Source organism: Macaca nemestrina (genome assembly GCF_043159975.1).
Source record: "Macaca nemestrina isolate mMacNem1 chromosome 4 unlocalized genomic scaffold, mMacNem.hap1 SUPER_4_unloc_2, whole genome shotgun sequence".
NCBI lineage: Eukaryota > Metazoa > Chordata > Mammalia > Primates > Cercopithecidae > Macaca > Macaca nemestrina.
In genome coordinates, this window is record NW_027257556.1 from 17,702 (window position 1) to 306,059 (window position 288,358).

A 288,358-nucleotide genomic window follows, 5' to 3' on the forward strand; every position below is an offset into this window, starting at 1 on the left:
TAACCTATTCTTGCGTGGAAGCCTCAGTGATCACGCAGATAGTCGGTTAACACACATTTTGTGTGTTATATGTATTGTAAAGTGTATTCTTATAGTAAAGTAAGCTAGAGGAAAGCAATCATAAGGAAAATGTGTTTACTATTCATTAAGTGGCTCATCATAGAGGTTCTTCTCCTCATTTTTGCATTGAGTAGGCTGAGGAGGAGGAGGTGGGAGGAGAGGAGGAGGGGTTGGTCTTGCTGTCTAAGGGGTGGCAGAAGTGAAAGAAAATCCATGTGTAAGTAAGTGACCCACGCGGTTTAAACCCTGTTTCTCAAGGGTCAACTGTTTCAACAGGGAAGTTTTGAAGTGAACTCTTTTTTTTTTTTTTTTCTTTTTCCTTGAGACAGAGTCTCACTCTGTTGCCCAGGTTGGAGTGCAGTGGCTCGATCTTGGTTCATTGAAATGGAAGTGACCTCTCTTCAAATAGGGCATGGCAGGGAAACGGGGAAGAAAATGGCAAGAGTCTGCCCCACAAACTCAGGACCAAGATCCCCAATTTCTTCCCCTGGTGAGTGGGGCTCTCATTCCCTAGACCACAAAGTCTATTTGGGTTCAAAGATGACCTAGGCTCTGGGCTTGGTCTTCCAAGAGAAGAGGGTATCTGGTCCCTCCCAAGAATGCAGAGTTGTCCACCCCTGGATGAGTGACCGCAGCTCTGACCCTGTCCCTGGTCTGGGCTTCACTCCTCCTGTAGGTGGGCGCGGCTGCAGGCTCAGGAGTTCTCTAAACCAGGCAACACGTGGTTGTTGGTGGGTGTGCTTGCAGGCAGAGGAAGAGGTCTGTGGCTTACACCAGAATCTCAAAGTTGACATCCATAAAAGGTAAAAGCTCCTGCGGGATGCTGACATATACAACTAACAAGATAACGCCCTGAGACCGGGTGCGGTGGCTCATGCCTGTAATCCCAGCACTTTGGGAGGCCGAGACGTGCGGATCACAAGGTCAGGAGATTGAGACCATCCTGGCTAACACGGTGAAACACCGTCTCTACTAAAAATACAAAAATTAGCCGGGTGCGGTGGCAGGCGTCTGTAGTCCCAGCTACTTGGGAGGCTGAGGCAGGAGAATGGCGTGAACCTGGGAGGCGGAGCTTGCAGTGAGTGGAGATCGCACCACTGCACTGCAGCCTGGACGACAGAGTGAGACTCCGTCTCAAAGAAAAACAAACAAACAAACAAAAAAAAAAAAAAAAAAAAAAAAAACAAGATAACGCTCTGGGTGTACATCCTGGCACACAGGAAGAGCATTCTTGTTCATGGCGGTGGTTTCAAATATTTCAGTGAGTTCTCCCTTGAATGCTTCAGTCGGGAGCCACTTCAGTTCAGCGCGGGCAGCAAGGGAGCTTCAATGACTGGTAGTTACGAATTCAAGCTTGTACACAGCGACAGGTCACAGGTCTGTGGAAGATACTGTCAATCAATATTCAGAGGTAGCATTCCATAACTGAAGCATAGGGCATATCTGACCTCATCTGACATGGCTAAAATCATGATTGTTTTTCTAACTGGGAAATTTATGTAACTTATTTGCCAATAAAGAACCATCTCTCTCTCCCCATTTTCTGACACAACGCTAGTCATTAGGGAAATGTTCCGATGATGTTTGTGAAAGAACAAACCAATGTCTTCCACTGTAATACCACCCATTTCACACATATGACTCTTGCTGCTTCCATGTGACACTAAAAGTATCAGGAGTGCCAGGAAGTCTCTTTAATCATCGTTCTCCAACGTGCTCAGGAGATGAAGTCATTCTGTGAAGTGGACTTCAGTTGACATCAGGGCAACCTGTTTCTGCATCAAAGTCTTGGGAAGCTTCCATCTGTTTTTATTTTATTTTATTTATTTATTTATTTATTTATTCAGAAATAGAGTCTCACTCTGTCACCCAGGCCAAAGTGTAGTGGTATGATCACAGCTCACTGCAGTCTTAACCTCTCAGGGTCAAGCCAATCCTCAGGCCTCCACCACCTGAGTAGCTGGGACTGCAGGTGTGCCACCATGTCCTGCTAATGTTTTATTTTTATTGTTTTATTTTGTGTAGAGTCAGGATCTCATTATGTGGCCAAAGTCGGTCTCAAACTCCTGGTCTCAAGCAATACCTATGTCAGCCTCCTAATGCGCTGAGATTATAGACATGAGCCACGGCACACAGCTGATTTATTATTTTATTTTCTCAGAACTCTATGCAACCTGATTCTTAATACATAAGGAAAGAGAAGCCAGACAAAGGTGGAAGTAGTTACACACGATGTGAGTGTCATTTGGCATTTAGACAAGACAGGCGGATCATAAAAATAAAAGATCCACATGTCGCAATTGGTGGTGGGCTTGGATATGGACTCCAGCACTTTTTATTTTTATTTTTTTCGGAGATAGTGTCTCACTCTCTTGCTCAAGCTGGAGTGCATTGATATAATCGTAGCTCACTGTAATCTCAAACTCTTGAGTTCAAATGATCCTCCGGCCTCAGCCTTCCAAGTAGCTGGGACTACAGATGTACCATCGCTCCAGGCTACTTTTTTTTTTTTTTTTTTTGAATTTTGTAGAAACGAGGTCTCCCTGTGTTGCCCAGGCTAGTCTCAAACATGTGACCTCAAGCAATCCTTCCGCCTTGGCCTCCAAAGCGCTGGGATTATAGGTGTGAGCCACTGTACCCAGCCAAGAAATCAACTCCACCTGTTTTCTACATAAAGTTTAGCATCTAGATACAAAGCAAAATAATGTTTAAAGATCAAGGAATCTGAAGGGAAGCTGGTGGGAGGGGAATGGGCTGAAGGCAGTGTTTTCTGGTCTACGGTTTTGCTTATTCTTGGACTTTCCAAAGTCCCGAAAGAAGCAGAAGGAAAGTGAGAAGGGAGGAAGAGGCAGGAGGAAAGGAGGAGGGCTGTGCCTCTGAGGTTGCAGATTAGCCCAAGGCGGCTCAGTGGCTGGGAAGGAAGGAAGGAAACCCCCAAGGCCGAAGGTGGAGTCAGAGTCCTGGGTCCAGCAGAGACTGGAGGGGAGGAGGGTCCCGGGAGCCAAAGACCTTCCTGCTAGCATTGCAACCTCTTAAACTGCTTAGGCTTTTATCCAAATTTGGTATGTTCGTATTTTGTAGACCTCCAAACCAAGTCACTCAGGGCAACCCAAGCAGGAAGGCGAGGATGATAGGAGAAGGTGCCCCACCTGATGATGCCCTTCTGGCTTTTATCCATTCCTGGGAATGACTCTTTCTTCAACTCGGGGGATGCCCCTATGGGAGAATACAGTGGCGTGGACCAGCAGTGGAGAATTCCAAGTCCAAAAAACGATTAGCGTTTTAAAGGAAAATAAGAAATCATCCTGCACATGTGAAATATTGGGAAAAAAGGTTGTTACTAATAATTCTCAAGAGACCACTCTGGTGAGATTGGGTTTCTTTGGGGATGTGTGGAACAGGGTATATGTACCGAATGGGCACATCACACCCTTCAAACTCCTCCCTCAGCTCCTGTCTACTGTAGCAGTCAGAGAGCAGCTCCGGTCCTCATCTCGTCTGAGCGACCCACTCACTCATTCACTCACTCATTCACTCACTCGTTAATTCATTCACTCACTCACTCATTCACTGCTTCACTCGCTCACTCACTCATTCACTCACTCAGTCGTTTACTCATTCACTCACCCTTTTACTCACTCGCTCATTCATTTACTCATTCAATCACCCATTCACTAACCCATTCACTCACTCAATCACTCACTCATTCACTAAGCCATTCACTCACCCATTCACTCACTCATTCATTCCCTCATTCACTCACTCAGCCATTCACTCATTCACTCACTCATTCACTCACTGACTCATTTCCTCATTCTTTCACTCAATCATTCATTCACTCAATCATTCATTCACTCATTCACCTCTTCACTCATTCACTCACTCACTCATTCACTCACCCTTTACTCAACACTCACTCATTTATTGACTCATTCACTCACTCATTTGTTCATTCACTCACTCACTTCTTCACTCACTCGTTCACTTGTTCACTCACTGACTCATTCACTCACTCTTTCCCTCACCCATTCACTCACTCACCCACTCATTTGTTCACTCACTCATTCACTCACTCATCCATTTACTCATTCATTAACTCACTCACTCATTCATTCACTCACTCATCACTCATTTATTCCCTTGGTCACTCACTCATTCACTCATTCACTCACTCCCTCACTCATTTATTCACCGACTCATTCACTAAGTCTCTCATTCATTCACTTACTTATTCACTCACCCATTCACTCACTCACTCATTCACTCATTCACTCAGCAATTCACTCACTCACTCACGTTCACTCATTCACTCATTTACCCACTCACTCACTCATTTACTTCTTCCCTCATCCACTCACTCACTCATTCACTGACTGACTCACTCACCCATTCACTCATTTACTCACTCATTTACTCCTTCACTCACTCACTCACTCCTTCATTCATTCATTCAGCAGCACCCATGACAGGTTCACTCTGTCGTGGGCTCTGCTGTTGCCCTAGGCCTGCAGCAGGGAATAGTCAAAGATCTCTGAATCCATGGCATTCAGACTTTAGCAGGGGGACCTCTGGAGAAGCCTAGCAGATAGGTGAAATGCCCCATGTGTGACACTGAGGAGGATGTTTTAAGAGAAGCAGGGAGGGAACAGGAGTGTGCATGGAGCCCAAAATTTCTAAGAGGGTGATCTGGGGAGGCCTCACCATGCAGGAGACCTTGCAGGACAGACCTGAGGAAGGTGGACAGAGTGGGTAGGGAGAGGAGGGCCTGGGCTGGGGAAAGAGCAGGCGGGGCCTGAGGTTGTCGGGTGCCCGCATCGGCCTCTGGGCAGCACCAGGATCTGAAGGGACCAGAGGACAGGCCAGTGTGCCGTGTGTGGGGCCTGTGACTCCAAGTCAGCAGAGAAGATGCCTGAATTACATGCTGATAGGTGCACCCTGACTTTGAAGTTGAGGACACCCGAGGCACGGAGGTGGGGTGAATGTGGGGGCAGAGCATGGGATGGGGAGGGAGGCTGTGCCGGTCCAGGTCAGAGGCAGTGGCTTGGCCCCAGTGGCTCCAGGTGCAATGAAGAGCCAAGAGGGACTTTCCTGAGGGACTTAGATGCCAGGGTGGAGGAGCACTGCAAGGCTTCAGCCTGAGCCCCTGGGAGGATGGAGTCACGAGGAGCTGAGGTGAGGAAGACTGAGCGGTGGGGGGTTGTGCAGAGATGCAGAGGCCTGAGCTGAGTGTGGCCCCTGCAGATTTGAGATGCCCACTCCATGCACAGGCAGACACAGCAGGGGAGGGGAAGAGGCTGCAGCTCAGGTAGCCCTGGAACGTGTAGCCCGACATGCTGGGGCAATGGGTCATGGTGCCCTCATGGCTGGGAGCTGCTTCCCTCCTGGGATGCTACAACTCCTTTAGGGCATATGGGCAACTCCTGCGCTCACCACAGAGGGGAAGCGGGAAGGGCATCTGTCCCTATGCATGTTCTCCTTCACTTGGTCCTAGGCAGGTCCCAGGCAGCACCTCCCCTCCCAAGTGGCTCCCCTTGGCCCCTGCCCCTAGTGTTCACAGCCAGACCCTCGAAGAGGGCTGGACTCAGCGGCTCACTTCTAATGAATAGAAGCAGGCAAAAGAGATGGCGGTCTCTCCTGAGATTGGATTGGGAGGGGCTGCAGGTTCCGTCCATTGGAATTCTCCCCCTGGCTCTTGATAGGTGCTAGTTCTGGCAAAGCCAGTCACTGGCCCAGGGCAGAGGGTGGCCTGAAGCTGATGCCACGGAGAGACTGGGGCCTTCAGTCCAACAGCCTACAAGCAACAGAACCCTGCCAGCAACACAGAAGCGAGCGTGAAATCGGCTCCTCCCCTGATGAGCCTGAGCCTTCAGAGGACAAGGCAGCCCTGGGCAGACACCTGCTGCAGCTGCGGAGAGCCCCTGGGGCAGAGGGCCCAGGGAAGCCTGAACTCCTGGCCCAAGGAGTAATCATTCCTGTGGTATAACTGTGTGCTGGTGTGGGCCACAGTTTGGAGTAACCTGTCAAGGGACAATAAAGAACAAACACACACCTCAGGTCCTACTGGGTGGAAGCTGTAGGGTCAGCACGGCATGTAATATCTGTCAGGCCTGAGCCCAAGCCAAGCCATTGCATCCCCTGTGACTTGCATGTATATGCCCAGATGGCCTGAAGTAACTGAAGAATCACAAAAGAAGTGCAAATGGCCTGCCTCGCCTTAACCGATGACATTCCACCACAAAAGAAGTGAAAATGGCCGGTCCTTGCCTTAAGCGATGATATTATCTTGTGAAATTCCTTTCCCTGGCTCATCCTGGCTCAAAAAGCTCCCCCACTGAGCACCTTGTGACCCCTACTCTTGCCCGCCAGAGAACAACCCTCCTTTGACTGTAATTTTCCTTTACTTTCCCAAATCCTATAAAACGGTCCCACCCTTATCTCCCTTTGCTGACTCTCTTTTTGGACTCAGCCCACCTGCGCCCAGGTGAAATAAACAGCCATGTTGCTCACACAAAACCTCTTTGGTGGTCTCTTCGCAGGAACGAGCATGGCAACATCTTCCAGTTCAATTAGAAGATTCATTGCTAAGGCCAAAGATTAAAAAAAAACAAAAAAAAACCATACCTTTAATTGTAGCACCATTAAAATACATGACTTGCAAAGAAAGAAAAAAAAAAAAAAAGAGCCATAGCCATTCTTTTCCATCTTAGTTACAGGTATATATTAATATATGTTAATTCCCTGACTGACTGAGCAATGGGCCAAACTTATAAGAACAGATGTGTGAGGACCGTCAGTGACCACCCTGACCTCAGCCCTTATATACAGACAAATTTTTGAACATAATCTGTAGCCTTGGGGGTCTTGACACTCTAAATTTTATTGTTTTTAATTAACTATTTCTATTCCCTAAGCAATACCTGTTCATCGGAGAGAAAAAATGGCATTACCTATACTAAGCAAAAGAAAGGAAATAAAATGTTCAGAAACATTTACATATATATGCAGACACACACACACACTCGCACACACGCACGCACAGGCTCGCACTATGTCTAGGCCTGCCTTTTCACTTATTTGTATGTCCTGAACATATTTCCATGTCAGTAGACACTTATCTTCGTAGCGGTAACAGCAATTAAATATTATTGCAGCGTCTATTTTTACCATCATTTATTTAACTCATCATGTTTGAACTGTTAGGTTGTGTCTATCGTTTTCTGTGTTATAGACAATTTGATGACAAATGACCAATCCCCTAACGTTCAATATAAAAATATCAATTGTATAAGGAGATAAGGGTATTTGGCTAAAATAAAATTCAGTGTGCCCCAACTTCTCCACATGTAATATGCTCTAAAAAGGCATGAATGATTACATTAGCCCTTCTATTCTCCAGCACAGATCCTGAGCCCAGCGGTGGGTGCAGGTGCTCAGAGCCTCGGTCTGCTCTTCTGCCCGCCAGAAGGCAAAGGCCACTCAACTGCCACCTTAAGACACCCAGGATTCTCCTCTCCTTTTTTATTAATAGAATAATGCTCAGGCTCAGTGCATGAGAGCAGCGCTCTCCGACTTTGCATTCATCAGAGTAACCTAGGTGGTTTGTTTAAAAATATACATTCCCTAGCTGCGCTCCCAGAAACTGGACTTCAGTGGTTTAGTGGGGGTGTGCATAGGACAGGTGATTCTGAGGACCACGAGGGGTTAGGAATTTCCCCGTGAATTCTGGCCAAGGGAGAGATCAGACCATCCAGCATTGTCCGCAGCATATTTCTTTTTCCTCTTTTGCAATGAATATTTGATGCTCAGCGGGATGAGCCCCAGGATGAGGCACATAGCCAAGAAAAATCCATACCTCTCCATCTTTTCCCCAGGATTGCCCTTTGGCGAGACGCTCCTTTACGATTGCTTCACTTTCCCCGGTTCATAGAACAAGCCTCTTCTTAGTCTCTTTTGTTGTCTCTTATCTGTTCAACAAACACCCACTGCGCAGGACCATCCTCCGGTAAGCCCTCGAGTGGGGCCGTTTGGCAGTCCTACTTCGCGGGGTGAGCACTGAAGGAACCGGGATCCCATAAGCCCGTGCTGTTGTGGGGGCTGCCCCCTCTCCCATTGTAGGTAACTGGCACCAGGCTGTTAAGCTGTGGATGGACAACCGCACAGCGCATTGCGTGTGCGTATTTCAGCACTTGGCGTTGGCCAGTGAAGTCAGCCGAGGTCGGCACAGTGTACAGCAGCGCGCGTGTCCGTGGGGAGGAAAGGTCGTCCCGCCTCCCTGCCAGGCCAGTCCTGTTGCGCCTCCTCCAGCCCCACTCTGACTTTCGCGTGCCCAGGCGTCTCTGAGGGTCGCGCCCCGATACCCTCCTCCACCCCAAGGCTTCTTTACCCAAAGGGCCAGGCTGGTGGCTCAGGAGCGCCACAGCCCCCGTGGGCCCGGGAAATCGCAGTTTCGTCATAGCTAAGCCTGCCGCGCTCAGCTTTTCTCGCCACCTGAATGATCCACTCTCCGTGCGTCCTTCCCGACCTCAGGCTGCAGAGAAAACTTGGGGGCGGGGGTCGAGGAAGCCAGGCGCCGGGGCTCCCAGCGCAGCCCCCAGAGGAATCCTGCGGGCAACTACAAGCTGTGCGAGCGGCCGGGCTCGGCGCTGACAACAGCCGGAGCGACCGGGCCCGCCGCGAGCCTCCGCGTCCAGGTAGGGTCTCCGCGCCCCAATTCCATCCCGCCCCGCCATCGGCGCTCCCAGCAGGTGCGGGGTTTCCACCCGCCCCGCCGTTCGCGCCCATTCACGGTCTCCCTTGCCCCCCCGGGAGATGCTCCCCGCGTTCTATTCCGTCCCGCCATGGCGAGCCCAGCAAACGTAGTGACACCGCCCCCATGCGTTTTCCCCTCCCCCGGACGCTGCCCCTGCCCCAACCTGTGGCGCTCCGGGCATCTCTAAAGCCCCCAACCAGAGTCCTCCAACCCACCCGCGAGGCTCGCGCACCAGCAACGCGGCCCCACCCGCAGGGACCCCGCCCACCTGTGGAGGTACCCCCGCATCTGCGACATCCCCCACCGCTAGCGCGGCCCCTACCTACCACGACCCCCGCCTAGGTGCTCCTGCCCACACCCGCCCCCTCCCCGCCAGCCCCTGCCCTTTCCCTGCCCGTTTCCCTGCCCCTTTCCCTGCTCCTGCCCCTAGCCGCGCCCCCGCCCCGGCAGGCCCTGCTGTGCGCTTGGGCCCCGCCCGTCACCGCCCATTGGCGCTGGCGCCGGGCGGGGGCGCTGGCGCGGCAGCAGTTCCGAGTCCGGCGCGCTCGGGCAGGGTCCCCATTGCCTGCCGCGCACCCGGACTAGCGATTCCCCTCGGCCTCCTCGCCATGGAGGCGGACGACTCCCGGGACCCCAAAGGCTCCTTGCGGAAGTTCCCGGAGCACCTCTCCAGGGCCGGCAAGGCCATCGGCGTGTTGACCGGCGGCGGGGATGCTCAAGGTGCGCGCCCCCCTCCAGGTGGCGAGGTCGGGACGGACGGAGAGAGGGAGAACAGGGCGAAGGGGATGGGGGGACAGGGCAGAAGAGGGGGGGAGCGATGGGAGGACCCGGGGAAAGATGGGGGAAGCGATGAGAAGAACCGGGGAGAAGAGCGGGGAAGCGATCGGGAGAACTGGGTCGAAGCCGGTGCCCGGGAGCGGCAGGGCAGGGGTACCTGCGGGGCAGCGTGAGCCGTCAAGGCAGCCCCGGGGTCCTTGCCGGGTGGGGCGGAGGAGGGGAAGGGACATGGCGGTAGGAACCTCCATCCGAAAGATAGTGAGCTTTCCATCCCCTCCGGTTTATGTTTTAAATTGAGCCTGGCAGAGGGAGTCGCCTGGAGCGCCCTCGGGGGTCGTTCTGCCTCTGAGCTGTAGGACGGGGCCGGGCTTCCCCTCCGAAGCGAGGGTACAGAGCGATCACTTCCTAAGTGGCCCCCCGCCCCCCAACTCCGCTCCACACCACCACCCAGCATGTCGAGAAAGAAACGGCCGTGTCCCCGCACGCCTCCTGTCGCCTCTTGCCCGGCGCGGTGTGGGCGGGGTCCCGGCTGCTGCAATGCAGGACGCGGCGGGGGTGCTCTGGGTTCCCGCCTGGCGTCTCCGAGGCGGTCCGGCAGCCCCTCGCGTTTCCGCTGGAAGATTTACAAAAAGGGTTTCTTGTGCTCGGATGTGCTGTCGCCTTCTGGCTCGTGACAAAACTGAAAAGTAAAATGGGTCCCAGGACCTCCCCGCCAGCCTCCGCGGACCGGAAGGACCAGAAAGCTGGGACTCCGGGACGTCATCGGCGCCGCGGCGCGGGCTCTGGGCTTCCCCTGCCCTGCAATGTGGAAGCGGCTCTCCAGGAAGGGCCCGAGCCTGGGCCCACGACGCGGGCGTCCCGGGAGGACATTTAACATTGAAGAGCGGGAGGTGATGGAGAGTGCGCTCCAGAGGCCCCGGGTGCACGTAGGGGCGCCTGTGCCCGGGATCAGGAGGGTGAGACCTTCTCCGTCAGGTAGCCTTGTTAAATCTATCTGAAAGTCACAGGTAACTAAGTGTCAAGTCGTCACAGATATTTAAGTATCCTGAATGGATGGCTACGGAAAACATGAAAACATCGTTACTGGTTACGTGCATGATGCATCAAAAACATTGTTGCCTGCACAGTGGCAGCACTGATATTTGTGGGCTTTTGAACGTGTGGACTGGAGTGTTAAGAGTCCTTCAGAGTTATGACAGTAGTTTGCTTTGAATGTTCTTTTCTTGGCGAATAAATGTTGTACATTGAATTTACCCAGGAAACTAGGAAGGTGAACCCACACGAAGGACACAGACCTGTGGGCTGCTCCAGGCACCATTAGGGCGTTTCGGGGCCTGAGCCATGGGCTTCCCGCTCAGCCTCCTGAGAGCGGTGACAGCGTCTCTGTTCTGCCTCACACTGGACCGGTTAGTTTCATATTCTTGTTATGGTTCCGAAGCTACAAGCGGTTGGATTCTGCGAGTCACTCTCTGTCTTCCTCCTCCAGCTGCTTTCAAATGGGCCATGTCTTTTTTTAGAACTGCTTTTTAAAGCAGTGATTGGGGTGAGTTGTAGTGCTGGCCTGAACTGCAGAGGGAGCGCATTGAGGGACCTGGGTTTTGATGCTGTGCACATCAGCTGAGTCACCAGCCCAGGGCCCTGTTAGTCCCATTATTAAGCTCATTTCTTGCCCTTCTCATTGTTACTCGACGCCTTAAAAAAAAAAAAAAGCAAACTCCTGCTTGCGGTCACTGGCTGTTTGGCAAATGGGTGTTTACCCTGGAAAGAGGGGCATTTTGTCCTCTGGACCATCTAAGGCGCCCTTTAGTGACGTGGTCGGTTTCTGACCACTCTATTATGTGGGCGTCCTTCCTGCTTCCACCTTCCCTTTCCAAACGCCTCCGCCTCCAGGGCTTTAATTTTCCTTCTGTGTGTGTGTCACGCAGAGGTTATGACTATTGTGCCAGTGGCCTTTTTTTTTTTTTTTTTTTTTTTTTTTTTTTTTTTTTTCTGCTGAGGGCCCAGAACTTGCTACATCTCAAAAGAAGCAATTGCACCCATTTGTTCGCAATGATCATAAACAGCGCCCTCTAAGGGAGACTAATTGGTCAACCCGTCTGCTGTGGGTAGAAAGACAGCGGTGGCCGCGGAAAGAGGGCTCTGCCTCTTCAGAGCCTGCACAACCATCCTGCTTTCTTTCTTCAATATCCAGTAGGGGGGTTAATTTTAATGAGCCCTTGAAACCAACAAAGCAGGAAAGTGCAAAGACATTGAGTTGCGAGATTTAAAATGACAACCAGCAGCCTCTCATTCTTCCTTCACTGGGGGTTGCCGCTTCGTTTTGGGGCTGCAGGGTATGTTTGGCAGCGACATCGGACCTTTGTGCTGTGCGACTCATGAATTGAGATAGTTCTTTACTAAGTGTTTTGTGCAGTAGGTATGAAAATGGGGAAAGAAGGAGCACTGTCTGGGGTGGAGAGGCGTGGAGAGACGCTGTGATACATAGCGGGTCCTTTTCTTCTGGGCTCCTGGTTAGAAATCTTTTTTTTTTTTTTCCTAATAGCTTGACAGATGGTTTTTGTGTCTTAATTAAAAGATTGAAGACTGTAGGCCGGACCCAAACTAATTCCATTGGCATCAGAGAGAAGGATTCTTTACATATTTATCTATAGGCATAATTGATTTTTTTTTTTTTTTGCTGAATTATCTGGTTAGTCAAATCATATGTTAGAGAAGTAATATTTAAAATTTTAAAAAATGTATCTGTAAACCTATCCCCCTTCCATTCTAGTCTTTCTCTCTGTGTAATTTTAGCAACTTGAACCACGATGTACATAGAGTTTATATTCTTTTAATATCTTGCTACTTCATTGTTTTAATGTTTAATCTTTGGGTTGATGTATCACAGGTTACTTGACCATTTCTTACAGGTGTTTGGTTTAGTTTTTTTTTTTTTCCTTTAACTCTAATGTAAATTTGAATGTTTGGCTGGTAGTTTTAGCAGGATTTAAGGCAGAGCCTCAGTTAGGGCCGTGGATCGATTTATGGTCCCTAGCTTGAAGAGGGAGGCAGCAATCTGCCCTTTCTTCTAAAATTGATATGTTAAATCACAATGGACATTTACTTGATTTTGAGCACTTGGGACTCCCGTGGGGTTCACTGGTATTGCAAGGTCAGGACTGGGGATCTACTGCTGGAGAGGCTCCCAGCGTGCCCAGCGCAGGGTCCTGAGCACGTTGCTGCAGGACAGAAGTCCTGGGCTTTGTCCTCCAGCAGCCATCGCTCTGGGAAGAACTGGCTGCTCCAGGAATGAGGTCAATGCTCTGAAGCCCACAGTCAGCAGACCAGCAAAGGTCAGCACAGACGACCTTATATGAATCATTCATTTAACAAGCATTCATGGAATACACACTCCGTGCAGTTGGAACTTAGAGTGGAGGGCCATCAGCTCACTGTTGTCTGAGCAGAGCTTGGTCTCTGGCTCCCTGTCGTAGCCTCCGCTCCTAGGAGGTGCATGGTGAGTGTTGGGGAACCCTCCACAGGCACAGTTGCCGAACAAGGACCCCTCCCAAGGGCGTCAGCCCTGGGCCCTGAGCTCTGAAGAGGAGGAAGGCATTCCTAGGGCCGACTTCCCTTCTGGATACTGAGCTCTGCACCTGGAGAAACTCTTCCACATTCACTGCAGTGAAGGTCATAAAACAAATAACACTTTAGAGACTGGGACCTGCATTCCCCAGAATTTCCATGGCCACAGGTGGTGGCTGCACCATGCAACTGGTGTCTATGTTCCCTGGAATTTCCGTGGCCATAGGTGGTGGCTGTATCATGTGAATGAGGGTCTGTGTCCCCTGGAATTTTCATGGCCATAGGTGGTGGCTGTACCATGCGACTGGGGTCTGCGTTCCCCAGAATTTCTGTGACTGCAGGCTGTGGCTGCACCATGGGACTGGGGTCTGCATTCCTTGGAATTTCCATGGCCATATATGGTGGCTGTACCACATGATTGAGGGTCTGCGTTCCCTGGAATTTCCGTGGCCATAGATGGTGGCCGTACCATATGACTGAGGGTCTGCGTTCCCTGGAATTTCCATGGCCATAGATGGTGGCTGTACCATGTGACTGAGGGTCTGAATTCCCTAGAATTGGCCATAGATGGTGGCCGTACCATGTGTCTGAGGGTCTGCGTTCCCTGGAATTTCCGTGGCCGCAGATGGTGTACCATGTGACTGAGGGTCTGCGTTCCCTGGAATTTCTGTGGTCACAGATAGCGGCTGTATCATGCAACTGGGGCCTGCATTCCCTGGAATTTCCATGGCCACAGGCAGTGGCTGCATCATGCATCAGGTCCTGTCTCAGGAGTTGGTGCCATTCTCTCTGTTACTCCCTCACCTGACACAGAGCGGCAGTCCCTGACCTTATCACTCCCAGGAAACACACAGGCATCTGTTTTGGATCCTTGTTTTATTTCTTCATCACCTTTGTCATCAAAGGGAAATTCACATCCCTATAAAGCTGAAAATGGTGTGGGGCCCCCTGGTGGTCTTTCCAAGACATTATCAGCAGGTAAACTAGACCTAATGGACCAGTGTACCTGAAATGAAAACAGAAAGGTAAGTCGTATCACTAAGCTTTGCTGGGAGATTCGGGGTCTTTGTCAGTGACAGAATCATCCAAAGTAAGTTGTTTGTTCACTGCAGATCGACACGGTTAGCTGTGTCGGGATTAAACTTACCCAGTGTCGACAGAGTGAAGCTTAATCCTCGTGGAAGGGTGTCAAGTTCATTGAAGAATAGCTGCCGAGCCTGCTATTGTCGGGAGAGGGGCAGGTGCGGCTCTCCCTTAGCCCAGTGCTGAAGCAGGCCGGGCTCACTTCAGGCTGTGCGTGTGAGCGAGCTGGATTTTTAGCACGCTGGGACGAGAAAGCACAAACATCTATTTTTAACTTGTGGGTGACCTTCTTCTGTGCTGCTTGAGTCTCTGTGGACCTTTCTCTGTTTCCTTCCTGAGGAGTCTGTGCCAGGGTCCCAGGCGTTCTCTGGGCTGCACCTCCGCGCATGCCCACTCAGGAGCTCCTCCTGGTGGCTGTGGGACCGGGCTGGGCCCACACTGTCAGCATCGTCCGGGGTAAGCAAGCCCGTCCCTCCACACCTCAGTGTCCCCAGCTGTTGAACAGGGCCAATCAACTGACCGTCAGGATTAATGGGGATCAGATGCGCTCATCTCATAGCCCTGCTTGGTAAACAGCCACTTCCACTCTGTCCTCCAATGTGCTGCTCTAGACTTTTTCTTTACCTGCATTTACCAGGTGATTCGAGGTGATAGTGACTCTCAAGAGGGACGTACAGAGGAAATCAGTGGAAGAGATCTCGAGGAGCAGACATGGGTGCAGGGAACACTGTGCGGGGAGCACGGGTGCAGGGAACATAGGCATGGGGAGCACAGATAGGTGTGGGGAGCATGGGCGTGGGGAGGAGGGGTGCAGGGAGCACGGGTGCCCGGAGCACAGGTGTGGGGAGCACGGGTGCAGGGGACATGGGTGCGGGGAGCACGGGGACCGGTAGCACAGGGTATGGAGAGCATGTGTGTACTTGCTCTGCTCTGACAGATGCTGCCGAGCACGTACTCTGTGATCAGATGGGTCAGAGCCTCAATGCCTCTTTTTTTAAAAAAATCTTTTTTTTTAAAGATAGGACTTCCCTCTTCCTGGTGGCCCCTTTTAGTTCATACTCTTTTAAGCCTGGTTTTCCAGAGGAAAGCTAGGAAGGATGGCCTATATAGGTTCCAGTCTGGGCATATCTGGAAGAATGGCCTGTTTTAGGTTTGAGTCTGGTGTATCTGGGGACATCTTTGAGCCTCCACTCAGAGTCCCAGAGCCACCTGTAGAGGCTCCCCAAATGTCTGCTGGGACTTTCCCCTCTGCTCGGGGATGATGAAGAGCAGAACCTCACCCTGCCACGACCTCTGGGGTCCTCCTTCCTGGAGGGCAGTGCCTTGGTGGCCAGTGTGTGTAGAAGGCTGGGCTGGCACCTTCGGGCTATGCTGTGCAGCGGGGGCTCATGCCATGGGGCATTCTTGTGCTCTGCACCGGGACAGCTGACGTTGGGCATCCTCGTGCACTGTGGACCACATGGGGTGCACATGAGCCAGACAGCTCCTGGAATTCGGAGCCTAGTTCTGCCTCAGGCCACCCACCTGTCTGTGGCACTTCTGGGGGATTGTGGGAACCATATGAGTCTGTGTCCCCACCCTCACTGGCTGGACACCTGTGCCAGGCTGGAGCTTTATGTGTCACCATCACCTGTTCCGAGTTGCGTGAATATTTATTTTCGTTACCTACTCTCATAAGCTTTCCTTTTTATAAAAAAAAATTCAGAGACAGACTTTGAAGTCTCCTGGCCCCACCCTTTGTGGACCTAATGGTATTGCAGAAATTATGGCTTCAATTATGTGTAATAACTGGGGCTACTTTAAAAGTCATGTAAAGGAACAAGGTGGAGTGGCCATTTCAAGCGGTACATCATGATGGATTCTTCAGTGAATATTATCATGCTTTCAACACATTTTCTCTTTTTATTTACTTTGGAGAATATAATGGGTGCTCAGAAGCTGTTGGAATTTAGTAACAGGAAGTCATCCTTAGGAGCTATTTAAGCAAGGGGACAGTTGGAGTAAATGTAAGTTATGAACACACACTTATTCCAAACCAGAGAAATAAAAGCATCAACTGTGCTGGGGTTGAAACTTGGTTGCTAGTGTGTCTTTCCTGCCCACAGTGACTGTGGCAGTGCTGTGGCCAGGAAATTCTGGAAAGAAGACTTGGTGCCAGTGGTAGTTTTTGTGACGATTCATTTGCTTTCAGCTCAAGTGACTATAGTCTTACTTGCAAATGGCTAGGTCTCCACCAGTGGACCACAACATTGACATAGGACAAATGAGAAATGGCCCTTGGGTTTTTAACAATTATTATTTTTAATGGACACATTATGGTACATATCCATGGGATACAGTGTGATATTTCAATACACGTTTATCATGTGTAATTAGCAAATCAGGCTAATTAGCATGTCCGCCTTCTCAAACATTTATCATTTCTTAATACTGGGAATATTTAAAATCCTCTCTTCTAGCTGCTTGAAAATATACAATAAATTATAAACTACAGTCACCCTACAAGGCTATAGCATAGTAAACCTCATTTTTACTATCTAGATGTAATTTTGTATCCATTAACCAACCTCTCCCTTTCTGCCTTCCCGCCGCCCTTTCCTGTCTCTAGATTCCACTGTTCTCCCTTCAGAAGGTAGAATATCATTTTCCTCATAGAGACCTTTAACCCTCTTGGTTAGACTTCTTCCGAGGTATTTTTATTTTTATTTTATATTTTTGTAGCTAAATGGGATTGCTTTCTTGATTTCTTTTTCCACTGGCTCATTGTTAGTCTACAGAAATGCTACTGATTTTTATATGTTTATTTTGTATTCTGTAACTTTACTGAATTTGTTTATCGGTTCAAAGAGATTTTTGCTGGAGTCTTTTTTTTTTTTTTAATATATAAGAGCATATTGTCTGAAAACAGACAATTAGAGTTCCTCCTTTCCACTCTGGGTGCTCTTGATTTCTTTCTCTTGCCTAACTGCTCTTGACTAGGACGTTCAGTGCTGTGTTGGATAGGAGTGGCACAAGTGGGCGTCCTTGTCTTGTTACAGGTGTCAGAGAAAAACTCTTAGTATTTCCCCATTCACCATTATGTTAGCCGTGGGTTTGTCACATATGGCCTTTATTGTGTTGAGGTGTGTTTCCTTCAGTGCCTAGTTTGTTGAGACTTTTTATCATGAAGCAGCGTTCAATTTTATCAAATGCTTTTTCTGTATCTGTCGAAATGATATGGTTTTTGTCCTTAATTCTCTTGATGTGATCTAGCGTGTTTATTGATTTGTGTTTGTTGAGCAATCCTTGCATCCTGGGATAAATCCCACTTGATCATGGTGTATAATCTTTTCGATTTACTGTTGGATTCAGTTTGTTAGTATTTTGTTGAGGATTTTTGCATCTGTGTTCATCAGGGGTATTGACCTATGGTTTTCTCTTTTTATTGTGTCCTTGTCTTATTTTGGTATCAGGGTAATGCTAGCCATGAAGAATGAACTTGGCAGAATTTCCTCCTCTTCAATATTTTTGGAATAGCATGAGAAGAATTGAAATAAAAATTTGTAGAATTCAGCTGTGAAGCCACCTAGTTCTGGGGTTTTCTTTGTTGGGAGACATTTTATTATTACATAGTCATACATGTTACTCATTATTGGTCTGTTTAGATTTCCGTTTCTTCTTGGTTCCATCTTGGTAGGTTGTACATGTCCAGGAATTTATCCGTTTTCTCTAGGTTTTCCAATCCGTTGACATACAGTTGTTAAAAACAGTCTCTAATGATCCCTTGTATTTCTGTGGTATCAAATGTAATTCTCCTTTTCTGTTTCTAATTTTATTTATTTGAGATTTCTTTTTTTTTCCTTAGTGTAGCTAATGGTTTGTCTATTGTATTTATCTTTTCAAAAAACCAACACTTTTTTCTTCATCTTTTATATTTGTTAGTTTCCATATTATTTACTTCCTCTTCGATCTTTGTTATTTCTTTTCTTCTACCACTACTGGATTTGATTTGTTGTTGCTTTTCTAGCTCATTGCAGTTCATTGTTAGGTTGTTTATTTTAAATCTGTTTTTTAAATGTAGGAGTTTATTGTTATAACCTTTCCTCTTAATACTGCTTTTGCTGTATACCATAGGCTTCGATATGTTGTGTTTCTGTTTTCTTTTTTTTTTTTTTTTTTTGAGACGGAGTCTCGCTCTCTCTCCCGAGCTGGAGTGCAGTGGCCAGATCTCAGCTCACTGCAAGCTCTGCCTCCCGGGTTCATGCCATTCTCCTGCCTCACCCTCCTGAGTAGCTGGGACTACAGGCACCCGCCACCTCGCCCAGCTAGTTTTTTGTATTTTTTTTTTTTTTTAGTAGAGACGGGGTTTCACCATATTCTCCAGGATGGTCTCGATCTCCTGACCTCGTGATCCGCCCGTCTCGGCCTCCCAAAGTGCTGGGATTACAGGCTTGAGCCACCGCGCCCGGCCGTGTTTCTGTTTTCAATTATTTCAAGAAATTTTTAAATTTCCTTCTTAATTTCTTCATTGACCCATTGGCTAGTCAAGGGCATATTGTTTAATTTCTATGTATTTATACAGTTTTGAAAGTTCTGCTTGTTGTTGATTTGTTTTTTGTTTGTTTGTTTATTAAACTTTATGTTCTAGGGTACATGTCCACAATGTGCAGGTTTGTTACATATGTATGCATGTGCCAAGTTGGTGTGCTGCACCCATTAACTTGTCGTTTACATTAGGTGTATCTCATAGTGCTATCCTTCCCCCCTCCCCTCACCCCACAACAGGCCCCGGTGTGTGATGTTCCCCTTCCTGTGTCCAAGTGATCTCACTGTTCATTTCCCACCTATGAGTGAGAACATGTGGTGTTTGGTTTTCTGTCCTTGCGATAGTTTGCTAAGAATGATGGTTTCCAGCTGCATCCATGTCCCTACAAAGGACATGAACTCATCCTTTTTTATGTCTGCATAGTATGCCATGGTGTATATGTGCCACATTTTCTTAATCCAGTCTGTCATTGATGGACATTTGGGTTGGTTCCAAGTCTTTGCTATTGTGAATAGTGCCGCAATAAACATACGTGTGCATGTGTCTTTATAGCAGCATGATTTATAATCCTTTGGGTATATACCCAGTAATGGGATTGCTGGGTCAAATGGTATTTCTAGTTCTAGATCCTTGAGGAATGGCCACACTCTTTTCCACAATGGTTGAACTAGTTTACAGTCCCACCAACAGTGTAAAAGTGTTCCTATTTCTCCACATCCTCTCCAGCACCTGTTGTTTCCTGACTTTTTAATGATCGCCATTCTAATTGGTTTGAGGTGGTATCTCATTGTGGTTTTGATTTGCATTTCTCTGATGGCGAGTGATTATGAGCATTTTTTCATGTGTCTATTGGCTGCATAAATGTCTTCTTTGGAGAAGTATCTGTTCCTTGTTGTTGATTTATAGCTTTATTCTGTTACAGTCTGAGAATATCCTAGACGTTATTTCAATTTTTAAAAAATGTATTGAGACTTCTTTTGTAGCCTAGCGTGTGGTTGATTCTAGAAAATGTTCCATGTGCCGATGAGAAGAATGTGCATTCTGTATCTGTTGGATGAAATGTTCTGTAAATGTCTGTTAGGTCCATTTGGTCTACACTGTACTTTCAACTTGATAATTTGTTGTTATTTTTGGTCTAGATGATCTCCAGTGCTGACAGTGGGGTTCTGAAGCCCCTACTATTGTTGTGTTGGTCTCTCTCTCTCTCTCTCTCTCTCTCTCTCTCTATATATATATATATATATATATATATATATGTGTGTGTATATATATATGTATGTGTGTGTGTATATATATATATGTACGTGTATATATATATATTTGAGACGGAGTTTTGCTCTTGTTGCCTAGGCTGGAATGCAGAGGTGAAATCTCAACTCATTGCAACCTCCACCTCCTGAGTTCAAGTGATTCTCCTGCCTCAGCCTCCCGAGTAGCTGGGATTACAGGCATGTGCCACCATGCTGGGCTAATTTTTTGTATTAGTAGAGACAGGGTTTCACCATGTTGGCCAGGCTGGTCTTGAACTCCTGACCTCAGGTGATCCACCTGCCTCCACCCCGCAAAGTGCTGGAATTACAGGTTTGAGGCACCTTGCCCGACCTCTCTCTCTATTTAGATCTACTAATATTTGCTTTATATATCTGGATGCTTTGTTGTTGGGTGCACATATACTCGTAATTTTTATATCCTCTTGCTATATTGATCTCTTTATTACATAATTACCTTTTTGTCTCCTTTTTACAGTTTTTGACTTAAATTGTGATTGGTCTGAAATAAATATAGCTACTCTTGTTCACTTTTGAGTTCCATTAATGTGGAACATGTTTTTCCATCCCTTCACATTTAGTCTATGTGTGTCTTTACGGCTGAAGTGAGTTTTTTGTAGGCAGCATGTAGTTGGTTTTTCTTCTTTTAAATCCACTCAGCCCATCTATATCTTTTCATTGGGAAGCTTGGGGTTATTTTGCTATTGATATCACAGTCCAGACATTAAGATTTTCTCACTTAAGTTATTTGTACACAAATTAATATGAAGAGGAAATAGAGTTTTTCTTTTGTCTTTTAAAGATGGCGACGGATTATTATTTTGATTTCATGCAAGTAAGGGACTCACCATGCCTGTTGGAATTTTAGAATTTCTTTCCTGTTTTTAGGAACAGCAATGATCTGTAATGGATTCCTGGAATCACCCAGTGATGTTCTGAATATCTTAAAAGTTTCCTTTCATGTCTCACTTTCTATTTCTCCCCTAGTAGTCATGCACCCAGGGCAGGATATGGCCTTCCATTTCCTTGGTTTCTTGATGATTTCTTAGGTTTAGTGTTTGACACAGTTCGGATTCTGGATAAAATCAGCCCTTCTGGAAAGTGTGTAAATCAAACAAGGACTTTCTGGTGGCGTTATACAGGTTTCCCATGCCCCATGAGTACAGGAATAGCTCCCTGGGGAAGGAGTATGGGCACATGATGGCAGGGAGCCATTCTTGGATGGTCCCATCGTTCTGCAATGCAAGAATTCTCATGCAGGGAGAAGAAGCACGCGGCGACTGAGCTGGTAGGGATTCTGCTGATGGTTTTAATCGTTATGATTTGCTCCTGAAAGGTGATGTGGGATGAAGTGAAATATTTAGAATGCTGACATTCCTTGAAACAAAAATATAGAAAAAATCTTATAATTGCAGGGTGCCTTGTAGTTTTCACCTGCTCTCATGTGGATCCTTTTTCGTCCTTCTGAAATGCTTTCCCAGGAGAGAGCATTGTTCTCTTTATATAGACGAGGAGCCTGGGTTTCAAATGATTAGGAATTCATCGCAGGCATTGGAATCTTTGGTTTCCTGGAACATTTTCTATTCAAGTACAGACCACATGACCTCTAAAGGCTGGCTCACTCTTTTTTTTTTTTTTTTTAGTTTGTTTGTTTTTTGAGACGGAGTCTCGCTGTGTCACCCAGGCTGGAGTGCGGTGGACAGATCTCAGCTCACTGCAAGCTCTGCCTCCTGGGTTTACGACATTCTCCTGCCTCAGTCTCCTGAGTAGCTGGGACTACAGGCACCTGCCACCTCACCTGGCTAGTTTTTTGTATTTTTTTTTTAGTAGAGACGGAGTTTCACCGTGTTAGCCAGGATGATCTCGATCTCTTGACCTCGTGATCCGCCTGTCTCGGCCTCCCAAAGTGCTGGAATTATAGGCTTGAGCCACCGCACCTGGCTGGCTCACTCTTAACACCACGATTGGGGATCCAGCCTCACCTCTGGGGTGGGTGGCAGGAACTCCACAGCCATCCTGGGTGCTCTGGGGTGGGGTGGCTGAACTGTGGCAGCCCCTCCCAGCTGAGCAGCAAGGCCAGGGAAAGCTCATTCCATTCCCCTTGGTTCTAACCAGGTAGAGGCTTACACTGCACATTTCCTTAGCTGGGAACATTTAGAACTTTACATTTAAAATCTAATCGGTGATCCAGGGGGTAGATACATGGGTACTCACTGTACAATTCCTACCTTTTTTGTATATTTAAAATTTTTTTTATGTGTGTCATGGACGACAAAAGAAATGCAACCCCTTTGAGTTAGCTTTTCTGTATAGCATCTTCTAGAATCAGGAGGCTGGCCAGAGTTTTGTTTCATCAGAAATCTTAATCTTTCTGGTCAAGAGACGGCATTATTAAATTCTTAGTTGTGTGGTTTCTGGGAAACAAATATTCTAAATGAGTTCCAGGAATCACCTCTGTGACGTTTCTACAGGAAAAGTGACCACTCTTAAAGCTTCGCTGTCACTAGCAAGAATGATTGTGATGGTTTCTAAGCCGTCTCCAGACAATCTTTAGTTCTTTTATGCAGAGTGCTTTTATTCCAAGTGAAGTGCGGTTCTGTTTAATGATGACCTCCAGTTACTACAGGGATTGCAGCCGCATTTGATGGACGTGAACCTACTCATCTCTGGCTCCCCAGCTTCACCTCTGGGGTGGGTGGCAGGAGCTCCGCAGCCATCCTGAGCACTCTGGGGTGGGAAGTCCCTAGTGGGAGTGGACGGTGCATGGCCGGGACATTCCTGTCCCATGTTCCACACTGGTGTGTGCTCTCTCTCTGCCTTGTTTCCTCCCTTCATGCGTCTGTGGCGTTTCCTCCCTTCGTGCGTCTGTGTCCTGTTTTCTCCGTGCGTGCTGCAGTGGCACATTTCCTCCATTCGTGTGTCTGCGGCCTGTTTTCTCCATGCGTGCTTCAGTGGCGCGTTTTCTCCCTTCGTGCGTCTGTGGTGTTTCCTCCCTTCGTGCGTCTCTGGCCTGTTTTCTCCATGCATGCATCTGTGGCGCGTTTCTTCCGTCCGTGCGTCAGTGACGTTTCCTCCGTCCATGCGTCTGTGACATTTCTTCCGTCCGTGCGTCAGTGGCGTTTCTTTCGTCCGTGCGTCTGTGGCGTTTTCTCCATGTGTGCGTCTGTGGCGCTTTTCCCCCCTCCGTGCGTCTGTGGCGCTTTTCTTCCCTCTGTGGGTCTGTGGTCTGTTTCCTCCGTCCATGAGTCTGTGGTGTTTTCTCCGTCTGTGGATCTGCGGCGTTTCCTCTGTGAGTCTGTGACCTATTTTCTCCGTCCACGCTGAAGGCCGTCGCTTCTCTCTAGTCACCACTTACTGATCGCTCCCTGTGTGCTGAGCCTATGTCAGGTGTGTGGCGTGTGTCACCTGTGTGGCAGAGGTTTGCGTGACACATAAGGACACACGCTTGGGGAGCCACAGTGATGGGGTCATAGCCACGCAGCTCGGCCCTCGGTCTGAGGGTCTTGGTGCCCACCCAGCTCTTCCCGAAGCAGCCTCGGGGCGGATCCCAGCTCTGCTTTCTCTCCTCAAGGCACCTCATGAGGTAAATTAAGCAAATCTAAAGTAGGAAACAGTTGTGAAATGAGACCTGGTTTCAGGTGTGTATGGTCATTTCTCTTTACATGGTTACTTCGTATACCCCAAATGATATACTTTTCCACCTGGTATAACAATTAATTACCAGCCATTACTGGTACAAAATTCCATGAAGGGTATTTGAGGAGGGCATAGTCTCAAAACCATGCTTTATTTTCACAGCTGTGATTTGCATGATAAAACTGTCAGGACTGTGACTTTGTTATCTTATTTTTATTTTTAGACCCTTGAAAGGAAGTTATTTAGTGATTACTTATAATTATGAAAATAATCTAATGATTATAGAACCTCATTAGAACAAGTATTATATTTTCTGTTCCTTATGTAAATGAAATCATCTTAATCCAGGCTGATGTTGGCAGGAATGGTCACGTTTAAAATGGGTAAGATGTTCATGTGATGTGCAGACCTCCCTCATATCCTCTCTGGAACATTCCAGGACATCCATCTCAATTCTCACTTGTTGACACCCTACCTTGTTTTGTGATTATTCTTGTTTGCATCAGAATTTTGAATCCACATACCTGAGATGATACTTACGTATGCATGTACACATGCATGTGTGTGCACGTGTGTATGCGTGTGTATGTGCGTGTATGCGTGTCCATGTGCACGTGTATATGCATCAATGTGTGTACATGTGTACACGTGTATATGTGTGTGCGTATATGCGTGTGTATGCATGCATGTGCGTATGTGCGCATGTATATGTATGTATGCACACACGTGTACATGTGCGTGCAGTGCATACACGTGTATGTGTGTGCGTGTACATGTGTAGGTATGTGTATGCATGTGTATGCATGTGTGTGCACACAGGTATAGCTTTCCCTTTCATACAGGCTGTGTTGAGTATTGCTGTTAGGCAGTGACAACTTTCCATTTCCTCAGTCAGAAAATGGGTAGCTCATCATTAATAAAGATGAGCATTCAATATCAGGAATCCCTAAAGACAATTGAAATTGTCATATTAAGTAAATAAATTCCAAAACAAAGATAGTGTTCTGTACTATGTGTTCACATTGAACTTTCTTATAAAAATTGGTGTGGATGTTTCCCACTTATTGGAAATTACATGACTAGTTTAAGCCAAAACGTGGAATATTAATTCTGTCTTCAGATCACCTTTGCACATTTATGATTGATCTGTTCTGCTGTTCTGGAAGCTCTGAAAGCCACTCTGTCTTACCCTAGCTGGTGCCACGGTTGTGAGAATTCAGGGAAACAAGGTGTCTGCCAGTTTCAGTATTTTAGATCTCAAGCTGCCTCTTTTCTGCATCATAAACCAGTCTTAAAGAAAGACACAGTGTGACTTGCAGTGGATTATATCAGTTTTATTTTCTGTGGCTGAATCGTCACCCTACCTTGTGAATTAATGTTATTTTTCAGATCGTCTTCATAACACAGGGAGGTTCTCCAGTGTTGAGTGCAGGTTCAGTGAAAGCACTAACACTGTTACTACGGACTTAAACAGACTTGTTTTCCGAGGTGATAACCCTGGAGTCAGGCATTCAGTGTCCGCCCATCACTTCACTTGGTTCCGAGTTCTCGGTCCCCTCCGGCTCTCCTTCCCCTGCACCCTTACTTCTGTCTTACCTTCTTTTTGACTCATAGGCCCTCGGCAGAGGGTGTGTTGGGGGCAGATGTCTGCTGTGAATCTTCGATAACCTTGGGAGAGAACTTTTTCTTTGGAGCAAGACCCCTCTCAATAAACTTTCAGTAGCCCGAGTATCATCTGTCGTGTGAACTATTTGTGGAAAATGTTCAGCATTTTTCCTTGGCTTTTGGCCGATCTTTCTCCACCTGCCAGTTTCTTCTCAGTTTGCCGTGTCTGTACCCTCAGCAACCCCGTTCCAGCCCTGGTTACGTGTGAAGTAATTGAAGCAGAGCTCTGCAGATGAGAGAGTGTGTGTCGCCCCCCGAGTTCCCTTTCTGGCCTCTGAGTGTGGGTTGTGTTTTGTTCTGAGGGACGACTCTGAGGCTCCTGGCCCCTGTTTTGGAGCACCCCACACCAAAGTGGGTGTAAAATGAAAAATGGGTTTATGCTATATTATTATAATTCATAGAGCAGATGATAAAAATGCTTGAATCTGAACAGCAGCTGAAAATGAGGACATGGCGCCAGTTTGGATGTTGGATGACCTTCTTGAGAAAACTTTCATCATACTTTAGAAACCATGCGTGTGCTGTTTTCTATTTCATACTTAGAATGTGTACAGTGTGTGTTGTATGAATGCGTTGTATGAGTGTGTTGTGTTGTGTGTGAGTTGCATGGGTTGTATGTGTGTTGTATGTGCATATTGTGTTGAGTTGCATTTATTGTATATTTGAGTGTTGTGTGTTGTATGAGTGTGTTGTACGTGTATTTGTGAGTTGTATTTTTTGTATGTTTTATGAGTGTTGTGTGTTGTATGAATGTTGTGTGTTGTGCATATGTGTATGTTGTATATGAGTTGCATGTATTGTGTGTATGTTGTGTGAGTGTTGTGTGTTGTATGAGTGTGTTGTATGTGTGTTTGTGAGTTGCATGTGTTGTGTGTTGTGTAAGTGTTGTGTGTTGTGAGTGCATTGTACATGTATTTGTGTTGAGTTATATGTATTGTGTATGTTGTATGTGTTATATGTTGTGTGAGTGTGTTGTACGTGCATGTTGTGTTGTGCGTGAGTTCCATTTCTTGTATGTGTTGTATGAGTGTATTGTATGTGTATGTTGTGTTGTGAGTACGTGAATGTTGCATTGAGTTGCGTGTGTTGTAGGTGCATGTTGTGTTGAACGTGAGTTGCATGTGTTGTACGTGAGCTGTATGAGTGTATTGTATGTGTATGTGGTGAGTTGCATGTATTGTGTCTATGTTGTGTGAGTGTTGTGTGTGCATGTTGTGTTGTGAGTTGTGTGTGTTGTGTTGTATGAGTGTTGTGTGTTGTATGAGTGTGTTGCATGTGCATATTGTTTGTGAGTTGTGTGTTGTGTGTCCTGTATGAGTGCATTGTACGTGCGTGTTGTGTTGTATGTGAGTTACGTGTGCTGTATGTATGTAAGAGTGTGTTGTACGTACATGTTGTGTTGTGAGTTGCATGTATTGGGTATGTGTTGTATAGGTTGTGTGTGTTTGTGTGCATTGTGTGTTGTCAGTGTTGTATACGCGCATTGTACATGCGTGTTGTGTTGTTTGTGAGTTGCATGTTGTCAGTGTGTACCGTGTGAGAGGCGGGGCATCCACATGACTGCTCCTCAGCGAGTCCTGCCTTGCAGCCCCTTCGGAGCTTGTAACTTCCCGAGTAGCCTAGAATCAGCAGCATGTTTGCCTCTGCCCCTCCCCAGGAGGCCTCAGCCAGGTCCTGTGCTCAGCCCGCCGCTGGGCGGTCTGCCTCTCTTGTCTCTCTTTTCTCTCTCGTTCTCCTGCGCCTCCTCCTTCTCAGAACCTGCATCCTTCCTCTGTGCTCCCTGGCAAGCCACACCTGGGACGTCGGAGTTCAGGCTCTCCCCGAAACCGTTTGCTCCTCTCTGAAGAGCGCCCCCCTTGACTGGCCGTGAGCAGCTGGAGTGGATTGCAGGGAAGGGAGGTGGGTGTCCCTGTAGAGATGCCGGGGTCTTACCTGGGGAGAACGGGCCTGCCCTCCTGCGGAAGGGGATGGGGCGGGAGGAGCCTCTCGTGGACAAGGGGCCCACCTCCTGCCCTCCTTCCCTCTATCCCAGTCTGTTGTGAGGGAGGGCGAGGCCCTAGGTGATTTCTATGCAGATCTTCAATTATCCAGGCTGTGAATCAAATACTTCTGTTTTTAAGATCAGAGGAAATCTCCTTTTCTTTGTCTGCCTTTTATTTTATTTTATTTTATTTTATTTTATTTTATTTTATTTTATTTTACTTTTTTTGAGAAGGAGTTGCTCAGGCTGGAGTGCGGTGGTGTGATCTCGGCTCACTGCAACCTCTACCTCCCGGGTTCAAGCGATTCTCCTGCCTCAGCCTCCTAAGTAGCTGGGATTACAGGTGCCCACCATCACATCCGGGTAATTTTTGCATTTTTAGTAGAGATGGGGTTTCACCATGTTGGCCAGGCTGGTCTCGAACTCCTGACCTCAAGTGATCCACTCACCTCGGCCTTCCAAGGGGTTGGGATTACAGGCGTAAGCCACCCCGCCCGGTCCGTCTGCCTCTTAGTTAGAACCTGGATATTTAATGTTTTAAATTTCACTTTTCCGGGTCAGAACAGTCGTGTTTCTTTTTCATAGTGTTGCTATGAATGTCCTTTACGATTAAGAGACTGGGCTGGCTGCCCACTGGAGAGTGGTATCACTGGGTCACGGTCACCATCTGCCCCAGCAGGGTCCAGAGTGTTTAGAGTCTTTCCTGGGTGTAGACACCCTTTTGTCTGACGTTCAGATAAAACCAATCACCATATTCAGTTAATCAAAGAGATCAGAGCTGGGAACGGTTAGTGCACATCCACCTCTCCCGAGAGTGTTCACGCCTCTGAGCGTGATTCTACTGGCTGTGGGTGTGGCCTCTTTCCTCAACCACAGCCATCGCAGGCCTGCCATAGTTTTGATTCTTCTAGAAGAGAATAGGCAACACAAGAGAAACAAGATGTTAGATTTGAAACCTTTAAAAATTATTTCCTCAAACATTGTGTATATTTTTTGCCAATACCTAATTTGATAGCAATTTAGAAAAGATTAAAGTGAAAAAAAAAATTCCCCTATATTAAGTCTTTGAAAGGCATCCAACTTAGTTTTCATACAATTATTGTCTCTTTGGAGTCGTACTTTATTGGTTTCAGTAATGTGTAACAAGTACACCGACATAAACAGATTTAGGAGCAAACAGCTGCTTCATGATTATAGTTCAGCTCGCGGGGCCCAGTTGTGGGAGTGCAGCCTGTGCCTGTCTGTGCTCCAATAGGGCTGGTCACCTTGAGCATCTGGGAGTGTCTGGGTAAGTGAGGTCTGGACAAGGCAGCATCCACACACCTGCGTAGTTCTCACTTTGTCCACGTCATCCGGCAATGCCACAAAATTATCAAGTAAGTGTTCTCCAAGCGCATATTCAGTTAGTGTTTGGAAAGTGCATAGGTAGCTCATACAGCACCTTCAGGAGAAGCTAGGAGCCCAGGAATGAGAGCAGGTGTGAGGCCTGTACTCTCTTTGCATAGATAAAATAAGCATGTGCATATCTGAGACCAGAAAGTTAGATGGAGGCCAGAATGTGGAAGTCCTTACCTGTCGGATACTAGGGAGCCACTGAGGGTTTCGGAGAGAATCGTGCCTCTGATGTGCGGCATGCCGTGGAGCCGGAGGGACAGAGCGGGCTCATGCAGGGCACTCGCCGTGGCGAGAGGAAGAGAGAAGGCAGCCAGTGAGCTGAGCGATTCGGTGCCTGGGTCAGGAGGGGAAGAGGGAGTGCAGGAGGGCGGATGAAGCTGCGAGTCTGCACCCGGAGGTCGGCGTTGCGCTTTGCTGGAAATCAGGAGGAGAAGCAAGTGTGGACCTGACTCGGAGATACTTAGAGACACCACTGCAGGCTGCGAGTTTGGAAATACAGGAGGAGGTTTGGGGAAAATCTGGAGCAGGGTGCATTTGGGAGCCTCTTACGTAGAAGTGCAGGTCAAGTAGCCAGAGTGTGAGGCGCGCATGTCTCGAGAGAGGAGACCAAAGGAAAGCCCACATTTGGAAATGGAGGAAGGGTTGGAAGACCCAGAAAAGGTCCTGCTTAGAGTCCAGAGAAGAGCTGGATGGCGCAGTTCACTAAAGCCCAGAGCCGAGAGTTTCCAGGAGAAAGTCCCAAGCGTTGCTGAAAACCAGGGTGCAGGACTCCAGTTGGAGCCTGGGAGGGGAGCTTGGCGGCCCTGATCCCTGAGAGCAGCCAGAGCCTGGGGGTCTCGCGGAAGTAGGTGGGAAGTGCAGGAAGCAGATGGATATGATCCTTCAAGCCCTGGTGCTTCACACGGGCAGCCAGCCGTGGACCAAGACACAGCTGGAGAGGAGCCTGAACCCACAGCGTCTCCAGGTGGAGGAGGGAGCCAGGAAGGGCAAAGGTACCTGGAAGAAAGGGGGCAGGCATGGAGCCACGTCCCCAGGGAGGCTGCAGTCTTCTTTCTCTGTTCATGGACTGATTGTTGGTTATTTTGAGTTCTCAAAGTCATCCACTCGATGTGGTCCAGAGAAAGTTCCCAGGGGTCTCAAGCCCGGAGCAGGCCTTGTGCTTTTCCGAACACTGTGCGTGTTGACTCAGGGTTACTGTCAATGGCTAATTCTAGCGTGTCTTTTGTTGAAGTCTGCAGAAGAGCCTCAACCAACACCAGCTTTTGAAGAACTTAGAAAACTTGTGTTCTTCTGATTCTGGGATTTTTGCCTGAAATGCCTCGTATATTTTTGGCTTAGGAGTTCTTAGCACTTGTGTTACGGCATTTGGATCTCTGTATTTTTGTGATGTGCTAGCTAGTGAGGATGTTTAAAATTGGATTCCTAGAAATCAGGTTATAGGAGCTCTCGGCCACGCTACAAGGTTTATGTTTTGACCCCTCATAGTGGATCGCGTTGCGGTGGCTATTCTTAGTATTTGTGGAACACCTGACTGGTGATGCTAGGAGAATGTGATTTGTTTTCTTTGTAAGTCTAAAGTCTAATGACCTTGTAGAGTCTTTATACCCGTCTCTTATAAATCAGCTTTAATGTACTTGAAAGTGTCCTCATTGTGCCCTTGAAAACCAGGCGCACATTTTAAGTCATCCTTTTAAAATCCTTTTCTCCAGCCTGTGCCCTTTGTCTGTTTTGTTTCCTTCACTGCAACATCATGAAACAGGGACAAGGGCTAGAATCTGTTTCATACACAGAGCTTGAAACAGGGACAAGGACTAGAATCTCCGTTTCATCCACAGAGCTGAACTGTGCTGAGCGACCTGCTTTGCCGACGTCTGTTTCTGTCGTGAGAGGGAGCCCAGGCCTCTTGACTTTTCCTTTTGTACATTTTCAAAAAGAATATTTTTTCCTCTCTCGGGTCCATTCCACTGTGAGATTCTCTCCTAAGGCTGTTTCTTTGCCTTCCATTTTGACAACTATGATTTAGTTTCCGAGATGATGAAAGGGCAGTGAAAAGGCCTGGGAAAGAGAAAGCAGGAAGGGAAGGAATTATCTCATGATTTTCATCAGAAGGAAATCACTCAGACAGAAATGCTATTACAAGTGGGTCAGATCCCACGAAGTGAGATTGAATAAGTGGCATCGTATCACACAACTCTGTTTTACATTCTTGCTGTTGCCAGGAGTAACGAAAAGAACGAGTATATTCATTCTGACGTCAAATATATATCTTTGCTGACTCTGACTATAATTAGCAGAATTCGTTCAGTTCAAGTTTGAGAAAACCTTTACAGAAGAGGGTCTTCGTGCACGTGTGCCTATTTCTATTTGTATGTTCACATGTATTTGAGTATAAATGTGTGTGTGCCGTGTGTGAGACCTCATTATTTGAAATCAAGAAATGTGCAGTAGAGCTTATTAATTACGAGAAGGTACATTTGGGGGATAAAACACTTTGTTTAGAATTGAATAATGGAGTCCTTGAGGGGTGTATATATGTATGTGTGTTTGCATTTATGTGTATGAAAATATGTATTGCATGTATATGTGTTGTGCATGTATGTGTGCCTTTGTGTGTAATGTACAGTGCATGCATGTGTATATGTGTGCATGTGTATCTGTTGCATGTATGTGCGTGCATGTGTTACATGTTTAGGCATGGCAGTGCACATATGTGGAAATATGCATACATGGATGCTCGTGTGTGTATAGTTATACATGTCTATTTGTGCATGTTATGTCCATGCATTTACATATGTATGTGTGTGTCAGAATGTATATGCATGAATGTGTATGTATATGCATGTGTGTTTGAATGTTGTGTGTATGTGCATGCATGTGTTATGTGTTGGTATTATGTGATTATGTGAATGTGTGTGCATGTGTGTATGTATGTATTGCATGTAGGTGTGTGTGTGCATGTGTGTGTGTGTGTGATATGTGTCTGTGCATGCATGCATGTGCACATTTGATTTGTGAGTCCTCTCTGGGAGGGCCATCTTCCTGGAGACAGTGCATGGGATCCTCTGCTGTCCTCTCAGGGAGAGAGACATTGTGAAGATTCGAGCCATTAGGTAAACATGCCTGATGTTGTATAAAATATATATTTACGTATACCACTGGGGTTAAATATATGTTAAATGGGTGCAAAGCTGTTATATTGCATTAAAAGTCATGTTAATACTTCCTTGTTAAAGGCTCTGTGAGTGACTTCCTGTACATGGGGCATAATACACCACACAGAATTACAGCGGGTCAATGGTATTTGCCAGGAGGTCTGGCTTATGATTGGTATTTCTAGTTGCAGACATGCAGGTTGAGCTTTTCTGGACTTGGAGGACGGTCATTGACTCTGCCCACTGAATGATACCAGCCTCTTTGCTGCTTCCTTGTTCTGCCGGCTTCATCCAGAGCTGGGACAGCTGCTCTCAGACGCATTGTACTTTTCTCTCCATAAAAATCTGCAGCATTTGTTAGCAGTCCAGTAGCAGACCGAGTGGCAGGTCCAGGGGCAGGTCCAGGGGCAGGTCCAGCGTCAGGTCTAGCATCAGGTCCAGGGGCAGGTCCAGCGTCAGGTCCAGGGGCAGGTCCAGTATCAGGTCCAGCGGCAGTTCCAGCCAACTTTCCACATGGCCCAGGTGAAAATGTACCCCCTCCCTTCCATTTTTCACAGCAGTAGTTATTAGTAGAGCCTACTGCCATTTCTTCTTGAGTTCCTCACAGTGGATGGTAAGCATTTGCTTTATTAAAGCAAAGCTCCATGCTCTTCGTGCTAAGTCTCCTCTGCCTTTCTGCGAGAGGCTAGAATTGGGATCGACCCTCAGCTGTGCCAGAGCCTTGATACTTGTCTCAGTTCTGGAATCTACTCTTTCCTTGTTGCCTTCCATCCACCGACAGCCATCTGTCTTCCTGTCACTCCTTCAACACGGAGTCCAGGAGTGTGCACACAGGTGAGCCTGTGTGGATGCTGGTTTCGTAGGATCTTATCTGGACCTTAGTCATCTTTTCACTAGGAAACCAGACACTGCAAAGGACTTACAGAAAAGCCCAAAGAAGCCATATCAATGGAATCATAGAGACAGAATTCTATAACCATAGGAAATGGCATTGATTATCATGAAATGTGCATTTATGTGAGGCATAGTAAAATATCACATTTCTTACGGGGTAAGAGCTTGGGAAAGAGATTATGAAAGTATAACTGGCTCTACTCTTGTATCGTGGAGGATGGTAAAGTGATGCAAGATTATTGTATAGAATGGAACCAACTGAATAGAATTATAGAGAGTAGCGCAGGATAGAACAAAGAGTATAATGTTATATAGGGTAGCATAGAACAGAAGAAACATTGTAACATTATGTAGTATAGTATACAATAGGACAAATAGTATTGCATGGTCTAGAATAGAACAAGTGGGATAGTATTGCAGAGTATACAGTTGAACTAATGGCGTAGTATTGCATAGCATAATATAGTCTAGATTAGAACACACAGCATAGTATTAATATTACATAGTATGGTGTGGAATAGTAGAGTCGCATGGCACAGAACGGAGAGGATAGTGTTCTGTAGCACTGATGCAGGAGTTTTGCTCTTTAGCTCGGCTGAGTCCAGGTTCTTGTCTCATGACCAGGAAGAAACAGGCACGTGGACATCGAAGAGTGCGTGCAGTGGAACTTATTAAGCTAAAAGGAAAGCTCTCGGCGAAAACAGGGGTGCTGAGAGCAGGTTGCTTGTTGCCGCCTTCCCAGTTGACTACAAGTGCTTTTATATAGAAGCTGATGGGGCTGGGCTCCCTGTCTGTGTAAGGAGCGATTTTCTGGTGGCTCCACCCCATTCCCCCTTGCGCATGGGGGCCCTTAGTCTGCTGTGAGCATGTTTAGGCAAGCTCCCTATCTGCACAAAACTGGAGGCTGCAGGCTGGAGGCTCTCTGAGACCCTTTCCTTACTGTCTGCCTAAGGCAAGCTGGCTAACCCCTTTCTGTATAGAAGAAAATAGTATAGAATAGAACAGATAGTACAGTATTATATAGTATAGAATGAAACTGTTGTATTCTATCGTAGAGAATGGAATAGTATAGAATAGAACAAACAGATCTTACTAGTGTAGTATAGAATAGTAGCCTCGCGCAGCACGGAGCAGTGTTGTGTTCCCTATGTACAGAGCGTAACCACCAGGAGAGCGTTCTTCAGTGGGGCATCACTGGCCCTTCATATTTCCTTGGTTTTCTGGAAATGAGGACAGGGAGATAAGGGAGAGGGAGGAGGTTGGCTTTCTTACTTTCAAGGTGCTCATTACTTCTTGGGGATCATTTGATGATGCCCTTTGGTAGTGTTCTGTGAAGCAGTCTATGGACTCTGTAGGGTGAAATGTGGAGCAGTCTGTGGACTCTGTGTAGGGTGAAATGTGAAACAGTCTGTGGACTCTGTGTAGGGTGAAATGTGAAACAGTCTGTGGACTCTGTGTAGGGTGAAATGTGGAGCAGTCTGTGGAGTCTGTGTAGGGTGAAATGTGGAGCAGTCTGTGGAATCTGTGTAGGGTGAAATGTGGAGCAGTCTGTGGAGTCTGTGTAGGGTGAAATGTGGAGCAGTCTATGGACTCTGTGTAGGGTGAAATGTGAAGCAGTCTGTGGACTCTCTGTAGCATGAAATGAGGTGTTTTATGTAAACAGTTGTCTCGTGCCTGGCACATGGCAGAGCCTCCGTGGATCTTGCTGTTGTGAACTTTCTGATAACTTCTCTACAGTGCCCTCCACACCATAAATACTATGCATTGTGGGAAGTCCGGGCCTTTTCAAAGGCTGGGTTTCATTTTAACAAAATTGGAAAGCCCTGCATATTTGGAGTGGCCAGATCATCCTGCACTTAAATGACTTCACCTGTCCAGCTGGGTACAGCTGGCTTTTCTGTCTTTTCTCCGTTTCTTTCATCTGGCAGTCTCTTCAGGGAAACCTTGACTTTGTTGTCAGGAAAACACTGATTAGCGAGAGATCAGATAGCAGCTGTGAAGAATGAAAGCCACACTAGTGCCTGATGAGGAGAGATGCGCCTCCCTGCGAGCTGCCAAGGTTTATGGAGTGGAATTCCCTGACGCCACTGCCCTCACTGCCTGCACCTGCGTCTGCTGTGGGTTCATTTCCTTATTGGACTTGGCTGGGGACCGCCTAAGGGGTGGATGGGTCAGGACTGGGTAATCTGGGGAAGGTGTGCGCAGCATTCCTGTTTGTAGTCTGTGTCCCTGTTGGAAGAGATGCTTTTAGTGCATCCGTTAATCCAGACGTGATTAGCAAGCGGTGTCTCTCCCAGGTGAGAGTTGGTACATCTCTGCTGAGCCACTTCTGACTTCATCCTTTTTCAAGTCTGTTACAAAGAGAACTTTGGTTTCTCAAGCCTTAAGGATTAATGTCAAAGAGCAATTTAGTGTTCTTTTTGAGTTTCCAGCCTGGCTGTGGATGATTCGTGAGTCCTTGGTGGTTAGGGCCACAGCACAATCGGTGGGCCCTCTGTTCCCCACCCTGGTGGATACTTTCTCACCCAAAGAAATGTATTCTGTTAACATGTCTCAATTAGAATATTTTAGTAGGAGACAGAGTTATGGTTCTTGTTTTAATTTGTAATAGATGATTACTGTAGCAGGATCAAGGTTGAAACTTGCAGTGTAGCTCATGGAAAACATTGATTAGAAACACCCAAAATATATCACGAGCTTTGTTGCTGCAGCTCCAAGGGACTAGGAATGCATATACATATTTTTCTTTTGTTATTATTTATTATTTTTATTTTTGAGACAGACTCTTGCTCTGTCACCCAGGCTGGATTGCAGTGGCATGATCTCAGCTCACTGCTACCTCTGCTTCCAGGGTTCAAGAGAATCTTGTGTCTCAGCCTCCTGAGTAGCTGGGATTACAGGTGCCTGTCACCATGCTCAGCTAATTTTTGTATTTTTAGTAGAGATGGGGGTCTCACCGTGTTGGCCAGGCTGGTCTTGAACTCCTGACCTCAAGTGATCTGCCCACCTTGGCCTCCCAAAGTGCTGGCATCACAGGCATGAGCCACTGTGCCTGGCCGCCATGACCATTTTAAATGTGGCACTGAATATCTGCCTTTTTTTTTTTTTTAAGAAGTGCAGATGTTACCCCTCACACCTCTATTCTGGGGCTGGCCTGGGCTGGCCAGCAGGGTTCCCAGGCTCGAGGCCATGTCTGAAGTGTTGTTGGACAATGTGGATCTGTGACCCTTGGTCTTTGGGGACTTGGGGCACCCCGAGACACCCAGAGTCTTGCGAGGGTTTACGGCTCTGTGTGTGGCTGCTGTGAGACAGCTTTGGGCGGGGAGGAAGGAGAGCAGAGCCCATCTGTCCTGGTGCGGAAAATGCCCAAGAAAGTAAAGAAATGGTACAAAAAAATCATCTTCTGCCCTGGTGCCATTTCTGTTAAAAAAAAAAAAAAAAAGAAAGAAAAATTCACTCTGAATGTGGTTCTGTGCTTGAGGAGGATAAAAATATCTGGAAAGACGCACAAAGTGTTCTTACGGGGTCAGCGCCGGGAAGTGGGATGGGAGGCTTGGGAGTGTGTGGAAAGGAGGACGTGGCATATTTTATTCTAGTCTATTTGGTAAAGCGAGTGACGAAAGTGAAGCTTGAGTGATCCGAGCAGCTCGGCCTGGCCATGGGTAGATCCCAGCGTGTCCCACCTCCCGCCTCCAGCTGCAGCTCTATTTCTCAGTCACAGATGAGACAGGTGGCCTGAGGCTGTTGGCGGAGGAGGGGCAGCTCGGTGTCCCCAGCACGTGACTGTCCAGGCTGCTCTTGGGCCAGCCTGAGGGAAGGGGCGGAGGAGAGCTGGGAGGGTGCACAGTGCGTCCCCCTCCCCCGCCCTGGTACTGAGGTGAGCCCAGGCTGCTGTCAGGATGGAGGAAGATGCCCTCAGGACGGAGGAAGAGGCCGGTGGAGTTTGGTCAGCAGCCAGTGTGGTCTTTCCCACAGGGGATATGCAGTGGGCCAACTCGCAGGAAAAAACTCTGCTTTAGTTTTTAAATTTTGCTCATTCTGTTTATCGTGCTGGTCATGGTAAGATCTGGATATTGTTGGTAGGAATCAGTGTCAATTGCATACAGTTGACTCTTGTCCAACACAAGCTTGAGCTTTGCGGGTCAACTTATAGGTGGATTTTTTCAACCAAACTCAGGGAGAAAATAGAGTGTTCTGCTACGTGAAACGCATGTCGGAGGGCTGATTCTTTGTACACGCAGAAAATATTGTTCCTGCCATGTGAAACGCGTGTCGGAGGGCCGACTCTTTGTATACGCAGATTCAGCAGGTCCACCTGTGCGGCTTGAATGTGCCTGGATTTGGTGTCCATGGGGTCCTGGAACCGACTTCCTGAGTCCAGCGAGGCTGGTCCCGGGATCGACTCCTTGAGGACGGCGAGGCTGTCCCCGGGACCGGCTCCCTGAGGACAGCGAGGCTGTTTCTAGTAGCAGGTGGTTTATTTTGTGTTTTCCCCCTGGCTCCACACCCCATTCTCAGAGACACGGCTGTCACAGGGGGACCAGCTGGGGCAGGGGAAGAGTGGAGAGCACCTGGTAGAAGTGGCCATGGGCTCTCTTAGGAACGATAACCGTGGCACCTACCGTAGATGAAGATGTTGTTGGACTGCACTCTTCTTGTGTTGGTCTGGGGCATGCAGTGGCCGTGGGCTGGTGTGGTCCACAGCCCCAGTCTGGGGCATGCAGTGGCTTTGCGCTGCTGTGGTCCACAGCCCCGGGCTCCGTGGTCCCTGACCCTGAAATCCCATCCGGTGCTGTGTCACCTTGGGCAAGCTGTCTCCTGAGGGGAAGGGAACAGGGAACAGCCCTCCCCGCATGGCCTCCCCAGCACCACCCACTCCCAGGACCTCCAGTGTTGACCCTGCTGGGGGTTCCTCTCTCCTGGGGGGACCTTGTCCCAACAAGAGGGCTCCATGGGCTGCAGGAGGTGTCGAGCTATTTTCTCTCCTGGAACTGGGTTGCTGGCAGCTCCCAGAGGCAGGAGGAAAGGCTCAGAAGTGCCTTCATAATAAGGAGTTGTTGACGTGAACTTTGGACAGCAAACATTGCTTACATTTCCTTTTCCGTTTTGATGCGTTAATGGTGTGCGGCAACACCGTGACACACGGGGATGCGGGTGACGGGTGATCCCCCCGCAAGGGGGCCATGCACCTGTTTGATAATAAGAAGGTATGCTTCTCTTACTGCAAATAAAACTTTTAATGGTTTTCTGCCAGAAAGACCCTGTCCTTTATGTAGGATACATAGAGGATCATTTGGCAAAGGATTGGGGATTTGGGGTTAAACTAAAAACAAATTAATTTCATTTTATAGCACTCTGAACCCATTTGAGTTAATTATTCATTGAGAATTTGAATAGCACACACTGTTCTGACTTCCAATTTCCCCCTAATGAACGGCATTTGCTGTAATATGACAAAACCCTGAGTCTTAGAATTACTGGGTAATGTGGAAAAAGTCAAAGTTGGTTCTCTGTTGTTTTGCTTTAAGGAAATTATATTATTTTACAGCCACTTAGTTTTCTCCTTTCCAATAAGAAAAAATGCTTTCTTACTACCTGAAAATTAGTGAAGGTCAAGAGGACACAGGCTGCAGTGCATTAAAAGCCACCATCAAATGTGGACGTGGACCGAGTTTTCCCCTGTTCTCTCCCACCATCAAATGTGGATGTGGACTCAGTTTCCCCCTGGTCTCGCCCATCATCAAATGTGGACGTTGACCCAGTTTCCCCGTGTTCTCGCCCATCATCAAATGTGGACGTGGACCCAGTTTCCCCCGTTCTCTCCCACCATCAAATGTGGACGTGGACCCAGCTTCCCCCTGTTCTGGCTAACCATCAAATGTGGACTTGGACACACTTTCCCTCTGTTCTTGCCCACCATCAAATGTGGACACGGATTCAGTTTCCCTCTGTTCTTGTCCACCATCAAATATAGATGCGGACCTAGTTACCTTCTGTTCTCACCCACCATCAAATGTCGATGTGGACTCAATTTTCTTCTGTTCTCGCCCACCATCAAATGTGGACATGGACTCAGTTTCCCTCTGTTCGTGCCTACCTTGCCACCATGGCTCATTTCACAGTCACTCAGGAAAGGAAGAAACATTATTTTTAATAGGCATGAAGGCAGTTGTTTTTAACGTAAGGAGCAAGACATAATTCCAGCAATGGAAATTGCCAGCTGAGTGGGTCTGTGTGAGGTTTGGAAGAAAAAAAGGATTTTACCTTCCCCTCTCTGTGTGTGCCCACCTCCCCCAGTTGAGAGTCACAGATTTAATTACTTTAATTTTGAGCTTAAAATAATTTGACAGCCTAACAAAAACTACTACAGTCCTATAAAATTCTGCTGTGTGTTTGGTTTTTCAGTTGCTTTTCTGAATATGGTAAATGAATGCATTATGAGTTGTTATTTTAGTAATTGCTGTAAAAATTAATGTATGTTATAACCAAGTGTTATAAAGTTAATTTAGCACCAAAGTAAAGCTAAAGCTGCATTGATTTCCCACTGTACTTGTGCATAACAACGGCTCCATGAGGCAGGCGCTGTGACCCTGCAGTCTGGTGGGAGCAGGTGCCACCTGGCTGGTGCGGTCACTGCCCATCCCCTCTTGCTACCGGGCAGCTTTGCAGTTTCCAGGCTATGCGGGAGTTAAGGCGGGTGGTCAGTAAGTGACGGTGGGAAGTTGGGTGGTGCAGGTTGGCATGGGGTGGAAGGAGGCGTGGAGAGCCTGGGGAAGGCTGGACAGCAGCTCCGGTACCTGCACAGGGGGGCAGGGTGAGGCGGCACCGGGCAGTGAGTAGCTCCTGGAAACAGCCCTTGGGGTTTTTATAGACGAGTCTGTCTTCAGCTCTGCACCCCTTTCCTGCTGAGTCCGGGTGGAGGGTGGAGGCGTCGAGCGCTTGTTTCTCCAGGTGAGGGCCCATCGGACACAGCCAGTGTTTCCTGGAGTCCCCTCACCTGGGAACGTGCCCCTGCTCTTTTCAGAACAAAACAAATCTTAGTTAAACTTGACACATCACCTTTCCAGAAGGTGTTTAAGTCTGTATGCCTGTTAAGTCACCTAACTTTAAAGAGTAATGATCCAATATGCTTCTTTTTAGGGGAGAAAACCTAGCTGATTTAAAAGAAAAAATCAGAGGTTGGGGTCGCAGTATTTTGGAGGAGACTTGGTTTATGTCCTAGTGGGCAGCAGTGTTTCCTCAACTGTTGTGTTTGCTCTATTATTACATTACAGAGGTGACACTTCAAACACAGGGAAATGGAAGACAAAACAGCCCCTCCCCATTCAGAGATAAACGTTATCAACATATTCATGCACTTCCTTCTGCTGTTTTTGCTCTTCACTTTTTATTTTAAGACCACGTTCGTAGGATGGATATGTAATTGTTTATGGTGACTTTAAAAACACCTTTCTTGCTAAAAAGAGTATTTTTTTCAGTCTGGAAAATTTAGACAACAAGTGTTGTTTAAAAATTAATTATAATACCACCATGAAGTCATCAATGTTTTTATACATTTTCTTGGTCTCTTTGTGGACTTAATATATACAATTTAACAAATTGGAAATAACATAATTTTATGCATAAAATGTTTCTTGGCTTTAGAGATGGAGCAGAGAGGAGGCACAGGGCTTCCCGCTGGCTGAGGTCCTCCCAGGGTGTGACCAGCAGCCTCCCAAGTTTAGGGTCTGCACGGAGTAAGATTTCTAAATTGCCTTACACCACAAGCCCTGCAGCCACGCGACCCTTTGATAAGGGGGTGTACTCTGATAGATTTTTCAAGACAAGAGTTTGCTGGATCTGAGGCTGTTTCAGCTGCTTCTGGAGACGGCAGCTCTGGGACGTTTGTGCCAGCTCTCCCTCAAGACACCACGGATGCCACATCCTCATCTTTTGGAATCCAGTGTTGTAGAGGAGAAGTCTGAAGCCAGTTTGATTTTTGCTTCCTGGTAGGAAACTGATGTTTTCAGGCTTTTCCCCTTTATTTCCATAATGAAGATGATGTCCCACCTCATCTAGAGGTGTTTTTGTTACTTTGTGGGGAATGTCCAACCCTTATGTGCCCCTTCAGGTCCTCAGTCCCTTTCTCAACTTCCTCGCAATCCTCCCATCTCATCCATCTTCACTGTAATTCTGTTATTTTTTTCATTTTTGTGCTCAATTTCCCATGCGACTTTTGTTCTTGTTTCACAGATGCCCGTGCCAAACTTTATGTCGGAGGCTCGGGGGCCGTGTTTTATTCTGTCTGCCTCTGCATGTACTTTTGAGAAGTGGGGTTGGAGGTTGCCCCCCAGGTGCTGTTTCAGCTGGACCTGCCTAGACTCTGTGAATTGGGGGCGTCGAGCAGAGCCCATGTGGCTCTATGGTGGGCCGTGTTGCTGAACCGTACGTCTGAGGTTTGGGGGCCATGTTTCATTCTGTCTGCCTCTGCATGTACTTTTGAGAAGTGGGGGTGGGGGTTGTCCCCTGGGTGTTTCAGCTGAACCTGCCCAGACTCCCTGAAGTGGGAACATTGGACAGAACCCATGTGGCTCTACAGTGGGCTCTGGTGCTGACAGAGCAAGAAGCCGCACTCCCAGGACGTGCTTGCAGCTGTTGGCAGGTCTGGGATTGTGACAGGATGATTTCCTTCTCTAAAATACATCTCAACTGTTATCCAGAGGGTTGGCTGTAGGCTTTCAACAGCTTCACTCTTCTTAGTAACCAGGAGACAATTCACTAAACAGAGTTACTCTCACGGTTTAATTAGGAATTTCTGCGAGAGGCTGGTGGGACAGCTCCCTCTGCAAGCCTCCTGCAGCCTCCCTGTCCCCACTCTTGGGCCCAGCCACCTGCATTGGTCTGTGGAGGCTGCACATTCTCTGTTCTCCTAAGGGGCTCCTGGACTTTGGGGCAGCCTTGGTAAGCTGATGTGTAACTCCCAGTCTCTTATCTCTTTAAGTAAGTAGGTTCATGGAATCCTGATCTTCTAAATTGTTTCATCTTTGTAAAACAGCCACAGTTTCCTAAGCCACCTTGTGTCTGAATGTGAATCACTTGTTATTTTTCACTGCAGAATGAACAGAACTGGAATCATAAGATTTAGAGGGTGATGAAAAGACAGAGGTGAGCATATTCCATTTTCTCACCTTTTCCTTACACTTTTTCCTTAAATGCACCCCTCATATGTCTGTGAAGTTCTTCCCAATTCCATAACGTCACTCCATCCTCAAGTGGAACATTTGTGAACAGTAACAAGTATTGATGTGTACACCTCTGCAGCCCAGCAGGAATTAATGCTTTTTATTTATGAATGGATGGTCATCGGATGGCCAGAGGGATTCCCTGTGAATTGCGGGGGTCCTCATGCCTCCTTGTGAGTGACATGCACAATGGCGAGGGCTAGGGAATCTCAGTCTCTGTGATTCGAGTAGTGACATCGTTTACGCAAGGCAGGTGGATGACTCTTTGAGCTTGGCATGCTCGTGGGTGGCACAGCACAGCTGACATGGAGTGGGGCAAGGGCTTGTTCCACGAGTCTCTGTGCTTTTGTTGTTGTTGTTGTTGTTTTGAGATGGAGTCTCTCTCTGTCACCCAGGCTGGAGTGCAGTGGCGCGATCCAGGCTCACTGAAAGCTCCGCCTCCCGGGTTCACGCCATTCTCCTGCCTCAGCCTCCCGAGTAGCTGGGACTACAGGTGCCCGTACCACGCCCTGCTAAATTTTTTGTATTTTTAGTAGAGACGGGGTTTCACAGTGTTAACCAGGATGGTCTCGATCTCCTGACACTGTGATCCACCCGCCTTGGCCTCCTGAAGTGCTGGGATTGCAGGCGTGAGCCACCGTGCCTGGCCTGTTTTTGGTTTTTTTTGAGACGGAGTCTTGCTCTGTCGTCCAGATTGAAGTGCAGTGTCATGATCTTGGCTCACTGCAACCTCCACTCACTGCAACTTCTCCCTTTCAGTTCGAGCAATTCTCTTGCCTCAGCCCCCCTAGTAGCTGGGATTACAGGCATGTGCCACTATGCCTGGCTGATTTTTGTATTTTTAGTAGAGACAGGATTTTGCCATCCTGGTAGGCTGGTCTTAAACTATTGGCCCCATGTGATCCGCCCGCCTTGGCCTCCCAAAGTGCTGAGATTACAGGCATGGGCCACTGCACCCGGCCCTGTGTTTGACTCTTAAATCTTCTTTTTCTTTTTAATATTTCTGTTTCTGGACGGCCACTCAGTGGATATGGAGGAAGAGTTCACAGATGTCCATATTACATTTCTTTCTTAAATTAGCCTCCCTTGAACACTGCTATAGGGTACAGACGCATGAAGGGCTGAAAGGGTGGTTGCGTCCCAGGAAGTGTGAGCGTGGAGCTGGTCTGTGAGACCCCAGTGCCGGTGAAGGCACCCGTGTGAGATGGCCTGGGATGGGGGTGTGCAGAGCCCTGACCGTGGCACACACCCTTCAGCTTTGATGCTTCAGGCCATTGCTCTGGTCATCAGTGAGCAGAAGGTCTAACAGCAGTGATATTTATCACTAGCTGTGTTGACCAATGTGTTAGGAGGGTGAACCTGTTTGACTTAAGCTGTTTGACGGGTTTGCATTTAAATAGACAACTGGTGACCTGGTGCCTGGACGCTTGCTCTGTGACCTGCCCCACGTGGCTTCTCCCTCTGGTATGCATTAGATGAGATGGGCGTGTTTAGGGTGGTGTGGCCCTAGACTGCAATGCATTAGAAGTACAAACCCTGCCTCACCCCAGATCTGCCCCACCCCAGTGTGACTTTTGGAGGTGGAGGCCCAGCATCCTTCACCTGCCCTCCAGGTGGGCCTGAGGATGCTGAGGTTTCAGAGCGCTGCTTTGCTAGCACTCCAGCAAGTCCTGCTTAAAGAGGCCAGGATCTGAAATGGCAGCTTATCAAATTGTATAGCAGAAAAATAGAAACGTTTCCTTAGAATGGGTGTAGGAAGAAAAATGATTTCCTTCACCATATCTGGAAAATATTTGGAATTATTAGTGGTCTCCTGTATTTCTTTCTTTTCTTTTTTTTTTTTTGATACAGGGTCTCACCCTGATGCCCAGGCTGGAGTGCAGTGGTGCAATCTTTGCTCCCTGCAACCTCCGCCTCCTGGACTCAGGTGATCCTCTCACCTCAGCCCCCTGAGTATCTGGGACTACAGGCATGATACCACACCTGGCTAATTTTTGTATTTTTTTTTTTTTTTTTTTTAGAGACAGGGTCTTGCTATTTTGCCCAGGCTGGTCTCAAATTCAAGCATTTGTCCTGCCTCAGTCTCCCAAAATGCTTCTGTACCTCTGACCCAACAAGGAAGGACAAGAGGTGTGAGCCACCCTCCCGGCCTCCTGTCTTTCCTTGTTGGAGCAGGGATGTGAAAGCACTTGCCGCAGCTGACCTGAGTATATCTCGTTTTGCTTTGTTTTCCTCACGGGTAACCTGGCAGTGCTGTGCACCAGTGCTGCTGGCCAGCTGTTTTTTGATGGACTGGCAGAAAATCAAACAGAGACCCGGGTTCCTTTCTCCCTGGGTACTGACCAGGTGGGAGAGGAAGGACGTTATCTGAGTATCATCTTCATGAGGGCTGGTGGGGGAAACGTCAACTTTAAGGTGCCTGGGATCTAAGGCATGGAACCCAGAGTGCAGCAGAACATAGGGGATGTAGCCTTGGGAGCAGAGACGTGCGGGCCGGTGCCCTCGTTCCTGGCGGGTTCTGAGTGCAAGAAAAGGTTAGTGAACCAGACGAGGTCACGGAGCAACCTGCCAAGACCTGCCTGGATGTATGGCTGGCGTCTGTGCTGGCCCCAAAACTGCCCATTTGGGGATTCCTTGCAGTTTCAGATCCACCTAGGGGTCCGGAGAGCGTCCAATCCATGACCTCAAAGAACGAGGTGTTGCCTTGAGATCCTCCAAGGTGAGGGTAGGAATTTTTTTTTTTTTTTTTTGCAATTAGCCATAATTTGTTGTGAATGATCTTGGACCTATTTTCCACTTCTTTGTATAGGAAGAGAGACAGAATAAAAAGTCTCAATGTGCCAGATGCCATGTAATGAAGTCGTGGGGTTAACATTGTTGATTATTATGTAACATCACGTTAATTGGAACATATTCACACGTGTCCACAGCGTGTGTGTGTGCCCAGTCCGATGAGCATGTTGGGTTGGGGTCGCTGCTGGTTCTTGCAGCCCCTCTGGGTGGTGCTTTCTCTGTGACTTGCCCAACACCGTTGCTGCTGCCTCTGTTGGAGTTCAGCCTTGACCGGCCTTGCTGCCACCAGGTTCTCGGAGCCTGTGCACCCTCTTCCCCCCGTGCCCCCACTACCCCGCATGCACCTTCTTCCTGGGGCACACCCTCGTCTCCTTGAGCACCCTTGTCCTCCGTCCTGTCCACCCAGGGTCTGCTGTGTGTTTCTACTTAGCCCATGCCTGCCTCTTGCTGTGAGCTCAGTTTATTGAGGTGCGGTGAGAAACCAACAGAGGGGAGCAGTGTCCCAGCCTGTCAGGGCAGGAGGGAGCCTTGGGCATCTCTTCCGCAGCTCTGGCGACCCACCCTTCGCGATGTAGTGCTGGGGAGAGAGGTGAGTTCTAAAGGTAGGACCGCCGTGATTTCCTGAGTCTTAATTACCTAATACTGGGTCATCTGCCATGTCGCCTCATCGAAGGCACCTCTAGAGACAAAGCAAAGCCTCTGGTGGCCGTGGGCGGGGTGGCCATGCCTGTCTGTGGGTTCTGTAGAACCTACTCGGAGCCCCTCCAGCCGTGGGGATGTTCAGGCACTTGCCGCCTGTGGGAGGTGTGCGTTAGCCGCGTGGTAGGTGCGGAGGCCTGGAGGGACAGGCACAGGCCCACAGGCGTGGTGAGTGTGGGAGATTTAGCCGCCTGGGGATGTGTGGAAGGACAGGCACAGGACCACAGGCGTGGCGAGTGTGGGAGAAAGTGCACAGAGTGCCCAGCAGATGCCGTGTGGTCAGCGGAAGCCGTGAACACAGGCCGGGCTCGGGAGACACATTTGGAAATACACTTTAAGCAACATCAATGGATAATGCTGCGATTTGGTTTCCTCCCGTGGTCCAAAACACATTCTAGAGATGCCGCTGCTTTGTGTGTACCTGAGACAAGGGTCTAAATGTATTAGGGCCTTGATGTAATCTGTAAGACAGGCACAAAATGCCTATCTCAAAGAGGCACTGAACAAGAAAGCATGCTCTATTCAGTGCAATGAGAATGCTTCATTGTCATAAGCAAAGTAAAATGCCTCCAAGGCGAGCTTGCCATGTGTTTAATGACCTTGGACACGAGCCTCCTAAACCTGCCAGAAAGTGCTTCCAGCGTGGCTTCATGCAGTGGTTTCATGCAGTGGCTTCAGTGAAGAATGTGCATATGTGGCTGATACTGAGAGCTGCGCAGCACCCTCCTGACCTGACGGGTGCCCGTGTGTGGACCGTGAGCCGGGCAGCACCTTCCCGACCTGACGCATCCCCATGTGTGGACCATGAGCCGGGCAGCACCCTCTTGACCTGACGGGTCTCCTTGTGCCCATTGTGGGACCTGCGTCAGTCAAACAAGTGACACACGTCAAACTGAATGCAGGGAGGAGGGTCCAGGATTGTACGCAGGCTCCGTGTCTCGTTCTTCTGAGGCCTTCTGGGAAGCCAGGAGGGCATGGGGTCTTTTGTGTGTTTCCTCCTGGCGGCTGTGAATTTGTAGCAATGGCTTTTTGCAAAAGGGCCCGGAGGCGGAATCAGAGCCTGTCTTGGAAAGGATGACATCTTCACGGGCACCTCTTTCCGCCTCTCCAGTGCTCCTGTGATTTTCAGTATGTGCACCCTGCAGACTTCAGCCTGTTGGTGTCTTGGGGGAAGAGATACCAGGATTGCTTCAATGTCTGTAAACCTGAAACAGGAATTTCTCTGCATTAAGTTGGTCACCAAAATGGGAGGTAAGTGGAGAGGGGAAGGAACTTCTTGACCTCGTCAGCCCTTTTCTTGAAACTCACAGTCAAACTTTGTCAAATTCTAGATGATGGTGCTTCAGGCGATGCATTTATGTATGTTATGTCTTGTTTTCTGAGTATGGTGCTTCAGGAATTTAAATATTAAGGTGAAATTGCCATGCACAGTTGAATTGGCACCATAATTTGACTCTCTGTAAAGCCTTTTGGTTTCCTGTTAGAGTGACTTACCATTTTTTGAGTTAACTGAAGCAAACTCTGCTGTCAGCACGAAGGAGCCACTGTATAGTTAGGACGTCCGATTAAATAGAATTCTCCTAAATAGAGTGTGTTCTTTTCATAAATTTTAAAAATTCATTTATTCATCAAACACATATTGAGTACTTATCACCCTGGTTGCTAGTCACTGTTCATATATATATTTTTAAGGAATTACTTCCACCTAGCTCTGAAATAACATTGCATTTAGAATTTAGCACAGAGGTGATTAAGCATGAACTTTTCTCAGCAGTCTTGTTTTCATTTTTACTTGGGAACATGTTCTCAGACTCGGTGCCCAGCTGACATTACCGTGCGTTGCCCGAGACACACACCTGGCGGGGCTGTGTCTCTGGGGCTTTAGAGCAGGAAGGAAGGGCTGCCAGGTGTCTGGCCCTTCCATGTTTCCCTGGGGGAAGTATCAGGCCTTGGGTAGGAGTCTTGGCTTGTCTTACTGGATTAGCTGGTGTCATTCAGTAGCTCTGCCTTGGTGTTAAGCTCTGGACTGACTCTGACCTCTGAGTGGCAGAGGAGAGGATGGTGATTTAGGATTAGTCGTGCAGACCGGGGCACCCAGCGGGTCTCGGATAAAAAGTGGTGGCAATTGATCACTTGCCTTTTTGGGAGAACTGTGTGGATTGACTCAGACCTCTTTCTTTTCATTTTATCTTGAGACTTTGTAGAAGCAAAAATGCCTTTAAAAAAATTAAATGATGGGCTTTTGTAATGTTTGTGTCTCCCCAAGATTCACAAGTTGGAATCGTCACCCGCGAGGAGATAGTGCTAGGAGGGGGAGCTTTGGGCGGTGAGGAGGTCGTGAGGGTCTCATAAATGGGATTTGTGCCCTCAAAAAAGGGACTACAGAGAGCTCCTTCACTCCTTCCACGGTGTGTGGACCCAGTGAGAAGGCGCCGTCTATGAACCAGGAAGCCCTCACCAGGCAAACCTGTCAGGCCTTGACTATGAACTTTCCAGCCTGAGACTGAGACTGAGAGCTGTGAGAAATGAACTTGTGTCGTTCGCCAGCCCCTACCCAGCCTGTGGTGTGTTGTTAGAGCAGCCTGGGTGAACGAAGGCAGGTCGTGAATTTTCTGTTGTACTTTCTGGCTTCAGATACTTGCTAGGGAGATGTCACCATCTTACCCAGGTAGGACTGTCTGGAATCAGACGTTCCGTTATGATTTGACCTTGCTCTTGCCCCACGCCTGTGCCATTCACACCTCCAGGTGTCTCGGCTGCCGGTGGCCCCTCCAGACGTTTCTGATTCGGTGTGTGGTGCTGGTCGCGGCCGCGCCGTCAGTGACCAGGAGTAGGAGCTCGCGCCCCTGGTGAACCAGCAGCCTCACCCGGAAGCTGCCGAGAAGCGTTTGACAGAAGGTGATCGCGCCTCGAGACTGAAACTTCCTGTTTACAGGGAATGGAGGTGCATAGTAGGGAATTTAATGATGGCCCTAGAAACAGATGCCTCTGGGGTAGGGGATATTCTACAGGACAATGGCCCCGGACTCTCGAAAAGTGAAGATCACAGATAAAAGGGGTGCGAGGCTGTTCCTGACGAAGACGGGGAAGGAGAGTCACTCGGCACAGTGTGTGGCCAGGATAGAAAAGACGTTTTCGGGACGATTGTGCTACCTGAACATAACCTGGACAGCGATGCTCTGAAATCGTTCTTGTCTGCCGATGATGGTACTGCGTCTGCAGAGGGGCCCTTATGCCTAGGGAATGTGTGCCTGAGGACTCCGTGAGGCAGCAGGAGCCTCTCACTTCAAGTGGCTCCAGAGGAGAAACAAATCTGTCTCTCTGTCTGATCTACAGAGAGAGTGAGAAAGCAAATCTAACAAAATGTTAGCAGTTGTTGGAGCTCCGTGTGGAGAAAACTTGACCACTCGTTGTACTGTTCTTCCACTTTTTAAATATGTTAGAACATTTTCATAATGAAATGGTGGGAAAGTAAAAATAAATCTGGAAATTAGAACGGAAGTGAGCCCAGCCAAGCACTCTTGGGTTCAGCCGGGAAGAGCCAACGGTCCGTTGGTGTTCTCTTGACTCGTCGTGGGGATTTCCTCCTCCTGGGATCACCACCTAGTTTTCCTGGTGATAGTTATTTTATACACAGCTATGAGCATAGGTGATACTGAAAACACGTTTAGTGTGGTTTGTCATTAAGAATTTGGAGAACTGGCTACAGAAACCACTTGTACAGAGTTGAGATGAGCACTGCCTGCCTCAGCATCTGTGGTAACAGCTTCACTTGGGTGCAGAGCTTGGCAGAGGTTTGAGTGGCTCTGTCTCGATGGTCCTCTGTCAGAGGACAAGGTTAAGCTTCACCACCAAGGGCCCTGTTGAGCCTCTGGGCTGGAAGTAACCTCCCCTGGGCTGGTGAGGCAGCCTCTGGGGGCCTCTCACTACCTCCAGCCTGAGCGCCCAGTGCCCAGGGGCAATTTCCCACCTTCCCTGGGGGCTCAGGATGCCGGCTCCTGGGGCAGTGTCTGCAGCTGGGCCCCTCCTCCCGGGCTGGGGGTAAGGCTGGCCACGGCCTCCTGCTATGTCCCACTGGCCACTTCACCGCAGCTGCAGCCCACACTGGGTGGCCGCTCCTGCTTCTGTTGGATGTGGAGATGCAGGCCTTCACTGAGGCTTCCTGGCCTCGCCCCTGCTGGCCCCAAGGCTGTGCCACTTCCCCCTGCCCAGCCCCTGGTCTCTGTACAGTGTCTGTCCAGGATGTCTGTCCATCCGTCCTTGACATTCTGTCCACAAGCAGCCACTGTCATCCTAGCTTGTGAGGGGCGAGCAGAGCCCAGGTGCGGTCGAAGTGGAGATGCTGATGCCCTTCAGTGTGCAGGGAAGTGAGTTCCTTCATATCTACAACCTCTGCGCAGCCAGCTGGGAGCTCATCCCATTCACAGGTGGATGTGCCTTGTTTTTTGGCCCAATCGCCTGCATTAACCCAGAAGAATCTCAGTTCTCTGCTTTCAAACACATACGCTGGGACGTGAACACTCTCACCCTGGACGTTTTGTCTGAATGTTCAGTGCCCAGGCTCTTAGGTACACAGGCGGCCCCGGGTTTTATTTGAAAGCTTTCATTGACTTGAAGGAACGTAGAGGCTGCTGAAATCCTGGTCATTTTGGAACAAAGTATTTTATTAACAGTTTTCTAAAAGAAAGAAATCATTAAAAAATTGATCCCTGTTGAGGTAGAAGGATCTCGTCCTCATGCTTCTCAGTTCCTTCCAGAATCAGCTTCCAGTTCAGCTGCAGAACAGGTTCTGGTGGTGGCTGGAGCAGCCCAGGCAGGTGCCGTCGGGTCTGAGTTCACACTGGTGCCCATGTGGTCTCCAGTTACGGTGTGGGCCGTGGGGCCTGAGTTCACACCATTGCCCATGTGGTCTCCAGTTACGATGCTGGCCATGGAGTCTGAGTTCACGCTGGTGCCTGCGTGGTCTTCAGTTACAGTGCTGGCCATTTGTGCCTTTCTGGGAAGTTAGAAAGAGGATCATTTCATCACCTCTCTGTCCTTCCACACCTGATCTATGCTGGGCCACCGTGAATTCTTCCTTTTAACTGTTTCTCTCATCACGGGCAACGCTGGTGTTCTGTGGTCCACGTTTGCCTTTTCGGAAAACGGATTCTGTGTTGCTTTATATAATCACGTGGTCTCTTTTACGAATTTCGCTTTTCTTTAAGAAAATAATCGTGCTTTTATCTCTTCAATCTCAACTCTGGTCCCTGACACAGGCTCTTGCCAGCTCGAAAATTAAAAGTAATCTTTGATTTTACTTAATACTTTCTAAAGTTTTCAAAAGTTTATCAGCATGTGGGTTACTGAACATTGACTGTTTATTTAATGGAAAATTACATTGTAAGTAGAGTATTAGAGTGAAAATGATCTTCTGATTTTATTAAAATATTCAGGTAAAAATATTAAAATGACTTCGCCAAACTTCATGCCTGTGTATCGTGAAAATATTAAGCTGCTCTCTGCTCCCGAGAATGCATGAGTAGAGTATGTGTTTGAAAGTGTCATTCCAGTCTTAAGTTTTAGGTATTCTTAAAGGGGTTGGCTGGAGAAGTGACATTTAGCATTGAGTGAACGTTTGATAAAGATTTGTCTCGATATAAAAATAGTTAAAAACAATCTTTAGTGTTTCCTGTCAGGGTTCACCCATTAAAGAATGGTCTTGTAAAAAACTCATCGAGAGTGTCGGCGCCCAGAGGTGCTACCTTGCCCACAGTTGTGTCATCTGTTGTCACCAGGCGACACGCCCAGCGTTTAGCTGCACGTCAGATGTGGCCACGGGGCCACAGGACATCCCTGCGGACGGATGTTCTTATGCAGATTAATGAGGATGGAGACCGCTGCAGAACTGTAAGCCCCCCAGGGGCTGACGGAAGCCTGGGAACACCCGAGACACCAGAGTCGCTGCTACCCTGGGTGGAAGGAAACCTGCCCTGGAAGATGGGAAATGCAATAAGGAGAAAGTACCAAGGTACATGATGCTGTGAAAACGGAGATGTTTTAATTAAATTAACAATTAAAATCATTTTAATTATGTGAATTATTTGAATTCATGTTAGTTCTTTTTAGGAAATTAATACTTAAAGCAAGTTTGTTTTCTGAATTGTTGGAATTAATTGAGTCAGCACAAGAGTTAGCATTGATATCTGACCCTCTTCCAGGGTTGGGGCAGAGGAGATGGGGGCAGAGGAGATGGGCCTCCCACCGGCTTTCCCCTGGAGCTCAGCCAGAATTTCCCATTGAGGAGCCCTCAGCTACCTGAGAGCCAGGAGCTCTTGCGGAGAAGACACTGTCGGCATGCCGCCCGCTTTGATGGCTCTGCTCTGCCATCCCTGCGCTCCAAGGGCCGGACCCTGCCGCTGCCTGTGCCAGACGGGTCTCAGGGAGGTGCCAGTGAGCGGGTATGCATGGCAAGGCCTGGGCATCGCTGTCCATTTTCCGTGGCTGCCGGTTTCATTCTCTCGCTGTTTGTCCCCTTAGCAAGACTCATGAGGTTCCTTGAGGACAAGACCCCCTCCTGCCACCTGGTCTGTTTCCTGAACGTTCTCTGCACTAGCACAGCCCTGGGATGCAGCCCTCGGGAATCAGGGTGTTGGCCATACATAGTAGGGCGGGTCGCTCTGCTGGGCACCACGATGGATGTTAGCTGCTGTGCTTCACTTTGCGGACACGTTTAAGTACAAAAGTAATTTTAAAATTTCACCATTATTTCAAGACAGCTGAGAGCCTATTAGCACAGAATCCCTGGTCTGAATGAAATCAAACAGTTCTTATTAATTATTCATGATGCCATGAATATGTAGCCTTATTTTTTATAATTACCAGTCTGTATAATTAATCTTTCATTTGGTTAAAGTACTTAACAGTAAGTAGAGCTGTAATTTCAACTGTTTATAAAGCATATGGAAGAATGTTTAAATGTTTAATTAGAACCATTTTTTTTAGTTTCATAGAGAATTTTTTTTCTTGTCAACGAGGATCTTTAATTATTTAAACCAAAAGAGGAAAACAGACCAGAAAAGAAAAACAACTAGTAAAGCTCGGAACTGCGAAGGTGGCATCGTTCCGTTAGTCTCGGGTTTTGCTTCCTGGGTTTGTGACGTGGTCAGAGTCCTTGTCTTTGATTTCCTAACACAAGTTGTTAAAGTTGGAAGTGAGTGTGAAATTGAGTTAGTCTAGCTTTATTCTTTCACGGATGAGAAGTGAATTATCTTCAGCAAGGTGGGTGCAGGCGTGGTCCCCGGGGGTCACTGTGGTGAACAGGCTGCTCTTGTGGGGAGCCAAGTTCATCATCACTGGGACAGAGCCCAGGACACTTCCCCGGCTGGCCAGCCTCTTCCTAGAACCCCACACATTGCAAAGGATGGAGTCCAGATCTATACCATAAAGAAACGAGGGTGGTTACAGAAAGCACCACGATCTCAGCTGAGTGGCTCTGAGCACCCCAACGTTGGGGCACCTCAGCATCATGTGTGGCTCAGGCTGTGCCCTGCAGGGAGGCTGGCCCGATTGAGCTTCGATCTCCACCCTGAGAGTGAGGGCTCCTTCCCCCAGAGTGAGTTAAAGCATCGTGTGTCCACCTGTGCAGTGGCTGGTCCCAGTGGCCCTGGAGGGCTGAAACCCTGGGTCTTGCCACTGGTCCGGGGCGTCTATTTCCCCTTCCTGCAGTTCCTGTGTCTGTGTGTCCAGGGGGTTCCGATCCCTGTCTCAGGACCATGGGTGAGGGGTCAAGTTCACCCGCTTTGGAGCTGGCCCGGATCTTGGTTCTGTGGATCCTCGCTGTGTGGCTCTGGAGCAGTTCTGTCCTCAGGAGAGGGATCCTTACAGCCGCCTCTTGGGGCCATGAGGAGAATTAATAGGACGACCCCCAGGAAGCTGCTCAAAGCCCTGTGCGGGGCCAGTCCTGTGTCTCCACCAGTTCCTTCCCTCTGTGCTCCCCCCCACTGTCACATCGCGAGCCTTTATTTCCTTTTCCTTGGACCCAGGCAGCGAATGCTCCGCTGCCCTTGGCAGCCCCTTCTCTAGTCTGTCCTCAAATCACTTCCTGACGGACAGCCCTGACTAGCCATCGGCGTGTCCAAAACCCCACAAAATAGAACCCAACTTTCCTATTAAGCTGTGCAGAACTGTCCCAGCCCCACTTCCCACAGGCTGGCCTCATTCGCCATGGGATCCGTGGTTCTCACCTGGGGCTGGGGGTGTCCCTGGCATCTTGTGGGGAGTGTCAGGGATGTCCCTCCAGGCCCAGTACAGTCCCCCAGCCGGTGGGCAGCAGACAGCAGCACCCAACCTGATGTCCCTGTGGCTTCTGGTTCCCCGAGGCTGGCTGTGCTTTGCTGCCTCTTCATGCCCTCTCTCCACCTTCGCTGTTTAGCAGTGTTCCATCCATTAGAGCTCAAAGCACTGCCTCCCAGCAATGCAGCCCGTTCTTCTGGCCTGCCATCTGCCTGTGCCCCGCGGTCTGTACCATGTCCTCACGGGCCCATCAGAGCAAGGCTCCCAGGGATGGAGAGGTTCCTGTTTGTGTCTCTGTCCCACCTTCTCTGGACCTGTCACCGTGCCCTTTGCCGACAGAGGTCTTGGGTTGATTGTCAGCAAAGCAGACAATCTATATGGCTCTAAATGGTTGTGAACATGCTTGATTGGGTGATTTTACAAATAATTGGATATGTAAACATTTGAGTGTGACACAGGTGGATTTTTGGGCTAATGGTCTTGTTCTTCAGGGAGTAACCACAGGCCCATCCACAAGGACCATTTCCAGCTGATTTATGGAACGCTGTTCTACCTGGTTAATTTTGAACGTTATCTCAGCCTGAGAGGTAGGTCAGCATGTGACGAAGATCACTGGTTTGAATCCTAATCTAATCCTTAGATTGAATCCTAATCCTAATCCTAATCCTTAGGAGCTGCAGCTTCCATGTCTTCGTTTCTTCCTTGGTTAGGTAGGGAAGGTATGAGCTACCTCAGAGTTGTGAGTGAGGCCTGTATCGAGTGAGCGATTTAAGTGACAAGGACTGCACCCGGAGTGTTGGTATTTAAAGACCTTTAAACATCACGATGCTGCATTTTGGTACCCAGGTAAAACAGCAAAGTTATTTCAGATGCAGACACAGACCGTCGGTGAGGTGGGGGGCTGATGGCAGGAGGTGGACCACCGACCCTGTAATGAGGGCGTGGTCTGTTCGAGGCTGAACGAAGTGTAAATCATTGCGTGTACCACGGAGGTCCCCTGGAAGGGTCCATGTGGCTGAGCCGTGCGGTCTGTCCATGATGTCTGGCAGGAGCAGAGCTTTCGGGTGCAGCCTTGCTCTAGTGTGCACGGCCCTCAACGGTCTCAAAAGTCTGAGGCTTAAAGCAGGCTTGGGGTTTCCTTACACCTCCTGGACACCTAATTTGCCTGGCAAACATGTTTTTCTTGGGTGTAAAGGTGAAGGAGTGGGTGACTCTGGTGAAAGTGTACTAATTACTGCACTCTGGGTCAGTGGCGCTTGGTTGAAGACACTATCTGCCCTGGGTGGACATCTCTGGGGTGGTGAGAACCGGTGGCTGGATGTCGCAGTTTTGCCCAGAGGATGCCAATTTTTTCCTTTTTCCTCAGTAACAACACCCTACTTTGTTTAGGGAAGCAGCACACCCAGCTGAAAATCCAATTGTCTTGCACGGCGGAGCGGCTGGTGACACAGGTCCAGATGCTGGGATGCTGATGGGGGTTCCTGGAGTGGGAAGTGTCAGGAGGCTTTCCCGACCAACAGCAGCCCTGGGCCCTTGTCCAGCCTTCTTGCCCGGGGCATGACACCTGGAGGGAAAGCAGCTTCGGGGGCCCGAGGGCCAGAAGGCAGAGTCCTGGCGTGTGAGGCAGGCCTGGGCCAGGCTCCTTGGAGGATGTCACAGACCTGCTGCCCATGCAGGGACCACCCACCTCTGAGCCCCACGCAGATTTTCCTCCGTAGCCGAGTGAAATCCTGGTGTGGCGAGTGAGGCAGTCAGAGGCACCTTTTGTGGAAGGAGGACAAAGCTGGAGAGAAAGAGGTTTTCCTAAAGGCACAAGGCGCTGATTGTGCGTTAGGGATAATTCCTAGGAGTGTGGTTGCTGGTGGGTGGAAAACTGTAGCCAGAGAATAAGTGGGAATGGCCCTTGCTGGTACTTAACGGATTTGTTCACGAATGATCTGAACAGTTCCAGTGAAAAGAGCATTTCGGACACAGAAGTTTTCATCCTGCCTGACAATCAGCGTGACTGTGGGCTGTTCCATCCTTCTTGGGCGACAGTGAGAGGGTCTCAGGCCCTTCCGGCCCTGTGCTGGCATTTCCCCAGGGTGTATGCCCCATCCCGAATAGGCTGGAATGCCTCTGGGTGCAGCTGAGCCTCTTGAAAAGGGAAGAGACATGTGATGTGCTCTGGCTGAACAGGAAAGTGAGGGAGGACAGGGAGAGGGGCCTGGAGGTGAGGAGGATGGTGAGCAACACTGGGGAGAGAGGACGGAGGGTAACACCAGGGACAGGGGGACGGAGGGTAACGCCGAGGACAGGGGCATGGAGGGTAACGCCGGGGACCGGGATGGAGGGTAACACCACTTCTCAAGGTGCCTTTGGGGGATGGTGCCGCCTCTCTCACCCCAGAGTGAAGCCAACAGGATTCTGTCCCGAGGAGCCCCAGAGCCTGGCAGCTGGGATTGGCCCAGTATGAACCACCGTTCACTGGCTCTGCACCCTGGGACAGGCTCCCTGGTGTTTCCACCCTGGTTTCCCTTCTGGACAGTGGGACCCTGAGTATCCCCGTCCCAGCTGCACCCAGAGCCCTGGACTCCAGCGTGTCATCGGCACTCGTTAGCGTTTCTTTTGTTGTGGTCCGTGGATGAAGTGGCTCTCTCTTTGTGTGTTCACAGCCCTCCTGCTCACTTTACCTTCTGGGAACACTTTTTACAGAGCTTCGTATGTGGGGAGGACTCAAGTGATTAATCGAATGTTTCATCAGGTGCGGTTCTTCTGTTTCCCAGTTTTGACACAACATTTGGTGAAATTTCCAGGGACTCCTGTGGTCAGCCTCACGGTTTCACTCTGTCACTTTCTAATGCAGTATTTTTGGGAGTCTTTTAAATTCAGCGCCACCACTTAAAAATAAGTTTTACAATATGCAGTTTCAGGTTAATTCTTTACCTTTGTGTCTCAGGCAGTGGCTCCCCACCTGTGAGTTGTCAGAAAGGTTCACGCAGTTTTCCAGGGCGGCCTTTGCATTTACTGGAACTATAAAGAGCTCGTTCCTGCTTCGGAGGCGATTGACACGCAGTGCGCGTGAGGCTGTGCGTGGCTTAGCGTCTTCTGCAGGCTTAGAGGTCACTTTCTGTTCTTCCCCAAGCCTGCTGCGCTGTGCCGAGTGTTCACTGCGGGCGACGGTTACGCTGTCTGGCACAGGCCACCGAGGCCACAGGGCAGGTTCCACGTAGCAGAGCCTGCAGAATGGCAGAGCCCGGCCTCCTTGCCGCCCTTCACGGGGAGCAGAAAGCGCAAGCCTGTGATCAGAGCTGTGCTAGCCCAGAAAGCCTCTGAACAGGTTGAATTGAGGAATCTGCTCCTACCAACTGCCCATGTTTAGGATGTGTTTGAGTTTTTGTGATTTTTCTTGCACTGAAGCTACTGGACTGGCTCTGTGTCACCGTCATGGGTCTTCATGTTGCCCCGACGGGAAACGGCGGGGGTGGAGGGCTACACAGAAGCTGCGGCCCTGATAATGAAGGGCTTGTTGCCTCTTGGGACAGTGAGTTCAAACTCTTCGTAATTGTCAGCACAAAGAGTGACCCGCTGAGGACACGGCTGTAATACAGGGTGGCATGGTTGATTGTCATAGCTGATATCAGGTACCTGCCTCTAAAATGACGGTACCCGTAGTGTGGCTCCAGGAGGGCAGCTCCTGCCAAACACACGTGCTCCTGGGCCCCTGCAGACAAGGTCGTGTTGCCAGCCAGGCCTGCAGCTGTGAGTGCAGAGGAGTCTACAGGGCACCGAGAGCCTCCCTCGTTTGCTTGTGGGGCCCAGCCCTCCGTCCCTCCCGGTCCCCAGTGCGGCTTCTCCCAGGATTCTCCCAGCCCTGTGGACACCTCCGTCTTCACAGCTTCTGTAGTTTTCTCGTGGGCGCCCCAGGTGGGCGCCTGGGCAGGGTTCGTGTGTTAGTTGAGTTCTCTCTAGCCAACCCTGGCTCGTGGCTCAGCAGGTCCCTTCAAATGAGTCAGCCAGCTGTGTGCCTGCATGTTCAGGATACTTGTCAGGGTCCTTCCTCAGAGCAAGACCGACGCTCACCTCATCCTTGGGACTTTGGAGCCCGCCCTGGAGAGACTCTAGCCAGTCCAAAGGGGCCGTCCGGGTCCCGCAGGCTGGTGGGAGTGACTTCTGAGCCACTCGAGACCCCACTTTGTGTTCCTACACACCACAAAGCCACTTAAAGTGCCATGTTCTGGTGCCGTGTGCCTCTCCAGTGTGCCACACAAGCCCGGACGGGGATCTGAGCGGGCGCTGCCTTCCTCAGGCTATGCTTGAGTTTTGGGGCAACTGGAGCACTCGTGGCTGTGATGATCACCGCTGTCTGGGCTCCCCTAGAAGGTCTCACCCGCAGCCTGAGGGCCACGTCGGCAGCCACCGAGGAGCCGCCAGGTGCGGCGTTGGTCCCACTCAGTTCTTTTCGACTTTGGTGACACTTCATACACTTCATAATTCCTAGTCAATATCGGGTATTTAGTCAAATAGTGTCAAGTAGAGAGAGGCATTGGCCCATCTGGCAAAAGGGTAAGGCATGGTGCTTTAGGTCCAGGTCCCCAATATCAACTATGAAAATAAAACGTTGTCATCTCCAATTGCAGCCCTGTCCTCAGCTGGTCACTGTTTACGCTAACAATTATAAACAGCTTGAACTTGCTGTCCTGAGAAGCAACACATCCTCCTTTCTCTCCGCAGTGCAGCTGCCTTGGTGGATGGAACATGCCCCTCCTCCCTCCCTCCCCCTCCTCTCCCCTTCCCCCCTCCTCTCTCCTTCCCCCCTCCTCTCTCCCTCTCTCCCCCCTCCTCTCTCCCTCTCTCCCCCTCCTCTCTCCCTCTCTCCCCCCTCGTCTCTCCCTCCCTCCCTCCTCCTCTCTCCCTCTCTCCCCCCTCTTGTCTCCCTCCCTCTCCCCTCCTCTCTCCCTCACTCTCCCCTCCTTCTTCCTGTCTTCTCTCACCTTTCTCCTCCCACCTTCTCTCCTGGGCTAGGGGCAGAAGAGAAGAGACCTCCGGAATCTTCTGCTTCATTCAAGCAGCTTGGGGTCAGCATCAACTGCTACAATTTGGCTGCCCCAGCAGGTGCCTCAGGGCAGCCTTTCTAATGGGAATCCTGGAATCATGTCTTTCCTTAATGTGTCCTAAAGGCTGGAGGACATGAAGTGAAACAATGCTCCATGCTCAGTCCTGTGATTTTGTGTATTTATTGGACTTAATTTGAAATTAAAATAAATAATACCCAAGGTAGAGCATGAAAAAAAAGAAAAAACAGGCTATGGTGTTTGAAAAACAAACAAAACCGTTTGGTTTGTTGGTTTGTTCTTAGACCTTCAGAGGCTCCTAGGTCACAGGTTTCAGTTTCTCAGCGAGTGACATTCTCGTGTCAGCCTCTTGTTTGATGATGTCAGCCACAGCAGAAAGAAGCACTCCGTAGGCCCCGTGCTCAGCACATTGGCGTGAGCTTCTGCCGTCTTCTGTTCATGCTCATCACAGCTCTGTGCAGTGGGCGTCCTCCTGATCCATGTGGGAGAATGGCGGATGGAGGCGGAAGGGTGAGTGACGGCAGGATCACATGAGGGGTCTCTCCCGTGGTAGGGAGGGGAACCGGCCCAGGACCTCGGTGCCCATCGCGTCCTTCCTCCTCCTCCTCTGCCTCTCTGTGACTATTTGACTCAGGCTGCAGGGACAGACATGACTGTGCAGAGCATGTGTGCACCCCTGGGGGTGTGTGCTCATATTGGCAGAGAGGGATGTGAGCGTGTACAGAGCGTGTGTGCACACCTTGGGGATGTGTGCTGGCATTGGCAGGGACAGATGTGAGTGCATACAGAATATGTGCTGGCATTGGTGGGACAGATGTGTACAGAGCGTGTGTGCACACCTCGGGGTTGTGTGTTGGTGTTGGCACGGACAGATGTGAGCATGTACAGAGCGTGTGTGCACACCTGGGGCTGTGTGCTGGTGTTGGTATGGGCAGACGTGAGCGTGTACAGAGCGTGTGTGCACAACTAGGGGTGCGTGCTTATGTTGTTTTGTAAGCGGCAAATACGTGGCCCGTTGCCTCGGGCGGCCCTGCGCCCGTGCTGAGTCCGTCAGTGGCCCTCGGGTTGGGGTCTCCATCTCCCCAGACAGCACTCGAATGGCTTGAGGTTTCAGATTCTTCCCCTCCGGGTACTTGGACCTCCTCAGGACCAAACATCAGAACCAGCCAACTGCAAACTACAAGAACGTTCAAATGCATCTTCAGTAGGAAAAAAAGGCAATTGGAATAATTTTCCAACATGACCCCGTGGGTAAGCCGTTAGATACTCCAGCCAACAGATTGAGTCACTTTAAAATTTACACCAATTAAAATAGTTGTGAGAGTTACAGAGCTTTACCGCTAAACCTTGAAATAATTGAAGCGTTCTGCTCCACTTGCTTACAAACGGTTTGGGGATAACTTTCAGTCCAAAGCAGCAACCTTCTAAATCCAGCTTAGATGCGAGGCTCCCACTGACACAGGAAGAGACAGTGGCCCTTGATTATTCTCCTGTGTTCAGATACTTTGTCATTTTTTTTTTTTTTTTTGTATCCTGATCAGCACTTCTGCTTTTCCAATTCAAACTAAAGGGAGTTTAGTTCTGTTTTGGAGAAGCTGTGGTTAGTGGTTTCTTTTCATGGTTTACTTAATCTCTTAAGTCTGGCACTTACATTTACCCAAATGGACTTTTCTTTAGTACGACGGTGCCGTAGCCCAGGGCTTCTCCCTCCATATCTGCTCCACAGGAGGCACCCTAGGAATGGGCGCTGGAGATCCAGCCCCTCTCCGTGTGCCCTTTTCTTTGAGTCCAATGTAGGTTTGGCTCAGAGAAGAAAACAGGCCTCCAGGTTAGGTGCCTCTGACTGCTTGCTTGTGAAATGTTTAATGAGAAGGCGTCTTCCAAACTAATTTTACACATTAATAGTTGTAGCTTAAAGTATCACTGCAGTCATAAGAACAAGAAACACTCCCATAAAGTAGATAAGCAGAAAAAAGCCGTAAAAGTTTAATAAAGCGCAAATAAAATGGTGTTGTAAGAATGTACAGTGGGAAATGTTCTCAGTCCAGCCAGATCGGCTGTGGCGTCCTCCTGTAAATACATTCAGCCATGTGTGGCCCTGATCGCAATCACTACTGTGAATTGTGATCCAGAATGTTCTTGGGGGCCGATACCTGGACTGTGCCAGCAGCTGAGTCTCATTGGAGGTCACGGTGGTGATGTGCTTAGCGCGGCCAGCTGGGCTGAGGGGTGGTCACCTGTTCACTCGCCACGTGCAGCCGTTATTCTTGTGATGGAGTTGCACAGGGCCTGGCTTGTCCACCTGGGCTACTTAAAGTACCGGGAACCCAACCGCTGGTGGGTGCCTCCCGACATGGGAGCTGTCTTTTTTATCCAGGGCCCTCTGGTGCTGCAGACCCTGAGTCCACGGGGAGGCACCGGAGGGCTCTACTGGGCCATGGAGGTCCCCGAGCAGGTGGTCACTCATTGTGAAGTGGTCCATGGCCTGTGAGGTTATTCCCGGGGTCTGTGTGAGCGAGGTTAACCAGTTCACAGCTGGGCACTTACCCCTTACACAGGTGACACTACTTAAAGTGGAATCTCTATTAGCTCGCACGGGCGTGTGTGAGGAGCTAGGAGGGTGCGGAGGCTTGGCCCTAGCACTGGAGCCCGGGCTCCTGACATTCTGCGTCTTCCTGCTGAGGGGCCGTCAGGGCTGCTGTGGGTCCTGAAGACAGTAGGTGCCATATGGACCAGGGGATGCGGAAGCCTCTAGAGGCTGCGGGAGGCGAGGAGACGGTCGCTTCCCCAGAGCCAGCCCTGTCGACACCTTGACGTTAGCTGGTGGGACCTGTTTTGGACTCCAGCTTTCAGAAATAGGAGAAAATAAGTCAGTGTTCAGGGCGCTAACTTTGGGGTGATTCAGTGGAGAAATAGAAAACCAGCCCACGAAGGTGCACGCATTGAAATGTGCTCTGTCCAGGTGTTCACAGTGGCGTGAGGGGGATGGCATCAGGGTTCGGGGAACTGTGCAGCTTTACTGAAGGAAGGGGGCTCGCCACGCCTTTCCTCATGTAACTGAAGGTATGTATGCCTGCCACACCGCCCAGGAGACAGGGACTAGAAATCTGACTTTATTTCTTATGGGAACCAAGGTCAGAACACAGTGAGGGCCGAGACGAGCTTCCTACAGCCTGACCTGGGAAGAGGAATCGCAAGTAGTTTGTGGTTTTCTACACAGACCTGTCCTTTCAGGTTTTGTTAAGTTCTGGAAAAAGGGAGAAGCCAGGCACACCTCGGCGACGGACAGTGTTTCTGGAGGTGGTGCGGCTTCAGCCTTAATGTGGCCGTGTGGTTGGGAGGCTCAGAAACTGCCCTCCAAGAGCACTCATCTGTTCCTTATTGCACTAATACCTCATTTACAGAAATCCACAGAAATTACAGAGCAGTGCGAGAGGCCTCTGGTCTGGATGGGTTTGTGTGGGCCGAGGTCACGGGGTGTTGTCCCAAGTGCTTATCCTGATCTGGCAGAGGCTCTGTTCCCAAATAATTATTCCACAGTTTCAGAGCCTATATCTGAGTGATAGTCTTTTAACTTTGTTGCATAAAAGTAAAGTATGTCTTGAGGGTCTAAAAATTCATGTAGTAATCATGGCTGTAAACTCATACATGGGGCTTTTGGGATGGAGTGAAAACCACCGTCACCTGGCGTGGACGCTGTGTGGTATTTTTAGCGTGGTGGCCTGCTCGTGCCTTGAACTCTATCTGCAGTGTGAGCAACAGCTGTGTATTTGAGAAATGTGGGCAGGTCAGCTTGCTCCTCCAGGGGCCTGCGGGCGTCCGGGTGAGGGGCCTGGGATGCGGCCATGTCAGTGGGAAGGAGCTTGGTTGTGTCAGCAGATATGTCTGCCTCTACAGGCCTGCAAGCCAACCAGAACCCAGTTTTCCTTTGGCCATCTAATGCCAGAAAAAAATCTGTTTCTTAGAGACTTTCATAATTTATATTAATGAACCGTTTGACCATACATAAAATGTTATAAATGTATGAGGCTTTACAACTTGGCAGATGTGTAACTCACATGTTATGATTGAATCCAACTGTTGAAGATATTTGTTTCACTGGAAGGTTTTTAGCATTTTATGTGCAAACCAAATGCCAGTAGCATTTTGAAAGAGTATTTTGGAATTTTAAACACAGAGTGGGACAGTGCTGGGTCTCTGGGATGCTGGTGAGGTGGACGTGACCTCAAGCTCTTGGAGCTTGCAAGCATGATTCCTAAATTGTCACACTTGCAGTGCTGGAAGTCAAAGTGGACTTCTGTAAATGAGGTATTAGTGCAATAAGGAACCGATGAGTGCCCTTGGAGGGCAGTTTCTGAGCCTCCCAGACACCGCCGGAGGAAGTGGGGGAGGGGGGCAGTAACCCACCAGAACCTGGACGGTGGAGCCGGGTTTGCTGGTGGCCCTGCGTGGCTGGTCATTACGTGCAATAAGGAACAGGTGAGCGCCCTTGAGGGCGGTTTCTCCCTGCTTCGGAACTGCAAGTGGAAGATGCCTCAAAGTGGGGGGAGGTTGGTGGTGGTCGGTTATCCAGTGGGGCCGGATTTGCTGGTGGCCGCTGCGTGGCAGGTCACGGGGTGGAGCGATAGGTGAGTGGAGTGGGAATAGAGGATGCACCCTCCACAGCTACTGCTGGGAGTTGGCTCTGGTAGCAGAGGGGGCATAGAGGGATTCCCACCAAGGGCAACACGGCTGGGGTCCCACGTGTGCTGGACGCTGACATGTGGCTATGTGATCTCAGTCTCCACAGCCATCCTGGGAAGTGGGTTCAGTTACCTTCCCATCTCACATTTGAGAAATCTCGAGCTCACATCACAGCTGGGTGGGTTGGAACTAATGTCTCAGGCAGGACGTTGGCCCCAGAGCCCAGCTCTTACCACCCCCCCCGCCCTTTTCAGTCCACCAAGCTTGTAGAAAGGGGTGTGTGGTGGTGGGGGGCGGCTGAGAAACCAACACAGTAGAAGGGGGGAAGGAAATAAACCAGGCAGGAGACACAAGCAGTACTTGGGAGGTCTACACGGGGTCTGGGTGTGGGGGGCACCTCTGGGCCTGTGAATCCCGTTCTGTGCTCCCGGCTTACCCAACCTTGGCCCTCAGCCACATGCTGTGCGTTTTAGGTGAAATCTCAGTCCCTCGCATGGTGCGAGCATCTTTTCTCCCTGGCTTTGCCTCTCCTTAAATCACAGAGTCTCAGTGGGGATGGCGGGGTGGTTGGTGGTCCATGGAATTTGCCCTCCACTTTCCCATCCTTGTCCTGTCCTGTCTGGCCTGTTACCTGAATCGGTGTCTCTTCAGAGCCTGCAAATGAGTGGAGGCCACAGCAGCCCCTCGCTGACCGGCCTCTCAAACTTTTTTATTCATCAGAATCGTGTTAAATGCTGATTCCTAGGCACCCCATTAGACTCTCTATGCCTGCCTGGCATGGGTACTTTGGGGACGGTACAGAGGGTTGCTGGGCTGTTCCAGGAGGGAATTTGCATTTGTAGAATGTCCCCTGTGGTCTTTCCAGCACTCTACTTTCCACGCACACGTGGCATTAAACCTGGAAGACCTCTGGGTGTTGTGCTGGTGAGGAAGTCCCGGCTGGACGAGGGGCTGCTGGGGCTCGGACTTGATTCCTGGGCTGGGGGCTGTGGGCTTATTCTCTTCAGTGGGCCTGCTGATGGGATGCCCTGAGAAGTTCTGCTGTGCACTCAGGGGATGGTGCAGAGACAGGCTCAGGAAACACAGACCATGGATTTAAAAAGTCCTACTGGAAAATCTTTTATGAGCAAAGAAATTTGCATCTAACTGAAGACAATCATTGCTTGAATAATTGGTTTGTTTACAAAATTGGTCCTATGAACAGATTAAAGTTTTCATTCATGCCTTGTCTATAACGTAAATAGGAGCTGTTACCGCAACCTAAATTAGCCTTAAATTTTGTATCAGATTGCAGTCCAGATTACAAACGGCTGCTTGATAATCTAATTGATAAAACGGAGGAATTTAGTGCTTGGAACCCAAGTGAAGAGAACAGAATTACTTTGGCTTCTCAAAAGCATGTGACTGAGGGGTGACCTGGGGTGAAGAGAAGTGGCTGGAGTCATTATACTCGAGGAGATGATCTGCCGGAGCGCCTCTCAGCTGTCTTCTGGATAAAACAAAAGGGCGAAAAATGGAAAAATTCAGCACTGAGTTCGTCTATGCCCTGAGCTTCTCATATGGTCATTAATGTGACCGGGCTGTATCTGTGAAGCCTCCATACAGGCACAAAGGAATTAGGCTAGAGTAAGGCGGCCGGCGACCTCTGGCGTCTGGACCGCGTGTCATTTCCTAAAGCCCTTTTGGGTGAAATGACAATCGCAATGTCTGTTCGGAGAAGTGTAATCTCACGTATGAGATACAGATTTTAAATGATGTAGATTTTAAACACCAAAGTCAGGAAGCTTGGTGGGAGTGGCTGTCTTCCAAGTGGTTTTCTGTGCTGCCAGGGATGAGGCGTGGATGTGTTTGTTGGTGAGATCCACTGGTGAAAGGGCTAAGCAAACCCTGCAGCTGGGGCAGTGTGAAGCTACATCTCTTCCGGCATCCCAAGTAAATACATTTTGTAAATCTTGTGAATTTGACCCTGACCCTAACCCTGAGTGTTGAAGTCTGGTGCAGTGTCTTGAGCCCTCTTCTGCATTGAGGGTGAGTGACTGTAAATGAGCGATTCCTCAGTGATGAAAGTTCAAATTTGGCTTCCCTGAGGAAGCCAGACCTCAGTCACCCGTATCTCCATTGTAAGCACTGTGGCCTCTAGGCGGGTGGCTGGAAGTTTCCAGGCCCGCCTTGGAGACACAGCCGTGCAGTGCTTGATGATTTGATAACATCGGCCACCTTCTGTCTAATCATGGTACAAATGATTCTCCTACAAGGAAACGGATCTGGTTTCTTCCCTGATCGTTGGAAGAAGCAGCCCACCTAGGAACCGCACTGTCCTCTGCACTTTCACAGCGAAGCCTGTGTCTGTCTCCCAGGAGTGTCATGTGTGTTGTGGGAATCACGGGAATTGCCTCTTTAATTCTTCCTGCTTTTGAGGGCTCGGGCAGCTCTGCCTGTTTCACCCGGGACAAGCAGCGTGTGGTCTCTGGCTGCTGTGGGACTAGGGCTTGTGTTTCACCTGGGACGAGCAGCGGGTGGTCTCTGGCTGCTGTGGGACTAGGGCTTGGGGTGCATCATCACATCCGGTGACCTGTCCAGGTGGGCATCATTGTCTTTTGCCTGTTGGCTGAGGCAGCTGTGATGCCATGGGGGTCATGCTTGTGTCAGGGCCAACCCAGTTCTTCCTGTGCACACCTCTCCTGCTGGAGTGCCTTTCCTTATGATGACGTGCTGAATTAGGGCGGAGAATGCAGAGAGGCTCTGGGCGTCTCCTTCCCATTCTTATTCCCTGGAGCTGTGATGCCCGACAAGGGAGCCCATAGCCAGAGGCTCCTTTAAATTTAATTAGAATAAAGATTTGATTACATAGCCAAACACATTTGAAAAGAACTTCACAGATTAAATTCCGGATTCAGCCCTTCAGGCCCAGTGGCCACGTTTCGGGGCTCAGCAGCTGTAGGTGGCTGTTATCTTTCTGTGTTGGCTGAGCAGATTGGGACGTTTCCAGTTCAGCTGGCAGTTCTCTTGAATGGCTCTGCCTGTGGTGGGGGCACCTTGGCTGGAGAGCCTCGTGGGGATCCTTTAGGCCTCTGGCTACAGCCAGGCTGCACGGTTCCTGTGCCCCGGGTCCTCTGAGGCCCAGATGGATCCCACCACAGAGCCAGCACTGCTAGACTTGGGTACTGTGTGCAGACAGCAGAGGGGCACGTCTGGGCCTTGCAGGGGCTAGGGTGACTGGCCTCCTTGGCCAGGATCCCGTCTCCAAGTTTTCAGAGGAAATGCATCCACCGTCCACACCGTGCACCAGAGGAAAACTGCAGGCTTCTCTGTGGATGGTGAATTGAGATCATGCAGAGTGACTAGGTTTGGGCTCCTGACCAGCGTGAAACTTGATACCTTTAGGTGGAACCTGACATGCCTCCATATGTACATGGCAAAGAGAATGCAGCGTTGTCAGCTTGAATCCAGATGTGCTCCCGTTTTGAGGTGGAAGGTTCTGGGAGTATTGGCCATTGGTGATTGTCCTGCCATGGAGGACTTTGAATGCAGGCACTGGTTTAGGATAACCCTGGTTTCCTGGTCCTGTATGTGGGCATCCCTGAGTATCCCAGGCTGGAGGAAAGCAGGGCAGATGGGAGGGTGACAAGAGGTCAGGTGTTTCCAGCTCTGGGGAGTGATGCCATCAGACGGCTGAGATCAGGTGGCCAGGGAACAAAGCAGGGGTGCATGGAAACGTCATGTTTCCTGGGGTATGGGGAGGACCTGTTGAACTCTATTCCTGGGCAACAGTTCTTCCATTCTCAGGAATCTGTGCCATTGTAATTGAGTAGCAAATTCTAGAATTGCTCTAATTACTTACTGTTAAGTCCCCATCCCAATTACCATGAATTAGCAACAGTGATAACAGTTTGCCTGGTCAAGCCTTGCTAAGAAAAACCAGTGGAGGCCGGGCGCGGTGGCTCAAGCCTGTAATCCCAGCACTTTGGGAGGCCGAGACGGGCGGATCACGAGGTCAGGAGATCGAGACCATCCTGGCTAACATGGTGAAACCCCGTCTCTATTAAGAAATACAAAAAAAACTAGCCGGGCGAGGTGGCGGGCGCCTGTAGTCCCAGCTACTTGGGAGGCTGAGGCCGGAGAATGGCGTGAACCCGGGAGGCGGAGCTTGCAGTGAGCTGAGATCCGGCCCCTGCACTCCAGCCTGGGTGACAGAGCGAGACTCCGTCTCAAAAAAAAAAAAAAAAAAAAAGAAAAACCAGTGGAACTAGTTTTAGTTGCCTCGAGTTCCCTCCAAATCGGATTCCTTAGCGGCTTATGTCCCCACAGCTGCTGCAGTTCTTCCTGGGCCTGGCAGGCACATTCCAGACATTCACATCTCAGCTCAGATGCAGGCGTGCATATTATAGAAAATCGCACTGCGCTGTGATTGGCTTGAGCTGACGTTCTCTAGGTGAGAGGCGGAGGCCGAGGACCTGTGAGGGACTGAGTGTCCTCTCATTGACTTGGAGCAGGTGCACATCTGTTCTTCAAAAGTTCTAATGGGATGAAATTAGAAATATGAATTTTTAAAATTCACGTGTTACGAACTCTGTTCAGTGATTTCCTCTGAAATGAGAGACTATTTGCAGACGAGGCATTCAGACTGCAGCTCTCCTTAGAACTGTCCTAGACCTCGATGCCGTCCTTTGGCCTCTTCCTGGGTGTGGGGTCCTCTGCTTGAAGCAAAACCACGTGGTCTGTGCATCACTACTGCAACCAGCTCAACGTACACACCCACTGGGAGGGGGGCCGGATCACTTAACATTTTAAATGCATTTAACATTAAACCAGCAAGTCAGCCAGTGCTTTCTGTAACCAAGCTGCCTGGCTCATGGGAACCTGACACTTGACTTTTCGGAAGAGAATACTTGCTTCTGTGGAGTGTCAATATTTGTCTCATTTCTTGAGACTCTGCTCAAAGTGATGAACGTGTGTAAATTAGGACCTTTTTGTGTAAATTGGGCCACAGAGCTCTCTAAGCACAGTCAGGGGAGTAAAAGGCTGTGAAAGATGCCGCCTGATGTGAGTCGTGACCAGGCACTTTGGAACCTGGGATCCCATCTCCAGCCTTTCAAAGGACGTAGAGGAATTGGCCTGATGTGAGCCCTGGCCGGGCTCTTTGGAACCTGGGATCCCATCTGCAGTCCTTCAAAGGACAGAGAGGAATATAAAATGCAGATGGGAGAGTTCATATTTTGGGCATCTCTGTTCTTTTGAAATCAAAGTGCAAGGAAAAAGTTTTGCCTTGAGGTCTTACCCCATACTTGTTTTTCTCCTGAGGTTTTAACATTTTCTTAACTGCTTTTTTCTCCCCCGATCCTTGGGGAACTTCTATCTTCATATCTTCTTAAAAGATATGGTTAAATTCAACACTGAAATTTAAAAACATGCATTCATATTATTTTTCTTTAAACTGATGTATCTGACGTTGGTGAAGAACTCACTGGGCGTATTGGTGTATTTTTATTTTTTTGAGACAGTCTTGTGTTGCCCAGGCTGGAATGCAGTGGCGCGATCTTGGCTCACTGCAGCCTCACCTCCTGGTTCACGCCATTCTCCTGCCTCAGCCTCCTGAGCAGCTGGGATTATAAGTGCCTGCCACTATGGCTGGTTCATTTTTGTATTAGTAGAGATGGGGTTTCAACATGTTGTCCAGGCTGGTCTTGAACTCCTGACCTCATTTGATTCGCTCACCTTGGCCTCCCAAAGTGCTAGGATTACAGGCATGAGCCACCACACTCGGCCTGGGATATTCTTGATTGTAACTGTAATAGATCCCTTTAATAAAAACAAAACAGAACACCACCACCACCAACAACAACAAAAAAAACAGCTGTCTGAAAAGTCCCAAAATTAAAGAGCTCACTTGGACAGGGATTTGGACACCAGTTGAATGGCCCAGCACAAACCATAGTTACATGGGCCACTCGGCCTGTTAGATCCTTAGGGTATTTGAAGTCATGTGGATATTTGCATTTCTGCTTCTGGATATCGTGTCAGTATGAATTCGTCTAGTGTTTGAGGGCCAGGCTCAGATCCGCGAAAGCAAGAGCCCCTGCCCTCACGGCACTTCTCTTCCGTGTGTGTGTTAGGAAAATAGAAAGCATAAGATATTTTTTTCAATGAGCTGGGAAGATGGAAAAATAAGCTTAAGATGTTTACTTGTTCAGAAGAAGGGAGGTGCAAGGAATACTCAGCTTTGCTGCTGCTGAAGGAGGCCCCTGGCGGAGGATGTTTCAGAGGTAGGGTTTGTCTGAGAAAGGTGGTAAGAGGCAAATAGGATGCCCCATCTGGTTAGCCAGAGATGGGGAAAGTCCGTATCCCCAAAACAGCTTCAGCATTCTGGCAAAGGCTTTGGAAAACCAGCTAGTGTGTGGGACCTTGTTGGCTGCTGGGGAGAAAGAAAACACTGCTGGTCCTGAGGACTGTACTGTTCTTCCACTGCTATAAAGAATTACCTGAGGCTGGGTAATAAGGAAAAAAAAGGTTTAATCGGCATACAGTTCTGTGGGCTGTACAGGTTTCTACATCTGGGGAAACTTAGAGTGGAAGGTGAAGGGGAGGTGGGCATGTCTTCACATGGCTGGAAGGGGAGAGAGAGTGAAGGGGAAGGTGCCATGCACCTCCAAACAACCAGATCTCAGAACTACCATGAGGACAGCACTTGGGGGATTGTGCTAAACCATTAGAAACCACCCCCATGAGTCACTCCCACCAGGGCTCACTTCCAACAAAGGGTTAGAGTTCAGCATGAGATTTGGGTGGGGACACACAGCCACATCATGTCAGGCTTCCCATTCTTCTCCTGCACATGCTTCACAAATGGTTCTGTCATTGGTTTTTGTTTTTGTTGATACATAATATGTGTACATGTTTTCAGAGTGCATGTGATATCTTGATTCATCCCTGTATTGATGAAATCTGTGTACTTGGGATGTCTTTCACTTTAAATATTTTCTTTTCCTTATGCTGGTAATGTTCAAGTTATTCTCTCCTAGCTGTTTTGAAATACACAGTAGATGACCCACTGCCATCCCCCTGCTGATTTATCAATAGTAGGTCTTGTGCTGCCATTAGGCTGTGTGTTTGTGCCCGTTACGAGCCTCTGCCCATCCTGCTTATGAGTGGGCTCTGCTGGGCCCTGTTGACCACCTACTCTTGGCCTCCATGAGATCTGCTCTCAGCTCCTGCTTATGAGTGAGAACATGCTCCATTTCTTTGCTTGGCTCATTTGCTTAACGTATATCCTCCAGCTCCATCCATCCTGTCGCAGATGACAGGGATCTCAGCTGTGTGGTGGAGTATTGCTCCTGTGTATGTTCGGGTCACGTTCCCTTCATCCCCTGTTGACGGACACTCAGGTGATTCCAGACCTTGGCTGCTGTGGATGGTACTGCATTGAAGCTGAGAGCAGTCACTGGCTTTATACTTGGGGGACGTGAGCCACTTTGATGTTCTCAAGCAGCCATTCCCCAAAGTCCTCCGTGGAATGCCGCATTCCTTTGTGCCCATGACTTCCACTAGGATGAAGAGCTGGGAAGGGGCTTTGAGTGAACCCTTGGGTTTCTGTCTTTAATTGGTACCCAGCTGCACTGACCAAGTGAGGGTCCCAGTGACCCTGGACACTACCTCACATAAGGTCCAAAGATGCAGTTAGGTTCTTTTTTTAACTTTAAAAAAAAAAAAACCCTTTTGACCTGGTTAAGCTATAGCATTATCAGTTAGTGGTTTTCATATTGGAAAGGTGTATATTTTATTTTCTAAGAAGGAAAGAAATCCTGTTAAATACTCTAACCACAGATTAAATCATGTCAAGGAAAGAGGTACTATTTTGGGGGAAAATTATCCCTTCATGTCAATGATCAAGGAGATGACTTAGATTGTTTAATTGAGTTAATTATGAAATCTTAAGTGGTTTTGAGAAGATGAGCTGTAGATACTGCAAGACATGAGACTGATGCTGATTTAATGTTAGTCAGCCCTGACAGAATGTGGCTAATATTTAAAGCTTGCTCCAGCATTGCTTGATAGATTGTAAGTTAATGTAAAGATCTGTTTGATGCTTTTATTTTACAAAATATTATTGAGAAAAAGTTTGACAGCCAAGGAACCACCTTCAACCAATTTCTTCCTAATTTCTATCACTAGAAAAATTTGTCCTGTTAATTCCAGAATTTACTTTCGGGAAGTTCCTGTAAGGAGAGCAGAGGTATTGGTGGTTGAATGGTGACTTGAATTTAGGTGAAGATCATTAAATATTTCATAGTCATGTTTGTCTTGGTGGTTTTAGCAATTTTATATTAAATTTAGAACTGCGAGTCAAACCAAATGTGTTCTTTTGCTTTTGTGATACTCCTTTGTATGACTATACTGGTAAAGAATGATAAAATGTGTATCGGGTATTTTTTCTGTGTAGATATTAGGATTTTGAGGGGAACAAATTAATCATTCTTCTAATAGACATTGTGCTGTGTGTTGGGTCCTTTGTATATTAGTTGAATCACTCTAATGAGGACCACTTGAAAGTCTGTTTCTATACAAGATCTTTTATATGCTGACTTGTGTTATGCAAAATCCTTCATCCTCAAAGAAGACTAAGCAATGGGTTGGAGGAGAGGTTTAATCCCCCATTAGGTCTATTCCAAATGCCCAGAATTGAATGCAAGTACGAATTATGTTTTTGAAGTGGTGTGTGTGTGTGTGTGTGTGTGTGTGTGTGTGTGTGTGTGTGTGTGTGTGGTGGACTCCTTTTTAGGTCATGAGAGGGAGTTAAAGCAAAGATCAGATTTGCTGATAAACATTTGTGCATATGCTAGTGGAGAAGTCATCTGTCTTGACTGCACCTGCGTACTCTGATTTTGGTTTTGTTAGTGTCCGTAGCTACAAGCCTCACCCGCCTCTGGGACTCACCCTGAGGGGCTGTGGTGAGGGTTATTACAGAGTCGTGTGTCTTAGCGAATGGCACAAATGGTCTTGTGGGCCTACTTTGGCTTTGTTTGAATCTGTAGATTGTTAAACTAAGTTTAACATTTTGAGGATTATAAATTGTGATTCTTGTCTAAGAAGAGGTTTCTGTTGTCTCTGAAGACAGGAGCCACAATACAGATGGTCCCTGGCTCACAATGGTTACATCTGTGATTTTTTTTTTTCAACCTTGTGATGGTGTGAACTAGTCACACTCAGTGCATTGTTCGGCCCGAGATGGGCTGCCTCTGGATGAACCCATTGTAAGTTGAAACTATGATGTCAAATGCACTTTCTATTTAGGATATTTTCAGCTTACGCTGGGTTTATTGGAACAGTTTCATCCCATGGTAAGTCAGGGAGCATATATGCTCATAAAAGTAGAGAGGATCTCATAGATACCATGAGATATAATGTCTCTGATGTTATAAAGATACGATGAAAACAATCAAGTGGGACTTGGAAGCCTTGGAGGGACTCACAAGGGCGGCTCCTGGAACGCAAACGTGAGCGCCACTGGCTTCTGGATGTGACATCTGTGCCTTCTGCTTAGCCCAGTGGGTTATTGCCTGCTCCCGAGGGCAGAGAGGTCCAGCGTTCCTGTGTTTAGGTGTTTGAGCTGCCTTAAGAGGCTAGGTCAATTCTCACTGGTGTCTTCAGGGCTTTAGGTCTTCTGAACAAGCAGAAGGAAGGACGACTTTGTAGAGCTTTGGAAATCTCAACGGACTTCAGGGCCATCCCCCTTGGTAGAAGAGAGCCCCACTGGAGGCGAGCAGGGTGCCATGCTTGCCTGTGCTGGGCCCAGACGTGTACGGACGTTGTGAGGGCCACAGGACACAAATCGGTCTTGGTGTACAACTGGTGTCAATGGCCACGCAGCATTTCTGCCAGGTACATGAGTGCGGGGACTTGGGTTTTGGGGTGTGCATCCTGGTTGCCTAGTTGCTTGGAAGACCCCTATTCAGACCCCAGCCTGAGTCACCGTGACAGGCCTCCCGCTTCACACACCACACGGAAGCCGTGGCGTCGGTCACTGATGCCCACCAGCTGTCAGATGTGCATGTGTATCTTCCCTGGTCTCGTGATGGGTCTTGTTTTGAGGTTATAGTAAACGTTCAGAGAGGTTTTGGATTTTTTATGTTGTTTGCAAGGAGGCAGCAGGGAGTGCTTGAGCAGTGAGATCCCCTTCCCAACCAATGCAATTTCAGATCACAGCAGGTAATTAGGGCAGCGGAGCTGTGGGATCACCTACCCAACCAATGAGAATTCAGATCACAGCAGGTAATTACAGCAGCGGGGTGGGTGGGAGAACCCTGAACTGTGGCTGTTTCTGGTGTCTTGCCCTGCAGACAGCGCATGCTGGGGCCTCCATGGTCCTCTGTGGGGTGGGTGGAGCACATGAGCTGGGTGCTGCTGGGCTGTGGCTGGCTCCCCAGCCCGGGGTTTATGCAGGACTCGTTCTTTAAGACAACTTGGAACCCAGAAAGCAGCATGAGGAGAACGGGTTTGTGCGTTTCTGGATCCTTGGTGCTTCCCAGTCTCAGACGCTGTGCGGGCTCTGAGGGGTGTCGCCGGGAAAACTTGAACAGTCGGCCCCCGGGGTGGAGTGGGGCTGCAGCGGGTCTTGCAGAAACTGGAAGTGGGGGTGAGTGTCTCACAATCGGGACCTTTCAAATGGGCCCAGTAGGCTGCATCTGTGGAAATGGTGCCACCTAACGCAGGGCTGTGGCCAGCAGGGCCTGAAAGGCTACAGCGGGCTCTGTTTCTGCTGTCTTGAGAGAGTCTCTGCACGGTTTTCCTTGGTCTTTGTCTATTTGGAGGACGCTTCCCCCTTTCTTGGGCTTACCAAGCCTTCTGAGCTGCCTTGTTGAGTATGACAAAGCCCTGAGAAGGCATTTTTGTCGCATAATTATGTTATCCTGGTGGCTGGATAAATGACCTGCAAATGTGGGTGACTCAGTAGCTCTGAGGGTACTCAATATCCAAGACAGGTGGGAAGAAAATGTTCAGGCAGGTGTCAGAGAATCTGTTCTCTACTTCACACTGGGGCCCTGGTTTGCTGACAGTCTTCACACTCGATCCAAAATGGGAATAATGAAGTCTCACGGATTTGGCGTCAGCTGAGAGCTGCCTCCAGCACAGTCTTGTGTGAGTAACAGTTTATAGGTTTGGTGCAAAGGGCAGGCGTCAGTTGATCTTATTTGTGGTGGTGCTTATGGTGGCTTTTCCGTAAGGAATTTAGACTTCATTAGCTTTGGCAAGGGAATCCTGAGTGATAAATTGGAAGAATGCTTCAAAAAATTCTGGAACCTGCAGTGAGTTTGGAATCTGTATGAAATTGAGGTTTGGATTCTCACGATTTCCTAATGCTACCCCGAAACCCAGTAGTTGAGACAGTCATAGAGCTTCAGTTGTGCTGCCCCGGTTCCCCATTTTAAAAGGAACACGTTGCTTTCATCTAGAATGTTCTGAGCTCTGAGTGTTGCCAGTGGAGTTTCCAGCTCTCTGCATCAGAGGGGAAGCCAGGACTGCGCTCACGGTGTCGCGGCAGCTGGGAGCTGAACCTGGACCTCAGGCACGTGTGATGCTGACGATTTTCTGTAAACTCCAAGGGTGCAGTGGTCTCCTTGGCACTTTACAGTCTTCTGAAGCTTTTGATGTGTCTGTACTTTATAGATTTTTCAGAAGTAGACGGCCTTTTCCCACACCCTTGGGCTGAGTTTTGTCAGAGGGTAGTGTGTGGGAAGCACCACACCCACATTCTGACAGGGAAGACTCTGGTGTCCAACTGAGGTCAGAGTGGAAATTTATTTTTCCTTCCCTCCAGTCTGGTCCAGCTGCTCCCTGCTTGGCCAGAAGAAAATCATTCTTATCCAAGTCGTAGGCAAACCCCCGAAGTCAAACATTTGTCTTTTTTCTTTAATATATCCATTTAGTTTTTATGGGATGATAGATGGCGAAGTGTTTTTTAGGGGAAAATTAATTTCTTTAATTACAGAGAACTTTTTGGACAAAAACTGTAATCAAGAAGCTATTTTGTAATAAGATCTAGTTAAATACTACAGTTGAAAGCTCCTTATATTTGATCTTAAACTTGGGTCTGCTATGCATGTCCACACGCTCATGCTCATGACGCCAGGCTCAGCTGTGAACTACAGGCACGGTACACACTTTCTGGTTGCTTTTTTGAAAGTCTTACTGCTTGGCCTCTCTGATTCAAATGTTGAGTTAGGTTGATTCTGTTCAGAATGTTCATCCCTCCATCTAGGGTCCAGTCATCTTTCAGGGAGGAACCATCTTCCTCATCTTTGTCCCCTACAGTATTGTATATTTAATAGTTAAATATTTATAGGTTACATGGGTGACTGATCTGTTCATTAGGAGGAAAACAATGCCCATTTTTACATCATTATAATGGACTTGTTAAATGATTGTTAGTATAATGAAGTTTCCATGGCAAAAGAGGCTTTGCAGATGTGACTGTAAGGGACAGTGAGATGGGGGAGGACCCTGGGTTGTCCAGGTGGGGTCTAGCGTCCTCACATGTGCATTGATGAGAGGGAGTACGAGGGTCTGCCTCAGAGGAGGACACCTGAGGATGAGATAGAGGCCAGAGGGCTGTGGGGCTGAGGGCGGGGGTGGGGTAGGGGCCGGAGGGGCATGGGCCAAGGGTGGGGCAGTGGCTGGAGGGGTGCAGGGCTGAGGCCAGGGCAGTGGTCAGAGGGGTGTGGGGCTGTGAGCCAAGCTGCATGGTGGCTTCTATGAATTGGGAGACTCCAGGCACGAACACAACCTACTGACCCCTTGACTTCAGCCCTGGGACTCCTGACTTCCAGGGCTGAGAGGAGGTTTGCATTTGTGGTAATTTGTTGCAGCAGCAATAGGAAGTTAATGCATTGTATCTGTTCTTCACCTCCAAACCTTTGAAAAGTAACCCTGTTGTATCGGCCTTTTGTGTGCCCTAAATTCTAATGAGATGGTTTGTAGGAAATAACGGACACAAACGGTGGCAGAACACAAAGTTGGACAGAAGCAGTGTCTTCTGTGGTTCTGTAGTTTGGGTCTGTGAAGTTAGATTTCGGTCAGAGAGTGTGTGGTCTTGTTCAGCATATACCTGGAGTACTTGTTCAGAGCTCCTGGGGGAGTGGTCTTTAACACTGTTAGCATTAAAACTTCAAGCACATCAGGGCCAGAGTTCCTGAGTCAGTGTTAGGCGACCTTTGAATAAGAGTTGGCATGTAGAATCCCACTTTACTAGCATGAAGCAGCAATTTTTTTTTTTTTTTTTTTTTTTTTGAGATCGAGTCTCGTTCTGTCACCCAGACTGGAGTACAGTGGCTTGGCCTCGGCTCACTGCAACCTCTGCCGCCTGTACTCAAGTAATTCTCCTGCTTCAACCTCCAAATTGCATGATTTATTTTCCTGTTTTATATACTTAGTATATGACAACTCTGCAAACTTTATCAATACAAATGACATGCCAGAACTTATGAGAATCCAGCATTTTCCCATGCAAATTAGTAGTGATGTGGAATTCCTGGACTGGTTTGGTATTATAAGACGTAGGGGCGGATTCTTTGCCTAATTTCTGTGGAACTAACAATTGTTAATCACCCATCAATCTTACCTCCCCCAACAGCTCAGGTGAGGGGGTTACCCCCGCTGTCATGATGAGAGGCAGGAGACTGAGGCTTAGATGAGCAGGTGACACATTACTGTCTAGCCCCACCCACCCTGTAGTTTCCTGCCATGGCTCAGCTATCTTCCTACGAGAAAGGACAGACACCCTGGTGCTGGGTAGAATTCCTTGTGAACCCCTTTGCATCCTCCAGGGAGTTCTTGCTTTACGGTGGTGGCTCATGGGAAGGCCTCTGGCCCAGTGAGAAAGTGACTCATGTTGTAACATTACTGTCTCTCTGTCCGGCTGCTGTTGATTGGGTGATTTGTAAACAGACATTTATTGCTCACAGCTCTGGAGGCTGGAAAGTCCAAGGTCAAGGCAGTGAAGGTCAAGGCACCTGCACATCTGGTGTCCCAGGGCCTGTGGCGTACAGACGGCAGCATCTCACAGGGTCTTGCGTGGCAGCAGGCGTCTTGTTGGGACTCACATGGTGGAGGAGCCCTAGTGCACTAGAGCACTAGGGCTCCTCCACCTCCCAACAGGGACACCAACCCCAGTCCTGAGAGCAGGACCTCCCAAAGGTCCCACCTCTTAATGTATCCCATCGGAGATGGTTTCAGCATGAGGTTTTGGGGACATTCAGGCCAAAGCCATTACTCTGCCACGGTGTTAGGGCTGCATGGCATCATTACTGCAGCAGAGCCACAGCCTTCTCATGTGTATTTGCTGCAGGAGGAAGACGCAGGTGCCTGTGCAAGTTGGGGTTCAGTGCAAGAAGTCGAGACCCTCTGGGAATCTTAGCAGGAGGAACTTAAGGCTTTGAGAACTGACACCTTAGGACTGTACTTTTCTTCAGACTGTAAAAACCTTGGTGTGTGATAATACTGAACATTTCCTGAGCCCTGTGATCCTGTAAAACAGTGGTGGTTAAGACATTCCCCCTCCCCACAACTGCGGCCCCACTTCTACTGCAAGAAGCCCCTTCCCATGTGGCTTAGGCTGACTTGCGGATGACCATTTACCGAGGACAAGGCCAGACACAGGCCTTCAAACCCCCATCTCTGCCTTATAAGTGATTAGCTAAAGTGTCTGTTCCCACTAATCAATCACCTTCCACCTTGAAATGGTTCTTCGTGGTGCAGTTGCGCCTAGGGGGGTGGACTTGTCTTTGACTGTTGCCTTCCACAGAGGACGGTTAGGGTGGGCAGGAAAGAATTCTCTGCTACAGGTCTGCTTTCCAGGCTGTTTCCAGAAGTGGGAATTCTTGTGCCCTGGAGTCTGGGAATGGATTTCTAGTGTCCCAGCTTCAGGTGGAGTTGAACTTGAGTGAGGCCACCCACCACACCCATCTGGAGCCAGGAACTAGAGCCATTTTTAAAGTGGCAGTTTCTCCATAAGATTACCCCAAAAATGCGCTCAGCACGTTTCTTTCTTTCTCATATGCATTTGGCCATCTAAAATGGGAATGGTGGTTTTTTGAAGTATGGATGTAGTTTTAAATTTTGAGTATTGTAAACCTTAATGTAGCTTCTTAAAATGTTTGCCTGATTATCTGGAGATTTACTAAACCTTTGGAGTGGTAATAATGAGTTGATCTATATGACTTTGCTTTCTATGATGCAATGAAAGTACTCTAATGAACACCTCTGCAGTTGGGTCAGCAGGCGATTGACCAAAAGAAATTCTGCTTTTTGGGTTTCTTTAACCAAACAAGGGAGTAGAGTGTAGGCTGAAGTGGCAAATTCATTTCAGAGCACGCCAGAGCCCTCAGTGATTGAGCAGCCTTCTCAGGTGAACGTGTAATGTGCCGTGAGTCTTGGCAAGCCTGGCTACTGATGTGTGCACGTGACACCACAGAGCCACACCTAGGAAGATGTGGTTTCTGTAACAAGCTTTGGAAAACCAAAGTTCAACTTATTTATCCAACTTTGTTATAGAAAAAGCTTAGATCAGATGGCCAAAGACCTGATTGTTTCATGGTTGAGACATGGTTATAAAATTGCCCTTACTTGGTGCCAATCAGTATTGGTCCACAGTGATACTCCTCCAACCTCACTGAATAGTTTGGAGACTGATATGAGACTGAAAATCTCCTTAAGGTGAAAAGGGCTCTGGGGCACCCGGGAATATCCGCACACCCGTGGCCATTCCCCTATAAGGTGGAAAGGACGGCTGGGTCACGCGGGAGCATCCGCACACCCGTGGCCATCCTCTTTAAGACGGAAAGGGCTGCTGGGGTGCCCCGCAATATCTGCACACCCGCGGCCATTGTGGCTGTCCCCCTTTCTGCTCAGTCACCTCTGTGTTCCCGCATTCAGGCTTTGGGACACTCATGAACAGCTCGTCCCCTGGGCTGGTGAGGAAGGAGTTGGAGGTTGTTCTGAGGCTCTGTCACTGTCATGAGCTGGGGAAGGCAGTGGCAGTGACCCTGGAGGAGTCTGGTCAGTGAGGGCTCCGGCAGGAAATGCTGAGGCTTGAGGTGGCTCTGCCAGTCATAACCAAATGTCTTCCCTCTTATTTCCATGATTCCTTCTAGTTCTGCACCTTGCACTGCAGAGTCTCTGTGTGTCTATAAATATACATGAGTTACGATACAGGTGTCTCTTTCCCCTCTGTCTGGGGCTGGGCCCAGGGAGTGAAGTGCAAGACCCCCTTACTGCTGGATGCCCACCAGCACGAGGCACTGCCTGCCCTGCTAACGAATGCCTCCAGCGAGTCCTGGAAGCCTCCTTCTGAGCACCTGGCCTGTTGACGGTATATACGGGAGACAACTGAGCTCCCCTTGCCCCACCCTGAGCAGAGACTGGGGAGGCGGCAGTAGCACTGCCCCCATGGTGCATCCTTGGTGCATGGAGGAAAGTGTGTTCATGCTTAAAACACAGCCCATCCTCTCAAAAGCAGCGTGACAACCACATTTACTTCTGGAATCTTAAAAAAGGGCCCGTCTCTTTGAGAGAAGAACGTAGCATGTATGTGTGTACCTCCTTTTTTTTTTTGAGACACTGTCCCTCTGTCACCCAGGCTGGAGTGCGGTGGTGCGATCTCACTGCAAGCTCCGCCTCCCGGGTTCATGCAATTCTCCAACCTCAGCCTTCCGAGTAGCTGGGACTACAGGCACCCACCACCACGCCTGGCTAATTGTTTGTATTTTCAGTAGAGACGGGGTTTCACCTTGTTAGCCAGGATGGTCTCGGTTTCCTGACCTCGTGATCTGCCCACCTCGGCCTCCCGGGTAGCTGGGACTACAGGCACCCACCACCACGCCTGGCTAATTTTTTGTATTTTTAGTAGAGATGGGGTTTCACCGTGTTAGCCAGGATGGTCTCGGTTTCCAGACCTCGTGATCTGCCCACCTCGGCCTCCCAAAGTGCTGGGATTATAGGTGTGAGCCACCACGCCGGGCCGTATGTGTGTACCTCTTTACAAGTCTTGCCCGACCTTTGCATTTAAAAATTATTGAAAAACTTAAGGATGTAACTGACAAGAACTTTATATGTTTCTCCAAGTAAAAATTTGGAAAAGTTAAGTGAACCCATAGTGTGTTTTATTTCTATGAGTCCCACACCTGGATTTTTAAATGTGGGCAAAACATCTGTATGTTCTTCAGCTTGATTTCCTTGGAATCTTGAATGAAACGTGCTGAAGTTGCCATGCGGATTTTGTTATGTGGCGGTGACAAGTGGGGCTGGTCATTAAACAACTGGAGGGATCCCTGTCCTTTCTGTGCTCCTGTTGGACACTAGGCACCTGCTTGGGTGTTTTCTGTGTGTGTGGACAAGATGAGGACAGAATTTCCAGATTCACACGGTGGTATCTTCTCCCTTTTCTGTTAAAACGTGTCTTCTGCTGCTTCTACATAGACCAAGTGTTTCTTTCTCTTGCCTGTCTACATAAACGCTGTTTAACAAAAACTGTATTGTAGACATGTGAAGCTGAATTCCACTTGATAAAGCAGATAGAGATGACTGAGTATACTGCTTTGTGGAAGGAAGGTTTAAAATGATTTTTGGCTTTTTCCCTGAAATAGGGAATAATTTTAACTTTTTCCCTGAGATAGGGAATAATGAAATGGGAAAATAATTAAATTTTCCCTTTTAATTTTTAGATTATATTTTATTATTAGATTATTCATGTATTGCAAGGGAAAAAGGAACTAGATCACCCCATGTACCCAAATGAAAATTTAAAGGGTATGGGCGAGTTCATTTGAACTCCTTTAATTTGTTTTTGTTTGTTTGTTTTTGACAGTCTCACTCTGTTTCTCAGGCTGGGTGCAGTAGTACAATGACAGCTCACTGCAACCCCAACCTTCTAGGCTCAAGTGATTCTCCTGCCTCAGCCACCCCAACTGCTGGGATTTACAGGCGTTAACCACCACACACAGCTTATCACCTCTTGGAGACTAGCTTTGAGTTTGGGCATTCACTGAACTACATTTTGGTTAATTCTCAAAGTTTGTCACTGTTTATCTTTAATTTGCTAAAAATCTACATGTATTGTAAAATGCGTTATATGTCCTTAGCATTCACGGATTCCCTGTTAGTGGGGCAGAGACGCAGAAGGGCAGAAGGCTTTCGGACATCATCAGGGTTGCAGTTGAGTGCTTGCCCCGAACACATTGGAGCTCTGGGCTCTGTGGCCCCACGGGGGTCCTCTGTCCACTGAGGGGGCCGGGTTACCTGGAAGGTCCCTCCAGCCTCTGCAATTTTGCCCTTTTCAGGTTAACATCTCATCGTTGTCCTGGACAGCACTGCCTTTCGTTCACTGACCCACGAGTGAACAGCTGGTCAGTGGCCAGCGCTGCTTCCTTCAGCTGGGAGATGGTGATGTGATAACACTACCGTGGAATTTGGTTCTTGGTGTATTAAGGGTTCAGTTGTACGTTTATTTTTTAATCTGCACCTCTGAATTGGTCTTTTGATTGCAAAGAGATTGCTTGTTGGATTTGTTTCTGAATATTTCGTGGATAACAGGAGAATCTTGCTTATCTGTGTGTTCATTTAATGTGTTTTTGCCAGGCATTTAAATGGGTGCGTTAGCCCTTAGCCCACTTTCTGTGTGTGGTGGAGTCATTGAAATCATTTATGTGAAGTCTCTTCTATTAAGGCCAGAGGACGTGGAGTGGTGTCTCCATAAACTAGGGGGAAATGGCATTGTTCTGCCCTCCTCCCTGGGAACGCTGGTGTTTCCAGGTCTCTGAACTTGGCTCCCACACTGGGAGAGTGGCTGTGGCTTCTGGAGCCCGTTTTGTGCGGGACTGACTCCTTCACTTGCTTTATTCCCCACCATCTTTGCTGCTTTATGACGCAGGGATGAGGGAGTTGGGCCCAGGGGCCTTGCCTGTGCCTGAAGGGCCCGATGCAGAAACTCCTCGTGGGAAGGATGTTCCTTGAGGGCAGCTTTTGGAGTCTTTTCCTACTTTTAACTGAGAAGCAGCTATTCACATGGTTCTATTCTGCTAATGTGTTTCAAAATAATTGGTGTAGAGTTGCGAAGATGTCCGAAACACCCATGATCCACTCCGGGCCAGTGACAGGCAGTGTGCTCAGATGCATTCAGACCACATTCAGATGCCAAAGATTCTTGCTTGGTTATTCTCAAACTTATGAGAATCTAAAACGTGAGCCACGGTATAGATTTTCTCTTGAGCCCCCATGACTTTGCCTTGTATTTTGGGCATGAATGACTTCATCAAGGGGAAAGAATTTGAGGGAGGAGCCTCTGAGGCTAGCGGGGGCGGGGGGAAGAGGAGAGAAAAGGAGCTGTAGAGGGAAGAGCCAGGCTGGGGCTGGGGCATCTCCCCATGATGCTCCCCCACCCCTGGCGCGAGGCCCCAGGGACTGACTGATTTTCCCACAGGAAACGTGTATGATTGCGTGTCTGTTTTGTGGGCTGGCCATTTGGATTGGGGGAATGTCTGTGTTGTGATTCCTTATTGATTCGAAGGTTGAAAAGGTTTGTGCTCAATACAGGGGTCTCCTGGTGCGATGGGAAATGTGATCGCAGCCGCCTTCGGGGTGGGGAGAGCCCTTGAGGCCCTCAGTGGTGGCCGCTGTTGGCCTTCGCCTCCCTGGGTGAGTGCTGCTCCATATCCGGCTCTCCGACTCCTTGCCTGGCACCTTCCTCGTTGGAGGCCGTGATCCATCAACTTTGTCCACGCGTGTCCTGCAAACTAGTGCTGACTGCAGGTTCAGGAGTGGTCAGAGGAGGCCAGAAGAGGCCCTCGTGATGCGAAGCTAAACGTTGAATGATGGCCCTGCTGAGTGCATGAGCCGCGTCAGCCCAAGGGTCTGGGTAGGAGGGAACGGCGGGGTGGAGGGAAGACTGGACAGATGGGTGCTTTCCTCGGCCCCTGGGAGCACGGTCAGCTCCATGCTCAGACCTCCTGGTTTCTCCCACATTGCCATAAATAGCAAGGGAAGGACTCGGGGCACCCAGGGACCTCAGGGGTATAAGCTGTGTCCTCGCGTGGCCCCAGCTGTGGCCAGTGATGTTATTCTCTTTAACCTCAGGCTTATTTTCTATAAAAACACAAAGGGACAGAAGTAGTTCAAGGGCCTCTAAAGACTTACGTAATTGTTAATAGGCCTACTTTTATGCTTTCTTATGTATTAAGAGCAAATCATGAAACAAACTCATTTCTGTTTGAAGAAATCTTTACTGTTCTCATTTTTGTGGCAAGTCACATTGATTCTTTGCTTAGTGAGCGTTAGTGCCCTCCTGCCCAGTGCGGTTGCCTGGCGTGTCCTCGCACACACCTCTGTCCATTGGTCTCCGTTCACCTTTCCGCCTAGAATTGTAGGAGGGGCGCTGGGATCTTAGGGCTAGAAAGAAACTCTGAAAACCACTTATAGGGGCGGCTTTTAGTCAGGGCTCTTCAGAGAGACAGCCAGCCGGGTGTGCGTGTGTCTCTAGGGGGAGGCTTGCTGCAGGGGCTACAGAGTCCAAGAAGCCCCAGGACCCACAGCCTGCAAGCTAGAGTCCTGGGAGGGTGTGGCTTGAAGACTTGAGAAGCGGAGGGTGCAGATCCCACCCGGGTCTGAGGAGCTGAGACCCAGGAGCACGGGCAGCAGAAGACAGATGTCACCGGCCCGTCAGCCGCACAGGTGGAGTGAACCCAGTTTTCCCCGCCTTGCTGTTTTACTGGGGCCCTGGGTGGATAGGGTGGTGCCCCCCACACCGGCGAGGATGGGTCTCCACTCAGTGCAGAGGCAAACAAGCATCTCACACAGAAATAATGCAGAACCAGCCATCTGGGCACCCCAGGCACGCTCAGGTTGATGCACAAAACCAACGCTGCGCGTGGCCCTGACGTCTGCGTGTTCGCATCACTCCACGCACATTGCTCGGTCATCGTCTCGGTGAGTTTGTGAGCTCGTTGTGTGGTTCTGGGGCTCTTTGTCCCAGGTGGTGGTGGTGGTGATGACAGGCTCCCCACTGCCCCAGCTCAGGTATGGAAGGTGATGGCACCAACGGCTCCTTGTTTCTCAGACACTTGAGCGGGTGCTCTGTGCAGCCAGTTCCACCTGCAGCAGCATCTGTTCCCTATGCCGATTCCATTCGGAGTGTGTGCCTCCCTTCTGTCGAGGGTGCAGCCTTCTTTCAGGGAAGAACTGTGTCCTGCTCGCCTGTATCTCCTGTGGTGTATCTCATGGCTGAATAAGTAGCTATAGTATACCTCGGTGGCTGAATGATAGGTTCATTGGAAGGAAAACTTGATACTTTTTTTTTCTTTTTGGGATGGAGTTTTACACTCAACGCCCAGGCTGAAGTGCAATGGCACGATCTTGGCTCATTGCAAACTCTCCCTCCCGGGTTCGTGATTCTCCTCCCTCAGCCTCCCAAGTAACTGGGGCTACAAGCGTCTGCCACCATGCCTGGCTAATTTTCGTATTTTCGTTAGAGACGGGGTTTCACCATGTTGGCCAGGCTAGTCTTAAACTCTTGACCTCAGGTGATGCACCCACCTCGGCCACCCAAAGTTCTGGGATTACAGCCATGAGCTACCACACCCAAGAACTTAATACCATTTTTTTTAAATCATAATGGGCTTGTTAAATGCTTACGTTAGTGTTTATTTTTAAAAATGTTATCTGTGACCTTTCAGCTTTTCATAGCACTTCTCGTGTGAATATTTTAAAAAGGCCCTTTAGTCATGGGGGAGAAGCAGTTATCCCTTTCAGCAGAGGGAGATGGAGGAACAGGCCCTCGTGGGTCTGAGCACAGAAAGTCACCCCAACCTTGGTGCTTGCTTAGGTGCGTTCTGTGTTCACCGTAGCGCATCCACTCTCATTGTCAGCTTAAAAATAAGCTTTTTCCTCTTTCTAATCAGAACAGTTAGTTTGTTAGCCATCACGTTAAGGTATCGAGAATGATGGCTTTCAGGCCTCAGATATGACACAAGTAGTAAATGCAGCTGACCCTGAACAACATAGGTTTTGAGCTTCGAAGGATCACTTATGTTAAGTATTTTCCAACCAAACCCTTACTGAAAAAACCTGGCTTTGTGGAGGGCCGACGTTTCCTACATGCGGTTCCATAGGGTGGCCGCCGGGTCCTGTGGATACGTAGATTTGGGTAAACTCGGGGGGTGTTCTGGAATCCATGTCCCTGTGTATACAGAGGGACAACTGCAGCTTTTTAAAAGTTTGTGCCCTGCCTTGTCCTGAAAAGGCTCCAAGGTGGATGCAAAATTGTTTCATTTTTTTGGTTTTCTTGGTGGGATATTGATGTTTATTCTTCAGTGTCTAAAATCCTGAGTGAACAGAGTTAGTGCTTCAGGAACAAAGCCAGTCTGGAAACACATATTGAGATATCCACCTTTCCTTCATGGTTTCACAAAAGGCCATGATCATATTTTATTCGGTTGAACTGTAGGAAACTGCCAATATTTGCTGTTTTTGGCGTACAAAATGGCAAGTTCGTATGATATTAAAAACAAAGGCTTCCTGGATGGGGAAAATAGGAATCGGTAAGAACCTGAAGTTGTCTGTCATGGCCTCTGAGTCACAGGTAAATAAACCTGCGTGAGGGGAAGTTGGCTGTGCAGTATTTTCCTTCTGTTTTGAGACTGTCAGAAAAAGGCCAGTTCCATTGCGTTGGGTCCCTTTGCCTCACCTTTGCTGCAGAGGGGACTTGCCATTATTCCTCTTGTTTCCAGTGCCCAGGAGGCTGATGCCACATAGAAGACCTGCAGGTCGGTGGATGTGAAACAGCCAACGGACACGCTGTGCACCTTGGGACGCATCTGAGAAGTGCGTGCTTGCAGCAGGTCTGAGGTTGAGGGGCGTGTTCCATCTCCTCTCCCTTCTCTGGCTTTGCAGGCCTTTGAAGTTGGTCCTGGAAAGTGAAATTTAGTTAATGCTGATTTAAGCTCCAGGTCAAAGCTGGGGGGCCGAAGAGACCTGCCCTTCACTAGGGGTGTGAAGCATTGGGCCCTCCCATCAGGAGGCAGCAGGGACTCGAGAAAGTCCCACATACCCTCCGGTTCCCTTATGTTGAAATTTTTTGTCCTCGGTCATGCCGGGTCATTTTGGGAGGTAAATGGGGGGTTCACATGGGGGTGTGCAGTATTCTTAGGTGTCAGGTGCAAGAGTTGAATTTGTAGAAGCTGTGCAGATAGGAAAGGGCCTGGCCGGGAGTGCTGTTTACAAGGAGCCGATTTAACGCGAGGTCTGTGCTCTGCCTGGCTCCGTGTCTGACCGGTGTCTCCCAGTCTGCAACAGGACGTTCACGTGACTTGGCGCCATCGTCCCACTCTGTGTAGACGTCTGAGGATCTGTGCGCGGCTGCTCTGTGAGCATGAGTTGTGATAATGAACTGAGAAACAGTGAACAAACCCTGAATTGGTCAGCACTGGTTCCACGGCCACTTCTGCCGTGGTTGGAGTCATTCATAATAAAGTGTGCTGGACTCCTATGCAGAGCTCTGAATTTCAGAGGCCCTTTAACTCGGCAGCTAACCAGCTGCTTCCTTCAGAAGACATTTGAGTCCCCTTTACCTGCCAGGGTGACCCTGGGAGTTTGAAGATGAGTGACACAAGCCCTCCGTGTCTTATGGATTTTACTGTTCAGAGGGGAGACAGATGTGGATGGTGAAGGAGGCCCTATCAGAGGTCAGCGCATGTCAGTTTTATTTCTTCAGCACTTGCTGTGTTCAGGCGGTGCCCCGGGCCACGTGCAGAGCATCTGGGGACCCTGCCCATGGCATCCCAGGCACAGCTAGCATCTGGGCCATCTTCATACTTGGTCTGAGTTTTGGGGAAGTACCGAGAATGGCTTCTGCCTTTGCTGGAGAGAGTTGGAAGTCAAGGCAGCCCTCCACAAGATGATGATCGCCAGCTGATTCCTCAAGAAAGAGAGGTGGTCCCCACATGGGCAGAGCAGGGCAGCATGCGCAGACCTGGGTGTGGGGTCTGGGGCATGTGCATCTGAGTGGGGTCTGCTGGGAGACAGCAAGGGTGAGGTGTGAAGGCAGTTGGAATTTACAGGATAAATTATCACTAAGGCGATGCTGGGAAAACATAAAATTGGGACTCTCTGGGGTAAACGTGGACTTAGGGTGACCCTGGGCATGGGTGTTTTCAGGCTCTGAAGGCAGAGATTTAGGAAATTGGGGCAGAGCTGAGCCCCAGACGAGGATGAAGACCACCCTTGGGATGTTGAATGAGACAAGGGTGGAAACCCAGTGAATGTCGTAGGGTCAGTCCAGCAGGAAGGCAGCAGAGGAGACCGCTGTCCTCAAAGGCCTCGTGGGGCCTGCCTCTCAAAGTGCTGGGATTACAGGCATGAGCCACTGCTCCCTGCCGACACTTTTAAAATTTCTAAGCTACTCTCTCTCATACCCACTCCCGTATTTTATTTTTTTAAGACCAGGTTTATGGCTATGTTTTTTCCAAGGAAATCAAACAGTTATCTGTTTGAAGTACAAATAACACCGTGTTTAAAAACCGAAAATGCCAATTTGCATAGAAGTTTCCAAATACCCAGTTGGTTTGAGCCTTGCATTGCAGTGTCACTACCTGCTCTTAAATTTCTCCACGATGTATAGTGAGGCAGGGACGGCTCGTACGTCTTCAGGTTTCGATTCTATTCACTTGGGCTATATTTTCATTTATTTTGGCACACCTGTGGGTGTGGTAAGCAATGCCAGGGTATTTATTTTGAAGCTTGTCCAATAACAGTTGGGAAGATTTTCACATTTTTAGAATTTTCATAGTAATAGTTATAACTTACAAAGAATTTAAAATTGTGTAGTCATTATTTTGCTTTTTTCTAGATGTGCCCAGAAACAGGGTTGCTAACTCTCATTCTACATCACAGGATTCAGAACAGTACCCTTTTGGAGCAGATGCCTGTAATCGAGGAATTCCACCTAGTCGCTTCACTTTAAACGTGTTTAAAAGGTTTTCTTCATCCTGGTTGGAACCTGTGGCTATACTTTGTTTTCACTGCTGAGGAATATTCCATGATGGAAACCGTAATTCGTCTGTTTTTCATATCGGTGGACATTTGGATTATTTTGGGAGGGCGTGTGTGTCTATTCAGCCTTCATTGTTTCAGAATTTTTTGTAGAAGATAATGTAACAGGGTAACATCCTCTGCTATGGAGCCAACACGAACCCTGATTACAGCCACACAGACTCTCACACAGACTCTCAGGCCTTGTTACCAATGCACAGAACCATTTTCTTAAGTTGAAACACAGTAGCAGAACCTGAAGCCATGTGAACGGGTCCTCTGATCTTACACATGGAATTCACTTTTTATTACTATGTCTGCTAATTAGGAAGCATATCAATTATACAGAAAACTGAGAATGTAAAATTATATATTTATAACAGAAAAAAATTTAATACCCCAGAACACATGGCTATGTTTTTCCCTCATGCCCCACCACTGTTTTCTTTGCTTGAAATGGGAAATGACACTTGAATGCGGTTTTCTAGCGACTGTTAGACTGGCATAGTTCTTCAGAGACAGAGGATTTAAAGCACATGGAGAATTTCTGTTTGTGGAATGTGATTTCCCGGTCACCTCATTCAGGCTGCCGCCGCCTTCCCCTCTGGCCGCCTGCACCGTGGGACATCTGAGGAGGTCCCTGTTTCATCCTCTGGAAATTCTGAAAAGGAAGGAGAGGAGGGCGTGCAGGGTGTGGTACCTTTGTGTTGGTCCTTCGAGCTTTTATTTAGAGTCTGGGCTACCTTGGTGGTTCCTGCCTTTATGTCCCTAGCTCGTGGCTTCGTCCTTGTGTCTAACTCACAGGCAGACAGATGGAAAGGGAAGTTGTATTCAGCCAACAGCTTGATCTTATTCTGAAGGCTCAAATCAACTGGGTATTTGGAGACTTGTGTGCAAATTGGCATTTTTGGTTTTTAAACACAATGTCTTATTTGTACTTCAAATGGATAACTGATTCTCTTGGAAAAAATATAGCCATAAAGATGGTTCTTTAAAAAAAAAAAAAAGGAGTGGGTGTGAGAGAGTGGCTTAGAAATTACACCAGTAATGGTTGTGCGTGGTGGCTTAAGCCTGTAATTCCAGCATTTTGAGAGGAGGAGGCAGGTGGATCCCCTGAGGTTAGGAGTTCCAGACCAGCCTGGTCAACATGGTGAAACCACGTCTCTACTGAAAATATGAAAATTAGCCAGGCATGCATGGTGACAGGCACCTGTAATCCCAGCTACTTGGGAGGCTGAGGCAGGAGAATCACTTGTACCCGGGAGGCAGAGGTTGCAGTGAGCCGAGATTGCGCCACTGCACTCCACCCTGGGTGACGTTCAGAAACTCCATCTCCAAATAGAAAAAAAAAACACCCCGGTAACGGAAACCTGACTGCATCATCTGTGATGGAGATGGGGGATTATTTGATTTTTAGTGACAGGATGAACTGGATATGTTTGCAGTATTGATCTTGACAAGGGAAATGGTGAGAACCAAATGTGCCGCCCAGCTTGGGCCTTGCCGTTGGCAGAAGACCCTGGCGGGCAACAGATTGGAGACTCGGAGACCCAGGGGAGAATTCTCACGCTGTGACGCTGGTGCAGTGCGTGCTTCTGGACTCCTGCTGGAGGGAGCGGCCCCTTTGCCTTGCAGGCTTTGGTGCAATGGAGACCTTAGGACCTGCCCCTCCTGGCACACCTGTGGGTGTGGCGAGCAGTGCCAGGGCTGAGGCACATTTGGTGAGCCAGGAATGTGGGTTGGGAGAGGCTGCACATGCCGGCAGGCATCTGCTCCAGCAGCCGAGGGTTTCCGCAAGGGGGCAGGGCGTTGGTTTTCCTCCTTGAATTTGGGTGGAGAGGGTGTCCTGGGGTGCTGTGTCTGCACTTGTGTTGCTCTGAGGTCAAGTTGTGGCCTCGAGTCCCTGTCCCTCTGCCAAAGTGAGGGTTTGTCCCTTTTCACGTCAGATTTCCCTTGGGTCTGGGTCTCTAGGAGTGGGGTGCATTCCAAGGGGGCGTGAGCACGGTGGACGCGCGTGGGCCTCTTCCTTTCCCCCCAGCTCCTGGGCTGTGTGTGAAGAGCTGCCCAGCGGAATCGCTCTCCTGCCTGGTGTTTCATTCACCAGAAATCGTTCTCACTGTGGACTCTTGAGTCAAATGTAATCCAGGAATGGAACGTGCTGTTGCTGGATGCCACACACAGCTTCAGGAGCTTAGTTGAGGATTATATGATCTTACCCCACACCTTAAAAGTAAAGACTATAGTTGTCAGGCCTCTGAGCCCAAGCCAAGCCATCGCGTCCCCTGTGACTTGTACATATATATGCCCAGATGGCCTGAAGTAACTGAAGAATCACAAAAGTGCAAATGCCCTGCCTGGACTTAACTGATAACATTCTACCAGAAATAAGTGAAAATGGCCGGTCCTTGCTTAAGCGATGGTTTTTTTTTTTTTTTTTTTTTTTTTTTTTTTTTTTTTTGTGAAATTCCTTTTCCTGGCTCATCCTGGTTCAAAAATCTCTCCCACTGAGCTCCTTGTGACCCCCACTCCTGCCTGCCAGAGAACAACCCCCCTTTGACTGTAATTTTCCTTTACCTATCCAAATCCTATAAAACGGCCCCACACTTACCTCCCTTCGCTGACTCTTTTCAGACTCAGCGCGCCTGCACCCAGGTGAAATAAATAGCCATGTTGTGCTCACAAAGCCTGTTTGGTGGTCTCTTCACACGGATGTGCATGACAATAGTTAAGGGGATACTGAAGTTTTTGGCAGCTCCAAGAACTTTTTCAGTTTGTGTCAGGACATTTTAGGCAGAAGGAAAAGCTTGCTCAGAGAATCTTACAGAAATGTTTGGTGCAGCGCCATTAACTCGTGGAATAAATGTGTAACTTTCCGTGGCGGCCCTCTGGAAAGAGATGCACTTTGAGTGCACCCTGGTCTGCTCGCTACAAGAATCGGCCGTGTCACCCCGCTTTCTGTGGGTCTGCAGGTGTGCGTGGTTCATTGCTCTGCACTGTGGCCATGGAAGGGAAGATGATCTGGAACGCTGGCGACAGTTACCAGTGTGTGTTGATGTGTGCTGCTTTCTACAGTGGAGAACATTTCTGTTTAATAAACATCTCATCACGATGATGACTGCAAGATATTTGAGCCTCATTCAAGAGTGTTTCTGGGTTCCTTCTGTTTTTAATCTGCTTTCTAGCACTAGGCAAGTGAAGACATAGAAAGTAAAAACCCATCGAACTTGTAGAGACATGGTGTTGTGTAGGAACAGACTGTAGCCTCTGGCTCTGTTTAAAGATTGTAGTAAACCTCTTACCTGGGATGGCCAGGGTGTAAATTATCTTGTTTAATCGAAATGTGAATGAGTCAAAGCTGGCGCCTGCATTGTTGATGAAATACCAGATTTTAAGGGAACATGTCAATGTACCATAAGATGCCAGCAAAGTTCCTCGATGAGGTTCGGCGCGGGCTTGGAGGAGCTGGGCCTTAGGTCACCAGGGTCGTCTCTGGGAGCAGATGCTCAATGTGGGCATTAGTCACTTAGCCTTTCCAGAGCCGAGGAACAGCTTGCTGTGGTGGTTTTTGGAACCTGTATTTTGAGTCAGTTTGTCCCACTTGACTCGAAGTTGCTGCTCAATTTCAGACCTTTGCCTCCACCATGAGCTCGTTTTCTTGTCCCCTGATAACTGCCTCGGTTGCCTCAGCCTGACATTCGAGCCTCGTCGTTCATGGACACAGGCTCCGTGGTGGGGCAAAGGCCGCGACTCCGGCTTGCACAGTTCCGTGCCTCTCACCATGGTTTATCATATCACTCCCGGGACCTCCTGTTTAGAGGAAGAGTGTCCCTTTCCTGCAGGCCCTGTGTGGTGTGGAAACCACCCCTACCTACCTTTCTCCTCTTTGAACTGTACCGTGAAGCTATTTCTGTTCTAGTCAACCGTCAGAATTTAAGGAACAGTGATTTATGTAACTTATCACACGCTTCTCAGCAGTTCTTTATGAATTTCATTCTATTGTGAAATTATTGCAGTTTTCATGGCTATGCTGGTCTCACGTTGTGGCCCTTGGTAACTACCTTGAAATGAATTGCCTTCTCCATTGTGTGTTAAGGTTGTGTCTGGGAGCTGTCGAGGCCTCACCTCTGCTTGGGGAGGTGGCTTTGCTCTCCTGACAAGAGGAAGAATCTTATTTAGAGCATTTCTAATGTGGTTTTTGTTTCCAGACAGAATTACTTTTTTCACAGACACGGCCACTAAAGTCATAAATTATGCTCAGGATGGACACACGGGTCAGCTGACAGAGTGGAGTCCAGAACAGACCCAAAGATGCAAAAGCAGTTCAGTAGAATTTGAGTCTTTTCAACAAATGGTGCTGGAATTATGGGACAGCTGTATGCAAAAGAGTGAAAACAGGGAGAAATTCCTGTATGAAAATTAAGGTGGACCATAGCCCTGAATGTAAAATACCAAACTACAAAACCTGTAGAAGAAATGGAAATTGGAAATTGTCAAGACCTAGGGTGAGAGCTCTTAGCCATGATACCATGATCCATAATCAAGGAAGAAAACAAGTAAGTAAGACTCATCAAAATTAAACTTCTAATATAAAAGACACCCCTAGGGAATTGAAGAGACACATTTTCGATAGATGGGGAGAAGATGTCTATGAACCATGCAGCCGGCAAAGGACTCATATCCAGAATGCACAGGACTCCCACGGCTCATGACAGAGAACAAACCACCTGACTTAAAAGCGGGAAGAGACCTGAACAGATGCTTCACTGAGAAGGATGGGAGGATGGCCTGAAAGCATCTGAAATGACCTTCAGCGTGACTGGTTGCACCGAGATGTGCACCAAAGCCGCAGCGAATTTGTTCACACCCCTGCTGGAGCGCCTGACTAAGGTCTTCCGACAGCCCCAGGTGCTGGTGAGGACAGGCAGTCGAGACTCCTGTGCGATGCTGGGGTTCAGCAGGGTGCAGACAACTTGGCGGTTTCGTATAAAACTGAACTCACACAAACGTGGGGCCCGGTGACCCCACTCCTGGGTATTTACCCTAGAGAAACAGAAGCTGATGTTTAAGAAAAATTGTGCCCAGATGTTAATAGCGCTGTCTATAGTTGCCCAAAACAGGTTACAATGTGCTACAGCCATACGTGGAATAATAAACATCCAGCAACCCTGAGGCCTGGCTGTTGATCACAGGACACCGTGGGTGCACCTCCAAGCACGATGCCCAGGAAATCGTGATTTTGCGAGTGTTTTGCCACAACACTCGCAAAAGACAGACTCGGAGGATGGGAGAACACAGAGACGGTGGTTGCTGGGAATGGGAGGGTATGCTTATGAGGCCCCGTGAGTGGGTTTGGGGCTGCTGGACTGTTCTGCTTGTGTGATGATGATTATGGGAATATTTGTGCCGAAATTCACAGAACTGAACACTGTCCGCTTTACAGTAATTTTTAAAAAGCGGTAATATGCTCATTTTCAGTACTGTTTTTAATGGAAGATGGAGTTTGCAGACAATTCGTTAGGGCAAGCCTGTCTCAGGAGTTTGTAGATGATTCGTTAGGGGCCTGTCTCAGGGCCCTTGGGTTGGGTTGGGTTGGGTTGGGTTGGGATGGGTTGGGTTGGGTTGGAAAAGCCTTCCCTGTTGCAGGCAGTAGCATGGGGCATGGAAAGGATATCGCCAAGGAAACACGGAGAATCCTTTGAGGAAGCATGTGTATTTCTAACTTGCTATAAGATAGAATTGGAATTTGTAATGGTTTTGTTTTCTAGAGTCTTGGTAGAATAGGGAAGACAGTGTAATAAAAGCTAATTTTGAAATGAAGAATTTTAAAGATTTTCAACAGAAATAGCTCTAGGAAGTCACCCTGGAAATGTTTTTAAAGATGTTCAGGAGCAATAGCTCTAGGAAGAGTCACTCTGGAGTTGCTTCTTGAGCATTGGTTTTCTGGCTGTATCTTCCGACTTTCATTTTTAAGTTTTGCTGTGAGTTGGGGATGTGTGGGAATAACCATCCCCAGGTGTTGGGTAGGAGTGGCCCTGCAGGAGGGTGCATGTGCCCCAAGGCCTGGGGCACTGTTTCAACCTAGCATGGAACATAGGAACTCTTGTCAGTGGCTGGAGTAAGAGTACCAGCCTGGAAGGCTGGGGGAGCCCTGGGGTGGTCTGGGCACTGTCCTCCCTGCCTGCAGGATGGCAGCTGGAGGAGCTCGAAGGCTGCCTGCCTCATGGCTGTCAGCGCAGCAGCCCTTCCTGGCCCTGGAGCAAGCTTTTGGTCCATGAGTCTCTGCACCGGGACTTGCCTCCTGGGACCTCCGCCACTGTCTTGAGGGCCCTGGTGCCACTTTCCCAGTGGGACCCAAGCCTCAGGCAGCTGCGACCCCAGATTCGGTTGCTTTCCCTGCCATCTCATTCCAGCACGAGTGCTCACCCCACTCAATGCAGAGCCTCAGGTTCCCTCAAGATCCCCAGAGATGGAATCTCCCAATTTAACAAGATAGTTGGTGACAAGATTTGAGCGGCACTGATTTAACTCAGCTCCCAGAGTTTAAGTTCTCAAGACACAGTCTTGCTCCTTCCCTGGCCTCATCCTGTGTAGCTGGTGTGGATGCGGGGTTTCTGGAGGGTGGGGCTGAGGCAGGTCAGCAGCAGGGGGATGGCTCATTATCGATCCCTCAATGCCTTGAGGATAACTAGGATTAATGACCTTTATAGGGTTGTAGGTTTGGGGTATATACATATACATGTGTGTGTGTATATATATATATATACACATACATACATACATACATATATAACGAGTTGGATTTCACGTGGGGCAACCTACAGCAGTGTGGCCTCACCAGGTGCCCAGCAAGACACCTGCTGACACTGTTACTGTGTGTGTTCCCGTCATCCCACGAGGTGGACACGGTTATCACCACATTTTTCTGACATGAAACTTGGAGAGGAGAGGGTTTAGGAAACTCCTGAAGCCACATTGTCAGCGGGACCCGGGTGGTCTGGCCTTAGATCCTGCACTGTTTGCCCCTCGCCACGCTGTCAGCAGACCTGGGTGGTCTGGCCTTAGAGCTCACGCTGATCGCCCCTCCCTGCCACGTTGTGGGGTTTTTCCTGCTTCTGGGCAGCATTTGATAGCTTGTGAAACAAGACCAAGACTTGCCATGAGTGGATATGCCATTATCTGAGATCCAGAACGTTTCTGGACCTGGCATTGCCAACGTCACGTAAGGGGAGGTAAAAACATTTTCTTTGTGGTCATTGGGGCTCCTGAAACGGTGTTTTTCCCAGTGAAAATTGACTCATAAAAATCTGTTAACTCAATACTATGTGAACAGGAAGAGGTGTGTTGGGCTCTAGTTAAATGTCTCAGAGCCACAGAAGTAAATGAGGGCACCTTCCAAGCACAGCCTCCCGGAGGGGAGGCCAAGGACGTTTGCCTGGAGGGTTTGCCATGAAGCAGGACTCGGGCAGGTCTGGTCTGTCTGGAAAGGCCTCTGCCATGATGTAAGTTAGTTGAAGTAGTTGAGGGGTGGTGGCGTGAGGTCGGTGGTCCCCAAGGAAGCCCCTAGCAAGGCCGGTTTCCGTGGGATGGAAAACTGCCGTTCAGTGGCTGTACTCCTGGCTTCACTGGTCTGATGTACAATCCTGCACTTGGGTACTTGGATCCCAGCCAGGTCAGATGGTTGTATCGTGGAGCAGCGTTTGTGTCAGTAGAGAGCAGAGTGGTGGTTCCCAGAGGCTGGGAAAGGACAGAGGTGAGGCCCCTGAAGGATGCTGGTCTTCCTGGTTTAGGGGTTTGGGGCTCAGCCACCTTCCTGTGTCCGTGTAAATACCCAGGATCATTTTCGCTTGCCCCACTTTAGTTAAGCATTGGAGCTTCAGGATGTGCGTGCCCACGTCACCTGGGCCGTGATCCTGGAGTTGGGTGAGACTGATTCCCGGGTTTATAGAATTACTCTGGGATTATTAAAAACAGAAGCACTTGAGGCATTCATAATGCTATTTCCTGAACATAATTTATGTTCAGTTCTTCAGAAACATTTCTCTGAGGAAGCATCTATAATTTTTGTTTTCTGCCACTCAGTGCTAGAAAGAATTGTGCAACACTCAAGTGAGTGGCATTATTCCCCTCCCTCCACCATGCAAGCAAGATTAAAGGTACCTCTGGCCCCCCTCAGTCTTCTCACCTGCAGGGCGCCTGGCGTGGCAGTGTGCTGCCTTCCGTCTTCTTTTTGGGGAGAATTAGTCATGTTTGTGTGTACTGCTCAGCTCAGCCTGGTGCGGTTGTGTGGGTGAGGAGCTTGGTTGCTAGGTGACCCTCCCAGGCCTGCCTCCCACCTCCCTAGGCCTTGTTCTAAACTGACAGATAACCAGTGTGTTTTGGAAGAGGACAGCAGCAGGGCAGGAGAAAGTTTATTCAGACTTTCTCCTTGCCCTGGTGTTTGAGCCCTCATCCAGCCTGGGCCCTTCTACGGAGCTGCCTTTGTGTGTTGCAAACCACTCCCTCCCAATAACCGTGCTTTCAGAGGTTTGGAAATGTGAATTAACTCATCTTCAATTTAAAGCGTACTATTAAATTTTCATGTTGAAACTGATGTATTTTATGGCCTTTATTTGATTTCTCTTGATTTTTTTTCCCCATATGAGACATTGCATCTTAAGGGAGACAGGCTGGTGTTGGCCCCCTTTCCTAAGGATGGAAGTGAATTCTGAAAGCCCTTTATGTAGGCAGCGAAATAATCAGGGAACCTTTATTATAGCTCTGCCTGTCCATGTAAAGCGAGCACGACTCATAAGCAGGAAAAAGTACAGCCCGGGGGCAAGGTGAGCCCTAATGCTGCCTGTGCCTCGCCTCCCTGCCATGAGGAACGGAAGTGCAAGCGCAGGTGGTTGAGTCAGCCTCCAAGCCCAGCCTGCGCCCCCCTCACATCCCTCTGCATCTGCAGGGGCACAGGCCATGCTGCCACCCCTCACTCAGTGCCAGGGCTGATGCATCAGGAACAGGGGGTGCTGTCCGCCCCTTGCTCGGTGCCAGGAATGATCTGTCAGGATCCCTTGTGCTCATCTGGTCCTCACGTCTTCATCACCAGCCTCCTGCTGGTAACGGGCTTGTTATTACCTTGGTATGTGTTGTGGGGCAGTGCTCAGTCCTCCGAGGGAGGGAATCGGCCCTTAGCCAATTCACATTCAACAGGACCGGGGAATGGGTTCTTGTTCCATGTCCTGGATCCCAAGAAGCCCTTGTCCTGGACCCTGTAATGCCCGGGGTCTTCCTGAGAAACGCTGGTGCCACTGGAGCACAGCCCGGCCCCCTCCAGTTTCTCTGCTTTGTAACTGCACTTGTGTTTAGCAGGTCTTCCAGGACTTAGACGCTGCTTGGTGTGAGCCAGGTTTTGTGTGGAAAGAGGACAGGTCCGAGTCGACAACCAACCAGCCCAGAACCATCTTTTATGCTTCCAGATTCTGTGGCCAAAAACTTACCCGTGGACATTGAGGGTGATGCATTTCTGCTCCAAGACGTCTGTGGACTCAGCTGGAGGGATGGAAAGGATGTGGAGCCTCTTCACTCCTGGCCTGGCCTTGGACCTGCTGTGCAGCCTCTCAGTGGCACCAGGGCCCCCTTGTGTCACAGCAGTCTCGGGTTCGTGGCACTGCCTCAGGATGTCCCAGGCTTCATGATGTCCAGGCTCCCCTGGCATGGCGACCTCAGGTGGGTGGCACTGCTCTGACGGACGTCCCAGGCTTCATGATGGTAGGGCCTCCTTGTGCCATGGTGGCCTCAGGATGGTGGCACTGCCCCAGGGTGTCCTAGGCTCCAAGGCCAGTGTTCCATCCAGCGAAGGGAAGTTGTACTGTAAGGTCTAGTCTCGGAAGGTTCCTGGGGTCCTATCCTTCAGAGTGGTCCTACACTCACCACAAATCAAGCCAGGGGAGGCCCTGCCAGAATTTGCAGCTGTGTTTCAGGTGGTTCCACAAGGCCTCTTTTATTTTGGCCTAGTCAGGTATATAATTCTTTTTCTCTTTGGTTTTATTGAGACAGGCAAAAAAAAACCTTTTTGTTGCCCAGGCAGTGGTGTGAGCACAGCTTACTACAGCCTCAACCTCCCAGGCTCAAGCGATCTTCCTGCCTCAGTCTCCTGAGTAGCCAAGACCCACAGGCACATTTCCCACATGTCCCCATGCCTGACTTATTTTTGTATTTTTTGTAGAGATGGAAGTTTGCAATGTTGCCCAGGCTGGACTCGAACTCCTGGACTTAAGCAGTCCAGCTGCCTCAGCCTCCCAAAGTACTGAGATCACAGGCATGAGCCACCGTGCCTGGCCAAGTGTGTTTCTAATTTCAAAATTAAGAGGACCCCCAGCCAGTTAATTACGTCTCTTTTGGAGCATGCTGCTTATAGTACATCAGGAAAAATCCTCCAGAACTTGGAAAGGGGGCTGGACAGACACAGCCCTTTGAGGTTGTCTGAGAAACCCCTGGGGTCTTTAACCATCTGGAGGGATGTACCATGTCAGACGCACTGTTGTCGACCGGCTGAAGCCCAGGTTTCATGAGGTTTTGTGTCGGCTTGTAGTACTTTCTCTGGCAGAGATGCGAGTGACTTCTGCTCACTGAGAGGCTCAACTCAGAGACTTCATGGCCTGAGGGACGGCAGGCTGTTTGAGCTGATCGAGCAATCTCGCGCTACCTTTATTTTCTGAAACGCCTATGAGTGACTTCTCACATGGTCTTTGAAGCGGCTTCATGCCCGCGCTCCTTGGTAATGATCGAATGCTTTTTTTGACCCCTCGTCCCCTTTCTTTGGGATGTTCCGGTCTCAGTTCTCATGTGTTCTGCTTCTACGGGAATTTCTGAAGCTGCTGAATGTAGAAAGCACTGAGGAGGCTGTGCTCCCACCCCTGTGAGTCTTCCAGGCATCATCCTCTCCCCTTGGCGAGGCGGCGTCCATGGCACACCGAGGAGGCTGTGCTCCTGTCCCCCGTGAGCTTTCCAGGCGTCCTCCTCTCCCCTCCAAGGGGGACAGGAGGAACCTTTCAAACCCTTCTTAAACTTCTTTTCATGTCTTTGTTTTAACAGATTTCTTTGTATCTTCTCCCTTATCCAGAAATGAGGGTGAACGCTGAGTTATTCACGGGAGTCAAGAAACCACACGCAGCCCAAAGTGACGTTGGTTTCCCTGAAATGATTTGTGTGTGTTCACCTTAAAATGCAACTCAGTAAAACAGGTGTGTTTTGAGGAAAAATTTTAAATTACCCAGGTAAAAATGTGACAGTTAAATTTCATCGTCTGTGCGGGTGTCCACAGCCCCCTTCTGTGATTGCGTGTGAGTTTGTGACTTGTGGTTATTTTTGAAGAAAGAAAATCTGTCGCTGAGGACTTTAGAGGGTGTGCTGGGATTGTGTAGGGTGGACATCAGGGGCTTCAGTGTGTGGCTTCCTTGAAGAGGTTCAAATTAAGGCTGAGAGTCTCTACTCCAAAATGCTCCAAAACCTGAAACATTCTGAACTTCCTCATGACACTCGAAGGAAATGCTCTTCGGAGCACTTTGGATTTCAGGCTGGGGATGGTCAACTGGAAAGTGAAACATTGCAAGACCCTTCTGGCCCCGGGAGCTTGGATAAGGTCATGAAGGGGGCCTGTGCCGGGTGTCCCTGGAGTGTGAGGCAGCCTGGGCTCGCTGAACTGGTTTTTGTAGGAGCCACAGAAGGGAAAGAGCGTCAAAGTGGCCACGTCTGGCTCCTGAGAAGGCTGGACCAGAAGGAGGTGGGCACAGAGGGCAGCAGTTGTGTCCCCAGGGTCCTGGGCTCCTGTCCCTGGTGGAGTTGAGAGCCTTCTCTAGTTGTGGCCTCTCCCCTGTCAGCAGCCACTGAGGCCTGAAGGGAGAGGAGGGGGCTGAGGAGAGGAGGAAGGATAGGCCTGCTTCTGGAGAGGGCCAACATCGGCCTGTGCTAGCCTCGTTTGTTACTCCTGCGTCCAGGGTGCACGGCCGTGTCTCGTGGTGTAGCGGTTCCCGGAATGCACAGCGTTCTTGTCTGCAGTAACAGCTTTGTCTCCGACCCTTGGAGGCAAGTTACCTTTTTCCCCAGTGAAAAGAGGTAGAAAATCTTATAGAAATGCATGTGCTCTAATGTCTATTTTCTGATAACACATGGTCGCTTAGGCTAAATCTTTGGGAGGTCAAGGCAGGAGGATCACTTGAGGCCAAGAGGTTCAATACCAGCCTGGACAACATAGCAAGACCCCATCTGTATAACAGAAAAATTAGCTGAGTGTGGTGGTGCGTGCCTGTGGTCCCTGCTACTCTGGAGGCTGAGGTGGGAAGATCACTTAAGGTTACAGTGAGCTGCGATTGCTCCACTATACTCCAATCTTGGTGACAGAGCCAAGACCCTGTCTCAGAAAGAAAAGTTAAAAAAAAAAATCCAGAAATGTCATTGTCTTTTTAAATCATCCGAAAAGAAAAATCTTTTTTTTCTATGAATGTAAAGGGAAACTGATACGATTCTTTCCTTGCATTGTTTCTCCTTTTCAAATATTTACAGTAGTCCGTCCACATCGTCTCTCATCTCATTACAAAGCAGCAGGTGTCTTCGAGGTTAGTGGTGTTTCTCTGTGTCACACCTTGGAGAACAGCCAGCATGAAACCTCTTACCACAATCGTGCGCATCGTTTGTAGTCCCAATTAAAATCCTTTCCAGAGATGCCTGTGCTGCTTATTATAGCAGAACTTTGGTTGTGCTGAAACGTGCATTCAGCTAATGGTTTTAAGTTCATATCTGAGATGATGTTGTATAATTCATGAAGCATGTGGGATCAGTAATGATTGAAGATAATTCTGGCTGATGTCATTTAGAGGATATTTTTCACTTCAAGTTAAAGTTTCCTTCGCGATAGTCATTTTGGGATTCATTTAACTATGTGCTTTATTTCATAGCTCAAATTTTCATTTGTCATTTCATAACATAGGATTTTGAAAGCAGATTTGGCAAAATATTTCTAACAAAATGTTTGCTTATGACGTCCTAAGGAACAACACTCAGAATTGCTGGTAACTGTGGTACATTTTAAGGCTGATGATAGAAGTCACTTGAACGGGAAGGGGTGCTTTGTGAGGCAGATGGGGTTTGAACCCCGACCCTCCTGATACACCAGTCCTAACCCTGGCCTTCTCTCCTCTCCACTGGGAGATGAGAAGGTGCCAGCATCCACCTCACAGGCCGTCCTGAGAACCTGGGACTAAGGGCTTGTGTTCCTCTTGCAGGTGGTGCAGATGTGGGGGCTTGAGGATATACACACTGCAGGCTGCCAGTGTCGGGGTAATCCAGTTTTAGTCATAAAGGTGGGATTTGCTTTGCTCCCCTGCTGACCAGGTGCGGTGCCGCTGTTGTAGCAGGTGTGTGGATCCTCTTGGGTGGTCCTCAGGTGGAGAAGGAGTCACTGATTCGTATTCCCAGTGTTAGATGTGAGGGGACCATGGACCTCATGTGTTCAGAGGGGAGGAGTAAAAAGCTTCCCTTGTAATTTCAGGACTGTCTATCCCAGGAATGCCAAACCACTGGCTTTCACCTTATGCTGTCATAGGTGACACTGTACGGAAATGAGGACTCCTATTTCGCATACCTGAGCCAGTACCCGTCTCCCTCCAGGGCCGTGGCTGAGCCCTCTTGATTTCTCTGGGTTGCCAGCCTTGGGGATCTGTAAGCCCAGTGATGTCTCCGGTCTCGGCCCCCGCTCCCCGTGGGGACAGGAGGTGGCTTCAGGAGGCTGGTGATGAATGCCTGAATGAAGCCGACTTGTGACTGCAGTTCTGTCTAAGGGCCTCCCCGGGTGTTAGATGTCAGTAAATGACACCTGTGTGTGGATCTCATGTGCTGAGAGAAACAGTGGGGGAAACCAAAGCTTGTGGAGTCTGCAGGTTCTGGACTTGGGGGCGTGTGCACCTGTGTACTTGGTGAGGGGTGTGATGTCTGGAATGAGTGTGCACGTGTGTCACGTTTGTGCATGTGTGGTGAGTGTATTTAGCAGGCGTGGGTGGAGTGAGCATGTTCATGTGTGTCGTATGTATTTGAGGATGTGTGTGGAGTGTGTACATGCATCACATTTGGTGAGGGTATTTGAGGGTGTGTATGGAGTGCATACATGCGTTTGCGTGTATAGTATTGGGTGAAGGGATGGCATGTGTGGAGTAAGCATGCACACGTGTGTGCTGTGTGTGGGGTTTCTACGTGGTCCTCCCCTGAGCCTGCTCCTGGGCCCTGCTGTCCTGGCAGTTTTACAGTTTGGTGTGTCTTTGATTCCGGAAGATTCTGGAACCAAATTCTGAAGCTGTGATCACAAACTTGCAGCCCTGGAGGACGCTGGCCCATGGAGCTGGCACGAGGATCTCTGTGCTGGCCTCTCCCTGGGCTCTGTCCACAGAAGAGCATGTCCGATGATTGAGCTGTGCGGGTCTGTGGCTCCCCAGCCTCCAGTCAGCCCTCGGTTCTGCCCTGCCTCTGTTTTTCTTGCTGAGGGGCTCCGGGAAGTGGTGCCTGGGATGGCATTTTCACCCTGGGGTTGCTTTTCCAGCTGCCCAGGTGCTGGCTGTCTGAGGCCTGCTGTCATCCTGGGTGGACGGGGCTGTTGCGGGGGCATTCCTGAGCACCTGCGGGAAGGCAGGGTTAGGAAGTGCCAGAGGTGAGTGGCTTCCTCCCACACTTGATTTTCTGGAAAGTTCTGGGTCTCATATTTTTCCCTAAGGGAAGTTAGAAACTGAGTTTCTCTTTAGGGGAACGTCTTTGCAGCGTCTGTTGTTTGAATGTTCTCCAGGTGTGGAATACTCGGGGCCGTGTGTGTTTGGGAACATCCGTGTCCTGAGTGAATTCAGTAGGGAATGGAGAGAGGCCTCCTGTCAGCTTGGCCTCTGTTTCCTGCTTGTTGAGAGTTGACAGCTGCTGGTATCCCAGGGAGAGTAAAACACTGGGCAGTGTGGGATGGAAACGTTTGCTCTGACAAGGTCAGTGGGAAAACATCTAAACAAACGTCGCTGTTCTCCAGGCTTCTAGGGGTCGAGCTTGTTTTGTGGTGTTGAGGGAAAGCTACGCTTGTTCCTGTTCCTCACCATTTGAATGGTGTCCAGGGCTCGTTCCTCTGGAGAGGTGATGCACGTGAGTGGGGGTCAAGTCACAGGCTCCGAGGTTATTTGGAATCTGTCAACTGATTTCCTGAACACACAGGTGCTTGGTAAAGATATTCCTGATTAGCTAAAACATTTCAACAGGACGTGATAGCTGGTGGTTGTTTAAAGACTATCACAATTTTCCTGTTACTTTTTAAATGCCTGTTGAATCAGGGGGGATTCCCATACTTTTCTTTTCCTGTCTGCATACTTGATATTTTGTTTATTGTTTTTTATGTGGGTGTGCAGTTAACAGGATTTGGAAGCAGTCTCAGCCCTGGGGAGACTTCAGAGCCACCTCAGTCAGTGCTGAAGGGAGGCAGGGATTTGGGGGCTGCCTCCTCCATAGGACGGACACCAAGGGCCAGAGGTCAGCAATCTCAGTGAGGTCACAAAGACGGGCACACCCAGCACCCTGGCCCATGTGCCTCTCCTTCACGTTTGTCTCTGCTCAAACTGCTCTCCTGGGTCATCACGGGTGATCTCTAGGCGCGTGCTTGCTTCTTGCAGAAGTGGTGTCTGGCTGTGGTCAGTGTGGGCCCTCAGGACTTCCATGTTTTTGGCTCACATCAATATTGGGCAGTGGTGTATGTTTGTTTTGGAGTGGTAGATCGGGTGGATTTTGGCTTTACCAACTCATTTAATACCTGTTCTCCTAGGTATAATACCTGTTCGTAAGCCGCATGTTTTCCTAGGTGCTGGGGCCCTATCATAAGCCGCGTGTTCTCCTAGGCGCTGAGACCCTATCATAAGCTGTGTGTTCTCCTAGGCGCTGGGACCCTATCGTAAACTGTATTTGAGGGATCTCGGAGGTGCTCCTTATGAGGATCCGATGCCTGACCTGAGGTGGAAGAGTTGCAATTCAAAACCAACCCCCCAAAAAATTGTCTTCCATGAAACCCATCCCTGGTGCCAGAAAGGCTGGGGGACAGCTGGCCTAACGAGGGCTAAGATGTCAGTAGATTTTTGGACTCGGGCCTCAGTTGAAGAGGATTAGATTTTGAAAGGTGGGGATTGAAGGCTTCTAAAGGGCAGGTTTTCATCTCCAGTGGGGCCTCGGCAGAACTGGCTAGAACTGACCCAGAAGCTGACAACTAGTCAGGCTGGCTCACTACCTGTGTCCTGTGTGTGCAGCCTTGCTGTTTATTCAATTGTCTCTTGGGGTTGTGGATTCCATCCACAGCCTCAGAGTAGTGGAACCCATTACTTCAAGGCTGATCTTATTTAATTTTATCAAAAAGACATGAAAACCATTTAGTATAAATCTTCCAGATACCTGTATCCTTTCTTTTCCCAGAGGCTTTTAAGTATTGCAACTTAAAAATCTTCAAAAATAACTTTAAAGGAAAACTTCTAAGTACATTTTTGATGAGCACCCTTGACAGCTTTAATATGTGAAGTAAATTCCCTTGACTTTCGTATTCCTAGAAACTCGTTCATGTTTGCAGAAGACTTTGTATTTTGTTAACAGTGGCCACTGTTCGGTGACCATCATACCTGCCGTGGTCTCATTTAGAAAGTTGGATGTGGATGTATTAGCTTTTCAGACACAAAAACACATGGGCTGTTTGTTTTTGGTTTTGAATTTTTTGGGTTTTTTTTTCCCCCCAGCTGAATTCAAGAAAGGGAAACAAGCAGACAGAGTAAGTACCAGAAAGCGTCTAAGTGGTTGGGTGGGGGATCCTACTATGGTGCTGGGTTGTGTTCTGCCAGATATCACTCCTCAAAAAGCTGACCCTGAAAGGGCTGGCATTGCCCTCACCCTGGGACATTTGTCTGTCTCACCAGAAAATGAAGAATCTGCCAGAGTACTGTGAGTCAAATTCAGTCAGAACTCGATTAAATAAGAGGCTTTGTCTCAAAGGCCAAAACATGAGGACACATTTTTAATTTTTTTTTTTTTTTTTTTTTTTTGAGACGAAGTCTCGCTCTCTTGCCCAGGCTGGAGTGCAGTGGCGTGATCTCGGCTCACTGCAAACTCTGCCTCCCTGCTTCACTCCATTCTCCTGCCTCAGCCTTCCGAGTAGCTGGGACTACAGGTGCCCGCTACCAAGCCTGGCTAATTTTTGTATTTTTGGTAGAGACGGAGGTTTCACCGTGTTAACCAGGGTGGTCTCGATCTCCTGACCTTGTGATCCACCTGCCACCTCCTCCCAACGTGCTGGATTACAAACGTGAGCCGCCACACCCGGCCGAAAATATGTTGCTTTACTGCCTCAGTCCTCAGTTGGGTAGTCTGTTCTTTGTTGTTGAAAGGCGCGCTCTGCGAGATGGGAATCTTCCGGTTGCTTACTTAGGGAATCCTGCCGGCTGTCATTTACTGGAGAGCGCAGTTTCCTGGCTGCCCTGGTCTTTGAGGGGACGGAGACTGAGGGGTCATTTTCCCACCTGGACCAACGTGTTTATTAAACCTGGCTTGTGGATCATTTGGATCTTTTTATGAAGGAAAAGCCACATCTGTGACTTTCAGATGAGTGGAAGTCGTGTTAAAATATATATATATTTGGCTACTATGGAGAAGTTTTGTCTTTGTGACCTGTGAATACAGTCACTGGAGAGCAGAATGTTCACGCCGTAGGTGCTTACAGTGTGCATGCAGAGTCACATTCTTCACTAGTATTACGTTAAAAAGTGACAAATAAGAGAAAAATATTTTTCCTCATTACAACCTCGGTAAGAAGCTGGCAGTACTCTTGTTTTTGGAGGGGTGTGAAGGGAATATTGAGAAAGTATAATCAACGTTAGACTCGCCCACTCTGCAAATCCTATGCCAGCTCGAGTGAGGACCCCGTGATGGAAAGATGCACCCCTCTCCCCGGAAGAAGTTGAATCTTTGTGGGGCTCAGGATGCCTGGTTCATCTCTATACAAAGGCAGAGTGTGAAACGCTGTGGAGACTGAGAGAAGAGATGTGGTTAACAAGTATGAGTGAGAAGTTTGGGGCTTGTTAGCACCTGGCGTGTGTGCAGCAAGCTTTGCTATCTGCACACGTGTGATCCTTGGAACACTGGTGTGTGGAGCCGTGAGGCTGTCGAGGGCCCCAGCTCCCGGCAGGCTGAGGAGTTCCCTGTTACCACCAGGATAACCGTGATTGAAGGCTGTCACTCAATCCCAAGTCCCGGAAGGGGCTCCTTTCCGAGAGGAAAACACCCCTGGAGCCTCGGGCAGAATTCAGTGATTTTTCATATAATGTTGCTTAGATTTCGCAAACATGAAACCAAGAACATATTTCAGAATGCTTATGGTCCTTTTGTAACCATGGAAACAAAGTAATTTGCAGTCGATGGACAGTTTGCCGAAGCTGAACTACCTACATCATGAGCACGGCGCTCTCCCTACCGCCTTCGGCCTTGCTCCGGTTTGCTGGGAAGGCTTTGCAGAGCCTCTTGGCTGGGATATTTCTCCCATGTCCCATGTTGCTACCCCTGGTCACAGCCATACTGCTGGGCACCTGCGCCGTGAGGACACTGAGTGGACACGAAGCCGCGGGGCAGCAGTTGGTCATGAGGCGGCATCCACATGGTCCAAAACAGGTTTCTGTTCATTAAGAATGATCGTTGCAATAAAAACAGAGTGAAAGAAAACCCTCTACTGACCTGAGAATGCGTCAGCTCAGTTGGGTGGGGAAGTGCAGTGAGGAAGGTGAAGACTGAAAGGAAATGAAGGAGGGAGAGGAAAGGAGAGAAGGGAAGTGAAAGGGGGAGGGAGGATGGGAGTGAAGAGGGAGATGGAGGAGGAAGAAGAGAGAGGGCGGTGGGCAGGAGCCTGGCAAATGAGTCCCAGAGCCGGTTCCTGACCGTCGTGGGTGCGTCAGAGCTGATCTTCCAGGGGAGGTGGCCTGGGAGGGCTGACCCTTAGGAAGTGAGGGCCGGGGGGAGCTGATTTTTTGGCCCTCAGCGGGGCTGTTGCTGACCTGAGATGCAGTCGATGGTTTTCCCGAAGAGGTCGTCTGCACAGCCACCGTTTGCTGCCAGGTTGGAGAGAGAAGTGCTCCCCATGGGTTCTTTCTATTTTGTGGATTTTTCCCAGTTTAGCTGAGCAGCCTGTCAGTGGAAATGTCAGGGATTACTAACATGTCTCCATTCTACAGAGCAGTCAGCCAGCTTCCGATCCTGTAGTTGTTGGGGGCACCACTCCCGTCGTGTCAGTGCTGGCCCAGCATGGAAGCTGCGGCCGGAGGCACTGGGAAACCTGCGTGGCTCTTGCTGCCGGGGTTCTGATGGGAGTCGTGCGCTGGAAGAGAGACGTCCTTTAGGCAGAGCCTGGTGAGGAGGGGGTGCTGCTGTTGCAGCAGTACATGGAATTTCAAATGACAAATGAAACAAGCTTTTAATTATGACCAGAGCTCTGGGCCCTGCTTTTCTTCAAATGGAAATGTTGTGCTGAAATGAATTTGCTGTTAATTGGTTGCCTCATGCAAGACGGAATGCTGGGAGCAAAGTAGAATGTGGACTTATCGACAGAGCTTCCTCCTCTCAGACTGTAATCAGTTGGATGGTGCTACACAGGAATACGTGAGAATTCGTGTGAGAAAGGCGATGGGTGCAGACCTGTGTGACCGGCAGGTGTGGGGAGAGGTTTGAGAGAAGCTTTTGGCTGAAGTGGTGTCAGGTGCAGGTGCTGAAGTGTGATGTCTGGCTGGATGGAAGAGCACATGCCTCTGGGCTGTGGGAAACAGAGGAGGAGGTGGGCAGACGTGAGTCATGTCTTAGGAATGGTAGCAATTCAGGCAGACCCAGGATCAGGCTCCCACGGGGGAGGAGTGGACATCAGGACCCAGGGAGCGTGGGATGGTGGTCACGCCCGGGCCTCTGTGGAGCTCGCTGCTGTGTCAGCAGGGCCTTGTGCTTGCCCTCCTTAAAGCTTTCCCGATCCATAAAATGGGCATGACAAAATCCACCTTGTGACACTGAAGCTTAAATGAGATGATCTACATGGTGTCTTCCTTCCCTTCCTGACACATCATAGACTCACAGCTATGGTAGCAGAGACAGACTGGATGGAATGCTGGAGCCACTTTGTGCCTGGTGAAGCTACATGGATTTGTGCAGTGCTGGCGACTGTCTCTGAAAGCTTTTGGTCATAGCAGTGGCAACCTCGAGTGGCTCTTGGCATACTTGAGTCTGTGGAGTGCAAGGTTGACTGGAGCTCCAAGGCCATTGATACTATCCAGGGATGAGCTGATGGGGCCTTAAAACATAGGGGAAGGCCGAGAGGACTTGGCTGCCAGAAGCATGCCAGAAGCATTGCAGATTTCTGGCTTCGAGAACTTGCTGACTTATGGATATAGGAAGGTAAACCCAGATGGCTCCAAAATTTTAAGTCCAGAAGAAAGGTGGGAGGGTACAATTGCTGATTAGGTCATGATCGCCCTGTCCCTTTCTTTCTGGCCATCGTTTCTCCTCCCTTCCCCTGCCTTTGTGAGCTGGAGGGCCTGAGCCTGCACAGAGGTCTATTTCATGGTAACGATGACCTGCAGTAAGAAATCTCTCCACTTTATTTTGCAGCAGTAGTTAAATAAATTTAAGGAGTGACGGTGTAGTGGTATTTGTTTTTGCTTTTTTTTTTTTAAGTATCATTTAACTGAAAGTTATTCCCAATTTCACTGATCACTTTGAGAGGCTGAAACATGCTTTGATTTGTTATTTTGTGTTTGAGCTAGTTTATTTTCTCACAGGAATGCCAATTGTTCTGTTGTCACACATCATTAAGTATCTCAAATTGTGTTACTATAATACTTAGCTGAATTATCTCCCTTATTTTGGCTTTCAATAAACTAAAATCTGTGTGAAACACACAGGATGGTGCATCTCCATTGAGGGTTGTTCAGAAGTGTGACTTTTCCTGGCATGCTTGAGAATCAGTGACATTATTTTATAGAAACACTTTGCAACTGACACCAAAGCTAGAAGCTCCTGTAAAGGGCAGGGTAGGTGACGTGTTATGCTTTATGGGTCACAGAAGTCTCTACATATATTTCTTTTGTTAAAACTTCAAAGTGTAAAAATCACTTCTGGTTCCCTGGCCAAGGCTCGGTCGGGGATCATGGTTTGCAGACCCTTGACATCACCTTAGCTGAAAGCTGGTCTCCCATGCGGTTAGCAGGGGCCCACCTCATTGCTTCAGCCAGAAAGATGCTGCCCTCATGCTGGAATTTACTTCAAACAAACTTGAAAGCTCTGGCACCGCTGCTTATTTCCATACTGTTGCAGGCTATCTAAAATACGGAGGATGCCTTGGTGTTTTGATTTTGTTACTCCTCTTGAATGGCTCTGAGATGGCTCATCGCGAGTTAGACATTTGCAGAAATGATCAGGCAGAGCTGCAGTCATCTTGCAGATCAAGTGAAGTTTTTTCTGAAAGCTTGTTACAGGCTTAAATTTCTGACCCCTTTCCATCCACTGCTCTTGTATGATTGGCTTCTTTTTGCACCCATTTGGATCTGTGAAGCGTCTCCCCACCGTGGTAGAACTTTAGCTCTGATTTCATGTATGAGTCAGTATCCTCACTCCTCTTCTGCGAGGAGAAAGCGCTGCAGGTCCTGCATGGTTTCCATCCCCTCCCTGCACGCGGATGGATTGGGAGGTATTTGTGGTGTGTGAACTTGCTACCCCCAGAGGCTCCTTGTTCACTCCCCTGGACCGCACTCCCTACTGCCATGGACTGCACTCCTCCCTCGTGGTTCATTCCCCGGACCGCATTCCTCCCTCCTCCTTCCTGGCTCACTCCCCTGGACCACACTCCTCCCTCCTGGTTCACTCCCTGGGCCGAACTCCACCCTCCTCCCTCCTGTTTCACTCTCCTGTGTGCCCACACCTCCCTCCTGGTTCACTACCCTGGGCCCCCACGCCTCCCTCCTGGTTCACTGCCCTGGGCCCCCACACCTCCCTCCTGGTTCACTGCCCTGGGCCCCCACACCTCCCTCCTGGTTCACTGCCCTGGGCCCCCACACCTCCCTCCTGGTTCACTGCCCTGGGCCCCCACGCCTCCCTCCTGGTTCACTGCCCTGGGCCCCCACGCCTCCCTCATAGTTCACTCCCCAGGGCCCCCACTCCTCCCTACTCCCCTGGGCCGCATTCCTCCCTCCTGGTTCACTCCCCTGGGTCCCCACTCCTCCCTCTTGGGGGCGTGGTAGTTTCTGTTGTGCTTGTGCCAGCACGGTAAGGCTGAGTGGCAGCTCCAGGGCTGTGGCTGCTCACGCAGCTGTGGCATTAGTGCAGAGAACTGCGGGGATGCAGCTGCCCTTGCTGTGATGCTTCGAGTGTCATAGTCGATATGGGAAACTGTGTGGGATGTGGATGTCCCAGGAAGGGACAGGAGCCTCCCCGCAGCCTCTGTCAAACACTTCTCAGCCAGGCGTGGTGGCTCACGCCGGTAATCCCAGCGCTTTTGGAGGCCGGGGCGGGCGGATCACCTGAGGTCAGGAGTTGGAGACCAGTTTGGCCAATGTGGTAACTTTTGACGTATTAAGAATTAAGGAAAATGACTCATACTCGTTTGCCTTGCTTTTTAATTGACGATTGGTGTAGCCCAGTAGTGTGAACTTGTTAAGCAACCATTCTTACCGAAAGACTAATCTTTAAACGTCTCTTCCTCTGGACACGTCTTTGGCTGCTGTAATCAAATGCAATGTAATCAGCACTGGTTAATGGCTTTCCTTGCTTGGCTAACAAATGCTCCTCAGAAACTTTGGTTTCTTGTTATTTTCATTTATAATTATGTTTTAAGCCTTCTAATTTTTCTAGCTTTCCTGCGAATTGGGAATAACTGTGATGGGTGCTTAGTTTGGGATGTTGACATACACTGTATGCCCAGCTATTATGCCATTGTGTGAACACTGATTTGTCACTTTCTCATGAAGACTGATTTCACCTAGTTTGGTAAATTCTATTAATTTTAAGGAAGGGGGTGGAATGCAACTGCTGTTAGGTGGCTTTTTTAAGGATCAAGGAAATGTTGCCATGATTATTACCATTACAGAAGGAACATAAAAACACGTGCTGCCTTCAGTCATGATGAATATGTAAGTCTGTGACTGCAGAAAACGGCAGCCCTAAATCTTAAAATCGTGTGGATGCACCAAGCCCATCTGCAGGGCACCGTGGAGCAGACTGCATTAGCCGAAGTTGGCCCACAAGTCCTGAGGGATGGTGTCTGAGTTATGATAAGGCTCTGACTTAGGATTAAACAGGCCTCCAGATACTGTGATATTCTAAACAAAGACACGATACTGCCCTGGGAGCCCAGTGGGCACCTGTAGGCAGTGTAGGTGAGAAAAGGCTCCAAGGAAGATTCCTGCAGCTCAGCTAGGAGGATTCTGTAAGGCAGTAGACCCATCAATGTTCAGAGTGTTGAGCTATATTCATTCCTTTTAAGCAGCCAGGCTTGTGCGTGTTTTTAGGGGCACTCACATGGCGCCCCTTCCGCCCTCACTGCTGGTTGTGCCTGTTTGATGTTCCGAATTTCTGTGTTAAGTGTGTCCACTCTCCAAATGTATCTCTGTCTCTAGAATATTTTAGAGTAGACCATTTATTGGTTAAACGCTTGTTTTGAGTGAGGAAGAAATCTTTAACACTGGCCATACAGACCCTGCTATAAATGTTGAACAATGGAGTGTGTAATGTTTAACACGTAGTGTTTAAAGTAGAAGACAGTTTAATTTAGAAATCCTGTTGGAATGCCAACTTAAATTACCACCATCCGTATGCATATGGAAAAGAATGAGAGTGAATGTGCAAAATTGGAATTTTGTCTATTTTGTAGAGATTCTGTAATGTATCAGGTAGAAGCCTCACTTCATGATTTAAATGCATGAAGCTGAAATTACAAAACTTGACGAAAACATGCCTTTGAATAGTGAGCCTTTATCCTCCTTGAAATAGTGATTCATTCACTAACACGTCCACCTGCAACTTTGTCAAACACATTTGTTGCCCTAGTTCTCAAGTGGGCTCAGTTTTCCAGACAGGCAGATTATTACTGTTTAAACTTTGTCCTGATGATGTTGGTGAACAGGGAAAATCCCTTGAGGTGGATCCTCTGTGTGTGTTACACATCAGACGCGGCCTGCCCAACCCCTCTGCCTGTAACTGGGAACCTTGACTGTCGGGATCATTGTAGAGAACCTTGAGGAAAGCAAAACAAGCCTCTGGAGTAGCAAAAGATGTAGCTGATTTCATGCAGTAAAACTTACACATTTTTCTTTAAAATGCATCCTTCGGAACATCAGCTTGCTGATTATCTTAGAATCGCTGTAGTATGCTGACAGCAGTCGTGGGAACAGGTGCATGGCCCGGCTGATGCAGGATGGTCTCAGAGCGGAACCACACTGCTGACACCGAAGGAGGGGCTGGAGCCATCACGCTCGTGACTCGTGCAGATGACCTTGGCTGACCTCCAGAAGAGGAAGTGTCAGTATCCAAGGAGGAAAAAGTGTATTAATTTCATGAGTGTTTGCCTTCACAATGGCTAATACCCTGAGTTTGTGGCACCTGCTGTCTCTGGAATGAGGAGCCTTCCCTTCCTGGCAGACAAGCTCTAGATGGGAACAGGAGCTGTGGCTGCTGGATTGAAGAGGTTTCCTTCTTGGGGAGGTGGCCTTCGAGCCTGACTCGAAGGAAGCTGTGACTGGCGGGAAAGGGCATTGGAGACAGTGTATTTACCAGGAGGGTCAGTGACTGAGAACCATCCTGTTCCGAGTATTGCCATTCTGGTTCTAGAGTAAACTTGGGGAGAAGCAACAGCCAAAAGCCTCGAGGAATATTCTGTGATGTTGATGACATTTGGTAGATTTGTTGCTGAGACTGAAATGAGAAGCCCTGGAGGTGCAGGTCTATCAGGCCATGCGACGTGGGACAGCTTCTGCTTCAGGGATTGGAGTCCCCGTGCCAGAGGCTCAGTCCTGCAGAGACTTTTGCACAGTGGGCAACTGCTGCCTCCGGTTGATTGTGAGTCCCCCAGATGAATACCCATGAAAGGTACCGTGTCAGCAAAGACCCAAACTCTGTGAAGCATTTTGAGATTTATTCTGAGCCAAATGAGTTACCATGGCCCTTGATACTGCCCTCAGGAGATCCTAAGAATGTATTCCCAAGGTGGTCAGATTCCAGCCTGGTTTTATAGCTTTTAGGGAGACATGAGACAATCAATCAAATAAATGTAAGATGTACATTGGTTTGGTCTGGAACGGTGGGACAACTGGAAGCAGGGGTGTCCAGGTCATAGGTAGATTCGAAAATTTCCTGATTGACAGTTGGTCGAGAGAGTTGTCAGATAAGGGGTTGTGGAGACCAAGGCTTTGTCATGTGGAGGGAATCCTCCAGGTAACTTCGGAGAGAATAGATTGTAAATGTTTCCCATCAGACTAAGAGTCTAAGTTCTGTCTAATTCCAGAAGGGAGGTGGGGTGATGAGGGAAGTCCGACCCCCCACCAATCATGGCCTGGACTAGTTTTTCAGATTAGCTATGGAATGCGCTTGTCAAAAGCAGGGGCTGTTCAGATGGCCAAAGGGGCTTCAAATTCTAATGTTTTTACAACCAGAAAGTGATTGTGTTTCTTCTGTGGATGAACAGCCAGTGTGGTAATTAATATTTTATTAGCAGATTAATTTGGAAGTCAATGTGTTTTCAAGTATGTTAATTATTAAGTCATCAACAAACAGAGAAGGGCTTGCTTTGAAACCAGCCTGAGACTCAAGAGGCTCATCAAAGAAAACGATGGACTTGGGAGAACTGATTCACGTGTTTACTGACCCAAGTTTCAGGCATTATGAGAAGTCTGTGCTGATACACTTGTGACTTGAGAACTTAAATCTTGCTGGACTCTTAAGAGTGAGGCTTTTTTTTTTCTTTTCTTTTTAAACGGTCAGTGTTTCTGTCTCCTGTGTTTTGTCTTCCAGCCGCTGAGCACTTTAGCCTTGTGTTCATGTGGCCTTGTTCTCCGAATCACCCCCTTTGCTGCTCCTCTGTCCTGCCCGCCTTGATCGCATCTTCCCCACCCCGTGGGTTTTATCCCGAGGACTGCTCTCCACTGTGTGGAGTGGAGGATCAGTGGACACTGGCTTTACCGACTCATTTTCTGTGTAGCTCCCAGTTTCTCAAAATCATAATTGTCTTGGATTTCCTGTGAAACTGGGAGTCAGGCCTTGGGCGCAGTACTGGGGCAGGAGGGAGAGATGAGAACAGGAGGGATGGGTTTGTCAGGGGAAGGATCTCCTTGCCGAATTCCTGTGTCTGTTTTAGGTTAAAGACGAATGTCCGGGTGGGTGGATGTCTCACCCGGTGTGGCTGGACCTCGCTGTGCTGAACACTGAGCAGGGGCCCCAGCAGCTGCCTCCTGCCAGGCCGGGGCAACAGGGCTGGGCTTTCGCCTCTGGGGTGGGTTGTGAGGGCTCGTGCCAAGGTGCAAGGGTCTGCACCACTGTGGTGTGACCTGAGGGGCATGTGGGAAGCTGGTCTGTGCTCCTTACCTGGGAGAAGCTGAGCTCACTTGGGCCAGAGCCTCTGGGGAGGTAGGAAGGCAGAGGCCTAGAATTCCTGTTTTCCCCAGACAGCAAGGAAGCTCAGTGTTGCACCTGCTCTGAGATGCTCTCAGCAGCCATATATAGTTGATTTTAACATGAGGGAAGGTGCCAATTAACCCGGCTCTGTGGAGAGCTTTGAGGAGTCCAGGCCCTGGGCCCCAGGCTTTTTAATATGTTCCTTCCTGAACAAAAAACAACAAAAGATCCCTGTGGCTGATGCCGACTGCGTGGGGTAGGACATGCCGAGCTTGTGTGGGGCTTGCCCCTGAGTTTCCTTGGTGCTCCTCCCAGCCCCCACGGACACCAGCCATTCCAGGCCGAGGCTTGTCCTGTTTAGACCCTTGTTGGTGGGGTCTGTGGTCCTGGATCGAGGGCCCAAGCACTTCCTTCATCATTATAAATGATTCACCCGAGATGTACGGCTGCCCCCAACATCTCACGAGCATGAGATACAGCCAGTGTCGCTTCCCCAAGCTCATAATTCTAGTGGAAAGAGGAAATTTTACTTTTAATGTGCTCGTGTGACTCAGATGCAAATATTCAATTCCCGTTAAACTTTCAAGACCTTGAGAACCTCAGATTCCTTGGAAGCCGTTCCTTGGCCCCACGACTAACTCCTGTGGAAGGAGGCTGGGGTGGTCCTCAGGGTCTGGGGTCCTGCTGCGTTCTCCAGGATTCCTTAGGTTTCATCATTAGTCACAGCTCTTCAGCAGGTGGAGCTGATTGACTCTGACATTTCCATTATGTTGTTCTTGTGTTGCCTCAGTTAACTTAGAATAATCAGTATTTACCAGAAATAATTGATGGCGAGATGAGAATTATTGGTGATTCCCGGACATAGGCAGCCTGTATAGATAAGCGTGTTACACAGTGTCTGATTTCTGAGATGTTGGTCCAAACCTGCTCAGCAACACACTTTCAGGGGTAGATTCCTGTGCAGGAGAAGCTGCTTTTCCCTGAGACACTGTGGTGGCCCCTGCACTGGCACGGCAGGGTGGTTGTGTGACTGGGCAGGGCTGGACGTGCTCCTGTCCACCCCTGCGCTGGGCGCCCACCTCCGCGCCACATCTGTGTCGAGGGTGCCTACCTTTGTTCCTCCAGCTCGAACTCATAGAATTGTGTACTTTCCTTGACACATTCCTGCATAGAGATGATTAGATCTGGGGGCTGAATCTCAATCTGACATGCATGTAGGTAAATTATTCATGTGAATGACTTGGGTCCTCCACGTTCAGGGTCAGGAGGCGCGAGGTGGGTTTGGAGACAGCTGCCTGGCCTCAGGAAGTTTCTCTCAGAGTCTGTTTCTTTCTCTAGCAAAGTAAATGCTGCCTACCTCACGGGGCTTGACACACGCTCAGTACTCAGATGCTGTCTGGTCTTTATTATAGTTAGTATTTGGGGAACAGCGTGGCTGGTAAGAAAATGCGTTATCTTTACAATTTATAGAATGTCATACAAGGCAAGCGTGAAACCGGGACTCTACCGTAATCTGAAGATGCTGGTGCTTACTCTTCTCCTTAAGCATTTTGTTGTAATTCTGGTGTGTGTCAGCCAAGTCATATGACGGCACCGCATGCGTGATGCCAGCTCAGTTACCTTGGAATGGGGAGCCTGAGGCTGCCAGGGAGCATCCCTCCTGCCTCCAGCCCTCGGCAGTTTGTCTGTCTCTCTATCTATCCTTCCCTCTGTCCCTCCCTATCCCCCACTCCTCCTCACCACTCCTGCTCCCCTCCCTACCCCCCTCACTTACTCTACAACAGAGGCCCAGACTTTGACAAATCGCAGCTGGGCCTATTTATCGCTTGGTTGGGAAACCAGAGGGAAAGGGGCCCAATTACTACAAAAATAGAGAATTGAAATAGAATGTGAGCCACTTGTGCGTCTTGTTTTTTATTTTAATCTGAATATAAAAGGCAAGTGTCAACACAAAATTGGTGGTAACTGCGCCACACAGCTCCGAGTCTGCCTTGTCGGGCCTCCGTGGGTTCCCACACCCTGGCCTTCTCCATGAGCGTCTGGACACGCCGTGGCTGCGAAAGAAGCATTCAGTTATGGTCCTTTGAATGTTCCAGAGTCATGTTTAATAAACATCTTCACGTTTACCCACAGCCAAGTCTTGATTTAATAAGAGGTACTGCAGATCTCTGGGTGGGCCTGAGCCTCTGTTTTCGAAGCAGCCGCACCATCTGGGGGGCAGGTCCGTGTGGGCTGGCAGGCGGCCTGGTCCTTGGAGCACAGGGTGGACCTGACCCAGTCCTGGCAATGCGGGGCCTTGCAGTTGTAGAATGTAGTGATGCAACCTGTGGCATAAATAAAAAGCCTCATGTGCCCCCATGTGAAGCTGGGACTTCCCCTCAGTACTGTGGTGTGCTGTGTTTGTGATCGTGTAGATGTAAAAGGGTGAGGGAGATGCCTAAAAACCAGGATTCCAAAGACAGCCCTTCATGTCTGGTGCTTTCATGTGTGTATGCACACCTGTTTGACGCATGTACACCTTCACTCGTGCCCCTGTTTCATGCGTGTACACCTGTTCATGTGTGCATGCACCTGTTTCGCGTGTGTATGTGCCTGCGCATTCACCCTGTATTGCGTCATACGTTGTATTTTACAGATTTTTTTTTCCAGTTTGTATCGTGAGCTTGTAACGACTTTGTGAAGAAAAGAGGGGGCCCTGGCAGCCTTTGACTTTGAGAAACGTGATGTCACGGGAACAGATGAGACAGCCCGGGTGAGGCCGGCAGAGGCCATCGTGGCCTGGGAGTCCGTGCACATCCACTGTCTGTCGCTGTGTGACAAGTGACCCCAAAACCTAGGGGCTTAAGGCAACGTACACGTACGACTGTACAGCTTCTTCAGGTTGCAAATTCACGGCAGCCCTGCTGAGCGACTCTGGCCCAGTCCCCCGGGTCACCGTGAAGATGCTGTCCAGGGCTGCAGCCATCTGTAGGCTCAGCTGGACTGGAGGTTCTGCTCCAGGATGCTGAGCTGACATGTCTGCGGGCAGAGGCCTGCTCCTCCACACCTGGCCCCTCCCTGGGGCTGCCAAGTGCATTCCTGCCCAGGGCCGCTCCTTTCCCCAGAGTCGTGGGAGTGCTGGTCTTCTGACCAGCGTCAAGGTGGCCGAGTCAGGAGCAAAGACTTGTTTCCCCTACTCAGAGGCTACTCCTGCAGGGTTGGGCGACAGTGGAGGTCGCGCAGGAAGGTATTCGCTGAAGACCGTGCTCTGTGACTTGACGGGTGTTCCTCCCAGGAGGGTGAAATGGAGACTGGACGCTGGGAGCGGCATCCTGCGCGACCCTGCATGTAGTGGGCTCACAGCAGAGCGAAGTCCTTCCTTTACAGATACTTTTCAGAGTCTGCCCGCCTTTAGATTCTCTGATTAACGTGTCTGAGGAGGGTCCCAGGAGTCTGCCACCTGCCAGGCCAAGGAGGTTCCCTGCATGTGGCTGGTCCCCTGACGCCCTGAGAAACGTGGCTCGAGAGGATCACCCGAGTTTCCTAAATGAGTCACCTGCCTTCTCTTTGCTTTCATGCCTCCCCCAGGCTGGGTCAGTCCTGTCAGCTGCAGCGATACCTGCATGCTGGGGTTACAAGGAGATGGGGGTGTGTCTGGTCCCCCAGGGAGATTCGGTGACTGAGGATGCTGTCATAGCAGCCAATATGTCCTTATTTTTTTCACTTTTAATGAAGTTCAGTTACTAGGTTTTCTGAGGCACAATGATGTCCTTGTGAACAATTGGTGAACAAGGAAGCAAACAAGTGTGGGAAAATGATCCTGCCCTGAAACCTAAAAAACGGCAAAACAGTAAAGAGCCCTGAAGAGCCCATGGGTCAGTGAGGAGACACCTCAGCAATGGTTTTAAAAAAAAAATGAGATGATACTGAAGTAAAGGTAAACTAAATTTTGGGTCTCCTATGGGTAAAGAGATTGTGGTTTATATTTTATAGGCCTGCATTTTCATAATTATTTATTTTTCTTTGTTGCATTTAGAATTAGTTGCAATAAATGTGATTTTTTTAAATTAAAAAATTGGGATATATGAAGTCTAATCCCTTTGTGATATTTCTGTACTGTGAGACTCCACATACAAAAGTGAAGCCCAGACTGTCTATCTCTAACGAACCAGAGAGAAGTGGTCATATCCTGCAGGCTGGTCTGGCCTCCAGGCGTCTGGCCATCCTCCCATTCTTGGGCACACCTGCGTCACTGGTGCTTCCTGCCAGGCTGTGACTCTGCCCAGGTTTCAGGAGCACCTGGAACAGTTTTCCTGGGGGTTCTGCTTTGTCCTGGTTCCTGGAAGCACAGGCTTTTGATGAAGAACTCTCCCCACCGCCAGGTCAATTGGTGATTGCCCCCCAGGCTGTATTTCTCGCATGAGGCGCAGAGAGTGCGGGCGTGGTGTCCCGGCCCTGGAGCCAGCTCTAGGACTGCACAGCGGCCTCCACCCCTCATCTGGGAACAGGGCGGTGGGGAGGAGAAGGAACCAGGGTCTTGCCCCTTCTGTGTCTCGAGAACATGGGAACACATCGTCCCATTGCCTTGCACCATTCACAGCCCAAGCTTGTGTGAAGTATTTATTTTATAACCTCCCCGACAATGATGTATTTTATATAAGCAGCACATAAAGTAGTGATTTAATACCCTATCAAGCAAGATCTAAACAATAAGGAACAGATATCACTGTAGAAAAGTTACTTTATCCAGGAAACATTTATCAACTGCAGGTGGAAATGAATCATGGCTTCCTCCTCGGCGGCTCCTGATAAGCCTGTGAGATTCTGTCCTGTTTGCAACTGTTAGTTTATAAGCTATACCTTTCCTTCTATGATGTTAGTTACAAGCTCTACCTTTCCTTCTATGATGCTTATTTCTTGCCTGTTCAGCACTGTTACAGTTACAAGCTCTACCTTTTTTTCTTCGATGTGTATTTCTTGCCTGTTCACCACTGTTAGTTACAAGCTATACCTTTTATTCTGTGATGTATATTTCTTGAAGTCATGGACTAAATCCTAATTCCACAGTATTTGATGCACATACTTGAGACACTTGTTTGAATGAATGGATTAATGGAAAAGAGAAGTGGTGACTTCCGTTTTAATTCATTATGCCAAACTTTGTTTACACACACAATTTTATGGTCCTTTGGATAAACTGAGCTTCCATGCAGGGTGGTTAGAGATTGTGGGAGTGCAGCAAATGGCTCTGTGTCTCTAGGCTCACGAAGGGCTTGAGGGACTTGATGGCGGCACCCGTGTTGAAAACTCAGTTCTGCAAATCCATTCGATGATCTGCCAGCACACACAGCCCTGCTTCCCAGCTGATTTCTGCACAGAGGCTTCTCCTGAACACCCCAGGTGAACGTGGGTTCAGCCAGCACTGCTGCACTTCCACAACAAGCCAGGTGCTGCAGGGATGAGGGAGAAGGGCAGGACCCGGATCTTCCTGGGTCCCAGGGCCCATGTGGGGACACTGCCTGGCCTGGCTCTTGTTGGGGAAGTCAGGGAAATGACGGCATGGAGCTTCTGTTGGCAGGATCCGCTTGCTCAAACATGGATCCCAGGTCTGTGTGTGGGAGGCAAAATAGAAATTTATGTGGATATCATCAGTAACATAGCAAATGCGGGCTTCTTCCGTAGGGTGGCTGACCCTCTCGCTCATCTGCTGAGCAAAGGTGCGGCCCGGCCTCCTGGGCCTCCACAGTGAGCTTTTCCCAAGCTCTGTCCACTCTGTGGAGATGGCCGGAGCCAAGGCAGACATGGGGTGTTTGTAACTTTTTTTTTTTTTTTTTTTTTGAGATGGAGTATTGCTCTGTCACCCAGCCTGGAGTACAGTGGTGTGATCTCGGCTTAGTGCAAGCTCCGCCTCCCGGGTTCACGCCATTCTCCTGCCTCAGCCTCCCAAGTAGCTGGGACCACAGTCACCCACCACCACGCCCAGCTAATTTTTTGCCTTTTTAGTAGAGACGGGGCGTCACCGTGTTAGCCAGGATGGTCTCGATCTCCTTACCTCGTGATCCACCAGCCTCAGCCTCCCAAAGTGCTGGGATTACAGGCGCGAGCCACTGCACCCGGCCAGGTGTTTGTCAGTTTTTGAAAGCTGCATTTAAAGAATGAAATAGACCGAACAGAATTACTTACTTTTGAATATTTAATACTTAGTCTACAAGAACACTTAAATATAGTTAATGTATTCAAATAATAAGGAAGAACTTTCCAAAGCAAAAGTACAAACCTTTTACTTGGCAGGGATTTCACTCTGTTTCTAAAAAGCCAGCAAGCACTTTTCCTGAAATAGACTCGTCTGTTCCTCTACATAGACCCTACTAACATTTTAGCTGCATTTCTGCTGTATCTTCATGTGATAGATGATAGAAAATTCCTTGCTACTGGAACTTCACGATGCTTTCCTTTTAAACATCAGATAGAAAGTATGGATAGTAAATCTCAGATTAGTTGCCATTCTCAGTCTTGGTAGAGCTGCCACCAACAGCCTCTGTCAGTTACAACAGAGTGTGTCTCCCCAGCAACCAGGCTTAGATTGCAGACCGAGCCAGGCTCACCCAGGATTGAGTGCAATGTCTTCCAAAGCTGTAGCCGCTGCTCTCAGAGGAGACTTGAGCCCTCCCTTTGATGCCTGCAAGTGGCTGTTCTCAGATCACAGCAGCTGCAGCAGCATCTCGGAGGATGCCGGCAGGGGTGTCCTGGGTATTGACACCACAGCAGGGGCCTGCAGTGTCGGAATGAAATGGGCCGTGACACTGAGCAGCCTAGAGGAGTCCACAGCCACGTTTCAAAGGTGCAGCGGCCCGAGGTGAGCCCCAGAGCACTGAAGAGCCTGGAGTTGACCTGTCTCGAGTCCATTGAGAGAACTGGCTCAATTCTGTACCTGTGCGGGCAAAAGATGACTGTTTGGGCTTGGCCCCTTCCCAGGCCAGGGCTAGGAAGGTTGTCTGCACAGCTAGTGGGAGCTTGACTCTGTTCACACTTGGGGCTGAGTCCCGCTCCTTTCTGTGAGCCCAGGGAAGAGAGACATGCCGAGCTCTCCTGTAAGAGGCCCCTGATGAGTGGAAGCTGAGCGCCAGGATGGTCGGCCTTGTGGTGTGCGGGGCAGGTTCGGAGTGGGCACGTGCTACGTGGGGGCCCGGCTGCTGTTGTCATTAATTGGGCTCAGCAGACGCTGCCGGTGGACATGGCTCCTGTGGTACTTGGTGATTTTCTCCTCACAGGAGGTACTTGATGGGTTTCCCTGCGGTGAAGGTGTCGGTGCTCTGACAGGCTGCCTGACTGGAGGAAGGCGCTGGTGGGGTTGTGCTCCGAGGCCCCGTTCCTCTTAAGGAACAGGAAGGGGGTTTGGGATCCTGCTTCCGGCTGCGCTCGCTTGCTAGGTTCTTGGCCTCCACGGCCGGGAGGAGCTGAGCGCCGGCCTGAAACTTGGACCCGTTCTACAGCCTCCGTGGCGCTTGTGGTGGTATGCGGGATGTGGCCCTTGGAACTCCAAGCCCTACCCTGGTATGCCACGCGTTGGGGCGTCTCAGGCACCCGCTGTGTGCCAGAATCCGTAGTGGGGTGGGCGGTAGCAAGGGCTATGGGGTAGAGGGGACACGGTACGCGGATGATGATGAGAAGCATCAGGGAGGCACTTGAGGCAGTGACAGCAGAGCTGAGACCTGCAAGGAGGGGACTGGCTGTGGGTGTTGGGGCTCAGGGAGCTGCCTCTACTAGAGCCACAGCGCTCAGTGAGGGCAGAGCGGGGTACTGAGGCCTGGGGAAGCCGTGTGCACAGTTCGCATCAGGTATGTAGGTCTGCCGGGCTGTGCTGCCCTTCTCAGTCCTGGCTGGGCCTGGGGTCCCGGAGGGATCTGAGGGTCCTGGCATCTCCCTCTTCTTGCTTCCCTGTTTCTTCCAGGTCAAGGGCTGCTTGTTTATTGCAATTCTGGCAGTTATTCTGAATATTAAGAGGAGTTTCACAAAATTGTAGGGGGAGAGGGACCAGGGATTCTTTTTTTTTTTTTCTCCCCCTGATTTTACACGGAGGCTTCTGCTGTCCCTTAGTGTGGAGACAGAGTGCAGATGTTCTGTAGTTTTGTCCAGGAAGAGAAGAGCTTCTGAGAAGTCACAGATCTGATCGTTGCAATAGCACTGACATTTTTAAATGGGAGAATGCTGATGTCTATAATAATCAGAGTGAAACTTCGATAGCTTCAATATAAAGATGCTGAGATGATCTTAGAGCCACTTCGTCCATAGATCCTTCTACAGAGTGGAGTGTGACATCTCTACCAGCCTCTGGTCAGTGGCCGCCTGTGGCTGACTGAATGCTTGAAGTGTAAATGAGAAACGGAATTTCTAATTTTTTTAAATTTTAGTCAAATTTAAATAGCTATATGGGCCGGGCACCATGGCTCATGCCTGTACTCCCAGCAGTTTCGGAGGTCGAGGTGGGTGGATCATGTGAGGTCAGGTGTTCGAGACCAGCCTGGCCAACAGAGTGAAATCCCATCCCTATTAAAAATACAAAAAAATTAGCCGGGCCTGGTGACAGGCGCCTGTATTCCCAGCTACTCGGGAGGCCGAGGCAGGAGAATCACTTGAACTCGAGAGGCAGAGGTTGCAGCGAGCCGAGATTTTGCCACTGCACTCCAGCCTGGGTGACAGAGGGGCACTCTTAAGGAAAAAAAAAGATTTTAAAAACCCTACACCCCCCTAGTTGCTTCTGTAGGAGACGGCATGGTTCCAGAAGGTAGACTAAGTGTTGAGGACTCTGCAGCATCAGGCTGCAGACAGTCTCCCTTCCTAGCAGCGTGTGCCCCTGGGCTGCCCTTCTACCAGAAGGGATGGTGGCATCTCTGGGAGGTATCTGTGGACTCAGATCGGTGTGGATTAGTGACTTGTGTTAGTCACAGATACTTAATTTTATGGGTAAATGAATACCTGGACTTGCTGCAATTTCAGGGCGAGATTCGGGAGTAGGGAGTGAAAAGTGACAAGGGGACCCAGGGCTTGTTCTGCCGCCCCCAGGACCTGCTCGGGGCGTCTTCCCGTCTGAAGCTGCAGCGCCTGCCTGGGGCACCCCTCCTCTCTGAAGCCCCAGCACCTGGTCGGGGCATCCCTCCCCTCTGAAGCCCCAGCACCTGGTTGGGGAACCCCTCTCCTCTGAAGCCCCAGCACCTGGTCGGGGAACCCCTCCCCTCTGAAGCCTCAGCACCTGGTCGGGGAAGCCCTCTCCTCTGAAGCCCCGAGACCCTCCTGGCCTGCGGTGCTGCTTCTCCAAATGCTGCCCTTGGCTGTTTTCCAGGAGTCACCGGCACCCGATCTGGCTGCGTGTGTCACTTCTTCATGGATCTCGGGTGTCAGTGAAGTCATTGAAGCTCATTTGTCTCATCTTCCTCCTCATGTGCCGTATCTCACCTGTTGTCTGTCCGAGTTCGTGTGTGTGCGTGTTGTGCGTTCTCAGGCTGTACTTGGTGCTTAGGTGACAAGAACGTCTTAGGGCAATGGACTGTCTGCTCCAAAGGACGCTGTGTGTGAATCGAGACACGGTTTATTTGTGGGGTTTAAATTTCCTGAATGTTGGAGGCAATTAGGGGGAAACAAGGTCTAAAAAAGCCCCTGGGGAGGAGGAAGGCAATAAAGAAAAACGTAACTTTATACACACTTAGCAGTTGATTTAATTTGAAGGTGAATTTTGCATTTTGGGGACTCCTAAAGTTACTGTTTGTTGGGATTCCTTGATGAGCTTTTCTTGTTTTCTGTCAAGTAGAAAGTAAAGTGCATCGGTTTTGTCTTTAATTTTGACTGACTAGAATCTAATTCCCTTTTTCTCCCATTCACGTTAGGGTGGGGATTGGACTACAAGAGCTGTAGGATCTCTTTATTTCTGATCTTAAATGAATTTTTCTATTCACTTTTTTTTTTTTTTTTTTTTTTGGTGAGTTGCTATTTTTTCCTTCAATTCACTGTTCTTTGTTTTGGAAAATGTTATATTTGTACTGTGCTTTAAATGTACACAGTGGTTCTAAATTGCTACTTTTCTTTAAGGTTAGATATAACATCATAATTAAAATGTCATCCATAAATCAGGCACAGTCTGAGGCCTGGAGACCCCTCTTGTCACTTCCTTCCAGCTGTGTCTCCTTCCCTGGCCACGTTGCCTCTGGCCACGTCTCCTCCTTCCCGGCCACATCACCTCTGGCCTCACTGCCTGACACCCTCCCTCCTGGTGACCTCCGTGGCTCCTGCTGACTGCCCTCCCGAGGGTCTGGTTGAGGCTCCTTCCCCGTTTTCTGCTTCTGAGTGGGTCTCAGGGCCTGGATGTTTCATAGGATGCAAGTTTCTTCCCTTCCAGCCGTGAGTCTCTGGGTGACAACTCCAGAGAGTGCACAAAGCTCTCCTTACCCACCTGGGGGCCCTGAACCCTGACCGCCAGGGCTTGTCTGTGGGGTGTGGGGCAGACTCATGCATGAATTGGACTAAAAAGGTGCTTCCAGGAATCCTTGTTTTAAGTGCACTGGAGCAGAGATGGGGAGAGGGGACCACCTGGTTTGCTCAGAATTTGGTGGTGATCACAGCCAATGAGGCAACATAAGCCCCTCCTCAATGAAGCATTCCACAGACTGATTTTACACATGACAGTTGTGATGGCTGGAAAAGGCTTCACACAATGAGTGAGTTTGAGCTGCATTTGAAGAAAGAACAAGTCCCTGCAGGTGGAAATGAAAGATAAGGGTGACCCAAGCCATCAGCAGCAGCGGAGGTGGGGTTGTGCCGACTTCCCATGGATTGTTGGCATGGCTGAAATGCAGGAGAGGGCAGGGGTGCTAAGGAACAGCAGGGGGACATTACGATCCCCCTGCAGGGAGGGGACGTGACTGACATATTATCACATGCATACAACTGAGAGATGATTTGAGGATGATTTCTGGGAGCATGTGGGAAGGGTACATCATCAGTTCTCTGGATCTCTTTTTATGAAGTGAAAACAGGCCTCTGCCTCTCTTGGGAGCTGTTAAGATCAAATCGGATAATCTATAGCGAGCCTTGTAAGTGCTAAAGCTTATGACAGACTGTTCCAGTCCCCTTGTCTTCACCCTCCTTTTCTCCTCAGTATCGTGAACCCTGCTGGGTACCACACTATCTGCCTGGCTTCCTCCTCCATAACGTGAGCCCTGAGTACTTGCTGGGTACCTCGCTGTCCACCTTCCTTCCTCAGTAACGTGAGCCCTGAAGTATTTGCTGGGTACCTCGCTGCCTGCCGTACAGCTGGCTGTAGCCTTGTCAAACGCACTTGGCTGGCACATAAGCAGAAGTGCTCACTGGACCTTGGGAGGTCTTTCTGACATGTGGGTGCCTGCTTTTCCCTGTTAGGCTGGAGCTGCAGGAGCCCCCCTAGACCAGACAGAGGACCAAAACTGTGGCCTCGGGGTGGGGGCTGGGGGAGCTCCCTGGGTTTATTGTGTGGGTGAGAGCAAACTTCAGTCTTGCTGCGGCACCGGGATTCAGGGATCCTTCTGGAATGTTCTGAGTGAGAAACAGAAAGTGTGCACAGGTGCGTCTTCTACGGATTTTATGGTTATCTTGGGAGAACACTGGTGCCTCTGAGCTATGAACCTGCAGAACCACTTCTTCCACTAAGACTGCCTTTATATAAAGAATGACTTACAAACAATGCTACTTCAGATGGAGGTGATGGAGTTATTTGCAGGTGTGGCCTGAAAATTGAACAAAATGACTCTTTCACCTCACGAAAGTACCTTACGTTATTCCCAGTGATTAGACATTTGAGTTTTCCAGTGAATATTAAAATATAAAAATCTTGTGGCCGGGTGTGGTGGCTCAAGCCTGTAATCCCAGCACTTTGGGAGGCCGAGGCGGGCGGATCACAAGGTCAGGAGATCGAGACCACAGTGAAACCCCGTCTCTACTAAAAATACAAAAAAAAAAATTAGCCGGGCGCGGTGGCGGGCGCCTGTAGTCCCAGCTACTCAGGAGGCTGAGGCAGGAGAATGGCGGGAACCCGGGAGGCGGAGCTTGCAGTGAGCCGAGATCGCGCCACTGCACTCCAGCCTGGGCGACAGAGCAAGACTCCGTCTCAAAAAAAAAAAAAAAAAAAAAAAAAAAAAAAAAAAAAAAAAAAATCTTGTGTCCACCACTTTCTTATGTGATCAACGGTGATATTGATGTGGTTTTTTTTTTTTTTTTTTTTGACGTAGAATGAAATGTGGAAGCTGCTCATAACACTGAACCAGTGTTTTCTAACCAATGTGTGATTACAAAATCGTGTGCTGGTAAAAGCCATTCAAGTGCAGGATGGACCAGTCGACTTAGAAGGAATTGGGGCGGAAAGGCCCGTCGGCCAGAGCGCAGACTCCACGTTGCAGACAGCCTGTACTGAAGTACTGCTTGTTATATTTGGCAGCAGAGAATACCTAAAATTATCTGAAAATACATTGAAAATACTTCTTCTTAATTGTGTATCAGCATGGGGTCAGACTTTTTTCATAAACTTCAACCACGACTCTGCAGCCCACTGAACGCAGACAGCCCATGAGAACCCTGCTTTCTGAGATGCAGAGATGTTAGGCATTTTCGCAGCAGCACAAACTGTTTTCATGCTGCTGCTTATTTTGGAAAATGGTTTCTTTAAGACTGTGTTAAGGTGTAATGACTTTATCACTGTAAAATGAACTAAATTGTTACCTTTTTTTTTTTTTTTTTTAGACGGAGTCTTGCTCTGCCACCCAGGCTGGAGTGCAGTGGTGTGACCTCAGTGCACTTCAACATCTGCCTCCTGAGTTCAAGTGATTCTCCTGCCTCAGCCTCCCTAGTATCTGGGACTACAGGTGTCCGTCACCATGCCTGGCTAATTTTTGTGTTTTAGTAGAGATGGGATTTCACCATGTTGGCCAGGCCAGTCTCGAACTCCTGACCTCAAGTGATGCACCTGCCTCTGCCTCCCAAAGTGCTGAGATTATAGGCACAAACCACCACTCCTGGCCTCATGAGAAACCTTTTTTGTGATCTTTAATAAAGTGCAAAGTGTTCCTGAGACCCAAAGTTTGAAAACCACTGGCTTAAACTGCCAAAAATGTCCACGACTCTTCAGTATATCCTCTAATCTGTTGATGGAGAAAGGACGTAAGGGTTGCTTTACTTTTGTCCTTTCACAACTCAATGGTGCTGGGACAACTGGGGTATCCACATGGAAAAGGATGGACTGGACCCTTCCTCACCCTACACACAAAGATCAAAATGGATCCAGTGTTAAGGAGCTGACTGTGAGACCCATTCTGTCAGTCTGCTGGGTACCGTAACGGACACCACAGACCGTGTGGCTTAAACAACGGCATCTTATTTCCTTTGTTCTGGAGGCTGGAAGCCTGGCATCAAGATGCAGGCAGGGTTGGATTCTCTGGGGCCTCACCCCATGCTGTGTAGACGGCGTCTTCTCTGTGTCCTCACAGGTTTCTCTTACGTGTGTGCAGCACTGAGGACTGTGTGCCTAAATTGTCTTATAAGAACACCCGTCATACTGGATCAGGGCCTACTCTTAAGATCTTATGGGACCTAAATTGCCAAGTTAAAGGCGCTGTATCTAAATATAGTGACATTTTGAGTTTCTGGGGTTGTGACTTTAACGTGGGAAACTTGGCAGGGGGACGGTTCAGCCTATGACACCTTTAGGGGAGAATCCTGGTGAAACTGTTATGTTGGATTAGGCAATGTTTCCTTAGATGAGACGCCTAAAGCATAACAAGCAACTGACGGGAAAAAGACGGTATCAAAATGAAAAATGTTCATTTCAGAGGATACTGTTAAAGTACAAAGACAACCCACAGAATAGGATACATCATCTTGATAAGGGCCTGATATCAAGAATATATTTAAAAACTCTTAATAAAAATCCAATTAAAAATGGACAAAGAATTTGAATAGACATTCTCCAAAGAAAGACATATAAATGCCTTAAAAAGCACATGAGATGTTTAACAGAATTCGTCATCTTAGAAATGGAAATCAAAACTAGCGTGAGATACCACTTCACAACCACCGGGACGGGTAAAACCCTGGTATTGGACAGTGACATGTTGGTGAATTTGGGAAAACTGAAATCTTGATATATTGCTAGTGGGAGGGGAAGTAAAATGGTACAGTTGCTTTGGAAAAGTCTGGCAGTTAATTCCTCAGAAAAGCTAAGCATAGAATCACCGTACGACCCAGGAATTTCACTCCTAGGCATATGCCCAAGAAAATTGAAAGTATTTTTACCGAAAAGTCTTACGTAAGAATCTTCATAGCGGCATTATTCCTAATAGTAGAAACAGCCCAGGTGTCTGTCAACGGATGAATGGATAAAGACAATGTATGCACAATGGAATCTCACTCAGCCGTAAAAAGGAAAAAAAGAACGTGTGCTCCAACCCAAATGAGCCTTGGACGTGAAAGATGCCTGCGCCAAAGATCACGCACTGTGAGATTCCACTCACCTTGGACGTGAAAGATGCCAGCACCGAAGGTCACGCCAAAGGTCATGCACTGTACGATTCTTCTCACAACAGGTGTCCAGAATGGGCAAATCCAGAGAAACGGAAGTCGGCTGGCGACTGCCACGGGCTGGCGGAAGGAAGGAGCAGGTGCTGACTCTTTAATGGGTTCAAGGTTTCCTTGGCCAGTAGTGAAAAAGTCCCGGAATTACATAGTAGTGGTTGATTGTTGTACAGCTTTGAGAATATGCTAAAAAGACTGAATTGTATCCTATAATATTGGGGCTTTTATGCTTTGTAAATTGCTTTTCAACTTAACAAGGAACTCAAGAACTTCTTTGGTGTTGATAATTAGAATGTGAAAGAGACAATATCCAAAACATGTTACTATGTAACTCATGTCCCCAGAGAGTTAAACTTCATTAAAGGATGTGTTTAAGCCTAGGAGACACAATGATCCTATACTATATGTTACAGCCCATCTTACGGATTTCTGTCTCACATAACAACCATATTCAGGGAAAACCGACATGTAAACGTGCGCTGAATGCTATGTAGAGGCACATTCCTCTTACCCGGATGGTCTTTAGTGGTGCAGTAAGAGATACGGTCATAGCAACGTTAGTTTAATTTCCAAGGCAACAGGAATTTGCAACATCTGATGAGTTAGATCTACCTGCACAGCTCCTAATAGGGTTGCCCATTTCTGTGTGGTGTCTGTGTACGTTCTTGCTGTGGAAATAAGTGATAGTACCTGCATAAACACTTGCCTGGAAATGCACACGAAGCTGGTGAAAGCAGAGGACAGGCGAGAGGGTAGCATGGCTCAGCCCTGGCAAAGGAGACGGTTATTCCGAATGCAGAAGATTCAGGAACACGAGCCTTGGGAAGACTGGTGAATTCCGTGGATCTCACCACTGTCGGGTTGTATCTGTGTAGCCAGTTTACCGGAGCCATCAGAACCGCATGTGTTGGTATCAGTGTCATCACTCAACGCTTCTGACTTTTCCTGGTGCTGAGGATGACTGCATGTGGCAGAATCAAAGTGCTCACTTAGCACAGATCATCAGATCCCAGTTCGTTTCTATCAAGGGGGGCAGGGTTAGGACCCCCCCCCACTCCCTAATCATATAAGAACTGGGATCCGATGATCTGTGCCATCGAGAGAGGCAGGGTTACAACAGCCCACTCCCCAATCCCATTGTTGAAAATAATAGTTGGCTTGGGAGGGTTTTTACTCCTAAGGTTGAAGCCGTGCATTTCTGGAGTCTGGGCTGTCAGCCGTGGTGGCTGGGGAATGCTGGGGCTGTGGTCGCCTGGCCGCCAGCAGCCCTGCTGGTGGGTCCTGCCTCTTTGACACCGTTCCTTTCTGAAGCTTGCTTTCCCTGGTCCTGGAAGTAGCAGCACTGGAAGAATGGCCTCCTTCCTACAGCGAAGCTGTGCCAGAAGAAGAGAAAACACAGAGCTCTGTTGAAGGATGTGATGTTCAGGGCACCGCACCATTCGTTCTGCTTCTCAGCGGTGCCTCCTGGTTGATGTTACCATCACCTGGCATTGCCCAGGAGGTAACTCGCAGATGCCACACTGATGGAAAGCCGCAGGAGCGTGGTTCGAGTCCAGGGCCAGCTGGAGCATATCAGCAAGGTCGGGCTGGACACCTGTGGTCCACCCAGTGGGTGGGTCTGTGGAACTGGGGTGGCATGAGAGCCAGAGGGTCCTGGTAGAACCCTGCCAGATGACAGGAAAGAGGCTCATGAGGAGAGGAACCAGTGGGATCGAGACAGGGAACCGAAGGAGGAGGTCAGGAAGGAGCGAGCTGTCACAGGGTGCACAAGCAAATGCACCTTACAGGATGCAAGATATTGGAGACGGTAATTATAGATGACTTTTCTCAGTCTTTTTATTGTGGTAAAATTACATAGCACTCTGTTTTTAAGTGTATGGTTTGGTGGCATTAACTGTGTTCACACTATCATGCCGCGATCACCGCCATTGATCTCCAGAACTTTCTGGCCTCCCCACACTTGAAACTCGGTCTACCAAACACTAGCTCTCCTCCTGCCCCAGCTCTGGTAAGCGCTACAGATTGCTTGTGAAATAGGCTTTTTCAGAAGAGAAGGGGCAAGAAGAGCTCTCAAGACTGTCTTGAGATTTGAGGAAGTGTTTTAGGTTTTGCTCTCTGGTTCCCAGTGTAAAGGAACTATTGAAGATGTGGGAAGGCGAAGGTCTGTGATCTCAGGAAGTGCTGGGCTGGGCAGCTATCCCGCTGTGACGGGGGCACGTGCCCTCAAACCCGCCTGAGATAATCGCGTGAGGATGGTGCTGCATTGTGACAGCTCTGAACTTGGTCTCCTTGAACGTTGCCAAGTACACAAGCTTTGGCGGTTACCGTCTAGTGTCTGCGGGAGACTTAGAATTTGAACATTGTTGACTGTAGAACACACTCACTCTGATAACACTCTATCTGTTCTCATCAATAGGAAATATGCTGTGTCCTTTTTTTCTTTTTCTTTCTTTTTTTTTTTTCCTTAATATTCTGTGTTGCAGTAGCAGTAGTTGCAGCAGACGCTACTTCTGGTTCATGGTCATTGCCAAACACAAGCTTCTGGAAACCGTGTGAACAATGGAGGGGAAAGTGTTTTTCCGCAAAGGGCTTTTTTGAACATCTTGTTTTTCTCTGGAGTATCTGTTGTGGTGTAAAACATTTTCACATTTAGGGGTTGGTAACGTGTTTTTTACTGGTCAGCTTTGAAACCCCGTGTTTCTGCATGTCATGGGGCTGCTTTATCCTGTTACTCTATGATATCGCTGGTTTGCAAAACTATTGGTTATTTCACTTTAAAAACCAAAGCAGCTTGCAGTATGAGTGTGATTCCTGTAAGAATTTAATTGTAAAATTGATTTGTGTTCAATAAACTTACTGGAATGACTAGATCAGTGGACAAAAGATAAGAACACGTCAAGTCTCTGGGCCAGGAAGGACTTCCAAATAATACACGTGATACACAGTAATTACTTAACAAAAGATTAGATTTAGTACATAAGTATTTAAAACCTCTATATTTTCTATTCTAGCCATTCCGCAGTGCCCATGAGGGTGGGCTGCAGGACAGCCTGTGGAATGCAAGGTCTGTGGGCGCTCAGGTCCCTGGTATAAAATGGCATCGTGTTTGCATATGACATACGCACATCCTCCTGCAGACGTTCAGTCATGTCAGGGTTGCCCATAACAGCTGTACCATGGACATGCCATGCAAGTAGTTGTTAAACTATATTGTTTAGTGAATAATAATGAATAATAAAGTCTGGATAATTAGTACAAGCACATTAAAAAGATATTCTTGCTCTATGGTTGGTGGAATCCACAGGCCTGGAACCCCGGGAGAGAGCATAAACTCTAGAAGCAAAACGAACAAATAAAGAACTTGAGGTCATCAGGGACGGGTGTGGGATCACACTGAATCTGGTGTGTTTTGCTGTCTGTGTCACTGCAGAGTGTAAACGGGAACTATTTTTAGCTTAAGGTAAAATAGGTAACGGGAAACACTGTGGAATGGGCACGAAGGTGCGCCCCTCATTACCACGTGTTACAGCCAAGCGTCTGCCTCCTGGGGAACGATCTGTTCTGTGGGGAGACTAGACGTTGATGATTTCCGGATATGTGAAGGGAAATGCCCTCCGAGAAGCGTGGCTTTGGCCGGAGCACGTCAGACGAGAGTTAGCGTGGCATGGAGTTTCCACAGTGCCTCTCAGCCCTGCTGCTTCTCTCCCCACCCCTGTTCCTGACTCTTACCAAGGGAGGAAATTTCAACCCAGCACAGGGCTGTGGGTCTCTAGGGCAGGTGCTGCCTTCTCCTGAACAGGCTGCGGCAGAGGAGGGTCTGGCCTTACTTGAACTGTGAGAGATGCTCTCGGAGATCCAGCATCCTGCAAACCCAGGTGCTGAAGGTTCCTCTTTCACCGTCCTGCAGGGAGAGGGCGCTTTTCTTGCTTCCCCTCAACCTGAGCTGACGTCTTGTCTGTTCTGTACACCTAGTTCTCAAGAGCAGTTATTGTTAATCATCCAGCAGACAAACCCCATAAGGTGACAGCCTGGGAGGGTAGATGGGGCTGGAAAGTAGTTTCCTGAATAACAGGGTTCAGTTTCCTGTTTTGGCATCATTTGACCAAAAGACCCCAAATAATTGAAATATTGTCAGCAAAACACCCATGCTGTATCTGAGTTTTTTTTTTTTTTTTTAAAGGAATGGGTGCAAACATTTAACAGGGACCTGACGAAAAGAGAAGGATGTCTTCTCTGCAATGTGAAGGTCAAGGCTGGTTGGCATTTGCCATCTGTGACTAGCAGCGACCCAGGTTGTTTCCCTCCCGATCCTCCAGCTACTGCTTCAGTTCCCACCAGCAGGAGGAGCAGCGGGAAGGTGCCTTTTCCCCTTTGAAGGGGATGAGGTGAGAGTTGCACCTGCCATTTCGCAAGTCCCTGGGGTGATTCTCCAGCATGGGTGGGAATTGGGTTTGGAGGCCTGAGCCCCGTGAAGCTGGGGTTGCTGTTCCCTGAGCAGCAGGAGCCTGGACTCTGGGAAGTGGGGTCAGAGGGTAGCCTTTGCTGCATCCACAGGAGGGGCCCCTCGTCTCAGTTGACATCTTCACTGCAGAAGGGGGTGTGGGCTTCATGGTCCATTGATAAATAGAACGTGACTTTTTTTTAAGCACATCGAACCCTAATTCAGCCTTTACTAAAGTGGCATTTTGTAATTCCACTTGATTTCATCGTTATACCCGCCGGAGGGAATGCTTCCTGTAAACCAGAAGCATCTCTGAGATGGTTCTTGGCCCATAGAGAGTTCATTTTCCCAAGATTGAAGACACAGCCTCAGGAGGGGTTGAGGACACACTGTGACAGCCTCAGGAGGTCCTGGACATGTGCCCAAGGTGTTTGGGGCACAACTTGGTCTTTCACATTTTAGGGAGACGTGAGACATCAATACATGTGAGATGTTCGTTGGTTCGGTCCAGGACGGAGGGACAGCTCAAAGCAGGGAGGGGTTTCCAGGTCACAGGTAGATCAGATAAATGCGTTTCTGGTGAACCTTTCCAGAGGAAGCAGTCAGATCCGCATTTATCTCCATGTGCAGATGGTGACTTTGAGTTCTGTCCTCTGTCCATGAGGAATTTCCTTGCGGACTGGTTGTGCGGGAGGTACGTGGCTGTTTTTCCCCCCAGTAGCTGTCTCTGTTAGGAAGAGCATGGGAGGCAGGTTTACCCTAAGCTGTTCCCCACCTTGATTTCCCTTTAGCTTAGTGATTTTGGGGTCCTGAGATGTATTTTCAGCTTCACACTTCTGAACACACTGGCACTCTAAACAGTGTTATTAGGAGGCATCTAACTTAGAAGAAGAATCTATTTGGAAGGACTTGAGCACCTTCCTCTTTGAGAGACACAAGCCTCTGTTTAGTTTGCCCCAAGGCTGTTAGGCTGCCCCGGTCTGTGAGCTTAGAAAGCTGTGCCCCTCTCAGCACCTGGCTGTGGAATCTGATGACTTGGAAGATAATCCAGCATCTACATGTTTTGGAAAGCAGATTGTCTCTTAAATTTTTGGTGATTATGATTCTAACACTAGAATTTCAGTGTGTATTTTCCACCCTTCTTACTTTGTCTCCTCACACCCTGAGATGCTGTTGCATTTGCCCTTAGGCTTCATTGAGGGAGGGTCAGTTCTGACCCTTTCTTAGATATTGACCTGGAACGAACAGAATCGAGATTCAGAAAAACCCTGGAGCTGTGAGAGTGGTTGATATCTATGTAAGTGGGGTTCATGTGTCAAATTCAGGTTGAAGAAATACCAATTCTAGGCTGGGCATAGTGGCTCACACCTGTAATCCCAGCACCTTGGGAGGCTGAAGTGGGCAGTTCAATTTTGAGCCCAGGAATTCGAGACTAGCCTGGGCAACATAGCAAGACCCTGACTCTACAAAAAATTAAATAGTGGTGGTGATGTGCACCTGTGGTCCCAGCTACTCGGGAAGCTGAGGCTGGAGGATCACCCAAGCCTGGCAGGTTGAGGCTGCAGTGAACCCTGATAGCACCACTGTACTTATGGTGCACTGTGCCTGAGTGACAGAACAAGAACCACCACAAACACACACACTATCAATTCATGCAGTGGCCAGTTCTGCTGGGACCACCTGTTAAGTCTACTCTGGGCCTCATGGTTTGAGAAGGGTCTGTCCAGGGGAGAGAGGGAGTAGCTTGAGGGCCTAGAAGCCAGTTCTTGTGGTTCAGCGTGACTGTGGGTGTGGAACTGGGGGCAGGGCTCTCCAGGGGCATGAGTGGGTAAGCTGATGGGATTCCAGGATGAGCCCCTGTGACTTTGCCTGGTTTACATCCGTCCAGTACGAATCCACAGGCTCTTACTCTAGAAGTTTCTGCCGGGGCTGATGGACTGGCCCAGGGACAGAGGGTGCCCTCAGAGCCTCAGGGTGCCTTCTGGTTTAGGAAGAGCACTTAGTCTCCTAGATCTAGGATTTATGGCACTACAGGGGACTGGTCACACTCGGAGCAGCAGCCACCTACATTCTAGACTTGGTTCTCGCTGAAGTATTTTGGAGCCTGTTGGTACCCTGTGTTCTGTTGATCTGTAAAACAAGTTAGAGTTGTAACTAGTTAAAATCTACTTTTAAATTTTTGCCACAGAATATGGCAGTTGTGGTGGAGCCTGGCCAGAGACCCCCACCCTCGGACGCTGCCGCATGCTGGGGTTGCAAGCGTTGCCTGCATCGGCTGCCCCTCCTGGCGTGCCTGTGTTCTTGACATGGGCGCCGGCTGAGGCTCGGCCTGTGGGACTCGTGCAGCCATTTGTCCGTGTTCCTCTGAGGTTCCGCAGACTTCATGGTCCCGTGGCAGAGCATACGGTATCTGCTTGCATCCTGATTTCCCCAAACCAGTGCACGTGAGGCCTCCCTGGAGAGCTTGTGGGAAGCCCTAGCCCACCCTTTTCTGGTCCCACAGCCAGCACCAAACTCTGAGATCCCCTTGGCCCACCCCTCAGGTTCCTAAAATGGTTAGGGTTTCCTGGGCCCCGAATTTTTAGGTCTAGGCTAAAAAGTCCTGGGACAGACTCGCAGGGTTCTTTATGTAGAAACGATGAGTGTGCTGGTGACTCAGAGCAGGCACTGCACCCTCACTCCAGGGTCCTTTGCGCCAGCTGTAAAGGAGCGTGTGGGTCACACACAGTCCCTGCATCCTCACTCCAGGCACTGCTCTTTTATTTCTTAATTAAAAGCCTAAAAGCCTGATAATGAAAATGCATTCTCCCCAGAAAGTAGAGTTTCCTGTTACGGAGGCTCACCTGTAAATGCCGTGCCAGGTCCTGCTTCCTGCCAACGGCCAAGGCAGGTACTTCATTTGGGAGGTGACCCAGAGGGACATCTGAGAGGCCTGCTCGTCCCCGAGGGATGAAGCCGCTGGCCTCACACTCTGCTCCGGCCTCCATCAGCTCCTTCCTACCTGCAAACTGCCTGCTTTGACGTTGCCATCATTGGAGATCCGTTAGGGACTTAGTATGGGTTGACTCCCATAGGACCAGGAGATCGTGGAAAGGTGGGAACCAGGGCTGGGAGGGTGGGGACCACGGCCAAAATGAGAACCGTGGTGGACTGGGAGGTCCATCTTCTGTCTAAAATGTTTTTTAAAATAAACATAGTGTCTCAGGAGCATGAGAGGGCAGGCCACAGACAGGGGAGAACGTATCTGTAAAAGACTCATCTGATAAAGGCTGTTATCTAAACCGTGCAAGGAACTCTCAAAACTCAACAAGAAAATGAACAACCTGATTAAAAATGGACCAAAGACCTGGATAGATAACCCAACAAAGAAGATACACAGATGGCAAATCTCCACGCGGAAAGATGGCCCGCGTCTTATGTCGCAGGGCGAGGCGTCACTGCGCACCCATCAGCCTGGTCAATACTGGAACTCTGACACCACTGCGTGCTGGTGGGTGTGTGGGCATCAGGACCTTCACTCATCACTGGGGGAAGTGGGGCAGCTGCTGTGGGAGGCAGCGTGGCAGTTTTCTGTGGAACTAAGCACTCCGACCACAGGAGAAATCAAAGTCTTGGACTTTTACTCAGAACAGCTGAAAGTTCACTTCCACTCGGAAATGTGCACACAGATGTTGACAGCAGCTTTATTTATCATTGCCAAAACTTGAAAGCAACCAAGATGCCCTTCAGTAGGTGAATGGATAAACTGTGGTACGTCAGAAACTGGGATATCATTCAGCACTGAAAAGAACTGGACCACTAAGCCATGAAAAGACACGGAAGGATCTGAAACGCATGTTGCTAAGTGAGTCTCCAATCTGGAAAGGCTACCTGCTGTCTGAGTCCAACCACAGGACAGTCTGGAAAGGGCAAAGCTGTGGAGAAAGGAAAACGGTCAGCGGCTGCCAGGGTTTGGGGAAGGGAGAGATGAATGGGAGGAGCATACAGGATGTGTAGGGTGGGGAAGCAACTCCGGGTGGGGCTTTCATGGGGGATCCTTGCCGTTCCACCTCTGTGAAACCCACAGAGTGAGCAGCAGCAGGCCGAGCCCTCTGGTGAGCTGTGGACTCTGGGTGGTGGTGTCGTGTTGATACGGGTCCGTCAGTCGTACAGACGTGCTTGTCCGGTGGGGACAGGAGAATGATGGAGGCTGTGCCTGTGCTGGGTAAGGAGATACGTGAGGACTCTCTGTACTTTCCTCCTGATTTTGCTATGAACCGAAAACGGCTTTTAAAAACGTCTATTGAAAAGCCAAAGAAAAGAGTGCTGGCCAGATAGCATCTGTGTGAGCGTGTGGCCTGTGTTCTATGTTCAGGATTTCCCTGTTAGAATACACATATCTACATTATTCAGAAGTTAAACTTTTGCAGTAAGTAACTCACTATAAAGTTAATGACAATATCAGCTTGAGCGCTGCCGGGATAGCCAGGATCCTGTATCCTGAATCCTGAACAGCTTCTCCCCTTACAGGTGCAGTTGACGCCCATGCCCTCAGCCCAGTAAGCAGCAGGGCTGGAACCAGGAGTCAGGCTTTGGGGGGCAGAGAGGAAGTGAAATCTGTAAGCCCGTGGCGGGGGGGTGGCAGGGATGATGTTTTGACCAGTTTTCCTTGTCCCTGAGACCTTCTTACAGTTGGGAGTCCCCACTCTCGGGCACCTCAGAAACCAAAGGCTGCTCGTAATCCTCAAGTTCCAGATGCCTCAGGGGAGATACTTGGGTTGTTGGGTGCAGTTATTTGCTACTCGGTGGGATTTACCCGCAGCATTTCTGGTTGTTTTGAAGAGCTGATGCTTGAGCTGCTTACAATCACGTATGGATATCGATTTACCTGTAAAAGTTAAGAATGGAATTTGAGTTCAAAGATTTGTTGAAAATGCTCAAGTTTGTGTACTAATATATACATTAGTGGAAATATCCAAAAGTCCAGGATTTATGTTAATCACTTCTCTTGATTTTTGTAATATCTACCTGTCGTATTTCCATTTGATTAATAGATGTCAGAGGGCTTAAATTTTGAGTGCCTGAATTCACTGAATTTAAAACTTCTTACACCAAATGTAATTAAACTGAATGCAGCCAACAGTGCGTGCTTTTATGAATGTTGATTAAAATACATATAAAAACACATATCCATGAACATGCAGATGGGGGCAACATATTAAACCAATGGAAGTAGAATTAGTGTTCCTTGTTTTCTGAGAAGACAAATTTTTAAGAAGCTGAGGGGTCTTATAACTTTCTAGTTTCCCACTTATTTGCCCTAAAGTGGAAGATTGACAGCAGCAGAAGAGGAGATCCTGGGCCAGTGCGGGCTCTGGGAGCAGCGGGGTGAGTGCCCGAAGGTGCTGGCTGGAGGCAGAGCAGGGAGGTGCTCAGGCAGGCCAGGACGGCCTCAAGGCACGCGGCTCAGTGAGTGAGAAAGGGTTCACGTTTCCTGGAGAACCCTTGTCTCTGCCCACGGAAAACCCAAACTCCTTCCAACCGGGATGTGCATCTCATGTAAAAGTTGTTGCTCCCAGAAAGAAAGCCAGTGGATATAGAATTTTTTTGTATGCAGAAATTACTTGAAATTTGTTTCTAACCTTATCCTTTTCTTCCACCATCTTAATGTCCAGTAACTTCCTGCAGGTAACACACACATCTTAGGAGAGCGCTGTATTTCAGCTGCTGTTGGCTCCGATGTGACTTTGTGGTGTCTGATGTTCTGGTTCTGAGGTTCTGCCCAGAACGTGGCTCCTCCCTGCTGAGCGTTGCTTGTTGAAGGCCCGTGTGGAAACTTTCCCTGTCAGCTCGTTGACCGCAACAGTCTTGGTTCAGAAACCTCGGACCTCCTGAGACTTCACACAGCCTTCTAAATTTTCTTGCGTGACCTTTTCATTTTAGTGTTCCCCATTAATTCAGCTGTTTTCCAGAATGTAAGTAAGCTGCTGAATGCAGGGTGGGGGGTGCCCTCCGTTGGCTCTGGGGAGAAGCATCGCTGTTTCTCCGGGTGGAGCTTCCCGGCCACCATGTTGTGCTCCAAGACGCAGCAGGGTTCTTTGGCAGAAGTAACCGTCGAAGGCCCGCGTCTCAGTGGCTGGGTGGCTGTGGGTGTGTGGCCTCGCGGCCATACCGGCCCCTCCCCATCAATGGCACCACGGAGAGGAGCAGGGGGAGGCCTGGGATCTGTCAGCAGAGTCACAGCAGTGCTTCCGAGAGTGTCGTCCATTTGTAACTAGACAAGCAGAGAAAGTGTTGGAGATAAGCAGGAGACGGTGTCTGTCCCTAATGAGCTCAGGCGTGCCCTTGAGAGGGTCAGGTTTCTGTGCGGTTGATCCGGACTCAGCCTGGCTGTGGCAGTGCAGGTGACTGCTGGGCTTTGGCAAGGCTGCAGACACTGTCCGTCTGAGACAGCCCCCTTCCCAGGTTCACGGTACCAGCTGGGCGCCCAGGCCTGATTTCCCGCCAGGACAGAGGCCCTGTGTATGTGTTGGGGGAGGGGGCGAGGAAGGGGGAGGTGGGGTCCTGCTTTATTGCCGTATCCAATGCCACGCGGGGTCAGTACTCAGGAAACACGTGCTGTGTGGGTCAGCGATTAAGTTCAGAAACCTGAAAAATTCAGCAGCGCAGGCTTTGGGCATGCATGAGCCGTCCAGCCCTGGGGCTCTTTCTCTGAATTTCCTTCCATGGCATCCTCCTCATCCCAGGGGCCCCTGTCCCCGCATGGCTGTTGGCAGCTTCACAGCTTCCTCTGCCTCCCCTCCAGGGCCCTGGTGTGGCTGGGGCGGCTAGTGGCTGTGCAGACCCCATAGCCAGTAGATCGTTGATGCCAACGCCTTAGGCCTGGGTTACCTGAGCCAAGGACTCCAGTGCACGGCTGAGCTCACCCCAAATGCCTGGATCGGAAGGCCTTGGCTTGCAGTGGGGTGGGAGTTGGATATCGAAGGACAACTGCAAAGCGGAAGGGGAAATGAGTGTGCTGGATGGGCAGCTGGAGGAGTCTGTGCAGAGCCTGGAACCCGGTGCAGATGCAGAGCTGGCATGGGGAATCCGGGGACACGGCCACCATGGAAGTGGACAAAGTTACAGGCTTCAGATCGATATGGAGGGGCTGGTCTAAAAGGATTCTCCTTTTCCTTTAATCCTAACAACTGCTGGCTTACGGGGTGGGGGAATGAGATCTGTGGTGGCGGCGAGGAGAGACAGGGATTTTAATTAAACCCCTCTTTCTGGGAGGGGGAGTAGCCATCTCTGTAGGACAGTGAGCATTTTCATCTGAGTCAGTTCAGGCTGTTGTAACGAAACACCATTGACTGAGTGGCTTATGAACAACAGGAATTTGTTTCTCACAGTTCTAGAGTCTGGAAGGCGGGATCAGGGTGCCGCAGGAGGGGGTTCTGGTGTGGACCGCTTCCTGGTTAGCACACACCTCTCTGGCCCTGACACAGTGGGAGGGTGAGGGATTTGCTGGGCCCCTTTCTGAGGCACAAACCCCATTCACGGGGCTCCAGCCTCGGGAACTCATCACCTCCCAAAGGCTTCCTGACAGCATCGCATTGAGGGTGAGGATTTCAACCTGTGTTTTGGGGGACGGGTAGGCAGTTTGTCACCCTCACCCTCTTTGTGGATTTCTGACTCAATATTGAGTCTGCATTCGGCTCTCCAGGGGACAGAGCCTGTGTGGACACTGAGCAAGGTCAGAGCTGCAAGCATGTACACATTGGGGGCAGGGGAGCTGCCAGGGGTGCAAGAACGGGTCTTCAGAGTCAATCGGAGCTGCTTTCCTGGCAAATGTACTCATAAGCTATCCTGGCAACATTTGCTCTTCACGAAGAGTCGATCAGGCAGTGCGGGCAGCAGGCGGTGTTGCCAGAAGCTTGGAACAGATGGTCGGGGCAGAGGCCACGACCTTGGGGTGGTCAGCAGCGCCAGGTGTCTGCCCTCCAGGCCTCATGCCTGTGACTGTGCAGAGACCGAGCCGATCGGGGTTTGCCGGCCAGTGTGGCTCTCATGCAGGTGATTATCGGGGTGTGCTTTCTATGTAATGTTCCCTCAATCCCATGCCCACCCCCACCATTTCTGTGTCTAGCAGAAATCATGCTGCGTTTCCTTGATGAAGCACTGAGTTTCCTATGGAGGTGTAGGAATAGCACAATTTGGTTCACGTCAAAATACTTTGTAGTGAAGCTGCATGGAAGAGGATTCTAGGCTTCCATTTGACGTTTTAGACAATGCCTGAGTGTTACAGGACCCACTTGCTTGTTAAAAAGCACCAGAAGAGAAAGGCTACTGGTTAATAAAGGAGATTTTTATATTAGCACAGAGAGGGTGGCTTGAGATAAATTCAGTGTAACGTAGGTGTGTTTGTAAGCCGTCAAAGGGACCATCTCTGTGCTGGTGACACATGTTTTCTGGCATTGATTTTCTGAAAAAGGATGACTGGCATTGGGTAGAATCATTGCAAAATTCACCTGGAAGGCGTCCACATGGTGTCTTGTTTTCTCCTGACATTCTGGGCACCACGAGGAATTATTCTTGTCTTCACCACTAGCGGGGGACTTTCCTGAACACCTGCTCCTCTTTGCCGTTGTGGGTGTGAAGGGGTCAGAGTGACCCTGTCTTCGTGGAGCTTTCAGACACCATGAAGACAGTGTGGCACGAGTGTCAGGCTCGGGTGGGTTGGACGCTTTCCCCAGAAAACAGCTGCCGATTCCAGGATGGCCCTCGACCCCTCCTCCCTCGTTTTTCTGCGTCGTGTCTGAGTTAAGGCTGTTCTATTGTAGCGGGGGTGTCATGTTAACTGCAAGTGTGCTTTTGTTCTGGGCAGTAAGTAAATTAATGATACATTTGCCAAGGACAGTGAGGCTTGATTTGATGAATCCAGTGGGGAAAAAGGAGAAGGGGTTTGGCCGGGTGGGCACGTGTGAGATGGGAGCAGAAAGGAGTAGCCATGCAGGCTGGTGGGATGGAGGGACCGTGTCCGCATTTCCATGGGGTCCATCGATGTTTGTGTCACTAGACCTGAACCTCTGTCTCTAATTCTAAACCCTGCATAGTGAGGAAATTCCTGATGGGCCTGCGTTGTTACTTCCTGTGGCTATTGCTGGGAAGTGCCCCGGGCGCCTCTTCTGGCTGGTGACGGCCCCGGGGCTGGACACTGGGTTCGTCCTGAGCTCTTCAAGGGGCTTGGGCTCCACGCGCAGCAGGCACCTGCGCATCTCTTTGGACGTGAGATGTTGGCACTCGGCTTGGAGGCCACCGCGATCTGGGTGTGGTCAGGACTGGCTATCCTTTGGGGAGAGAGCACTTGCCCGGGGGCCCCTCTGAGGTGCGTAGCCCTGCACTGCCCTCACAGGATGGCCTGTCCTCCGGGGACTTCCTGCCATTCCCCTGGACCCTCAGGTGTGGGAGTCAAGTGTGGTGTGTGTGTGTCACGGGCGGGGGTGCTGAGGACACCACGTGCCTGCTCATTCGAAGACACGAGGCGCTGCGTGGGCTCATTTCCAGGGGGCCGTTGGCATCTGGGGGCCTGTGGGTGTCTTTCCACTGGCAGGAAATAACGGATGGCCCACGTTACCTTTTTTGTCAATTTTTGCCAAGAAGCCCTAATGGCAATGTTGCTGTCCCGTTGTGGGAACCGCCCGTCTCAGGCTCACTGGCCCTCCTGTTTCTGGGCTGTTGCAGTGTTGTGTTCGGATAACCAGGTTAACTTCATTTGATTTTTTTTCCTGTTCTTTTGGAATAAGAGTTGATAGCTTGTTCTCCTTGTTCACCCCAGAGGCGAAGGTGTCCTTTAGGCCTGGAGGAGCACAGCCCTTGCAGGCAGGTGCCCGGCCTCGGCTTCTTGTGTCTTCCGCAGCCCTCACCGCACGTCTGCTCTTCGCTCCTCGTGCACACGGCCGGGGTCACGGGCTGTTCACTCTGCTGTTTGAGATCCTCGGAAAAGGTGGCGTTTACACTGAAGGGAGATTGGGGGTGTGGGGCTGATTTTAAATATGAGGAAATGACGGTAATCGAATGAGCAATGCCTAGCACTTAGTTTTAGGCTTGAGAAATTGTGTTTTAGAAACAAGGTATCCCCAACTCCTGGTTTTTTGAAATTAAATCTTTTAAAGTGTTCACATATATAAACAGTAAAAGCCTAAAACTATGCAACAGAGGGCCTAGAGCCCAAGCCACTGCCACCTCTGTCTCCAAGACACCTCAGAAACTTGTTCCTCCTCCTCACAGAACCCCCTTCTACTCCCCCCTACACTCCACCCTCCACACTCTGCCCTCCACACTCTGCCCTTCACAGCCCTCTTCCCCCCCTTCCGCCCCCTCCTTCCCCTCCTTCCCCTCCTTTCTCCCCTCCTTTCTCCCCTCTTTTCCCCCCTCCTTTCCCCCTCCTTTTACCCCTCCTTCCCCCTTCCCCTCCTTCCCCCATCCTTTTACCCCTCCTTCCCCCATCCTTTTACCCCTCCTTCCCCCATCATTTTACCCCTCCTTCCCCCATCCTTCCCCCTCCTTCCCCCCTCCTTTTACCCCTCCTTCGCCCCTCCTTTTACCCCTCCTTCCCCCCTCCTTTTACCCCTCCTTCCCCCTCCCTCCTTTCCCCCTCCTTCCCCCTCCCTCCTTCCCCCTCCCTCCTTTCCCCTCCCTCCTTTCCCCTCCCTCCTTTCCCCTCCCTCCTTTCCCCTCCCTCCTTTCCCCTCCCTCCTTTCCCCCTCTCCTTTGCCCTCCCTCCTTTCCCCCTCTCCTTTTCCCTCCCTCCTTTCCCCTGCCTCCTTTCCCCTCCCTCCTTTCCCCCCCTCCTTTCCCCCCTCCTTTTCCTCCCTCCTTTTCCTCCCTCCTTTCCCCGTCTCCTTTCCCCTCTCCTTTCCCCTCCCTCCTTTCCCCTCTCTCCTTTCCCCTCCCTCCTTCCCCCTCCCTCCTTTCCCCTCCCTCCTTCCCCCTCCCTCCTTCCCCCTCCCTCCTTTCCCCTCCCTCCTTCCCCTCCCTCCTTCCCCCTCCCTCCTTCCCCCTCCCTCCTTCCCCCTCCCTCCTTCCCCCTCCCTCCTTCCCCCTCCCTCTTTCGCCCTCCCTCCTTTCCCCTCCCTCCTTTCCCCCTCTCCTTTTCCCTCCCTCCTTTCCCCCTTTCCTTTCCCCTCCCTCCTTTCCCCCTTTCCTTTCCCCTCCCTCCTTTCCCCTCCCTCCTTTCCCCCTCTCCTTTCCCCCTCTCCTTTCCCCCTCTCCTTTCCCCCTCTCCTTTCCCCCTCTCCTTTCCCCCTCTCCTTTCCCCCTCTCCTTTCCCCTCTCTCCTTTCCCCCCTCCTTTCCCCCCTCCTTTTCCTCCCTCCTTTCCCCCTCTCCTTTCCCCTCTCCTTTCCCCTCTCCTTCCCCCTCCCTCCTTCCCCCTCCCTCCTTCCCCCTCCCTCCTTCCCCCTCCCTCCTTCCCCCTCCCTCCTTCCCCCTCCCTCCTTCCCCCCTCCCTTTCCCTCCCTTCCCCTCCCCTCCCTCCTTTCCCCTCCCTCCTTTCCTCTCTTTTCTTTCCTCTCCCTCCTTTCCTCTCCCTCCTTCCCCCTCCCTCCTTCCCCCTCCTTTCTACTCCCTCCCACTCCCTCCTTCCCCCTGCTTTCCCCCATCCTTTCCTCTCCCTCCTTTCCACCCTCCTTTCCCCCGCCCCCTCCCTCCTGCCCACCCTCCTTTCCCCTGCCCCCTCCCTCCTGCCCCACCTCCTTCCCCCTCCCTCCTGCCCCACCTCCTGCCCCACCTCCTGCCCCACCTCCTTCCCCTTCCCTCCTGCCTCCCTCTTCCCCTCCCTCTTCCCCTCCCTCCTTCCCCCCTCCTGCCCCCCTCCTGCCCTCCCTCCCGCCCCCTCTTTCCCCCCCCTTGATCTCCAGGGAAAGCAGATCGATAATGGGTTATAAACATGGAAACGTTTTGGAAAAGCTGTCCTCCATTTGTCAACTCCATCTCTCCTGCCTGGAAGATGTAGGGAGAACCTGCCTTAACCCCCCCTCATCCCGTAACAGGACAGAGGACCAGGAGGCAGAGACCCAAGTCCTGTCAGTGCCCTCAGGAAACCCCCCGTTTCCTCCTCATGGTGGAAGTGGAAACCATCCTGCTGGATGATCTTCCCGGGGAGCTCCTCCACCCTGAAAGCAAGGAATCTGGTTTTGAGCGTGCACACATTCTTGGTGCCATCACTTTCTGCAGCTGAATCCTGCATACGTGGCCCATTAGTCTTGCTAGTCTGGTGTTACTGGGTCCTGAGAGTTTCTATGGGCTGATGGCAGGTGTTTACCATTGTGTTTAGAGAGGAGAATAGAACTTTATTGTGTCAAAATCCAATGATAACGATTGCCATGTGATTCCTTGGGTTGGTTGGGGCGGGAGGTGCTCAAGCTTTTTCTGAGAGTTAAGTTCTTATTTGAGACAGTCTCACTTTGTCGTCAAAGCTGGAGTGCAGTGGTGTGATGTTGGCTCATTGCAACCTCCGCCTCCTGTGTTCAAGCAATTCTCCTTGCCTCAGCCTCCTGAGTAGCTGGGATTATAGGTGTGTACCACCACGCTCGGCTAATTACGAAAATTTTTTAAACAGGCAGGGTTTTGCCATATTGGCCAGGCTGGTCTCAAACTCCTTACCTCAAATGATCGGCCCACCTTGGCCTTCGAAAATGCTGGGATTTACAGGCTTGAGCCACTGCGCCCGGCCCGATCCTGACATCTTTTAAAGCTGCCTTCATGTACCAAAAGGCAGTCTATGTTTGAAAATCAGGCTTGAAGAGCCTAGGAGAAGAGGGTTATACTTCAGCTAGGTAAATAACTATGCATATGTTAAAGATATGGGCCAAAATCTACACCAAATGTTAACTCTTCTGCTTTATATTTTATATCTATTTATGGTTATTCTTTCAGTATTAAGATTTTTAAAGATTCTTTTGATAATTATAGACAAATTACTACAAAAACTCAGCTGCATTTGTAACACTTTAAAGAACTAATTGGATGACATTATTTTCCTTGGAGGCATTTTGGATAGTTACATAATTAATGTTTATCTCTTTGCCAGAAATCTTTTTTTTTTTCCAGAACAGAAACCTGAAAAGAAAAATTCCTTTGCAGTAAGTGCTATTTCACCGTGTGACAATCAATTTTTGAATGTGAGAACAAGATCATCGTGTATTTTTGGGATAATTCTTACTTCATAGTGATAATACTAAGTGTTAAAATTATGGAACAATTTGTTTCTTTGAAAATTACTATTTGCCTGCTCTCCAGGTGGGAGCTGAAGAGAACGTGGACGTAAAAATTAAATTGTATTTAGCTTGTATAAAAGAAGTTTTAAAAAAAGGTTTTTTGTTTTGTGCTACTACTGAAGTTGCTTAGCTGTGGAAATGAGGTTATTGCAGGCACCTAGAATTGTATCTCCTTCACTTCCACACTGGGAAGAAATTCTCCAACAAGCACAGGAATCTGACATTCTGATATTGAGACTCCTGGGCATCAAGCCCCATGGAAGGGGTGGTGATTACATGAGCGTTGGCGTTGATGTGGGCACCCTCCAAGCCGGACGCAGGGAGCAGGGAAGGGCAGAAAGAACAGGCCCCTCAGGTGCCACGAGAAAATAAAGCTTTGGTGGCAGTGGTAAGGGTTGGTGTCAGGGGCCAGGAAGAGGTGGCGAAGGGAGCTTGTGCCTCAAGGCAGCCCTGGAACCCGCGGTCCCTGCAGTGAGGTCTGGTCTGCAGAGGACGTGAACGGCCACGTGGCGAGGCCCACAGACAGCCTGGACTTGGCTGCCTCAGAACTCTGGTGGGCGTTGCAAACAGCCCCACAGGGTTGCAGTGCACATTCCACGGACAGAAAGAAGACGCTTGGAACTGTTCCCGGCACGAAACCAGTGCCCTGCGAACACTGGCCGCTGCTGTCGTGACTGAGTGCTGTCCAACTCGAGGCATTTACTCTGCTCGGTTCACTTAATTGGGCCAGGAATGGGGTTGCCCTGCCTTCAACAAGCTTGACGCATTGAACGAGGACTCAGTCGATAATGTACTCTGTAAACATGCTCTCCCGGCTAGAGTGAGCAAAGCCCAGGGAGCGGGTGGTTCTTCAGTATTAGCCAGGTGTTTGTGGCGGGGCCAGCTGTGCGGCTGCCAGAGCGAGTGTGACCAGGAAGCCTCTGTCCCTCCGAGGTGGCCAGCGTTCCTGTTATACGCGCCTTAAGCAGAAGGTGGGCACTGCTGGGGAACTTGCTCATGATCCTGTTTTCTGATTGGAAATTCAAGGTTTCTGAGCATCGTACATCAAATTTGTACATTGCTGAGACTATACACATTTCAACACTTGTTTTTTTCTGCTTTTCGGATCTATACAATCTGGCATTTGGCCATGGCTTCCAAGACAGGCTGGATGCAGAGTGAAGTCCTCTCCTCACTGTCAATGTTTGCTGATGTCTTTTTGTATAAACTTTGTATTTCCTGAGACTTTCAATTAGGTTTTTACTTAACTAGACTTTTAAAATTGCCATGCACATAATTCTACCAGTTACAATCATGAGCTGACATGGATTTTTGGTTTTACTTTGATGAATGTTTCACATTTGCATGCTGGATGTGGGGGCGGAGGTCATTTATCTGCTTTTCATTTCCTTCTTGGTTATACTTAGTAACTTTCAGGTAAGGCGTGGAAGGCATGGTACAGGGTGAATTGCAGGCCGCACTGTGGCGCGGTGGACGAGAGGCGCGGGCTGCAGCGGTGTACACAGGGGATGAGAGAAAAGAGGAGACTTCCATCCTCGAGGGAAACACACAACAATTTAAAAAACTGATCATCTAGCTTACATGAGGTCCAACAAATTCAGTTTGCAAAGTTTAACTTCCAAGTTAATTTAGTAATTTTTCCCCTAAGTCATTAATTTAGTACCTTACATTTAAATATATTTCTTTTGTCTAAAGCAAGTCATAAATTCTAAAATGAATGACTAAACATGGAATAATTTAGGAGTACAGCACCTGAAGGGAAAACTGCCAGTATGCTTTAATATTGGATACAGATGCTTAAAAAATAGAATGTAGCATTCTTACAATGCATGTGCTTTTAGCATGTAACTTGGTGTGTAGTTTTAAGCTCTATTTGTAGGAATGTGTATCTTGAATACTTCAGGGCACCACTGCAGATGTGTGCGTGAGATGTATAAATACTGAATGTTCTTCTCCCTTCCCTTAAATGAAAAACATTAGCTCCCTTTTTTTAAATTTCAATTTTAATTTTTTTTTGAAGTGGACTCTTGCTCTTGTTGCCCAGGCTGGAGTGCAGTGGCACAATCTCGGCCCACTGCAACTTCTGCTTCCCGGGTTGAAGTGATTCTGCTGTCTCAGCCTCCTGAGTAGCTAGGATTACAGGCACCCACAACCATGCCCAGCTAATTTTGTATTTTTATTAGAGATGGGATTTTGCCATATTGGCCAGGCTGGTCTCGAACTCCTGACCTCAGGTCATCTGCCCACCCCGACCTCCCAAAGTGCTGGGATTACAGGAGTGCTCCACCGTGCCCGGCCAACTCCCTTCTGTACTGATTTATACAGTTGTTTTTGCTTTTTGTTTTTTTGAGACGCGGTCTCACTCTGCCGCCCAAGCTGGAGTGCAGTGAGGCAAATCTTGGCTGACTGCAGCCTTCCCCTCCTGGGCTCAGGTCTCCTCCCACCTCAGCTTCCTGAGTAGCTGGGAATAGACACATGTCACCACGCCCAGCTAATTTTTTTTTTTTTTTTTTTTTTTTTTTTTTTTTTGTATTTTTAGTAGGGACAGCGTTTTGCCATGTTTTCCAGACTGGTCTCGAGCTCCTGGACTGAAGTGATCTGCCCGCCTCAGCCTGCCAAACAGCTGGGATTACAGGTGTGAGCACCACATCTGGCCCATTTTTTTTTCCTTCCAGGATTAGTAGGCGACTTTCAGAAAATTCTTCAACCTTGCAAACTTAATTTTCCATAATAATATGCCTCTAGGATAAAAACAAGACAGAAACAAAGAAGTATGTGTGGACTATAGTTAAACATTTTCAACACAACATAGCTTAGGAGAGTTGACATTTACAAAGAGCAGGAGGCCCGTTCAGTGCCTTCTAGGCATTGGGAATGGCGATCTGTGGGCGACCCTAACGTGTGGGCGTCCTGAGACGTGATCGTGGTGCTCACGCTTTTACCAAGGGCCTCCCCCCGGAGTACCCGAGGCTCTTCTGCAGTTGGCCAGCCGGGCAGCAGCTGCTGGAGAAGGAACAAACAGGAAAAGACAGATGTACACGGTGTTATTGTGGCAGAGAGGTTAAAACCAGGCTCACTCTGTTCTTACTGTTTTAAAAAGCTAATAATGAAGTTCTTAAATATGTATTGCATTTCAGGATTTTAAAAACAGTTGTGGGTGTGTCTGTGTCTCTCTCTAGCTCCCGTTCGGGTCTGCGAAGAGAGCTCAGAGATGCCACCTTTTCTTGTTGAGATGACAGGGCCTAGAGAGATGTGAACCCCGTGGTAGGGGGTAACTGACCTGTGGGGAGGCTGGGTCAGCGTGGGGATCCACCCCACTCCACGTTCCTGTAGGGAATCCACAGTTCTAACTCTTTATGATATGGGTAAGATGAACCTGGAAGAGGTGTTGTTTTTTAAGAAGTAAGTGCCATGCTCTTTTTTCCTCATATTTCTCTGTGTTTAAGCAGCATTGAAGGATAAGGCACTAGTAGCAGGTTGGTTTGGAAACAACCTTGTTGGTTATTTTACGTTGAATCCGATATTAATGTTGTCTGGTAACAGAAGTTTTCCTTTAACAACATGGAACTCTGTTGAATCTGTTGCCCCGTTGGCTGAGCCGTCTGAAGTCGGTGCGGTGGCAGCTGAAGACGCCGCTTCCCCTGGGAGGAAGCCTCTGGCTTGGCAGAAGGCACAGCCCTTGATGGAGGGAGTGAGGCGCCTTTGCAGGGACCCCCACACCGCACCTGTGGCTCTCTCCTGCCCCTGTTGTCTGGCCAAGCAGCCTTGCGACAGTGTGCTCAGTGTGAACGTTCACGGGGCAGGCCAAGGCTTTTGTTCCAGAAACACTGACTTCGGAAACGGCCGGTGGTGTGTGTTGAGCATGGCAAGAAAGACTTACGTGTGTTTAAACTTCTTGAACAAAGCAAGCTGATGTTTCGAAGGCTAATGACTTTGCTATGATCAATGTTCAGGAGAAAATAGGGTTTGATGAAATAGAAAGATAGGAGTGGCAAGTGACGTGCTTGTGCCCCATATGACTAAGCGATGACCTGGCCCTTCCACACCAGGGCCTCTGAGCAGCCAGCGTTGCAGATACTGGGTCAATTTAGATGGGACTCCTGGAACTGTCAGTCCCCCGGGAGAAACACGAGTTCTGTGTGCCCACGATCATGGTTCCCGCTACTGTGTCCAACAATGTGCCGAGTTCCGATTTCAGCATCGGGGCAGACACAGCCCTGAACACTATCACCGACCTAAGTCCGTGTGTGCCCCACCAGGCGGGCGCCGGCTGACGCTAACCCGAGGGCCCCGGCCCTTTTTATCTACCAGTGCGCTAGAAACAGCCTTTTACAAATACCATGAATGAGAGCTTCTCGTTATTCCCCCCACCCCCAGAAAATTACGTTTTTAGACTCTGAACATTTTTGATCTCATTCTCAAAAAAGTTTTACCGCCTCTTCTTCTGTGTGGCCACCGGCGGGGACGTAGCGTGGCCAATACCCCGGGAGTGCCCGTGAGTACCTGCAGTGCTGAGGAGGGCTGGGCCGCACTCTCTGTAAATGCTGAGCCTACATTTCTTTAAGCCTCCAATACCCATTATGATGAACCCCTGCCTTGATGCTGAGGGTAGAAATTGAACCGAATATTTTATAATTGTAGTCATTGTTCTGAACGCACCATTGCACTTGTTATCTCTTTGGTCTTGGCTGTTGACCTCATTTTCCCCTTTGTAAATTGGGGATGTTAAGTTACATCTAAGGCAATATTGGGGCTAGTTGAGTATTTTGCCAAGAGACAATAATAAAACATAGAAATATATTCTTCTGGTTTTTTGTTTTGTTTTGTTTTGTTTCTTTGTGAGACAAGGTCTTACTCTGTCACCCAGGCTTGAGTGCAGTGTTGCGATCTCGGCTCACTGCAGCTTCGACCTCCTGGGCTCAGGTGATCCTCCCACCTCAGCCTCCCGATTACCTGGGACCACAGGCACGTGCCGCCATTCCCGGCTATTCACGTGGGAGTCTGAAGATGCGTACCTAATGCAGGAAGCATTTCATTTTTTTTAAAATTTTAATGTCTAAAATTTTTCACTAATTCTCAAGTTTTAATTTTTCTTGTGCGACTTAGTTCTCAGGAATATTTTTCAGTTTTTCTTTCTTTCTTTCTTTTTTTTTTTTGGAAACCCTTGGCATGAAACTTATTTCTGGCACTGGTAAATAAAAAAAAGTATTTAACATACAGCACCTATAGTAAGTAACGCTTAGCACTCGTTTCTTGCTTTTCTGAGCATCTTAAACTCTCTTCACTTTCTTTGCGAAGGAAACCTGCCCAGGTTTTCCCGTGTTCACTGGCTTTGGGGGCAACTTTCACCTTATTTTTGGCAGTCACTAATCTCTGACCTAGATGTTGCTTCTGTTTTCCCAGTGACGGGTGTCACGGCTTTGCTGCTGCGGGGCGGGCCCGGCTGTGGGCTGACCTTCGCGCTGGGAACATGAACATGAGTGTCTTGTTTCAAAGAGGGGATTCCAGCATGGCTTTCCCTGCTCTTTCACCAGCTTTAGCTGAATTTTTGGGTCTGTGAAAGTTGGATGGGCAATGGGAGGGATTGAAGCTTCTTTTTTCCCTAATTGGTACCTAATTGGATCTTGCCCAGAGGGAATGGGTGGAGAATTTGAGAGCAGTCACTGCAGTTAGCTGAGCATCTGAAAGATGTGGGACAAAGCTGGTGTTGAGCTCCCTGTGACTTTTTTTATTTTCAAGTTTCCACACAAAGCATAGGTCCTTGTGGCATGTGATGTACACTTTCAGGCATGAAAAAAATCTCTCTTTAATTCCAGGGTCCTCCGCTATAAATAACTTTCTATTTGTTGTTTTTCAGATTGTAAATATGTAACAAATGTGTAGGGTCAAAATTTGAAAACCAAAATACATGAGGCAAACACCCCACAAATGATCAGTTCCACCCCCTTTGACTTCCCGTGGAGGGACTGTGTGATTTATTATGCGATTGTTTTAAATTCAGTTTTTCATTCATTCGAGTTCCTCAAAGCTAGGTTAAACAATTTCATTTTCTTTCTTTCTTTTCTTTTCTTTTCTTTTTTTTTTTTTTTTGAGACAGGTCCTCACTCTGTTTCCCAGGCTGGAATGGAGTGGTGCAATCACGATTCACTGCAGCCTCCACCTCCTAGGCTTAGGCAATCCTCCCACCTCAGCCTCCTGAGTAGCTGGGACTACACGTGCATGCTACTGTGCGCATCTAATTTTTTTTTATTTCTACAGAAACGAGGTATCCCTGTGTTGCCCAGGCTGGTCTCAAACTTCTGGGCTCAAGCAGTCCCCCTGTCTTGGCCTCTGAAAGTGCAGGGGTTACAGGGATGAGCCACCGCGCTGGGCCTTAAGTTAACTGATTACAATAGAGAAAGAACTGGAGCGTGTAGTTAGTTGAGGCTCCCGTTGGCCAGGCACAGCCACCTTGGTAAGTGTATGTGTGTGTCCTCATTGACCTTCTGATCCTGAGCTCCGAGAAATGAGGCTGTCTTGGGAGTGCTGTGGTTCTAGTCTCGTGATGGGTGAGTGACGCCGGCCGATCAAGGTCACCCTGGCGAATGCAACAGCTGCTCGGGAGCCAGGAGAGGGATGAGAAAGCTGCTGAGGGTCCCTCTGTGGACCCCTGAAGGGAGAGGGACCGAGATGTGAACACGGCAGCTGTTTTCTCCAGAGTCCTGTTTACTGACGGCCAAACAGGATGAATCCTGAGAAGGTTTGGATTTGGGTCTGAACTGGGCTTGTCTGGCTGTAGAACAGGAGCTGGTGACGAACTCAGGACATGAGGGCATGAGGCGACTTGATGTGGATGGCTCCGGGTCACTCCAGCCACTGTCCTGCAGCCGTCAGAGGGTGGGAGTGAGCGTCTCTTCCCTGTCTGGCCACACCCTCTGTGCCCTGTGACTCATGGCCTGGCCCTGGGCAGCATTTATGTTTGGGGTCTGTGGATGGCTCCAGTTGTTCAGTAAATTCGGTGATTCTCATGGGGTGATTGTGCCCCAGGGGATGTTTGCACCGTCCAGGGAGGTTTCTGGTTAGAACTGGGAGAAGGGATGCTCCCAGCCTCTGGGGCTGGAGGCAAGGGACGCTGCGGAATGTCTCTCCAAGCACAGGGCGGGCTCCATAGTAGGAGTCTGGCTCAGGATGTGGCTGTGTTGTGCCCAGGACGCAGTCCTGGGCGGATCTGATGTGGTGAAGTCATCATCCTCAATCGTGATTTCCTTCTTGCCAGCATTGATGCTTAGATGACGCCACAACCCCTCAGAATCTATGCGGTGCTGGTGAGTGGGTCTTCCGGGCAGAACAGAATGAATGAAATACCTCAGAGCAGGTGTTACACATTCTCAGGATATGGCTGCAGGGAGTTTCTGTTGGACTCCTCTCATTCCCTAGCACTGGCTGGTGCATTACTCTGTCCTGTAAGCTTGATCAGGTCACATCAGAAACACAGTAGGTGGGTGCCACGCTGCTGTCAGGTGTCACGAAGGTGACGGTGACCACAGCCTTGTGAGTAATTCCTTGTCATAGTGGCCCCACCACGGACCCAGGGGCCCAGCTGTCTTCGGTCTTGAGAGTTTTATGCTTTTCTGGGCAGGGTCTCCCCTGTCTTGAAGCTTCCCTCTCCTCTTTTGGAGACTGAAGGAAGGAGAAGAGGAGCGATAGGGAAGGAGGGGAGAGAGGATTTGCAGCAATGTGGCCATTCCCACAGATTTCAATGTGGAGTTAAGGAGCCGAGACCTCCCCCACCTGCCCTCTTGTGTGCCTCAGGCACCAGGTTACACACACCCTCCGGCTTCCGGTGAGGGCTTCTTGGAGACGCAACCAGCTCCCCGCAGCCAGTCTTGGTCAGTCCTGAGCTAGGGTATTCCCCAGGAAAGGAGTGACATCACCTGTCTGAAAAGCCTAAGGAGCCCCCCACATGGTTGGTGGTGCTGACGGGGCCACATCCTGGGCACCAGACCAGGGAGTATACCCCAGATGAGTGTTTCTGGCTGGCAAGCAGGCTGGCATTTGGATTGAAGTCCTGCACAAACTGCCATGGCCAGAGCCTGCAAGGCAGAGCCTGTACAGAGCAGCCCAAGAGCTGGGCATGTGCTGGGCCTGGGAGGACGTGGAGGCCATGCCATGGGGTGTGGGGGACCCTGCTCACAGCTCACCTCGTGGTCGCCCAGCACTGACCCATCCACCTTACCCTCCTACCCACCACGCTGTGAACTCATCTGCCACAGATCTCCACCCACTGTCCGAAGCCCTCGGCCCACAATGCTTTGGGTTGCACCAGGGCTGCAGAGCCTGGGTCGCTCACTGTTCAACTCTCCTGGGGCGATGTGGGCCCAGCCCTGCGTCCCAACAGTAGCATTTCTGCAGCAGATGTGGGGATATTCACAGTAAGAGGGACAAGTCCAAGTCCATAAACAGTTGGTTTTGCCGCCAAGTGGATGACAAAAATACCTTGCTGTGTGGGGCCGCTTGGAGGTGGGAACAGTGAGCGTGTAGACCTGTCCTGCTGTTACCTTGGTTATCACGTTGAGGTGGAGTCTGGAAAACCCCGGTGCACATGGGCTTCGGAACCGCTCCCCTTTTTGACACCAGAACCCATTTCCCAGTGGAACCCCAGAACAGCAACTCGGGCTCTTGCTCGCCTGTGTGGCTTTGTGTGTGGCTTCCTGCTGGTGAGCAGAGATGTGGCGTGGGGCTGAGTGTGGCCCACCGGTAATCCAGCTGCATGCCTCCTTCCCTGCCTGAGCGTGGAGGCTGCCTCTGCACGATGAAGGCTGTCACTTGGTGTGGTCCTTACAGCTGTGGGCCCCATCCCACTGGTCGTGGCCTGCCTGCAGAAAGCTATAGGACTGGCTTTGCCTTTCAACCTGCTGATCGCCCTGGCCTCCCTTACCCACGATGAGATGCCAAGAGCTGAGCTGTCCCGCTCGTGACTAACTCGCCACTGCCTACAACCTGCGCCGCTGCCTGCCTCACACCCACCCTGCTGTGCTGCCTGTAGGCCTCCCCTTTCACGAGGACCTGGGCTGTGCCCAGGCAGCCCCCTGTGTCGCTGAGGCCTGTCCTGCTACCGCACGGCCTCCAGAGCTCCCCTCGGCCCCTTGACCCGCATGAACCGGCTTCCCCTGGTGATTCAGGCCCCTTCTGTCCCTTCCTGGACCGCAGCGCAGGCCCTGGGGCTGGCAGGTGAGCACCCGGCACCCCCCGCTAACCGCTTGGCCCTGCTGCTTCAGGCTTACAAAAGCGTGTGCGACATGGCCGAGGTGTGAGGCCGCCGCCAGGAGCTTTGCATCCCCCTGTGTGTGGTGCCGGCCACGATCAGCAACAATGTCCCGGGCACAGAAATAAGCCTGGGCGCTGACACTGGCCTGAATGCTGTTGTCTGGGTAAGAGAACCCCGTTTCCTCCCATTGCTTTCTTTCACTTATTTTAGCAATTTGTTTCTTCTGTGCTAAGAATGAGCCAGATTTATTATTACTCTTCTCCACCCTCCACCCCCACTCTTTATTAGCTTGACTTTATGTCGGTCACACTGGCCAGAACAGGGTAAATTTTGTAGCTTCTCTGCCTTAGGGAGAATCTGTCTTTATTGATTAAAAGTGAGATGATATATTCAGTCCTTGGGGTCTTGTCTCTATCGCACCTAGACTAGGGGAGCGGTGAGCACCATTTCTCTGGAGCCTGCCTCTCCTGCCTGCGTTGACTAGCGAGGCTGCAGGGCCAGCTGTGGGAGCCTGCAGAAAGGGGTTTGAGTGCCTGGTATGTACGAGCTCTGGGACACAGCCGTGTCCACTGGGGGCCGCTGCCTGGAACCACAGCCTTCCTGGTGAGACGAGAGGTTCTTGAGAGAGCTGAAAGCAAGCCCTCCTGGGCAGGTAGCTTCACCAACATGTGCTTTGGGAGGAGTGGATCCTGCCGGTCATGGGCATGGTGCTGACACCCGCATGGTGGCCCCTCCGGTCCCTGATAAGCTGACCCACCTCTATGGTCATGAACTGGACATGAGGACCTGTGGGAGTTCCACAGGCCTTTGCTGCAGAGAGGGTCCTCACTCAGCTGCAGACGGGACGGTGGCCATCTTGGCAAGTAGGGTCATGTCAGTGGTTTGGCTGCCTGGTGCCTTCTGAAGAGTAGCCGCTGGCCTTTACCTTAGATGTTCACGTCCAAACCACCTCCGGAGTTTGCGGTGAAAACTCCCAGCCCTGTTGGAGACTCCTTAGTTCAGCTTGGCACAGAACCTCGGAAAACAGCAGTTCTGTTCTGGGTTCTTCAGAACTGACCTCCAGTGCAGGGAAGGGAGCAGAGGGGCCGTGAGGTCGGCTGCAGCCTCCTGTGCCTCACACTCGAGCTGAGGGCCATCTCTCTCCTGGACTTCTCCTTGTTGCGTTCCCTGGTGCTGTGCTGGCCCAGTTCCCTTGCAGAGGCTGGCCCCGACTCGTTCCCTGGACTTTCTTGGGCCCCGTGCTTGACCCCTGTTCATTGAATGCCATTGGGTTCCAGCCATCGCTGGCTTCGCTCTCCTTTAGCACCTTGTAGATGTCCACACATGCGGCGCAGCACTACCCCGGCCAGCGGCTGTGCTTTGCTGCAGGTCCCTTGCTGTAGCAGGGGTGGGACCCCCACCCCCTGCCCCGTCTGGCCACCGACTTCAGTAGAGGCTCGGCTGTCGTGAGGGATACCAGTCATGGGAAAACTGGTCTCTCTGCAGATTCACAGAGCAAGGTGGTTCTCACAGAGAAGTCAGTGGCTTTTTTCTACCTTAACGCTGTAGCAAACGCCACCTTATCTTTCACCACCAATTTATAGTTCTTTACACCCACAGAGCAAAGTGCTGGTGATGTTTGAACTGTAGCCTGGGGCTCTCGCTCCCATGGGACTCCTTGGGGAATTTCCTAGCAGGATTGTGTGTGTGCCCTTTCAGGGGGTTGTATCTGCCAGGCGCATCCCATTGTGTGGCAAGAATGGCTGAGGTCACAGGCTCTGCCTGACGAGTGCCACTCACAGCTGCTGTCCACGCAGGGCCATGCTTGGGATCGGCCTTTTTCTTGTCAGTGCTACTTTGACTAATTGCCCGAGTCACGGCTGGAGTGACTTGCTATTTTTAGAAGCTAATTCAGGCTTCAGATGCCATCTAGGTAATGAGGAGAGAGTTCAGGAAAGCTGTATCTAAGCTCCAGCAAAGGCGGATTCTTCCATCACAGCTGTCACTGCGTTTACACTGAGAGGAGCACACGGTCGTGGGCGTGGCTCAGGTGTCAGGGCTGCGCTGTTCCACGCACCCACAGCAGCAGCCTGGCGGGACCAGAACTCAGACACTCTCGGGCACAAATCAGCCTCTTGGGAGAGCTGCTTTGCCTGCAGAATTCTTTTGCTATTAAGTGATGGATGTCATTCTTTGAATGAGTGACAGTAATTCCCCACCTCAGGATGGGCTGCGGGGGAGATTCAGTTGGAAAAATAACCCATGAGGCTTTGTGCCTCTGGGGATCCTGATGCCCCACCCACATTTTCCTTCCCATGCCCAGGATTCTCTAAGACAAAGGGCAAGTCTTAAAGCCTTACGGCATCTTAAGTCTTAGATCGCAATTAGAGACCCACCCAGTACAGGTGGAACAGTGAAACCCTCAGAATTCTACACTGGCCCTTCAAGAAGGCAGTTGTGGGCTCTTTGGACCCTTGACGGGTTTCTGTCCTCCGTCCTTCCTAAGCACAAAGACGGGAATTCTTCCCATTGCCTGTTTCTCTCCCCATCTCGGCTTCTACACAATGCAAAGTGGCCCTCTAACTAGAGCCCGTATTCAGTTTTGAATACATCAACCAATTATTTTGGGAAGAAAAGAATCTGTCAAAAAACGAAGTATAGGTTGGAATGGTTTAATCAAGCCTATGTTTATTCAACAAAGTGCGCTTTTAAATTTCATCCGAGGTACTCAAGTGAAAATTTCCCAGTGGGTGTTAAACTTTCATGCACAGACTCTCATGTGGCTCCCAGTCTCAAGTCCACACCCCCACTTCATGTTTTTACTCTTGGCTGAGTCCCATGGAGGCCGGTTAGGGAATCCTGCAGGATCAGCCCTTGACCAGGACGGACGGACGGACGGACGGACAGACGACTGGCTGAGGAATACTGTGCTTATGTCATTCAGAGACAAGTATTTCTTGAGCGCCTGCTGTTTGGGCTCGGCCGGGTCCTGTTGATGGTGCAGTGGTGTAAGCCTAGCCCACAGTTCCTGCCCTCATGGAATTTGCAGCCTAGTGCGGACTGCAAGTGAAATAACCACGAGGTAACTGCAGGGAGAGACACCGGGTTGATTTCTATGAAGAGAGGACATGGGGTGCCCCGAGAGCCCCTGACAGAGGGAACTTTGCACTCCTAGAAACGAGGCGGCGTTTTCCTGAGGAAATGACATTTCCCTCTGGGTCAGAGCTGAGGAAGGTGCCTGTGTGTGTCCCGTGGCCGCTGAGACCCTGACCACACACCTGGGGCTGGAAAATAATACTCACTCTCCCACAGCTCTGGAGGGCAGGAGCCATGGACTGAGACCAGAGTGTTTGCTCCAGGAGAGGCCCTCGTGGCCCATTCAGGTGCGCAGAGCTGCGGGCCTTGCACGCCTTGTTCCCTGGCGCCGCCTCCTCCCATGTGGGTGTGCAGCATCCTGCTCCAGGGCCTTCAGCCTCTGCACCCCTCATCTGCCGATGCAGGTCGTGGCACTTAGGGCCCACCTGGGTTGTCCTCAGAATTCACCTTTATCACCGCATGAGGGAACAGTCCCAGGTTCCAGGGATTGGGACCGGGATTCCTTTGGGGGTCGCTCTGCCGCCCATCACTGTGCCTGAATGTGATGCACACAGCGGCCAGCATATCCAGAGGCCCCAGGAGGACCTGGGGTGGCTGGAGCTAGAGCGGGACCTGGTGTCAGAACCAGGCGGAGCAGGGAACCTCGAGAAAGGCTTGACGTGTACTTGAAGTGAGCAAAGAGTTTTCAATGGATCAGATGAATGTTTTTTATAGATAGCTCTCCAGTCTGTGTGAAAAGATTGGAGGGTGCCGGGGTGGGAGCTGAAGCCCAGGTAGAGGCTTTGCAGAGGCCCCGCGAGGTGGGGCCCAATAGCCACCCCTTCTCCTCCCCTTGGCTATTGGGAGCCATGGTTGACTCATAGCCTGTTTAAGATACTGTGAGTAATATCGTCTCCCCCTCTGGAAATAATGAACTCTTTCACAGACGGGTGTACACCTTCAGTGTATTGCTCAGGAAACAGTGATATAATTCTTAAACATCAAGAATTGATTGTAATAATTATCAATAATACTATTAATTAATATTTTACAATTAATATGGATAATTATTTTAAATAGATGATGGATGACAAAAATTAATTTTTAATAATTATATCATTTATTAATGTTACTAATTTTTAATATTGTTTTTTGCCAGCATCACTTAGTATTGATTTAAGTAAGATTAATTGTTGATATCATTATTTTATTGTGTTAATATTATTAATACTCATCGTTAATATTCTGAATCAGTATTAATATTTAGTATCTTTGTCATTATTAATGTCGATGATTACTAATTTTTATTATATTTATTAATAATTAATAGGCTTGTTCCTCATATCCAGCAGGGAGAAGATGATATTACTCCCAATATTGCAGAAAGTGTACATTCCTCTATGATGTTTTTCCTAATAACCAGGGGGTAGAGGATGACATTATTGAAACTACCGCAGTGTGTGTACATCCTTTCGATCATCTTGTTCCTTCTATCTAGAGTTCGAGAGGATGATATTACTCCCAATATCGCAAGGGACGTGGATCTCCACTGTGATATTTTCCCTCACATCCAGCCGGGGAGAGGAAGATATTAGTAAAAGCCAGCAGGGAAGAGGAAGATATTACCCCCAATATCACAGGGGTGTACATCACCTTGTGATATTGTTCCTTATATCCTGGGATGGAGAAGATAATACTAGTGGCAATATCGCAGGAATTTTACACACCCACTGTGCTATTGTTCCAAACAACATGATATGACTCCTAGTATCACAGGGGGAGTACATCCTCCTGTGATATTGTTTCTTATATTCAAGGGGAGAGAATGATATTACTCCCAATATCGCAGGGTTTGCACACACCTCCTGCGATATTGTTCCTAATATCCCAAAGAGGAGAGCATAATATTACTCTCAATATCTCAGCAGGTGTACACCTCGTTTCTAATATTTTTCATAATATCCAAGATGGGAGAGGATGATAAGACTCCCAATATGCCAAGAAGTGTATAGCCGCCTGTGATATAGTTCCTAACATCCAGGTGGGGATAGCATGATATTACTGCCCATATCGCACGAGTGGTAAAACCCCTTCGATATTTAGCCTACGATCCTGTGGGGGAGGGGATATTACTCCCAATATCGAAGAAGGTGTACACCCCCCTGAGACACTGCACCCAATATCCATGTTGGGTGACGATGACAATATACTCAATATCACAAGGGATGTACACAAACCCTGGGATATTTTTCCTTATATCTAGAGTGGGAGAAGACACTATTACTCCCAATAACACAGGGACTGTGGCTGTATACCCCTCCTGTGATATTATTCTTAATATCCTAGGGAAGAGAGGATGATACTACACCCAATATCGCAGGGGGAGTACACCCACCCAGTGATGTTGTTCTTAATGTACTCCATCTCCCTCCACCAGGGATATCGTTTCTAATATCCAGGGGAAGAGAGGATAACATTATGCCCAATATTGCAGTGGAGTGTACACACCTTCTGTGATGTTGTTCCTAGTATCCAAAGGTAGAGACGATGATGTTACTGGCCATATCGCAGGGGGTGTACACCTTTATGTGATATCGTTTTTGACATTCAGTGGGGGAGAGGATAACATGAATCCCAATATCGTTGAAGGTGTACAGACCCCTGTGATGTAGTTTCTAATGTACAGGGGTAAGACCAGAATATTGCTCTCAATATCACAGGGGGTGTAACCACCCTGCCCCCTGTATGTTGTTCCTAATATGCAGCAGTGTGGAGGCTGATAGTACTCCCAATATCCCAGAAGGTGCGCCCACACCTGTGATAGAGTTCCTAATATCCAGCGGGAAAGAGGCTGATTTTACTTTCGATATCGCAGTGGGTGTACACCGCCCCCAACCCCGGGGTATCGTTCCTAATATCCAGGCGGGAAGAATATGACATGGGTGATAATATCGAAGGGGGTGGACACCTCTTCTGTGATATGGTTCCTGATATCCAGGGGGTGAATGGATGATATTACTCCCAATAAAGTAGGAACCGTACAGCCACCCTGGGATTTTGTCCTTAATAACCACAGGGGAGAGATGATATTACTACCAACATTGCAAGGGGTGTACACACCTCCTGTGATATTGTTTCTTATATCCAGGAAAGGAGAAGATGGTATTACTAACAATATTGAAGAGATATACAACCCCCATGGGATATTGTTCTAAAGATACAGGTTGAAAGAGGATGAGACGCCATCCAATATAATAAGGGGTGTACACCCCACCTGTGATATGAATCGTAAAACCTAGAAGAAGAGAGTGACATTGCTTCCAAAAACACACGGGGTGTACACCTACCTGTGATATTGTTTCTGTCATCTAAAGGAAGAGATGATGATACTACTCCCACTACCGGAGAAGGTACACACCCCCCTATGATATTGTTCCTCATAACTTGTGGGGGAGAGCATGATATTACTTCCAGTATGACAGTGGCTTGACACCCAGTCTGTGATATTGGTTCTGCACACCAACTCTGTGCCCCTCGTTTCCCATGCATTCTCTCCACACTTTTGGAACCTCGTGGGAGGCTTTGTCTTTGGTTACAGATGAAGAGACGAAGGGTCTGAGAGGTTAAGCAAGTTTGTTACTGGAAAGCGGTTCCGATCCAGACCTCAAGAGAGGTTTCCTGGATCTCACAGAAGAAAGAATTCCGGCCGAGTCCATAAAGTGAAAGCAAGTTTATTAGGAAAGAAAAGGAATAAAAGAATGGCTACTCTGGCTGGGCGCAGCGGCTCACTCCTGTAATCCTATAACTTTGGGATGCCGAGGAAGGTGGATCGCCTGAGGTGAGAAGTTCGAGACCAGCCTGGTCCAACATGGCAAAACCCTGTCCCCACTAAAATACAAAAAATTAACTGGGCGTGGTGGCAGGTGCCTGTAATCCCAGCTACTAGGAAGACTGAGGCAGGAAAATCGCTTGAACCCAAGAGGTGGAGGTTGTAGTGAGCCAAGATCACGCCACTGCATTCTAGTTCGGTCAACAGAGCAAGACTCCATCTCAAAAAAAAAAAAGAAAAAAAGAAAAAGAAAAGAAAGAATGGCTGCTCCATAGGCAGAGTGGTGCCAAAGGCTGCTGGTTGCCCATTTTCATGGTTATTTCTTGATCATATGCTAAACAAGTTTTGGACTATTCATGAGTGTTCCAGGAAAGGGGTGCGCAATTCACAGAACTGAGAGTTTCTGCCCTCCCTTCTGAGACCACGTAGGGTAACCTCCAGATGTTGCCATGGCATCTGTAAACTGTCGTGGCGCTGGTGGGAGTGTCTTGTAGCAGCTAATGCATTGTAATTAGCATATAATGAGCCGTGAGGACAATCAGAGGTCACTCTCGTGGCCATCTTGGGTTTGGTGGGCTTTGGCCGACTTTACTGCAAACTGCTTTATCAGCAAGGTCTTTATGACCTGTATCTTGTGCCGACTTCCTATCTCATCCTGTGACTAAGAATGCCTAGCCTCCTGGGAATGCGGCCTAGTAGGTCTCAGCATCCCTTTACCCAGCCCCCATTCAAGATGGAGTCGCTCTGGTTCACGTGCCTCTGACAAGTTGGCCTGGGTAGAGTGTTCTCTAGTGTGGTTGTTGGAGCTGTTCCTAGAAGTAAGAGGTATTTTCAGTAGGAAACAGGTCTCTGTTAGCCCGGGGACTGGCACTCTGCCCCAGTATGTCGGCCTCATTTTAGTGATGGCAAAACTGGGGCTCAGAGACATCAACTCCCTCATCCCGAAACCCCAGACTGTCAGTGGTGGGCTGGGGTTTGAATGTGGGGCTTGAAGACCCATCATCTCCTCTGGTCCCCCAGTCTCTGCTGCCCAAGAGGAACAGGATCCCAGGATCCAGGCCCCTCATGGCACCAGTCAGGGTGGGTGGAGATGGGGAGGCAGAGTTCCAAAGCTCCCCAGACTCTGAGGCAGGTCGGGGACCAAGAGCAACCCGGACCTGGGGGCCCCACTCCGAGAAGAATGGCTGCAGGCCCGGCCCAGTAGGCAGGAGGTCTGTGTCCTCAGTCAACGTGACGGCGCTTCCAGCTGCTCCAGCCAGGCCGTGCTGTCTTCACGTTTCCAATCATTCGGCCTCCTCTCCAATTCCCAAGCCCAACCCACAGAGACGGCGATCTGGGGTCTACATGAGGTTTGTCAGCAGCTCTGAGCTGCAGCTTCCCGCCAGCCCCACGGCCGGTTCTGGAAAGCTCTCTGCTGCCCCCTGGTGGGGAGGCTCAGGGTAGGGCTCTGGCTGCAAGCATGGGGTCCCAGAACCTCTTGATTCTGTCACCTCTGCTGGGTGGAAAACCAACCCAGGACTGAACCAGCAGATGGGTGCCTGATTCCTTATTATCAGAGCTCCGCCCACTGGCAAGTCTCTCTCCGGACCTCAGTTTCCCCTTCCGTTAAAGGAGGGGCTTGGGGGATACCAAGGAGGGGTAACTGCTTAGTGAGGATGGGAGGTTTCTTCTGGGGAGATGAATACATTTTGAAACTAGATGGCGAGAGTGGTTGCACAGGACTGTGAATGCACAAATGCCACCACATTAATTGCGTTGAAATAGTTAATTGCATGCGATGTGAAAGTCACCTCATTTAAAGTGTGTAAAAAAGGGGCCTGGGAGAGTGCAGTGTATGTGAGAATCACGTGGGACACCCATAGTCTCTGAACCTCGGTTTTCTTGCGTAAACTGGTAAAGAGACCGTGTGAGCCGTGTTCCCTGGGGCCAAGAGATTCCAAGAAGGAAAACCTGGGATTCCTGGGACTAGGATGAGGGCCAGGGGCCGGAAGGGGAGGGGCATGTGGGGATGGCTGGGGTCAGCCGAGATAAGGCTTTCAATACTGGGTAGCAGCGTCTACACAGGCGGAGATCCCTGCATCTCACTTCCTGCAGGGCTGACCAGTGGCCAGAGGTGGGACTGGCCAGGCTCGGCCCAACCAAGTCTGAGAGCAGAGGACACTGAGTTAGGGATCCCCGTCGCCACCCTCACTGGCCTGTGGCTCTCCTGACACCACAAGAGAGGTCCAGGAGCTGACTTTGGGTCCCAATGGGGGACACCATCCAGGCTACAGGCTGGCAGGGTAGTGTGGTGGTCAGTGTACTGGGCTCTGCGTGTCTGCCCCTACTTGCTGTGTGACGGTGGGCCAGACACCTAACCTCTCTGTGCCTCTATTTCTTCAATGGTGAACAGGGACACTAGCATCCCCCACATCCGATCACAGTGGCCTGAAGGTTAAAGGCAACGGCGGCACGAGACGTACAGTAAGAGCTCTGAGCAGGGAGAGCAGGGAGCTGCCCAGGGAGTTCCACCACCATCTCCCATCTGGCCGCCGAGGAAACCGAGGCTCATGGTGACCTGGCCAGGTCTGTTGGACTCAGGGTCCTTCTCATCCCCAAGATCAGAGAGCTGTCACCAGGGAAGGAGCTGGCCCGTAGACACAGCCCAGGAAGCACACAGAGAAGGGTGCCCTGGGGACTTCGGTATGTTATTGCAAAAAAAACATTAATTGCTATTTGAACCCTGCTTTCATGCCTCCATTTCCCAGAAAATGAGCCACGGAGACACCAGGAGAGGCAGGAGACCATCCTCCTTGCACAAAACCCATTCCCTTGGATGCTGTCCTCAGCGAGGGTGGCTGAGGGCCAACCAGGGGGCCCAGCCGCAGAGTGGCAGAGGAGGTAGTTTGACCCTGCGGATGTTGAGCTCTGTGGTGAAGGTCCTGGCCTTCTGGTAGAAGAGGATAAACTTCTCACGGTCCAGGAGGAAGTTGTGGGAGATGGTGGCCGGCCACGTGTAGGTCTTCAGCTGTGCCCTTCTTGTTGCCCAGGTCCATGGCGGCTGCCAGGGCCAGCTGGTAGTACCCGGCTGCATCAAACGGGTCCTGAAGGGGACAGGCCATGCTCAGCAAAAGGGGGACTCAGAGCCCGTCTTCCCAGAGGCCGTTCCTGTCTCCAGGTCATTCCACATGTCCAGCCAATGCTGGCTCACCCCATGAGCCCCGAAGCCTGTGACACTGCTGTGGTCTCAGCTGCAGGTGGGGATGACCCTGACACCCCTGGAAGCCTTCCTGACTGTCCCTATGCCCCACTCACCCCAAGCCTCCTGCCCCAGTGCCACCCTTTCTGTAGGCAGTGGCTGCTTTCCCCATGGGCTGAGGTCAGGGCAGATCCTGCCTGCTCTGACAGTTCCATGCAGGACTCGTGGCTCCAAGCCACAGCAGGGGCAAAGCGTTGAGTGACCCAGGCTCCCCTCTGGCCCCTGTCCATACTGACCATTTCCAGGCCCTCCACGGGACAGGCCAGGTACAAAACCATCTCACAGGTGTCCTCCCTAGCAATGATCCCTGAAATATTGATGGAGTGTGACTCCCCAGACATCCACTCCTGTTTTCAATGCATCTTTGGCTCAAACTCACCATCCCTGGGTTGGGATGCCGTCTCCCAGACCTCCTCCTTGACCCTCCCATCCCCCACCCGGCACCTCTTCCACATGGGGGTCACCCAAGGAACCTCTCTAAGACCCATGCCTGGCCTGTTCCTCTTTGCCATCTCAAGATGGCTCCCAGGGCCAATGAGAAAGTCCAAGACGCAGCAGTCCATTCCCTCACTGCCCCGCCCCACACACAGAGCAGGGGCGTGAGAAGGCCCCGAGTCACCGCCACTGCTCATCCAATGGCCCCCGCCCAGCCGAACACTGGACTCTGTGCTGGGTGTGTGGCTGAGCCTAACGTCCTTGATCCCAGTCTGAGGGACCTGGGAGTGAACACTGACCACACAGGGTGGCCCGGGCTGTGGCAGAGGGAAGCCCAGGAGACCCCAGACTCAGCCGGGGATGGAAGGCAAAGGCTTCCTGAAGGGGTGGGGGCTTCCCAACTAAACAGGAAGGAGCCAGCCAATGCATATGTCTCTGCGTGTGCCTGTGTGTGCGCCTGTGCGTGTTTGTGTGCCTGTGTGTGTGCACGTGTCTGTGTGTGGGCGCCTGTGTGTGCATGTGCATTTGCGTGTGCATTTCCATGTGCCTGTAGTGTGTGAAGCAGCTGTGAGCAGCAGGCTGAGCCAGGACACATCTAATCCACCCTATTCCAGGGCTCACTCTCACATGTAGACTAAAGGGGACCCCATTTTAGAGGCAATCGGCAAAGATGCCCATTTACCTCTGCTTCTCTGCCAGCCTTCCAGGCCCCATGCAGCCCGGCTTTTTCTCCCACTCCTCTGGGCCCTGGGTCCAGGGTCTCCTATACAAGGAGGAGGGTATAGCCTTGGAAAGACAGCCGCCCTTGGGGAATTCTGAGGGGGCCTCCCTGTGGGAAGCTGGCCTGCGCTGACAGCATAGTCACGATGAGGCCCAGAGGGCTGTGCATGGGAAGGAGGTGAAGGAGGCCTCTGCCCCTCGACCCCAACCGTGGACTTTGGCCTTTCAGGTACTACTTGGCCCTTTCCTTTCTCCTGGACAGGGGGAGTGGGCGGCAGGCTTGACCAAGTGAGATAAAGGCCTCTTCTGGGAGGTCGGTCCCCTTGGGTCCCAGGAGAGACCCTGGGCAGTGAGCAGTGTCCCTCTGGGTCTGACACCTGGCACCTCCCTGTCTGGCTGGGACTTGGGAGGCCACAGGGACCACTTCTGATCACCAGGTGTCGCCAGCACTGGGCAAGGGCCTCCCGGGCAGCCCCAAGCCTGTGGTGGGGGATACGGGGCAGGGTCTTAGGGCTGCCCCAGCTCCTCATGTTGTTCTAAGGCCCCCAAGATTTTGGCCCCTGGACTGGAGTGCCCTGGCCTCTCAGCCCCTAAGGAGCACTGACGAGGTGCCGGTGCGATGCTGAGGAGGGGTCGTGCCTGCTGGGCAGAGGGGTGGAGACACCCCAGGTCTGAGTCTGCCAGTCCCAGCTCTCTACCCCTGCAGGGCTGGGGGCAGAGGGAGCACAACACCTCCCCTCAAGACAGACCCGACCCAGCAAGGTCTCAGCCTGGCTGGCTGGGCCCCCGCCCCACTACACCTGCCCTAAGCTGGGGTTTCCCTGTCTGTGAACCCAATGGTAAGACACTGGGGTCCCACCCAACCCTTCCTGGGTGGTGTGAAGATTCAAGGTGTCTCGGGACTCCAGGAAGGAGTTACTCAGTGCAGGCTGGCACCCTGGGCAGGCTTCCTAGAGGAGGCGCCAGGATTTGGGTTGGATCTTGCAACGTGGATTCAGTGTGAGGATGATGCCGTCCTCTGAAATGTCCTTCTCCCGACCCTGTTTTCTTTGTTAAATGCAACTTGACACTTGACTGTCAAGACTCAGTTTGGTGTCACCTCCTCCAGGAGGGCCCCCCTGACTACAATCCTCCTTCTTTACCCAGAGGCCACCATTGCCCACTCATGTGTCAGCCTCCCTGGCTGAGACTGAGTTCTTGAGGGTGGGGCCTGGCCATCTTGGGAGCTTGGTTGTATCTGCTAACCTTGCCGGCTCCTCCAGCTGGGTGCAGAGCTCCAGGGAGGCCACTGGGCCATTCCTAAGGAAGGCTGGAACCCAGGCCTCTGGGGTGTGGGTGGAGATCCCACTCCAAGGGGTCTGGGAACACCCCGTGCCCTACCCCTGCCACCCACCTTCAGGTCATAGAAGATGATGTCACCGAGCACCAGATACATGTTCACGTAGTAGACGGTCTCCTCGTCGAACTCCAGCAGCGAGTTGCAGAGCTACAGGGCCTTGAGGTATAAGTGCTCCACCAGCTTGCCATGGCCCAGCCGGTGGTGCAGGGCGGCCAGCCGTGGTAGGCCATGCGCTCGTTCACTGGTCCCCTGGGTGCAGGCCAAAGGTGCAGGTGTGAGGACGTGGCTCCCTGGGGCAGGGAGGGCTCAGGCCCCTCAGGAGCAGGTATGCAGACCCCGGGCTGCATGCCTGGCTTGCCTCCAGGCACCTGTGGTCACCTGGGCAGCTCTGGCCAGTCCCTTCCAGGTTCCCAGACTCACTTTCCCGTGTGCAAAGCAGAACTAATAAGGCCTGCCCCTGTCTACTGTGAGGCTTTGGAAAGTCGGACTTGGATGGCCCAGTTCTGTGTCTACACAGAGCCACCTGCCTTTGCTCACTGGTTTTAACCAGGAGAACCCAAAAGCCATGCAGTCCAGGTGCTCCTGGGCTCCCCGGCTCCAGGCAGCCCACCGACGTGACATCCGACTCCTCCTGGGTGTGGCACGATCAGAGCCCCCTACCTTGGGGAGTCAGCTGCACACCTACTGTGTAATGGGCCACGGGGCACAAGGCGCTGGGGCATGTGGCCTGCCTAGGGTTCCCTGTCTCTGGAGGGGGACAGACGACCCTGGCACAGCACCAGGGGATGCCCGGCCTTAAGGGGCAGACTGCTGGAAAGGGAACTGGGATTTTATCAGCCAGAGAGCTGTGTGGTTGATGATGGTGGGAAGGGCACAAGAGAAAGGGAATGTGCCACTCAGCCTGGCACAGGGACCAATGAGATGCCTGGCATGTCTGGAAGGCAGAGGGCACACTGGGCGGCCCTTGTCGTCAGCAGCAGGAACAGGCAGAGGAAGCAGAGCTCAGGCAGGCAGGGAGCTCTGCACTGCGTGAGAGACCTTGGGCTGTGCCCCACAGCCGGACGGGGAAGCCCGTTGGGCAGATCTGCCTGCCTGGACAGGAGACCAGGAAAATCCATCAGCTGTTTCAGCTCCTGGCCTGCAGACCTGGAGGCTGGGCTCTGGCAAAGTGTGGGTCCTGGCAGGGTGGGGGCTCAGGGGACTTACCCAGAGTGATGCTGAGTGCTAGGGCCATGTAGGCAAACTCCAAGCCCTCCTGGGGCTTCTCCAGTGTGGCCAGAAGTGCCACCAGCTTGTTGCACAGCTGAAGCTGCAGCTCCACCTTGCGGTTGCCCGTAGTCACTCCAGGGGCAGGGCCTGGTCCTACCACACAGGCAGGTGGGGTCAGGTTTCCCACAGCACCCACCTTGCCCAGCGCCCTCCTCAGAGCTCAAACATGTACTTAGAGCTTCCCACGCCCCAGCTACCCCTGCACCTCGACACAGCTCTGTGCTCTGGGATAACACACAGTTCAGACACCCAAGTTGGGGGCTGAAGAGTCACCTGAGGCCCATCCAGCTACACCTGACAGCCTCAGACCAGCCTCTCCCACCTGGGCACCGGGGGTCTGACTGGGGGGAGCCAGCACTCCTCTCTGCTCTAAAAACACATTTATCTGTGCCCAGGGCTGAGCAACACTGTGAGCTCAGAGGAAGGGAGAAGCCGTCCCACTTCGGAGTACATGCAGACCTGGGTCTCCCACTGATGCTGTGTGTCCTTTGACATGTCCCTGTGCCTCTCTGAGCCTCAGTTTCCTCATCTGGAAGATGGGGACAGGACTTCTCACTCATGGTTGCTTGAGGTCATCAGGTACAAGGGTAGAACCATTGTCACGTCCAGGCCCCGAGCGTTTGTCTCGGGCAGGGGCATGGTCAATATCATTCCCGGTGAGACCACTTGGAAACTCATCATGTGCATGGGTGGCCCTGCCTCCAGGTGGGAGACCTCTACCCTGCCACACCTGTGCCTCAGCCCTCCAGGTGCTCCACTGAGGCCCACCCACATCAGCCCACAGTCCAGCTCACCCGGTAGAAGGACATGCCTTCCTCCCGCTCCCAGGCCCCATTGAAGAAGATGTCTCCAGCTGCCTCAAACAGCTCCAGCCCCAGGTTGGGGTCGCCTGTGTACAGGTCCACATTCTGTGCCACCTGAAAGGAGACAGAAGTTCCCTCAAGACCCACACCTAGCGAGGTGGCCACGCGCACCTTTGCCAGCCTCCTTCCTCTCACACACTACAGGTACACCTGAGCATTTTTCAGACCCTGTGCATTAGGGCTGCCCCCACCACTGGCATGAGGACAATGAACTGATGCACCTGAGTGCCAGGAGGTGACAGAGCAGCTGCAGCCCAGGAGCCCGATACCTGTGAATCCTACCACCAGGGCTAGCCCTAGCCCACTCCCCCTGCACTCAAACCAGTCTCTGTGGCCCTCAGATTGCTGGGAGCCCAGCCCCTGGTTCCTTTCTGCGTTGCCACATCCCTGCCACATCAGCAGTGTTTGTGGGTGGGCCTGGTCCCCTCTTGGCCATGAGCTCTTGATCCTTCTCCTCAGCTCAAGGAGGCATACAGCAGGTGCTCAATAATGAAAACTTCACCAGGCTCGTGGGCTTCACAATTTGTTCCAGATCACACTGTGTTTGGGAAAGCCTCTGAAAACAGTCACTATGATAGATTCATTTTGTAAGGAGATGTGCCACGTGTCGCTTGGAGCAAGTTCTGTGTGTTAACTGAGTGGTCGCATTATTTGAGCATGTGCTGTATACCCGCAGATGCTGTGCACTGTGAGGGGCCACGCCTCTGCCCTCAGGGAAAAGATGCTGGCCACTGGGGGAGGATGTGAGGGAACCAGTTGGAGGGAGGGAAAAGGCACACAACAGTTGCTCAGCAGTGGTTTAGGAATGAGTGGATGGATGAATGAATGGATGAGAAGATGTAGACACATGGATGGAAGGATGGGCCTGTGGCTAGATTAATGCTTGGATGCATGGATGGATGGATGGATGGAATGATGTGTGTATGTCTGTATGTATGTATGGGTGGGTAGATAATGTATGGATGGGTGGAGGGTAGATGATGTATGTACATGTGGATGGATAGATGGTGGATAGACGAATGTATGGATAAACAAATGGACAGATAGATGAATGGAGGGATGGATTAATAGGTAGATAGGTGGGTGGATGGATGATGGAAGAATGGATGGATGAACAGGTGGATGGATGGATGATGGAAGCATGGATAGATGATGGATAAATAGATATGTGGATGGATGATGGATGGATGGAAGGATGAACGGACGGATGGAACAACAGGTGAATGGATAGATAAAAGGATGGATAAATGATGGATGCAGGGATGGACGGATGGATGAATGGACAGATGGATGGATGATGGATGGATGGAAAGATGAACAGATGAATGGATAAATGGACAGATGGATGAATGGTGGATGGATGGAAGGATGAACAGGTGGATGGATGGAAGGATAGATGAACAGGTGAATGGATAGTTGATGGAAGGATGAATGGACGAATGGATGGATGAACAGGTGAATGGATGGATGATAAAAGGATGGATGGATGGATGATGGATGGAAGGATGAACAGATGAATGGATGGATGAATGGATAAATGGATGGATGGAAGGATGAACAGGAGATGAGTGGATGGATGGATATATGGTTGAATGGATGGATGGATGGATGAAGGATGGATGGATGGAAGGATGAACAGGTGAATGGATGGATGATGCAAGGATGGACAGATGGATGGAACAACAGGTGAATGGATGGATAAAAGGATGGATAAATGGTGGATGGAGGGATGGACAGATGGATGGATGATGGATGGAAAGATAAACAGATGAATGGATAAATGGACAGATGGATGAATGGTGGATGGATGGAAGGATAGAAAGATGAACAGGTGAATGGATGGTTGATGGAAGGATGAATGGACGGATGGATGGACGAACAGGTGAATGGATGGATGATAAAAGGATGGATGGATGGATGGAAGGATGAACAGATGAATGGATGGATGATGGAAAGACGGATGGATGGAAGGATGGATGAATGAATGGATAAATGGATGGATGGAAGGATGAACAGGAGATGAGTGGATGGATGGATGGAAGGATGAACAGGTGAATGGATGGATGATGGAAGGATGGATGGATGAATGGATGAACAGGTGGATGGATGGTCGCTGAATGAACGGATGATAAAGGAATGAATGAATGATGGATGCACGGATGGATGGATGGATGATAGAAGGATGGATGGATGGAAGGATGAGCAGGCGAGTGGATGAATGATGGAAAGATGGATGGATGATGGATGGATGGAAGAATGAACAGGTGAATGGATGATGGAAGGATGGAAGAATGGATGGAGGGATGGATGAACAGGTGAATGGATGGATGGATGATAAAAGGATGGATGATGAATGAATGGATGGATGGACGGACAGGTGAATGGATGGATCATGGATGGATGGAAGATGGTTGGATGGATAACGGAAAGATGGAAGGATGGACGGATGGACGGACCAAGAGGTGAACAGAAGAATGATGGATGGATGATGGAAAGATGGAAGGATGGATGGATGGATGGATGGACGAACAGGTGAATAGATGGATGGAGAGGTGAATGAATGGATGGTTGCATGGAAAGATGAACAGGTGAATGGATGGATGATGGAAGGATGGATGGAAGGACCCACAGGTGTATGGGAAGATGATGGATAGATGATGGATTGATGGATAGAAGGATGAGCAGGTAAACAGATAGATGATGGAAGGATGAATGGATGGGTGGATGGACAGAGAGTGAACAGCACAGGGGTCCTCCTGCATCCCTTGTCACTCACCTGGATGTACAGGTCCACCAGCTCGCTCTGCCGCAGGATGTAATAGATCTTCCCTGCTTGCAGCCAGGCATGCGCCGCCTCCTCTTTCCTCTGGAGGTCAATGGAAATCTCCAGACTTCGTTTGGTGTAGTCCAGAGCGGATTTGTAGGCCCTGGAATCAGACGCAGGTGTCAGAACAAGGGCTCTCATCCTCCTGGAACCAGTCTGCCTCCTCCCGTGGTCTGGCGACAGATGAACTGGAATGTGCAGATTGGGAACAGCCCTCTTGTGTGTGCAGTGTTCTGCCCTTCCCAGGCTGCTGGGAGGACCAGGGTGAACACACACGGCATGGAAAAGATGAAGGACATCCTTCTGAGGGAATCAAGCATCATGCTGCCCTGTGGCAGGAGGAGTGTGCTAGTCCATCTCCCCTGCCTCCCAGACATGGCCGGTGTCTTCTCCAGATGCACCAGGAGCCGTTAGTGTTCAGAGGCTATCTGGGCCGATGATTCTCAAGGTGTGCAGGCATCACAGTCACCCGGAGGCCTGTCCTTATAGCTTGCTGGCCCTGCCCCCAGAGCTTCCGGCTCCACAGGCCTGGGGCAGGCCCTAGAACTCCCACTTGCCACAAACTCCTAGGTGACATGGATGCTGCTCTACTGGTCCAGGGACTACACTTTGCGAAGCATAGCTCTAGCACACTGGCCCATTTTCCTTCTGTGAACCTGAGGCCAAGACTGGAGCCAGTCTCCCAGGTCCCCATGGAATCTGGCTCCTTCCCTGCTCTCTCAGTAAGTCCAACACTCGAGGGGGTGTGACTGCAGCAATGTCACTGGGCCCTATGGGTGGGGTGGCCAGGGCCATGGTTACCCCACCAGGTCAGGATGCTTGGGGGAAGGGGAGTAGGCCACATATGGGACGTGAGACCTTGAAACCCTGCCCCAGGGAAGGAGGTGAAACAACTGGCTTTGTCTTCTGTGGGAGAGAAGCCACAGGTGGCTGCTGTGGTCACATTTAAGGGGACAGATGAAGGCCAGGAGTGAAGATTCAGGGCAGGCAAAGATCAGATGACAAAAGCCACCATAATAGGAAGAACAGCCCAGAGTGCACGTACTGCCTCTGCTGGGGTTGAGATGACCTTTGACCCAACAAGGGAGGCTCAAGCTGGGACTCACGGGCCAGCAGCAGCCCTGGGACGACCCCAGGCCCACCAGCTCAAAGCATCTGATGCCAAAGAACCAAATGATCAAAAGGAGAGGGGCTGATGGCGCCCTGAGCCAGCTTCCCTGTGCCCCCCTCCCTGCCCTGCCCGCCCCCACCTCCACCACTGCAAAGCCAGCCCTTACCACTCCGTGCCCAGGGACAGGTAGAGCTGACTGATGGTCTCCAGGATCTGCCCCTCCAGCACCTTGTCGGCCACTTTGTGGGTCAGGGAGAGCTGGAGCTTGTGGTAGAGGACACACTGGGCCTTCCTGGGCATGATGACGCTGTATAAGTAGCACAGCCACTGGACGGCCCGCAGCTGGCCTGGGCAGAAGACAAAATGGAAGATGTTAGTCTCCCAGCATTGAAGCGAGGCTGGCTGTTCTCGGAGGCCCCTGCGCCATGCTTGCCTCTTTCACCTCTGTGAGCCTGGGTCCCATAGGCGGGGAGCCTGAGCGCAGACAGGCCATGCACCTGTGCAAGGGCAGATGCCAAGCACACCGTGACATGGGCACAGCTTGGTACAGATGCTCATGGTACAGGCCGGCCTTCTTTACAACTCCCAGGGCTGAGATCCTGGCCAGGCTCAGCCCCTGCACCAGGCCATCTATTTCTCCTTCACAAAGTCCCTCTGGTCAGGACCAGGGCCACCTTCAGCCTGAGCTGATGAGGCCAGGGGCACAAGTATCCCCTGTCACAGATGGAACTCGCAGAGAGCAAAGCCAAGCGTCATGTCTGCCACACACGGCATCATGTTGGGGGAATGGGGTTCAAAACCGGCCCCTGGCGTTCCCACACATGCTTCTCTCATGCAACCAGGCTCCCAAGCCACAGGCTCACTGGCCTCTCCCAAAGCCAGGGCGCTGGGAACAGTGGAAAGCTTCTGATTTTCTAGTGTGAGAAATGTTCCGGAGATTAATACAGGAAACCAGGTACGCCGAATGGACATCTGTCACACACGCCCCCCAACAACAGCTGAATACACCGTCCTCTCGAGCACCCATGGGATATTCCCCATGACGGACCATGTGCCAGGCCACAAAATGAGCCTCAGTGAATGGAGAAGGACTGAGACCAAAGCAGAGGTGTTCTTCAGCTGTACTGGCACGAACACTCGAAATCGACAGTGAAGGAAATGTGGGAAATTCAAAAATATGTGGAAATTACACACTCCTAAACAACCAGTGAGTCAAAGAGACCATCAGGGAAACCGAAAACTAATTGGAGAAGAATGCAAACAAATGCACAGCCCGGGCCAGCGCGGTGGCTCATGCCTCTCATCCCAGCACTGTGGGAGTTGAGGCGGGAGGATCGCTTGAGTCCAGGAGTTTGAGATCAGCCTGGGAAACATGGTGAAATCCTGTCTCTATATAAAAAAAAAAAAAAAAAAAAAAAAAAAAAAAAAAAAAAAAAAAAAAAAAAAAAAAAAAAAAAAAATTAGGCGGGGGGGGGGTTGGTGCACAAACATCTGTAATTCCAGCTACTCGGGAGGCTGAGGCATGAGAATGGCTTGAATCTGGGTAAAAGTTGCAGTGAGCCAAGATTGCACCACTGCACCCCAGCCTGGGCAATAGAGCAAAACTCTGTCTTAAAAAAAAAAAAAAAAAAAAAAAAAAAGCACAGCGTATCAAAAATTCCAAGATGCAGCTAAGGCAGTGCTGAAAGGGAAATTTATAACTGCAAATGTCTACATTCAAAGAAAGAAGAAAAATCTGAAATCAAAAACCTAACTTCCGCCTTGAGAAACTAGAAAAAGAACTAAACGCAAAGTGAATAAAAGGAAGAAAATAATAAACGTGAGAGTGGAGATGGGAAGTAAAAATACAGAGAATGGAAAAACAAGACATAATCAACAGAACCGAAGGTGGGTTTTTTGAAAATAATAACAAAATTGACAAATATTTCACCAGACTAACCAAGAAAAGAAAGACGGGACACAAATGACTAAAATCAGAGACTGAGCACCATGGCTCATGCCTGTCATCCCAGCACTTTGTGAGGCGGAAGTGGAAGGATCGCTGAGGCCAGCATTGAAGACCAGCCTGGGGGAACATGATGAGACCCCATCTTTAATAAAAATAAATAAATAAATAAATAATTAAAAGCCCAAGTTTCTAAAATCAGAAATGAAAGAGGAAACATTATTGCCGACCTGACAGAAATAAAAGGATTCCATGAAAACACCATGAACAATTGTACACCAAGAAATCAGACCATCCAGACACAACAGCCACACTCCTAGAAGGACACAAACTACCGAAAGTGACTCAAAAATGACCCCAAGTAAGCATGTGGGGTATCAGCGCCGCCCTCGGTCTCCTCGACCGTTCAGCGCAGGGTGGGGAGACAGGGAAGCATGATCCCCGTTCCCTGGCCTGCATTTCCGAGTCTGAATCCCCCAGCACCCCGGGGAGGGCCTCGTAGGAGGAGGTGTTACAGGCTGTTGTGCCAGGAGCAACCGGAGGCTGCAGTGGGGGCTGGGGCGCTGGGTTCCTGGAGGGTCTCCTTCCAGTCAGAGAATGCCCCTGGGGAAGAAGCCTGGGTCAGAACCCCCCACCCCTCCTTGGGCAGATATGTGGGACCAGGGCCCCTTCACAAGGTCCTTTCCAAAATCTCATCTCTCCTAGGGCCAGGAGTGGGTGCCAGGCCTGTGCTGGGAAATGGGCAGGTTTGGTCACAGCCCCTGGGGCTCTGGTCCAGGCCACAGGAGGCACCTCTGAGTGGTCTCACTATGCCATGACAAAGCGCTGCAAGGCAGAGGGGACCCACAACAGTATCCCTCGACTCTGCCATTTTCCTGGACTCAACTTCCTCATCTATCCTCTGCGGCCTAGATTTCAGACAGCCCTGCCCACCTACTGTCCGTTCACTGCTCAGTCTGCAGTGACTGTTCGATAGCACCCCATGGCTCCCCAGTGCTCTTGGGGAAAAGGCCAAGCCACAGCCTGAGGCCCCAGGCCCTGCTTAGCTCTCCAGAAGAGCTTCTCACCATCCAGCACCCAACCCACCCGCTCCCAACTCTGCACCTCCCTGCATAAGCCCTGCTCACTCACCCCCGCTCACACCCCACTCATCCCCGCTCACACTCCCACTCACTCACCCCCACTCACATTCCCACTCACTCACCCCACTCACTCATCCCCGCTCACACCCCACTCATCCCCGCTCACACTCCTGTTCACTCACACCCCATTCACTCACCCCCACTCACACCCCACTCACACCCCACTCATCCCCACTCACACTCTCATTCACTCACCCCATGAAACCTCCGCTCACCAGCAATCACACCCCACTCATCCTCGCTCACTCACCCCCACTCCCTCAACCCTGGGCCTTCACACAGGCTACATCACCAGCCCCTCCTCCACCACCAGCCCCTCATCCACCACCTATTAGTTGACTAAATCCTCTCAACCCTCTGGTTCTAGACTAAAGAGACTTCCCTAACCTGGGGCCAAGTGCTGCCCCACCATCACGCCACTCACCCTTTTGTGGCTTCTGTGGCCTGAAGCTCACATTCCTACGCTCAGTCTCTGCCACCCCAGGACCCTACAAGCCCCATTTGTGGGTGGGGCCTGGCACACTCTGCACACAGCCCCTCCCAGCCACTACCCTGGCCTCCGGGGCAGCTGGAGAGCCACGTGCCTTTGCTCCAGAGACTTTGGCAGAGGGTGGAACCACCCCCTCCCTGAGGCAAACCTACAACAACCTTCCCTTCCCCACTGGCTTCCCGGGCCTCCTCTGGAACCTTGTGCCTGCATCCCAAATGTACTGGGATGGTCCCATTCCCCGGGAAATTCCAAGAGCCCTTGGTGCGTCCACATCACCAGGCTGTCCACATGTGGACCCTGAGGGGAAGAGACAGAGCTGCAGAGGGGAGACGAGAGGGCCTCCCTGAATCAGCCCCTCAGGAAGGAGCAGACCTTTCAGGGACATCAGTTGAGGTCCCTGCAACCTAAGGCTCTGAATTCTGCTACCCGCTGAGGGCAGTGTGACCTCCCATCTCTGAGGCAGAGCACAGGGTGAACTGCAGCTTCTCCAGGTCATGAAGAAGGAACCCACAACTATATGTGGGCCCCAGCACTGGAAAGGATGCCCCACCTCGTTCGGGGACCAGGCAGGGGTCAGCATGTTCATTGGAAGAAGTGTGGGACCCCACGGCCTCCAGTGCCAGAGTAGACGGGAGGTTCAGGCCCACCTCAGGCGACATCCTCCAAGCCCCCAGCCCACACCACAGAGGGGTGACTGTCGCATCCAATACCCACCGTACTCAGCTCTGTCACCACCCCCCGCGTTACCCCAAGGCCCAGCTCATAACCAGAGGAAGCCTGAGCCACGCGCAAAACCCACCTTGTTCCTGCGGCTGCTCGGTCTCAGCTTCCTCTACTGAGTCTGGCAAGGGAGAAAAGAGAAGCAATGAACACCCCCAGCCAGCACCTCTGGTTCCATGTCAGGTTCAGCTGGGTGTCGGTGTTGCAGGGTGAGAGCATTGCAGGGTGCAGGGGTTGAAAGTAATATCATCCGAGGGCCGGGCGCGGTGGCTCAAGCCTGTAATCCCAGCACTTTGGGAGGCTGAGACGGGTGGATCACGACGTCAGGAGATCGAGACCATCCTGGCTAACACGGTGAAATCCCGTCTCTACTAAAACATACAAAAAACTAGCCGGGCGAGGTGGCGGGCGCCTGTAGTCCCAGCTACTTGGGAGGCTGAGGCAGGAGAATGGCGTAAACCCGGGAGGCAGAGCTTGCAGTGAGCTGAGATCCAGCCACTGCACTCCAGCTTGGGCGACAGAGCGAGACTCCATCTCAAAAAAAAAAAAAAAAAAAAAGTAATATCCTCTTCCCTCCTGGATCATGGGAACAACATCACTGGGGGGTGTATACTTTCTGTGATATGGGGAGTAATATCGTCTTCTGTGCCTTGGAATATTAAGAACAATATCATGGGGGGGCGTGTACATCTTCTGCAATATTGGGAATAATATTATCCTCTCTCCCCCTGCATACTAGGAAAGATAGCAGAGTGGGTGTTCACCTCCCGTGATATGGGGATTAATACCATCTTCTCCCCTTCCGGATAGCAGGAAGAGTATCACACGGGGGTCTACAGTGTCTGCGATACTGGGAGTAATATCAACCTCTCAGCCTTGGAATATTAAGAAGAATATCACAGGATGGATGTACACCCACGGCCATATTGGGAGTAATATCAGCCTCTCCTCTCCATGGATATTAGGAATAATATCCCAGGATGTACGCCTCCTGCTCTATGGGGAGTCATATCATCCTCTCCCTTCCAGGATATTAATAACAATATCACAGGGCGGGTGAACACTGCCTACGATACTGGAATTATTATCATCCTCTCCCCCTCCAGATACTAGGAACCATATCACAGAAGAGCTGTACCCTCCCTGCGATATTGGGAGTAATATCATACGCTTCTTCCATGAGTATTAGGAGCAATATCACCGGGTGACTGTCCATTCATTGCTATGTTGGGAATCATGTCATACTTTACTCCCTGGATATTAGGATCAGTGTCACAGTGTGAGTGTACACCTACTGCGATATTAAAACTAAGATCATGCTCTCTGTCCCTGGATATTAGGAACAACATCACAGGTAGGTGTACACTCCCTCGATATTAGGAGCAATAATATGATTAATTAGTAAACATCAATGATCAATTTTAATAATTATCAGGCTGGTCTCGAACTCTTGATCTCAGGTGATCTGCCTGCCTCAGCCTCCCAAAATGCTGGAATTACAGGGGTGAGCCATCGCGTCCAGCCAACACTTCTTTACATCTCTTTTTGGACCTCAAATTTAGCATGCCCAAAATGCACTTTTGATTCCTCCTGCTATAACCCACTCCTCCCATAGTCTTCCCGATCCCAATAACAGCATCTCTAGCCTTCCAGTTACTCAGGCCAAAATCCTTGACATCATCCTTAAAACTTCTTTTTCTCTCTCTTGTCATCCAAGAGAGAGAGACTCTCCTTTCAAAATAAATGCCAGACCTAACCCCTTCTCACCTTCCTCATCATTTCCAACCACGTCCAGCCCTCATCATAGCGCTCTGGGTTACTGTAAAAGCCTCCCAATCGCCAGGCAGAGTGGCTCACACCTGTAATCCCAAGCACTTTGGTAGGCCAAGGCAGGTGGATCATCAGAGGTCAGGAGTTCAAGACCAGCCTGGCCAACATGGTGAAACCCCTCTACTAAAAATACAAAAAATTAGCCGAGCATGGTGGTGGGTGCCTGTAATCCCAGCTATTCGGAAGGCTGAAGCAGGAGAATCACTTGAACTCAGAAGGCAGAGGTTAGAGTGAGCCGAGATCGTGCCATTGCACTGCAGCCTGGATGACAAGAGCGAAACTCCATCTCAGAAGGTTAAAAAAAAAACAGCCTCCCAACCCAACTCTCTCCTTCCGCCTTTCACCCTGCCCTGCATTCTACCTTCCACTCTCAAACATTTCAGAAAAAAAAAAAATTATATCCACAGAAAGAGAAAAAGAAAGTGCAAATGGGGTGAAATGTTTGGGGAATCTGAGGGAAGACCATACGGGAATTCTCTGTACTATTTTTGCAACTGTTCAATAAGTCTGGATTATTTCGAATTCAAGAGTTAAAGAAAGAGGCCGGGCGCGGTGGCTCAAGCCTGTAATCCCAGCACTTTGGGAGGCCGAGACGGGCGGATCACGAGGTCAGGAGATCGAGACCATCCTGGTTAACACGGTGAAACCCCATCTCTACTAAAAAATACAAAAAAACTAGCCGGGCGAAGTGGCGGGCGCCTGTGGTCCCAGCTACTCGGGAGGCTGAGGCAGGAGAATGGCGTAAACCCGGGAGGTGGAGCTTGCAGTGAGCTGAGATCCGGCCACTGCACTCCAGCCTGGGCAACAGAGCCAGACTCAGTCTCAAAAAAAAAAAAAAAAAAAAAAAAAAAAAAAAAAAAAAAAGAGTTAAAGAAAGAAAGAAAAAAAATCTCCCTTTGTGAATCCATCCTGTATTTCCCCTGGCAACTTAAGGACGCTCTTAACTAAGCACATCTATTTTTTCATGAACACTTAAAGAACCCTTGCCTAGTTTTGACTTTCTGTGCTTGGCAGAAGTGTGTGTGTGTGTGTGTGTATTTCATATATATGTGTGTGTGTATATATGTGTGTGTGTGTGTTTTGTGTATATATAGAGAGGGAGAAATATATACGTGTGTGTATATATAAATCTATATTGTATATTTACTATGGTAATATATATATCTGTGTGTGTGTGTGTACATATATTACGTACCCCATAGCCTGTCCTTAACCAGTTCTAAACTTAGTGGGAAAAATACATACCTAAGCAGAGAATTTCAAAATAATATGATGAATGTTTTGATAGAGGGATGGGTTGCTATGGAACACGCTGCTAAGACACAAAACCTCCTAGATGGGACAATGAATGAACGAAATATTGCAACTATAGGCACCCCCTCTGATATCCCCACAAATGTTTATAGTTATATGCATTTGCTTCCCCCAGGACCCCCGTTTCATAAGGGTTAGTCCTAGAGCCTAGCAAGTTCCTACTATGGTTGGCATACATATGCCATTCAAGAAAGAATGACTGAGTGAATGACGAGTTAAGAACCATTTGTCAGCCAGTGCTCAGTAACACAACATGCACTGGTATGCAAATTATATTTTTGTTGAAAGCAAGGGCAGGATCACAAATTATCCTTCCAGAGAAAGCAAACCTCAAAAGCTTCTTTACCCTACTAAAGCACATTATAAGAAGCTCCCCTTATATAAAAGAAAACCTCCTCGTTCATTATCAATGGCGTGTAAACCAATAAGCCTTCACCTCTGATGACATCTCTTCCGTCACCAGGGCTAGATAAAGGAGGTTCCGGAAACCCTGGTAGTTGTGAAGGCGGCTCCCAGCTCTGACACTCTTGAACCCTGCGGGGGCGGAGGTCACACAGCAGAACAACCGAGGGAAGCATCATCAGGTTTCGAATATGTTTGAACCAGAGACGGCAAATAGGCTTCAACCAGCTGAAAACACCAGAGATTCATGGTGGCCACCTGAGGGGTTGTGCTCTTAAAAAACAAAAATTAAAAATAAAATTAAAAAATTAAGAAAGGAAGGGGTCAAGAATCCATCAGGTCTGACTGAGATGTGTATCAGTGACTAACACCCCGTAAGGCAAAAGTGCTCCGGTGTGCTTTGGGTTCTCTTCAGCAGTATTTAAAGGCGTGTGCTTCCCTAAGACTAAGCCACGGGAATACCCCTAGCAACACTGCCAGGAGAAACGTCTACCATGGATTTGGCTAGAAATACAGTTGTCTTTAACAAATTAACACTGAATAAATCCTGCCTTATTAGAGCCTGAGAGGATGACATTCTCAATGATAACAGTTATCACTACAATCTCCAAACATCTGCGATCCTGCAAGGAGGAACTGTGACAGCGCAGGTCACGTGTCCAGAATGCTTCCCAGACTGCCTGTTACAGAATAAAAGAAATGAAACCCCCCCCAAGAATGTCTTCTCTCACATTTAGCCAGTTGTTCCTTTGTGTGCATCTCTGTGCTAAAATGGCCATTCTTCCCCACAGCCTGAAGTCATATGCTAAAATAAATGAGACTCACATGAAGCCAGAAACGTGCAGATGCGAGGAAACCAACACAACTGAAATGGGCTGGAGAGTGTGGCCAGGAGGATGGTACTTCCCAGGAAGCAATTACTTCATCTCTGCCCATGAAGCAGGCAGCTGTCACTGTCCCCCAGGCCCACACCAGCCACTCGAAGTACGTTCTAACCAAACTACCTCCAACAATCAACATCAATACACCACACAATTGGCTTCTGAAAGGACACCTTGCAACCAACAAGAAACTGTTAGCACAACTTTGAAAACCTGTGCAACTAAAAACCTTGGAAAGGGATAAACACTGCCACATTTTGACTCAAATACTGTCATGGGGTAGCACTGCAATAATTCACTGAAACAAAAGAATGAATGAGGAATACGTTTATATAGGAATCAGAGGAAGCATGACTAATCATTTAAAGAAATAGGTCAAGAAACTGCTAGGTTCAAATGCTACCGTGAGACACTGTCAAGGCCTTAGGCAAATTCACTTCTCTTGGTCCTGTTTCTAGGTTCATCAAAAACCAGCTTTGGACTAGGGAATCTGTTGCTTCCCAAAGCCTTCCTTCTGTGATTCCAGCCCAGATTTTAGGACTGCTCTCCCACTTGGTATATGAAAGTGCTTTCTGTGTAGAATAGCAAGAGTACATTTCTGTGTTGAATGAGGTTTGGGACCTACTCTATGAGGCAGAATATCATCATGTAACTTTAAGCATGACGACAAGGCGCACTCTAGAATAAGGATAACACATAAGATGTGGCCATACACCTGTGCGTGCCTGGCAGGGAGATGGAGAAGTCTCATTTAATGAAGCCGCGGTGCCTGTTGCATCTGAATATCCTCAGTCCACATCAAGTTCACAACGTCCTTCTGACATCAAACCACAGGTATCACATACTTTTCCATACTTTCTACCCAAGATTAAAATATGCAGAGCACCGTGATAAAGACGCCTCCATCCCCAGCATGTTGGCTCTCGTTCTGTAGAATTACATACTTGAGGTACAAAATGATCACCAGGCTGCAGCGGCAAGCAAGACTGGGCTCCGTGGGGACAGCAGGCCCTGCAGCAGCCACCACTCCTGTCCCCACAGTCTGATGCAGCTGCAGAGAAGCTGTGGTTGAGGCCATTCACTTTGTGAGAGAACCACACAGGAGGGAAAAGGTAGGGGAGGTAGGGAAGAGGGCAATGTCAAGCCTCTGAGCCCAATCCAAGCCACCGCATCCCCTGTGACTTGCACCCAGATGGCCTGAAGTAACTGAAGAATCACAAAAGAAGTGCAAATGCCCTGTCCCACCTTAACTGATGACATTCTACCACAAAAGAAGTGAAAATGGCCGGTCCTTGCCTTAAGGGATGATATTATCTTGTGAAATTCCTTTTCCTGGCTCATCCTGGCTCAAAAAGCTCCCCCACTGAGCACTTTGTGACCCCCAGTCCTGCCCGCCAGAGCCAGAGAACAACCCCCCTTTGACTGTAATTTTCCTTTACCTACCCAAAGCCTATAAAAGGGCCCCACCCTTATCTCCCTTCGCTGACTCTCTTTTTCGGACTCAGCCCGCCTGCACCCAGGTGATTAAAAAGCTTTATTGCTCACACAAAGCCTGTTTGGTGGTCTCTTCACAGGGACACGCATGACAGGCAGGTGCAGAGCCAGGGAAGGACCTGTTATGAGAACAGAAAGGAATGTGCCTCCCTGTACGCACACTCGGATTTTATGACAATGTGGGCAGGAGGCTGAACAGGATGCCTGAGAACATGCCTCCAAGTTCTTTTGCTGATTTTCTAAATATTGGTGTAAAATCTGAACTCAGACAAATTTCTTTTTAAATCGTTTCAATCAACATCTTTGGTGCTCAGCATCATGTCTACATGATCATCTAGAAAACCAACTTCTGTTCTAAGGCTCACATCTTCCTATTAAGTCCCAGGGATTTTACAAGGGAATGCACCTCTCATTCGCATCAAGCACACACACAACTACCATTAAAGAAATGCTTAATTTGCCTACATAATTTTTTAAACACCCAGATTTGAAATACAATAGAGAAGACAACTTTTTGATAGCTCTGCTTTCCAACTGCGAACTGCGGGTCGAGAAAATAACCTGCCATGATTTCTAACCAGTCAACAACCTGTCTTCCCTGGCTGCAGTAGGAGCAATCTTTCTGAGCTCAGGATGAAAAAGAACCCAGCTGTTCAGGAGACAGATAGTCATCAGTTCTCAGCGGGCTTCCTGGGTCCCAAATCCCCATGTGATACGTGGAAGTAAAAAGCTATCAATGACCAAGCATCTGAACTCTTATCCCACCTCGACATCTGCTTCTCCTGCCATGTAAATTTAAAATTAATAAGCCTGCTATTAGAGAACAGAGTTGGTGCTGCATCTGTCTTCCTAAAATTATGGATAATTACCAGCCCACAATGGCTTCTAATCAGATTTGAGTAGTCCCTTAGACAGGAAGCTAAAGTGCCTCAGCCCTAAACTGAGAAGAAAACAGAAACTGGAATGCTCTAGGTTTGATTTTTTCCCCCTTGTTCTAAAGTTGATGTTCCCGAATCTCCTTCTACTGTCTTGCTTATAAAATGTATGAGAAACAGGGAAATTTAAAGACATGATAGAAATGGCCACTTTTTCTAGGTACAACCTTTGTGAACATTATTTTCAGCTGCTGGGCTTTTTCTCCACAAACTGTGAGCCTGGAGGACATTTTCTCCCTCGTGGTTACACATTCAGAGTCAGGGAAGGTGGCTTTAGCAGTAAAGAGGGGAGTGCAGTGAGAAGTGACCGGACACTGAGAAGGGCAGACAGGGACTCTACCTCGGTGGCCTGCAGCACTCCTGAGCCTCGGCCTTTACTTTTCTATCTGTACAAAGGATCTAAAGGCCTGTGATTCTAGGCCACGACAGCTCTTCATACACACATACACAAACATCACACGCCTATGTGAAAAGCTGTGACACTTGGCTGATTTCCTGAAGAGGTTATCTTGTATCATTTCTACTCATGTACTCCACCTCCTTCCAGACAAGTATCTGAGGATGATGGGCTATCCCACAGCCATGTGTGTAACCTCTCCTGCTTAGGATCCCTGTTCACATAGCATTTTCCAAAAGCATTTGGTGTGAAGTGACAGAAGAAAGAAGAATAAGGTTCTTTCAGCCCATTCATTCATTCATTCATTCAACAAATATTGACTGACTATCTACGTGCCAGACACTGGTGATATAACAGCGAACATATATTTTTGTAGGTAGAGACAGACAACCAAAAAGTATGTTAAAGAGTGATCGATGCTGTAGAGGAAAATACACCAGGAAACAGGAAAGACGAATACCCCTATTCTAAACAGGAAAGAAGAAGCCACCCTACACTGGGGTGACGCTAGCGTTACAAAATGGAAACAGCGGCCGGGCGCGGTGGCTCACACCTGTATTCTCAGCTCTTTGGGAGACTGAGGCAGGCAGATCACCTGAGTTCAGGAGTTCAAGATCAGCCTGACCAATATGGCAAAACTGTGTCTACTAAAAACATAAAAATTAGCTGGACGTGGTGGCACACGCCTGTAATCCCAGTTACTTAGGAAGCTGAGGCACAAGAATCACTTGAACCTGGGAGGCAGAGGTTGGAGTCAGCCGAGATCACACAACTGCACTCCAGCCTGGGTGACAGAGGAAGACTCTGTCTCAAAAAAAATAAATAAATAAAAATAAAAATAAAAATAAAATGTAAACAGAGAATAAGATACCAAAAGAAAGAACATGAACAACTAATTGTAACAAAAGCCTTTGTAAGCCGATACTTTCCTTCCTGGATCCTTGTCCCTTACAAATGGAAAAAAAGGGTGGGTAGGGGGTAGCATCAAAATGATGTTTTAAGACGGCTTGTGGTTTCACATGTCTGACAGCCATACTCACGTACTTCAAGGAAAAAGCTCTAGCTCTATAAGCCATCTGGGCAATGGTTTAATGTCTTTTCCTTTTTTTTTTCCCCAGAGTTTTTAAAATACAGGAAAACATGTCTGTTTATTTGGCTGCTCTGTGCCCGCACACGTGCAAACTGTGCTAACAGGTTTTTCCATGTTTTGCTGAATTTGCCAGCTTGCCATAAACAGGCTTCCATGTCGTAATTGTCTATAAATAGCACAAACACACGAAAATGCAAATCAAGACAAGCTGTCCCTTCCACTCCTGTTGCCATGATGACAGGAGAGCGACCATTGGCCAAATCAATACGCGGAGACTGCAGCTGTCTGGCAGAGAGCACAGGGTCGACTGCTTTTCCCATAGCATTTAAAGAAACAAGCGGAAACGGCTCTCCACACAGGACAGACACGTCCTTTGTTCTTTGAATCAATACTGCCAATGCCCAAAATACTTTCTCCATCACACTATCTATATGGAATTCAAGTTCCTTCCAATGCCATGAGTAACGCCAGTGATAGACTATGTTTAGTCATAATGACCCATTAGCATTCTTTTTCCTCTAAAATGTTGAAATAATAACATTGAGTGTGCACTCACGAGGTGCCAGGCTCTGAGTTTGATCTCGTTTGGTTCTCGTTGAAATCCTGTAAGATCAGTACCATATTCTCTCATTTTTCATAGATGAGGAAACTGAGGCATAGAAAGGCTAAGTAAGTTGTCCATGGTCACAGGTTATTTAGGAACTTTTCTCCAAACTTTCAAAACTTAACCACTGCCACTATTACAAATGGGTTTTTGTTTGTTTGTTTTTGGTTTTTTTTTGAGACAAGGTCTTGCTCTGACCAGGCTGGAGTGCAGTGGCATGATGATGGTTCACTGCAGCCTCAACTTCCCAGGCTCAAGTGATTCTCGCACCTCAGCCTCTCCAGTAGCTGGGATTACAGGCATGAGCCACCACATCTGGCTAATTTTTTAATTTTTATTTTTTCTAGGGATGGGGTTTCATCATGTTGCCCAGACTGGATCCAAACTCTGGGCTCAAGAGATCCTCCCAGGTCAGCCTCCCAAAGTCCTGGGATTACAGGTGTAAGCCGCTGTGCACAGCCCTACAAATGTGACTTATACAAAGTCAGAGCAGTGAGCAGGAAGAGAACAGAGACTTCAGTGAGTCTCCTGGCTGTGGCAACACCATATCCCTCCTCCATACCGTAATGTGTCTACACCCACCAAGCTCCTAGACGTTGAAGGCAGGCCAGCTCAGAGACGAAACAGCAGTCAAGAAAGAGAAGATGCAGACATGTGTCTTGATTTCAGCTCGAGCGTGCCTCTCTGCCTTGCAGCTGCACAGGCAGAAACCAGGGGCGGTGAGTCTGAGACAGTGTGTTTGGTTCCTGGCAGGTAATCTTTTGGGAGACCATCCCATACAATTAGTGTTACACTTCTCAAAAAGGAAGTGTGACTTTTATAGAAAAATCATTTCCATTTGGGAGAAAGGCCTAATAAAACCACAAAAGGATAATACATTCATACAACAGCAAATTCAATTCATCTGTCACAAACTGAAATCCCAAAGCCCTCTGGGCACACAGCTGCTTTTCTGAGCTGAAATTCAACTCCAGTTGAGAAACAGGTCAATTTTTCTAAAAAATTTTCTTTTTCACATGCCTTAAATAAAAATTCCTTCCCCTCACTTGTCATTTTCCAGATTTAATGGCTCTGTTGGTCTTCCTCTCATTTAGGCCATGAGCACTGGCTGCATGTCTGCTACGGCCCGGACTCCAAGGGAGGTACCCTAGGGAACACAGATGACCTCAGCACAGCGACACCCTCAAGGAGCACACACGGAGAAGGCAAGATGATACAATCGCAGACTTCACACAGAAAAGAATGTGGCATCCATACCCCATCCCATTTCTAGAAAACAACGATGCTGAGTCAGTAACATTTACCGAACAGCCTGCAGTGTGGAGGCAGGCACGAGGGGGCTCCATACAGGGAAGAGCACCTTCAGAAGGGGGCATGCAAACAACGTGGATGCAGGAGACGCCCCCACGCACAAGGGCCAGCCTGGGGGCCTGCAGAAATGTCCATGCATCTGGGAAGAGGGAGAGAGGACAAGATACTTAAATGCTCCAAAATGAATAGAAGCCTCCCAAGAACTTCCCCCGAAATGGGGCAGGGATTTACAAAAGACCAAACCGAGCATGCGCAGTTACCTGAGCATAGCGCCAGGAGAGCAAGCTATTCCAGGAAGAAACAGGGTCCCTAGAAGCCTGAGCCTCTACTCCCAGCTCTGCGACTCATTCACCCTATGACCTTGGTGAAGGCTCTTAGCTTCTGTGAGCCACAAGAGAATCACGCGAAAACAGAAGATATGAAAACTGCTCTGCCTTTTTCACAGAACTGCTGAGGGAATAAAATCAGATCATGGATTTTAAAATTCTCTGTGAATTATGAAGTAAAATACAAAAATATGAAATCATTCTTACCATTAGTAACAGCTCTGTAAAATTAAGAGCAGAGGTAAGATCACAGCATTTTCCACCTCCCGACTCCCGAGAGAAATAGTGAGTCCAGCCGATGTATTTGTGCAACCCCAGTATCTAGGCTTTGAGAGCCTCAAACCGCTCATGAACTCTGACAGTATCACTGCAGCCCACTGCTCATTAAGTTCTCCAAGACAGTCAACTGACATAAAATACTACAGCTTTTTCAGCTGGGCTTGAAGCCCAGCACACAGCACAGCTAAACAGTGAAGAGGTTTTCTGCCACTAGACTCAAAAGCTGGCTTTTGTAGATTCCCATAGAAAGAACATTCAAGGCCAGGCATCGCTGCACATGCCTGTAATCCCAGCAATTTGGGAAGCCGAGGCAGGAGGATCACCTGAGGTCAGAAGTTCAAGAACAGCCTGGCCAATATGGCAAAGCCCCATCTGTACTAAAAATACAAAAATTAGCCGGGCATGCTGGTGGGCACCTGTAATCCCAGCTACTCGGGAGGCTGAGGCAAAAAAATCGCTTGAACTTAGGAGGCCGAGGTTGCAGTGAGCTGAGATCATGCCACTGCACTCCAGCCTGGGCGACAAGAGTGAAACTCCATCTCAAAGAAAAAAAAAAAAAAAAAGAAAGAAAGAGAATTCTTTTTTGCTGATGTTAAATTTCCTGTGCTTAACACAGAGAAATCATACAACACTGAAATCCTGAAAACATATCATAAAAAGCATTTAGCGACTGAAAAGACATTCAATATAACCTGTAACAGTGAGTTCCCCTCCTCTTTCCAGCCAGCTCCACTAACGCTGTGACCCTTAACAATGCTTTCACTAACACAGAGGAAAATTAATAGGACCGCTTACCCCTCTCAGCTGACAGCTAAACCAGTGCTTCTCCCTAGGCTCACTAAAGATGACCTTTACCCAAAACCAGGCTGCAACGACCCTGTAGATGTTGACTAACGATTTCAAAATTCCCATATTCTTTGTCCATTCCTAAGGAAGATGAACTGAAGCCAGGTGTCTCCAAGTCAGAACTAACAGAGGCCTTAAACATCAGATGGCCCGTTCCCTTCTTTGACAACTGGGGTATCTAAAGCTGAGCTTATGGAAGAAAACAGCCTGTTTAGTAACAAAGCGAAAACCAAAGCCTAGTCACCCAACCTCTGGTCTGGAACTTCTTTGACAATCCAGCACCCATACAGGATGAGTCTCCCTAACCAGAAACTCTGAAATCCGCAACTTTTGAGTGCCGACGTGATGGTCAACGAAATGTTCATTGGAACAGCACAGACTCTGGATTTTTGAATTCAGGATGCTCAACCAGCAAGTATAATACAAATATTCAAAAATCCAAAAATGTAAAAACATCTGAGACACTTCTGGTTCCAAGCAGTTTGGATGAGGGATATTCAACCTGCATTTTTTGTTTTTTCCTCTAATGAAGGAAATTAGAAACGAGACCCGAGCAAAGTCATTCAATCCATACTAAAGTCATTCAATAGTTTAATGAGTACCCATTTAGAGTTAAGTGCTACCCGCAGATATTTAAAAGGATGAATACATACATGCCTATAATCCCAGAACTTCGGAAGGCCGAGGTGGGAGGATCACCTGATGTCGGGAGTCCAAGACCAGCCCGGCCAGCATGGTGAAACTCCATCTCTACTATAAATGCAAAAATTAGCCTGGCGTGGTGGCTCACACCTGTTATCCCAGCTACTCTGGAGGCTGAGGCACAAGAATCGCTTGAACCTGGGGGGAGCACGTTGCAGTGAGCCGAGATCACACCACTGTACTCCAGCCTGGACCACAGAGCAAGACTCTGTCTCAAAAAAAAAAAAAAAGAAAAAAGAAAATTTAAATTGTGTTTTCACATGGAGCCCATGTTCCCAGAACACAAGCCCTGCTCTATGCTCCAAAGGCACACAGGGTGCCCCTTTATCTTAATGCTCACCATATTCCATGGCAGCCACTGGCACGTGTCTGTCCATCGCACTAGACTTCCTGCGCATGAGGCAGGGATCATATATTATTACCTTTCTGTCCCCAATGTCTGGCCTAGAAGACACTCAGTAAATGATTACTGAACTAAGTCAGTTACTAAGACATTTTACACTTGTATTAACAAAATTGATTTAATAAGTTTGCCAATGCAGCCTTCATACCACACAGCTTAAATCTCAACCTTCGGATTTATCTTGTGTTCTGCTAGATTATCACCTATTAACATTCAGGAGACACCTAGTATGTGCTAGGCATTACTAATTGCTGGGAACCTAGCAGTGACAAAACAACATTCCTTGTTCAAAGAGAAGTTCTAGTATAAAGAGGAATAGAAGGAACAGGCTAGATTGATGAGAGAGCTAAGAAAAGGACAGGCTGCCATGGGAAGCACCTGGTCTTATCTGGATGGTACACAGTTAACGAAGACTGAGTGCTTCATATAGCATAAGATGATCTCCTCCAAAGAAGTGAATGAAGCTTTGATTCCCCAGTACCAGAAGTCATCATAAAGTTGCGTACAGCCCCATGCTTAGTGTAGGAAGTGAAACCAAACAAACAAACAAAGCTCCAACTTCCAGAGGCAACGGTCCAATTATGAAATCCTCTGGCTACGTTCCATTGAAATTCAAGGTATTCAAGAGGCCAATATTTAAGTGATAAATTTACCCAACCACTTAAAACTAAAGTAGTCTTTGGTTCAAGGGGTAAAGGTATAGTACCTTTTACAAATTTATTAGCTCTTAATATTTACATTTAAATATGATGATGATGGTGTAATAATAACTTTACTGAGTAGTTACTATGTGTTAGGCACCAAACTAAGCACGTTACACACACATTTGCACGATCCTGTGAGATGATCATGACCCCTTGTCATCCCATTTCATAGATGAAAGTCATGTTTATATAAGCTTAAAAACTTATCCCAAATAACACAGCTAGTTAGCAAAACTCAGGCAGCCTGACTCCATAGGCCTTGTTTAAAGAAGTAATATTTATAAACTGTCCAGCACAGCAGTGGTACAAACAAGAGTTCAATAAATGCCTAAAGGGTACTTCATACCCAAAATTGTTTCCCGCCAATCAAACTAGACTTACCCTGGTTCTGCATAACCAACTGTCAAATTATTGTTCCACGAAGAAAAGGTGGAATGGGTAGAGATCAGAATAGAGTGAATAACTGGTAAATATACTTCATGACAGGTAGTAACAGGATGTGGCATTTAGGGTATTTCCACGTTTGTTTGCATAACACTTTTTCACAGTTCTAAAGCACAAGAACCATTCTAAGCTGGTGAAAGCATAAGGCATGTCTATGATCCAGGACTCCAATTCACTGTGGATCAGTGGATCTCAACCTTTACTCAACCTTTACAGTATATCAGAACCACCTGTGGGTTTTTAACAACACTAGAGCTGCCCAGGCTCCATTCCTGCAGATTCTATTTCAACTGGTCGGGAGTAAGCACGCATGCTTTTTTCACAGCCCCCCAGATGCAGCTAGATTTGCAAACCACTGTCCAAGATGCTCTCACACTTCCGCTCAGTTCACTCACTGAGATTCTAAGCACTACGAATCGGGCTAAGTTAACAAGTCAGGCTCCACTCCCTAATAATATTGGCAAAGAAACCAAGATCAGAGATTTATTCCAGTCCAAACCAAACAAATTGCCGGGTGAAAAAAACGCCCTGGCATAGTTTGCCATACAAAACAACTTCCTGCATCTTCCCAGTCAGTAGCCTAGAGACTGACTCTGAGCCATGAGAATTCAGAGTCAGGGGAATATGCCAATCTGAGGCATCTGCCACACTCCTAGCACACCCTCAAAAGCGCCCAGCTACATTTCACATCCACTGTCCTAACAGGGGTCGAAATAGGGAAGAGCAGTGCATTACAGAAAACAGAGCCTGCTGGGCATCAAAAGGCTGGAGAATTCCAGTCCTAGCCCTGCTACCAATCGGTCTGGTCACTTCTCTCTGGTCCTGGTGTGGCCAACAGTTATGCGAGAGGGTGAGGCATAAAAACACAGATGTCAGGCAAGCTCCAGCATGCAAAATACATAGAAATTAAAAAGCATTAAGGTGATATCAAGGAATGTATGCCATCAACCAGAAAAGTAACTGAAGTGTTCCTTTTCCCATTCTTAAGAAATCAAAAGTGGAAGCAGAAAATTGAGCAATCAGCCTACCAAGTTGACTGGGGCAACAGAATACACTCACGGATTCTGCTCACAACAGCGGGGGTGGCAGACCAAAAGGAGAAATGCAGAGCGTCCCTCTCTCCTCTGTCCACCTATGCCACCAGCACATGAATGCGTCCACACGCAGCGCCCAGTCTCCTGTTCCACTGACGCCAGCGTCCACTCACCACAAGCCTACTAAGTGCCACATGTGCTAGGATGCTCCCTCATCTCATCACCATAGACATCCCTGCTGGAGGTGAGTATGTGACAGACGAAAATCACGGAGGACTAGGGAGGTTGAGACCCACATTCCCACTGCCGTGAGAGTGAGCTTGAGAGGGACCCCAAGGCTGGGCCCTCCATGCCGCTCTCCTCAGTCATCACTCCCAGACCAGAGCAACGAGGGTGAATTTTCTTCCTCTCACTATTTTCAGCCCCTTGGCTGACCCACCATTCCCCAGAAAGCTATCGAGTTCTGGCAGCTCTGAGGCCACAAACCCATAAACGCACGGGACACACAGCCCATCTGTCTCTAATGGGTCTTTTACTTGTCATGCTGGTCATTTCTAAGAGCAGATGGGTTAAGAAAGACTTGGCAAGTTACCACGAAATGACCCCTCCATTCCTCCCTGGGAGAAGGCTGACTAGCGAGCAGGCAGGCTGGCTTTCTTCCCCCACTCCCTGCATTCCTGTCCCTAAGGAGCCACAGACAATCCCACCAAATATAAGCAGGAGACAGCTGCCTCCTTCCTACAGCTGGAGGGGGAAGGGTCCTCTCGGGTCTTTCAAACTGAATGAAAACCAAACTGTGAGCTGTACTGACCCGGGCCTCACCCATGTTGCAGGCATGTACAACACAGGTGCCCAGTGGTATCATCAGGCAGAACTACGAATGTGCTTTCCATCGTTTTCATACACTGATTCCAGAACCGCTATCCACACAGCTCCACTTCTCACACATACGACGTGCTTCACGGATTACACAGCATGTTCACCATGCCCCTCATCCGCTCCTCCCAGTAGCCTTGTGTGATCCCTTGAAGATGCTTCCTCATACTGAGGTTTGAAACCAAAACTTTCCCAAGAACATCCAGCTAGTGTTAGAAGCAGGATATGAGGGCTTCTGATTCTAGAACGAGTATTTGTGCCACTATTCCCCATGGGCCCCTCCAGGGATTTCTGCCTGATCTTAAAATGCAGACAGCAAATCCGTCTCTCTACAGTCCTGGGGTTCCCTATAGACAAGAAGTCAAACTTCTAAGAGAAAACTTATACTTATTTGGAAGGTTACCTGGGATTTTTTTTTAAGTTAGTTTGTTCACGTTTTGGAAAGATTGTTCCAGTGGCAATGCGGGGCATGAAGTGTAGAAACGATTCCATGATGAGACAGAGAAACAATTCGGGGGCTCTTACAACTGTTCAAATGAGGCATGAGGCGCAACCAGAAAGGACAGAGGGGAAATGCATTGGAAAGAAATGCAAAATGAAATCCACTTAGACCCAGGATGGAAAAAAAGGGAGTAAGCATGATGGTGGTTTGTAGTTTGAAAGACTGATGAATCATTAACTACTGTAGAGTGGTATCTGGGGCCTGGGTGCACCAGTTTGTTTAACCATTCACCTGCTGAGCAGTCTCTGGGCTGTGTCCAGTTTCTAGCCTTTATAAATAATGCTGCTATGAACAGATACATAAAGGCTTTTGTGTGAACATAAGTCTTCATTTCTCTGGGATAACTGCCCATGAATGTGAGTGCTGCCTCCTACGGCAATTGCAAGTTTAGTTTTTTAAGAAACTGTCAAGCTATTTTCCAGAATGGCTGTACCATCTTCCATTCCCACCAGCCAAGTGTGAGTGATCCCGTTTCCCCGCATCCTCACCAGCATTGGTCTTGTTACTACTTTTTATTTTAGGCATTCTGATAGGTGTATAGTGACGTGGCTTCAGTGTGCATTTTTCTGATGGCTCATGATGTTGAACATCTTTTCATGTGCTTATATGTTATCTGAAATGTCCCTTCAGGACTTTTATTCATTTTCAAAGTAGATGATTTGGTTTCACTGCTGAATTTGGATAGTTCTTTATATATTATAGATATGAGTCCTTTATCAGACATGTGGTTTGCAAATAGTTTCTCCCAGTCTCTAGCTTCTCTTTTAATCTTTATTTTGCATTTTACATTTTAGTCCATGATCCATTTTGAGTTAATTTTTGTATGAGGTATGAGGTTTAGATCAGAGTTCAGGTTTTTTTCCTATGACTAATCAGGTAGCCAGTAATTTCTTTTAAGAGACAAGGTCTCACTGTGTCACCCAGGCTGGAATGCAATGACAAGATCAGAGTTCACTGCAGCCTCGACTCCTGGACTCAAGTTATCCTCCTACCTCAGCCTCCTGGAGTAGCTGCGACCACAGGCAGGTGCCACCACGACCAGTTAATTTTTTTAGTTTTTGTAAAGACAGGGTCTTGTGCCATGTTACCCAGGCTAGTGTTGAACTCCTAGGCTCAAGTCATCATCCCACTTATATGGGGCCAGGCAGTGGCACATGCCTGTAATCACAGCACTTTGGGAGGATGAAACAGGAGAATCACTTGAACCCAGGAATTCCAGACCAGCCTGAGCAACAGAGGGAGGCCCTGTCTCTGCAAAAAATTTTAAACATTACCTGGGCATGCTGTTGTACACCTGTGGTCCCAGCTACTTGGGAGGCTGAGGTGGGAGGATCTCTTGAGCCTATGAGGCTGAGGCTGCAGGGAGCCATGATCGCACCACTACACTCCAGCCTGGGAGAAAGTGAGACTTTGTCTCCAAAAAAAAAAAAAAAAAAAAAAAATGCTAGAGCATCACCTATATTAAAGACACACATTGTCTTTTTGAAAATTTAATTACAGTTATATAATGGACATGTAAAATGTCCAGTTTGAAAGTTTGAAAAATACATAACTCTAAGTATTCTTACCTTAAAATTCTGATTCCTACCTAAGATATCACATACTGTTTACATAAGTATCATAATGCCTGGACAACAACTAAAAATGTGTAAGAGGGAGAAAAATAAGCGTATATACCTACTAATTAAAGGATATTTCCCCCTTATTACTTAAAAAAGTCATCATGGCAAACCCCGTGACTGTATCTAAAGCAAACCTACAGTTTTACTTCTCAGTATTCCAAAATGCAAGGCTAAAATTCAAATACTACACATTTCCTGAAGCCAAGGGCAGTTTACTTAAAATAAATGCTTAGGGTCTATATCAAAAATATGAAAAAGCTAGTTACTTCATAGCCATTCCAATCTAAGTTCAGCTTTTTCTTTTTTAATTGACACATAATTGTGTACTGTACATATGTATGGAGTACACATAGTGATGTTATAATACATGTAATGTATGTGATCAGCATAATTAGCATATCCACCATCTCAAACATTTATCATTTCTTTGTGTTGGTAACGTTCAATACCCTTCCTCCAATTATCTGGAACTATATATTCTATTTTTTTTTTTTTTTTTGAGACAAAGTCATGTTCTGTTGCCCAGGCTGGAGTGCAGTGGTGCCATCTCGGCTCACTGCAACATCTGCTTCGCTTGCCAGGTTCAAGCTATTCTCCTGCTTCGACCTCCCTGGTAGCTGGGGTTACAGGCACCCAGCACCATGCCCGGCTAATTTTTGTATTTTTAGTAGAGACGGGCTTTCACCACGTTGGCCAGGCTGGTCTGAAACTCCTGACTTCTGGTGATCCACCCACCTCAGCCTCCCAAAGTGATAGGATTACAGGCATGAGCCACCGCTCCCAGCCTGAAACTATATATTCTTGTTAACTATAGTCATCCTATGTTATAGAACACTAGAATTTATTCTTATCCAGCTATAATTTTGTACCCTTTAACAAATTTCTCCCTATCTCCCTCTTCCCCCACCCTTCTCACCCTCTAGGATCCTCTGTCTACTTTCAACTTCCATGAGATCCACTCCTTTTTGCCTTCCACATAAGAGAACATGTACTGTGTAACTTTCTGTCCCTGGCTTATTTCATAATATCTTCCAGTTCCATCCACGTTGCTGAGAATAACAGGACTTCATCCTGTGTTATGGCTGAATAGTACTCCACTGTGTTTAAAGACCACATTTTCTCGATCCATCATCTGCTGTTGGACACCGAGGCTGATTCCATATCTTGACTATGGTGAACAGTGCTGTAGGAAACATAGAGGTGCGGATGCCCCTCCGACACTGATTTCCTTTTCTTTGGGTATCTACACTGTAGTGGGACTGCTGGATCACACTGTAATTTCATTTGCAGTTTTCTGAGGAACCTCCATACTGTTTGCCATAGTGGGTGCCCTAGCTTACTCTTACTCTTTTTCTTTTTTCTCTTTTAGACAGAGTCTCATTGTTGCCCAGGCTGGAGTACAGTGGTGCAATCTTGGCTTGCTTACTGTAGCATCCGCCTCCCGGGTTCCAGTGGTTCTCATGCCTCAGTCTCCAGAGTAGCTGGGATTATAGGCACCCGCCACTGCACCCGGCAAATTTTTGTATTTTTTAGTAGAGATGGGGTTTCACCATGTTGGCCAGGCTGGTCTGGAACTCCTGGGCTCAAGTGACCCGCCCACCTCAGCCGCCCAACAGTGCTGGAATTACAGGTGTGATCCACCGCTCCCAGCTAATTTTTGTGTTTTTAGTAGAGACGGGGTTTCACCATGTTGGCCAGGCTGGTTTCAAACTCCTGACCTCAGGTGATCTGCCCGCCTCGGCCTCCCAAAGTGCTGACATGTCAGCGTGCACCCCGCGCCCAGCCAGCTGCTCTAGTGTACAGCCCCCTACAATGTGTAAGAGCTCCTTTGTCTCCATATCCTCACCAGTACTGGTTATTTTTTGTCTTTTTAATAATACCCATCCTAACAGGTGAGATGATACCTCAGTGTGGTTTTGCGTTTCTCTGATTATAAGTGATACTGAGTATTTTTTCCACATATTTTTTGGCCATTTGTATGTCTTCTTTAAAGAAATGTCTGTTCAGTTGGGTGTGATGACACAGACCTGTAAGCCCAGCACTCAGAACGCTAAGGCAGGAGGACAACTTGAGCCTAGACCAGCCTAGGTAGCATAGCAAAACCCTAGCTCAAAAAAAAAAAAAAAAAAAAAAAGAGAAGAAGAAAAAAGAAATATCTGTGTCTGTTCAGCTTTTTAACCTCCAAAAATTAAGAGCCCATTTTGGAATCTGACGACCTGCCTGATTCAGAGACAATCTGTGTTGGGTTCTACTCTGCTACTTCCTATGTGACTTGGGAAGTTCCCTTGGCCACTTTGAGCTCAACTTCCCCAACATTAACCAGGAATAAGTACCGCCTGCCTCTGCTGGTTAATGCTGAGGACTGAAAGGAGAACCTCCACAACGCCACTTGACAATGCCGCCTTGCGGAAGCCCTTCAATGCGGGGCTGGTAGGATCATCTGAAGCTAAGTACAACTTTCCTTTCCACTGTCCCAGGCTCACTCTGCATATGATTAGCAAGGAATATAGAATAAAGGAAACCAAAATACTTGCTTAATTTTTAATAAGAAATGTTTAAAAAGTGGGGGTGGTGGAAAAATAGGAGTGAGAGGAGGGGAAGGAAAAGCAGCCGATCAGAAGTTCTAGTCCAGGGCTCATCCCCGGCCTCCTCACTCAGGCAATCACCAGTCCCCACCTCCTGGGGAGGGATACTTTCTCGGCTGGCTTCACCCACATGGAAGGCACTGCCACAGGTGTTCAGAAACCAGGAGCACCTTGCAATGGGCAATGTGCTTTGGGTAGGAGACCTACAATTTCCCCCAAGGAAATCACGGCACAAAAGTGACCCACTTAGGAGGTACCAAGGGCTGTAAATACTTGGTGGCAAAAACTGATGTCACACCTTCTGTACAGGAGACACACACACAAATAAAACTTGACAAAATAGCAGAGAAAAAAATACAGCAGACATCCAGTGCCATTCTGTTAGAGAAATATTTATATCCCAAAGCCAGGGACTTCTCTGGAACACTGTGTTTATTTCCACGTTTCATGGAAGATGTCTGAGTGCTCTCACCTATGTCTCAACAAACTTCCAGTCCCTGCTCTAAACTCTGTGGCTCCTCAGCAAAACCCAAAAACAAGTATCAGTTTTCCTTCCAAATGGGAAATTTCCCGACCTAGCGAAAGCAGCATCAAATCCACTTATTATGAGATAGCTGATTATAGGCGAAGCCCTCTAGTCCCAGTATGACTCCCCTCCTGCAGGAGCGGGAGGGATGGGCATAGCACTGGCCTGCCAGACCACATCTTCAGGCAGTTTGAAACCATGGCTGCTCAGGTGAGCCATGATAAAAATCAAAATCAAGTATCTCTGAAAAGTGTACATGTGAAGAACCAGACCTCGGACCAGACTCAGCAGAAATGGATGTTGCAAGGTTTGTTCAGAGACCTCCTCTCCATGCCCCCTCTCCCCGGGACCTCCCTCCTTGCACTAGGGGCCCAGGGACAATGGACCACTCCCTTACCTCTAGCCCAGTGCATTTTCAGGAACAGTTCCCAGACTGTACCAGACCCTGAAATGTATTCACTGAATGCACTATTTCTTGAAAAGATCGTAAATCACCTACTATAACAAGAATTGTTTTAAAAGTGTTGTCTCTCTCTCGGGAATCATGCCATGAGTTTGAGCAAGCAGCTTTGCTTATCTCTACTGCAATTCTATCATTTGCAAAATGTTAACAATTACTGTGTTCACCCATAGCATTGTTGTAAAAAGCCTTAAGACCCACTTCATGTAGCCTGCCTGGAGCACAGACCCTGTCACGTGGTAAATGCCCACTGAAGGTGAGTTATCTGTAGCTATTATAACCTGCCACTCCAGCGAACAAAAGGAGTCAATCAGGACTCATCATATCACCATGAAAGGATGTCCATGTAGACTGCGCAGTGGGAGTAGGGGGACTCAATGTTGATCAGGTACTATTTTGTTTTTTACAATGTGTACATATATATTTGTAGGTACACTGGAAAAGATCTGGAAGGAAATACACCCAGTGTTAATAGTGACTACCCCAAAGACACATTCATCCAAACACACAACAGAAAAACACTCACTATCTTTCTGTCTTCCATATCATTTGAACTATTTTCAATAAGCATCTATGGCTTTTGTAAAGTTTTTGAAAGGAATCTATTGCATTTTTTTCTGGAGAAACAAGCACGAGCATGAAAAAGGTGGAAACAGAAGGTAAAATGGAATGGGACTCAATGGAATTGAGTCCAAGCCAGGCTCAGCAGGCACACGAACCATGCACCTCTCACTACAACTCAACACCAGCTCTCTCTTCTCTTGGTCCAATGGCCCAAGACTTAGAGATAAAATCTTTATTGTGATCACATCAATCACACCAAGGAGCTTGGAACCACCCTTCCAAACTCCTCTGGTTCTGTGTACCTGCCCGGGGCTGTTAGCTTTCCTCCTGTGTCTTTGGCTGACCTGTAATCCCCTAGTGGTGGAAATGCACCCTGACACTTAGCCATCATCCCCACAACACTCAGCACCACAGAGAGACCAGGGCAGTGATGCCCACTCGGACTGTGATTCTACTTATAAAGCAAAGGATCAGGGGCCAGATGCGACATGTCTTTGGTAACTCACCAGCTATTGTTTGAACCAGAACAAAGCCAGGTCTCCTGATGCCCAGAAAAGAGCTAGTGCCTGTCCCACTAGAAACGTGGTGAAGATTTTTTGCTTGCTGTGAAAAGATGCACTACTGGAGAAGATGGGTGCAACTTCTCATGGAGGCACTCAGCCTAGATCACGAGGACACAGGGCTGCCAGATGAGACACTCGGCCCAGGTCACCAGGAAACAGGGCTGCAGAATGAGACACTCGGCCCAGGTGACTAGGAAACAGGGCTTCCGGATGAGACACTAACCCGCCCACCGGAAAGGAAATCTGGCTGGGCAGCGGAGGGAAATTTCACACAGCCCAACGACAGCAACAGCATGAACAAAACAAAAAATACCTGACTGGAAAGTCATAGCCTGGCTAGCAAATTCGAAACAAAGCCACAATCCTAACAGCACACATCACTGCAACACAGAGCTTCAGTCAGTGTGCGCACACTTTAAGTAGAAATGTAAAATGTCCATGTTTTTGGAACAAGGAGGCTATTTGTGTGTGTGTGATGTCAAAGAAAACAGATGAGAAGAAACTGTTAGCAAGGAAATAGAAATAGGCGCCCTTACACATTGACAGTGAGATAACGGTATGGCCGTAATGGAAGGGAATCCGGCAACACCCATCAACATTTAAAATGTGCAGAACCCTGGATCCCACAATTCCATTTCTAGCAATGCATCCTATGAACATATTCACGCAAATATGCAAGAATTATGTACAACTCAGCGGTGATTAATCGAAAAGGTTGGGAACAACCTAAATACTTACCACTGGACAACCATGTTTATCTTATGCCAACATCTGTGTTTTTAAAAACAAGACACATAGGCTGGGCGCAGTGGCTCACGTGTGTAATCCCAGCACTTTGAGAGGCTGAGGCAGGTGGATCGCGAGGCCAAGATATCCAGACCATCCTGGCCAACATGATGAAATCCCGTCTCTACTAAAAATACAAAACTTATCTGGGCGTGGTGGCGCACACCTGCAGTCCCAGCTACTCAGGAGGTTGAGGCAGGAGAACCGCTTGAACCTGGGAGGTGAAGGTTGCAGTGAGCTGAGATCACGCCAGCCTGGTGACAGAGCAAGACTCTGCCTTTGAAAAACAAACAAACAAACAAACAAACAAAAACTGGCAACAGTGGTCACAGGGCAGTGATGGGAGTAGGACTGTCTTTCACTCTCCAGGACCTTTTGAATGTCACTCATATTACATATTCAAAATATATGACTACAGCAAATATTTTCAAAGTAACTATGAAAAACTGGGAGAATAATAATATCTAACACACAGGACTGCTGTATAATAAAAGGATGAAAAACATTAAGCACTATCAGAGTTCAAAGGAAGAAAGATTAATTCTAGCTTGGATGTCAGAGCGGGGATGATGGAAAGGAAGTATTTCAAGTCTTGAAGGATGGAGAAGATTTAAAGAGGCAGAAGTGTGGAGATGATGTCCCAGATGGAGATAAGAACATAGGCGAAGACGATGAAGAGATGAGAAGGTATAAATTCTAAGTGCAGCTCTCAGGCTAGGCTTCAGAACAGGGCTTAGACAAGAAGCTGGAGTGCAAGGCTGATGGCGGGAATGGAAACACTGAAACCCAAACTTGCATATTACGCCTTGATCATGAGCATTGATGCCAAGCCAGGGAACCCATCCTTGATCTTAACAATGAAAAATCACTGGGCCGGGTGTGGCGGCTTATGCCTGTAATCCAGTGCTTTGAGAGGCTGAGGCGAGAGGACTGCTTGAGGTCAGGAGTTTGAAACCACTCTGGACAACACAGCAAGACTCTGTTCTTACAAAAAATTTAAAAATTAGCTAGGCAGGATAGCACACCTGTAGTCCCAGCTACTCAGGAGGCTGAGGCGGGAGGATCACTTGAGCCCAGGAATTTAGGATTACAGTGAGCTGTCATGGCATGCCTGCATTCCAGCCTGAGCAACAGAGCAAGGGCATGTCTCAAAAATCAAATCAAATGAAATAAAATCACTAAAAGTTTGTATAGACATGAAGTATAAAATCATACCATATATGATTTAATCCAGATATATAATATAAATTAGAGGGGGAAAAGAGAAATTAGGAAGCTATTATAAGAAAACAAGACTCAACTAAGACATGAGCAAAGGCCCTGGGATCACAGTGCTATCTTTATATAAAGGAATGAACTATCACATTTATTTTCATGGCATCACCAACTTAGATACAGGCTACAGTATTCTGGAACCATCTCTGTATCAGTCAAATCAGATTGCCATAATACCGTAGGCAAATACCATAAAAAATACCATAGGCTGTGTGGTTTAAACATTAGTTTATTTCTCACAGCTCTGGAGGCTGGAAGTCCAAGATCAAAGTGTTGGCCAACTCAGTTCCAGGACAGGAACCTCTTCCTGGCTTGCAGACAGCCACTTTTCTTCTTGTTTCCTCACACCAGGGCAGTGGGAGCTCTCTGCTTTCTCTGTTTTTTTTGAGACAGAGTCTCATTCTGTCACCAGGCTGGAGTGCAGTGGCACAATCTCAGCTCACTGCAACCTCTGACTCTCTGGTTCAAGCAACCCTCCTGCCTCAGCCTCCCGAGTAGCTGGGATTACAGGCACGTGTCACCACACCCAACTAATTTTTGTATTTTTAGTAGAAACAGGGTTTCAGGATGGTCTCAATCTCCTGACCCCGTGATCTCCCCACCTTGGCCTCCCAAAGTGCTGGGATTACAGGTGTGAGCCACCACACCCGGCCTGGTTTCTCTTCTTCTAAGGGCAATAATCCTGTCAGACCAGGGCCCACACTCATGACCTCATCTAACCCTAATCACTTCCCAAAGGTCCTACCCCCTAATACCACCACACTGGCAGTTAGGGCTGCAGTACAAGAATCTGGGGGAGACATAAACATTCAGTTTAGAACAATGTCTTTTCAATCCTGTTGAAAAAAACAACCAAATGAGGAGGCTACAAACTACCTTATATGTAAACAATTCAGGACTTTTCATATTTCTGCTAACACACTAAGGTCAATTCAAAATGTCTGATAACAAGAGTCAGAAGCAGAGATAAATGAAAGTTAGTTACTCTGCATTTTAGACCCACATTGAGCTGTCTTTCAATGACATTGTGGCACAAAGAACACTGCTTTCTATTCCTGGTTTTGCCACCAAAAAAGCTGGAACATTTCCCTGTATTTCTGTTTATCTCTAAAATCACTGGGCTGACCTAGCAGACCTCCAAGGTCCCTTCCATTCACAAATTCCACAAATAACTTCCTACCAACAGAGGCTACACAAATAAACTACACTGATGAAGGGGAAAGCTAACACTAGCAAACAATGAGATGCACACAAGACAAGACGTATAGAGAACTGGATCAACCACAAACTGGTGGACGATGAGCCGGCGGTGGATAAAAACACATTCCCTAACGATGGACAGAGAGGCAATGGCGCCGAGGTAGTATTGTTGAAGATTTCCTATTTTAAACTTTCAAGATAAATGGCTCAATTGTTTATATTCATTCTGATTAAATGTGAACGTGAAAACTTCTTCCAGCGGACACAGACATCTAAAAAGTTCACAATGTATCCAATTTGTCATTTGATATTTTTACTGACAAGAAAAATGAGGGACTGAATATACAAACAGTCCATGCCTGATCATATGTATAAAGACAGAACTCAGACCACAACCTGTAGCTGCCCACCCAGGAAACCAATCCCCTATCTACAGTCAACAGCCAGGAGGCCAGCCAGGCTAGCACATCAGACAGGAAGCCAGACTGCTCTCTCTCCACAACCCAGAAACTAAACCACAACTCTGTCCCACGTGGCCAGGACTTGACTCAAAACTGACAGCCACCCTAATTTTGGCCCCTGTTTCCAGTTAGGATCATTCAGAGAAAGCCAAATACGTCCCTAATGAACCAAGGACACCCCGCTTCTGCACAGCCGCCTCCAGCCCCCACAACAGCCTCCACTGGGAGCCGTTCTTTTCCATCCTGAAGCTTCCCCACTCCTCATCCGCCACTCACTTGCATGTCAGTCTCTGCCACACGCAAGTGATGGTGCTGACTTTCTTGCCACAGCAGCTGTGAGAAAGTCGCCTCTGCCTGTCTCATGTGGGCGGCCTTCATTTATTTCCCCCCAAAAACAAGTCTTAAATGAGGGGCTTCTCTCTATATGGCCAAGCTATACAATTCAGAAGCCCAGCATGGCAGATTCCAAGCCTGGAAAGACCATACACCCCTCAGGTCCTCTTTCTACAAAACACAGCTTCCTTGAGTTTTTCAGTCACTCCCCACCAACCAGGAAATGAACCACGTGTTATGGAAAGATCAAGGGCCTTGAAGTCAAACTTCTGGGTTCATCAAGTACTTCATCTTTGCACTCAAGAAATTACATGGCCTTGGCCAGATGTGGTGGCTCACACCTGTAATCCCAGCACTTGGGGAGGCCGAGTGGGGCGGATCAACCGAGGTTGGGAGTTCAAGACCAACCTAACCAACATAGAAAAACTCCGTCCCTACAAAAATACAAAATCTGCCTGGCGTGGTGGCGCATGCCTGTCATCCCAGCTACTCGGGAGGCTGAGGCAGGAGAATTACTTGAACCTGGGAAGCAGAGGTTGTGGTGAGCCGAGATCGCACCATTGCACTCCAGCCTGGGCAAGAAGAGCAAAACTCTGTCTCAAAACAAAACAAAACAAAACAAAGCAAAACAAAACAAATGACGTGATCTTGAACAATTTTCTTAATTTCTCTAAGCCTCTATCTTCATCTTCAATAAAATAATTTTACCTCCAAGATTACATTAAATGGAATCCCACATGTAAACCAGCTGACAAATATCAGGGGCCCAACAGCTGTGCGCTCCTAGTGCCGCCCCACTTTACCCCAAGGGAGAAGCGCAAGATGTCCTGAAAAAGCCTGTTGATCCCTATACCTCAGCATCCTGTGTTCACACAAGGCGCAGTGGCATCCAGAATTACCAGGGTCACCCAAATACAAGACATGTTTTGATTTTTCAACTTAGGTACACATGGCTTTTAAAGTTCACCATATATGATCCATAATTTAGAAGAGATTCTCCTACACTACCCCGTGGTTCTATTTTAGCAGACTTAGATGTGCCATAATAGCTCACTCTCTTAAGCCCTCTTCAGTATCAAAAACAAAACTTTAATCTGTAACACAGTTATCAGTAGTGAAAGTGGAAAAGGTACCTATGAGTCAAAATCACCCTCTGCTCCGCCCCACCCCACCCTACAAAAAGCTGTTCAGGAGTATTTGGGCTGCTTATGAGAATGCTGTCTGTATTCCCAGGGACAGACAAACGCCTACCCTGGTTAGAAGCTGCGCTGCTCAGCCTCCAGGGTAGAAAGCTCACCACATCCTCTACCCAAGGAGAAGAGAAGCAAATGGGGTGGCCAGGCTCCAGGATGTGGATGTTTAGTGTGGTTTCTGCAGTCTAGGTCACCGCCATGGGTGAAGCTCTTCCTTCCTTCCTTTCCACCCAAGTGGCCAAGGTCCTACGGCTGCTGTAAGGCCTCTTCCCTATGAGGCAGCGCAGCCATTCGCCTTCCCCCTTCTTCTTCTTCTTGTTTTTTGAGATGGAGTCTCGCTCTGTCACCCAAGCTGGAGTGCAGTGGTGTAATCTTAGCTCACTGCCACCTCTGCCTCCCGGGTTTAAGTAATTCTCCTGTCTCAGCCTTCCAAGTACCTGGGATTACAGGCACCTGCCACCACGCCCAGCTAATTTTTATATTTTTAGTAGAGAGGGAATTTCAACTTCTTGGCCAGGCTGCTCTTGAACTCCTGACCTCAGGTGATCCACCTGCCTCGGCCTCCCAGAGTGCTGGGATTACAGGCATGAGCCACTGCGTCTGGCCGAGTCAGCCCAGCCATCCTGACTTTTTGTTCTGGCAAAATTACTCTCTTCCACGTCTACCTTCCAAGTAGCTAAATCAGAGATCTGGCCCCTGGGGCAGGCTTGAAGAATCCCTGTTTTTGGTCCTCAAGAGGTCCTACCAGGGTCTGGGACAATTCCAAGACTTGTGTTCTTAAAGAGGAAAGAAACCTCACATACACGGCTCTCGCAGAGCTCAGGCGAGCCCGTATCGGAGGCAAGGCTTGGGAGGCGGCCCTAAGGTTTGGGTGTGCCATCTATGATACCAGCTAAGAGATCTGAAGCCAGCTGTCTGGGTTCAAACCTCAATTCCAACAGCACTGGCTGTGTGATGTTAGACAACGTCCCCAGCCTCTCTGTGGTTCAGTTTCCTCACTGTAAAAGGGCCACAATAATAGAGCTGCTCTAAAAATTAAGTGAATTGGTGCATATAAGGTTTTCAGAACAATGCTTGGCACATGAGGAGTTCAATAGACACGTATTGAACAGAGTAACTTAGCAATTACTAAATATACTCATGCAGGCCAGGCGTGGTGGCTCATGCCTGTAATTCCAAAACTTTGAGATGCTGAGGCGAGAGGGTCACTTGAGCCCAGGAGTTTGAGAGTAGCATGGGCAACAGAGCAATATTCCATCTCTAAAAATGTGTGTAACATACATGTCTATATATACTCAAATGTTCACAGTGTATTTATAGTATACAAAATAGCTGGAACACAGACTTAACTATTCACAATGGTTACTTCTAGAGAAGGGGGAATGCAAATTTCAGCTTTTTACACCACACATATATTCTTGTATCATCTGAAATATTTAAGCAAATTGTATGTATAAATTTGCCCCAAAACACATAGCAGAACAATGTAGTTTTGACTCAAAAATCTTCAAATCGTGATGGAATTGTCCTGTGAAAGTAAAGTTATAGAGATGAAAATTCTCCCTCTAGCCTAAATGCTCTTTCATATGACCTATATTACACAAACCAATGCAGAGGCCCAATCCTTTCCCCACTGTCGTAAGAATTTTTCAGTGAACTGCATTCCCCTTTACAAACTAGATGATAGTTAGAGTTACCAGGCAAGAACGTGGATCCAGTGCTGCTTTTTCAAAGCCCAATGTTCCTCACATAATACCAATGCATTCTTCAACCGGTCAACTGCCCCCAACACCTGAGCTCTCTGTTGTACACAACTCAGCGAGGCCTGGGAGAAAGCAGGTGCAAATTTCACTTACTCAGTAACAACACATCCCGCCTGATTCTTCTGCTGGGCTAGTTCTCAAGTCATCTTTTTCTAAGCTTTCATTTGGCTCTGCCACACGTACCTAGGCTGGGTAAAACACTTTATGATTCTCCTGCTTCAACCTCCCAAGTAGCTGGGACTACAGGTGTGCCACCACACCTAGCTAATTTTTGTATTCTTAGTAAAGATGGGGTTTCACCATATTGGCCAGGCTGGTCTCAACCTCCTGACCTCATGATCCGCCCGCCTCGGCCTCCCAAAGTGCTGGGATTACAGGTGTGAGTCGCCGCACCTGGCCTACTTTACCAGTTTTGTTCCTGAATTAAACCTGTTATTACTATCAATAATGTCAATCAGTGCCATTTCATTCACCGTATGACACACACACACAAAGCATTTCATACTCGCTCCACCTATCTGCTTTTCTGCAATGGCCTCAGTGTTCCCCATCTTACATGAGAGGCACAGAGAAAGATAATGACTTCTCCAAGGTTTTGTAATTCACAATCAGTGGCAGAACCAACTAGCCCAACCAGGTCTGGCCAAGGCTTGTGTTTCAGCCACACCACCTGGTTGCTGCCCCTAAGGTTCAATGGGCAAGTAACAGATCACTCCGATTGCAGAGGCTTCAGAAATGCCTTCCGCCATAGTACAATGGACGGTTCGCTCTCAGGAGGGGAGGCAGGGGTGGGAATCAGCACACAGTTCTGCTCGGTTTCTCATGCAGGGCACAGACTATGTATTTTGTGCCTTGCTTTGGAGGTGAAATGTCTCCTGCTCCCTGTACAACATCTTTCTTTGTCCTCTCCACATAAAAGTACAACTGAGTTCCTCAGGGGCAGGCAGTGATCACTGCCCTGTGCCACACCTGACTGATGTACCAACAGGTGGACACACAGGCTCTTCTCTTATGGCCCAGGCTGCCCCCATCTCCTAAGCATCGAAAACTACACACAGGATTTGCAGAACATTAATGACATGGAGGTGACTGCTTCATCTCTGTTGAAAACTTACTGCAGTGTAGTAAAGAAGAGAATTCAGGAAAAGCTGAACATTTGAGGCTGGCTGGCTGTAATCTTCAGCTGCTGAGAAAGCCTCAGCTGCTCGGTTCCACTGGGGAAATCCAACTCTTCCCTCAAAGTCCAACTCAAGTACACCTCCTCTGCGGTGCCTGCCCCTTCCTCCCTTTCACAAGCACATGCTCCCTCTGCAGTCCCAGAACATTCTATCGCCACCTCTGGAGCCACACTGTCCCAGCCGACAGCCAGCTCAGTGCACAGCTGCCTCTCCCTGTGTGTACCTGCAGGCGCCACCTGGGCTGGAAGGCTGCCTCCTTCTCCTCCACACGGAGGCGGCACTCAGGACCTACTGAATGAGGGAGGGAGTGGATGAGCAAGATCAGCCAAGGGCCACAGGGAGTGGCCTGCAGCCCCCAGCAGGAACAGCCCCTGCCCTGCCAATCCGGAGGTGCTGGCTCTGTTCTCAGCAGGGCTGCTAAAAGCTCCCTTATAACAGCTCTAGGCCACAACGACCAACTTGGTGTCAGGCCCTAGAGACACCAAAAATTGTAACAAATAAAGAGGCCGGGTATGCAGCATGCTGGTTAAAAGCACAGGCTTCAGAGTCAGAGCTTGAATTCCACTTATTAGGTGACCTTGAGCAAGTTACTCAATGCATCGATCTCATTTTGTCACCGGCAGAATGAGGACATTATCTGCCACGTGGTGTTGCTGAAAAAGTAAGAGAGGTGACAGACGCAAAGTGCTTGGCACTTACTCTTTCTGCTTTATTACAAAGAAAAGAACACAGGAACAGCCAAACGCAAGAGATGCACAGGGCACACCACGGGGCAGAGAGGTCGGGGCTCCCATGCCGTCCCTGGAAGTGCCACCTCCCCAGCACCAAATGAGTTCACCAAACCAGAAGCTCTCCAAACCCAGTATTTAGAGGGTTTTATGGAGTTTCCATAACATAGACATGATGAAGTCATTGGCCACCCGTGACTAGCTCAATCTCCAGCCTATCTCGTCTCCCCTCCCAGAGATAGGGGTGGTGCTGATATGTCCAACTCTTTACTCATGACTCATCTTTCTGGCAACCAGCCCTAATCCTGAACCTGTCCAGGGGCCCAAAGCCACCTGTCATCTCATTATCATACAAAAGACATTCCTATCACCCCAGAGATTCCAAAAGTCTGAGAAGCTCTTGTGTCAGGTATTGAAACCCCACAATATTGTACTATGTATCCCACTATCACAATACTTTTTTTCTGAGACAGAGTCTACCTCTGTTGCCCAAGTTGGAGTGCCGTGGTGCGATCTCAGCTTATGGTGCGATCTCAGCTCACTGCAACCTCCACCTCCCAAGTTCAAGCAATTCTTGTGTCTCACCCTCCTGAGTAGCTGGGACTACAGGTGTGCGACACTACAACTAATTTTTGTATTTTTTAGTAGAGATGGGGTTTCACTGTGTTGGCCAGGCTGGCCTTCAACTCCTGGCCTCAAGTGATCTGCCTGCCTCGGCCTCCCAAAAACCTGGGATAAGTCATGATCCACCATGCCTGGCCTCACTATCACAATAATTATACTGAGAGGATGGGGGAGAAAAACGTGGGCAACAAGAGGAGGGCGGAGGGTAAGCAACCTGAATCCTTGTCTTCCACAGTAGGACATCTCCCTGTCTTCCACACAATCTAGAAGAACCAGCTAAAACATAAACACAGTAACCTCCAAGGAGCAGGGATCAGGGTGGAGAAGGGTAAGGTAGGGGTTTGCTGGGTTTTGTTCTAAGCCTTGTTAATTTCTGACTCTTAGAGCTGCATGCCTGTACAACTTTGCTAAAAATGAATATTTACCTGTAATCCCAGCACTTTGGGAAGCCAAGGTGGGCGGATCACGAGGTCAGGAGATCGAGACCATCCTGGCTAACACGGTGAAACCCCATCTCTACTAAAAATACAAATATTATCCAGGCGTGGTGGTGGGCACCTGTAGTCCCAGCTACTCAGGAGGTTCTGGCAAGAGAATGGTGTGAACTCAGGAGGCAGAGCTTGCAGTGATCTGAGACCATGCCACTGCACTCCAGCCTGGGTGACAGAGCGAGACTCCATCTCAAAAAAAAAAAAGAGTATTTAATTTTTAAACAAAATCTGATACTTGACCAACAACAATAGTATATTAAGTGATACGGTTTTTTGGTTTTTTTTTTGGAGAGAGGGTCTTGCTCTGTTGCCCAGGCTGGAGTGCTGTGGTACAATTCTAACTTACTACAGCCTCAAATTATTGGGATCAGGTGATCAACCTCCCGAGCAGCTAGAACCACAGGTGTGCACCACCACGCCCAGCATTTTTTTTTTTTTTTTTTTTTTTTGGTAGAGGTGGAGGTCTCACTATGTTGGTGGTCTTAAACTGCTGATCTCAGTGGATCCTACTGCCTCAGCCTCCCTAAGTGCTGGGATTACAGGTGTGAGCCACCACACCAGGCCCAAGTGGCATATTCTAAAATTTTTTGGAATCCAACCACTTTGAAAATGTATGGAGAGCTATAAATCGTCTCCCCATAAACACACATGGATGCATATACACAAAATTATTGCACAGGATTTTGGGGACTTCATAAATTTCTGAAAGCCAGGTTAAAAACCTTAGGATTATAGATTCTGGTTTCTTTTTTTTTTTTTCTTTTTCTTTTCTTTTTTTTTTTTTTTTTTTTTGAGACAGAGTCTCGCTTTGTCGTCCAGGCTGGAGTGCAGTGACGTGATCTCGGCTCACTGCAAGCTCCGCCTCCCAGGTTCATGACATTCTCCTGCCTCAGCCTCCCGAGTAGCTGGGATTACAGGTGCCCGCCACCATGCCTGGCTAATTTTTTGTGTTTTTAGTAGAGGCAGGGTTTCACCATAGCCAGGATGGTCTCAATCTCCTGACCTCGTGATCTGCCCTCCTCGGCCTCCCAAAGTCTGGGATTACAGGCGTAGCCACCGCGCCCGGCCCTAGATTCTGGTTTATTAAAGGAAATGTATTTCAAGTCAGAGCTTGTCATTTATTGCACAGGAAAATGAAAACTTCATTTAAAAAATCAAAAACACCCACATGATAAAAAGAGGTCCTGCGTGGTTTTAAACTACTTGGTGACCACCATCAGTTGTTTTCTTGACCATGGGATGCACCTAATTCCTAACTATGAATAAAGGTGCAAACATTGTTTATTGTGTTTTTGGCTTCAGCCTTGAAATAATCAGATTCTCTCAAACTCAGGAATGTGAATCGCTGTTTGGTTGATGCAGCTATTTCCATTCTAGAAATAGATCTGGAATCATGTACTTTTGCCCATGAAGAGTCCTTTCTGTAAAACTTGAAAAGGCAAGGTCCCAAATTCCCCATATGGGTGTTTCTTCCAGTAGAAGAATGACTCTAATGACCTCTTAGCAAAACTTACATAATCAGGGCAGGCCATCAAAATACTCCAAAACACAAAGTTTAGTTCCGTTTCTTGTGGACTTGTCTCCACTGCTATCAATCTCACCAACAGCCTCACATCAAGTCAGAGGAACGGTTTTTTCATTTAAGAAGGATCTTCATTGCTGGGTGTGGTGGCTCACACCTGTAATCCCAGGACTTTGGGAGGCCAAGGAAGGCGGATCATGAGGTCAGGAGTTTGTGACAAGCCTGGTCAACATACTGAAACCCCGTCTGTAGTAAAAATACAAAAATTAGCCAGGCTTGGTGGCATGTGCCTGTAGTCCCAGCTACTCAGGAGGCTGAGGCAGGAGAACTGCTTGAACCCGGGAAGTGGAAGTTGTGGTGAGCCAAGATTGCACCACTGCCCTGCAGCCTGGGCAAGAGAATGAGACTAGGCCTAAAAAAAAAAAAAAAAAAAAAAAAAAGGGATCTTCATGTTCCTGCCAATTTGCAAAAAGGAAAAAAAAAATTGGTATCTGTTAACCAGAGGCAATGAAAAGCACTTCCCAGGCTGCTGTAGTAAGTGGATCAGTAACTGTGGTGGGAGATTCCAACCCCCGAGACCTGTGACTATGTCACGCAGCAAAAGGGCTTTACCACAGGCCTTAGGAGGAGTATCCTGGGCTACCCAGGGAGGTCCAGTCTAATCCCATGAGCCTCTAAGAGCATAGAACTGGCCAGGCACGGTGGCTCACGCCTGTAATCTCCACACTTTGGGAGGCTAAGGCAGGCGGATCACGAGATCAAGAGATGGAGACCATCCTGGCTAAAATGGTGAAACCCCATCTCTACTAAAAATACAAAAATTAGTCGGGCATCGTGGCGGGCACCTGTAGTCCCAGCTACTCAGGAGGCTGAAGCAGGAGAATCACTTGAACCTGGGAGGTAGAGGTTGCAGTGAGCTAAGATCACACCACTGCACTGCAGCCTGGGTAACAGTGCGAGACTCCATCTCAAAAAAAATTTTAAAGTAGGGCATAGAACTTTCTCTGAATGGAAGAACAGAAATGCACACAGGGGAACTGGAGAGCCTGACCAGGTCCCTGGCCTAGCTAGTCCTGAGCTGATGGGACCACGTGCAAAGACCAGATAGAGGCCTCAGGAGCTGAGGGCAGCCCCCAACAGATGACCAGCAAGGGAACAGACACCTCAGTCCTGCAACCACAAGGAACTATATTTGGCCAAAAGCGCTTGGAAACAATTCTCCAGTGAGGAATGCAGCCCAGCCCACACGGTGATTTTTGTCCAGTGACACCCACGTCAGACTTCTGCCCCACAGAACTGTGAGATGATACAATTTCCATTGTTTTAAGCCATTAAATTTATGGAAATGTGGTAAAGCAGCAACAGAAATGAATACAGTGATTTATGTGGAAACCACTAGAAGAGTGTCTGGCACCGTGTTGACACCTGACAAGCGTTTCCTGATTTCCTTACATCGCAAGGCAGGGCTGGCCACACTCCATCCAAAACAATAGATGATAGACTTGTTCTGACAAAACAGATTCAGTGAATTATAAATGGCCCAGAACACCTACAAATTTCAGGTTTCAGGTAAGTGATTGCCTTTCCTTTCACTTAGAAACCTCACAATGCTCATCTTACTGAGAAACTCTAAGTACCAGGCAGGAGACTGAACACCAGACAAACCCAGCCCCAGATGCCCCGAGGGAGCCCATCCCAGCACTCACTCCGCTGCACTGAAATGATGTCCAGGTCTGTTGATCCCACTAGACCAAGAACTCCGGCTCTCCATGTGTGAGTCACCAGTGCTGCCTCTGCATCTCTGCTTCTAGGATGGTGCTTCTGCACTTCACAGGAAATCTGTATCAATGTTTGTCAACACTATATATGACAGTGTAACTTAATGTCTGCACAGAAAACATCAGTTCTTTGAGGACCAAGGCCGGGTTTATTAGCCTTTGTCCTCCCACTGCCACTGTCTGGGACATCAGAGGCACTCGGTAGAAGTTGCTGAAGAGAAAGTAAAGGCAGAGGAGAGACAGGAAAGCAGGACCAACACTGCAGACACAGATTCTGACGTGGCTGGAGGAGAGGCAAGCCAGAGAAACTTCCTGGATGCTGGAATGGGGTTCACTGTGATACCTGCTGCTGAATTTCAAATGTCAAAGGTGGTGCTTTGCTGACCTTGACCTCTGACTGCCCTTTAGCTTTCCCAAACTCAACACAGGGCACTTAGAAACTGCTATGTCAAGAAATTACGCTTCATTAAGGCATGGGAATGTTATTTACATGGACATTCATTACTGCATTTTTTACATGCGAATGTAAATAATTGAAGAGATTGTTAAAAACTAAATCATGTGCATTCAATAACTTTGTAAAATATTAATAACTGAAACACAAATTTTGATATTCCCCCAAAATGCTAAAATATAAAAAATACTGGCCAATTAAAGATAGAAAACAATCCTAATGAAGCTCCCCAACAGACACATTAAAACTTCTCTGTACATTAAACATTTGGGATTTCAAAGGAAAACCCAGATTCATTCCATTCTTAATATGGCATTTAAAAAAAAATCTTAGGTAATAAAATATTTCATTTAAAATTTACAAAATTCCATTACATTCATGATTTCATTTGATCCTCAAAACAATCTCCTGAGTTAGGCAGAACAGGTATTACTAACAACTAACTCCATTCTACAGGTAAGGGAATTGAAGTTCAGAAAGCACTTGGACTTAACAAAAGCTTTAATAGGGCCACATATCGAAACCAAATCTTCTGCTCAAAAGAACTAGAAGAAGTTATCTTTTACATATTATTCATACTTACACCCTGTCAATATCCAACAATGTTTTGAAGTCGCCTGCAATAATAGACACCTATCCAATAAAAACATTAAAATGAAAAACGGTGGGGGGGGGGGAACAGCAGGTGGCATGGGAGACAGAGGAAGGTAGATAGCAAAGACTGAGACTTATAATCTAAGAAAACTTCATCTCTGACCTTCCAGTTCCAGGCAGATAATACTAAAGGAAATAACATGGTTTATAGACTCATCAACTGACAAAAGAGAGGTTGCATCAGTTCTTAACTATGAAACACTCCTAGCAGCCATAGCAAATCTCTAGGACAACATATCAATGGCATCAAAGCAAGAGTATACTTCAGTGATAGAGTGAATTAAGTTCCCTGTTTGGGACCCAGGCCAGGGCTAGAGAAAAGAACTCTGAAATGTAGAGCTCAAAAATGTATCCTCTGTCAGCCAGGTGCAGTGGCTCACACCTGTAATCCCCAGCACTCTGGAAGGCCGAGGCGGGCAGATCACGAAGTCAGGAGATGGAGACCATCCTGGCTAGCACAGAGAAATCCTGTTTCCACTAAAAATACAAAAAAATTAGCCGGGCGTGGTGGCAGGCGCCTATAGTCCCAGCTGCTTGGGAGGCTGAGTTGGAGAATGGAGTGAACCCAGGAGGCGGAGCTTGCAGTGAGCCTAGATCCTGCCACTGCACTCCAGCCTAGGCAACAGAGCAAAACTCCGTCTCAAAAAAAAAAAAAAAAAAAAAAACATTATATATGTGTGTGTGTGTGTGTGTGTATATATATATATATCCTCTGTCTTCTCCATACCCATGTGTTCCCTTCTGTGAGAGACTTCCTTACACCACTGCTGGGAAGAGAATTTTTCTCTGCTATATTTGCTTGGAAGAATTAAAGGTGCAGGGCAAAAATTCTTGGAAATTATGTACTTTACGATCCTCAAAAGTGAGAAAAATGAAACCCAGAAGAGAAGGCCTTCCAGGAAAATTCCAGAGCCGAAGGTAGACCCAGTACATTGTTTTTGTTTTGAGAGGAAGTCTCACTCTATGGCCCAGGCTGGAGTGCAGTGGAGCCATTTCACTCACTGCAACCTCCGCCTCCTGGGTTCAAGCTATTCTCCTGCCTCAGCCTCCTGAGTAGCTGCGATTACAGGCACCCACCACCACGCCGAATCAATTTTTGGATTTTTAGTAGAGATAGGGTTTCATCATGTTGGCCAGGTTGCTCTCGAACTCCTGACCTCAAGTGATCAGCCTGCCTAGACCTCCCAAAGTCCTCGGATTACAGGCATGAGCCACCGCGCCTGGCCGACCTGGAAAGTTTTAATCAATTACTCTGAACCATGAAACAAACATTAGGAAGTAATAGAAAAAAAATTAATCTAAAAACCCTCTGGACAGTCAAAGAATTGCAGATTTAAAATAGTATGAATACTTGGATTCATGGTTTTGAAAAAGGACCTCGCATTTACCCGCATGCACAAACTGCCTGCCCACCTCTATCAGAGCATTTTTCAAGCTGTGCTACAGTTAACTATGTACTGTCCAAAGTTAATCTGTCCCTGCAGATCATAAGCTCTTCGAGACCAGGACTTCAGGAGAACAAGCAAAACTTCAGAGAGAAAGGAGCCACCGAAACAGAGTTCATAACAATGGGTCGGCAGGAGCTGATGACTGGAGGTGCGCTGTAGCTTTGGGGTCTGGGACAGCGGAGGGCAGAGAAGGCAAAAGGGCCTGCATGACACGCTACAGGGCTAGGAGCATCAGCTGCGGTGATTAGTTCAGTTTTGTCTCGTATGCCTGTTACTTATACACCATCTCTTGTTCAGAAAGAACTTCAGGTTGAGTATTTGGACTCCTTGAGTCTTCTGCTGTTTGTCTCCGGGACGTTTAACAGTCTTAAAAGGGGAAAACTGTCCAGTTCGATTTTCCTTCCTGGGACATTACAGGTTTTTCAAAAGTTTGATGAAAGCATTCACTAAGGAGTGATTCCACTTTCTCTGGTGGCTGAGAAATACGCGTCTGAGGGGCAGCATCAGGTCTTCTCATCAAGCTGAGGTCAGAATCTCCCCACCCACGGACCTCACCCTTGCTCTCCCCTCATAAATCTGACTTCTAACTGTAACTGCCTTGGCTTCATTCCGTGGGTGTGGATGCTCCTGCTTGAAACGCATTTTCCAGCCCGCCAAATTTTGGGGAGAGTTTCTTCCACTCTCCAAGCGCCGAGAGTTACAAAGTTCAATCTACCTTTCCAGATTTTTTTTTTCTTCCCATTACTAACGGAAGAAATCAAGAAACGCCAGGCAGAAGGGCCCTGCTCCCTCCAATCAGAACCCAGCCCGGGGCCAGAGCGGGAAGTGCGGCGGTGGGACGCGCAGTGATAGCCCCTCGCCCCCCTGGACCCGCCGGCCAGGGCAGAGGTCCGTGCGGCCGCTGTGCGACAGCTCCGGGCCCGCGCCTCTCGCTTCCTCCCGCCGGGCAAGTGAGAGGATAAACCATGGGGCGGGGTCAGCGCGCCCCCACCAACCGCGACCCTCGCGCACGGACCCCCACTACACGCGCGTCCCAGGCGGAGTCGACCCAGAGGAGCCACGGGGCAGCGCATAGCCCCACTAGCAGGGCGGCCAGGACCCACGCGCGCGGGTCCACGAAGCCACCTATATAGGTGACAAAACACTCAGGAAGCCGTCATGCGGGGCCGGGAAAGAGCCCCCACCCAGAGTCACGGACTCCCTCGTCCGAGGGTCCGCGCAGTCCCCTCGGTGAGTCTAGCGAAGCAGTCTCGCTGCGAGGGAGGTCGGGGAGGGCGGCGGAGTCTACCACTCGCGGTGACCCGGACCCCGCCCCACGAGTGGGTCCTCGCAGGGCCCCCTCTACCGCACGCGGGGACCAGCCACGCCGCGGAGGACCGGGCAGAAGCCAGCGCCCGGGTCCATGCAGTGCACTCCGCGGCAGACGCGGGGAGCCGGGGAGCAGTGGGGACCTGCCGCCACCCGCAGGGCGACCAGGATCCCCGCGCAGGCCCATGCGGTATCCTAGCAGGCGCGAAGCCCCCGGTGCCACCCGAGGCCGAGACAAAGTCCAGGAGCAAGGACCCCGGATCCCGACCTCGGACCCTGAGGAGCCCAGCTCGGAGCTGCCACGCCCGGGGCAGAGACCCCGCTCGCTCTGGAGACCCCCGTTGCCCGTCGCGCCGTCTCACCTCAGGCCGCCGCCTGGCAGCGCTCGCTCCTCGCCGCGGCGCCTGGGCCGACTGGAGCGCAGCTGAGCAGCCGACAGAGCCGCGGCAGCCTCAACAATGGAGCCCCGGGGCGGGGCCGCCGCCGCCGCTTCAGCCCGTGTTCCCCGCTCAGGATCCGGCTCGGATCAAGGAGCTGCAGCTGGCGCGGGGCTGCGGCCGGGACACACACCGTGCAGGTGCACACGGACCAGCCCGCCTCCCGCCGCCCCGCCCCCAGCGGAGCCGGGCGCCAAGGGCCCGCCCCCCGGTCAATGGGGAGCGAGCCGTGTGGAGAGGGCGGGGCCTAGGGGAACAAATGGAGGTTGGGCGGGGCGGTGCCGGGACTGGGCGTGCAGGGTCCCGCGGGAGGACCGGACCCAAGAGCTGGTAGGATCCTGGCCTCCTAGAAGACCCAGCTCAACGTCCACCTGGAGTCTGCTCTACAGGACGCGCTCATCTCAAGCCCAGAACTCAGGCTTTTAGGGCAGAGAGCGAGAGACAGGCTTGCTTTACAAAAAGTGAAACTGAGGTCCAATGAATAGGATTGCCTGCTGCCCGAAGTCATGTAGTCCCATTCACTCGTTCACCTTGTCATTCAGCAAACAGTTGGAAGCACTTATGGTGGGCGTTAGGAGTGAAGTAGGGCCTGTAATCCCAGCACTGTAATCCAGCACTTTGTGGGGCCGAGGCAGGTGGATCACTTGAGGCCAGGAGTTCGAAACCAGCCTGACCAACAAGATGAAACCCCATCTCTGCTAAAAATACAAAAACTTAGCCGATCGTGGTGGCGCGTACCTGTGGTCCCAGCTACCGGGAAGACTGAGGCAAGATAATCGTTTGAACCCGGGAGCTGGAGGTTGCAGTGAGCTGAGATGGTGCCAACTGCATGCGCTCCGGCCTGGGCGACAGAGTGAGACTCTGTCTCAAAAAAAAAAAAAAAAAAAAAAATTAATAGATGGGAAGTAGAAGCGAACTTAGGCCTTCCCTGAAGGAGCTCGGCCAAGGAGTATCTGAAATGTCTCTGCATCTCTTTAAGGTCTGATAAAGGAACCAGGAGCAAGCACTAATCACTTCCCTTTCCTGCCTCATAGCTTTCATGTGTTTGCTGTTCCCCGCCTGAAATGCCAAGTACCAATGGTGTTTATTTATTTATAGAAATAGGGTCTCCCTATATTGCTCAGGCTGGTCTCAACCTTCTGGCCTCAAGCTATCCTCTCGTCTCAGCCTCCCAAAGTGTTGGGATTACAGGCATGAACCACTGTCTCCAGCCCAGATCGTCTTTAAAACGTCTTTCCTCATCTTATTTGAGCTTCCTGCTTCATGTGCCCCCACACATTGGTTTCCCTGTACTTCCACAGCTGCTCCTCGGTGGGTTCCGAGGACCCACCCCCTTCTCTGCCCAACTTGTATATGTCTGGACTCAGGCCAAATGCCTTTCCATTTGCAGTGGGCACTGCCACAGGAAATGTCATGCCCTTGCGGGCTTCACAAACCATCCACATGCTCTGCTGCCTGCCAGAGACATCCGTCCCAGTCAGATGCCCAGCCCTGACCTTTCCCAAAGCCCCAGCTAGACACAGGGAAACATCTCAAATTGTCCGCGGCCAAAACAGAGTGGTTTCTTAATGCCCTAACCTGCTCATCCACATTCTTGTGATTCTCTGTAAACAGCCCCTCCATCCACCCAGCTGCTCAGGTGAAAATCTCAAATCCTCCTCCAGTCCTTCCTCCCCGAACCTCTCATGCAGCCCTCTGCCTTCCTAGGACGCTGAGCACCCCTCACTCCCAGCGCCAGCTGGGGTGCTGTCTGAGTGGCTGCCTCCCACGTGACATGAAGTGTGACCTCTCGCCCGATGTGGTGGCTTACACCTGTAGTCACAGCACTTTGGGAGACTGTGGCAGGCAGATCGCTTGAGGCCAGGAGACTGGGACCAGCCTGGCCAATATGGAAACTAAAATACAACAATTAGCCAGGCATGGTAATGCGTGCCTGTCATCCCAGCTCCCCTACCCAGGAGGCTGAGGCAGGAAAATTGCTTGAACCTGGGAGGCAGAGGTTGCAGTGAGCCAAGGTCACACCACTGCACTCCAGCCTGGGCAACAGAGTGAGAATCTGTCACAAATTAAAAAAAAAAAAGAAGAAGAAGAAGGAGAAGAAGTGTGACCTCTCTAAGGCAAGGCAGTGTCCCACTCTGATTCACTTCCATGTGTAAAACAGGACCTGCACCCTGAAGGCATTCACTCAGGGACGCTGCTGGGATGGGTGGATGCACGGTTAAGGTCTTCATGGTGGCTGGGGCTGACCCCATCCCCATCGCTCTTCCCACACACACCTGCACACTCATCACTCCCACGCTCACACCCACCACTGAAAGCCTGGCCCCTAATCTGATTTGCCTAACAAGGTCCCCAGATGAACAACACAGGATTCCCTACCTCTCCCCTGCTAGGGCCCCACCGTGTTCTGGGATGTACTCAGGGATAAGGAGAACAAAACCTCAGGGAGTGAAAGGACATTCCAGGGTGCAGGCCTCTGCATCCCCCTCCATGCCCTCACCCCTGCCTGACACACCCTCACCCCTGTACCTGGCCAGCTCCTACCAGCCCTTAAAGTCTCACCGAGTTCAGTGGTGGCAGCCACACCCTAAAGTGACTGACCCCCCAATGACCTATGCCCTTGCATAGTCTTCCTGACCTTGGGTACGAGCAAAACCGGTGACTGGCTTCTAACCCATAGAGCCTGGCAAAAGCAATGGGATGTCACTGTCACAGTGCATCACCTTCGCACACTAGAGAGAAAGGTTCCACCTGCAGGCGCTCCAGGAGGGAGATGCTCTGCTGAGAAAGGACCTTTGTAGGAGCCCCGTAGGCAAGGAAGCAAAAAGCTGGGCCCTTGCCAAGCGGGTCCAAGCAAATGAATTCTGCCAATAACCTCGGCGGACCTGGAAATGTATTCTGCCCTGGTGGAGCCTCAGATGAGGATGCAGCCCAGCTGCTTAGCATGAGATCCCAAGCACAGGACCTGCTAAAATGTGCTCAACTCCTAGCTTGCCAAAATTGGCTTAAAGGTGTTTGTTACTTTAAGCTTCTAAGTTTTTAGTTATTGCCTATGAAAGTGTTAAAATATGAGACAATAACTTAGGTCCCCTCCCCATCACACACATTCTTCTTTCCAACATTCATCACAATTCTACTTATTGATTTCAAATCTCCCTCTTGACTGGGTGCAGTGGCTCATGAGTTCCAGACCAGCCTGGCCAACATGGTGAAACCCCATCTCTACCAAAAATACAAAAATTAGCTAGATGTGGTGGTGCAGTCCTGTAATCCCAGCTACTCGGAAGGCTGAGGCAGGAGAATTGCTTGAATCCAGGAGGCAGAGGTTGCAGTGAGCCGAGATGACACCATTGCACTCCAGCCTGAGTGACAAGAACAAAACTCTGTCTCAAAAAATAAAAGAAAAAAAAAGTCTCTTGCCACTAGCATGAAGGTCCCATGAGAAGAAAAATGGGAACTCTTGCTCATAACAGTGCCCCAAATGCCCAGCACGGTGTAGCTCTAGGGCAGTTGGTCGATGGTGGACGCTGCTGGTTGGAGGGCCCAGCTGGCCCTCCCAACTGCCTCCTCCCTGGTCACGTTCCATTATAGAGAACAGAATAGTTTCTTGCCTTTCCAGAGTCCCTCTTAGTGGAGATTGGCCAAGTGACATTGTCCTGCCCCGGGAGATATAAGTAGAAGTTGGCTGAAAGGTTTCTAGCCTTGGTGTGCTGGGACGATTTGAACCAGGACATGACAGCTGACCGTCCATTGTTCGGGAATTCTGCAACTTGGTTGTTCAACACATTCAGTACTTCAAAATATTAAATAATATAAACTCGCAAATTAAAAAATGCATTAGACCAGATGCAGTGGCCCACGTCTAACACATTGGAAGCCTGAGGCAGGAAGATCACTTGAGCCTATGAGTTCAATACCAGCTTAGGCAAAAAAGGAAGACCCTGTCTCTACAAAAAATTTTAAAATTAGCTATGCATGGTGGTGTGTGCATGCAATCCTAGCCACTCAGGAGGCTGAGATGGGAGGATCGCTTGAGCCATCTGTTCAAGGCCCCAATGAGCTATGATAGTGCCACTGCACTCCAGCCTGGGTAACAGAGCCAGACCCTGTCTCAGAAATAAATATATTTCATATATTAATAAATTTATAATAAATGTATGTATATACACATTTAAGTATAATAATTATATATTTAGATATAAATATATATTTCTTGTTTTATTTATTTATTTATTTATTTTGCGATGGAGTTTAACCCTTGTCACCCAGGCTGCAGTGCAATGACACAATCTGGGCTCACCGCAACCTCCACCTCCTGGGTTCAAGTGATTTTCCTGCTTCAGTCTCCTGAGTACCTGGGATTACAGACATGCACCACCACGCCTGGCTAATTTTTGTATCTTTAGTAGAGATGGGATTTCTCCATGTTGGTCAGGCTAGTCTCGAACTCCTGACCTCAGGTGATCTGCCCACCTTGGCCTCCCAAATTGCTGGGATTACAGGTGTAAGCCACTGTGCACAGCCTATATGATACATTTATATATTATAATTATGTATATTAATTTTATATAATTATATATAAATATAAATATAAAAACTTTCCTTGCCTTCTCTTGTTTCTACCTTCAGTCAGTCCCATGACTTCAAATACTATCTACAGGTAGTAATTTTAAATGTGTATTTTATATTTTATATATATATATATATATATTTGTTGTTGTTGTTGTTGAGACAGAGTCTCGCCCTGTCGCCAGGCTGGAGTGCAATGGTGTAGTCTCAGCTCACTGCAACCTCTGACTCCTGGGTTCAGGCAATTCTCCTGCCTCAGCCTCCCAAGTAGCTGGGCTTATAAGCGTCCACCACCACGTCCAGCTTTTTTTTTTTTTTTTAGTAGAGACAGGGTTTTGCCATGTTGGTTAGTTTGGTTTTGAACTCCTGACCTTAACTGATCGCCCACCTCGGCCTCCTAAAGTGCTGGGAATACATGCGTGAGCCACCTTGGCCAAAATATTTTTCTGTTTCCAAACATTTTACATGAGAGGAAAGTGGAGAAGAAATCATCTGACACTCTACTGTAAAAAAAAAAAAATCATTGTGCCTCTCTTCTTTTCATCTTTCCTAAGTGTACATATTACCAAAATGTCTTTAGGTTGAGGTCCCCACGTGAAAACTTTACAGGGTGCTGTGTCCTCAGCCACCCTCCTGTCTTTTCCTAGTCCTGGCATTTTAGAACTGTCTGGGGATGACCCAGGATACCCACAGTGGCCATGTCTATTGGAGGGTCTAGTGAGTATCAGCCCCGGGGTCATCTCATCGCCAACGACAGCCTGAGGTAGGGAGTAGAGTCTCTCAGGGGAGCAGTTGGATGCTCCTGGCCTTAGAGGAATCTCCTGGTATAGTTTCATCTATAATGGTGACCCCTTAGGGTTATTAAAATTTTAGGACATTAAAATGAATGGACAATACAACGTAATGTCTTTAAAGATAGGTCATTAAAACTGTTCCTCCAGGCCGGGCACGGTGGCTCAAGCCTGTAATCCCAGCACTTTGGGAGGCCGAGACGGGCGGATCACGAAGTCAGGAGATCGAGACCATCCTGGCTAACCCGGTGAAACCCCGTCTCTACTAAAAATATACAAAAAAAAAAAAACTAGCCGGGCGAGGTGGCGGGCGCCTGTAGTCCCAGCTACTCGGGAGGCTGAGGCAGGAGAATGGCGTAAACCCGGGAGGCGGAGCTTGCAGTGAGCTGAGATCCGGCCACTGCGCTCCAGCCTGGGCGACAGAGCGAGACTCCGTCTCAAAAAAAAAAAAAAACAAAAAACAAAACAAAACAAAACAAAACAGAAAAAAAACTGTTCCTCCAGCCGGAGCTTTTATTCCTCGGACACACATTGACGGTCTGCAAATGGGATGCTGATATTGAGAGGAAAAGGCAGAAAGGATTTCTGCTCTCTAGATTGTCTCAGACTTGTGAAGAGAGAAAAACTGTCCCAAAGGTCAAGGAAAACCCACCCCAGAGAGGATATGCAAGAACCTGAATATGAAAATGCACTGAAGGCACACAGGAGGACAAAGAGCAGTGCCAGTGCCTCCTAGGTGGTCACTGAGGACTTTACTGAACAGGATGGGTGTCCCGAGGGATAGAAGGGCCTGCCGTGACACTTAGAAAGGTCTGTGTTGGAGTCAGCACTGCCTCTCCCTGAGTTTGTTACCTTGATAAGGCTTGTCCGCTTATTTGAGTTTCAGTTTTTCATTGACTGTAAGATACATGTTGTCAGTACAGCTTGAAAGATAAAGGTACTATTTCTAAAGTAGCAAGGTAAAATGACATATTTTATTTGCTAAAAGTTCATATTTCTTTCTTCCCCAGAGTGAGTGTAGTAAGTTTTAAAGATCTGTTCTTTTCAAGGGTAATGTCAAATGGAATTGTAACACTCAGCTTTGTCAATGCTACTAGTGAAATAAAAGTGTGATAGATAAATTGATGATTTACAAAGATTCACCAAAATGTCAGTTTCCCTCTTGTAGCATGGTGAAGAATTTATGACAGTGGACACATCTGTATCCTCTTATCTGGATATCTGAGGGGTTTTTTGGTGTTGTTTTATGGTTTTTTTGGAGACACTGTCTTGCTTTGTAGCCCGGCTGGAGTGCAGTGGCACCATCTCTACTTACTGCAACCTCTGCCTCCCGGGTTCAAGTGATTCTCCTGTGTCAGCCTCCCGAGTGGGATTATAGGCACCCACCATCACACATATCTAATTTTTGTATTTTTAGTAAACATAGGGTTTTAGACCTGGCGCGGTGGCTTATGCCTGTAATCCCAGCACTTTGGGAGGCCAAGGTGGGCGGATCACGAGGTCAGGAGTTCCAGAGCAGCCTGGCCAACATGGCGAAAAACTGTCTCTACCACAAATACAAAAAAATTAGCTGAGTCTGGTGGCAGGCACTTGTAATCCTAGCTACTCGGGAGGCTGAGGCAAGAGAATTGCTTGAACCCGGGAGGTGAAGTTTGCAGTGAGCCAACATCTTGCCACTGCATCCCAGCCCAAGCGACAATGCAAGACTCCGTCTCAAAAAACAAACAAACAAACAAACAAACAGCAAAAAGGCGGGGTTTTGCCATGTTGGCCAGGCTGGTCTCAACCTCCTGACATCAGGTGATTGCCCGCCTCAGCCTCCCAAGGTGCTGGGATTACAGGCGTGGGCCAGCACACCCGGCCCACTCTATTTTCTTTTAATTCCCTAAATTTTAACATGTTAGAGTTTGTCTGTTCCTTTATTACTGTTTTCTTACATAAAAGAAATTCTGTCTAATCCTTCGTAAAAAAAAAAAAAAAAATCTTCCTGTAACTTCTGAAAGTGTTCTGGTTTTATCTTTCGTATTTGAATATCTAATACATTGATTATGGTTCATGGAATAGAGAAGAATGCAATGTATTTTCCCAAGTAGACGCCAGCCTGGTTTGCCTCATATTTTAAAGTGCATGTGATTTCTTTTTCTATTCTACGGTGCCTACTCTATCATTCGTCAACTTTCCACATAAATGCTGGGTCATTAAGACTTTTATTCCCGTTGGTCTGCTTGCTCATCTCTCTGCTAATACTGAGCTGTCCTGAGTATTTTCGTTTGAAAATCTTAGAAGTATGTTAGACAAGCCATCACTCTTTTTTTAGATGACGAAAAAACATTAGTCATTTGTCATTTTTACTATGCATGAAAAAGTAATTTTTCCTGCCTAAAAACAACCTGATTTGGGAATTTATGTGATTTCATAGGAATAGCATCTGGAAGTGGTGACATTAATGTCATTTTAAAATGCCTTGACATTGTGCAATAGAAATTTTAAAAATTATTGTATTAGTATTGTTAAATATCAATTATTGGTTTTATTTACTACTCAATTAAATTTAATAATCCTACTCTCTCTTGGTATAATCACATGGAATGGGCTCAACTCCCCAGTTAATAAGTGACAGCACGTATAAAATATTGTCTACCAGGGAAACTCATTGAACACTTAGTGTTCAGACTGTGTTTTGGTGTCTGGTTTCCTAAGCACCACTGTAGTGAAAATAATAGACCTTCGGCAGAAAAAGTTTTGGTAAATATATTACATAAGCCATTTAAATGCAGTGAGTCATTCTTATTACTTGGTTTGGTGGAATCCCTTTCAAAATGTAAGTTACCAATACAAACAAAGATGGAATTTTGTGAGCAGGCATTTTTAAGAATAAGTAGTCTCAGGACTGATAATATTAACTCCCTTATGCACATCAGGTAGGACTTTATTATGACAGATACTAGAAATGTACAAAGTGAAGTTAAAAGGTAACTCCCAGCAGCACATCTTACTCCCTGGATTCTCTAATGAGATGGGTGTTTCTACTTTGCTGTTGCCTTTTTGAATAGTTCAATTTTAGCAATAGTACTGCTGTGTGGGAGGGAGTATGTGTGAACAGAGTAAGAGTTGTGACAATCAAGTCACAGAATAAATGGTTGGAAATTTTAGAATTATGTAAACAGCTTTTGGATTGAGTATAGATTCCCAGTGCTGTCATTCTCACCCGTCCTTCTATCCACAAGTGTGGAATGTTCTAGGACTCCATGGCTTTTGAGGATGTGGCTCTGAACTTTACCCAGGAGGAATGGATTTTGATAGATTCTTCTCAAAGAACCTCTACAGAGAAGTGATGCAGGAAGCCTGCAGGAATCTGGCTTCTGTAGGTAAGAATGACAACACATTTCACTTAATTACAGAAGTATTTCCCTATCATCAGTGCTATTTGTGATTTGGAATGTGGCAAGGGAATGATTTGGTAAGAAATCAGGCATGGGCACTGTGTACAATGAACATGAAATCTAGTAATGTTTCTGTAGTTTGTAATAATTCATGATAATTTTGTGGGTCTGCATTTTAGGAAACAAATGGAAAGACCAGAATATTGAAGATCACTTTGAAAAACCTGGGAAAGAGATAAAATAATTTGCACTGAGAAGAGGAAATAAAGTCCTCTGAAGGAATCTTAGCTTGTCATGAACTTAGAAACAAGCAACCAAAACAAATAAGAGTCACTTGAAATTTATTTTTTTTTTAGAAAAATTTCACCCAAAATGTAATATACTTCAGTGTAGCAGTCAGTGTTTGGAAAACAGTTTAATTGAAAGTAGCACTACAAAAATGTGTATATGAATGTTACTAATTTGGTCATAGCCATGCAGGTGGTAGCTGTGTTTTCAATAGTAACCCATTTACTTTCAAATAATTCAATCATGGCAAAAAAAATATAATAATAACAATGCATTTTCCTTGATATTGGGAGCAGTGTAAGCCCAAGACCTATTAATAAGTAGAAAGTTATTAAACCAACCAATAATAATGTGCTTTTCATATTTTTTACAGAAATCATGTGATACAGAGACTGTGTGAAAGCAAAGAAGGTAGACAGTATGGACAAGTTGTCAGCCAAGTTCCAAATCTTGATCTGAATGAGAACATTTCTACTGGATTAAAAAAATGTGAATGCAGTGTTTGTGGAAAAGTCTTTGTACATCATTCCCTCCTTAATAGGCATATCCTGGCTCACTCAGGATACAAACTATATGGAGAGAAGCAATATAAATGTGAACAATGTGGGAAATTCTTCGTTTCTGTTCCAGGTATTAGAAGACACATGATAATGCACAGTGGAAATCCAGTTATAAATGTACGATATATGGGAAAGTGTTTTATTTTCTCAATTCATTTGAAAGACATCAGAGAACTCACACAGGAGAAAAACCCTATAAATGTAAACAGTGTGGTAAAGCGTTCACTGTTTCCGGTTGTTGTCTAATACATGAACGAACTGACACTGGAGAGAAACCCTAGGAATGTAAGGAATGTGGGAAAGCATTCAGATTTTCTTGTTATTTTAAGATGCGTGAAAGGACTCACGCTGGAGAAAGACCCTATACATCTACCAAATGTGATAAAACCTTCAGCTGTTCCACTTCCCTTCGTTACCATGGAAGCATTCATACTGGAGAGAGACCCTTTGAAGGTAAACAATGTGGCAAAGCCTTTAGTCATTTGAGTTCCCTTTGTAACCATAGAAGTACTCATACTGGAGAGAAAGCCTATGAATGTAAACAATGTGACCAAGCCTTCAGTCGTCTCAGTTCCCTTCACCTCCACGAAAGAATTCATACTGGAGAAAAACCCTATGAATGTAAGAGATGCGGTAAAGCCTACATTCGTTCCAGCCATCTTACTCGCTATGAAAGAAGTCATGATATAGAGGCTGGGTGTAGTGACTCAGCCTATAATCCCAGCACTTTGGGAGGCCAAGGTGTGTGTATTGCTTGAGCCCAGGAGTTCATAACCAGCCCGGATTAAAACAATGTGAAACAACCTGGGCAACATGGTGAAACCCTGTCTCTAGAAAAAATAAAATAATGCCGGGCATGCTGGCTCAAGCCAGCTACTCAGGAGGTGGAGACAGGAGAAGGGTGTGAATCTGGGAGGCAGAGCTTGCAGTGAGCCGAGATCGCACCACTGCATGCCAGCCTGGGCGACAGAGCAAGACTCCATTTCAAAAAAAAAAAAAAAAAAACAAAAAAAAAAAACAAAATAATTAACTGGGCATGGTGGCACATTTCAGTTGTCTTAGTTCTTTTTCAAGGACATAAAAAGCCATGGGGTGTTGGGGGAAAGCCCTGTGCATGCAGATCACGAGGTCAGGAGATCGAGACCATCCTGGCCAACACGGTGAAACCCCGTCTCTACTAAAAATACAAAAATTAGCTGGGTGTGGTAGCATATGGTTGTAATCCCAGCTACTCAGGAGGCTGAGAGAGGAGAATCGCTTGAACCCAGGAGGCGGAGGTTGCAGGGAGCCGAGATTGTGCCACTGTGCTGCAGCCTGGTGGCAGAGTGAGACTCCATCTCAAAATTAGAGAAAATAACTAACTAACTAACTAAATAAATAAAGACCCTTGAATGTAAAAAATGTGGTAAAACATATACTCTTTCCCATTCCCTCATAAACATGAAAAGGCTCACATTGCACAGAAACCTTAAGAATGTAGGAAATGTGGTCAAGCCTTCAGATTTTCCTGTTTTTGAAAATTTGGGAGGACTCAGAGTGGAGAAAAGCCTTTTGAATCTAAATTTGTGGTAAGGCCTTCAGTTGTTTTAGTTCCATTTGAAGACATCAGCTCATTCCTGAGAAAAACCCTATGAATGTCCAGAATGTGGGAATGTTTCATTTCTCTCATGCCCACTCAAGAACATATGAAAATGCACACTGTAGCTGGCTGGACCTTGTAAATACAAGAACGTACACAGGATTAAAACTCTAATAGTTTGGAAACTGCAAGAATATTTTCAGTTTTCACATTTACTTGAAAAGTCATGTGAAAACTCCCATGGGAAAGAAGTTCTATAAGTGAAGCTTTTCTAATTTGGAAAGCCTGATGTAAATTAATTATGGTGCAGTGTTTGAAAAAATGTATGAAATGTTACACAAGTTACAAGTATATTGTTTTTATCAGTGGCTCATTCTTAAAGAGTCTTGAGTAGGCATTTCATCTTGTTTTGCAGGGAAAGCTTGAGGTGAGAGTTCTGTAAATGCTCTTTAAGCAGTAGTACTTGAGTTTCATAGATAATGATATTAAGTTTGTTGGTAGAATTTTTGTCTATTCATTTGATAATGTGCTGGATTCACGGTTGAATTTTAATGTTTTCTAATATGAAGGTAAGTTTAATTTTTTAATTTCATTATTATCTTTTTTGGAGATGGAGTCTCACTCTGTTGGGCCCAGGCTGGAGTGCAGTGGTGAATCTCGGCTCACTGCAACCTCCGCCTCCTGGGTTTAAGTGATTCTCCTGCCTCAGCCTCCCGAGTAGCTGGGACTACAGGTTCCCGCCACTACGTCCTGGTAATTCTTTGTATTTTTAGTAGAGACAGGGTTTCACCATGTTGGCTAGGCTGGTCTTGAACTCCTGGCCTCATGATTTGCCCACCTTGGCCTCCCAACGTGCTGGGATTACAGACATGAGCCACTGCACCCGGTCAGGTAAGTTTCATTTGTGTGTATTGTCCTGTGATTAATGGACAAGTGAATAATGATTGTGAATTTTTGGGATTGTCTTACTAGCCTCATTTGGCAAATTTCGATTATCCCTTGTTCATTATACACATTCCACCTTTCTTTATTAAAGGAAAAACTACTCTTGATGTAAAGATGTTTATTTTTTCCTAATAATGAGTTGGTATTAATTCCTAAGTAAATAAATTTTACCATAGAGTATCATCTCATGAGTTCTTTGCATTTGTTGCCCTTTATTCTTTATTATTTCTGTCTATTATTTGGATCATTCACTTTGAATGAAGGAGAGAGGACTGTGATGGGACAATATGTTGTAACCAATCTGAGGGAGGAAGCATTCAATCTCTCAGTCACATATGATAGCGTTGGGCTTTTCATCGATGCCTTTCTTATTGTAGTAGATAGTATTGCACCATTATGATATGATAGTTTATATATTGTATTTTAGAGTATTACAGTCTTACCAGTCAGTGTGACATGATTCAGTTCTCTACCAGCCAATAAACAAACCAATCACATACTCCTGTATGAACAAAGGAACATCCTCGGCCGGGTGCAATGGATCACACCTGTAATCCCAGCACTTAGGGAGGCCGAGGCCAGTGAATCATGAGATCAGGAGATCAAGACCATCCTGGCTAACACAGTGAAACCCCGTCTCTACGAGAAATACAAAAAATTAGCCATGTGTGGTGGTGTGTGCCTGTAGTCCCAGCTTCTAGAGAGGTTGAGGCAGGAGAATGGCGTAAACCCAGGAGACGGAGCTTGCAGTGAGCTGAGATCACACCACTGCGCTCCAGCAAGGGTGACAGAGAGAGATTCTGTCTCAAAAAAAAAAAAAAAAAAAAGGAACATCCTCACTTTTTTCATGCTATACCACTCTCTGCTCCTAAGTTAATCCCTGTTTGGGCCTGTGGGAGCTTACACCATCCTCCTAAATGTAATTAATAACTGATGTCTGGCTTATCTGTTCAGTAATAGATGTTATGTGTTTAACGGTGCCAGTAAACGTAGGGTGCTCATTCCTTCCTCACCAGTGGGGTGCATGAGACGCTATTGAAACAATTGGCAACACAAACGAAATGGACCAGCCCTCATGCAGGACACCTGCTCAACTTGACCTACCTGCTGTCGGCTGACGGTTCCGTAACACATCATCAGTCACCTGAGTCAGACCGTGAGCTGACGATGGGCCTTCCCTTTGATCTGCACAGCATTTTGTGGTCTTCAGGTGTTGTCATCTTCTCCCACACTAAAATGCTCTGATCTCCTAGACATGAATGTTTAATTACACCCCAGCATGACATTTGGCCTGTGCTTAGCAGGCAGTTTTGAGGCCCTGGCTTGTTAATGCACAAAAGCCCAGCACATAAGCTGACACTTAAGTCGTAATTAGCAAGGATCAGGCTGTATCTCTGTAGTCCCTGCATCTACTCTGGTCACCATCTCTGTATGCTGAGGGCAGCCATGTGGACATTATTAATTATTGTATACTCCAAGACAATAGTTATTATGTAGGGAGAAGTAGTGGCCTTGTTTGTTTCTTGTGCTGCTGCTCCCCTTACCGCTGTCCCCTACACCCTCCTGATGAGGTGTATATCTAAGGTGCCTCATGGTTCAGTCACTGATGAGTAAAGAAAATGGGAAGAAAGAGTTTGATATTAGCCCCTATCGAAGCATATGAAGAAGAGTCTCAGCTGCTTTCATTGAAAAATTCCTAGCAAGTGTGTGGGCTTTTCTTATCACTGCTGCTTATCAGCATGCCAAAAGTTGAATCTTCGGACTGCAAGTCTTGCCGGCCTTAGACATAATGGCCTTACTGCATGTGGAGCTAACCCCAGGAAGATGGAGTGACAGTCTCTGGAGGATTAGGTGGTCTCCTCCAATATGGATTGATGGGCTCCTGAACTCTTTCCTGTAACCATGCAGAGAGTCTACACTGCCAGCGATCATGTGCCTCCACTCTGTAGATATAGAAACTCAAAATATTTAAAATATTCTGAAACAGTTTCCATTGAAAGGAAAGAGAAAGACAGTTAGGTGCCACGCTCCGGTCAAGAGAACTAGTACATGGCTCACAAGAACACTCTGTTGCTACTGTCTGTGCCTCTGTCACAACAAATATCCTGATCCTTCAGTTTTAAGGGTGTAGGGCCATTTTCCTTCCTTTCTTACTGGTAGTTCTCAAGATAACTGTATGATATGCTGGGAAGGCAATATGCTGATAATCAGGTGACATTGGTCAGAACAGCCCAGGCTCTGTTATAGTCCCTGCTCGAAACAGAATGGCCTTTAACGCTTGTGTCCAGCAAACCACATTGTGAGAGAAAACCCAAGGTAGGCTACTTTCTGGGGTCCCGCTGTTGTACTGCAAGTGAAGCACTTACAGTCAAAACTGCATCCATCTGCTCTGGGTAGCCTTCCTGATCTTGGGGTAGTGGTTCATATAGAATCCTAGACTTCTGTTGTCTTTTGTTTGCTATTTGTAAGTAATAAATTCACTTCGTGGAATTTATGTATGAATGTGTTTGGTCTCATTGTACTCAGAAAAGTTGGTAGCCATTGCAGAGTGAACCCGCTTCATAATTGGTAAAAACACCTATGCCACCCTTGTGCCACAGCAAGAAGGTTAATTCAGCCAAACATAAACTTCATGTTCATAAAACCCTGTAGCACAATTATTACCATGTGGGAGGCCTTTAACAATGGTGATGCTGATTCGAAGAACTCTGAAGGAAGAAATTTACACAAATGTGTTGGGTACTTGGGAGTCCCTCCTAACTTAAAGCAATCCTTGCTCCCCTCTGCCTAAAAAGAATGGAGAGGCCAGGCACGGTGGCTCAGGCCTGTAATCTGAGTACTCTGGGAGGCTCAGGTGGGCAGATCACAAGATCAGGAGTTCAAGACCAGCCTGACCAATGTGGGGAAGCCACATCTCTAGTAAAAATACAAAAATTAGCCGGGCGTGGTGGTGGGCACCTGTAATCCCAGCTACTTGGGAGGCTGAGGTGGGAGAATTGCTTGAACCTGGGAAGTGGAGGTTGAAGTGAGTCAAGACCATGTCACTGCACTCCAGCCTGGGTGATAGGGCAAGACTCCACGTCAGGGGGGGAAAAAAAAGTAGATAAGAACTGAAACAGGTTTAAAATTTCACCTAATTGGAAATGCAAACTTTACAAAAATAATATTTAAAATAAAATTCTAAATGAGTGCTCATTGAATTTTATGCCTCCACAAAGTAGATTGTGAACTAGCTTCAACATCTGTTGCAAGCCAGCAAAGTTGGGCAGCCTCTGTGTCTGAAATTCACATGTGGCTCAAATAAGAATTATACCTGGGGATACCCCAAAGTTTAAATATGGTATCCCCTGTGATATTATGAGGAATTACTGTACATAAAACTGGTTGTCTTCCCTTAAATCTGAAAATAATATTATCTTGCCTAAATTCTCCAAAATGCTTCGCTCTGCAGTATCCTATAGTGGACATAGGTTTCCTGACCAATGAGCACTAAAAGTAAGTGTGTGTGACTCACCTATGTTGTTATCAAAATGGAAATCCCTGAAGCCTACCAGTTAGAATAACATGTCAGAATGTCAGATTTTTGGAATATATAGGTTTTCTGTAAGGTTATTAGGCATTGATTCCATTTTAAAAATAGATATCAATATATTTAGATGACCTATTTCTCCTATATTTTAGTATTAATAGATTGTGTCTTTTAATTCATCCAGTTGGTCTAAGTTACCAAGTTTGTGGGTTATGGAGATTGTAATATTCTTTATTACTTTATCATCCATGGGCTCTCTAATATAAAGGCCTCTTTTAATTCTTCTATTATTAGGTTGGTGCCAAAGTAATTGTGGTTTTGGACCGTGAATTTTAAATTTTTATAATTAGGCTGCAACACATCTTTATTAATCAAAATAGAACCCATTACAATGGACTGAACACAGTGGCTCACGCCTGTAATCCCAGCACTTTGGGAGGCTGAGGCGGGCGGATCAGGAGGTCAGGAGTTTGAGACCAGCCTGACCAACATGGTGAAATCCCGTCTCTACTAAAAATACAAAAAGTAGCCGGGTGTGGTAGCATGTGCCTGTAATCCCAGCTACTCAAGAGGCTGAGGCAGGAGAATCTCTTGAGCCCAGGAGGCAGAGGTGGCAGTGAGCCGAGATTGCACCTTTGCACTCTGGCCTGGGCGACAGAGTGAGACTCGGTCTTAAAAAAAAAAAGGAAAAAAGAGAGAAACCATTACATTGAACACATTTTTGCCAATGAGAAATAAACTTGTTTATTCCCTGCTTTCAGGGTTCGATGAACTCTTGGAAAGCATTTTCTTCATCCTGCTGGTTGTGTAAGTGTTTTCCCTGCAAAAAGTTGTCAAGATGCTTAAAGAAGTGGTAGTTGTTTGGCAAGAGGTCAGATGAATATGGCAGATGAGACAAAACTTCATAGCCCAGTTTATTCAACTTTTGAAGCCCTGGTTGTATGACAGGTGGTCATGCATTGTGGAGAATTGGGCCCTTCATGTTGACCAGTGCCAGCTCCAGGTGCTGCAGTTTTCCATGCATCTCATCGATTAACTTGGCATACTCCTCAGATGTAATGATTTCACCAGGATTCAAAAAGTGTAGTGGATCAGAAGACCGGCAGCTGACTACCAAACGGTGACCATGACCTTTTTTTGGTACAAGTTTGACTTTGGGAAGTGGTTTGGAGCTTCTTCTCAGTCCAACCAGTGAGCTGGCTGTTGTATGAAATCCACTTTTTGTGGCATGTAACAATCTGATCAAGAAATGTTTCAATGTTGTTTCATAGAACAAGAGAAGATGACACTTCAAAAGGATGATTTTTAAAATATTTGCTCAGCTGATGAGGCACCCACTTATCAAGATTTTTCAGCTTTCCAATTGGCTTCAAATGCTGGATGACCGTAGAATGGTCGACATTCAGTTCTTCGCCAACTTCTCGTGTATCTGTAAGAGGCTTGAATTCAGTGGTTGCTCTCAATTGGTCGTTATCAACTTCTGGCCCAGAGCCTGGGGCTGAGGCTGCCATGACCACCCTGTTCTCTTCCTTCTGGGGTCCCCAGGAAGCTCACAGGACTGAATGATTCCCACAAAATACAGTGGCCAGGATGGGAGGGCTGGAGGTCAACTACCCCTCACCCCTGTCACCACAACCAAGAGGCCCCCATGGAGGTTGGCCCTGAGCTGTGGGTCCCTGTGGGATGCAGGCTCCCACAGAAACTTCAGGGGATGAGCATGGGTCCTCCTGGCTGACAGAGCCTGGTGGGCACTGGGTGTGTGGGGCCTGTGTAGGTAGATTGGACAGCACTGGGCCTTGCCAGGGAGCCGGGGACTGGTGTGGCCAAAGTGGGCAACAATATGTTGCCAGAACCAAAACTACAGTGCAATCAGCCCAGCTGGTAGGGAGAAGGAGGCCTGCCTAGCAGGACCATCCACCACTGTCCTGGCCCCAAGTCCAGACTGCCTGCCTGTACTGGACATTGCCTGGTCCAGGAGGCCTGGGCATGATGGTCAGGTGGTGTGTCCCTGGGTTCCAGGCCTTGGTGGTCCCTTGGCAGCTGAGCATCCTCTGGGCAGGAGGAGGGCCCGCGGTCCACTGTTTGCATCGGCCCCTGGGGGTGTGCCCTCACCCCAGCTTCTCAGCGCACAAGGGGGCATGACCAGGGCTCCTCACCTGCTGTGTGGCTCTAGCTCTGAACAGTTCACTGGGTGACTCTGACAGCTTCCTCCCCAAAGCTTGGGTCCTCCTCTTTGGGAATGGGGTGTCCCAGGCCCCAGCAGGCAGGAATCAACCCCCAGCTCCTCTGGTGGGCCCTCCTGGGCTTTCTTACCTACTGGCTTGTGAGACCCGTTTGGCCAAACGTGGTGTCCTATTTTTATTTTGGCCTTTTTCTTAGTGTGTATTTTCTGTAACTACTGCTGTGTAGATCTTCTATTTGAGTTTTAGGTAGAGAATCTTGCCCACCCAGAGGTCCCCTACCCCAGAGAGCCTCCACTTCAGCCCCCCCGGGCTGGTCCTGCCTGTGCTCCGCTTGGTGTGAATGTTAAGTGTGATGGATCCACATGGCTGCTTGACCCTGCATCTCCTTCCTTCTTGTTGCTGAGGCCAGTTCTGTTCTCTCTTTCTCCACCTGAGCTGCACTTGAAGCCAAGATGAAGGATGGGAAGTGGTTGCTACGAAGGACCCTCCTGCAGCGAATCCGCTGTGAGGAGGCTGCGCTGGCCCGACCTGTCATTTACTTCTCTAAACTCATTCCAGAGGTCGGCAAGGGGCGGCCTGTCCCCGCCTGCTCTAGTCGCCCATGAATCAAGAATGGATTTTACATTTCCAAATGGTTGAACAAATAAAAAAATAACACTTCATGACACTGAGAAATTTCCATGTCCATAAGTAAAGTTTGATGGGGGTGCGGTCATGCCCATCTCTTCACAGGCCACCTGCAGAAGGCTGCTGTCGTGCAGCCATGGCAGAGTTGCATGCTTGAGGCAAAGATCAGTTGGCAAAGCTGAAAATACTGACTCCTGGCTCTTTAGGGAAACAGTTTCCAGTCCCTGGTATAAGGGCTGTGTGGCAGAACCCCAGGATCTTGGTCAGCTTGTTCCTCACTCAGGGCCTGCTGCGGCCTTCGCTAGTATGTCTGCAAAGTCTGCGTGCTATGGTGCCTCTCATGGGACTTTGAGCTCTGTCGCTAGATTTCAGGGTATCTGCCTCATGGTCATCTGTCTCACCAACAGAGACCCTGTGGCCAGATTCAAAGTAGCAGGAACAGTTGGTCTTTGGCAGCAAGGATACCTTAGAGCTGAGCTGCCACCCATCCTGAGGTGGTCCCATGACACCCACTGTCTGAGTCAAAGTTGGGGCAGAGCTGGTGTCCTGAACTGCCCTGCGATGTGGATCATAATAGCCAGTGGGGAGAGGGGTTGCTATTACTCCCCATATCACGGGGAGTGCCTCACCCCCTGAGATGTGGATCGTAATAGCCAATTACTCCCTCCTGCAATGTGTGTCCATTATTAGCAGTCTCTTTTGTTCAGGATATTAGGAACAATTTCACAGGTTGTGTGTACACAGCCTGCGATAGGAGAATGAATACCATCCTCTGCACCTCCGGATATTAGGAACCATATCACACAATGGGTGTACACTTTTTGGGAGATTTGGGATAATGTCGTCCTGTGTTTCCCTGAATATTCGGAGAAATATTACAGGGTGGCTGTACACCCACTACTCTCTTGGCAGGAACATCATACTTTACCTACTGGAAATTAGGAGCAGTATCACAGACTGGGTGTCAAGCCACTGTCATACTGGAAGCAATTTCATGCTCTCTACCACAAGTAATGAGGAACAATATCACAGCGGGTGTGTACCTTCTCCGGTAGTGGGAGTAGTATCATCATCTCTTCCTTTAGATGAGAGAAACAATATCACAGGGTGGGTGTACAATCCGTGTGTTTTTGGAAGCAATGTCATTCTCTCTTCTTCTAGGTTTTACGACTCATATCACAGGTGGGGTGTATACCCCTTGTTATATTGGATGGAATCTCATTCTCTTTCAACATGTAACTTTAGAACAATATCCCACGGGGGGTGTCCATCCCTTCAATATTGGTACTAATACCATCGTCTCCTTCCCTAGATATGAGAAACAATATCACAGGAGGGTGTACACCCCTTGCAATGTTGGTAGTAATGTCATCTCTCCCCTCTGGTTATTAAGGACAAAATCCCAGGGTGGCTGTACGGTTCCTACTTTATTGGGAGTTATATCATCCACTCACCCCCTGGATATCAGGAACCATATCAGAGAAGAGGTGTCCACCCCCTTCGATATTGTCAGCCATATCATCTTCTTCCTGCTTGGATGTAAGGAATGATACCCCGGGGCTGGCTGCGGTGTACACCCACTGCGATATTGAAAGTAAAAACAGCCTCTTTCCCGCTAGATATTAGGAACTATATCACAGGTGTGTGTGCACCTTCTTGGATATTGGTAGTACTCTCAGCCTCCACCTCGCTGCATATTAGGAACAATATACGGGGGGCAGGGTGGTTACACGTCCTGCAATGTTGAGAGCAATATTCTTCTCTTTCCCCTGTACATTAGGAACCACATAGCAGGGGTCTGTATGCCTTCTGCGATATTAGGATTAATGTTATCCTCTCCCCCACTGAATGTCAAAAACAATATCACAAAAGGGTGTACACCCCCTGTGATATGGCCAGTAATATCATCGTATCTACCTTTGGATACTAGAAACAACATCACAGAGGGTGTGTATGCTCCCCTGCGATATTGGGCATAATGTTATCCTCTCTTCCCCTAGATATTAGGAATGATATCCCTGGTGGTGGGAGGTGGAGTACATTAAGAACAACATCATTGGGTGGGTGTACACCCCTTGCGATATTGGGTGTAGTATCATCCTCTCTTCCCTAGGATATTAAGAACAATAACACAGGAGGGGTGTACAGCCCCAGCCCCTGCGTTCTTGGGAGCAATAGCATCTTCTCCCCCTCTCGATATAAAGAACAATATCCCAAGGTAGGTGTACATCCCCTGGGACATTGGGCGTAATGTCATCATTTCCCAAAGTGGATATTGGGCATAGTGTCCCAGAGGGGTGTACACCTTCTTCGATATTGGGAGTAATATCATCTTCTCCCCTCAGGGTCGTAGGCAAAATATTGAAGGGGTTTTACAACTCGTGCGATATGGTCAGTAATATCATCCTCTCCTCACCTAGATGTTCAGAACTATATTACAGGCGGTTGCATACTTCTTGCAATATTGGGAGTCATATCATCCTCTCCCACTCTGGATATAAGGAACAACATGACCGAAGGGATGGACACACACTGCAAAAGTTTCAATAATGTCATCCTCTATCCCCTGGCTATTAGGAATAACATCATAGAGGGGTGTACACTTTCCTCGATATTGGGAGTAATATCATCCTCTCCCAGCTGGATATCAGGAACAAGTCTATTAATTATTAATATTAATAACTATAGTAAAAAATAATAACAATTGTCAATATTAATAATCACAATAAAGATAGTATAAATTAATATTGGTAAAAAATATTAACGATTAGTATAACAATTAATCATAATATCAATATTAACAATAAAATAATGATATCAGCAATTAATGTTACTTATATCAATACTAAGTGATGTTGGTAATAAAATAATAATTAATATTAAGAACTAATAATATTGTTAAATGACATTAATATTACTAATTATTTTCAAGCGTGCATAATCATATATTTAAAATAATTATCCATAATTAATAATGATATCGTATTAATTGTGTGATTGATAATTATTAAAATCTACATAGATGTATTTCATATTATTACTCCTAATACCACAGGGGGTGTACACCTACCTGTGATGTTGTTCCTAATATCCAGGGACAGAGAACATGATTTTAGTTTTAATATCATAGTAGGTGTGCAATCACCCTGTGCCACTGATGCTAATATCTAGGGGGTAGAGTATGACATGAATCCCAACATAGCAATGAATGGAAAGCCACCCAGTGATATTGCTCTTAATATTCACAGAAGAAGCGTATGATATTACTCCCAATATCGCAGGGAGGGTACAGCTCTTCTGTGATATGGTTCCTAGTATCCAGAAGGGGAGAGGATGTTAATAATTCCAGTATCACAGGCTGTGTTCACCCGTCCTGTGATATTGTTATTTATATCCTGGAAGGGAGAGGATGATATGACTCCCCATAGAGCAGGAGGCATACACCTAGCCTGGGATATTGTTCCTAATATCCATGGAGAGGAGGGGCTGATATTACTTCCAATATGGCAGGGGGTGTACATCCACCCTGTGATATTCTTCTTAATATTCCAAGGCCAAGAGGTTGATATTACTCCCAGTATCACAGACACTGTACACCCCCGTTTGATACTCTTCCTGATATCCAGAATGGGAGAAGATGGTTTTAATCCCCATATCACAGGAGGTGAACACACACTCTGTGATATTTTTCCTAATATGCAAGGGGAGAGAGGATAATATTATTCCCAATATTGCAGAAGATGTACACATGTCCCCGCGTGATATTGTCCTTAATAATCCAAGGCACAGAAGATGATGTTACTCCCAATATCACAGAAAGTGTACATCCACCAGTGATGTTGTTCCCATGATCCAGGAGGGGAGAGGATGATATTACTTTCAATATTGCAGGGGGTGTATACGCCCCCAGTGATACTGTTCCTAATTTCCACCGGGGAGAGGATGATACTAATCTCAATATCGCAGGGATTAAAAACATGGGGGTGTACAGTGTCTGTGATACTAGGAGTAATATCAACCTCTCGGCCTTGAAATAGAAAGAAGAATATCACAGGGTGGATGTACACCCCCTGCCACATTGGGAGTAATATCCTCTCCCTTCCCAGATATTAATAACAATGTCACAGGGCCGGCAAACACAGCCTGTGACATTGGAATTATTATCATCCTCTCCTCTTCCGGATATTAGGAATCATAACACAGAAGAGCTGTACCCTCCCTGCGATATTGGGAGTAATATAATACACATCTTCCGTGAATATTAAGAGCAATATCACCGGGTGGCTATCTATTCATTGCTATGTTGGGAGTCATGTCATACTCCACTACACTGAATATTAGGATCTGTGTCACAGGGTGAGCGTACACTTATTGTGATATCAAAACTAAAACCATGCTCTCCCTCCCTGGATATTAGGAATGACATCACAGGTAGCTGTATACACACTGCAGTATTAGGAGTAATAATATGATTAATTATTAAACATCAATGACCGATTTTAAAAATTATCGATTATACTAATAATTAATAGGATACCATAATTAATTATGGATAATTATTTTAAATATATGATTATGTATGCTTAAAATTAATTATCAATATTAATGACATTTAGCAATGCTAGCAGTTCATAATATTAATCATTATTTTATAACCAACATCACTTAGTATTAAGTAACAATAATTGCTGATATCATTTCATTACTAATAGTGATATTGCTATTAATTGTTACTACTAATTGTTAAAACATTTTTAAACAGTATTAATTTTTACTATCTTTATTGTGATTATTATTGTCAATGATTACTATTAATTTATATTATATTTAATAATAATAATAATTAACAGACTTGTTCCTGATATCGAGCTGGGGGAGGACGATGTCAGGTGGGGAAGCTTCGTGCAGGTTCCCCATGACAGGGGGAAAAGCAATGGAATCCAAATACTGGTCCTTACTTGGGAAGCTTAGAAGATCACTGTGAGGACGGGAAGGTTGGCACATGAGGGAAGGTGCAGAGGTGGAAAGGGCACAAGAGTTCCACTTATTTATCACAAAACACAGAATGGGAATGGGCCAGAGACTGAACTCTTCCTGTCTCCTAGGGAAAACTGGATGCATGGCCTGAACTTTTTCTCTTCTGCAGGCAACAAGACCCACAGAGGAAGGCTCAATTCCAGACCTTTTCTGGGAAACCTTTGGAGAAGCCGCTGCCAGATCGAAAAGAATCCACGGAATCTTGGATTTATCTGAGAGTGAGTGTCACTCTGGGTCCCTGTTCTTTGCTCCACTAGGTCACTCTGGTTGATTTCCTTTCAGGTTCCTGTGTGCGTGAGGGGATCGGGGAACCCCTCTTCCCTGCCTTCTTGGGGTCAGGGACTCCACGATCCTTCCAGGTCCATTTGATTCCAGGTGAAGGCATCTGAAGGTGCCGTATTTGCTGTTGCTTTCTTTCCGTGCAATGATGGCAAGCCTGCCAACAACATCTTCCTAGTGGCCTGAGGAAATTAGTCCCTCAGGGGCCCCAAACATGGAGGAGGCTCACCCCAGGAACATGCATGTTTTCAGAAAAGACGTCCTGGGAACCCTTGAGCCACCAACCTGCCTTCAGAAGGGCATTAGTCCGTCCCACTTCACGGAAGGCTGAGTGGAGGCGCTTTGATCCAGTGAATGCCCAAGACACAGTCTTCAGAAAAATGGTATTCTTAGACCATAGCTCGAGAGTGCATTTTTCATGGGTCTTGTCCCGATCAGCACTCACGTTGAGGATCTGTCCCTACTTCCAAGGACCGCCTGTCCATACCGTACTAAGAATTTCCTGCTGTGTGCACCTCGTCATTGGATGTGGTTGATTTCCATGTTGGCTCCATGCCGAGGAACCTCTAACGTGTGTGGTCTCCTTTCTTTCAGGTTGCAAGCAGGCCAATGCCGGTGCACACAGCCAATAAGAGGCCACGCGTGGACCCTGCCCTCACTGATGGCTCAGCTACCAAAATGTCTGACACGGTATCCGTCTTGGCTTCGCTGTCTCCCCTCAGAAAAGCCAGTCCGAGCTCCTCGTCAAGTCTTCGACCGAAGGAACGAGAGACAGGGGCTGTGGCCGACATCCCTCAGCCGGGAGTCAGGCAGCAGGGCCCGGAGCCTCTCGTCGTGGTGAAGCCGACACACAGCAGGCCTCAGGGTGGCCGCCGAGAAGTTCCCCAGGCTGCCTCCAAGCCCCACGGCCTGATCCGGGTCATCAGCCCCCAGGCACAAGACAAACGTCCTGCGGTGACCTCACAGCCCTGCCCACCAGCCGACACACACAGCTTGGGCCTCGGCTCCAATCTCAGTTTCAGGCCAGGAGCCAAGAGACCTGCCCAGGCTCCGACTCAGGCTTGCCTGAACTTCCCCAAGAAACCGAGAACGGGTCCCTTCCAGATGCCCGAAAATGCCATCCAGGGAGGTGAGCTGGGGGCCCCGGAGACTCTCCAACCTCCGCCAGCTGCAACCGAACTCAGACCAAGTCCGTCGCCCCAGATGAGCAGGGGGACACCCGCCCAGGTGCCCAGCAGCGACCGGCAGCCTCCGCGCAGCAGACCTTACCTGCCTACTGCCCAGGCCTGCACCATGTCCCATCACCCAGCGGCCAGCCACGATGGGGCCCAGCCTCTCAGAATGCTCTTCCGGAGACTGGAAAACGGATGGTGGAGCTCCAGCCTCCTGACAGCTCCCTCGTTTCCCTCTCCTGAGGAGCCGGGAGACTTCCTCGCTCACAGCCCTCACGTCTCAGAGAAGTCTGAGGCTCCCTGTGTTCCTGTCCCGCTGAGTGTCCTCTATGAGGACCTTCAGGTTTCCTCCTCCTCAGAGGACAGCGATTCTGACCTGGAGTGAGACTACAGGTGGCCGGGGCTCCATTGCACCCAGCTCCCGTGACTTGGAGGGGTCTGTGGGACTGAGGAGCACAGAGCAGAGAGCAGACTGTGTGTGGTGACTCCCAAGCTCCCCGGCTGTGGTGCTTCTGTGGATGTTGGAGCCCAGGCCAGGCAGGGACCACATGCAGAGACTCTGCCTCATCGAATTCTGGTGAGGGACATTGTAGTTCGCAGGGCTCTCCGGAAACCCGCCACCAGAAGCTTCTGTGCCAGTGATTCGTTGCCTCAGAAACTGGGTGACGGCGACGCGCGGGAGTCAGACTTCCGCTGTGATGTCAGTAGGAAACTGGGGAATGACTGTGTGTTTGCTCTCTAGATGGCTGAATCAGGGAACAGTTAGGGAACCCTGAGAGATGCAGGCCTTCAGCTGTGCCCCGCCCTGACAGCAGTGTTTTGGACGCTGTGAAGCGTTCTGCGCATAGCGTTCTTGGGGTGTTTCCTCAGCCTGGAAAACTGGGCTCTGGAATGCCGTTGGAAATAGGTGTGTTTAATTTGTTTTGAAGTGAATAAAATTCTCAAAAAGATGACGTACTCTCTTTTGACTTTCATTCCGTGTTTGTGTGTAACTGATTTTCCAAGGGCTTGAAAATGTCTTGACTTGTCAGTAATCCAAGTCATTATGTCTCCGAAACAGAGTTGACTGAGGGGACCGCAGGTCTTCTCAGGACCTGTGACTTCTTAAACATCCACAGGGGCAAGAGAACCTCAGCCCCACTCTACCAACACGCACCTAGTCAAATTCCACCAAGTGAATCTCACGCACGCTAACACGTGGGGAGCGTTGCTTGCACCACGAGTCCCCATTTGGCTCAACGTGATGCCACGTGTGGGGTTCAAATTGTGACGGCCCCCATGAAGTGGTTTCCGGATGTGCGTATGAACGAGGCACACTTTCATTCGCCAAGTAGAACCCAGTAAAGCTGAAGTAAACTCCCAGATTTGGGATGTACTTCAGAGGTAGAATATTCGTCCCGTCTTCTTTCCGGATGCCTGAGCACCAGGCCTTTCCATGCTTCTCCCCCGATCCTAAGAGTAGCTGAGGTCGAGACTCACTGAAAGCTCTAGGTAAAGATATCCCACCATGCACAGGCTATCTCCGTTCTCTGACCTGGGAACAACTCTGACCAGGATTCCACGTCTAGGAGGCCTGGGAACTGAGTGGGATTTTCTGAGCAATGCCAAATGGCTGCTCCCTTTCCGCCGCCGTTGAGGGTCATTACCTTGGTTGTCCAGATCACCTAGAAACTATCAGTATCCAGAATCAACAAGATCAACTCTCTGGTCCTCTGACAGCAGAAGGAGCATGACCAAAATGAACCAAAGAGCGTGGCAGGAAAGGATGTGACCGGAAAGCTCCGAGAACAACCACAGGGGGATGTAAGCAGGCGTTCCCACCTGATCATGAATAATTAATGAAGCGCAAATCCAGGGGGAATCGAGTTTCAGCAGGTGCAACTCATCCAACGGGAGATCGCCGGAGGGCCAACAAGATTCAGCAACTGAGAGTCGGGTGTAGTGTCAAGTGGGACGCGACTGGTTCCAAAGCTCTAGAAGACCATGGGGTCACTTGGACCACGTGAGAAAATGCCCCCAGTGTGCTGGTTCAGCATTCTGACTCCTGCCTGTCTCTTCCCGCCCAGGGAACGTGGACCCTAACTTGTGCAGGTGCAGATGACGAAGAGCAGAATGAGGGGACGCGGCACCCAAGTTCCCCGACAAGAGAGTTCCACAGAAAGTCCGCTGGATCTTCGCAAATCCAGAGAAATGGCAACGGGACCCAAGGAAATAGAGCCCCACCGGTGTCCTGGAGACTCTTCAGGCATAACGCCTGGAGCCGCAGGACGAGCTGAAAAAGGAGCCAGGCACCGAAGGACAAAGCGGTGTTGACGTTCTTCATCTGGGTTTCCCAGTGCAGTCCAATTCACGGTGGTTTCCAAGGGCCTCCTGGAGGAGAAAACACGTGAGGGTGTGGTCAGGGTTTTCTGCTGACACACTTACCGTGGGGAAGAAGGAGAAGCTCTGAAGATGGATAACGACCGAGATTGCATGTCAAGGTGTACCTCCTTGATGACACTGAGGCCTACGTTGAAATAGAGTGAATATGGTCCAATTACACTGTGTCTATTTTAGCACCTTGTTTTAAAAAAAAAAAAAAAAGATGTAAAACAAGACAGGGGTACGTGCACCAGTAGTACATACCTGACGGGAAACATCTATTCTTCAAAGCTTGCGGCTGTACAGGTAGGTTTTAGAATGTCTGTCCGTAGTGAACATCGTCTTAGAGGGGGCTGGGCAAACAGAGCTTTCCAGGTCATGTAATGGGATTCAGTTGATTAGGTTAGGGTCCGTTTCGCGTCAGGGGTCCAGAGGCAGTATAAAAGGCAGCCTGGAAAGCAAAGGTCCCTCTCTGCCCCTTCCTCCGGCTTCCTGAAGGCTGCACCGCTTCCAGCAGGGCTGCTCCAGCACCTGCCCATCTGAGCGCCAGCGCACCTGTTCATCTGAGCGCCAGCCGAGGAAAGAAAGTAGATCTGTAATTTCAGGTAAGTTTCCCTGAACGACTGTTTGTTTCGCCTAATCCCTGAGGAGTTGGGGAAAAAGAGACAAAGGAGAGTGAAAGAAACAGATCACACTGGGGCTCGCTGATGGGGTAGGATGTGTTCTCCTTATCCGTAATTCTTGGAACAGAAAGCGAGAAAACATTTCCATCTCCGTGCCCGGGATAAGAGCCAGATGGAAATGCAAAAAGAAATGTACTCCAGCACGCTGAATTGGTGGGTAAATGGAAAAAGAACTTTGGAAAAGGGGTGGTTTGCCCTTTAGCCATGCAAGAGATTCATATGCCACTTGCTCAGCGTTTGTTTAGATGAATTCGTATGGCGTGTGTAAAATACCAGAAAAATAAATAAAGAGGGGCTGGAGCTAAAGCCAAAAAGACAGAGCAGGAAAGACCATCACCTGCTAGTGTGGTAGAGAGGGAGATAACTTCTCTCGATGAATTTGTGTTTGGAAGTTGCCTAGTGAAACGGCAAGAGTAGCGATTTGAGTTATGATAGGAAGCATCCCTTATCCCTGACTTCAAGCAGACCTGCCAAGGGGTGACATCGGCCATGCCCTGTAGCTTCGATGCTTTTGTCCCTCAGGGGAGAGAGAATCATTGTGTCTTCTACTGGAGTGAATGGTGAGAGACCTAAGTCCAGTCTCCAGAATCAGTTGTTTGGGTGGGATTGAAATCTCAACTCCAACTCCACATACCTAGGCCGTGGGCCGTGTGGCAGGCCAGGTTTACTCTTGGACCAGGTGGTCACGGCAGAGGAACACACAATATCTGAGGATGCACACACCACATTGTGATCCACAGATTTGACCGACGGGTGGTGAGGTCTCCTCATGACCACACCGTCATGGAATTAGCTGGGGGTTTCTTGTGGGTGTGTGAATATCCAGTGTGCCTAACCATCGCTTTTCGTGTGTTTGTGTGTGATTCAGGTGACCCAACCATCAACCCCGGAAAAAGGCGGCCATAAAACGCCCAGGAGACGAAGATGATGGCACGTCGTGACCCCAAAAGTGGGGCAAACAGACTCGTGAGAGCCCAGACCCTCCAGAAGCAGCAGAGGGCCCCAGTTGGGCCAAGGGCTCCCCCACCCGATGAAGAGGATCCCAGGGTACGTCTAGCCCTGGAATCTTTTGGGTATCGAGGGGGGAGGAGCGGGCGAGTGTCACACGGTCCTCAGAGACTGGGTTGGATTCCAAAGAGTTCTGCCAGCACCACCCGGGTTGCTTTTCCCATCCAAGGTGGGCCTGGCTTGGGACCTCCTCCCCGGCCCGACAGGTCCCTGGAGAGACTCTTGGGAGCAACCTCCCTTTCCACTCAGAATCCTGTGTAGCCAGGTTGGGCTGTGCTGTGGACATCGGGTTCACGATCGTCCCCGCTAGAACCCTGAGTCCTTCCTTTGAGAGTTCCTCCGTCACATGGGCTTTGGGAGGGAACATCGTAACCGAACCCTCCCTCCACTTCAGGGCCCCCATGCCGGTGTCCCCTCTTTGGAATCCTCACTCAGTTCTGAATTCACAGTCCGTCTCAGTGTTGACATTGGATCACTGCCTGTGGCTTCAGCTCATTCACTGACATCACTTCCTTTCCACCCACAGATCAAGTGCAAAAACTGCGGGGCCTTTGGGCACACGGCCAGAAGTACCAGGTGCCCCATGAAGTGCTGGAACGGAGCCCTGGTTCCCCAGACCTTTGGGAGAAAGGAAGGGAAGGAAAACCTGAAACCATGGAAGCCCCAGGTTCGAGGGAACCCTGGGCCCTTGAACAAGGAAAAGGGAGAGAAGGAAGAGAGACCGAGGTGAGCAGTGGGAGGGGTTTTCACCATCCTTAGGGTGCTGCCACCTAAGGACACGGTGTCTCTGCACCTGCACACCGTGTGCCTTTCCGTCTCCGGGACAGGGAAGGAACGCTGCAGAGAAACAGACCAGAGCTCCGTGTCCTCCTGGGTTCCCCACCCAGGAGCTCCTTTGGCTCTGGGAGATTCAGGGACGGGGGAGAGGCGGGGGCGCTTCGTGCAGGTTCCCCATGACAGGGGGAAAAGCAACGGAATCCAAATGACAGTCCTTACTTGGGAAGCCTAGAGGGCCACCGGCAGGATGGGAAGGTTGGCACATGAGGGAAGGTGCAGAGGCGGAAAGGGCACAAAAGTTCCATTTATGTATCACAAAACACAGAACGGGACTGGGCCCCAGACAGGGTTCTCCCTGTCTCCTGGGGAGAACCGGGGGGCAGGGCCTGAACTTTTTCTCTTCTGCAGGCAACAAGACCCGCAGAGGAAGGCTCTCCTCCAGATCTTTTCCGGGACACCTCCGGAGAAGCAGCCGCCAAATCGAAAAGCATCCATGGAATCTTGTGATTATCTGAGGGTGAGTGTCACCCTGGGCCCCTGGTCTTTTTCTCCTCTAGGTCACCCTGGTTGATTTCCTTTCAGGTTCCCGTGTGCGTGAGGGGATCGGGGAACCCCTCTTCCCTGCCTTCTTGGGGTCAGGGACTCCACGATCCTTCCAGGTCCATTTGATTCCAGGTGAAGGCATCTGAAGGTGCCGTATTTGCTGTTGCTTTCTTTCCGTGCAATGATGGCAAGCCTGCCAACAACATCTTCCTAGTGGCCTGAGGAAATTAGTCCCTCAGGGGCCCCAAACATGGAGGAGGCTCACCCCAGGAACATGCATGTTTTCAGAAAAGACGTCCTGGGAACCCTTGAGCCACCAACCTGCCTTCAGAAGGGCATTAGTCCGTCCCACTTCACGGAAGGCTGAGTGGAGGCGCTTTGATCCAGTGAATGCCCAAGACACAGTCTTCAGAAAAATGGTATTCTTAGACCATAGCTCGAGAGTGCATTTTTCATGGGTCTTGTCCCGATCAGCACTCACGTTGAGGATCTGTCCCTACTTCCAAGGACCGCCTGTCCATACCGTACTAAGAATTTCCTGCTGTGTGCACCTCGTCATTGGATGTGGTTGATTTCCATGTTGGCTCCATGCCGAGGAACCTCTAACGTGTGTGGTCTCCTTTCTTTCAGGTTGCAAGCAGGCCAATGCCGGTGCACACAGCCAATAAGAGGCCACGCGTGGACCCTGCCCTCACTGATGGCTCAGCTACCAAAATGTCTGACACGGTATCCGTCTTGGCTTCGCTGTCTCCCCTCAGAAAAGCCAGTCCGAGCTCCTCGTCAAGTCTTCGACCGAAGGAACGAGAGACAGGGGCTGTGGCCGACATCCCTCAGCCGGGAGTCAGGCAGCAGGGCCCGGAGCCTCTCGTCGTGGTGAAGCCGACACACAGCAGGCCTCAGGGTGGCCGCCGAGAAGTTCCCCAGGCTGCCTCCAAGCCCCACGGCCTGATCCGGGTCATCAGCCCCCAGGCACAAGACAAACGTCCTGCGGTGACCTCACAGCCCTGCCCACCAGCCGACACACACAGCTTGGGCCTCGGCTCCAATCTCAGTTTCAGGCCAGGAGCCAAGAGACCTGCCCAGGCTCCGACTCAGGCTTGCCTGAACTTCCCCAAGAAACCGAGAACGGGTCCCTTCCAGATGCCCGAAAATGCCATCCAGGGAGGTGAGCTGGGGGCCCCGGAGACTCTCCAACCTCCGCCAGCTGCAACCGAACTCAGACCAAGTCCGTCGCCCCAGATGAGCAGGGGGACACCCGCCCAGGTGCCCAGCAGCGACCGGCAGCCTCCGCGCAGCAGACCTTACCTGCCTACTGCCCAGGCCTGCACCATGTCCCATCACCCAGCGGCCAGCCACGATGGGGCCCAGCCTCTCAGAATGCTCTTCCGGAGACTGGAAAACGGATGGTGGAGCTCCAGCCTCCTGACAGCTCCCTCGTTTCCCTCTCCTGAGGAGCCGGGAGACTTCCTCGCTCACAGCCCTCACGTCTCAGAGAAGTCTGAGGCTCCCTGTGTTCCTGTCCCGCTGAGTGTCCTCTATGAGGACCTTCAGGTTTCCTCCTCCTCAGAGGACAGCGATTCTGACCTGGAGTGAGACTACAGGTGGCCGGGGCTCCATTGCACCCAGCTCCCGTGACTTGGAGGGGTCTGTGGGACTGAGGAGCACAGAGCAGAGAGCAGACTGTGTGTGGTGACTCCCAAGCTCCCCGGCTGTGGTGCTTCTGTGGATGTTGGAGCCCAGGCCAGGCAGGGACCACATGCAGAGACTCTGCCTCATCGAATTCTGGTGAGGGACATTGTAGTTCGCAGGGCTCTCCGGAAACCCGCCACCAGAAGCTTCTGTGCCAGTGATTCGTTGCCTCAGAAACTGGGTGACGGCGACGCGCGGGAGTCAGACTTCCGCTGTGATGTCAGTAGGAAACTGGGGAATGACTGTGTGTTTGCTCTCTAGATGGCTGAATCAGGGAACAGTTAGGGAACCCTGAGAGATGCAGGCCTTCAGCTGTGCCCCGCCCTGACAGCAGTGTTTTGGACGCTGTGAAGCGTTCTGCGCATAGCGTTCTTGGGGTGTTTCCTCAGCCTGGAAAACTGGGCTCTGGAATGCTGTTGGAAATAGGTGTGTTTAATTTGTTTTGAAGTGAATAAAATTCTCAAAAAGATGACGTACTCTCTTTTGACTTTCATTCCGTGTTTGTGTGTAACTGATTTTCCAAGGGCTTGAAAATGTCTTGACTTGTCAGTAATCCAAGTCATTATGTCTCCGAAACAGAGTTGACTGAGGGGACCGCAGGTCTTCTCAGGACCTGTGACTTCTTAAACATCCACAGGGGCAAGAGAACCTCAGCCCCACTCTACCAACACGCACCTAGTCAAATTCCACCAAGTGAATCTCACGCACGCTAACACGTGGGGAGCGTTGCTTGCACCACGAGTCCCCATTTGGCTCAACGCGATGCCACATGTGGGGTTTCCCACGGATATGTTGCACCGCAGTCCATTTCACAAAGGTAGAATAAACGTATTGGCTTTCTGTCGGTTTTTTGGATGCAAAAACCTGTAATGTTGTTGTTTTTTGGTGGGAGAATTTCACTCTGGAAAAGAAATTATTCTGAAAATGGAGGTTGTCCTAGATTGTATTTCAAGGTGAGTCTACTTGATGCTAGTGTAGCATATTTTGGCATATAATACATATGGTTATATTATATTTTGTCTATATTACTTCATTTTAAAAAACCTTTTTGTGAAAAATGTCAGAGTTAGATATACCAATGTTAAATTTCTGATCACGTGTCCAGAAGCACTGTAAAATGCAGCCTAGAATGCAAAATTCCCAGCCACGTCTTTGTTGAAATCTCTGCAGAGCGACATTGCATCCAGGGGTTTTCAAGGTGCACTAGTGTGGCATGAGCTGGTCTTTGGCTTCCTGCTGAAGTTGGAATCGTGCAGATTGTTTAGGGGTGGTGTCTGCTTGTCCCATCTTTCCAGGTCATCATTAACCTTTCCTCGGCACCCACGTGGACTCAGAACTTACCTAGAGTCACAGGCAGGTCTGGGAAGCTGCCCTTGAGCCTTTGTTCAGTCCATGATGGTTCCATGCCTCTGATCTGCTAGGGCACATTCTGCAGAGGGATGGGCTGGCATAAGCTGCCCCTGCCCTTCTGAAAATCACGGAGATTCCTGGTACCTGAAGCCACATAGAAATATCTGTGGAGTCTCAGGCAGGACAGGGATGTCATTCACAGGCTCCTGTTCTTCCACTTAATGGCCACAAGAGTGATTCCTAGGTTTCCTAATTAACTTCAAAACAATTTTGGTGACTTTATTGTGTCAATGACCACTCCCGTTTCTGTGGCATCCAGTTTACCTGTAAGGTTTTTTGGGGATTATGTGGAAACTTGTGCATTTTTCCAGAGCCTCACTTCATCCTGGATGCTCTCAGCATGCACAAGCGGATCCATGCCTTGGTGGCATCTTGGAGCATCGCCGGAGACCCATTAGGTCTAGGAGGCACTAGGAGGTCCATCAGGAATTGGGCGGGCATGTGTCTGCCCATCTGTAGTGTGAACTTCTATTCACCTTCAGAATGCAGATTCTTCCTGAACTAATAAGTTATCTTCATCTTGGTGTAAGTAGCCACAAAAGAATAATTCATATTAACTACATTAATAAAAATAACTGAAAATCAACAATGAAGATAATAACGACAATGTGATTTATTATAATATTGATAGTAATAATAAAACAAAGGCATTAGAGATTAGAGATTCCCTTAAGTGAAGGACAATGTGAAGATATAGGGATACATGAGTTGTTTGGACTCAGAGTCCAATGAGATCTGTTCCTCAAAGGCAAAGACAAGAAGCATAAGGAAAATACAAAGTTCATGGGTGACCACCTGGGCTACCTTGGAACTCATGTGGGAACACTGCAGGCAAAGTGTACCTTGTCTTGGGACTGCCCACCACCCAGCCCCCACTCACCTTCATGAGGTAGGACAGCAGGATAATGGAGAAGGAGTCCATGCAAGGGATGCAAGACTTGTGTCACACCAGATTCAAAGAAGCACTGCTTATGACAGATGTTTCTCTCCTAACACTGTGTCACTTCTAACTGCCTGGCTGCATGTCTGCCCTCTGTTCTTCTTAGGTCACAGAAGGGACAGACATTACTGTCCACCCATCTGCATACAGAGCCATTGGAGGACGTTACCCTTGTTGCTTCCTCCTTGGAAAGGGGCAACATACATGGCAGATGCCATTCTCTGTCTCTTTGGAAAACTTTGCCAGCACATTTAAGGTTTTCTTCAGCCACAGAAAGCCACCTGCTTCAAAGTCTCACCCTCCACAAGTGGCAAGCACACAATAATTAATGGAGGCACGGGTGCATAGGCTTTGCCATTTGATTCCGTTGGGACAAATGGGGAGGTCTTCTTAGCTGAACAGCTCTGTCTGTGCGGCCACTTGACAAAGTCAGGCTGCATTGCCATTAGACTTGTCCCTTTGCACGTAAGGCTTCCCTCCAATCCTTTCCACAGATGTGAATCCTGACATTACTTCCTAATAAACATCCTGCACACTAAACTTCATCTATATCCAGCTCCCTGGGAACCAAACCTGTGACAAAAGTGAAAAGTTTCTAGGGAAAATATGGTTTCCTTATCAGACAGGGATCAAATTCTCTGAGCTAGAAAATAAGGTAAAGTCTGATGCCATCTCATGATTTTTTTTATTAGGACATTACCACTGCCAGCAAGAATTATGTGCATCAATTCATGGGGACAAAAATCATATTGGAGTGGGATGAGGTTGTTGTGAGTTGAGGAGAAATTTTGATGAATGAACTTTACCCACAACTTGAGTTCAGGAGAGGAGATGAAGATGGAAACAGCTGGAAATAAAAGGTGTCCAAAAACATTTTTCTGGTTGTTCAAAAATCAAATTTCAGGTTGGGAGACACTATGTTTAAATTCTAAAAGGATGTAGCATACTGAGAGGAAATAACTATAGATAAATTGTCCTTTTTGTAAATAATACACTTTATAGTATGACGGTAGACCAAGGGACACAACACAAATTTGGAGTTAAAGAAACTAACAGACATTCTCGATACTCAGCTGTTATGGCAGAGATGCCAGAATGATGGATGTCCATGTAGCAGTACTGTTTTTTTGTTTTTGTTTTTGTTTTTTGAGACAGAATCTTGATCTGTAACCAGGCTGGGGTGCAATAGTGTGATCTCAGCTCACTGCAATCTCCACCTTCTTGGTTCAAGAAATCCTCCTGCCTCAGCCTCCCAAGTAGCTGGGACTACTTGCGCACCACCACACTCAGCTAATTTTTGTATTTTTAGTAGAGATGTGGTTTCACCATGTTGGCTAGGATGGTCTCAATCTCCTGATCTTGTGATCTGCCCCCCTTGGCCTCCCGAAGGGTTGGGATTAGAGGTATGAGCCACTATGCCCGGCCCATGTAGCAGTACTTTTGAACTTAATGGCTGAAAGCATCCACCTCCAAACTTATGTATTATATTTGCAAAAGAGTACAAACCATGTAATGAATTTTAAAGGGAAGACAAGCCTGTGGGAATTCAACAGCCATGGCAACGTTTTGAACTTCTTTTTACTAAACATGTAGGAAGTAAGTGAAGTTCAAGACCTAACAGAATTGCCAGGAATTATTTGAAGAGTTACCAAGATGACTTAGACACTATGAAATCCTTACGATGCCTTCAGGTGGAGTTTCCTCCGTTAGCCAGTGATTTTAAGCCAGAGGCAAATGTCTCTGCAGGCATAAGAATTCGACCCAAATGTACTATTCAATTTTAAATGAGATGACAATAAAATTGTCGACTATATAGTAACAACTTTTTTTTTTTCTTTCAGACAGATTCTTTCTCTGTTGCCTAGGATGGAGTGCAGTGGGGCACTCTTGGCTCACTGCAATCTCTGCCTCCTGGGTTCAAGTGATTTTCCCATCTCATCCTCCTAAGTAGCTGGGATTATAAGCATGTGCCACCATGTCTGACTGATTTTTGTATCAGCAAAATTATTTCTGGGGTGGAGAGTTAGGGATTTTTATTCTCCCACATCCAAAAATATATTCTCCAAATGATCTGTCAATAGAAATAACTGATACCTATATTTGCTAACCTATCTTTTTCTTTCTTTAAATTCAGAACTAGAGTGTGGAAAAGTTATATTAAGAAGGTTCTCTCAATTTTCAACACGAGTGATGGGCTAGGCACTATTCTAGGTGCTACAGATACACATTAACATACCCACAATAGTTTTGCCTTATTACCTCCTACATTCTAATAATGCACCAAAAGAAAAGTATAGACTAGCTTTTTACTTTTTTGAGATGAAGGTTAATTCTGTCACCCAGGATGGAATGCAGAGGCAGGATCTCAGCTCACTGCAACCTCTGCCTCCCGGGTTCAAGCGATTCTCCTGCCTCAGCCTCCTGAGTAGCTGGGATTACAGGCATGTGCCACCATGCCCAGAAAATTTTTGTATTTTTCAGAAAGAATGCTTTCATTATGTTGGCCAGGCTGGTCTAAACCCCTGGCCTCAAGTGATCCATGCACCTCGACCTTCCAAAGTGCTGGGATTATAAGCACGAGCCATAGTGCCCAGTCAAAGAGAATAGGTTTAAATAGAAAGCATGAAAACAAAAGAAATGTATGCCCATCAATTTTATACTGTATTTAGCCAGGTGCAGAAGATCGACTTGTAGTATTGTAAGGGAATAAGGTCAGTTCACATCTAATTGTTAGGACAAGTCACCAGAAACCAAAAGTTGGAGGAGTTGTATCTTTTGAGGTGGGTTGCATAGGCAAGCAACAAGTTGCTATCTCTCCAAAGTCCCAAATTGTTCTATTTCTCCTACTGTGGAAAAATGCATCTTCTACTTGATTTCAGTTTATATAGGAAAATGCTTAATAAAACTAATAGGGGTTCCTTCTAGGGACACAGCTAGACCACACATATACTGAATCTTGATTCTGGAAACACGTCTTGTTCAATGTAATTGGATTTTCATGACAACAAAAATGTAACCCTGACACAATATTGGAGAGTCAAAAGGAAAGGACATTTTGGATTGAAATTTTTTATTTTAAAAATATGTCCTTGAGTTCTATTAACAATAGCTAAAACCTGGGAACAACTCAAACGTCTACGAGAGGAAATCGATAAACAAATTATATGCATATTATAGAGCAATATTGGGCAATAACGGGGGATGATCCACTCTATTAATCAACATCTTGGATCAATATAATCTTTCTCATCCTGAGTAGGGAAAGCTAAGCTAAAAAGTGTCCTATAATATAAATAAATGTACACAAAATTCTAGAACAGACAAACCTAATATAAGCTAAAAAAATTTCAGAAAAGCCAGGTGCAGTGGCTCATGCCTGTTACGCCAGCACTTTGTGAGGTGGGTGGATCACATGAGCTCAGGATTTTGAGACCAGCCTGGCCAACATGCTGAAGCTACTCCGTCTTTACCAAAAATACAAAAATTATCCCAGTGTGGTATTGTGCGCAGGAACAGAAAACCAAATACTACATATTCTCCATTATAAGCGAGAGCTAAACATTGGGTTATACATTGTTTAGCTCTCACTTATATGGAAACAATAGACACTGGAGATTCTTAGAGGGAGGAGGGAGGGTTGGGTACAAGGCCTTAAAAACTGTCTATTGGGTATTATGTTCACTATGTGTGTGATGAGATCATTCATACTCTAAACCTCAGCGTCACACAATACATCCATGGAACAAACCTGCACATGTATCCTCTGTGTATAAAATTAAAATTAAAAAACTAAAATGAACAAACAGATATGAGAAAGAATTTCTCAAAAGAGGAGATACAAATGGACGATATATATATAAACAATTCTTACCCTCTCTAGTCACCACGGGAATGCAAATGAAAACTACCATGAAATATCACCTCACACCTGTTAGAATAGCTATTATCAAAAAGATGGATGATAACAAGTGTTGGTAAGGATGTGGAGAAAAGGGAACCTTTGTATACTGGTGGTGGGAATGTAAATTAGTATGGCCATCTTGGAAAATAGTATGGAGGTTTCTCAAAAACTTAACAATAAAAATACTATTTTGTTCCAGCAATCCCACTTATTTTATATATATATAATATATAATGTATATGAAATCATTGAAATCATTATGTGAAAGAGATATCTGCACTCATATGTTCCTTTCAGCACTGTTCACAATAGTCAAGATATATGAAGAAGACACACATGTTATCATTCATTCACGGATGGATGAATTAACGTTTTATATATATATGTATGCACAATGCAAAATTATTCAGTATTATAAAATAATGAAACCCTGTCATTTCTGACAGCGTCGATGGATCTGAAGGGCATGAAGTCATGTGAAATAAACCAAACACAGAATGACAAACATTGTATGATTTCACTTGTATTTGAAATCTCAAATACACTCAGAAGCAGAGAGTAGACTGGAGGTTGCCAGGAGCTGTGGTGTAGGTAAATGAGTAGGTGTGATTATAGTACAAAGTTTTAGATATACAAACATTAAATTCAGGAGGTCTAATCTACAGCATAGTGCTTATAGCCATGAATGCTGTGTTGCATACTTAAAATATAATAGGAGGGTGAATTTTATGTTAATTGTTCTTACTAATAGAAATAATAATTAGAATGGGAGGGAGAACTTCAGGAGGTGATGATTGTGTTTACAATCTTGATAGTAGTGATGCTTTCACAATGTATCCTTATCCTCAAACTCACTGAGATATACACATTAAATAGGTACAGCTTTTTGAATGTAATCGTATCTCAACAAAGTGTTTTTAAGGGGGGTTGGTTAAAAAATTTAAAAAGGAAGGGTAGATGTTCCTTTGCCCTTCTCCCACGCTTTTTTTCTCCCTGCTGTCTAGAATTCAGAAATAGTAGGTGGGAATTTAGCAGCCAAACTAGGGTATTTTCTAAAGTATAGCAGAGCAGATACCTGGAAGGGACCTGCATCCCTAAAGACATTAGAAAGTATCTGTACTAACCCTGAATGGTGTAACTACAGGTTAATTTTAAGTGAAAAAGAAATCAACTTCTGTCTTGTTTAAGCAACTTCATTCAGGCATTAATTTTATAAACATGTAGAAAATACATACTCCTTATGAGTAGAAACAATGTTTATAAATAAAACAATGGTGATAAATAAAAGAAAATAAAAAGCAGTGAAACAAAGTGGTTTCATAGCTATACATAGTTATTTTGTTGAAAGATTCTGCTGCTAATATTATTCAATATTTTTGTATGCTGGTGCAAGTAAGGAAATTTACATTGTCTAATAAAAATTATTTATCAATTTATAAACAGTAACCACTTCATAGAATGGGGCTAAGAATCTGCATTGCAAAATAACTTTCCGTTGATTTTATGCACAGTAATTATTGAGAATCCCAACAGATCTGGACCTACATAGGTGCTATCAAGACAAGGAAGAATATTTTCCTGACTGTATCCATACCTCCAGTTAGTAATAGATCTAGAGATTCAGAACTCAAATCCAGACCTCCTGCTTCCATGTGCAGTGGCCTTGCACCGTCCTGTTTCGCTTCACTTGTTGAAGAGGATTTGAGAATAAATGACCACATGATTCAACTCTCTCCTCAGCTCTGAGGAATATAGCCCTGTCCTGGCAAACAAGAAGCTCACACAGTAGTAGAGGAGGCAACTATACATTCACTAATCTAGCATACAAGCAGTAGGCACTGTATCATAAACAAGGCACTGTGGGGGTTCAGACCAGGAGCAAAGCAGGGATTAGCAGGGCTAGTAAAGTCTGGGAAGTGTTCACTAACAAAATGTCTTATCATTAACTAAACCAAATGGTTTCTCAACATGGCCTAATTAATTGTAACTTAATATAAATGCTTGGTTGGTTGTTCATAAACTTTAATCTTTTGCCAAAATATTTGTAGCTTATGTTCCCATTTAACAAGGTTTTCTGGTCAAAACTGTGCACCCACATCTTTCTAATGAACTTAGTGTCCAATAAAACATGGACTTTCAGTCATCCCATGAAGGTGATTTTGCGTGCATAGTACATCTCTGTCTGTGAATATGCCTAATGAGGTATGGAAGGACACTTATTATCCAAACAAAGACATTCCACTGGTGCTAGAGAGCTACAGAGGGAAGTTTTTTCTGCCTACTGGAAATAAAGCCAAGCTTTCTTCTTCCTTCAGCAGTGAGGATTGCTCTCCTCCTCTTTATCATTCTCACACTCTCTTTTTTTTAATGGGCCAAACTCTACCAAATAACAAGATAAACTTTGTGTAAGCCTTGGTAAGAGCAGAGTGTCTGACATCTTATGGTGCTATAATACTCAAAGTAAAATCAAAATCACCTATGACCAGAAAAGGGAGTCACAGAAAATCTAGAAGACTTATTGGCCAAGAGACCTGCAGCCTCATAGTTCATTAGCTCTCCATAAGAACTCTCACGTGAAATGAAGCCAGTGTTGTTTCAAGTGCTTGAAACCCTCGTTACTCTACCTCTAAATGTGAATTAATTAGGCAAGTTTACTAGCAGTTACTAAACCTCAAAAGCAAGATAATCAGGCATTATTCTACTAAATACTGGTCTCCATAACTCCTCTATTTTCTTTAGGAAAAGTTAGTTAGCCTAAGACATTTGGCATAAGGGCTATGCCAAAGCTATGTTGGGGTCAGCCAGGAAGGATTCATGGGAGTCTCCTTGAAAATATTACAATCATCGAAGAAATCTTCAACCTATTGCCCCTTAGTACTGTTGGTCCCTTGTACTTGATTTTTCCCCTTAAGTTTTATTCCAATTTCTAACATTATCATTCCCTCTTCCTTCTCAGCAACTAGTCCTCCAAAGTAGAACTTAAACAATGACCAGACATGGCCCTGCAACAGAGCATATCCTTCTACATTTAGCATGCAATCATGAATCACAGGTATAAGACCCCTTGAACAGACTTGGTTTTGGTGACTACATGTAGGACTTATTGCTTTTACCCAAGAAGAGGATCAGGCATCCTAAGTAGCTCAGAAATTTTTCTGGAGCTCTTGAATGTGTATAGGCAAGAAAGATTAAGCAACCTGTTGCCTTACATGAGGCATACTATCTTCTTATGTTTTCTTTTGAATTCAGGATTTCAAGGTTGGGGAAGGAGTGGGAAAGTAGCCATGGACATGTGAGAATGTGGATGATCCTTTTACATTGTCAGGAATGGTCAAATTCTATGCTTTATGTTGTTTGCTAAAAGACACTTTCCAAAGCTTTCAACAGAAAATATAATGGCACACATGCCTATTCTTGGTGAACCCAGACTTTTTATCTAGTCTCTGATAGTCAATTTTGAAGGACTGCTTAGGGTAATGAATCCTTCAAGTTGTAAAGATGAAGGGCAGTTTTTGGACAATTCCCATTTTGCTGTAGGAAAACTAATCTGGAAGAAGTAAAAGGGAGAGGTTGAAGTGAGAGAACGGAGGTGGAAAATGATTTCAGTTGATCAATTATTTGTTAAGCACCCACTGTATGTCAGGCCCTTACAAGGAAGCAAGCAAAGAACAAAAGCATGTGATGGCCTTGCTCCTAAGAAGCCAGAGGCCAGTAACCTGGATTGCTATAGACCAGAAAAACGACCACAAGCCCCTACAACACAGCACTGGCATAGGATGAAGTAGAAGTTTCTTTCTATGAGATCAATAGCATACAACCAAATAAGAAAGTCAAAAGTTACACAAAGTTCAAAAACCTAAGACACCAATCTTTAAGAGATCTGATTGTCGGTGGTGATTTTGGAAGGAAAGTTATTATTAGGATTATTTTAGTACTAAGAGTTTTGAGCTGTCTATCCAATATTTTCACCTGAACCTCTGCCTTGGTAATACTGCGTGTGTGTGTGTGTGTGCGTGTGTGTGTGTGTGCGCGTGCCTTTTCATGTGTTTGAAATATATTATCTATCCCACACTCCACATAGGTTTGGGGGTTAAATACATACAGGCTGATCTGAATCTATACTCTTAGGAACGGGGTTAAGCTACTCTACCACAATGTGAAGAGTTGATATGTAAGAGACTCTGAACATCTTATAAATTATCTTTAAAATGTTTCCTTCTTTGTGAAGGGGAGAATAAGTATCTGTAAGCAAATGCAAAAATATCTTTAACTAAACAAAAGAACAGTTAGTTAACCTTGTTGTGATTAGCAGAGAGGATAGCTGGAGACACTATAAAATCACTCAGCAACAAGATTTGACAAAACCTTAAAGATGGCTCTATTTTTCCTGTTTTATACAGGAAAATATTAAGGCCCTGGGAATTGAAGTACTTTTCCCAACAGTGGAGTAAATGTCAGAGTCAAGGCTGTGTTTTACATCTCGGTTTCCCCACACATCCCACCCTATGGTTCTGTTGTGCTGTTCCTTTGTGTGACTCCTCAAAGCCTGGTTAAAGGTGATACCGTATCAAATTGTATTAACTCAGTAGCACAAAACACCAGGGAATTGATTTATAAGAGTATTAACCTTGTGGCATTACTGAAGACCCATCTGATTAGTAGTTATCAAGTAGTCACCCTGGCTAAATATATGGGTTTGATTTTTAATTTTGAAAATGAAAAATATTTTAAAATCTATGTCTTACATCCATATCCCCAGGAAATTTTAATCAAGTTTTAAAACTTCCAAATTTAGATAAACTCATGTTTTTTGTTGTTTTAATTTTCAATCAATGAAAATAGAAAAAAACTAATTGGATAGAACAGCACAGCAGAAGCATTACTTATAGCCAAAAATGGGATGCAACAAGACTGAAGAAGAAAATGCAGGACAGTGCTTAAAAAAGCAGTTTAAGGAAAAGTGGGGTCTCCTCAGGATGTCCTTAGGTAGACATTGCAGCAGAACTGCAAAGTTTTCTTTAGAAGGCTGGGGAAGAGAGGAGGAAACAGAGAAGGGACAAGAGTGGAAAATAGAATGAGGCTGAGAATACCAAGCGTTAGTGCTGTCCCTATCACCTTCCTCACTTGATCACTGGGTGATCTAGGGCAAGTTTCTTCCTTTCCCTCAGCTCATTTCCTCATCTGTAAGGTAAGTCACTAGACAAGATAGCCTTTGATGTTCATTGTAGCTCTAACTGATCTTCCCCAAGCAAATAGCTGGGAAGGACACTGTGCCCACAATATGCAAGACACAAGGTTTACAAGCAAAGAACCAATCAAAACAAAAGATGTTTTAAAACCCCTAATGTCACTTGAATTCTTACAAATGAGCAATGGTACATCATACTTTTACAAAGCCCTTCTGTGATTTCATTTTTACAATCATTTCAAGTTTTATTTTACTTCATATTAAGATAATGGGAGATAAAGTGGTAAATGGTTCATGCAGGAATATATGTAAGAGACACAAAAATCCAAAATAGGTAATTGTTATGTTAGTATTTCCCTTTACTGAGGGGGAGCAGACAAAAGAATGTTAGAAAAAGCTTCATAAAGTGGATTATATAGAATGTGCTTTAAAAGAGTTTGGTATTTTACTGAGTGGGAAAGAGCAGTACGGGGAGTTATTGTTCAAGGGTTAAAGCTATGCAAAATGGGTCAATTACAGAGATAGGCTCTAAAACATAGTACCTATAGTTATTACTGAGGTATTTTGTATTTAACAATTTGTTAAGAAGGTCGATCTTAGGGATTCTGACAACAACAACAACAACGACAACAACAACAATAAAGGGATGTAGGAAACATTTGGAGGTGATGGGTATATTATTACCTGGATATTCATTGTGGTAACAAGAGTAATATATATGTGCAAATTTGCCAAACTATATCCATTAATTACATACTGTTTTTGTATAACAATTTTACTTCAGTTCCTACTATATTGCCTGGCAAACAATACTTTATACTTAAAGTAAGAGCAATGATTATTGCATGTGCATGTTGAAAATAATAAAGAAAGCAGGTGACAATAAGACATCCTGAGTCTTTTGGAAATAATAGCATTCACCTGCTTTCTCATCCATTGAGATATCACCACATTTAGGTACTTGTGTGTCCCCGGAAGTTTCTTGTGGAAGATTTAGTTATTCTCTTTTCGTTAGGCTCTGCCAACCAAGAACAAATCACAGACTCAGACAGCATCATAAAAAGGCTCAGACCTACCATGTCCAGAGACTCCAGGCTCAACCCACATTGATGCTGGCCCTTCAGCCATGAGACTCCATTTGCTTCTTCTTATTCTCCTTCTTTTTTCAATTCTTTTATCCCCAGGTAAGTTGGTAGCTGATTACTATAAGGTTCTGCAGATTAGAAGGCTATATCCCTGGCCAAACAAGATCCTAGAATCAGTTCTGTGGGTTCAAGAACCTAATATTTACAGATTCACTAAGATTATAATAGGGAAAAATAGAAAAGAGACTCATTTAGCAGTAGCTCCTGTTGATAAGATTCCATCCATGTTTTTTGATCTAGTGAGTGGATATAATAATGGATGCTGCTGAAATTCAATCCTGTCAGATCAAACTGCCTACATATCAATTTCCATGCCCCACCAAGGCATCTCAAGATACAAAGTAAGGATACAACAGAACGTGACCTCAATGAGATGCCTTTGTGGGACCTGGAAATTTATATGCAGGCAGTTAGATCTGACAGGATTGAATTTCAGCAGCATTTATTATTATATTTGCTCACTAGGTCAAAAGAGATGGATGGAATTCTATCAATAGGAGCTACTGCTAAATGAGTGTTGACAAATCTGAAAGTTTTATTCAAAGAGACAAACAGAAAAATTATAATCCTAGAATAAGTGAAAATTATATGAGAGACTTTTCAAAATAAATTCTATTTTACGTGGCTATGAATAACAAATGATTTGCAAAGTGAAACTTAGGACTAGAAAGGAGAGTTAAAGGAACTTCAGACAAGTGAATTAATAATAAGTAAAGACACCAAGAAGTGCCGCTCGTGGTATATTACAGGTAACCACACAGAAATGGGTAACATCACTTTCAATACTAAACCAGCTAAAATTTAATGGTCTAAGCATGCATTTTGAGGGCTTTTGGAAAAAAACAGCATAATAAACCTAAAGAAGATAAAAGGAAAGTTATAAATACAAAATATAAATTAATGAAACAAATGAGAAAAAAACTAACATTTTAAAAAACGCTTTTCATAAAGTCTAATATACTTTATAATAACCTGGCAACACTGGACAAATGAGAACATGCTTAAAATAACTATTGCAGGAATGAAAGGTTAATGTCAAAACATGTTTCAGAGATTCAAATAATTTTTTAAAAAATATATTTGTGTATTATATTCCCTCTTTGCTGTGTACTGGGGGATTTTCCTGTTGCAGTTCACTACATCATGTGTCATCAATTGTGACTGTGTCATCAATTTTTATGCTAGTAAATTATTACCATCAGCATACAAATATGCTGTTAAGCATGTCCTTGCTTTTCTTCTGATGCCAGCTGTCAATCTATTTTTTGCTCTAGTTTTCAGCAAAACATCTTATAAGAGTTGTCCATACTCTCTGTCTTCAATTCCTCTCCTCTCATTGTCTCTTAAATATATCACAGTTGGGCTCTCTCCCCTTTTTTCGATCATGTTATTGACACCACTTTTGTCAAAGTTACCAATAATCTCCATATTGCTAGATCCAATGATCATTTTTTACTACAACTTTAATTGGCCGATTAGCAGCATTTGACACAAATAATCACTTCCTTCTTCATAGTATACTTTCTTCACTTGGCTTCCAGGACAGCACATTCACTTGATTCTCAGCCTATCTCACTGGAGCTACCATTTCGGCTTCCTTTGTTTCTTCCTCATCTTTTCCCGTCACACTTCCTATTGGAGAGCTCCAGAGCTCAGTTCCTGATCCTCTTCTCTTCTCCCTAACCACACACTCTGGAGGGGCTCAGCAAGTCTCATCCTCTTAAATTCTCCTTTTGGACCTCCTTTTGAACTGCAGTCTTATAATAAATTATCCAACTGCATAACTGGTATATCTACTTGGACACTGAATTTCAAAAGTCATAGATATCCAAAATTGAACTCATGATTTTCCCTCATAAACCACTACATACAGATTTTCTCTTCTTGCAGAATGCCATGGTCAGCACTGGAGCCTCTCTTAGCTCTCCTGTACACTTTCATCCTCAGCAAGCCTCTATCTCTGCACCTCAAGAATCTCTCAGGGCTCCCATCCCTTGCCCAGCCTTGGACAGTAGCTGCCTCACACTCAGTGAAAGACCAGAGAATCTGCTTCTCTCATCTACCTGCCCTGCCCTGTCTTCAGACATCAGGTCCCTCTGCTTATGCACCTGTGAGAAAAGAGAGTGAAGGGGGCATTGTCTCAGCTCCCCCACCCACTCCCCAGTAACAGAGGATTTTACCCGATTCTCACAGTAAGACCTTTACCTTGCTCTCACCTCAAACTGCAGCAGTTCCTACATGCCTGTCCCTCAAAAGGGTCTCAGGTAGTTCTGCTCTCCATCCGATCTTACCTAGGAGCACACAAGATAGGTCATGAAAAAACCATTAGTGGGGTCGGGTGCTGTGGCTCACGCTTGTAATCCCAGCACTTTGGGAGGCCGAGGTGGGCAGATCACGAGGTCAGTGGCTAACACGGTGAAACTCCGTCTCTACTAAATACAAAAAACGAGCCGGGCACGGTGGCATGCGCCTGTAGTCCCAGCTACTTGGGAGGCTGAGTCAGGAGAATGGCTTGAACCCTGGAGGCGGAGGTTGCAGTGAGACAAGATCGCGCCATTGCAATCCAGCCTGGGTGACAGAGTGAGACTCCAAAGAAAGAAAGAGAGAGAGAGAGAGAGAGAGAGAAAGAGAGAGAGACAGAGAAAGGAAGAGAGGGAGGGAGGGAAGGAGGAAGGGAGGAAGGAAGGAAGGAAGGAAGGAAGGAAGGAAGGAAGGAAGGAAGGAAGGAAGGAAGGTAGGAAGGAGAAGGAGAAAGAAAGAAAGAAAGAAAGAAAGAAAGAAAGAAAGAAAGAAAGAAAGAAAGAAAGAAAGAAAGAAAGAAAGAAAGAAAGAAAGAAAGAAAGAAGCATTAGTGAGGGAAAGTGAGTGAGAGTGAGTGTGTTTGGGCCCCTACTGATGATGCTAAACTATCACAAGCCCACACTCAGCCTTTCAACATTTGCTGGAGATTCACTTGTTTCCTTTTTATCTCCATCAAGGGCAGCTTCCTCCTGCTTCTGCTGCTGCAACTCAGCTAGGCACAAAGCATCTGTGGATCCGTTCTTTTTTCAGCAGGGCTTCATCACTCTGAATTTAAAATAATTAGCTTTTTTTGAGACCTCAGTTCTGTGTTTCAAAATGAAATCTATGATCTATAGATTATCCAGCTTATTCTCTTTGTCAGGGCAAGAGCATTTTTCTACAACTTTCTAAATTCTAAACAAAAGTAAAAGTTCACTTCTTTTCAGAATCCCCACATGTCAGAAAGTGTTACTATTATCATCAGTTTAGTGATATTTATGGAATTCCAAGTTGACTCTAATATCAGCTTTTGGGTTAAGTTCTTTCTTTCTGATATGTAGCCTTTGAAATTTTATTTGCTGCAGATCTTTTGGTAGTGAACAATTTTAATTTTTATCTGTCAATTTCATATTGTTATTTTTGATCTTGAAAGACAGCATTACTGAGTACCCAATTCTATATTAACAGTTATTTTCTCTCGACATTTGTTGATACTAGTTTACTCATTTTTAGTGAATGAGTGAACAAGTGAATCTCCAGCAAATGTTGAAAGGCTGAGTGTGGGCTTGTGATAGTTTAGCATCATCAGTAGGGGCCCAAACACACTCACTCTCACTCGACCTCCCTCACTAATGCTTTTTTCTTTCTTTCTTTCTTTATTTCTTTAATAATCAGATAAATATTATTTCATTATAAATTATCCTTTTTTCAATGTTTGTATGGTCTGGTGTTTGGTTTTAATGTTTTATAATTTAACTAAAGTGAGTTGATTTTTATATCATCTGTTAGAAATATATTCTTTGAATCAATGGGTTTATACCGTTTCTTAATTTCTTTCTGAGAATCTCTTGAAATGGTGAATCCTTTTACACTTCTCTCCCCCCATATTTGAATTAAATAAATGTTAGACCTTCTGTTTCCATGCTACATTCTGGGTATATCATGTAAACATTTTTTTCTTCACTAGTTATCCTCTTACCTGTGTCTAATATATCATTAATAACCTGCATTATTTTTAAATTATTTTTTTGTTTCAGACCTGCCTTTTTTTTTTTTTTTTTTTTTTTTGGAGATGGATTCTCGCTCTGTTGCCCAGGCTGGAGTGCAGTGGTGTGATCTTGGCTCACTGCAACCTCCACCTCCCGGGTTCAAGAGATTCTTCTATCTCAGCCTCCTGAGTAGCTGGGACTACAGGCACCCGCCACCATGCTCGGCTAATTTTTATATATATATTTTTTATTAGAGACAAGGTTTCACCATCTTGGGCATTCTGGTCTTGAACTCCTGACCTCGTGATCCACCCATCTTGGCCTCCCACAGTGCTAGGATTACAGGCATGAGCCACCATGCCCAGCCAGACCTGCCCATTTTTTCTATCATCTATATTGTTTTACTATTGTTTTTACATCTTTGTAATAGTAGATTGTTTCTTTAAACAATTGATACACACCTGCTTAATTATTTCTCCACATTGATCATTCCAATATATTTAGTTTTAAAGGGTCTACATATGCTATTCATTTCATTAACTTTTATTCATGGTGTCTTGCTTACCTGATCATTTTTAATACTGAACTCATTGTTCATCCTTAACCTGACATCATTTTATGGTCTGAAATGAGAATGCTATTATCCAGACTTCCTCTGTGAAGCTGACTCAATGCTTTAACTCAATATAGAAGTTTCAGCATTAACAAACTGGAATTTCTGATGGCCCAAGAGTCAGTAGTACCATCATTAGCATTACTGATCATAGCAGATCTTCCCAGAAGATCTGGGAAACCCTCACCCCCCTCCATCAGTTATCCAGTACAAAGTGCCCACTGCTCAAGCTCCAGTTCACAGACTATTTTTGTGTTTGCAAGAGGAGATATTTTAAGAACTTGCCTAACCATTTTCAGGGATAGAAATGTTTCAAAGAGATCCTCTACTATATATTTGTTCTATAGCAGCAGTCACTTGAGAGCAGCTAACTTGCAGTCATGGCCAAAAGCCTAAATCTTTCTTTCATTCTAGTCACACCTATTTTGTATCTTTTGGGGATATCTCAGATTCAGATGCATTCATAGTATTCTATGATTTGGGACACTACTACAGATTCTTCAAAATGTTACAACATTCCAATGGTATTTTGGGAGGTATAGAAGGAGAGGAAAAACAATGGGCTCAAGTCTCCTCTGACTTCTCTTCTTACAATATGTTTCATTGTTCAAAACTTTTAGAACTATATTAATACAGCATTGACAGTGGACATTCTTCTTTTCCTTCTGACTTTAATAGGATTGAAGGAATGTTTTGCTATGAAGTTGCTATATGGGTTGTATTCAGACAAATTTTGACTTTGTAAAGGCAATATTCTCCTCATTATTTTTAAATGCTTACCAGGATTCACAGTATTATTTTCAGTTCTCCCTGTTTAAAGGCATATTTAAATAACTTGATGACTTGGATATATTATATATGTTACTCTGCTACAGAAACAGAAAAACCACCACCAAATTATATTCTAAGATACTTGGTACACCAATTGCACCATCTTTTTTTTATCTAAGACATTCAATTCTTCCACAGGTGGGAGCACATGAATTAGCATCGTTTACTACTTGTAGCTTTCACTACAGACTTTCAGACTTATGGTGCCTAAAAGAAATAGAATACTTCTAGCTGGGTTTAAAAGCTACAAATAAACAGAGGAAATATACACTATTTTGAAAGTACCACTTGAGTGTTATGCATGTATTTCAATATTATGTTGCTAATTTTAATTGTTCGAAGTTAAAGAGCTTAAACCTCCCCCTCATGCATTCCTGAATCACCCATTACTCCCACACATACATTGTTTGATACAGCATAAACCTAAGTAAATAAAGATGTGGCAAAATGAAAAAAATAAAATAACGTTATACCATTCTCATCTGTGAATGGCATCAGTAGACAGATGTGAATAAAAGTAATGTGATTATCATTTTAAAAATCATCTTTAATAGGATCCATTTACTATTAAATGAACATTTGCTTAATGAATAATAAATCTTTGACACAATGAAAACTATTAATGCAGAGTGAGACCAAAATGAAGGTAATAACTGATTTTTTCCTAACCCTTGCTTTAGTTGGTCTTTCCACTAGACTGTCACTTTATTTTAAGGATATTATAATAGCACAAAGCCATCAGCTTTACCATTAGAGAGATCTTCATTAAATTATCTTTGTTGTAATAAAGGTCATCTGGAGGAAATACTGGTCTGGACACAATAATAAATGTTAAGCTTTCTAATATTTTCCACTTTTAGACACAAATTGAAAGGATCATTTATAATGTCAAAAATATACTTTTTTTCTAACTAATCTATCCTATGACTAAGACACTATTAGCAATTAAAGTAGATAGAGCAAATCTAAATGTGGAGAGAAAAAGTAATTTCCACTTACGTTTGGACAGATGAAAGCACGGATAAATTGAAAGCCTGAAATATTAGCTTGGGGGAATGAAATCACTTGGGGGAGCAAGAGCAGGATACACCAGCCTTTAACTCTATACTTCCCCCAAGAAAAAATATATAGATAGCTAAGTACAAACCAAAATAGCACTGGGAGGGTTCAAGGGACCACTTAAGAAGCTACGGCAACACAGTGAAGCCAAAAAAAAAAGAAAAAAAAAAAGAGAGAGAGAGAGTGAAAGAAAAAAAAAATAGCCATATAGAAAAAAACAACTGCTGAAATCAGCATACCTGAGACTGCAGAAATATCTTTTTTGGCTAGGAACGAAAAAAAGCAGAAAGGGACTATCAGTATCAGCCACAAGGTGGAACCACCATGGCCCTCAGTAACCCACTCTGGCAGAAGACACTGGCATTTTTGCCCTGCGGTAAGCAACAGCCATTTCTGAGAGAAAACGCAGAGGAAAAGATGAAGATGTACCATCCCCTCCCACAGCTCTTTTCCCCCACTGAAAATACCGTGACTGTTGTGCCAAACCAGGATTGGAACTACTACCTTTCTTAATCTGCACGTGTCTCTGACATATGAGCAGCAACCATTTCAAAAGCTCCCACGTAAAAATGCTCATACTAAATTTATTCTCTTACTTAAGAGTGTTTATGGATTTACATTCCATTTGTGGACTATGTAGATCTCACTGGATCTTCTTTCCTGCAGTAATAGGTGGTTTGGGTGCTGCTGAAGGTCATTGTCTCAATTTGTCTGGTGTTTGCAGAAGAGATGTCTGCAAAGTAGTAGAAGATCAAATTGGTGCCTGCCGAAGAAGGATGAAGTGCTGTAGAGCATGGTGGATTTTAGTGCCAATTCCAACACCACTTATCATGTCAGATTATCAAGAACCCCTTAAACCTAAGTTGAAATGAAACTGATGTAAAATAAAAATACATCAAAAGTGAAGTTCTTTGCATCTAAGAATATTGAAATATACATATTAAGTACTTCCATCTTGATAACCATCTTGTATTTTCACTTATCAACATAAATGAATAAATACTAATTTCAAATATACCCAATACTATTTCTTTGTGAGTCATTAACAGATCTTAACAAAACCTTTAAAAATGAGAAAACTGTTATTTTTGTTTTCCAAGATGGTGGATTGAAGGCATTGTTAGCCTGCCTCTTGCACTTGGAAAGACAAAGTGGTGTGTAGAGATTCACACTGAACTTTCTTTCAAGAAGCAACACAGGAACTTAATAGGAAAATTGAAATAAGCCACAGACCATTTGAAAGAAGCAGCAGGATGCAGGTTACGCCATAAGCTAGGCAGAAAATTTTGAGTTTCCAGGGTGTGAGAGGGGGATAAACTGACTGTAAGATATACACTTCCATTGGGAAACCTATCAATCTAGGCCATAGGGGAAGGCCTTAATCCTACTCAGAGCTGGAGTTGATTTAGTGAAGGGTGATGAGTATATGAGGAGTGGCATTGGGATGTGCTTTGAGTCTCCAGCACGTTCCCAGTTTCTGGCAGGATGGAGGGAAGCCATTTCCGATTCTACCTCAGAGAGGACCTCCCAGAAGTCTGCCAGCTAACTCAAATGGTGGTCACAGGTTGAGAGAACCTTCCAACTGAAATGTTTGATATAATCTTGTGAGGGGACAAACTCCCCAGGCCAGAACTGAGAGGTGAGTGGGACGTGTGATGCAGCAGCAAGCACAGGAGCTGGATGCCCCTGCTCTGCAGGTGGATCAGGAGGGATGTGGCCTGAAAGCTGCAGTTGCTGTCTCAATAGGAGAGGCTTATGGTATGGGTCAGTTTTGAGCTCTGAGTTCAGACTTCTTGAAACTTAGCTAGCTACTCCCAGTGGAACACTGTGGGTGTGAGACCTGCCTTGCCAAGGGTGTGGGAGCTGGATGGGGCTTACTGCCAAGCTGCTACTCCCCATTCTTCATATGGACTCTCCTTGTACAGAGGCAGAGGCAGCTTCACTTCTCTCTGGAAAATTACCCCAGTGGCCCAAGAACTGCCTTCCAATTCCCACTGGAGCCACTGCTTGTCTCACATGTAGAGAGCCAGAGCATCACTTTACCTGACCTAGTTCCCACCTGGTTTTGCTCAACCACCTACCCTGGTAGATTAACACAAATAACAGAAGAAACTTTTAGAAGCCCTTTGGCTCTACCCGTTCCCTGAGACACCAGAGTACCTCCCATGGGTAACATAAGGCAAGTCCAAATCTCACCACTACCACCACAGCTGCCAGTCTTTTTCAAGCACCACCTCCTGGCTGAAGGCCAACTGACACAGTCCATTGGAGCATCTTGAATTCAGAACATTCAATGTCATGGCAGGCCGGGGAGCCTCCTCTGCCCTAATTTGGCTCTCTATCACACATTCACACACACACACACACGTCACACACACACATCAACCTACTGGCAAACCGAGGTAAACACACACACACACACACACACACACCCCTGCTCGATTCAGGCCATTATCCCTGATGAACATCGATGCAAAAATTCTCAATAAAATACTGGCAAACCGAATCCAGCAGCACATCAAAAAGCTTATCCACCATGTTCAAGTGGGCTGTATCTTTGGGATGAAAGGCTGATTCAACATACACAAATCATTAAATGTTATTGATCACATAAACAGAACCAAAGGCAAACACCAGACAATTATTTTGATACATGCAAAAATGCCTCTGATAAAATTCAACATCCCTTCCTGTTAAAAACTCTCAATAAACTAGGTATTGATGGAACATACCTTAAAATAATAAGAGCTATTTCATACAGCCAATATCATAAAGAATAGGCAAAAGCTGGAAGCATTCCATTTGAAAACTGGTACAAGACAAGGAAGCCCTCTGTAACCACTTCTATTCAACATAGTGTTGGAAGTTCTCGCCAGGGCAATCAGGCAATAGAAAGAAATAAAGGGTATTCAAATAGGAAGAGAGAAAGTCAACTTGCCTCTGTTTGCAGATTACATGACTTCATATTTAGAAAACCCCATCATCTCAACTGAAAGACTTCTTGAACTGATAAGCAACTTCACCAAGGTCTCAAGATACAAAATCATTGTGCAAAAATCACAAGCATTCCATTACACCAACAATACTCAAGCAGAGAGCCAAATCAAGAATGAACTCCCATTCACAATTGCTACAAAGAGAGTAAAATACCTAGGAATACAACTAGGAGTACAAGGGATGTGAAGGACCTCTTCAAGGACAACTGCAAACCACTGCTCAAGGTAATAAGAGAGGACACAGATTTAATTGGAAAACATTCCATCCTCATGAATAGGAAGAATCAATATTGTGAAAATGGCCATACTGCCCAAACATTATAGATTCAATGCTATACCCATCAAAATACCGTTGACATTTTTCACAGAATTAGAAAGAACTATTTTAAATGTCATATGGAATCAAAGAATACCCTATATAGCTAAGACAATGATAAACAAAAATAACAAAGCTGGAGGCATTATGCTAACTTCAAACTGTACTAAAAGGCTACGGTACCAAAACAGCAGGCTACTGCTGCCAAAACAGACATATAGACCAATGGAGTAGAACAAAGACCTCAGAAATAACACCACACATCTATGTCCACCTGATCTTTGACAAACTTGACAAAAACAAGCAAGGGAGAAGGGATCTCCTATTCAGTAAATGATGCTGGGAAAACTGGCTTGCCATATACAGAAAACCAAAACTTGACCCCTTCCTTACACCTTATACAATAATTAACTCAAGATGGATTAAAGACTTAAATGTAAAATCCAAAACCATAAAAACCCTAGAAGAAAACCTAGGCAATACCATTCAGGACACAGGCAAGGACAAAGACTTCATGACAAAAATGTCAAAAGCAATTGCAACAAAAGCCAAAATTGACAACTCGGATCTAATTGAACTAAAGACCTTCTGCACAGCAAAGAAACTATCATCAGCATGAGCAATCAACCTACAGGATGGGAGAAAATTATTGCAACCTACCCATCTGACAAAGGTCTAATAACAAAAATTGACAAGGAACTTAAACATATTTACAAGCAAAAAAACAAACAACCCCATCCAAAGTGAGCAAAGGATATGAACAGAAACTTATCAAAAGAAGACATTTATCTAACCAACAAATATATTTTTTAAAAGCTCAACAATACTGATCATCAGAGAAGTGAAAATCAAAACTACAATGAGATACCATCTCACACCCATCAGAATGGTGATTACTAAAAAGTTAAGAAACAATAGATGCTGGTGAAGCTGAGAAGAAAGAGGAACGCTTTTACACTGTTGGGGAAACTGTAAATTAGTTCAACCATTGTGGAAGACAGTATGGTGATTCCTCAAGGATCTAGAACCAGAAACACCATTTGACCCAGTAATCCCATTACTGGCTATATACCCAAAGGAATATAAATCATTCCACTATAAAGACACATGCACATGTAAGTTTTTGCAGCACTATATACAATAGCAAAGACATGAAACCAACCCAAATGCCCTTCAGTGCTAGACTGGATAAAGAAAATGTGGTACATTTACACCATAAAATACTATGCAGTCATAAAAAGGAATGAGATCATGTCTTTTGCAGACACATGGATGAAGCCATCATACTGAGCAAACTAACACAGTAACAAAAAAATCAAACACCGCATGTTTTCACTAATAAGTGAAAGTTGAACATTGAGAAAACAAGGACACAGTGAGGGGAGCAACACACAACACGGCCCGCTGGGGACTCGGGGTGAGGGAAGAGAACTTAGAGGATGAGTCAATAGGTGCAACAAACCACCATGGCAAAGGATACCTATATAACAAACCTGTACGTTCTGCACATGTATCCCATATTTTTTCAATTTAAAAACAGGAAATAATTATGTACATACATACATACATAAACACATACATTCTTCCCGGATCTTCATTCCTGGTAAGCCAAGGAACCTGGAGAAACACCAGAATTCTGTCCCTCTGAAAATGCAGGACAGGTCTACCTTCATCAGAATAAAATTTTGGACCAAATGTGGTAACTACAGGTCCACCCCACAATGAGTAACTGAAAATTGAGGCAGTATTTCAGATCCTAAAAAACTGATGAAGCAATTCGTGACACATTTGGGTTGTTTTTGCCTTTTCCTACTATGAAGAGTGCCAGTAGGAAGAAGAAAGAACGGTGTACAAATATCTGTTTGATTCTCTGCTTTCAGAATTCTTTGTTTGTTTGTGTGTTTGTTTGTTCTTTCTTGAGACAGGACATCACTCCAGTCAGCCAGGCTTTTCCAGTCTGTAATTTTTGTTGTTTCCTTTTGTCAAGTTTTAGAAGATTTTATTTTATTTCTATTGAATTTTAAGGCATTTTTAGATATGTATTAAAACATTATCTCACACGCTGTGTGTTACGTTTCATTTATTTTCATCCCTTTTTTATTTTATTATTTTATTTTATTATAGTTTATATTCTAGGGAATATATGCACAAAGTGCAGGTTTGTTACATATGCATACATGTGCCATGTTGGTGTGCTGCACCCATTAACTCGTCATATACATTAGGTGTATCTCCTAATGCTATCCTTCCCTCCTCCCCCAACCCCACAACAGGCCCTGGTGTGTGATATTCCCGTTCCTGTGTCCAGGTGTTCTCATTGTTCATTTCCCATCCATGAGTGAGAACATGTGGTGTTTGGTTTTCTGTTCTTGCAGTAGTTTGCTGAGAATGATGGTTTCCAGCTGCATCCATGTCCCTACAAAGGACATGAACTCATCCTCTTTTATGGCTGCATAGTATTCCATGGTGTATATGTGCCACATTGTCTTAATCCAGTCTATCATTGATGAACCTTTGGGTTGGTTCCAAGTCTTTACTGTTGTGAATAGTGATGCAATAAACATATGTGTGCATGTGTCTTTATAGCAGCTTGATTTATAATCCTTTGGGGATATAGCCAGTAATGGGATGTCTGGGTCAAATAGTATTTCTAGTTCTAGATCCTTAAGGAATCACCATGCTGTTTTCCACAATGGTTGAACTAGTTTACAGTCCCACCAACAGTGTAAAAGTGTTCCTATTTCTCCACATCCTCTCCAGCACCTGTTGTTTCCTGACTTTTTAATGATCACCATTCTAACTGGTGTGAGACAGTATCTCATTGTGGTCTTGATTTGCATTTCTTTGATGGCTAGTGAGGATGAGCATTTTTTCATGTGTCTGTTGACTACATAAATGTCTTCTTTTGAGAAGTGGCTGTTCATATCCTTTGCCCACTTTTTGATGGGATTGGTTTTTTTTTTTTTTCTAGTAAATTTCTTTGAGTTCTTTGTAGGTTCTGGATATTAGCCCTTTGTCAGATGAGTAGATTGCAAAAATTTTCTCCCATTCTGTAGGTTGCCTGTTTATTCTGATGGTAGTTTCTTCTGCTGTGCAGAAGCTCTTTAGTTTAATTAGATCCCATTTGTCAATTTTGGCTTCTGTTGCCATTGCTTTTGTTGTTTTAGACATGAAGTCCTTGCCCACGCTTGTGCCCTGAATGGTATCGCCTAGGTTTTCTTCTAGGGTTTTTATGGTTTTAGGTCTAACATTTAAGTCTCTAATCCATCTTGAATTAATTTTTGTATAACATGTAAGGAAAGCATACAGTTTCAGCTTTCTACTTATGGCTAGCCACTTTTCCCAGCAGCATTTATTAAATAGGGAATCCTTTCTCCATTTCTTGTTTTTGTCAGGTTTGTCAAAGATCAGATGGTTGTAGATGTGTGGTATTATTTCTGAGGGCTCTGTTCTGTTCCATTGGTCTATAGCTCTGTTTTGGTACTAGTACCATGCTGTTTTGGTTACTCTAGCCTTGTAGTATAGTTTGAAGTCAGGTAGCGTGATGACTCCAGCTTTGTTCTTTTGACTTAGGATTGTCTTGGCAATGCGGGCTCTTTTTTGGTTCCATATGAACTTTAAAGTAGTTTTTTCCAATTCTGTGAAGAAAGTCACTGGTAGCTTAATGGGGATGGCATTGAATCTATAAATTACCTTGCACAGTATGGCCATTTTCACTATATTGATTCTTCCTATCCATGAGCATGGAATGTATGGAATGTTCTCCCATTTGTTTCTGTCCTCTTTTATTTCATTGAGCAGTGGTTTGTAGTTCTCCTTGAAGAGGTCCTTCACATCCCTTGTAAGTTGGATTCCTAGATATTTTATTCTCTTTGAAGCAATTGTGAATGGGAGTTCACTTATGATTTGGTTCTCTGTTTGTCTGTCATTGGTGTATAAGAATGCTTGTGATTTTTGCAAATTGATTTTGTATCCTGAGACTTTGCTGAAGTTGCTTATCAGCTTAAGGAGATTTGGGGCTGAGATGATGAGGTTTTCTAAATATACAATCATGTCATCTGCAAACAGGGACAATTTGACTTCCTCTTTTCCTAATTGAATACCCTTTATTTCTTTCTCTTGCCTGGTTGCCCTGGCCAGAAGTTCAACACTATGTTGAATAGGAGTGGTGAAAGAGGGCATCCCTGTCTTATGCTAGCTTTCAAGGGGAATGCTTCCAGTTTTTGCCTATTCAATATGATATTGGCTGTGGGTTTGTCATAAATAGCTCTTATTATTTGGAGATATGTTCCATCAATTCCGAATTTATTAAATTTTTAGCATGAAGAGCTGTTGAATTTTGTCAAAGGCCTTTTCTGCATCTATTGAGATAATCATGTGGTTTTTGTCTTTGGTTCTGTTTATATGCTGGATTACGTTTATTGATTTGTGTATGTTGAACCAGTCTTGCATCCCAGGGATGAAGCCCACTTGATCATGGTGGATAAGCTTTTTGAAGTGCTGTGGATTTGGTTTACCAGTATTTTATTGAGGATTTTTGCATGGATGTTCATCAGGGATATTGGTCTAAAATTCTCTTTTTTGTTGTTGTGTCTCTGCCAGGCTTTGGTATCAGGATGATGTTGGCCTTGTAAAATGAGTTAAGGAGGATCCCCTCTTTTTCTATTGATTGGAATAGTTTCAGAAGGAATGGTACCGGCTCCTCCTTGTACCTCTGGTAGAATTCGGCTATGAATCTTTCTGGTCCTGGACTTTTTTGGTTGGTAGGCTATTAATTATTTCCTCCATTTCAGAGCCTGTTATTGGTCTATTCAGGGATTCAACTTCTTCCTGGTTTAGTCTTTGGAGAATGTATGTGTCCAGCAATTTATCCATTTATTCTCGGTTTTCTAGCTTATTTATGTAGAGGTGTTTTTAGTATTCTCTGATGGTAGTTTGTATTTCTATCCCATTTATCATTTTTTTATTGCATCTATTTGATTCTTCTCTTTTTTCTTCTTTATTAGTCTTGCTAGCTATCAATTTTGTTAATCTTTTTAAAAAACCAGCTTCTGGATTCATTGATTTTTTGGAGGGTTTTTTGTGTTTCTGTCTCCTTGAGTTCCGCTCTGATCTTAGTTATTTATTGCCTCCTGCTAGCTTTTGAATGTATTTGCTCTTGCTTCTCTAGTTCTTTTAGTTGTGATATTAGGATGTCAATTTTAGATCTTTCCTGCTTTCTCTTGTGGGCATTTATTGCTATAAATTTCCCTCTACACACTGCTTTAAATGTGTCCAGAGATTCTGGTATGACGTATCTTTGTTCTCATTGGTTTCAAAGAACATCTTTATTTCTGCCTTCATTTCGTTATGTAACCAGTAGTCATTCAGGAGCAGGTTGTTTAGTTTCCATTTAGTTGAGAAGTTTTGATTGAGTTTCTTAATCCTGAGTTCTTTGTTTGATTGCACTGTGGTCTGAGAGACAGTTTGTTATAATTTCTATTCTTTTATATTTCCTGAGGAGTGCTTTACTTCCAACTATGTGGTCAATTTTGGAATAAGTGTGATGTGGTGCTAAGAAGAATGTATATTTTGTTGGTTTGGGGTGGAGAGTTCTGTAGATGTCTATTAGGTCTGCTTGGTGCAGAGTTGGGTTCAATTCCTGTTTATTCTTAACTTTCTGTCTCGTTGATCTGTCTAATGTTGACAGTGGGGTATTAAAGTCTCCCATTATCATTGTGTGGGAGTCTAAGTCTCTTTGTAAGTCTCTAAGGACTTGCTTTATGCATCTGGGTGCTCCTGAATTGGGTGCATATATATTTTGGATAGTTAGCTCTTCTTGTTGAATTGATCCTTTTACGATTATGTAATGGCCTTCTTTGTCTCTTTTGATCTTTGTTGGTTTAAACTCTGCTTTACCAGCGACTAGGATTGCAACCCCTGCCGTTTTTTGTTTTCCATTTCCTTGGTAGATCTTCCTCCATCCCTTTATTTTGAGCCTATGTGTGTCTCTGCATATGAGATGGGTCTCCTGAATACAGCAAACTGATGGGTCTTGTCACCACCAGGCCTGCCCTACAAGAGCTCCTGACTCTATATCCAACTTGCCAGTCTGTGTCTTTTAATTGGAATATTTAGCCCATTTACATTTAGGTTAATATTGTTACATGTGAACTTGATCCTGTCATTATGATGTTAGCTGGTTATTTTGCTCATTAGTTGATGCGGTTTCTTCCTAGCATCGATGGTCTTTACATTTTGGCATGTTTTTGCAGTGGCCGGTACCAGTTGTTCATTTCCATGTTTAGTGCTTCCTTCAGGAGCTCTTGTAAGGCAGGCCTGGTGGTGACAAAATCTCTCAGCGTTTGCTTGTCTGTAAGGATTTTATTTCTCCCTCACTTATGAAACTTAATTTGGCTCGATATGAAATTCTGGGTTGAAAATTCTTTTCTTTAAGAATGTTGAATATTGCCCCACGCCTCCCTTCTGGCTTGTAGAGTTTCTGCCGAGAGATCTACTGTTAGTCTCATGGGCTTCCCTTTGTGGGTAACCCGACCTTTCTTTCTGGCTGCCCTTAACATTTTTTCCTTCATTTCAACTTTGGTGAATCTGACAATTATATGTCTTGGAGTTGCTCTTCTAGAGGAGTATCTTTGTGGCATTCTCTGTATTTCCTGAATTTGAATTTCGGCCTGCCTTGCTAGGTTGGGGGAGTTCTCCTGGATAATATCCTGCAGATGTTTTCCAACTTGGTTCAATTCTCCCCCTCACTTTCAGGTACACAAATCAGACGTAGATTGTGCCTTTTCCCATAGTCCCATATTTCTTGGAGGCTTTGTCCATTTCTTTTTACTCTTTCTTCTCTAAAGTTCTCTTCTCACTTCATTTTATTTATTTGATCTTCAATCACTGATGCACTTTCTTCCAGTTGACCGAGTCGGTTATTGAAGCTTGCGCATTTGTCATGTAGTTCTTGTGTCATGGTTTTCAGCTCTCTCAGGTCATTTAAGGACTTCTTTACATTGGTTATTCTAGTTAGCCATTCAGGAAATATTTTTTCAAGGTTTTTAGCTTCTTTGTTATGGGTTCGAACTTCCTCCTTTAGCTCGGAGAAGTTTGATCGTCTGAAGCCTTCTTCTCTCAACTCGTCAAAGTCATTCTCTGTTCAGCTTTGTTCCATTGCTGGAGAGGAGCTGCATTCCTTTGGAGGCGGAGTGGTGCTCAGATTTTTAGAATTTTCAGTTCTTCTGCACTTCTTTTTCCCCATCTTTGTGATTTTATCTACCCTTTGTCTTTGATGATGTTGATGTACAGATGGGGTTTTGGTGTGGATGTCCTTTCTGTTTGTTTGTTAGCTTTCTTTCTAATAGTCATGACCCTCAGCTGCAGGTCTGTTGGAGTTTGCTCAAGGTCCACTCCAGACCCTGTTTGCCTGGGTGGCAGCAGTGGAGGCTACAGAAGAGTGAATATTGCTGAACAGCGAATGTTTCTGCCTGATTATCCTCTGGAAGCTTCATCTCAGAGGGGTACCCGGTTTTGTGAGGTGTGAGGGGTCAATCTGACTCTAGTGGGGGTGTCTCCCATTTAGGCTACTCCAGGGTCAGGGACCCACTTGAGCAGGCAGTCTGTCTGTTCTCAGATCTCAAACTGCATGCTGGGAGAAACACTACTCTCTTCAAAGCTGTCAGACAGGGACATTTAAATCTGCAGAGGTTTCTGCTGCCTATTGTTTGGCTATGCCCTCTCCCCAGAAGTGGAGTCTACAGAGGCAGGCAGGCCTCTTTGAGCTGTGGTGGGCTCCACCCAGTTCGAGCTTCCCCACCACTTTGTTTACCTACTCAAGCCTCAGCAATGGCGAGCGCCCCTCCCCCAGCCTTGCAGCCTCTTTGCAGTTAGGTCTTGGACTACTGTGCTAGCAATGAGGGAGGCTCTGTGGGCGTGGGACTCTCCAAGCCAGATGCGGGATATAATCTCCTGGTGTGACGTTTGCTGAGACCCTTGATAAAGGACAGTGTTAGGGTGGGAGTAACCCAATTTTCCAGGTGTTGTCTATCACGGTTTCCCTTGGCTAGGAAAGGGAATTCCCTTCCCCCTTGCACTTCCTGGGTGAGGTGATGGCTCGCCCTGCTTTGGTTGTTGCTCTGTGTGCTGCATTCACTGTCCTGCCCCCACTGACCAACAAGCCCCAGTGAGATGAACCCGGTACCTCAGTTGGAAATGCAGAAATCACCCGTCTCCTGTGTTGCTCACGCTGGGAGCTGGAGGCTGGATCTGTTCCTATTCGACCATCTTGGAACTGCCTCTCATGGCTCCTTTAATGAACAAAAGGTTTTAGCTTAGATATCTTCTGTTTGTCAAATTTTTCTGATTTTGACTTTTCAAAATATGCTGTCATATACAAGAAACCCTTGGATATAAAATTCCATGAATATTTCTCTTTTCTTGCAGTCATAACTTCGGTGGATGTCATCAATTAATCTCTGGGTTATAGCATGTTTTCTTGAAAGTGTTCCACAGTCTATTTTGGGCATTGAGAATTTCATCAAACTTAAGTGAATATTTCTACAAATCGAAGGAATAGTCCCTTTTGATGCTTTATTATTTGCATATATTGCTTCCACAAGACCATTTCATGCAAAGACTTGTCTTGTCCCCACAGCCAGATCATTGCAACATGATATAGAATCAATTGGTCAAAAGTGGGAAGGTTATCTCTGGAATGTCTATTTGACTCCATTGATCTCTCCATTTTAATTAAGACAGAATATGCTGTGTTGATTACATAACATTGCTGCACATTCTCAAATCAGAAAGTGTAGTTCCAACTTCTTGTCCTTCAATCGCGGAAAGAATGATCTTATCTCCCAGATGCACATGCTTGGAAGTACTTCTCAACACACACACACACTCACATCCAGACACAAAGATACAAATACACACACAGACACAAACTGTTTAATATGTACACAATTGTTAACTGGCATTGTTTTACATGAAATAAGGCAAATGTGTAGCCACTGTCCTAACCCACTTCCACTCCTATCATATTTGCCCATAACACTGATTAGTAAATCTGATTCAACTGTTCTATAATCACAATTTAAGCTGTGTCCATTAAATTCCCTGAGGAATGCAAAAGGATACAACCTAAGACACAAAACTTAATTGACTGCTGATATTTCATTGCTAAATTGGGTAATTGGTGGGTAAATGTAGTGGAACCGGTGGGTGGGCATTAGTTATATAAGGGGTGAAGCAGCAAGATACTTCATTATTAAAAGGTGTTGGAAAGAAATTGAAACACAGGAGTGTGTGTATTCAGCTGAAATAAAATTAGAAAACCCAGAAAAAAATCTCACTTGGGGTGTAAAAAAATGGCATTAGGGGAGATTCTGGGTCAATCGTCCAACTGTGCAAACTGGATCTTGGAAGCAGGATCCCTTTCCTGCAATGAGACTTGTTTATTGGTGGTGGTGTTCCAGTGGAAACGATTTTGGAGAATGGCCCCTTCCTTTTGTGTATCTGCTGATTAGATTTCATGGCTGATTAGATTTCATGGGAAATCAGGGGTTTTAAACTCTATTTAAGTGTTAACATAATTCATTCAAAAGGCAAAAAATCAACAGGTTCTTTGATGTGGAATCATCGCGGATCAATTTCTTCTTAGGTACAGTTATTAAAATTGACCTACCAGAGTTAAACAATTGTGGAGAATGGCCTCTTCCTTTAGTGTATTTGCTGATTAGATTGAATTGTACATTTATCATTAGGTATAGTGATCAAAGCTGACCTACGCAAGAGTAGAGATGTCCAGGACAGAACTCAGGACTCTGTAGAATCACAGAATCTTGGGTGCAACACTGTTCAAGCACATAAATATGCTCATTCAGAGTGTTTCGGTGTGACACATGTGTGAACTGCAGCGTAATGAGCACGACACACAGACAGGTTATCAAGTGGACTCACCTCAATCAGTTATGGGCATTACAGAACACTGATGCCAAGTTCCCAGATCCAGAGGAAAGAAACTCCAGCATCCTGTGTAAAGCCACGGCATCTGGATTTCTCAGGCTTCCGGGGATCATGCTCCTGAAAACGGTGACTCCTTCCTCCTTGTAGAGCATCTTCCTCAGCAGCGCTCATTTCTTCTTCCAGAACTCTGTCCAACAGAAAGGGGAAGCCTTCTGATAGAGCACACCTGACCCATGAAAAGAAAAGGGAAAGAAAGGAGGCCAAAGGTCACACTCTCCTCATTCCACCATCCTCCCTAAAATCATCCTGATTTCATGGGCCCTGAGACCAGGGATGCTTCTGTACACCTCGAGGCCTTGGCGCCTGGCCCAAATTCTATTCTCTTTCTCATTATCTGAAAAATTTTAAGAAAATCCCTAGAGCCAGGATCTTTATTCCTAGTAAGCCGAAAGTCCCAAAGAAACTCCCAAATTCTGTCCCTCTTAGTTTGGGAAACAAGTCTACCTTCATCAGCATGACATTTTCCACCAAATGTGGTAACAGCAAGTCCACCACACAATGCTTAACTGGAATTGGAAGCAACATCTCAGACGATGAAAAATACATGCAAGAATCCCTAAGACAAATGGTTTATTTTTCCCTTTCTTACTGAAACAACTGCCAGTATTAACAATGGTATGCAAATCTCTTTTAGACGCCCTGCTTTTAAATCTCTATGTTTCTTCCTGAGACAGGGACTCATTCCCACCACCCAGGCATTTACAGTGTTTAATTCTGGTTATATGCTATTCTCAAATTTACAACTATTTATTTCATCTCTCTCAAATGTTGATCTATTATCACATACGTATTAAAATATTATCTCCCATGCTGCGTGATATGTTGTTTTTATATTCATCCTTTCTTAAATGAACCAAAGGTTTTAGTTGGATTAGATTGTGATTAGTCAAGTTTTCTGATTTCATGATTTCTTAAATTGCGGTCATACGACCTCAATCACTGGAAATAGAATGTCATGAGTATTTCTCTTTACTTGCAATCATAAATTCGGGGAATGTCATCAATTGGTATGTCGGTGATTGCATGATTTCCTGAAAGTCTTTCACAGTCTAATTTGGGCACTAAGTATTTCGTCTAGGTTCAGTGCATGTTTCCAACACTTGATGCTTTATGATTTGGGTATATAGCTTCCACAAGAGCATTTCCTGCAAAGACATGTCTTGGTCCCCACTGGTAAGTCATTTCACTCGAACACAGAATCAATAGGCTGAACATGGAAAGGTTACTGCTAGAATACTTATTAGACTGCATGGATCTATTCTTTGATATTAAGGAAACAAATACACCGTGTTATTAACTGTACTTCATTGATGATTCTCAAGTCAGAAAGTACAGGTCTGACTTCCTGTCCTTCAATGCCTGAAAGGATGATCGTATCTGCCAAAAGCACATAGTTAGAAGCACATCGCAGCTCAAACACACACACACACCCAGAAATATAAACAAACACAAAGAAACACTCACATGGGCATGATTCTGCATGTTTTAAGTAAACTAACGCATTTTAAGTAAACTACCACTTAAGTTTACTGTTTTAAGTAAACACCACTGTTTTAAGTAAACTAACGCATTCCCCAGGAGTTTTAAGTGAACTCCCTGGGGAATACAAGGGGACACACCCTATGATTCATTCTTTAACTGAGTGCTGATATTGGATTGGTGGACCGCGTACCTGATGGGTGGGTGGGGTGTTCGAGGTAGGCGGGGTTGACTTATATAAGGGCTGATGCGGCCAGATGGCGTGTCATTTGAAGACTCTCTCGGAAGAGATAGCATCTTTCTGCAACGTGCGGTCCCAGCAGAGAAAGCTTGTGATCCTTGCTCCTGGCGACATGGAGGCCGATTCACTCCACTTGGGAGGTGAGTGGCAGTTCAACCACTTTTCAAAACTCACATCTTCTCGGCCAGATGCAGCTTTTGCTGAAATCCAGCGGACTTCTCTACCTGAGAAGTCACCACTGTCATCTGAGACCCATGTCGACCTCTGTGATGGTTTGGCTCCTGTGGCAAGACAGCCTGCCCCTGGGGAGAAGCTTCCTCTCAGTAGCAGGAGACCTGCTGCGGTGGGGGCTGGGCTCCAGAATATGGGAAATACTTGCTATGTGAATGCTTCCCTGCAGTGCCTGACATACACACCACCCCTTGCCAACTACATGCTGTCCCGGGAGCACTCTCAACTTTGTCATCATCACAAGTGCTGCATGCTGTGTACGATGGAAGCTCACATCACACGGGCCCTCCACCGTCCTGGCCACGTCATCCAGCCCTCACAGGCATTGGTTGCTGGCTTCCATCGAGGCAAGCAGGAAGATGCCCATGAATTTCTGATGTTCATTGTGGATGCCATGAAAAAGGCATGCCTTCCCGGGCACAAGCAGGTAGATCATGACTCTGAGGACACCACCCTCATCCACCAGATATTTGGAGGCTGCTGGAGATCTCAAATCAAGTGTCTCCACTGCCAAGGCGTTTCGGACACCTTTGACCCTTACCTGGACATTGCCCTGGATATCCAGGCAGCTCAGAGTGTGAAGCAAGCTTTGGAACAGGTGGTGAAGCCCGAAGAACTCAATGGAGAGAATGCCTATCATTGTGGTCTTTGTCTCCAGAAGGCGCCTGCCTCCAAGACGTTCACTCTACACACTTCTGCCAAGGTCCTCATCCTTGTATTGAAGAGATTCTCCGATGTCACAGGCAACAAACTTGCCAAGAACGTGCAATACCCTGAGTGCCTTGACATGCAGCCATACATGTCTCAGCAGAACACAGGACCTCTTGTCTATGTCCTCTATGCTGTGCTGGTCCATGCTGGGTGGAGTTGTCACAACGGACATTACCTCTCTTATGTCAAAGCTCCAGGAGGCCAGTGGTATAAAATGGATGACGCCGAGGTCACTGCCTGTAGCATCGCTTCTGTCCTGAGTCAACAGGCCTATGTCCTCTTTTACATCCAGAAGAGTCAACTGGAAAGATGCAGTGAGAGTGTGTCAATAGGCAGGGAACCAGGAGCCCTTGGTGCTGAACACAAAGGCAGGCGAGCAACGCAAGGGGAGCTCCAGAGAGAACCCTGCCTCCAGGTACCCGACTTGGAGGAGCACTTGGTGGAAAGAGCCACTCAGGAAAGCACCTTAGACCACTGGAAGTTCCTCCAAGAGCAAAACAAAACCAAGCCTGACTTCAACGTCAGAAAAGTCGAATGTACCCTGCCTCCCAACGTGCTTGTGATTCATCCATCAAAATACAAGAGTGGGATGAACAACCGTCATCCTGAACAGCAAAGCTCCCTGCTGAACCTCTCTTCAAGGAACCTGGCACCTCAGGAGTCCATGAACACTGGCACACTCACTTCTCTGCAAGGGAGGACCAGGAGATCCAAAGGGAGGAACAAACACAGCAAGAGGGCTCTGTTTGTGTGCCAGTGATCTCAGGAAAAGTCTCCATGCAAACGCAGGAGTGCATGCGCACACACACTGACACACACACACACATACACGTACACACACACACACCCACGAGGGGGTTCGCGCGCGCACACACACACACCATCACATAGGCAGTCAATCCGACATAAAGTAATGAGGAGCCCAGGTGTCTGTCTACACAAGAGGGAAAACTGGATAGTGATGGCTGCGTTTCAGGATGAGCCCAGACATGGGAAACATCGAGTTTTGCAGTCGTGAGTCTTCTGAACCTGTGGAGGGATTGTCTGTGTGTTTGTGTTCACGGTAGATGTCATTCAGTGTGAATTTCTGAATATGACATATTGCGGTGTAGGGTTGCGCGTGAGGTTATTGCAGGGGACGGGGTTGACTATTTTCTCTTGGGGTGTGTTTCATTCGTCAGTTGTTGGTGAGCACCAGAAGTTGAAATTTTGCGAACGTGGGACTTGTGTGGATCCTTCTCGCTACCTTGAGTAGTGGAAACTGGAACGCATTTGAAGAGAGGAAGGGTGTTCTTCTTTTGAACC

General features: G+C 47.6%; 1 protein-coding gene and 2 long non-coding RNA genes across 6 annotated transcripts; 1 reads left to right on the plus strand and 2 right to left on the minus strand.

Moving 5' to 3' along the window:
- Positions 1 to 58,731: 58,731 nt before the first annotated feature.
- On the plus strand, positions 58,732 to 183,586 carry LOC139361040 (uncharacterized). Of its 4 annotated transcripts, XR_011618618.1 has the most exons (5): positions 58,732 to 59,300; positions 97,994 to 98,243; positions 99,612 to 99,760; positions 127,932 to 131,565; positions 183,270 to 183,586. It is a non-coding gene; the product is annotated as an uncharacterized lncRNA (long non-coding RNA). The 4 variants fall into 4 exon arrangements; XR_011618615.1 differs by lacking the exon at positions 183,270 to 183,586 and having other exon boundaries at positions 58,736 to 59,300; positions 127,932 to 133,030; XR_011618616.1 differs by lacking the exon at positions 183,270 to 183,586 and having other exon boundaries at positions 58,737 to 59,300; positions 99,640 to 99,760; positions 127,932 to 133,030.
- Positions 168,371 to 179,601, minus strand: LOC139361037 (SH3 domain and tetratricopeptide repeat-containing protein 1-like). The gene is made up of 8 exons (XM_071089526.1): positions 179,493 to 179,601; positions 179,115 to 179,239; positions 175,808 to 175,862; positions 175,532 to 175,712; positions 174,207 to 174,357; positions 171,362 to 171,484; positions 170,505 to 170,660; positions 168,371 to 169,547 (listed from the first exon to the last, which is right to left on the minus strand). Exons 1-7 carry the CDS (start codon positions 179,599 to 179,601, stop codon positions 170,637 to 170,639), a joined length of 768 nt encoding a protein of 255 aa, XP_070945627.1. The 3' UTR covers positions 168,371 to 169,547; positions 170,505 to 170,636.
- An 80,140-nt stretch (positions 183,587 to 263,726) lies between the features above and the next one.
- Positions 263,727 to 271,163, minus strand: LOC139361041 (uncharacterized). The gene is made up of 3 exons (XR_011618619.1): positions 271,009 to 271,163; positions 266,793 to 266,867; positions 263,727 to 264,667 (listed from the first exon to the last, which is right to left on the minus strand). It is a non-coding gene; the product is annotated as an uncharacterized lncRNA (long non-coding RNA).
- Positions 271,164 to 288,358: the final 17,195 nt, after the last annotated feature.

Bases quoted from the DNA above. Each gene is read 5' to 3' on its own strand.
- LOC139361037 (XM_071089526.1), bottom strand. From the start codon at position 179,601: ATGTCGCCTGAGGTGGGCCTGAACCTCCCGTCTACTCTGGCACTGGAG. The intron at 175,863-179,114 runs GTGGGGAAGGGA...GCCCTTGCACAG, and splicing joins AGAGGAGGCCCGGGAAGCCA to GTGCATGGCCTGTCTGCGCT. The intron at 174,358-175,531 runs GTAAGGGCTGGC...GTCTGATTCCAG, and splicing joins CTGTCCCTGGGCACGGAGTG to GGCCTACAAATCCGCTCTGG.